A 238,132-nucleotide genomic window follows, 5' to 3' on the forward strand; every position below is an offset into this window, starting at 1 on the left:
ATCAGAGTCTTTTCCAATGAGTCAACTCTTCGCATGAGGTGGCCAAAGTACTGGAGCTTCAGCTTCAGCATCAGTCCTTCCAATGAACACGCAGGGCTGATCTCCTTCAGAATGGACTGGTTGGATCTCCTTGTAGGCCAAGGGACTCTCAAGAGTATAGCCTAAAGTCACAGTTTGACAGTGTTTCCCTCCCCCACCCCCAGCTTAGACACATGTAAACGAATGGTTCATGTGACTGAAGAGTGTCCTCACCTGTCTGTGCTCTTTCTAAGTAGACTGTGCATGATACCAGTTCTGGCAGGAGGATGTGGATGGAAAGTGACTTGTGTTCCAAGCATAGGAAAACTAGGTCTTGATTGCTGGTCACTTTTCTCACCTAGTAAACCCTGAACCTCTTGTAGAGACGATGGCACCTTTATCACTCATGGCTCCTGAGTGACCAAGTCATACAGAAGCCTCAAGGGACTCTCCTTGTAGCATGAAACAAACTTTTGTTGCGTAAGCCCCTAGTGTGTGGGGTTGCTTTCGCCACACCCTGAGTCTAGCATATCCTTACTGTAATATAACCTATAGTAACCAGTGATAGCTTACACGTGGTGAGATACAGTCCAGGCATACTTGGTGGTGTGCAAGTGCTCAACAGCCAGCACCCATGGGAGTGAGAGGAGTCCTTGACCTGTAGTATTTGTCTGTTTTTGTGGTATGGTGTAAATACTCCATCATGTCCAATTTTGAGTTATCAATGTGACATCAACCAGCTTTCTGAATTCCAGAAAATTTAATAACTGACTCCCATGAACCAATATACTTGGACTCCAGCATGCCAGCAGACATACACTACAAACCTCCCCAGTTTACATCTTCTCATAGAATATCTCTTGGTTTTTAACACCCAACTTCACAGAACATACATCACTCTCGGCATATCATTTTGGGGCTGATATTTTTATGGGGAAAATATACGCTTACATACTCAAACCTCAGTAGAACATTTTTAAAAAGCAAATATGCAGGGAAATAACTGATAGAGGCTTCCCTGGTGGCTCAGACGGTAAAGCGTCTGCCTGCAATGTGGGAGACCCGGGTTTGATTCCTGGGTCGGGAAGATCCCCTGGAGAAGGAAATGGCAACCCACTCCAGCACTCTTGCTGGAAAATCCCATGGATGGAGGAGCCTGATAGGCTACAGTCCATGGGGTCGCAAGGAGTTGGACACGACTGAGTGACTTCACTTTCACTTTCTTTCTTTAACTGATAGAACGATGTGCACAGACTTTAAAAAGTGCACATCATCAATAAAGATGAGTTTCTGTGTCACTGGTACTAAGATGTGAAACTGATAGTAAGAGCAGCTGGTAACTTCTGTGTCCCTTCTTTTATAATCAGTAAGCTTGCTGAGTCTTTTACATCATAATATGTCATTTATTACTTACATGTTCACATCTTACTATGGTTTCATTACGTTTTTAGAAATTTGGTGGTGGTTTAGGGCCGATGTGTGACACGTTATAATTTTTCCCATTTGAAATAATGGGAAACAGGAGTCCAGTCAGCTTGTTTCATGTACAACAGCTGATTGTCAGTAATGAATTACTGTTGTGAGGTGGGAGATGTCGATTATGTAAATTCTAAGATCTTTAGGTCTTACAAGCTTCCATATGAATGTAATGACATCTATTTGCCTACACGGGGAATTTTTTGCATAATTCTTGGTTTATAGTTGTGTTCCAGATGGACAGTACTGCTGAGGAGCTAAGTTGTGGATGGCTGAAGCAAAGAATTCCTACATTTATAATATAGTTAAAAATATATGGTACAACATTAGTTACTATCTATTCTGAGGTGAGAAACAGGGTGGAATCTAGTTCTGATTCATTGATGCAAAATAAATCAGTCACCATTGAGAAGATGGTTAACAACCTTTGCTAGTTCATGTGCTCAGATGTCTTTCCTTTGGACTGAAGCTTCCATCTTTTGACCTTCTCAATCCTGAGGAGTCAGAATGAGACCGAGACCCTTCTCAAGACTTCTCCCAGCACTGTCGTTTCCCCCACTCCTTTCATCCTGGGTAATGTCAATCTGCAGAGATGTGAAAAGGCCATTTAAAGCAAGTCCACCTATTAAAATATACTTTTCTACCTGTCACAGGGCCTGACATTTTCCTCATAGCGCCTTATCCTTTTGTGTCCTGAAGATGTGGAGTCTTACAGATTCCCCGGGAAAAAGTCACACCTTAAATTCTTTACCGTCTATTTCAATGGAGGATATTAAGACAATTAGTTGAGGTCGAAGCCCTGAGAGAAAAGATCGAGGTAGCCTCTTAGGGAAAAGCATGTTCTAAGAAGGGAAAAGACAGGTAAGAAGGGACTAAAACATACTTCATTTCCTTGTCAGTGTAGTTTGGCATTCTCAAGACTTTGCTGACATTTACCCTAAGAGACCACGTTATCACTGCTCTAGTTGAAAAATTTGAAAATGTGTTGGACTCTTTGTGACCCCAGACTGTAGCCCACTAGGCTCCCCTGTCCATGGAATTCTCTAGGCAGGTATACTGGAGTGGGTTGACGTCCTTCTCCAGAGGATCTTCCTGTCCCAGGGATGGAACCTGGGTCTCCGGCATTGCAGGTGGATTCTTTACCATCTGAGCCACCAGGGAAGGAGATGTCAATCCAGCTCCACACAGATTTCATACTCCCTCACAAAATAAATTTTGGCCAGTGAACAGAGCCAAATTATGGTTTTCAAATGGCATCACAAGGCTCCTTTCCTCGTATACTATGAATTTTGTGATTCCATGCATGGGGTAGTATTGAATCTTAGTCTCCTAATGCAGTGTGTGCCCTTGCCTAGGCAAATAGGTGAATACCTGCAATTCCCTCAGCGCTTTCGTCTACATTGTAGATTCTACAGCCTGGCTTCTCTGAGTGACCTGTGGACAAGTATCATCGGTATCTCTTTGAAATATATTGAGGGGCTTCCCTGGTGGCTCAGTGGTTAAGAAGCTGCTTGCCAATGCAGGGGACACGAATTTGATCCCTGATCCAGAAACAAAGATCCCACAAGCCACAGGGCAACTGAGCCCACGCACCGCAACTACTGAGCCCGAGCTCTAGAACCCAGATGCCGCAACTATTGAAACCCATGTGCCCTGGAGTCCATGCTGCTCAGCAAGAGGAGCCACCGAAATGAGAAGCCTGTGCACAGCAACTAGAGAGTAGCCCTGCTTGCTGCAGCCGGAGAAAGCCTGGGGGCAGCAACAGAAAGACCCTGCACAGCCAAAAATACAATGAATTAATTAATAAGTTTTAGAACGCATCATTTGATGCATACTTAAAAAAAGGGAAATATTTCGTATATTGACTAGAATCTCAGGCCCACCCCATGCCTACTAAATCAGAATCTGCATTTTGATCCATCCCCAGGTAATTAAAAGGCACACTGACATTTGAGGAGACTTGTCAGCAGTACTTGGAAAGCTAAGGACGCTCTAAGGACTTCTTGCTGCTGCTGCTAAGTCACTTCAGTCGTGTCCGACTCTATGCGACCCCATAGACGGCAGCCCACCAGGCTCCCCCGTCCCTGGGATTCTCCAGGCAAGAACACTGGAGTGGGTTGCCATTTCCTTCTCCAATGCATGAAAGTGAAAAGTGAAAGTGAAGTCGCCCAGTCGTGTCCAACTCTTAGCGACCCCATGGACTGCAGCCCACTAGGCTCCTCTGTCCATGGAATTTTCCAGGCAAGAGCACTGGAGTGGGGTGCCATTGCCTTATCTGAAGGTCTTCTTGACTATCTCTCAAATGAGCACTTCGTAGTTATCTGTACTTGGTGCTTTGCAGACATCTGACAGTTTTTTTTAATCACCGAAGAGAACACCTGTGGTCTTCTTGCTTGCTAAATCGCTTCAGTTGTGTCCAACTCTGCAGGCCTGCGGACCATAGCGCGTGAGGCTCCTCTGTCCATGGGATTCTCCAGGGAAGAATACTGGAGGGGGTTGCCATGCGCTCCTCCAGGGGATCGTCCCCACCCAGGGATCAGATCCTTGTCTCCAGCATCTCCTGCATTGGCAGGAGGATTCTTCACCAGTGGCACCGCCTGGTCTTCTTTCAGGACTACACAAAGTTGGACTGCACGGCTCATAAGAATCGAGGCTATTCAGGAATGACTGGTCAGAGTTCCAGCCTGTTTGCATTGAATACTCCCCCCTGGTATATGACAGGGCCTTCTTCTCTATATTGAGTTTGCTTCAGGGGTACTGTGGAGTACTTGGGCCTCAAGTTCTCTCTGTATTTCTATGCTGCACATACAGCCTGTCCAATAATAGTGCTAATCACACAGAGACATTCTTTGTTAGTTGACCATTTAATACTATGATCATTTCATATCTAAGGCACTTTAATGTTTGAAATAATTCTGTATTGCTTAAAGCACTGTGTAGTCCTAGAATCATAACATCTCAGGGTTTTTACATAAGTCTTCAGGATATCTTAAATACGCATCTCATTTGCTGCTAGACACCCAACAACTGGTCCTCTTCCTCTATTTGAACACTTCTAATGACATGACAGACAAATACCGCTGAAATTGCACAGTTCAGATTGAGCCTTGAACCCACACCTGGTTTCAGGACTTAATGAAGCCCAGGTTCTTTATGTCTCATTGAAGAAAGAATTCAGTGAGAGACAAAGTGATAGATAGGTTAAGAAGTGGATTTATCTACAGAGATACACATCCCTTAGAGAGAATGCAGTCTGTCTCAAAAGGTAAGAGCAGTGTTGAAATATGGACTGGTTAGTTTTTGTGAGCTGGGTAATTTCATAGGCTAATGAATGGGAGGATTATTCCAACTACTTTGGAGAAGGGGCAGGGACTTCCAGGAATTGGTCCACTGCCCACTTTTTGGCATTTCATGGTCAGCACTGTCATGGCCCTGTGCGTGCGTCATTTAGCATGCTAGTGTATTACATACAATAATGAGGCCCAAGGTCCCCTGGGAAGTCAGATCTTCCACCATCTTGCATCTAGTTGGTTCTAACCAATTTATGTCGTATAATCTTTGACTATGTCATTCTTTTAAAGGTTAAGCCCTGTCCCCTTACCTCCTGTTTCTCCTCCTCCTAGTTTTGAATAGTTGTAATTCATGAAAATTCTTTCTCACACTGGATTAAAATTTATTATCTAGTTGTCTTTATAATTATTTATTCATTGCAGTTATTCTACATTATATTTCCCTTAGCTGGTTGATGTAGTCTTTCTTGTTACTAAGAAAATTGGGACCCAAAACACAGAAATATTACAGCACAGTTCCAAAGGCCATCAGAAAGCACATGAAAGAAACCAAAACAAGAAACTCTTTTCTTTCTAATTTATAGTTCTATTCACCAGACTGTCTGCCAAGAAATACTGCTCTGTGACCAACACTATGATAATAACGCAAGCAAAAACATCAGTCCCTGGGAAAGATCATGGATCAGGGTGTGGTAAAAATCCAGTAACTGTGTCCCTCCCTTTTGGGGTCAGAAATCTGGCAGGGTAGGATCTGTGGCCAGAATCCAGCGTGGGGAGCTGATCCGTTCCCACAAGGAGATCTGACCCTCTGGCAGCTGGCAGTTCTCCTTTGTGAAATGGGTGTTCCTGGCACTCCATGAAAGTCCTCCCGGCTTCCTCGCTCTTTTTTCTCTCCACCCCCGCATTCCACACCCTGCAGCACACACCCTCCCACGCCTACATCAATAAAACCCCTCCCTAACATAGCTTCTGCACACACACATGCCCCCACAGCTTCCTCTGCAAACATGCCCACGCCCCTCTAGGAGGCCCACCAGGCAGCCCCAGGCTTTCTGTCTCATGCCCTCGTCCACGCTTCCACTCAGCCTCCGCAGGGCACCTTATACCACACTCACCACCCCGGCCTCCAGTTCTCCCATCGTCTCTGTTTTACTTCGGGGTTTTCCTTCACCTCATCCCAGCTCACCGCGCTTGGCTCCCAGGGCCTGGGAAGGCTGGCACTGTACACGTGTCAGCGGGAGCTGTCACAGGCAAGAGAGTAGTCAGCCTGCGTGTGCCTGCCTGTTCTCCTCCCATAGCCAGTCTAAGGCGGAGGATGGCAAGGAGCTGGCAGTCAGTCCTGTTTCTGGAAACTGCAAGAACTCTTGTTTTCCCTCTTGAAATTACTGGTGGGACCAGTGCTGGCTCTACGGTAGTCCCCATCATCCCTCCTTCCCTCTAACTCTGTCGCAGGCTTTTCCGACCCTCCTTCAGTTGCCCTTACCTTATGGGGCCCGGGGGTGGCATCTGTCACATCCTGTCCATTATAACCAATCACTCAGAGTAGGAGACCCTACAGAGGGCAATGAAAGAGGGGAATTAGTTTGATCATGTTTAACCAGATCTTTAGATAATTTAAATATATGCGAGTCTTCTGGAATCTACCTACATTTATAATACTGAAAAAAAAAATGCTGAATCAATGAAATACAGCCTGTATCAGTTTACAGAACTTATATGCTGTAGTGCCTGATATCTTCACTAGGATTTTAAAGTGGCATTCTTGGGCAAATGATTTGCCACAGTTGCTTTGGTTTCTTATTTTTCCTGGTGAGGCAGATGGTAGTTTAGCTAAATAAATCTTAAGAACAATGGGCATCCTTTATTCCTTCTATACTAAGAACTCTCGACTTTTTAATAACAGCCGGTGTTTACATCAACTAAATATTAAGCAATAGCCTACCAAATTGCATTGGACATTAAACAAGCAAGTAAAATAGATATTGTTTTTGTTCACTGAAAATTTACTGTCTAAAAAAAGATATCAATAGGACAAAAAAATGTGAATAGCCAGAAACAGCTTTGATCACTTTCTTTTCACATTAAAAGGAAAAAAATTATGAGCCTGTGTTTTCCAAAGAATAAAGTCCTAACATAAATTTGGTATTCAAGAACTTACTGATTTGAGTCCCACGCTCTTCTTCCATTTTCCCCACCAATATAGTAGTCTACATGCTGGACTCATTGCTTCATAAGCATCATCTGTGCTTTCCCACACACTCCTGGGGTCCTGTCGTTTACACATCCCTCACCGTTCCAGCCACCGAGTCACATGTCATTTTATAGTTGTTGAATAAATATTTGCTGAAGGTAAGCTTCATGAGAATAGTGCAGTTGTATATGGGGTGGGGGTCGGGGGGAGAAGTAGAACTTGCAGCTCCTGGAATCAAAGAAAGGCACGTCATGCCCTCTGAACTTTCACAGTGCCTGCTGTTTCCTTACGTTAAGCCGTCGCCCTTTAAGCGCTCTTATTCACCAACACTGTTTTTCCCGTTGCCATAACTGCCCCATAACGTTGATACATTTCATGGCTTTAATACGTGCTTATTCAGCTCCACATGTCCAGGCTTCGCATATCTCTGGACTGGGTTTTACCAGAGACTTAACAGGTTGCTATCGCCACATGTATCCAAAACACGCAGAAAACAACTCAGCAGAGTACAAGTAGAGACTAGAACCAGACCCCACAAACTGGTTAATTCATCCTCAATTCAGTCCATCGTAGAAACACTGTTTTCAGGGGGTATATAAGCATTCACTTTTCCTTAATTTCTTCCCTCCAAGGGAACAGTTTATCTCTCCTATCCTCTTAATGCTTTGGTGCATTTTGTTGCTTCTTGTTTTATTTAATATCTATATTTATTAATTTAATATGGATAATAGAGTTACATTTATAAACTGGGCACAGTAAGAAATTAGAGATGATTTAATAATAGAACAGTTACAATAGTATATTTTAGTAAAAGTTGTGTGAATGTGGTCTCCCTCTCAAAATAGCTAAGGCTTTTCTGTCTTCACTGAGTACTTAGCATGTACTATGGCTATAACTTTTGCAGTTTGAGGTGCCACCACAAAACTAGCATGAATTTCTTTTTCCTGCTTCACAATCTCACAGGTAGAAGGTTCATTCTTACCGTAGGTGTTGGGACCCTTTGCATATGATTGTGTTCTTTCCTTATTAAGTCAAGAACTCTCACTTTTTCACTTAAAAGAAGCACTCTCTGGCTTCGGTATACTCGGATTGCGGGCATCACTGCTTTTGCGCCTTGGGGCCATCAAGTAAACTAAGGGCTACTTGCACAGGGGCACAGCCGCAGCAACAGCCACCGCTGTTGGTCTGATCACCCAGGTGGCCTCTCCGTGACAAGCAGGAGGGACGTGCTGAACAAAGGGATGATCCACGTCCCGGGCAGGATGCAGCTGGATGACGAGAGACTGTCACTCTGCTCAGAATGGCACACAATTTAAAGCGTATGAGTTGTTTATTTCTGGAGTTTGCCATTTAATGTTTTTGTACCTTGGTTGACCATGGGTAACCACAGAAAACATAACTGTCGGTTAGGGGGGACTACTGTACTCTTTTAACCATTAATGTCAATGTCTGCTTTTTCCTAACCAACACTTTTAAAAAATAAGAATCATAAGAGAGCAATTTTAATTTCATCTCACCCACTTGACCACCTTATATCATGAGTTAGAGGTATTTACAAACTGTGAAATGGCTCATAAGGGAATAATGAAAGAGAAGAAAAAGTTTTGAAAGTTCAACGAACTAGATGATCAGGTCACGAACAGATGAGAGCTTTTTAAAAAACTGTATGTTTTGTGAATCTTTAGTAATATATCACAAGGAAATTCTAAGTTTTTAGTAGAGTAAGTAAAAAGTTCCTTGGACTGCCAGGAGATCAAACCAGTCACTCCTAAAGGAGATCACTCTGAATATTCACTGGAAGGACTGATGCTGAAGCTGAAGCTCCAATTCTTTGGCCACCTGATGCAAAGAGCCAACTCATTAGAAAAGACCCTGATGCTGGGAAACATTGAGGGCAGGAGGGGAAGAGGGCAACAGAGGATGAGATGCTTGAATGGCATCATCGACTCAATGGACATGAGTTTGAGCAAGCTCCAGCAGATGGTGAAGGACAGGGAAGCCTGGTGTGTTGCAGTCCATGAGGTCTCAAAGAGTCTGACACAACTCAGCAACTGATCAACAACAGCAAAGTAAAGAGAATTTTAGTTTCTTACACCAGATACTTTAGAATTTAAGCTTTGGTGTTTTGGGGTTGTTTTTTGTTTGTTTGTTTGTTTGTTTTTTCTGTCTTCAGCAATATTTATTAGAGATAGCAGAGCTTCCTGTTGGAAATGTTTCTACATAAAGCAGAAAGATTTGCCTTTCACTCCATGTGATCCACTGTCAATCACAGGAGGTGCATCTGAAGCAGCACATCAAACCTCTGAAAGAGTCTCTACAGCTAAGATAAATAGAACTCTGGGTACCTAGCAGGACTTTAATGACCGATACAAACAAAAAGTCTAAGAACTTAAGCTTCAATTTAAAAATAATTGAACAATGCTTTGCAGGGTTAGGTGTGAGGCTAGAGTGGTAAGACGGTAGGGCAAACCATTTTTGGGGGATGGAGGGGAATTGAATTCTGGGAAGCACTGTAAAAAGAGCCAGAGTTCTGAAAGTAAATTCCTAATTGGGGCTAGAGGGTGAGGTGGGGTGGATGGAGAGATTCCAGTGATGGCTGAGAGGTGTGGGATTTCTCTTTGAGGTAATGAAAGTTGTCTAAAATTGATGGGGTTGATAGATAACACAACCCTTTGACAGTTTTAAAAGCCACTGAATTGTAACTTTAAATGGTTGAGTTGAATGGTATGTGAATTGTATCTTAATTGTTAAAAGACAGAGACAGAGTCAGTAAGTGTTTGGTTTGAGAATTTAATCCAACTCATTCTAATCTGACTCATTCCACTCCAATTTTGAAACCATTCTTTTCTTTCTTAATTTATTTTTAATTGGAGTATAATTGCTTTACGATGATGCGTTATTTTCTGCTGTACAACAAAATGAATATGCTGTGTGTATACATACGCCTCACTCCCCCCCTCCCCCACTCCCGCCCTCCCCCACTCCCGCCCCCAAAGTCATCACAGAGCGCCGAGCTGAGCTCCCTGTGCGATACGGCAGCTTCCCAGAAGCACCTGTGTTACACACGGTGATGTATGTACGTCAGCGCCGCTCTCCCAGTGCGTCCCGCCCGCCCCTTCCCTTCCATTCTCTGTCTGCATCTCTGTTCCTACCATAGAAATAGGATACTGGTGAAACCATTTTTTTCTTTTTATAAGTATATAAATCTTAACTTCTGTCCGGAATACTGTAGAAGGTATCTGAGTTCATATTGTTTCTTCTGTGGAACAAACAGGGGCTTGAATAGCAAGCTACTGTATCTTTGATTCAATTTCTGTGTATCTTTCAATAAGTTTAAGAAAATAGAAGTTTTGTTGCAGGATTAAATATAAAATTTAGAAAACAAAAGTAAAAGAAAATTCACATAATGATGTAAGTAGTTTAAAAATTGTGCCATAGACTTCCAAAGGCAAAGAAAAAAAGATGGAAGGAAACACACCAGATTTGAATCCCAGCTCTGCAGCTTTCTAGCTGGATGGTGTTAGGCAAAATACTAACCGTTCCAAGCTTTGTTTTTCTCCTTTATAATGGAGGCTTTTATAATATGCAGGGTTATTCTGAAGATTAGAGATAATGTGTAAAATTGCCTGGCAAATAGAGGGCATTGAATTATTGAATAGAGGGTAGTAATTATTATTATAAAGGACATATATTGAATGCCTATCATGGGCCCAACATCTCATTCATGTTATTTTATTAATCCTGAGAAAATGTGCAGCAGTCAGAATAGGCTTGGTTATACTGCAATAACAGACAATGTCAAAGTGTCAGTGGCTTAAAAAACACTCAAAGACTCATTTCTTACTAAGTTCACGAATCCATCACAGGTTGGCTTCAGGCTTTGCTCCGTGCCACCCTTAGTCTAGGACTCACTTGAAGAGCTGGTATGATCGGAGATAAATAATCCACCTGCAGTGCAGGAGATGTGGGTTCGATCCCTGGGCTGGGAAGATCCCCTGGAGAAGAAAATGACAGCCCACTCCAGTATTCTTGCCTGGGAAACCCGATTATCAGAGGAGCTGGGGGGGCCACAGTCCATGGAGTTGCAAAAGAGTCAGACATGGCTTAGCGACTAAATGACAACAAATGATCTGAAGTATTTCCGATCATATGGCAAAGGCAAAAAAGAACGTGGCATATAACACACAGGTCCTTGAAATGTATGCCTGGAGCTGACACTTGTTACTTTTGCTTCCATTTCACTGGCTAAAGAAAGTCACATGGCTATCTCTCTCTTCAGTGGAGCAGGAAATTGCATTTTTACCCTGTGTGTAGCAGATGATAAAACAATATCTGTCAACAATCTTAAAAAAAACAATATTTATCAAGAATCACAATCTTATGAGGAATTTTTTTTATCGTCAATTTTCAAATAAGGAATTGAGGCACAAGGAACTTGCCTACAGCTGTTTAACTAGGAAGTGGCAGAATAAGAGATTCAAACCCAAGTCTTGTGTTTCCTGATCACTCCAGCCGGACCCTGAAAACTGAGAATATTCTACCTACAAGGATATGTGAATATGTCTTCCTCCCCACCCTCATAGAAAAATATGCACATTTCCTTTGGGAACAAATTGATACAGCCTTCTTAGAAACCAATTTGGAACAAAAACATTAAGAATCATACACTGTTCACATACCCTTTGACCTAGTATTCCCAGTTCTGGGAATTTTCCTAAGGGAGTCATTCCAGGAAGATTAAAAAAATATATACTTATGGAAAAATCTTTTGTGACATTGTAAAGAACTGGAAAGAATCTACATTCTCAATAATAGGAAGAGTCAAAGCATTATTGATTATACACACATTAATTATGATAAAGCTGTTGCTTTATAATTTTGAAGACCATGTAATAACATGGGGTAAAAGCTTTTGATTAACATAATGTTAAGTAAAAAGCAAAGTAAAATGGCTTTTACTGTATCACAACTCTGTGACACATTTGTGTGGCAAAGCTACACACTCCTCATTTGTTCTCTCTTTTCTCCTTCTTGTAAAAGAAACCCCACCTCCAGTTTTAGCTGGTCCCAGCCATGGAGGACATTTCCAGCCTCCTTTGAATCTAGGTATTGCCCCGTGACTAGGTTCTTACCAATAGAGCATAAGCCGAGGATATGTGTACACTCCCCAGTTTTGACCAGAAATGTTCTCCATCCCTTATTTACCCCCCTCTAGGAAGGAAATGGTGACAACTGAAGCAATTGCCTTTAACACATTAATGGAAATAGGAATTTTTTATTTTTTGTAAAACTTCTTTAATATAATTTACAGCATATTAAAAAGCAGAGACAGTCCTTTGCCAACAAAGGTCTTTCTTGTCAAAGCTATGGTTTTTCCAGTAGTCATGTATGGATGTGAGAGTTGGACTATAAAGAAAGCTGAGCGCCAAAGAATTGATGTTTTTAAACTGTGGTATTGGAGAAGACTCTTGAGAGTCCCTCCAACTGCAAGGAGATCCAACCAGTCCATCCTAAAGGAAATAAGTCCTGAATAATCATTGGAAGGACTGATGCTGAAGCTGAAACTCCAATACTTTGGCCACCTGATGTGAAGAACTGACTCATTTGAAAAGACCCTGATGCTGGGAAAGATTGAGGGCGGGAGGAGAAGGGGATGCCAGAGGATGAGATGGTTGGATGGTATCACCTACTCAACGGACATGAGTTTGGGTAAACTCCGGGAGTTGGTGATGGACAGGGAGGCCTGGCGTGCTGCAGTCCATGGGGTCACAAAGAGTCAGGCTGAACTGAAAACTTCTTTAATATAGTTTTTGTTATTTTTAGAAGGTAAGAAAGTGTTTTAGCTATACTCTTAATGTCATTAATAGTCAAAACTTAAATATTGTCTTTCTAAAAGGAAAATAGATCTTATATTTGTGGAGCTGTTTGAGGAAAACCTAAAACATGTTTCAGCTGGCTTCTAGTGGCTTCCCTGGTGGTGCTAGTGGTAAAGAACCCACCTGCCAATGAAGGAGACATAATAGACAATAATAGTCCCGGATCAGGGAAGATCCACTGGAGAAGGAAATGGCAGCCCACTCCAGTATGCTTGCCTGGAAAATCCCATGGGGTCGTAAAGAGTTGGACACGACTGAAGCAGCTTAGCATGCATGTAAATGACGTTATTGCTCCCGTCTGGGCAGTTTATAATTTTGAACCAGCAGAAATGATTAGGAACATGACTGCAAAGGACGATGGATGCAGAAGGCATGCCACAGTGTTAGGGGTAAAGATACCCAGAATCTGTGCTGCCCTGGGGCAACGTGAGATTGTCAGGCTGTGGCGGGGAGAAGAGAGGCGGTGATATCATCAGTACAGGTTATTAAGGGAGAAAGTGGGAGAAGGGGAGGGAAAAAGAGACAAGCTAGTTACTGCTCAGTCTTACTATGTTGCCTTTCCTTTCATAATGCTACTGTGGAACATAGCATTAATTAGTTCAAAGCCCTGTGGCTTGTCTTCAGGGATCGGCATTTTTAAGTTATCTACCAATGGACGGAGGAGCCTGGTGGGCTACAGTCCATGGGGTCGCAAAGAGGCGGACACGACTGAGCGACTTCACTCTCTCTCTCTCTCTCTCTCACCAATGCAAAACCTGGCAAATTTTACATATCTGGAAGAATTCTTTTTTAAAATTGTATCTATGTATTTATTTTTGGCAGTGCTGGGTCTTCGTTGCTACGCACAGGTTTTCTGTAGTTGCGGTGAGCAGGGGCTCCTCTCTAGTTGCGTAGGTGGGCTTGTTGTGCTGGCTTCTCTTGTTGCAGAGCGTGGGCTCTAGGGCGCACGGCTTCAGTAGTTGCGACTCTGGGGCTCCAGAGCACAGGCTCAGTAGTTGTGGCGCATGGGCTTAGTTGCTCCGTGGCATGTGTGATCTTCCCAGACCAGGGATCAGACCCATGTCTCCTGCATTGGCAGGTAGATTCTTTACCACTGAGCCACCAGGGAACCCCCAAACCTGGAAATTCTTTAATAGAGAAGATTGTCACAGTTACCTCTGGTTTTAAAGGAAAAGATTTTAATTTAAGTTGAAGATATGTTGGGCTTCTCAGGTGGCTCAGTAGTAAAGAATCTGCCTGCCCATGCAGAAGACATGGGTTCTATTCCTGGGTGGGCAATATCCCCTGGAGAAAGAAATGGCAACCCTATCTGGTATTCTTGCCTGGGAAATCCCATGGACAGAGGAGCCTGGCAGGCTACAGTCCAGGGGGTCGCAAAAGAGTAGGACACCACTTAGCAGGTAAAACAAACAAAGCTAAAGATATATTGATAGCTATCATTTACTGATCACTTACTATATGCCAGCTATTCCAAGTACATTATATATTTTAACTCATTAATTCTTCCAAATTCCTATTAAATAGGTATGATTATTTTTATCTCCACTTTACAGAAAAGGAAACTAAGTCACAGAGCACTTAAGCAATTTTCTCAAGTTCACACAACTAATAGACGGAAGTCAAGCAGTTGCTTCAGAATCTGTTTTACCTCCTAGCTACACTCCCTTAATCATTGAATTATTAAATCCAACAAAAATATATAATCAAAACTTCAATTAATGAACTTGCTAATTAGTCTTCCTTAATATATATTATGTCAGCTTTTCTGGCAGTATATATGAAATAACAAATTGACAGATTGCTTTTGTTTGAAATGAATTACACAGCAGTTACTAAAAGCATGTTGTAAAGACTGCTGTTTCCCTACCAAATACTCATTCTCCTCTGTCAAATTAATGAAACTCCTAGCTCAAGCTGGACATCCTGTCACCTGCCTAAAAGATCATAACTTGCTACTGAGTTTCCAGCTATTGGTCATGTGACTGCATTCCGCATAAGGAGACTTAAATGGGGATAGGACAGTGATTTCTACCAAGTCTTCCTAAGAGAGAAAGGGCACACCCGTTCCCTCCTCCATCCTGCTCTTTGAGGTGTGGGTGTTCTGGCTTTCATTCCCTGAGCCTTAGCAATAAAGCAGCAGGATCCTTGATGATTATGAAGCCACCTTGGGTTACTTTCTCCAGAATTCTTTTTGCAAGAGGGAGTAATCTGATTGTTTAAACAACTATCTTGGGGTCTCTATTAAGTTACTTATAGCTGAACTTAATGATTCAAAATCATACATAAACCTGCTGCTGCTGCTGCTAAGTCACTTCAGTCGTGTCCGACTCTGTGTGACCCCATAGACGGCAGCCCACCAGGCTCCCCCGTCCCTGGGATTCTCCAGGCAAGAACACTGGAGTGAGTTGCCATTTCCTTCTTCAATGCATGAAAGTGAAAAGTGAAAGTGACGTCACTCAGTTGTGTCCGACCCTCAGCGACCCCATGGACTACAGCCTACCAGGCTCCTCTGTCCATGGGATTTTCTAGGCAAGAGTACCGGAGTGGGGTGCCATTGCCTTCTCCGATACATAAACCTAATGCTACATAATTTCCAGTCAGATGTGGAAGACATTGAAAACCATCTGAAGTCATGCAAATTAAACTATTCTTTTTTAAAAATTTTATTTTATTTAACTTTACAATATTGTATTGGTTTTGCCATATATCAAAATGAATCTGCCACAGGTATACATGTGTTCCCCATCCTGAACCCTCCTCCCTCCTCCCTCCCCATACCATCCCTCTGGGTCGTCCCAGTGCTCCAGCCCCAAGCATCCAGTATTGTGCATCTAACCTGGACTGGCGACTCGTTTCATATATGATATTATACATATTTCAATGCCATTCTCCCAAATCATCCCACCCTCTCCCTCTCCCACAGAGTCCAAAAGACTGTTCTATACATCAGTGTCTCTTTTGCTGTCTCGTACACAGGGTTATTGTTACCATCTTTCTAAATTCCATATATATGCGTTAGTATACTGTATTGGTGTTTTTCTTTCTGGCTTACTTCACTCTGTATAATAGGCTTCAGTTTCATCCACCTCATTAGAACTGATTCAAATGTATTCTTTTTAATGGCTGAGTCATACTCCATTGTGTATATGTACCATAGCTTTCTTATCCATTCATCTGCTGATGGACATCTAGGTTGTTTCCATGTCCTGGCTATTATAAACAGTGCTGCGATGAACATTGGGGTACACGTGTCTCTTTCCCTTCTGGTTTCCTCAGTGTGTATGCCCAGCAGTGGGATTGCTGGATCATAAGGCAGTTCTATTTCCAGTCTTTTAAGGAATCTCCACACTGTTCTCCATAGTGGCTGTACTAATTTGCATTCCCACCAACAGTGTAAGAGGGTTGGAAGCAACTTTCTTCAGACTTTAAAGAGCTGCCAGTCCTTACAATGGATTTTTATGGCACCTGTTAAGGAAATGCTTCCCAACCTTTTTCATGACAGGGCACTCGAAGAAAAATTATAATCAGCATTCAGATCTGCATAAAACAGGCTATTCTTGTCCAAAGGCTAGTAATTCAGGGTGCCTGCCTACCCTAAGCAATGCAGGGATCAATTTCTCAACCCCCCTTCCTAAGCATTAAAGCTGAGCTTTAATGGGAAACCACAATGGATAAATTGGCTCTAATTACTATTAGGTAAAATTTGGATCTGGAACTTTTTCAAAAATCAGTAAGGCTTGAGAAAAGTCATGTAAGTAAAGTGTGTATTGCACTTTATTGTTGAAAAAAATAGATTCATTGCAAAGCTAGCCAGATTACACAAAGGGTACTTCTTATTTCACATGGGATATTTTTTAATGACTTCATTATATATGTTCATGCTAGGTATTCCTTTTATATCCAAAGTGTATTGGGAGGGTCCTTGTGAGTCAAACAAAGAGGCGTTTCAAAGAGTTAGTTTATGCTCCTGAACACTAGTGCCTGAGTTCTTCATCTATGAGGGGAAAGAAGGGAACCTTTATTGATCATTTTCAGTCCACCAGGAGCTTCCAGATATGTTTTCTCATGAGCTGCTTACACTGTGTAAAGAAGATGTGAAAGATTTCAAAGATGAGGAATCTGCAAGCAGCAAGGCTTAGAAATCAAAGCCCTTCCTAAGCGTCTGCATGCCTGAATTCATTCCTGCAAATAAATTGTTTTATTTTTATTTAAAAATTTTATTCAATGTAATATTGTCACAAGTCTACAAAATCAAATTGTTTTAATAGCGAAAATCAACTCCAGTTCTATCATCCCCCCCAGTCCCCCGGAAAAAACTTTCAGACTTTCCCTTTAGTTTTTATTTATTAAGTTATACTTAACATACAGTATTAGTTTCAGATATACAACATAATAATTTCATACTTTGTACATTACAAAATAATTGCTACAGTAAGTCCAGTTACCATCCATCACCAAACTTGTTAAAATCTTATTAACTGTATTCCCTAAGAATTCATTACATCTCTGTGACTCCCTGGAGCTTTCTAAAATGGTTGCCTCCATAACTCAAAAATAATATTCCTATATTATTTTTCTTTCTGAAATTATTTATATTATTTTCATCTAAACGTACAGAGTTTAAAAAGCCAAATCTCTCTTCAATGCCTAAAAGAAAAAGAGATCACCTTTCCCTGAATCGTCTGCAAGTTCTAGTTCTAATTCCATCCCCAGAGCAACCACACTCACTGTCAGCAGTTTCTTCTGGTATTTATCTCCACATTTCTAATGCTGTTTCTTGATTTTTCAAAGTTCCGGCTGTTATCTATGACTCTTTTCCATGGAAGATGTGGATTTGGCCTCTTATACCCTCCTCTAATTCTCCCAGTGTAGTTATATCACTATTCAGTGTTTATATAATGAGTGTGTCTGACTCTTGGTGACCCCATGGACTGCAGCATGCCAGGCTCCCCTGGCCTGCACTGTCTCTTGGAACTTGCTCAAATTCATGTCCATCGAGTCGGTGACCCATCTCATCTTCTGCCGGCCCCTTCTTTTGCCTTCAATCTTTCCCAGCATCAGGGTCTTTTCCAAAAAGTCAGCTCTTCTCATCAAGTGACCAAAGTATTGGAGTTTCAGCTTCAGCATCCGTTCTTCCAGTGAATACTCAGGGTTGATCTCCTTTAGAATGGACTGGTTGGATCTCCTTGCAGTCCAAAGGACTCTCAAGAGGCTTCTCCAGCACCACAATTCGAAAGCATTAATTCTTTGGCACTCAGCCTTCCTTATGGACCAACTCTCACATCCATACGTGACTACTGGAAAAACCATAGCTTTGATTATAAGGACCTTTGTCAGCAATGTGATGTCTCTGCTTTTCAATACACTGTCTAGATTTGTCATAACTTTCCTTCCAAGGAGCAAATGTCTTTTAATTTCATGGTTGCAGTCACTGTCCACAGTGATTTTGGAGTCCGAGAAAAGAAACTCTGTCATTGCTTTCACTTTTTACTTTTCTATTTGCCATGAAAAGGCATGACAAATGGTTTTTCCCCGATGGTTCAGTGGGTAAAGAATCTGCCTGCAATTCAGGAGGCACAGGAGACATACGTTCTATTCCTGGGTTGGGAAGATCCCCTGCAGGAGGAAAATGGCAACCCACTCCAGTATTCTTGCCTGAAAAATTCCATGGACAGAGGAGCCTTGTGGGCTACAGGCCAAATGGTCGCAAACAGTTGGACGTGACTGAGCGACTAAGCACACGGGCACAATGAGACCAAATGCCATGATGTTAGTTTTTTGAATGTTGAGTTTTAAGCCAGCTTTTTCACTCTCCTCTTTCACCCTCCTCAAGAGGCTCTTTAGTTCCTCTTCACTTTCTGCCATTAGAGTGGTATCATCTGCATATCTGAGGTTGTCAATATTTCTCCTGGCAATCTTGATTCCAGCTTGTGATTCATCCAGCCTAGCATTTCGTATGGTGTACTCAGCATATAAGTTAAATAAACAGAGTGGCAGTATATAGCCTTGAAGTACTCCTTTCCCAATTTTGAACCAGTCTGTTGTTCTAAATCCGGTTCTAACTGTTGCTTCTTGACTTGCATACAGGTTTCTCAGGAGACAGCTAAGCTGGTCTGGTATTCCCCATCTCTTTAAAAATTTTCCACAGTTCGTTGTGATCCACACAGTCAAAGGCTTTAGCATAGTCAATGAAGCAGAAGTCTATGGTTTTCTGGAATTCCCTTGCTTTCTCCATGATCCATTGAATGTTGGCAACTTGATCTTTTCCAAATCCTTTTCCAAATCCAGCTTGTACATCTGGAAGTTCTCGGTTCATGTACTGTTGAAGCCTAGGTTGTAGGATTTTGAACATAACCTTGCTAGTGTGTGAAAAGAGCACAGTTTTACAGCAGTTTGAACATTCTTCAGTATTGCTCTGATGAGGAACTCTGTGTGTGTGGATGGGGTTTATAGGGTGATAGTTCACTTTTTGGAGAAGGCCATGGCACCCCACTCCAGTACTCTTGCCTGGGAAATCCCATGGATGGAGGAGCCTGGTGGGCTACAGTCCATGCGGTCGCTGGGAGTCGGACACGACTGAGCCGACTTCACTTTCATGTTTCACTTTCATGCACTGGAGGAGAAAATGGCAGCCCACTCTAGTATTCTTGCCTGGAGAATCCCAGGGACAGTGGAGCCTGGTGGGCTGCTGTCTATGGGATCGCACAGAGTTGGACATGACTTAACAGCAGCAGCAGCAGTTCACTTTTGGATGGTAGAGAAAACATTTTGTTTTTTCTCTGTCAGGAAGCATTTAACAGGAGGCTTTCTGTGTACTGTTTTGGATCTGTCAGGAATCCTCTGTTCCTTATTAATTCCTGAATATTCAGGAATTAAGAGGAGAGGCAAGCCTCTCCCGGGGCTGAGGGATCCAGGCATTTCCTCCGTTAGTTTTTCTATACGGTGATAAGTACCCTCTTCCTTCTTGTGAACCATATGGTAAAAGTAATTACTTACAACTCTCTCTCTCTCTTTAATATGGATCGCCTATGTTTGCAAGTCTGGAATTTTAATCTTTATCTTTGCTGAAAATAACTACAGTATATATGCCCACACCATGTTGATGAAAACACCTTCGCTCCATCAGAGCTCTGGTCCCCGTGTCTTTCTTTCTCTTTCTTTCTCTCTCTCTCTCAGGCTATTTCTCTGCAGGCTCTCTGAGTTCACTTTCCTGCCCTGGCTTCTAAAACCCTCTCTAGAAGGTCCTCTGCACCTTCACCCCATCGAGAGGGCGCCTGAGGCCTCTGTGAACAGAGCAAGCCCCATGCCAGGGGCTTTATTGGCTTTCTGTGTAAACCAAGGAATATCAGCCTCTTTCTCTCTGCTTTACTTTCTTATCGGTTGACTCCAGACCACCAGGTTCCGGTCCATTAAAGGACTTCAAGACTTCTCTGGGTCTGTTTAGCTTTTTTCAGAAAAACATTCCTGTAATTTCTTGCCTCAGGAAGTGACTTTTAAACATTTTTGACAAAAAGAAATCATTTTTCATCATGTTAGTTCACATATATATGTACATTTATACAAGGCATGCCCGTGTGTGTGTGTGTATATACGTATATATATGTATATATATATATGTATGTTTATGCAGAAAAGTTTCATGAAACAATATTTATCTCTTCTACATGCACTCTGATGTTTTCTGTTTAGTCTGTTGAATTTTATTTTCTTGAATGTTTGTGACAGACCTTGTGTTTTACCAGTCATATCCTCTGCAGTGACAGCCTGGTTGCCCCAGTCGCTGAGGACTGCTGGTGGGCAGGCTTCAGCTGTCAGCCCCTCCAGGGATTCCCTCAGTTCAAAGAGTTGACATGCGCAAGGTCATACGTCCAATAAGGGAGGAATATATTAATTTTCTAGGGCTACCATAATAAAATACTGTAGACTGGGTGACTTAAACAACAGAAATTTATTTTCTCGGCCTTCTAGGGGCTAAAAGTCCAAGGTGAAGATGTGAGCATTTTGTTTTCTCTTTTTGGCGGCACAGTGTGACATGTGGTATATCAGAACCGCAATCGGGGATTGAATCCGTGCCCCTGCAGTGGAAACACGGAGCTTTAACCACTGGACCAGCACGGAATTCCTTTCCTTACTTTTATTATTTGGACACACCGCACTGCATGTGGGATCTTGTCTCCTGAGGCCTCTGTCCTTAGCTTGCAGATGGCCGCTTTCTCACTGTGGCCTCACGCGGCCTCTTCTCTGAGCAACCCCCGGATGTTTCCTTCTCTTCTTGTAAGGACGCCAGTCACATGGAATTAGGGCTCTGCCCTGAGGGCCTCAGTTGAACTTACTCGCCTCTTTAAAGACCTAGTCTCCCAATCAAGGATAAAGGGGATAAAGGCTGGCCACTTCGGCCTGACTAGGGACAATTCTGAGGAGCTGTTCTAGCTTCTGTGTCCCCTGTGGGCTTGGCTGAAGTAGTCACTGGACCTTGAATCACGCTACTTTCCCTTTTGTCTCGTTCTTGTTTCCTTCTACAAGTTCTGATCCCAGAGTCTCTCCCTGATGAATATTCTTGGGCTTCCCAGGTGTCAATAGTAGTAAAAAACCTGCTTGCCAATGCAGGAAACATGTAAGAGACCCAGGTTCCATACCTGGGTCAGGAAGATCCCCTGGAGGAGGGTATGGCAACAGACTCCTGTATTCTTGCCTGGAGAATCCCATGGACAGAGGAGCCTGATGGGCTACAGTCCGTAGGGTTGCAAAGAGTGGGACTTGATCGAAATGACTTAGCATACAATGAATATTCTAAACTCTCAGTCTGTCTCAGAATCTGCTTCGTGGGGAGCCCAACCAATGACAGTGTTTATTATGACCCATTAAACTGATTTCCTAATCCACTCATCATAACTGATTTCCTAACCCACAGTTTGAAGAAGCCTGGCCTCAGGGTTGGTTTCCTGATTAACAGTGCTTTGATGATACGGCAGTGGAGAGGGACAGGTGATCCAGCCATTCCCAGTGCAGGCCTCCAGTTCACTTGGCTGTTTATATACCCATGCCTTACCCATGTCTTCTAGAGACCTGATTTCTCTGATGCCCAGGCCTTTCCTACTGAGTGTCTCCAGGAAATAAATCCCTCCTGCTCCTCAACTTCCCTGGTGGCTCAGATGGTAAAGCGTCTGTCTACAGTGCCAGAGACCTGGGTTCAGTTTCTGGGTCGGGAAGATCTCCTGGAGAAGGCAATGGCAACCCACTCCAGTATTCTTGCCTGGAAAACTCCATGGACAGAGGAGCCTGTGGGGTTGCCAAGAATGGGACACAACTGAGTGACTTCACTTTCCTCCTTGAAGAAGGAAGGAGTAGCTTGGCTCCTGATTTTCTGTGCCTGGGGTTGTAAGAGTAGGTGACTGACCCATATATAAGGTTTCAACTTTTGCTTTACATCCCACACCTTACCCTTTACTTTCTGCCAAATGTGGTGACTCCAAGTCCTGAGCCTCTTTCAGGTTCTTCATGGTGAAATATCTTGCTTATCTTCAGCATCCCCAAGTACACATACTTTAGATTGTGACTTCCTTTCCCATTGGGCCAGTTAAATTTCCTCCATTCTCTTTCCACCAAATATTTATTGAAATCTTGCATCTATTTATAACCCCTCTTCTGATTTCTGCTGAGAAGAGATAATGTGCTGTGTTCCTTTTACCATCTTTAGCTGGAACCTCACAGCTGGAAACAGCGTCGTGGCGGTCAGACCCCCACTGTCACTGTGGGGTGGCCCAGGAGACATTTATTTCTTGCTTTTCATACTTTGCTTGCGTCTTTCTAGGTGAGGAGTTTTTTTTATGTAGGGATCTTTGCATAGGATGTATAAATCATATAGAGATTAACTTAAAAGTCCTTATGAGCCATGATGAGCTCTAAGACTAAATATGATACAAGAGAGAAAGTGATTAGATATGTTAGACAGTAGACCCAACATTGTGGAAATTTAAAGGAAAAAAGTAGTTATATTCAACATAAAGAGTAAAATAATGGTGGATGAAAAGTAAAATAAAATTGGCCCTAAAGGTTTAGTATTGATAAGAGAAATTACCAGGGATAGGCAGCAATTTTCCAGCCTTATTAGGCATGGTACTTTGGCCACCTGATGCAAAGAACCAACTCATTGGAAAAGACCCTGATGCTGGGACAGACTGAGGGCAAGAGGAGAAGGAGGCAAAAGAGGTTGAGATGGTTGGATGGCATCACTGATTCAATAGACATGAGTTTGAGCAAACCCAGGGAGATAGTGAAGGACAGGGAAGCCTGGCATGTTGCAGTCCATGGGGTCGCAAAAAGTCAGACATGGCTTAGTGACTGAACAACAGCTCAGAAATATAAATAAGAAAGAGAAATGGTCCTAGCCTTCCTTCAAGGAGTGCACTTCAACTTAATATAGAGATAGCCAAACAACAAACCAAAACCAAAAAATATCAACACAAATTCAATTGTGTGCTTCTTAAACTCCACCCTAATGCTCATATTTCCTATTAAAGAGTGGATTTGTAATATTGCAGAATAGATTCTGTTCACACCATGTGGCATATAATCTGAGCTCCTTGGAAAGATAAAAGTAGTTACCACAAATGGGAAGAAACTCCAACGGCCTCTTTCTAATTCTTCATACTTTAAATACTGAGAAGGTTCAGGAATGACTCTCTAATGCTGGGATTGTAGACATGGCAACATCGGGTTGAGGATGATTTGAGGAAGGCCTTTCTAGTAGCCTTATAAATACACACAGGGAGTAAAGGCTGGCCTCCTCACCTCCACTGGGGCCTGCCTCCCCAAGAGTATGCCTTGGCAGGTTTTTAATGAGTGGGCTGACCCTTGTTTCTGGCGTTGGCTCTGGAGTTGCTCTGGCGTCATCCACCGCCAATTAATCTTGTCAGGCAGCCTGTTGATTCCAGCTTTAGCTCAGGTACTGGCATTACAAATAACCATCCTGACAAGCCACTGTCTCATTGGTATACCCATTCACTTCAAGATGTGAGTGAAATATTTCAGTGTGGACAAAAGATAAGGACAGTTATTGTCACTGAAAAAAATTGCAACATGAACATACACATATATTTTGGTAGGGTTTTTTTTTAATAAAAAAACCCAATTATTGTGTATGAGGGGGTTTTGGAGGAGTAGTTTAAGAATCAAAGAACTGTTTGTCAACTATTCATGTGTGGATAGAGCTTGCTAATTAAATAAAACGTGATGATCATTGGAAACATTATTCTTCCCCTCCCTTAAGCCATGCTTGTGCTTTGGCTGCTGAGCAGTGGAAGCATGAATGTGTCTACCAATGTGAAGGAGAGCAGGTGCGTGGGCGGATTTGTAGGAGAACACAGGAGAGCTGGACAGTGGGTGCCAGGTCACTGAGTGTGAGTGTGGGCAGAGGCTGAGCCTGTGAGTCAGCAAGGAGGAGGAGGCCAGGCATGTGTGGGCCACGAGTGGGCGCAAAGAGAAAACAGTACAAAGCCATTTTGCAAATGTGACTATCTTAAGAAAATATGCATCAATTCAGTTCAGTTCAGTCACTCAGTCGTGTCCGACTCTCTGCGACCCCATGAATTGCAGCACGCCAGGCCTCCCTGTCCATCACCAACTCCTGGAGTTCACTCAAACTCATGTCCATCGAGTCGGTGATGCCATCCAGCCATCTCATCCTCTGTCGTCCCCTTCTCCTCCTGCCCCCAATCCCTCCCCGTATCAGAGTCTTTTCCAATGAGTCAACTCTTTGCATGAGGTGGCCAAAGTACTGGAGTCTCAGCTTTAGCATCATTCCTTCCAAAGAACACCCAGGATTGATCTCCTTCAGAATGGACTGGTTGGATCTCCTTGCAGTCCAAGGGACTCTCAAGAGTCTTCTTCAACACCACAGTTCAAAAGCATCAATTCTTCAGCGCTCAGCTTTCTTCGCAGTCCAACTCTCACATCCATACATGACTACTGGAAAAACCATAGCCTTGACTAGCCGGACCTTTGTTAGCAAAGTAGTGTCTCTGCTTTGGAAATATGCTATCTAGATTGGTTATGACTTTCCTTCCAAGGAGTAAGCGTCTTTTTAATTTCATACAAAAAAGCATTAGAAAATAATTTATTAGCAATTCTAATTTTGAAAAACAAAGCATTGCTGATAATGCCATCTCACAGATAGTCATTTTGAATTTTTTAGATGACATTTTTCAGAATTATATGTGTGTTAGCCCGACGACAAACTTAGACAGGATATTAAAAAGCAGAGACATCACTTTGCCAACTAAGGTCCGTATAGTCAAAGCTATGGTTTTTCTCACATATGGATGTGAGAGTTGGACCATAAAGAAGGCTGAGTGCCAAAGAATTGATGGTTTTGATCTGTGGTTCTGGAGAAGACTCTTGAGAGTCCCTTGGACTGCAAGGAGATCAAACCAGTCAATCCTAAAGGAGATCAAACCAATCAATCAAAGGAAATATTCATTGGAGGAACTGATGATGAAGCTGAAGAAGCTTTAATACTTTGGGCACCTGATGAGAAGAGCCGACTCATTGGAAAAAAACCTGATGCTGGGAAAGATTGAAGACAGGAGGAGAAGGGGACAACAAAGGATGAGATGGTTGGACAGCATCACCAATTCAATGGACATGAGTTTGAGCAAGCTCCAGGAGATGGTGAAGGACAGGGAGGTCTGGCGTGCTGCTGTCCATGGGGTTGCAAAGAGTCTGACATGACTGAGCGAGTGAACTGAACTGAGTTAGCTGGATAATTAGTGGTGAACCTGCCAGTGTCACTGAAGGAGAATGTTTCAGGTTACACGTAGTTCCAGCAGTGAACTCACTCAGAGTTGCCTCTATAAATGAGTGGCCCAAGGCAGAACAAAGGAGCAAGTTGAAGACCCACAGGTAATCGTGAGATATGCTTAAATTTTCTACCTACAATAAGCTTAAAGAAGAAAGGTGGTACTTTTCTCCTCCTATCTGTTAGGCAACGGCATCTATATTGAGTTTCTTTTGTAATTGTACATGGGAGTTTTTTTTTTTTTTAATCTGCATGAAAGTGTGAAATTGAAGAATAGATTCATATAACATTAGGGTGAAGAGGAATCATAGAGATCATCTTGATGAACAACCACATCTCTAGAATGAAGTACAGATTCAGAGAGCTGAAAAGGAGTCGGCCAAAGAATAGAGTGGGGAGTCTAGAAAGTTTGATAAATCAGTCAACCAATTGGAAACAAGGGCACTGGCCCCCACCCACAGCAGCCTCCTGAAATAAATGTTAAATGGGAAGCTCAGAGGCAGAAGCTGGGGAGTGTTCACAGCTCCACAGAGAGGTAAGAGGCAGGAGGAGAGGCTCGTGGACTGGTGCTGCAGGATGCAGACTAGGAAGAGCCCTGTCTGGTGCTACAGGCCCGTCTGTGGACCACAGGCCAGGGCAGGAGACACCCAGTCCATCTGTAATCACAGGAGCTTCCTGGCTGAGAAGTGGCCTTATCAGACCAGAGCTTAGCTCGAGTTCATGTCCCATTGCTACTGTTCTTAGCCTGTGTTTTTCCTCTGAGCTAATTCCCATCTGCTGGGCTTGCTTCTTGCTAAACTTCCCAAAGACAGAAAGGGCTTGTCAGATTTTTTTCTTTTCAGTCAGCCCAGTGAATCCCAAATAAAAGATTTCTTGTCTTTCTCTTCTCTTTTACTGAAATCCTTTAATTAACATTTACCAGCTTTTCATGCATTTTTTTGTGTGTGTGTTGAGGACATCCAGTCAAGGGTAAGATGAAACAGTTGGGCAGCAGTTAAGTATACAGTACTTTTTTTATTTTAAGTAAAATAAAAAACTAAGACCTTCTAATTCTTAAAAAAAGTAAAGTTGGTAGCCTTCAAGATTCTCCTGGGGGTGGGGGGGCACTAAAATGGAAAATCTATCTATCCAAAATACAATTAAGTAACTGAACTCATTATATTATGAGAATAGCTGTGATGTTGTTCGTAATGCTAGTATTTTGGCATTTATTTTGTAGAACATAAAAATGACTGTATTTGATTCCTTTATAAAAAATAAACATAAATGGTGCTATGGACTAACCTAAAACATATAGACTGCTAGTTATTTCTCCAGCAAAAATGGGCTTACTTAGTATTAACAATGAGTTGCAGTTCACAGTGTGCAACCATGGTGAGCCTCACATGCAAGTGCCCCACAAAAATGGAGAAGAGAACTCTTATAGAGGGGGGAAGAAGTGCGGGGGCAAGCAGGCATAGTAAGCAGAGAGTCCATGGCTTTTCATCGGGTGAGTTCTGTCATGCGCTGGGCTCTTACCGGGGAAGAAGTCTTTCTTCTTCCTATTGGGCTCATCTGAGGGCGTGAGAGCTCCCCCTTCTGGTCTCTCCACTCTACTTAACTGAGATTTCTCTTCATTAATTTTTTACAGGCTGAATTTTGTCTCACCTTCATATGTTGAAGTCCTAAACTTGAGTACCTCAAAATGTGACTGTATTTGGAAATCGGGTCTTTAAAGAGGTAATTAAGTGCACATGACATCTTATGCTGCTGCTGCTGCTAAGTCACTTCAGTCGTGTCCGACTCTGTGACCCCATAGACAGCAGCCCACCAGGCTCTGCTGTCCCTGGGATTCTCCAGGCAAGAACACTGGAGTGGGTTGCCATTTCCTTCTCCAATGCATGAAAGTGAAAAGTGAAAGTGAAGTCACTCAGTCGTGTCTGACGTCTTATGAGTGGGCCCTAATTCAGTCCAACTGGGTCTCCTTATAAGAGATTAGCACAGAGACACGCACGGAAGGAAGATCCCATGAAGACACAGGGAGAGGTTAGCCATCTACAAGCAAATGAGAGAGGCCTCAGAAGAAACCAACCCTGCTGACATCTTAATCTTAAATGGTAGCCTGCAGAGCTGCGGGAAAATGAGTTTCTGTTGTGTAAATCACTGGGTCTCCAGCACTTGGTCTCGGCAGCCTTAGCAAACTACTGCCGACGGTTTCACGATGTGCTACGTTTTGCCCTCAGGTGTTCTCTATCTGGGAGAGGGTTAAAGTTCAAGACAGAGATTACTCTCTCCCACTCATCGGGCCTTCTCAAGTGGGATGATTGGAGAAGGTTCTGTTTGAAATAAATTATCCTAGGAGAGAAGGGGACAGGCTGCAAGAGAATGAATGGTCCTGAGGGGAGCAGAGAAAATCTGGCCCCAGGGAAAGGGCGTGCAGGCTCCCAGGAAACAGTGGTAATGGGTTGAAGGGTCCTGGGAACCTCATTGCCTCTTCCTTCCCAGTAACCTCTCTAACCCTCCTGATAGAAGCATTAAAGTGTTTCCTAATGAGTACAGTTCTGTTCCACTTGAAATATTAATGAAGTATATAAATTCTCTGGTTACCTGAAGTGCAGTGCAGTAGCGGTTGTGCAACCAATTTAGTGGATTCATTAACTTTTCCTAGATGAACGAGGTTAGGGTGGACAATATAAAGGTAAGTAAAGCTTCATCAAATTTTTATTTATATCAGTAACCTCAGATATGCAGATGACACCACCCTTATGGCAGAAAGTGAAGAAGAACTAAAGAGCCTCTTGATGAAAGTGAAAGAGGAGAGTGAAAAAGTTGGCTTAAAGCTCAAATTCAGAAAACGAAGATCATGGCATCCGGTCCCATCACTTCATGGCAAATAGATGGGGAAACAGTGGAAACAGTGGCTGACTTTATTTTTCTGGGCTCCAAAATCACTGCAGATGGTGATTGCAGCCATGAAATTAAAAGACACTTATTCCTTGGAAGCAAAGTTATGACCAACCTAGACAGCATATTAAAAAGCAGAGACATTACTTTGCCAACAAAGGTCTGTCTAGTCAAGGCTATGGTTTTTCCAGTGGTCATGTATGGATGTGAGAGTTGGACTATAAAGAAAGCTGAGCGCTGAAGAATTGATGCTTTTGAACTGTGGTGTTGAAGAAGACTCTTGAGAGTCCCTTGGACTGCAAGGAGATCCAACCAGTCCATCCTAAAGGAGATCAGTCCTGGGTGTTCATTGGAAAGACTCATGTTGAAGCTGGAACTCCAATACTTTGGCCACCTGATGCAAAGAATTGACTCATTTGAAAAGACCCTGATGCTGGGAAAGATTGAGGGCAGGAGGAGAAGGGGACGACAGAGGATGAGATGGTTGGATGGCATCACCGACTCAATGGACGTGGGTTTGGATGGACTCCAGGAGTTGGTGACGGACAGGGAGGCCTGGCGTGCTGCGGTTCATGGGGTTGCAAAGAGTTGGACACGACTGAGTGACTGAACTGAACTGAATATATAATATGCATATGAATTGGCATGTAACATGTATTTCTTACTATAGATGGCGTTCAAGGAAATTCAGAACCATTCCTCTAAGACAAAACTGACCCGTTCCCTTTCTTTCTTGAAATGCTTTATTGGACCCTCAGTGTCTACAGAACAAAGTCCAGAGATTTAGCAAAACCTTCAAACTCCCAAGATGGAGCCCCAGTCTACATGTCTGTATTTCTTCTTATGCTTTCAAACTGAGGAGCACTTTAGGAGTATGTAATGTGCCAGGAGATACTAAGAGCCATCCGAGAACAGTCTGTGCCTCCTTATAACAAAAATTTTACTTGCTGATGTGTATGGAAAATATGCTTTTTTGTATTCAATAGCACAGATATATTGTGAAGTAGAATTTAAAAGTTGCACGAGGGGCTTCCCTAGTGGTCCAGTGGTTAAGAATCTGTCTTCCAGGCGATGAGGCAATGAGGTTCCCAGGATCCATTACCACTGTTTCCTGGGAGCTTGCACGCCCTTTCCCTGGGGCCAGATTTTCTCTGCTCCCCTCAGGACCATTCACTCTCTTGCAGCCTGCCCCCTTCTCTCCTAGGATGATTTATTAAAGGGGGACACAGGTTTGATCCCTGGTCAGAGAGCTAAGATCCCACATGCCCCGAGGCAACTAAACCCAAGCACGCTGCAACTCCTGAGCCCACACACTCTAGATCCTGTACTGGACAACAAGAGAAGACCAAGGGCCACAACTAGAGAAGCCTGTGTGCTGCAGTGAAGACCCAGCACAAACAAAATTTTTAAAATAATAATAAAAAGTGCATGGATTTTAAGGTAAGAGATTAGCATGCGATAAGAGGCTGCCTGGAGGTTGGGACAGGATTCTCTTCTCTGCCGTTCAGAGTATGCCAAGTAAACCCTGGAAGAGCTGTGTGTGCTGCAAGCTCCAGAAGTGCTGACCCTGTCCTTTCACATCTGCCACGAAGTGAAGCAACTCATGTCCAGCAACACGCAGGTACTGCGATGCCACGTGGAGCCACTCCAAGCGCTGCGGGTCACACAAAGCGCCCTGCTGGCACTGACCTTAGCCAGCAGGCAAAAGCAAACCACAGGCGCTGGAGTTTAGAAACTCAGGTTCAAATGCCGCTCTGTCTCCTGCGGCTCTAAGGGGCTAGACAAGGCTCTTAGCCAGCCTGTGAGGGAGATCTACCTGCAGCACCTATCACCCTGTGGGTCCTCAAGAAGTATTTGACCATAGAGCTTGCAGGCAGTTTCCACTTCCTCCCATGTGGCTGCACAGGGATCTCTCCCAAACTGAGCCCTCAGAGGACAAGTAAACACATAGACGGGTTAAGAGTCCCAAAGCCAGTGTCTTGAAACAAGTCTTTTAAGTCCTCTAAGCTGAACTGCTTCTTCTGAAAGATGGGACTCATAACAGTACCTCTCTAAGAGAGTTATTTTGAGGATGAAATAAGATAACATACATGAAAACACTGTGCAAACACACCTCCTCTTTTACTACAATGAAAATTATCATTTCTTTGATCATCAGCTTATACTTGCCTTATACCAAAGGTTTATATAAGGTTGGTTTCCATTAATACATGGAGCACCGGTTCAGAAACAAAGAAATGTTCTCTCTTTAATTGCATCAGAAGTAAAACAAAAATTACATTGCTCCAAAGTTCTTAGGATTTTATAACATGGAGAATACATTTTCTAAACCCTGCTGAAGTTATAATAAAATTATCAAAGGTTAGGAAGTTATTAATAATTTTTGTTCCTAATTCTTGTGAAAATCTGGGCTTTACTTAAAGAGAGTAGTTTATGTGGTGGGCTCTAGGGAGATGGCTGCTGCAGCAGTGTAATGTTTAACCTAAATCTTAACATAAAATCATAGAGAACAACAACTTAGCAAAGCTTAAAATCCCATGGACAACATTTATACTGATGCTTGGCTACAAGGCATCTATACAAACTTCAAAATACATGTGAGTGAAGGCAGACAGACCACCAACAGCTGCAAAACCTGAATCCTTTCAACACGTGGGCAGGAAAAGCCAAAAGAAGCAGTGAAGTATGACGGACTTTAGTGGACTTGAGAATCCCTAAATGGCAAGGGCTGTTTATTGGAAAGCGAGTGGGCACGTTTTGCCCAATCCAGTAGGTGGTGAGTGCAAGGGGTCTGCTAAAAGACTGAAGGCGCTTAAGCTGCCCTAGAGACTGACCTGCCTTCCAAGACGGAGGGTCATGCTGAAGGGAAATGCTGAAAGTGGAGTCAGAACTGCAGGGCAGAGAACAACAGAGAGGAGATCAGATAAAAGTGGTGGAAGGGAACAGAATCTGGAAACCTCATAAAGCAAGGTGACTCTTCGTAACACTTCTTGAAAACCACAGAAGAGTTTGTGCAGTTAGAAAAGTCATTCAAAGCCATGTCTCCTGCTAAAAGTTCTGGAAAGCCATTTTTACATAAAAATGAGGAACAGATAAGTATTGAGGCCAATTGTCTTGCAAAGTTATGTCTAAGAGAAACAATGAACAGGATAATATCTCTAATTTTTGAAGAAGAAATGCAAAATAAGGGGACAAAACAAATACTAAAAATTATAATTAAAGAGAAATTTTCTTTAATAAAAAACAATATGAAGTCATATATTAAAAAAAAAAAACATACTGTGTAGCTGAGAATGTTGACCCAGAATTATCAACACCAAGACATATTTCTAGCAAAATGAATGAACTTTAAAGAAAAAACTTTCATTGAGTATCCAATCAAAACCAAAAGTGACTTAAAAGGTGAAAAAATGTAGATTATCATCAGGTTTTTTTGACAGCTATACTTTATGCCAGGAAAAAATGGAATGACGTATTTAAGAGACACAAGGAATAAAATGTAAAGCAAGTATTTTATATACTGCAAAACTGACTTTCAACTATAAAAGGCACAGAACAACAGTTATCATTATGCAAGGATTCAGAGAATATTGTTCTCATTAGCCCTTCCTGAAGAATCTAGAGGAGGATGAGTTTTAAACAATCAAAATGATTAGATAGACATCAGTAGAAGAATTGGTGGTGGACATAAAAACAGTTATCTGAAGAACTAATGCTAAATGAGAATTAAAAGAGTATAATATGTAAAAGCTATATTTGCACATAATGTAGATATAGTATAACTATAAAAATAGGATGAGGGTGAGGAGAGCATATGAAAAAAATTTAAGCCATTGTTTAAAAGATTTTTTTTAGTGCAGACCATTTTTAAAAGTCTTTATTGAACTTGTTACAATATTGCTTCTATTTTATGTTTTGTTTTTTTGGCTGCAAGGCATGTCAGATTTTAACTCCCCAACCAGGGACCAAACCAGTGTCTCCCGCATTGGAAGGTAAAGTCCTAACCGCTGGACCACCAGGGAAGTCCTGAGCTGTCCTTTGTAATTATATTGGTGGTGGTGATATGTGTATAGTTATTCTAAGCCTGTTCTGTATGCAGTGTGGGATACTGTAAATGAGTGTTATGGGATATTACAATTCCACCATCTACCCTACCCTTGGAAACTAGAAATCTTGTTACGGAGGAAGAGAGAGATAGATGAAGTAAAAGTATAAAATTGACTAGGTTAAAATCTCACAGTACTGACTTTTGGCTTCCCAGCTAGCGCTAGTGGTAAAGAACCCGCCTGCCACTGCAGGAGATGCAAGAGATGTAGGTTCGATACCTGGGTCACGAAGATCCCCTGGAGTAGGAAAAGGCAACTCGCTCCAGTACTCTTGCCTGGAAATTTCCATGGACAGAGGAGCCTGGCGGGCTACAATCCATGGGGCCGCAAAGAGTCAGACACAACTGAGCAACTAAACACAGCACTGACTTTTAATTGGAAATATCAGTATTTTATTTGTAAAATTGTACCTATATGTATACTAATCAATAGATAGATTCCCTAACTCTGCCACTGAAAAGGCCAAATAACAATAAGTAGCCAACTCAGGAGCAATAAGCATTACCACCCAGATTGTGGTCTAGAAATCATAGAAGAAATCAAGACTTATGGAAACAGGACTGAGTTCTTGTATGGCGCAGGATGCATATAAGATGAACATAGACATCTGTTATTAAAAATCAAGGAAGTTATCAAATCAAGTCATATGGAAAGGACTCAGAAGCCAACCTGAAGAGAATCCTGCTGGCCAAAGATAGAACAATATGAGCAAAAACATAATAATAATAAGTAATAATTGCTATTGACTGAAATTTTATCAAATATGTTGAAATCATGAGTTCATGACAATATTTTTAAAAACAAAAGAATTGGTGACCTTTAGAGGAGGACAATAAACTGGTGGAGAAAAAAACCTGAGCACTATCCTACATTTTCCATGTGAAATGTATCACTGGGTAACCAAATAGTAGATGAGAGATAATGTCTCCTTATCAAAATATATCAGCTAATAGTGAAAAAGAAATGATGGAATTTGAATGTCACCATTCTGTAACCCCCAATGGATCTAGATACCAATAGTTAGAAGTATCACAAAATAAGAATAAACCAGACATTGTATGACTCCTCAGGAAAGAACACAACACACCTCTAGTCTTACCCAAAGGAATAAAAGCAAGTCCAGGGAAGTCTGTGAACCCAGGTGCCAGTTTGCAGGAAATACCAAGGATAGAAGAGTGAAACAGTACAAGAGAGACTTAAAAGACGTATCCAAAACAACTTTTTAATGGGTAAAAATGTCTATGGATGTGCATTTGGGTGTCATAAACTGTAAGGAAACAAAGGAAATGATCGCTGTGAATATCAGGATGGTGAATGCTTTGAGGGGCAGGAGGTGACTTGAATTTGGAATGAGGCACACGGGGGACTTCTGAAATACTCTTGGCTACAGGAGTACTGGCCTTAAAACAACTCATTGGGCTATCCATTTATTTTGCAGTGCTTTCTAAATCTTTTGTTTTACAGTGGATATTTAAGTATTACAAGTAAAAAAAAAAACAACCTGTTTAACATAAAGGATACCTATTACACAAAAAGGAGAATTTCAGTAAGAATCTGTTTTAGGATTAAGAGGTTACTGTCTTTGCCTTTCATTTCACTATCTCTCCTGGTTCTTAATTGACTTTTCCTTGTTTTTCCCTCTACTCATTACTAGATATAATAATCACTGGAAATATTATAGATTCTTTTTGACACTTTATCAATGTGAATAATATATGTGAGAGGATCTTGTTGAAATTCTCCTTTTTGTGTAATAGGCATCCTTTATGTTAAACAGGTTTTTTTTTTTTTACGGAGAAGGCAATGGTAACCCACTCCAGTACTCTTGCCTGGCAAATCCCATGGACGGAGGAGCCTGGTAGGCTGCGGTCCATGGGGTCGCAAGGACTCGGACACGACTGAGCGACTTCACTTTCACTTTTCACGTTCATGCATTGGAGAAGGAAATGGCAACCCACTCCAGTGTTCTTGCCTGGACAATCCCAAGGGTGGGGGAGCCTGGTGGGCTGCCATTTATGGGGTCGCACAGAGTCGGACACGACTGAAGCGACTTAGCAGCAGCAGCAGCAGAAGTATATTAGTTGAATTATTTATACTTTCCACAAACTATTGAAATGTGACCAATTTAGAAATTATGGTTTTGTTATAGAAACTACTCAGAACAGATAGACTTTCTTGTGTCAATTTTCTTCAAAAAGTAAAGTATTATTTTATTATAAATTAAACATAAATTTCTTCCTAGCAGTCGTTTACACTGTCTTTCCATGCCCATGGTCACTATAACATCCTGGGAAAATAAAGAAGTCAAAAATCTGTATAACAATTCCATAATACGCTTGGGTCCAGCCAGATATAGAATACGAACAGACAGTAATATTGGAAATGGAGGCTCTTAAGGTCTGATTTGGAGAGGGGAGAGAAACAGCAGAAGAACAAAATCTGAGACTATTTATCTCCATGTCCCAGCTCCACATACTCTTTTTACAAAAGATTTAAGTTCTTTCCAAAAACACATCAAAGAATATTGATTGAAGGATTTTTCTGAGTAGCCTTTGACCACGGGGGAAGTTCTGACGTACCTAGTGGGAAACTGAAAACAAGAGGAAAATCTCTGTTTGAGTTCAAGTGAAGTCGCTCAGTCGTGTCCCACTCTTTGAGACTCCATGGACTGTAGCCTGTCAGGCTCCTCTGTCCAGGCAAGAATACTGGAGTGGACTGCCATTTCCTTCTCCAAGGGATCTTCCCAACCCAGGGATTGAACCTGGGTCTCCTGTATTGCAGGAAGACTCCTTACTGGCTGAGCCATGAGAGAAGTCACAAAGGTCAGCCCGCTGCATTGGCTGGGAATCAAACCAGGTCAACTGTTTGGAAGGCGGCTATGCTCACTACTATACCACCAATGCTCCTTAAATTACACACAGATCTTCTACATTGTCAATAAATGACTAATAAAGGCAGTTAAAGAACTTAACTGAAAGGATGGGTGCATGTGGGCTAAGTCACTTCAGTCATGTCCGACTCTTTTCAACCTTATGGACTGTAGCCTGCCAGGCTCCTCTGTCCATGGGGATTCTCCAGGCAGGAATACTGGAGTGGGTTGCTATGCCATCCCCCTCCAGGGATGCGACCAGAGAGCGAACCCCGGTCTCACGTGTCTCCTGCACGGACAGGTGGGTTCTTTACCACTAGTGCCACCCAAGGAAGCCCATCTGAAAGGATATCTGCAGTTTAAAGCTTTCCTTGAAAGAAGAAAAGCCTTTCACATTTAATTATCTCACTATAAATTGTTCTCATAGTGACTACTCCAGAGGGGTGGAGGGGGGGCGGGTCACCTAGATTGTAGAGAATAGCTGATTAAGAAAAAAAGTTTCCTAAGGGTGAGTTGGCAGAAAAGAAAGCTTTGGCAGAGATTCTTTAGGAACAAGTCAACTGGAGTGTGGGATTGGATGGTATCCATGTAAGAGATAAACTAGGATCCCAGTGCTGGGAAAATCTATCTATTAACACATGCAATCTTAAGCTTACTGACTGCAATTTAAACCTATTTCTTTTTTGCTCATTTCTTTGAAAACATAACAGATAACTGGTGACTATTTTTCTATATCCTAGTTCCTTCAGTTAACTCTTAGAAAACTGCAACTCTTCTACCTTCTTTTTCTCAGATTAACCAAGAACATCGTTTCCTATAGATAACTATTTTCCAGCCATCATCAACTAATCATCAAACACTTGAATATTTTTTCCCCACGACTTGTACAGTATGGTCAGAAGACTATTTGCCTCAGAATTGTAAACGTGGATTCCTACGTCATTGCACGGACCTGATAAATAAAGATCTTTGGAGATGTGACTCAGCCATACCAAAATCTGAGAACCACTACTTTAAAGAATACCACAGCTCTCAATTTGAACAGAAAGATTGAATTTGACCAATTATGTTTTATCAAGGTCTTTAGCAATTTAGAGAACATATGATGTATTTCTTAATAAATTATAGTTATTCTAATCCTTCCCAACATCATTTATTCATACTGAAAAGCTACGTATCTGATGTGAATTATTAAAGTTACTGAGCTAGGATATGGCAAGTCAATTTCAAAGTATTTTCTAGATGAAATATGCTACAAAAAACATGATCCAACAAGTCAATGTCTCTATTCTTTTATGAGAAGTCTTGAACAACCTGTTTTTTTTCTCTTGATGTATAAAATTCTAAAAATGGGAATTGTTAAATAAATGATGACATGCAGCTTCTGTAATCCTTGTGGCATTGCTGGGTATCATTACAGTCTTTCTAAATCTTCCTTTATGGAAGAATCCAAAGTAACAGAACTTTGCCTGTTTTCTTCTAATTCATTTAATTAAACCTTCTACCAACCTAGAAACCAAGTGAAAGCTCCTAAATAATTTCTGACATGAACTAAATTTTACTTCTGATTCATAATGACTGATTATAACCCTGTGACAGTTACAGAAAATTAATTACAAAGAGCAAGAACTCCAGAAATAAAAACGCAGAGGCTGAAATTTGAATTGCAATCTTTATCACATCATGTGAAAATAGTCAAATGGAATTAAAGAACTTGGGTCACTAAAATAATATGAAGGAAGCTCTTTATTATGTATTGGTTTTTGAAAAAATAAGTAGATGTCATATTCTAGCAATATGAATTACATAAAATGCACACACAGTATTTTAGTTATGATTACAAACTTGTCCCCAATTCTACTTCCAGTCAAGCATGAAACTTATAAAACTCATAGTCCTAATATTTTTTAATCACTTGGGGTAAATATTAAGAAGAGACATTTGGGTCTCTATGCCAAATGGACTGACTCAGTCTCAGGAGGGTATGTCCTGGGAATCTGCCTTTACAGCATTAAATATTTAAGTATTACCCACACCACTAGCATTCTGCCGAGAGTTCTAACTTCTTCCTTATCTATGAGTTCCAGACAGGCAGTGCTTTGTTTGTCTTAGAGTTTGCCACAGAGTGTTTACTGGAAATCCATAGCTGAAATCTGTAGGCAATACAACTGGGCAACTTCTTCAAATAGACAATGAATTTTGTCCTTTTTCAAGCATCTCTTTTGGGGTAGAAATGTATTGGCTGGTGTTAAAATCTAGGTACAATTGTCTTACATCACCTGGGCAGGTATAATGGCAACCCCCAGTTACAACTTTCTTACCTCACTGATCCACTGACAGGCAAACATATTCTTTGTTTTCTAACAGAAAGATAGAAAGCAAAGCTGTATAATATCCCAGAAAGCTTTGAACAGAAGATTCTGCAGGAGTCCTGTTTATATGGATTTGGTATTGGTTTGGTTTGTTTAATCAGTATCATCGTCTTCTAGAAAGGCACCACAAATGCTGATGTAATTGAAGCGCAATAGACTGCACTAATCACAGATTGTTAATCCCATCTGCTTCTCATGAAAAGGAAGCGGTATTCCATAATGATGTGAAAGAACCCGTGAGTTTTCCTAAATCTGACCCCTCCTTACTCGTGATCTTGCTCTCCTTACTCGGTCTGCGTGTATTTCTCTCTCCATCTGACCCCTCCTTACTCTTACTCTTGCTCTCCTTACTCGGTCTTCGTGATTTCTCTCTCCACGGTTCTTTAGTATCTTCCCCCCTTCGTTGCCACTGTCACCACAAAGCTTATCTATTTTCATACGAGAGGTTTTCCTAAGAGAGAAAGTTTTGGGGAGGTTTAGTTGAATTTCATCATAGTCCCCCAGTGATAAAATGGTCACCTTCTAAGATTCTGTTATCTCTAGGAAAATATTTATTGCTATCCTTTAAAGCGGAATGTGGTGTTTTGATTTAGCTTCCTTAATAAGAAGCTAAAGATATTTATTAAGAATATTCTACATGAATAGCACTTAAAATATTAATTTAATACACACTTGTTTCCTTTTATCCCTCTACTTGATACAGATGTCGGAAAACATTTCTGTCATTTGAGAATATACCTGTTTCTTTTAGCCACATTTCATAATGCCATTCAAAATTAGACTAAATCAAAATAAATATGGTTAGAAAAAAGTGCTGTGCAAGGGGCAAGTGGGGTTAGGGTCTCTGCTATTTCTCTGGAGGTAGTCTTCAGGGTCAGACAAGATAGGAGTTCAAATAGTAACAGTTTGTTTGTAAAAATCATCCTCCCCAAGAGCCCCTTACAAGGAGATTTCTGAACTCAAGAGTTCTTTATAAGATTTCTGAATTTGCAAAAAGCAATAATTGGGTGTACACATGGCACCAGGGGTTTGAAGGCAGTTGGTTTAACTTTACTTTGAAGCCAGGGAAAGTCTAGTGGGTTCTACTCACACCTTTGGGGGAAATGAGGCTAAACTATTTTTAGAGGATGATTTCTGTCACAGTTGGGTTCTCTGGAGTACCTTAGCAGAAGCCCAAAATTAGGAAAGAGGAAACGAGCTCTTGTTCTACTGAATGTTTCGTGTGAAATACTGAATCACATTAATGGGTTTCCGAGGTCTGAAGAGGATCTGTGCCTTAAAAAAAAAAAAAAGTACAGTTTAAGGGTGTTTCAGACTAGGAGTTCTCTACTCATTATTGCTATTAAAACCACTCAAGATATTTTTCCAGTTTTATTGAGATATTGACATATAACACTGTGCTTGTTTTAGGGGTACAACATAGGGATTTGATATATGTACATACTGTAAATATAATCAATTTATTTAACATCCACTTCCTCACAGTTGCACGCTTTTGTTTAAATGATGAGAACTTCTAAGGTCTGCTGCCAGCAGTTTTCAAATATAGGTTACAGTATTGTTAAGTCACCATTACATCCTCAGAACTTATAAATGGAAGTTTGCACCTTTTGACCGCCTTCACCCAGTTCCCTCGTCTCCCCACCCCCTCTCCGGCAACCACCAATCTGTTCTCTGTATCTTTTTACACACACACAAGCTAATTTCAAGGGGTATGTTATATTGGTTGAGAGCATGTTTTCAGTTCAGTTCAGTCGCTCAGTCGTGTCCGACTCTTTGCGACCCCATGGACTGCAGCATGCCAGGCCTCCATGTCCATCACCAACTCCCGGAGTTTACCCAAACTCATGTCCATTGGCGATGCCATCCAGCCATCTCATCCTCTTCTCCTCCTGCCTTCAATCTTTCCTAGCATCAGGGTCTTTTCAAATAAGTCAGTTCTTCGCATCAAATGGCCAAAGTATTGGAGTTCCAGCTTCCACATCAGTCCTTCCAATGAACACCCAGGACTGCTCTCCTTTAGAATGGACTGGTTGGGTCTCCTTGGAGTCCAAGGGACTCTCAAGAGTCTTCTCCGAGAGACTGTTTTACATGCTCTTTGTACTGAAATGTGAGAAGTCAGTCTATTTAAGCAACCAAATTGCCAATTTGTTGTTATAAACAAAAAGGAAAATGAAAGATGAATTGATTTTTATTATTTTTTTTATAAGTAAGGGGGTTGCTGAAGATTGACGGCAGAAGGGGACGGCAGAGGATGAGATGGTTGGATAGTATCACCAACTGGATGGACAGGCGTTTGAGCAAGCTCCAAGAGTTGGTGATGGACGGGGAAGCCTGGCGCGCTGCAGTCCATGGGGTCTCGGACACGACGGAGCGACTGAACTGAACTGAAGGGCCTTAGCCTTCCTGGGATGTCACGCAAGGGAACTCTGGAAACTGAGCCCTAAAACCCCGCAGTCGGGGGTCAGGGCAGGTTTCTACACAGACGGTCCTTTCGGGCCCGCACCCTCCGGGGTTAGAGCGGGCCCATGAGCCTCCAGGGGGAGACGGGGCGGAGCCCGGCGGGGCGGGGGCTGGACCGCGGCCGCACCCTTCCTCTGCCGGGGGAGGCGGGACCTCCGCCCTTCCCGCGTGCAGGCCGCGCCGCCCCCCGCTCTCCTCCGGCGCACCGCGCCATTTCCGCCACTCTCGCCCGAGGAACCCCTCCGCCCAGGGCCGAGCGCGGCTGGCCCTCGAGCGGCATGAGGCTGCCCCCCGAGACGTGCTGGCTGCTGCTCTGGCTGCCGCCTCTGGCCGCGCAGCCCGTGGGCGCCGAGCGCGGGGAGGAGGAGGCGGCAGCCGTCTCAGGTAACCGCGGGCACGGGCTGCGGGCACGGGCTGCGGGCGCGCGCGCCCCCTCCCTCTCCGGCCTCCTGTCGCCCTTCCCCCCTGCTCGTCCCCGCCCACGCCAACACCCCGGCCCGGCGGTGACCCAGGCTCTCCCCGCCCCGGCGGCGCGGAGCCGGGCGCGGGCGGCGTCTCCCTGCCAGATTTAAGGCGGCCTCCCTGACCGCCTGCTTCGGCTTCCCTGGACTCCGCCGGGGACTGGATTTTAGGATTAGAAGCAGCTGCAAAGTTCATTCTGGCCCAGTTCCCACGTTTTATAGAAGCAACCAAAGTCCAGAGAAGTTTTGATTTGTCCAAGGACATGAGGACAAGTCATTGTTACAGATGATCCTTGTCTCCAGACTTTCAACACAGGACATTTGTATTTATCAATTTAGGTCGAAAAATATTCTTTCCCATTCAGGATGGTAAAAGCTTAGCTTTAGAATTACACTGAAATTCTGTTACCCTGACTAGCTCTGTGACCTTGAGTCAGTCAAGCCACTACTGGTCACGTGTAAAACACGGATAATAATATTTCACAGGATTGTCGTGATGTGTAACGTGTGTGCAGTCCCTGGTCCAGAGGAAACAGGAAATGGTAGCTGCTGCTGGTGGTATGGCTTTCTGTGGCGTGCTCTCAAGATCCTGATTCCGGGCAGGGCAAGAGTTCTAACTTCAGTTCTGCTATGAGCTTAACATTTCTATTTCATTAATTTCCCCCATTAAATCCTTTAAAAGATTTCCTGGACTCACTGTCCACTAACTTCCCTTCATCTTTTTGCCCACCTTCGGTTGCAAGGGAGGCAACCAGCTGTGGGCTTATAGGTGGGGAAAGCTGCCTCCTCCTGTTAAAATCCGGATTGTCTATGAATGAAGGCAGTTACCAGATTTTCAGCTGGAGCTGCCAACTCCTGGTAATCTCACAGTGAGGTACTTGGGGCTATTCTAGATCAGTTTTCATTGAATAGAAGTTTGTCAAGTGTTTACTTTCTACCGGGCAGTGTTAAAAGTGCTTTGATTGCATTATCTTATTTAATACCCATAGTAGCCCTATAGGGTAGGAACCATTTATATACGTATTTTACAGAAGAGGGCTTGGTAGTAAAAGAGGTAACCAGTATATACTGATGAAAAAAATAAAGCACAGATCTGTCTAAGAGTTTCGGAGCATGGCAGCAGCCAGAACATTGTAAGTAGCCTGGACCAGCATCCAGAACTTTGATTTCTTCTTCGGTCATTACATTCAGCCACTCACTTGTAGAATTACCTTGGTCCAGGCAGATAATCTTTAAGCGCCATAGTTTTCCCATCAGTAAAACAAAAATCTTCTGTTGCTGAATGTTCTCCAATATTTTCCTTACCTTTTTCTCTTTTTAAGGGAATTTTTTTTTTTTTTTTTTTTTTGGCTTTGCTGGATCTTTGTTACTGCTCAGGCTTTTCTCTAGTTGTGATGAGTGGATGCTACTCTTCGTTGAGGTGTGCAGGCTTCTCATTGTGAAGGCTTTTCTTGTGGCGCACAGACTCGAGGATGCGTAGGCTTCTGTAGTTGTGGCTCGTGGGCTCCAGCGCGCAGGCCCAGCGGCTGTGGCTCGTGGGCTCCCGCGCGCAGGCCCAGCGGCTGTGGCTCGTGGGCTCCCGCGCGCAGGCCCAGCGGCTGTGGCTCGTGGGCTCCCGCGCGCAGGCCCAGCGGCTGTGGCGCGTGGGCTCCCGCGCGCAGGCCCAGCGGCTGTGGCGCGTGGGCTCCAGCGCGCAGGCCCAGCGGCTGTGGCGCGTGGGCTCCAGCGCGCAGGCCCAGCGGCTGTGGCGCGTGGGCTCTAGCGCGCAGGCTCAGCGGCTGTGGCGCACAGGCTTAGTTACTCCGAGGCTTGTGGAACCTTCCTGCACCAGGGGTTGAACCCACATCTCCTCATTGACAGGCAGACTCTCATACACTGTGTGCACTACCTTTTCTTTACTTTTATTTGCCTCAATGAGCCCGTTGTTTTTCAGGTTTCAGCTGGTACTTCGTTTTCAAAATAGGGCCCAGCTATAATGTGAGATACTTGGATTAGATGATACTTCCTGTTCTAAAAATCTGTCTTCCAATAGCACACACACTTAGACACACACATACCCTTACACACCCTTCCATGGAATGGAGAACATCCAGACTGAGGCCAGAACAGCTTTCTGGCTCCCCATTTGGAGGAAAGTCAGAGGCAATTGATACAGGAGGAGCAGATAGTTGTCTGGCTAAGAGGAAGAGAACCTTCAAACCAAAGTAACCAGGAGCTTGGAACCAGCGGGCAAGGTCCTTAGATGAAATTCAGGCCACTGCGATGAATTCCCAGGATTGAACCATAGTGATAGGCCATTTTAAACCACAGCTTTAAAATTCATCCATGGGGAAGAAAATCAATACTTGAAGTTAAAATCAGACCGGAATGTGCATTTGCATATGATAGTTACAGTTTCATTCTCTGTGTACCTTCTTGCATAGAGAATGCAACGAAGAGAAATGAAGATCAAGATGCATAGTCAAGCCAGGTTAGAAAAACAAGAAGTACGGTTAATAGAGAAGTTCTTTTGTAACTTTGATACTACCTGCTAATTAGTTTGAATTTGAACTTACAAAATAATACCCCCAAAAATCCTTCTGCCCTGTGAACTCTCAGGAGTTCAAGTTTATTGCTTTTTAACTCTTCTCCCTGCCTTACCTTATCCCTAAAGAAAAGCAGTCATATAGGCCAGATGGGGAAAGTGGGAGCCTGATTTAATAAGTGATTTTATTATTCTATTATAATTTCATCTGAAGATATTTTTTCCCATAAGGGCATGTAAGGTTAAATTTTCAGAAGGAACATTGCTGAAATATTTTTACGTTGGAGATTGTTTAAAATCTGCAAACACCTGAAGTTTGTGCTCTTTATTTTTAACATATTCTATAAGTAGGTTTAAGTACTACCTGCCCTTTTTTGAAGTTTTGACTGAATATTTTTACCTTAAAAGGTAAGTTTAGTTTATGACTAAACTCTTTAATTATATCCTTATACCTGTAGGAAAACTAATAAATGACAAAAGTAGTACGGAAGAGTAATTTTAAATTTATTGGTTGAAGCAAGTGATGTGAAGCGGTCTCTTTTATATATGATATGTAGTCCTAACATTAGATTGAATGTTTTCAAGTCGAGTGGTGTTTTAAATGAACTAAGGGATCGCAGTGGTAAAGGGAACCCTGACTCAAATCCTTTGGTCATGTAAAGAACTGAGCTTCGTCATAGCAGTTTGGGCACAGCTGGCCAGAAACCCACTGTTCTCTAGAAGTCAGGGTTATTGACAGGTTCAGGAGAGCCTGCCAAGGACTGCAGGTGGTTAAGGAGGGCTGTGCTCGGTGGTGGCCTTGCTGGGTCGTCATAGTAAGGATGGCACTTGGGGTTGGTCCTGCAGATGCTCCCAGGTGCTTGGGAACTGAGGCAGAGCTGGGCCGGCCCACACTTGCAGACCATTCTGACCTGAATCAGGGTTGAGGAAGTGAGTACCCAGGTTACGGGGGTGGGGGGGCACCCTCTGGGAAGGAGATGTGTTTCAGCTCAGGGGAAGCAGCGGCTCTTTCTGGGCAGGTGTTACTCTCTTCTGACCCAGTGAATGATTGTTTTGACATTTGTATGTATCCCTAAAAGTTTCCTTTTGTTTTCTGGATTGCCTTGTAAGGGGATGTTGCTGTTATTGAGATATATGTCCTTTTGCCTGATCTACCACCAGGAAGTTCCAATGTTACCTGATTGAATGGGCAAAGCCCGAGGCTGCATGAATAAATGACACCTGCAGACGTGCCCGCAGCCTCGTAGCCTTCAGTGTCAGGGCTTGAACAGGTGACAAAATTCAGCTAATCAGTCAAGCTGGCTACAGTTTTTGTCTGCCCCGCTCCGATGGAGGTAGAGGAAGTAGAAACTGCCTAATGAAATGTCTCTAGAAGAAGATAACTGAAAGGAGGCGAGGCCTAGGAAAGCCATAACCTTTATAAATCATCAAAATGAAAAGATCTGGTTCCCTCTAGGAAGACAGTAGGCCAGCTGTGTTAAGAACCTTGGTTGTCAAAGTTACTATCTTACGCTGGTCCAACTAGTCCATGACTTAAGACTCCTTGGACTGAATTCGCTTGGAGCTAGGGTTGAGGTTTCTTGTGGCTTGAGTTTCTAGTTCTTTAGGTAGTTAGGAATTCTTGTGTGGGTTGACTGAGATGCACAAGAGACAGGTGGTAACAGAGCAGCCAGAGAACATCATGAAATGCCAGCGCCTCGTCTGTGATGTCTCCTGTGTGAATTCAATGTCAGTCTCACCTCCAAAGCCAGACGTTGCTCTGGAGAATTCCAGGGGAGATGCTGTTTGCAACATGCTCTTAGTAGTAGATCTGTAGGTGTCAAAAATCAGGGCAGCCTTTCTTTATCTGTGCTTTCCTTAATCTGGTTGAAGACCAGGTGACATCGGAGCTAGTTCTAGTCCTCCAGCTGGGAGGTCCCTTACAGAGAATGCACTGACCTACCGTATCGAGTACAACGGCAGCAAGCAGATTCCCACCGCTTGTCTCCCACTCCCTCCTCTGCCTGGTGAGGAGAGAGAAGATGGTTCCCAGCTCGAGGGGTGTTAAGGGTTAGCGCTCTCACCCTGTAGTTCAGGGCACAGGGATGCTGGGGTAGGGAAGGGGCGGTGGAGCCTGCAGGTTCTGTTGGGGGGATGGCCATGGTGCAGGCTGGACAGGTGCCCAGCATCAGGTTGTTTCAAGGGGAGCCTGGAGAGCACCCCCTCTTATGGTGCCAGCACTGGCCAGGCTCTTGTGAAGACTGGCCGTTGCAGGGAAAGAGCAAATTGGCCAAGATGGCGTCGTCGGGCTCTCTTGCCCGACGTTTTGTAGATGGTGATGATGTAACCGCTGAGATCACTTAAAGTGCTGCACGTGTACATCACAAGGTACCCAGCTGACCACGGGCTGCTTTGTTCTGTAAGCACATATAAGCTCCACCTGGAAGTGACCTTGTGGCTGCGTTGCGGCTGCATTATGTCTGTGTCTGCTGGGTCAACCACGAGAGGAGAGAAGACAGTGTGTCTGCAGTTCCTATTGCTCCTCGAGTTTTCTTCTAGCTTCCCTGCTCGTGCCTTGCCTTCCATGGGTTCATCAAACAGCACACACAGTGAGATACAGCAAGACAGCCTTGCCTTCACTAGGTCAACTCTGCGACCCTGTGGACTGAAGCCTACCAGGCTCCGCCGTCCATGGGATTTTCCAGGCAAGAGTACTGGAGTGGGTTGCCATTTCCTTCTCCAGGGGATCTTCCTGACCCAGGGATCGAACCCGGGTCCCCTGCATTATAGGCAGACGCTTTTACCGTCTGAGCCACCAGGGAAGTCCTAAATAACCCACCAGTCCTCTGCAATTACAGCACACGAGTAAAAGACGAATACTTAAATGTGGGGATACAGTGATGAACATGCCGTGTCCTGAACTTCATGAAGGGAGAGTGTCAACTAAAAAATACGTATGTAATGTGAAGAGAAGAAAGCAGAGTAAGAAGGGAGGGGTTGGAGTGTGCCGTTTTAGACAGCAGGGTCGGAGAAGGCCTTGCTGAGAAGGGGACGTTTGAGCACACAAATGTTATCTATTGGAAGGAGAAACTCTGCCAGGATCTGGGGAAAGCAGTTGCAAGCGGAGGAAACCACATGCAGGAATGCTTGAGGCGGGGGCAGCTCAGCGTCATGAGGACAAGTTGACCGATGTGGCCGGAGGGAAGGCCAGAGGTGCCTGGCTCCCAGGAAAGGAGAGCAGGTTTTGCTTTGAGAAGTCGTTTGGGGAGGGGGTGGTTGAACAGGTAAACGATGTGCTCTGATTGATGTTTCTAAAAGGTCCATGTGCTGGTAAGAGGATAGGTTGTGGAGGGGGGAATTGAGGCGGTTCTGGGAGCTGACCAGCTCGCAGTCCTTTACATTCATCCAAGTGCATGAAGCCACCGTCTGGACGACAGGAACATTTACTCCTGAAGTCAAGCTATTGCACTGTACCCAGATTGCATCATCTTGCTCGTAGCTGAAGAGTTACAAATATCAAATGATTTAGGAGACAGTCTTAGGACCAAAATGAAAAAAAGCCTCAGTGGAAGGTAACGTTTGCTTGTGACGCTCAGGCTCCACAGCACATTTCCTCTGCCCACTAACAAGCCCACTAGCCATCAGTTCCCATACTTGTGTGAACTGATTTGACCTGTGAAGAAGTGGAACTCTCTGAGAGGAAGGACTGTGGAAGGACCACAAGAAAAGCCCCTACAGTGGGCACACGTAGTTTGAGGAGCAACCCTGAGGAAGGAACAGCTGGGGTTCATGTTTTCATGATGGTCTGGGCTGCTGGGGTCTGCAGACCGCTTTTCACCTGCCTCTCCCCCCACCTCCACGTGTGCTCCCTCCACAGTGACAGGCAGGGATCCCCTCTTTTATTGGAGACTCCCAGCAGAAAGATCTCCGCTCTGGCTGACTGATTTCACGCGGTTCCTTGCGAGTCATTACTGGTCACCCCATCCTTCCTCAGCTTTGGTGTAGCAGGCGGTTTTGGCTTCATTTCAGATTTCCTGGAGAAACAGCTGATCACACTCTCCTTAGGGGAGTCGGGGGTTGGCCTGTGGTTTCTCTGTGTGCCCTGTTGATGTTCCATGCTTGACAGATGTGGTGGTGGTACCCTGTCCTGGGTCCAGGACTGGCTTTTGACTTCATCTCCCTTTATTTATAATTCAATAGCAGCAGCTGCAGAGTAAAATGAACCCCATTACTTTATAATTTGGTTGTGGCATTTACTACAGTCATTTACCACCTGTAATGCAGCACTTGTCTTCTGTTTCACAGTGTTACGCTGTATTATACATTACATACTATATATTGCATATTACCTAGAACACACACACATATGTATGTATGCATCTGTTTTGAGCCAGACTTCTCCTGTGCTCCAGACCTGTCATCTTTACCTAGTCCCATCAACCAAGACTCAGTACGTCTAGAAGTGAACTCATGCCCTTTTCACTGGACAAACTTGCTTCTTCTCTGGTATTCCGTATGTGGATAAAGGGCCTCACCATCTCCCCGCTCACCAGAACTATCAGGTTGCCTCTGAATCTCTAAGTCTGTTGATGCCACTTGCTAGGTGTTCTTTGATCTGCTCTTTCTCCCTCCTGCTTGGTTCATTTCTTACTCAGATTGCTTCGGGAGCCCCTACAGCTCTGCTTGCCGTGCTCTTCCCCTCTGGGTTTCACATGGCTTCCAGAATGCTCTTTCCAAGACATGCCTGTGTTTTCTGTTCCCGCAGGTCCGTTTGCCCTCCTCTCCCCTGCTCGGTGCCAGGGAGCTGGCCTCTGTGGGCTTCTTCGCCCTCTGGCTTCCCACTGGGTTTGGCCGATGAGAGACTGGTAGGGGGTGGGGACAGGAGAGAGCTGCCCCTGGAGTCCTGGCAGTGTCTGTGTTCCCTTGGGTTGCTGTCCTCTCAGCTCTGGCACCTCCAGTGACAGTGGGTCCCCCTTTGCCATCTCAGGCCTAGGAAGGTTGAAGGCTTTCTGCTGTTGTCGGTGCCTGGGAACCCCCGTCCACGTCTTCACTGAACTCTTCTCAGTTAAACCCTCTGGCATGTCAGCAGTTTCCTGCTGAAACTTTGTTTGCCTGAAATCCCTCAGTGCTCTGCTTTCAGCCAGAAGTCCTCATTACTCATTGTAACGATAACTGCTGCTTAGCTCTCTAGCTGCAAGTGTTAAAATGCCCTCGTGTATTCCCTGCGTGCCATCCTCGTGAATGGCTAGACCACGTCCGTCGTTTCCCTCATCTCTGTGGATCTCGGCGCACTTGTCACCCCCACCCCCTGACTTCTAGGTCACTGCCCCCAGCTGTGGTCAGTGGTCCACTCACATTTCCTCCTCTCCGGGAAGCCTCTCAGTCCTTCCCCTCTCCTTCAAGATTGAAGATGTGCCTGTTCTCCTTGCTCTTACCATCCTTCCATCTGCCATATGACTATTGGTATTAGACTGTAATATTTTTGTCTCCTGCTAGGCCGGAAGGACTGAAGGACTGTAATTACTGCCTAGAATAATTTAATGTTCATAAAGTATAAAAGCAGCCATCATTAACCCTGTGAATAAAAAAGAAGATTTTGGGCAATTATATATTTAGGAAATATATTCTCTTTTCCATTTCTCAGTTTCTACGTGTAAAGCTTTGAAGGAGATGGATATAATTAAAGCTTCTGTGTCAGGCTGTTACTGCTACAATCAAAATTCCCAAGTGAAATGGAAGTATATATGGTCAACCGTGCAGGTAAGAACTTACTTTCAAATTATGTCTTAGGAACAGAGACTTTAAAGGTACTATTTCAGCAGTAGAAATAGACATAGAGCTTTTATATGACATAGAGCTATTACCAGTAGGAAAGCTGCCTGGGGAATCACACGGTAGTTCAAGCAGAGGGATGTGGTAGAAGCATAAACTCTCCATACTCTTCATCAGCCCTCCTTCATCCACTCCAAGTAAATACACTATATGTTGCAGTGTGCTTGCTGTTGAGACATGGCTCAGGGTAGCATCCTCTCATGTACTTCCAAAATCATTGCTGTCTCAGGCCTTTCTGTGTATATATATATATTATAGAAATTCTGAAGTTACCTCTGATCTCACATATGGTCAAGATAGTCATCCTGGAGTGCGAAGTCAAGTGGGCCTAGGAAGCATCACTACGAACAAAGCTACTGGAGGTGATGGAATTCCGGTTGAGCTGTTTCAAATCCTAAAAGATGATGCTGTAAAAGTGCTGCACTCAATATGTCAGCGAATTTGGAAAACTCAGCAGTGGCCACGGGACTGGAAAAGGTCAGTTTCAATTCTAATCCCAAAGAAAGGCAATGCAAAAGAATGCTCAAACTACCACACAATTGCACTCATCTCACACGCTAGTAAAGTAATACTCAAAGTTCTGCAAGCCAGGCTTTGATAATACATGAACCATGAACTTCCAGATGTTCAATCTGGATTTAGAAAAGGCAGAGGAACCAAAGTTCAAATTGCCAGTATCCACTGGATCATAAAAAAAGCAAGAGAGTTCCATAAAAACATCTACTACTGCTTTATTGACTATGCCAAAGCCTTTGACAGTGTGGATCACAAGAAACTGTGGAAGATTCTGAAAGAGATGGGAATACCAGACCACCTGACCTGCCTCTTGAGAAATCTGTATGCAGGTCAGGGAGCAACAGTTAGAAGTGGACATGGAACAACAGACTGGTTCCAAATAGGAAAAGGAGTACGTCAAGGCTGTATATTGTCACCCTGCTTATTTAACTTGTATGCAGAGTACATCATGAGAAACGCTGGGCTGGAAGAAGCACAAGCTGGAATCACGATTGCCAGGAGAAATAACAATAACCTCAGATATGCAGATGACCCCACCCTTATGGCAGAAAGCAAAGAAGAACTAAAGAGCCTCTTGATGAAAGTGAAAGAGGAGAGGGAAAAGTTGGTTTAAAGCTCAACATTCAGAAAACGAAGATCATGGCATCTGGTCCCATCACTTCATGGCAAATAGATGGGGAAACAGTGGAAACTGGCTGACTTTATTTTTTTGGGTTACAAAATTGCTGCAGATGGTGACTGCAGCCATGAAATTAAAAGACACTTACTCCTTGGAAGAAAAGTTATGACCAACCTAGACAACATATTCAAAAGCAGAGACGTTACTTTGCTAACAATGGTCCGTCTAGTCAAAGCTATGGTTTTTCCAGTAGTTCTGTATGGATGTGAGAGTTGGACTAGTAAGGAAAGCTGAGCGCCGAAGAATTGATGCTTTTGAACTGTGGTGTTGGAGAAGACTCTTGAGAGTCCCTTGGACTGCAAGGAGATCCAATCAGTCCATCCTAAAGGAAATCAGTCCTGAATGTTCATTGGAAGGACTGATACTGAAGCTGAAACTCCAATATCTTGGCCACCTGATGCGAAGAATTGACTCATTTGAAAAGATCCTGATGCTGGGAAAGATTGAAGATGGGAGGAGAAGGGGACGACAGAGGATGAGATGGTTGAATGGCATCACCGACTCAATGGACATGAATTTGAATAAACTCTGGGAGTTGGTGATGGACAGGGAGGCCTGGCATGCCGCAGTCCATTGGGTCACAAAGAGTTGGATGTGACTGAACTGAACTGAAGTGCCAGGAATTATTCTAAGTTCTCAGGATCCATAAGTGAACAAAATGGATCTCTGCTCCTGTGATGTTAGCACTCTGAGGAATGGTGGAGTAGCTGGGGCAGTAGGGCAGGGTTAGCCATATGTGTAAAAGAGGAGAAAATTATAAAACTGGTAAGTGCTATGAAAAAAAGAAAATGTAGAGTAAGAGAAGTAGAACGAGAGAAGCAGGGGCAAGTTGCAGTATTGAAAAGAGTGGTTGGGGGAGTTCTCATCGGAAAGGTGAAATTCAAGTACGATTTCAGTGGTGTGAGTCACCCAGCTGGAAATCTGAGGAAAGCGTGTTTCCAGCTGGGGCAGAGCTGGGGCATCATCTTCATCAGTGGGCATTTGGTGCTGCTTTGTATCATTCCTGATAACGTTCACCACTTTGGTCACTTGAGAAAAGGAAAGATAAGCATCTGAATGCAGAGTTCCAAAGAATAGCAAGAAGAGATAAGAAGGCCTTCTTCAGGGATCAATGCAAAGAAATAGAGGAAAACAACAGAATGGGAAAGACTAGAGATCTCTTCAAGAAAATTAGAGATACCAAGGGAACATTTCTTGCAAAGATGGGCTTGATAAAGGACAAGAATAGTATGGACCTAACAGAAGCAGAAGATATTAAGAAGAGGTGGCAAGAATACACAGAACTGTACAAAAAAGATCTTCATGACCCAGATAATCACGATGGTGTGATCACTGACCTAGAGCCAGACATCCTGGAATGTGAAGTCAGGTGGGCCTTAGAAAGCATCACTACGAACAAAGCTAGTGGAGGTGATGGAATTCCAGTTGAGCCGTTTCAAATCCTGAAAGATGATGCTGTGAAAGTGCTGCACTCAATATGCCAGCACATTTGGAAAACTCAGCAGTGGCCACAGGACTGGAAAAGATCAGTTTTCATTCCAATCCCAAAGAAAGGCAATGCCAAAAATGCTCAAACTACCACACAGTTGCACTCATCTCACATGCTGCTGCTGCTAAGTCGCACATGCTAGTAAAGTAGTGCTCAAAATTCTCCAAGCCAGGCTTCAGCAATACGTGAACCGTGAACTTCCTGATGTTCAAGCTGGTTTTAGAAAAGGCAGAGGAACCAGAGATCAAATTGCCAAAATCCGCTGGATCATGGAAAAAGCAACAGAGTTCCAGAAAAACATGTATTTCTGCTTTATTGACTATGCCAAAGCCTTTGACTGTGTGGATCACAAGAAACTGTGGAAAACTCTGAAAGAGATGGGAATACCAGGCCACCTGATCTGCCTCTTGAGAAATCCTTATGCGGGTCAGGAAGCAACAGTTAGAAGTGGACATGGAACAACAGACTGGTTCCAATTAGGAAAAGGAGTACGTCAAGGCTGTATATTGTCACCCTGCTTATTTAACTTGTATGCAGAGTACATCATGAGAAACGCTGGACTGGAAGAAACACAAGCTGGAATCAAGATTGCCGGGAGAAATATCAATAACCTCAGATATGCAGATGCCACCACCCTTATGGCAGAAAATGAAGAGGAACTAAAGAGCCTCTTGATGAAAGTGAAAGAGAAGAGTGAAAAAGTTGGTTTAAAGCTCAACATTCAGAAAACGAAGATCATGGCATCCGGTCCCATCACTTCATGGGAAATAGATGGGGAAACAGTGGAAACAGTGGCAGACTTTATTTTTGGGGGCTCTGCAGACTGCAGCCATGAGATTAAAAGACGCTTACTCCTTGGAAGGAAAGTTATGACCAACCTAGACAGCATATTCAAAAGCAGAGACATTACTTTGCCAACAAAGGTCCGTCTAGTCAAGGCTATGGTTTTTCCTGTGGTCATGTATGGATGTGAGAGTTGGACTGTGAAGAAGGCTGAGCGCCGAAGAATTGATGCTTTTGAACTGTGGTGTTGAAGACTCTTGAGAGTCCCTTGGAGTGCAAGGAGATCCAACCAGTCCATTCTGAAGGAGATCAGCCCTGGGATTTCTTTGGAGGGAATGATGCTAAAGCTGAAACTCCAGTACTTTGGCCACCTCATGCGAAGAGTTGACTCACTGGAAAAGACTCTGATGCTGGGAGGGATTGGGGGCAGGCGGAGGAGAGGACGACAGAGGATGAGATGGCTGGATGGCATCACTGACTCGATGGACGTGAGTCTGAGTGACCTCCAGGAGTTGGTGATGGACAGGGAGGCCTGGCGTGCTGCGATTCATGGGGTCACAAAGAGTTGGACACGACTGAGCGACTGAACTAACTGAACTGAAGGTGTCTATCAGTTTGCAGTTTTACTACTACAAAATGACTATCCTCACCTCTGTGGTGAATGAGTATTTTGAGGGGATAATTTGAGACTAGGTATATATTCTGTTGCTCATCAAACTTTCACCCTCTAGTTTTATTATCCATTGATGATGCTTGCCTAAATCAGTCATCGTCACAGTGTTTATCAAATGGTGATTTTCTAATTCCATTATTCCTTCTACAGTTGGCATTCTTCCTTAAGGAAGAGTTTATCTCTCCAATTTTATTTAGATCCATATAGTCTCATGGATTGCCAGTTCATTCACTGGACTACAGTTGATTACTTGTGTTATTTATTTTTATATTCATATAATCCTGGATTTGGCCAGTAAGAGCCCCTTCAAACTAACTCCTATGACTTTTACCTTGTGCTTATCATTATTTGAGCACTTCTTTACCTTCTGGCAAATAGGATGTTCCCAGGCTTACCCTGTGATTTCTTAGACCCGGCTCTGGAGTCATATATTTTCTGAGAAGCCTTAAGTGTTAAGTGTGCTCATCACTACTGGGTATCATTGTCAAATGTATGTGGACACACATAGGCATCCATACTCCTGTACACATAACTGTTCTTCCTTCCTTTCTTCCTTACTGTCTGTCAAAAACCATGCATTCTTGTCTCTCCAGTACCACCGGATTCTAGCGTCTTCATCCTTTCTATCTCTGTAACTCTCTTCTTGGATTGTGAGAAACCTGATTCCCATTATCCTCAATATATTTTCCTATTCCTAGAGTAATTTCAGAGTTGCTAAGCCATACTGTTGTGAAAAGCAAACCTAGTAACAAGAACTCAGCATTTGTTTACAATGTTTCATCCTCATAGTTTGCACCATCTAAATACTAATGGGGTTACAAATCGAAATACTGTGCTCAAAAGTTACTTGGGTTCATGCATTCCCACCCATCTCCGTCAAATCTGGTTATATTATTCATATGGAATACATTTGTTCCTGTTTGTTACCATTGCAGAGTTTTTCCTCATTCTAGTTCATTTTATTGTCATTAGTTTTTGTAGTGTGTACAACATTAAAAGGGTACAATATTAAAGGCCCCAAAGTCAAAACTACACAAAGATGTTCTCAAACAAGTGTCCCTCCATCTCATCCCTCTGACCCTTTCCCACTGGATACATGCAGGGAATCAGTTTTGGTATCTTTCCTGTGTTTCTTTTTGCAAAAGAAGCAGTGAGGCATATTTATAGATCATACTTAAAGCCACGAGGCTAAGCAGTGAGTTTAGATAGAGAAAAGGAAAGGATCAGTGACTGAGACTGGGTCAGTTTGCTATTAAGAGATCAGGGTTGGGGTGGGGTGTGCAGCGGAGGAGAGAGAGAAGGAAGATCAGGTTGAGGAGGAACCCCGGGAGCCCCAGGAAGTGCGACAGGGAAGAGCGGGGGAGGGCCCAGCCTTGCTGGACTCTGATCATGGGTCAGATAGGATGACAGGGAATGCATTGACCGTTTGGTTTAGCAACATGGAGGTCGCTGGTGACCTTGTCAGGGACAGCCTGTTGGGAACGAAAGCCTGACTGAAGTGGCTAAAGACAGAAAGAGGGGAGAGGAACTGGAGAATGCAGAAAAATTTTATTGCAGTGGGAAGCGAGGAAAAGGGGTGATAGCTGGAGGGTAAAAGGAAGTTAGTAGAAGGTTTTCATGTGTGTTTTGTTTTTTTTTAAGAGAAAAATACTGGCATGTCTGTAAGCTGATAGGAATAGTCTAGTAAAGTGGGAAGAAGTTCTGGTGGGATGTCCTTGAGCAGCTGAGTGGGTCGGATCCAGGGCACAGGTTGGGAGCTTCTCTTTAGAATAGAGCATGTCAGTCTCCTTGTGGTGGAAATTTCCTCTGAAATACACAAGCTGGAAGCAGAGCATGTGCCTGCAGGTGCCGACAGGTGGGGAGATATAGGGGTAGGCCTGTCCGGGTTCTCTTCGATCTCTTCCGTTCTCTGTGAAGTTGGAAGGATCCTCAGCCAAGAGTGAGGAGGGGGAGGAGTTACTGGGGTATTGAGGACGGAGAAGCTGTGAGGTTGGGGTTGAAGTGAAGGGAAGAGTGACTGGACAGGAATGTGTGGTGTGATGGCAGGCAGCCCTCTGGTCCCACTTCAGGTTCCCAGACACGGATTTGAAGAGAGCACTGCCGGTTTTGCCAGCACAATGGTGCAATTGCAGAAGTGGGAAAGGTGGAGAGTTGAATTTTGTGAGTGACTGTGACAGAGCATAAGGGGTACAGACTAGGATACATGGAAGGAGTGTCTCATGATGAGCGATCGTGGAGCTCAGTGGGAGAAAAAGGGGCTGAGGCCACCCAGGGTGCGGAGGAGGGGAGAGACGCTTGATCTCTGCTGGGTCCATGCTTGCTGGCAGCCGGGAGTCAGCGGGGCACGCTGGAAAGATAGGTGGTGGTTGTCTAGTGGGGTGCATTTCATGCAGCCTGTATTTGGGGCTGCAGTTTGGGACTGACAGGATCTAGCCTGTGGCCGCGAGAGTGATTACCTGAGGTGTGTGGAGAACAGGAGCTGTAAGAGGGGAGAAGTTCGGAGAACCAAGAGGCCAGGATGTTGGAAGGACAGGATGTGTGTATTGTGTAAATTTAGTCCCAGAGACGTATAACAGGAAGTAGTATTTGGAGAGCAACGGTGAGCCAGGAGCTGAAGTCCCAAGAGGTTTGGGGTGTAGGTGGACAGATTGTGGGTGGTACCACCTGATGCCTGAGACTCAGGGCTGCTGCTCTCACTCCCCTTCTCAGGCTCGCCCTCTCCTTGGACAAGGAAGAAAGAGAGGGATAAAGGCAGCAGCAGAGTGTCGTTTATGGTCCCTGGGCTGTTGGCCTCTGCTCGGCGTTCTAGATGGCGCTTTGCTGTGGGAGTTGAGTAGGACCTGGGGTTGGGTCCCTCTTCAAAGGACATGGTGACAGAAGCTTGAATCACATGCTCAGCTGGTCCGGAAGACAGAAATGTTTTTTTCTCAGTCACAGTGGAAACAGTGGAGAGAGAGATCCTCTTCTCATGAGGTTTATAACCCAGTAGTTGCTGCCCGTTATTTTCTCTCATCTGTTTTCATGTGGCCTTTGGTCACAGTAAGCTGCTGGAAGAAGGCGTTAAATCAGCCACAACTCGGGAGGAAGCATCCACCCTCAGAAGCATACGTGGTCCCGTATGTGTTGGCTACACCAGAAATCCAGGTCCATCCCTGGGATCAGAATGTGACCAAGTACTCTGAGTGTTCTTTACTCACCCAGTTTTGGGCTCTCTTTATTCTTTTGCTCATAATTTTGAGAAGCTGATAAGAAGTTTTAACTTCTCTGTTTGTAAATTTGTTGATTCTCGTTTCATAGGTGAAAATTAACAGTTCAGACCTGTTCAGTGTTGTATATATCACAGAAAGGTATAATTGCCAGTATCCAGAAACCATTCTATCCATCATCAGATGTATGATTCATAACTTTTGGACACCAGAGGAGTCTAATGATACAACCATCACCATCCATCCATACGGACAGACTGTGTGTTTCTCTGTGAAGCCAGCCGGGAAGATCTTTATCTATACGATAAGTGTGAAACAAAACAGTAAGTCTGTTTTTATTATACGTGACTTTCTGGTTCAGCTTTTCTGGAGTGACATTTCAGTAAGCTGCCTGTCTTTCACTGACTGCATTGACACAGAATCCTCGTTTGTCGTGTATCTGTGTTTGTTTGTTTGTTTGTTTTTGCTCCAGTTGTGGATTTCAAGCTCGTCTTTGTGTTTGTGGTGGGCATCTTCCTCTTCTTTTACGCAAAGACCTTGAGTCGGTAAGTATTCATTTTTACTTGTTTAATTTTGTGAGTCAAAAAGGGTAGAACAGGAGGATTCCCTGCTGGTCCAGTGGTTAGGACTCTGGGCTTTCACTGCCAAGGGCCCGGGCTCAGTCCCTGGTCAGAGAACTGAGATGGCATAAGCCACAGGGCGTAGCCGGGAAGGGAAAAAAAAGAGTAGGACACTTTTGACCTTGTGCTAAATGTTTCCATACTAGTTGTAGTTCTTGCTTTAGGTTTTGCCAACAACAGGTCTCAAGATAGTTTTGAAAAGGTTTTTAAAACCAGTGAGAGTTCTTTGTATAACGTGGCATGTTCCGGTTACACCGTGTTTGCACATGCATTATTTTGTATCATGTATCAGCATACATTATTTTAACTGATTTGTTTCTCTTAACAACTGTGTGAGCTCTGGATGATGATTCTCATTTTATGGATGAGAAAATCAGCATCCATCATCACAAGACTAGCCTTGCCAGGGCTGAGATTCACACTCAGGTTTTCTGATGCCGTGCCTCTCTCTCTTACATTTGTACCACCTCCTGGATTTGTGACTCTGATACAGAAGGTTGGATTTAACATATTATCCTGATGCTTTCTTTCTTATAACTTCTTTTTTGAAAAATTTCTTTTCAGTAATATTTTACTTCTGGACTTGCTATTCTGAACATTGTTTATTTTTGAGCTTTTCATTAGAGCCTCACAGTGTGTATTTAATGTCCTCCATGGTCTTAATAAACTATATGTTGCTTGCATAACCTGAAGAGTAAAGCTTGGACTCAGAGGAGCTGGGCTGCAAGCCTGAATCCTCCCAACTGGCAGATACTGACTGGAGGAAGGTCTTTAACTTCTTGGTGCCTGGGTTTCCTCCCACGTAAAACTGAGACATGGATAGCTATTGCACATGAAGTAGGAAATGGCACCCCACTCCAGTATTCTTGCCTGGAAAATCCTGGCAGGCTACAGTCCATGGATCGCAAAAGAGTTAGACATGACTGAGCAGTTGAGCATACACGTAGCTCCTAGACAGGGCTATTGTGAATGCATGTAAAGCTCTCAGACAAGTGCCTGCCGCATGATAGGTGCTCCAGTAATTACTGTTGGACCAGATTCTGAACACAGGAGATAACTCAGACGTTCTGTTCTGAGTCAGTGGCAAGCTATTTACCATAAATTTCAAGTAGAGATTTCACTTTTTAAGAGTATAGGATATAATTACAGCTGGCATCTTAGTTTTTCCTCTTAGTATTCTTTATGGCTTCTGTCAAATTCCACGTTTCTAATACTGAAAGTGTGACTTGGCATTTAAATGACTTTTTTCTGCTTGTCTTGACAGAAGCCCTGTTTTCTTTTACTCTTCGGGGACTGTGCTAGGTGTTCTAATGACATTAGTCTTTATCCTGTTGCTGGTGAAAAAGTTCATTCCTAAGGTAGGTATATCAGGTACAGATGAATTAAAAAATGGAAATCATTATATTATAAACATGAAAAATTGATTAAAATTAATTCATGTTTACTATGACAGTTCCTAATTTCTACATTGTATAAACTGGCTTAAATTTTGTCTTTTCTTAAGAGATTCTATTTTCATTTGTTACAATGTATAGGTTTCAGTATTACATTTTGGCCATACTTTTTTTGAGACCCTTTTATTTTCTAGATAGTGCATCGTTCTTATGAGTGATGGGGACTCATCCTATGCTGAATGAAAATTTCTCTTGGCATAGTTGAGGAATGTCATGATGCTGAACCATCAGGGCCTTGAATAACAGTGTTGCAACACCTGGGGATTTCTCCATCGTTATTAGTTCCCCCAAAACATCTTCCATAAAAGAATGGCCTGCACTTAGTTGGGGATACATATGTATTAGTTCATGATGCTAATGTTGGGTTTACTCTGATGAAAGCCTATAACACCAGCATTATTTTGAGATAAATTTATTCTTTAGAACAATGTTTCTCCAACTGTAACGTACATGCAAGTCACCTGGGGTCCTGTTGAAGTGCAGTCTCTGACTCAGGAGTCTGCTGTGGGCCTGAGAATCTTAGTTGCCACCAGATTCCTAATGACACTGAAGCTCCTGGTGCATGGACCATACCTGTAGTGAGACTTGAGAAGAGTGTCTTGTCTTGACTTCAGCGTAGTTTGATATACAGATTTCAAATACAAAGGGTTTTATTTGTTTACTTCTACTTTATGAGCGTGAATGAACCAAAAACCATGTGATCTATTTTCTTCCGCACACAGTATAGCACCTTTTGGGCTCTAATGCTTGGTTGTTGGTTTGCTTCAGTTTATATTCTGGGGCAATTGATGGAAGAGCTGAAGAGACTGTGGTATGAAGGCAGAATATGTGTATTAGGTAGGTAAAGATTTAAAAAATACAGTCTGTTATTGGTAAAGCTGAAAAGTACAGCCAGGGGCCCTCTCTTGACATATGCTCTAGCATTCAGATTTTCATTTTGAACGAAGGAGAAGAACTGTTAAAAATAATCTTTTATTCCCACAGTTGGTGGTTTCAGTTCATTAGATATCATTTTAGACTATTTCTCTTTGACATTCTTCTTAGTTTTCTACTCTGATGATCAAAAGAGCAAAACAGCACTTGCCCTTTTTGACTGCATATGCTTTTAAATTGCAGTTAATAACCACCTCTGAATTGTAATGAAAAAATTGCTCTAAAATGCAACTCTTTATTTCTGTTTCTTAATGTATTTGTTACAAAAGGTAAGAAATTGTAAATATAAATGACCAATGAAAACTTGACTTTTAGAGACCGACTTGTTATTGTCATTTAAAAGAACAAAAATACCAACTTTTTAGAGTGTTTTAATTGGGAAATAACAGAATGGGAGAATCCATTTTTTCCTAACCTCTTAGTGCTGAATTTCTCATATAAGTACTCCCACCCAAAGCAAAAGCAATCTATTTTTGTTTCCCTTGAAGCTTTTATGTTTTTAGTCCATTTTTCTTTTTATAGTAAAGTATTTTCAAAGTAAATTACTTCTGCTATGGTGTGTTTCTTTAAATACTTGACTTAATACTTATATAAGGCAAGAACATGTTCCTCTATAGTTCAATTACTAAATCTTAAAAAATTAATAGTTACATAAGATTATCTGTTACCTAGGCCATGTTCAGATTTCCTAAACATCCTTGATGTTTGGTTTTATAAGGTAGGATATAGTCCAGAATCACATTTTGCATATATTGTGTCCCTTAAGTCCTTTAATCCATAACAGGTTTCTGGTTTGGGGTCCCCCCCCCCCCCATCTCAGTGATATGCTGAAGAGACCAAGTTAGTTGCCCTACAGCATGTTCCACTTTCTGGGTTTCTCTGATTATTCCTTTGTGGTTTAATTTAACTTGTTTCTCTCCTGTATCTTATATAAGCTGGAAATTGGGTCTTGAGACTTGCTTAGATACAAATGAAATGCTCACTGAATACCTGAGAAGTGATGTGCTTTCAACATTGGATCGCCACTTGTCCCTCTGTTCATAGCACAGAAGCTGAGCACCAGAATGCAAGGGTGATAGCTGATCCCTTCACTGTAAAATCACACTTTGATTTAGTGATTAGAAAATTAAAAATGGGTTTTGTGTCAGACTATGACATACACTAAGGCTTATTCCTGACCAAAGCAGCTGTGATAACATCTGTCCTCTATGACTCTGGGCCAGAAAAAAAGGTATACTTATGTATTATAATAATGTATTATTATACATCCTTCGGAGAAGGCAATGGCACCCCACTCCAGTACTCTTGCCTGGAAAATCCCATGGACGCAGGAGCCTGGTAGTCTGCAGTCCATGGGGTCGCTAAGAGTCGGGCACGACTGAGCGACTTCACTTTCACTCTTCACTTTCGTGCATTGGAGAAGGAAACGGCAACCCACTCCAGTGTTCTTGCCTGGAGAATCCCAGGGACGGGGGAGCCTGGTGGGCTGCGGTCTATGGGGTCGCACAGAGTTGGACACGACTGAAGCGATTTAGCAGCAGTAGCAGCAGCATACATCCTTAAGTACTGCAGAGGCCACCTAGCATCTCACAGGGGAGGAATAACTAGCCCTAAATGCATTTTTCACCTTCACTGGGGAAAGAAAAATGCAGGTGTTCTGATAGGTTCTTAGCTCTAAGTCGTGACCGCCAGGTTGTTCCCATAACTTTGCAGATTTGGCGTTACGTTATTGTACATCTTTCTGCTCTTACAGGCTACATCTTGGCAGTTGGCTGTGTCAGCTTTGCTGTCTGCTACAAGCACGGGCCCCTGGTGGAGGAGAGGAGCGTGGCGCTCCTGGCGTGGCTGCTGCGGCTCCTGGCCCTGCTGCTGGTGTACATGGGGGTATCCGCGCCCCAGTTCGCCTGCACGGCCGCCCTGCTCCTCTTCCTGTCATCTGGGAGTCGGCGCTATCCGTGGAGCGCGCTCGCCTGTGTCGGGAGGTATGTGGCCTCTTTTCTTTCCTCCATCATAAGTTTGATGTTTTGAGCTCTGGTTTTATTTATTCTTTGGGGGAATTTTTTGGACACGTCTTATTTGATATCACAATTCACTCCACTTCATCTGGAGATTTCAGATTTCCCTCTGAGAAGGGGGTAAGGTTAGAGAATGTAAGTGCCTGATCCAAACTCCATTGCTAGCCGTCATTAGCCCCCGATTACCAGGTAATGACGGCTCACCCAGAATTCACTGAAATCCGTGACAGATTACTTGGGCGTGGCGTCCCCTAACAGTTTACATTTCCTTTCTTTTGGGCCCAAGGACTGCTTTGGGGCTACTTGTGCTTACAAGATACGAGGGGACAGAATTGAATAACAAATTGTTGAAAGTTACAATTTATATAGTCAGGACTTTCTTTTTCCTTAGGTTTTAAGAGAAGGCTTAAATGTCCCTCAGCCATGGAGTCTGAGCACCTGTCCTGTGCCAGGCGCAGGGGAAGGGCTGGCCCTGCCCTGGAGGTGTGCTCGCTCAGACATGGGCGTGTTGGTGCTACAGCAAGTGTTCAGACAGGCCTGCCCGTCTCAAGTATGCCTGCTTAGTCACTCGCTTGTGCCCAACTCTTTGCGATCCTATGGACTGTAGCCCGCCAGGCTTCTCTGTTCATGGGGATTCTCCAGGCAAGAATACTGGAGTGGGTTGCCATTTCCTCCTCCAGGGGATCTTCCCGACCCAGGAATTGAACCCAGGTCTCCTGTGACGCAGGCAGATTCTTTACCACTGAGCCATTGAGGAAACCCACCCACAAAGTGTAGCATGTAGAAAAAGTTCAGGAAAGTTCCTGGAAAAGAAACTAATGGGCTGAATCCTAATGAATCAAAACAGCCAGATGAATAAGTGTAGGAAAGGCCTTCCTGATAGGGAGAAAGCCCCATTTGCTACCATCCCAGAGCAGGCGAGTGAAGTGGATGTGGAGGCCTCGCAGGCAGTGCTGGAGAATCTAATCTGGTCCTGTACGTGGTGGAGGCACTGCCCTGTCTGCATGTCAGGCCATGCACTCTGACTGCTGCCCAGGCAGGAGTTAGAAATAAATGCTTGGGGCCCCAGAAGGTACCGAGTGAAGGATTCCAAGCAGAGGGAAGGCAGCAGTGAGACTGTGCAAAGTTCTGCAACTGCCCCAGAGAAATGGGGTCAGTTACCACTCAGCTGGAGCTGATGATTGCCATTTGGGAATATGGGCCTTGCCAGATCGCCTCGTTTTCTAGAAAAGCTGGGAATGTGGATCGAATGTCAAGTCTTACGATTTTTAAATGGTGGCAACTAAAGAAAGGCAATGCCAAAGAATGCTCAAACTACCACACAATTGCACTCATCTCACACGCTAGTAAGGTAATGCTCAAGATGCTCCAAGCCAGGCTTCAGCAATACGTGAACCATGAACTTCCTGATGTTCAAGCTGGTTTTAGAAAAGGCAGATGAACCACAGATCAAATCGCCAACATCCGCTAGATCATGAAAAAAGCAAGAGAGTTCCAGAAAAACATCTATTTCTGCTTTATCAACTATGCCAAAGCCTTTGACTGTGTGGCTCGCAATAAACTGTGGAAAATTCTGAAAGAGATGGGAATACCAGACCACCCGACCTGCCTCTTGAGAAATCTGTATGCAGGTCAGGAAGCAACAGTTAGAACTGGACATGGAACAACAGACTGGTTCCAAATAGGAAAAGGAGTACATCAAGGCTGTATATTGTCACCCTGTTTATATAACTTATATGCAGAGTACATCATGAGAAAAGCTGGACTGGAAGAAACACAAGCTGGAATCAAGATTGCCGGGAGAAATATCAATCACCTCAGATATGCAGATGACACAACCCTTATGGCAGAAAGTGAAGAGGAACTCAAAAGCCTCTTGATGAAGGTCAAAGTAGAGAGTCAAAAAGTTGGCTTAAAGCTCAACATTTGGAAAATGAAGATCATGGCATCCGGTCCCATCACTTCATGGGAAATAGATGGGGAAACAGTGAAGACAGTATCAGACTTTATTTTTTTTTGGCTCCAATGTCACTGCAGATGGTGACTGCAGCCATGAAATTAAAAGACACTTGCTCCTTGGAAGGAAAGTTATGACCAGCCTAGATAGCATATTCAAAAGCAGAAACACTACTTTGCCAACAAAGGTCCTTCTAGTCAAGGCTATGGGTTTTCCTGTGGTCATGTATGGATGTGAGAGTTGGACTGTGAAGAAAGCTGAGGGCTGAAGAATTGATGCTTTTGAACTGTGGTGTTGGAGAAGACTCTTGAGAGTCCCCTGGACTGCAAGGAGATCCAACCAGTCCATCCTGAAGGAGATCAGCCCTGGGATTTCTTTGGAAAGAATGATGCTAAAGCTGAAACTCCAGTATTTTGGCCACCTCATGCGAAGAGTTAACTCATTGGAAGGGACTCTGATGCTGGGAGGGATTGGGATTGTCGTCCAAGGGGACGACAGAGGATGAGATGGCTGGATGGCATCACTGACTCAATGGACGTGAGTCTGAGTGACCTCCGGGAGTTGGTGATGGACAGGGAGGCCTGGCGTGCTGCGATTCATGGGGTCGCAAAGAGTCGGACACGACTGAATGACTGAACTGAACTGAACTAATATGAAAATAAAAGCACAATCAACAAGCCAGAATCCAAGCAGAAGCCACAGTCACTCATTGGGTGGTGCAATGGGGCCCATCTGTCTTTGGGTGCAGAGGGTGGAGGTTAAGGGCAAGTTTGGGGGCAGGAGACCAGTCATCAGATGTCACAGGGGTCCAGGCAAGAGGTGAGCAGGGCAGTGAGAGCCAGGCTAGAAGAGGGAGTTAGTGATTGTTCACGAGTTAAACTTGAGTGTGAGGAGGAGACTCTGTGCCAGCTGATAGTTTATGGATCTGCTGACTCCACGGGGGGTGACATCACAGGGTTAAAGAGGCACCAGAGGCAGGGCAGGGCCTCTCTGCAGAGGATGCTGGCAAGGCTGCTGCCAGCTGCTTCTCTCTGCCCTGTCTCAGAGGCAGATGCTGACTGGGGCTCTTGGAGATCCCTCTGCCAGGAGGGGACTGGCCACTGCACACCGTTCAGGCCTCTCATCCCTTGTCTGGCTTGTGGACTGAGGAACCCAGGAGAATTCCTTCCACTTTCCTTGTCAACATCCACTACCCTGCCAAGAGCCGAGTGTGTTCTCTTTTTTGCACAGTGATCCTCTTATGCATTTGCTGTGCGTTTTCTTTAACACAGACCTAACAATCAAAATGGACTGTAACTTCGTCAACTTTTCATATTGCTGGTGAGTGATTATGTGAAGGATTAGGAAATAAAATAGAAACTCATAGGGTAAACAATAAGCCAAAGAAACAATACTTTGATCGTACAGTACTTTCTAGTTTACAAAGAGCTGTTTGAATACATTTTGATAATATATGGTGTTATTATTTTATCTCTGTCGAACACTTACTGTAGGCTGTTCACTGTGCTAAGCATTTGACAAAAAGTAATGTTTTTCATCTGTCCAATGACCTCCTGAGGTAGACGGATGTTGCTTTAACTTTTCTTCCATGTGAGCAAAGTGAGGCTCAGAACTGTGAAGGAGCTGCCCAGCTCACACAGTGGGTAAACCTCACAGCTGAAAGCGTGTCCCCGTCTTGTGCTCTGAGCCCAGGCATTTTCCTCCATGGAGACCAGGCTAGGTGTTCAGTGTTCAGAAGAGGAGGAGGAGATAATGTCAGTGGCTCCCTAATCCAGTTTATCAACCAGCAGACGAGCTGTAAAAGTTTACAGATTCTCAGGCCCCAAACCTCAAGAAAGCAAACATACGTTAAAACACCTCCTGGTGATTTTGTTGCTCATTTGTATTTGGGAATCTCTGGTTAAATTTTAAACCACCTAAAACATTTTTTTAAAACTCACTGATAAATACATGTGTTAAAACCTCTTCATCATTACCATTCTTTATGAGATTCTTCTCTCTAGGACTGTTTTGGTTGGAAAAAAGTTCCATTTGTGAGCCCCTCCATATGTAGCAAAAGAATAATGATTTTAATATTATGAATTACTGTGTGTACAGGACCCTTGTACTCGGGGGAGGTGTGTTTACTTCCTCTGAGGTTAGTCAGCGTCTCCACCACTAGGTGGAGGCCATACCCCGCGGATCTTCCCAGCTTCTCTGTTTAGACTCAGTGGCAAGTGATTCTGCTGGGTCTCCATAAAAGGTCATCTCAAAGGTTTGCTGCTGTTGGTGCCCAAGAAAATCAGCAGGGCAGGCAAAAAGAAGCCAGGTTTTTAATTGCCTGATTTGAAATCACCGAGGAAGAAAAATACAATTATGTCTCTATCAGAAATTGATGCTCAGGACTTCTTGGTGATCCAGTTGGCTAAGGCTTTACACTTCCAATGCAGGAGGCCCAGGCTCAGTCCCTGGTTGGGGAACTAGATCCCACATGCCGCAGCTAAAGATCCCATGGGCTGCAGTGAAGATGCCACAGCCAAAAAAAAGAGAAAAAGGATCCTTAGGACATTATTTCAGCTGGTCCAGCAAGAGGGGGAATGTGCAGTTAGGCCCAAATTACACGTTCTATAAACTTCAATTGGGATAACAAGAGAAATAAGTATAGTATGATATAGAGGAAGTTAAGAATTATTACTTTCTTTTTTTTAATTTTATTTTATTTTTAAACTTTACATAACTGTATTAGTTTTGCCAAATATCAAAATGAATCCGCCACAGGTATACATGTGTTCCCCATCCTGAACCCTCCTCCCTCCTCCCTTTCTAAGACATGTATTTTTATAAATCTTAAGAGTTGAGTTGAGCGACCAGATATGGCCAGGAATCTAGCAACCAAATGCTGCCTGTTTTAGGAAAATGAAGAAATGGTTTACATCAGAGAAGCTGGCGGTGAAGTTTCTTACTGAAGATGAGTACAAGGAACAAGCTGATGCAGCCACAACCTGCGCCCTGGAGGAGCTCCGCCAGGCCTGCCGCAGCCCCGGCTTCCCGTCCTGGCTGGCGGTCTCCAGGCTTCAGGAGCCGAAAAAGTAAGCCTTGCCCCGCTGCCCACACCACAGCTGGGTTGGCGTTACCCCGGAAATAACATGGCAGTTTGGACCAGGTACTTAAGGCTAGAAACACAGCTTCCCGAGTAACATAACATGGAAGCTATCGAGCTTCTTTGGCTTCAGTGCCCTGCATTGCACCGTAGAACTGCCAGGGTCGGAGTAAATGTTGATCTGATGTATTATATAGGGAAGGCCATAAAGACGACTCATAGGAGAAGGGAGACAGAATGGGATGCGTCATCTGCTTCTCATGCGTTAGGGCTGGAAACTCATTTATAAAGTTCACCAAGAAAGAAAGCTCTGCCCCAGCCTCTTTTCTTTACTGTTTTTCCTTCTTCATTGCTTTATCCAAACAGCAGTGCCCTCAAATTAAAAATCGAAGGGGGAAAGACACTGAAATAGTAAATAATACATTTAATAAGAGAGAAAAGGAATTAGAAAACTGGAGCGGGTCTGTTTCGCAGCACCTGGGCTTTCTAGTCTGCCTGCTTCCTGATCCTTTCCTGCACGTCTGGAGGAGCACACAGCCATTCCTGTTCTCATGCCCACTGTGCAAATGCCATCCTGTACTGATGCAAAGCCAAGTTTAATTAAGGGGGATAAGTAGCCAGGGAACGTGTTATCTTCCAAATAAAGCTTTCTGTGATAACATTAACTTTATTTAAAACAAATACTAGGTTTGCAGACTTTGTTCTGGGAGGAAGCCACTTGTCGCCTGAAGAAGTGAGACTCCATGAAGAACAGTATGGCCTTGGAGGTACCTTCTTGGAAGAGCAGCTTTTTAACCTGAGGACTCCTGACAGTCAGCCTGCACAGTGACTTCATCCTGGACAAGGAAGTGGGCATGGGCAGGCGGGCAGAACTGTCCAAGGAGCAGTGGCCAAAGCACTCGCCACAGAGAAACATCAAACCATACTGGAAAGGAAAGCTAAACTTCACTGAAGATAACTGATCCTTCTTGGTCAGTTCTGTGTGTTGTCCTGTAGGTGGCTGCTGAGATTGTGTGACGGTCATTATCACTTTCCTTGAATGAAGACTCTCGTTAGGAACAAGGGAATCGTGTTGATCTTCAAAGGTCCAATTAATGTGAATAAGTTCCTTGTCAACTCCAGGGCATTAAAGCCTCTCTTAAACCCCAGAACCTGCAATAAAATAGTGCACTGCTCTTCCCACCTGTTATCAGTGTAAGGGCTGGAAGAGACCTGGGATATGCTGGACCAATGTTTTCCAAAGTGTAGTCCACAGGATGCCTCAGCGTTAGCAGGTAAGGGATCCTGAGGTCAACCGAGATGGATGCTGCAGGACTTCTCAGAGCCTTTAGTAATGCTGATGCATGTTGCGTGAACCTCCTGAAGAGGAGAAATGGTGTGAAGCAGTCTCTGACTTAATTTGAAAACAGAACCCTTCTTTATGAGATTAATATTCCTTGGACAGAATGTTTAGAAAATGCTGATGGTGGAGGAATGGAGACTTGGGAAAGTTAAATAACTTATCCAAGACTACAGAGATTTTTAGAGGCAGCCCTGGGACTAGAACTCCAGCCCTGCTGCTTCCTATGATTCAGGTAGAAGAGACTTTTAGAAGCAAGCTGAGGGGCCACCTCTCCACAGCCTTGGGTCTTACAGTATTGGTGACGTATTTTTTTACTTTTTATAATACCCAAGTAACTGATAACTTCAGTAAAGAGAAACATTTCCTAAGGTTATATTTAAAGTTTTGACAAGACTTTTATAGACATATATTAAAGATTAGAAGTTAGAATTACTTTTCTAAATTTTTGTGTGTGCGTTGAAATTGTTGAACTACTTTTTGTATTTCTTTGTATGTTGAAATTTAACCTCAAGTTTACTGGCCTGTTTTTTAAAATTGTGCAATTATATATAACAATTTCCTACAAAACAGATTTGTGTTCTTCCTTATAGAGAACAGATCTTTCTTTTTCTTGATTCATAATGTTAATTCTGGAGTGAAGTGAGGGACTGATGGTGAGCTTTGACGCTGAGTAAAAGAGGCCAAAACGTAGGTGTGAGGAAAGATCTGAATGTGGCACAGCAAGCCAGGGGTTAAGATGTTGTTGAATTGATTCTCTTTAAGAATCAAACATGGACTCTTCTGCTATGGGGGGCCCTTGAGGAGTAGCCACATAAAGGACAAGACATCTCCTGTCTCTCGTCTGCATTGAGTAAAGGGGTTCTGCCCTCCTCAGGTGGTTGGCACGGGCTCTGTGCCTCGTGCCACCATGGGCATGTGGCTGGGAAGCACAGGGGAACCTTCGTTGTGTTCCTGCTTCCACGGGCTGCCTCGTAAAAGCTCACTGTTGCTAGCAAATTGGACTGGTGGGCACCAGCATATGTGGGTGAGAGGTAGTGTAGGTGGCCATGTGTAAATAATCATATCATTCTATATTATTCTTTAAAGGTTTTACAACATATATCACAAAAATTGCTTTGTGAACTAGTTGTTTAGTTTGCCCGTAATACATAGGGCTGAATTACAAGAGAGTGTCCATCTGACATTTAGGACAGTATTTGAATTCATGACTTTTTTTTTTTTAATCTACAAATTTAAGAAATTCTAGATTTTAAGAGGTTTGGAATAGTTGATATCTAAACATGTGAAAGAGTTAAGACCCCCAGAATGGCATCAAGAAAAGACAAAGGATCTTATATTTTTCTTTATGTGATTATTACTCCAGAGTTTAGAGAAGTACAATGTTTAAATCACTTTTTTTTTTGGTCCAACTGAAAGAAGGATCCTGTGCAAAAATAACATAATGGATGTGGAATTTTGAAGACTCCTACAGTGAGACAGGTATTTTTAGCTGACCCTAAGAGCCAGATGCTTTCTGTATTTTTTTTATTTCCTCTTTTACATATTTTTAATATGTAATATTAAATATTAAAAATATTTTAAATAACTTATTGAGATATAATTTATATACACATCTATTTAGAGTGTACAGTTCATGATTCTTAATATATTCAGAGTTGTACAACCATTGCCATAATCAATTTTAGAACATTTCCGTCACTCTGAAAAAAACCACTGTGCCCGTCAGCAGTCACTCACTGCTTGGCCCCAGTCTTCTTTCCCGGAGCCACAGCACCTAGCAGTCTCCTCTCCACCTCTCTATATGTGCATATTCTGAACATTTCATATCAGTGCATGCATGCTGCTCTGTAGCTTCACTCAGTAGCCTCATACAATTTGTAGCCTTTGGTTTCTGGCATTTTTCATTTAGTATAATATTTTTTTTAAACTTATTTATTTTTTAATTGAAGGATAATGGCTTTACAGAATTTTGTTTTCTGTCAAACCTCAACATGAATCAGCCATATGTGTATATATATATCCCCTCCCTTTTGAACCTCCCTCCCATCTGCCGCCCCATGCCTCCCCTGTAGGTTGGTACAGAGCCCCTGTTTGAGTTTCCTGAGCCATACAGCACATTCCCGTTGGCTATCTATTTGACATATGGTAATGTAAGTTTCCATGTTACTCTCTCCATACATCTCACCCTCTCCTCCCCTCTCCCCATGTCCGTAGGTCTATTCTCTGTGTCTGTTTCTCCATTGCTGCCCATTCTTCGGTACCATTTTTCTAGATTCCATATATATGCGTCAGAATACGATGTTCATCTAGCTCTTCCTGGCTTACCTCACTCTGTATAATAGGTTCTAGGTTCATCCACGTCATTAGAACAGACTCAAATGCATTCCTTTTTATGGCTGAGTAATGTTCCATTGTGTATATGTACCACAACTTCTGTATCCATTCATCTGTCAGTGGACATCTAGGTCGCTTCCATGTTCTAGCTATTGTAAATAGTGCTGGAGTGAACAATGGGATACCTGTGTCTTTTTCAATTTTTATTTCCTCAAGGTATATGCTTAGGAGTGGGATTGCTAGGTCATATGGGTGGTTTTATTCTTGTTTTTTAAGGAATCTCCATACCATCTTCCATAGTGGCTGTATCAATTTACATTCAACAGTGCAAGAGCGTTCCCTTTTCTCCACATCATCTCCAGCATTTATTGTTTGTGGACTTTTTGGTGATGGCCATTCTGACTGGTGTGAGGTGATATCTCATTGTAGTTTTGATTTGCGTTTCTCTAGTAATGAGCGATGTTGAGCATCTTTTCATGTGTTTGCTAGCCATCTGTATGTCTTCTTTGAAGAAACGTCTGTTTAAATATTTTCCCCACGTTTTGATTGGGTTATTTTGTTTTTCTGGTATCGAGTTGTACGAGCTGCTTGTATATTTTGGAAATTAATTCTTTGTCAGTTGTTTCATTTGCTATTGTTTTCTCCCATTCTGAGGGTTGTCTTTTCACCTTGCTTATAGTTTCCTTTGCTGTGCAAACGCTTTTAAGTTTAATCAGGCCCCACTTGTTTACTTTTGTTTTTATTTCCATTACTCTAGGAAGTTATGAGGATCTTGCTTTGATTTATGTCATCGAGCATTCTGCCTGTGTTTTCCTCTAAGAGTTTTATAGTTTCTGGTCTTACATTTAGGTCTTTAATCCATTTTGAGTTTATCTTTGTGTATGGTGTTAGGAAGTGTTCTAATTTCATTCTTTTACATGTAGCTGTCCAGTTTTCCCAGCACCATTTATTGAAGAGGCTGTCTTTGCCCCATTGTATATATTCTTGCCTCCTTTGTCAAAAATAAGGTACCCATAGGTGCATGGGCTCATTTCTGGGTTTTCTACCTTGTTCTATTGGTCTATATTTCTGTTTTTATGCCAGTAGCATACTGTAGCTTTGTAATATAATCTGAAGTCAGGAAGGTTGATTCCTCCAGCTCCATTCTTCTTTCTCAAGGCTGCTTTGGCTGTTTGGGGTCTTTTGTTTCCATATGAATTGTGAAATTTTTTGTTGTAGTTCTGTGAAAAATGCCATTGGTAATTTGATAGGGATCACATTGAATCTGTAGATTGCATTTGGTAGTGTAGTCATTTTCACAATATTGATTCTTCCTACCCAGGAACATGGAATAGCTCTTCATCTGTTTATGTTGTCTATGATTTCTTTCATCAGTCTTATAATTTTCTGTGTACAGTTCTTTCGTCTCCTTAGGTAAGATTATTCCTAGATATTTCTTTTTGTTGCAGTAGTGAATGGGATTGATTCCTTAATTGCTCTTTCTGATTTTTCATTGTTAGTATGTAGAATGCAAGTGATTTCTGTGTATTGATTTTGTATGCTGCAACTTTGCTAAATTCACTGATTAACTCTAGTAATTTTCTGATACTATTTTTAGGGTTTTCTATGTGCAGTATTGTGTCATCTGCAAACAGTGAGAGCTTTACTTCTTTTCTGATCTGGATTCCTTTATTTCTTTTTCTTCTCTGATTGCTGTAGGCAGGACTTCCAGAAGTATGTTGAATAATAGTGGTGAAAGTGGACACTCCTGATCTTAGGGGGAATGCTTTCAGTTTTTCACCATTGAGACTCATGTTTGCTGTAGGCTTATATATGGCCTTTACTCTGTTGAGGTAGGTTCCTTCTGTGCCCATTTTTTGAAGAGTTTTAATCATAAATGGGTACTGAATTTTGTCCAAGGTTTTTCCTGCATCTATTGAGGTTATCATATGGTTTTAATCTTTCAGTTTGTTAATATGGTGTATCACATTGATTGATTTGTGTATATTGAAGAATCCTTGCATCGCTGGAATAATCCCAACTTGATCATGGTGTATTAGCTTTTTGATGTGTTGCTGAATTCTGTTTGCTAAAATTTTGTTGAGGATTTTTGCATCTATGTTCATCAGTGATATTGGCCTGTAGTTTTCTTTTTTGTGTTGTCTTTGTCTGGTTTTGATATCAGGGTAATGGTGGCCTTACAGAATGAATTTGAGAGTGTTCCTTTGTCCTTGTTTTTTTTGAATTCTTTTTTGAGAAGGATAGGTATAAATTCCTCTTTATATGTTTGGTAGAATTCCCCAATGAAGCCATCTGGTCCTGGAGTTTGGTTTGCAGGGACTTTTATTACTTCAGATTCTATCTTTTCTAGTGATCGATCTGTTCAAATTGCTTGTTTTTTCTTGATTCAGTCTTGGCAGGCTGTATGTTTCTAGAAATTTGTTTCTTCTAGGTTGCCCAGTTTGTTGGCATATAACATTACTTGTCATTTATCCCCCCATCCTCTTCAACTTATGTTTTGATTAATTTTATCCTTTAACTAATATCTCTGATCGCTTAATGTTTACAGTTCGTGTTGGAACTTATTAGAATAAGTTCCAATGGAACTGATAATGGAATAAGTTCCAATGGAACTAATAATGGAATGCCTTATTAGACAGCTTACTGGGTATAGGTAAGCATGTAACATAGTACTATAGTACTATATCTATAGTACTATAGATAGATAGTACTAATCTATAGTACTGTAGATTATGCATGCATAATCCAGCATGCAGTGGATTTAAATGTCACAAAATACTCAGAGAGCTGGACCTTGACTGGAGAAATGAGACAGCACTTGTGTCTGTCTGCCACACAAGAATGCTGGCAGCATTTATGGAGTGCGTACTGTGTGTGAGGTATGTCATTTAGACCTCAGAAGTAAGGCCGATGCTAGATGACCTTAACGCTACAGAGGAGGTCCCTGATGCCACATAGGTCGCTTCCAGGTGTAAGTTCCCCTGGCAGCAGTGAGGCGCACAGCCGCACGCTGGGGCTCCGTGGCCAGCACTCTAGAGGTCCTTGGGTTGCCGTCAGAAAGTGGGGACGTCCTGGAGCCACAGTGGGGTAAGTGGTCCTGCATTCACACCTGAAGGAGATGGGAGCTGAGTGAGAGTAAGGTACTCACCTGGACTGGCTCATATCTTCCCCCTCTGGACATCACCAAGTTTCTGGCTGCTGTCTTATTTTAAACCACAGTTTGTCCTTGCGTAAGGTAAGTCGCTTTGTGATTTGAGAGCCCAGTTCCCCTTCCCCCTTTATTTTCTGTCTGTCCAGACACCAGCCTCTCTCCCGTCTGCCTGGTGATTTGGGATTCTTGAGCCAGGGGTTCACAGGACTGCTCTGGGGCTTCAGAAGTAGCTTTCTCCATTTCTCACATCCAGGAACAGGAATTTCTAAAGAGAAAACCATCTTTTGCTTCCCTACATTCAGCTCTGTCACAACCTAAGAGTCAGTGTAGAGTTAGGCAGTGATTCTAGGTTAGTCACTCACAGGAAGCCACACCCATTGTTACGGGGCGCTTGTTGTGTGCTGATAACCTTGTCATTTTGTCCTTAAAACCACATGAGGTGGTGTAACGTAATGCCTCTTCACAAAATAATGTTAATTTTAGGGTCCAGCCTTTCACAGTGAAGGTGAGAAAACTAAGACCCAGAGAGCTCCCAAGGTGGTTTCTTCCTCTGTTTCTGCATGTCCAGCATAATAGCCAGGAGCCACATGTGGCTGTTTAAACAGCACGAGAAATTGAACTCCTCGGATGTACTAGCCACATGGCAACCACTTAAGAACTTGCCTGTGGCTTATGGCTGCCACACTAGAGGGCGTCTTCTACAAGGCTGTCACCTCAGGACATCGAGCCGTGGCTGTGTCAGCTGGCCCTTCCGGACTCCATGGCATTGGTCTTCAGAATCCCCGCTGACCTCCAAGTTTTCTCTGCAGGTTGCCAAACCTTCCAAGTTACCCCCAGGGTGGCACACACGACTAAAAGCCGGAGTTTGAAGGTGCTGGACTTCCACGTATCTGGAATATCTAGGGATCCTAAATGGAGCTACAACCGTGCCCTGTGAGTACCAGACACATGAGGGGGGATTCAGAATGACCAGGGCTTTCCTTCAGGCTCGTTTTACCACAACGGAAGCAAGGAAGGCCTCCCTGCCTCCTGGGGTCAGGGAAAGTCCTGGGTGGACATTAGGTGGGTTTGAGTTCTGAATCCTGGCTTTGTGACCTGGGCCCCATAACATAAGCTGAGTTAGCTGCAGAATCCTCATACTTAACATGGGGACAGTGATACGTATCACAGCGGGTGGTTGTAAGGCAGAAGAACAAGGTCATCAGCACACAACAAGCACCCGGTAACGATGGGTGTGGCTTCCTGTGAGTGAGTAACCTCCCAGAATCACTGCCTAGCTCCAGATCCACTGCAAGGAATGCTGCTTAAATGATGGGCCCGGCGCCACTGGCAGCCCCCACCCTGGCAGTTTCGGAGGACCTGCCATCAGAGGGACGCGCTCACCAGCATTCTGCTTCCTGTGGCCCATGACAAGGTGAATAAGCCAGTAAGGCTGTGATGTTCTTCCTGTGAATTTCTTACACTTTTCATGAGGTTTTTTTGGTAGGTGGAGGTATGTGTGTTAGGGTCATCTGTTATTCTACTGAAGGCTCTGAGCAATAGAATACTAATTTGTAACTAACCTCTTCCGATACCACATGAGCTCAGCACTTTGCCTAATTTACTTTTTCTACAATGAAGGGAAAAATATGAAACAGGTCATTAAAGCACTGATTGCCAGCCTGGGCTTTGTGACTTCCCTAGGTATTTCCAGGGGTTCTCAAAAGGCATTATAAAATTATCAAATCAAAATTTAATTTGCACTCTATTTTTTAATGGCACTTTAAGGACGGAAGTCACAAAGTCTACAAACCCATGAAGGTCTCTGTTCTGAAAGGTTGGAAATTACTGCATTGTTGAATCAGCTCTCACAGTAAATGTCTCATAATAAAGGCCTGTAGAATTTGATCTCATTCATTACAGAGCAAGGGACTTTTATTTGTTTGGTCACATCGTTATCATTTAGGAAATATTTAAAAATGGTATTTTTATTTGAACATGTCAAGTGTGCATTTCCAAAACAGCAGGCTTTTCGGAGGAATAAATCAGAACTGTAAACACAAGACACAGTAGAAGTTCTTTGACTTCCTACAGTCAGTTTCACAAATCCACATACTGTATATTCATAGGTGAGGGTCAGCCTGTCACCCGTCTCTCTATTTCTATAATTACATAAGCATAATAAATACATCTGATTTTAAAGGTCACTTAAAATGAGTTATGATAATTTACAGTACAGTACATTTCAGTCAAGTGCAAAAATAACTATTTGCTTAATTCTGTTCCTTCCCATTATTTTATTTTTAGGCTGTGTGCTGTGGTGAAGCTAGATATCCGAGTGTAGAGTGCCTTCTCCCAGATACTGTTATGGGCAGAAGTGCGGTGTCGTGGGGAAGCCCTTATTTACAGTTGGTCCTGCCTAGTCGGGGTCAGAGAGGAAGGTGGGTTTTTCATTTTTAAGTCTGTTCTTTTCTTTGCTCTCCTCTGTGCTCACCCACAGTATCGTAGACACTGTGTAACTGACCTTCCTTCAGCTGCAGCCATGTTGCCTTGCCCACGCGCTGCCCCAAGGCCTCCCGTACCCTCAGCGTTCATTTTCAGCAGCGAGCTCTGCGCAGGAGCCCCCGGCGCTGTCCTGACTGTAGGCGCAGCGCTCACAGCAGCGTGCTCACACCCGAGCTGTCCAGTGTCTGACTGTGTCTTCATGGGAAAGCATATACGGATACTTGTGTCTTAGGTCATTGGAAAGTGTACTTAACTTCTTATTTCTGTCTTTCCCATTCCTGGCTTCCTGTCACCACCTTTTCCCCTCACCAAAAACAAAACAAAAACTGAGCCATTATGTAATTTTAAAAAATTGTATCCCTCCCCCAGGCACTTAAATCTTATACTGTTATTTGTAAGTAGTACTGCTTAATTAAAAGAAACCCTTAGGAATTCATTGATTTTGTGTTTGTTTTATTCCATCAGCTAATTAGAGCCCAAATCACTAGAAAGCTGTAAATAGTGATCGAGGCTATTTACAGTATCAATATATTTAGTAAACCTTTGTCTATCAAGCCACAGCATACTGAGTTGGTTGGTTTATTTCAAATATTCCTTCCTCTGGTCTTAAAGCCCATTTAAAACAGAAGGCATTTTAAAGCTCAGCTTAGCTTGCAGTGGTCAGTAACAGCTTTTGCTGCTCTAAGAATTGACTATTGTATACCATACACATATAAAAATATATTTCCTAGAGATATCCCGAGTTTCTGACGAAACTTTTTCCTCTTTTTTTTTCTTTCTTATTAAACAAAAACATAGATGCTACCAACTTTTATCTGGTTACTTTTAAAATAAGTCTTATAATTTTTAAATGGTTCTTTTTAAAAGAAACAAAATTATAGATGTATTCTGTTTCTTCCCCGTTTGCATTAAGAACCAAATAATTAGAATAAATAATCAGAAGAGGGAACTTATATCAGCATTCACCTTGAAACACTTTCTTCCCCTCCACCCATTCAGTGTAACTGCTGGTTCCAACTCTTACTGCCCTGGCAGAGAAGTCCTGTGGTCCTTAACCTACAAACCCAAGAACCGAAAGCCCTCACTGACTCCGTTTTCCTCCTGTGACTCCGGTGGGGCTGTGGGAGGTGGCCTGTTTCTGCCAATATGTACTGTAGCTCTTATGTGTGTGAGTGTCTCCATGGTGATGAGTTCCGGTGTTTAGAAGCGTATGTGGTGCTATGCTCCTCAAGAGAGGCGTGTCCTGGGTTCAGGCGCCTCTCCCTCCGTCCTGGCAGAGGAGCCCAGCTCCATGCAGGGTGTGAGGTGAACAGACGCCTCAGTGTCCCCCAGCGGCAGGCGGAGCCTGGTGGTCCTCACGGTCCTCTGTGCGCGGGTCCACACTGGGGTGAGCAGGGCTGCTCTGCGTCTGAGATGCGGCTGCTGGAGGGGATGGCTGGCTTCTAGGTGGGTCAGGGGGAGCCTCACATGGTCCAGGCTGGGCTCCACTCGCTGCAGAATTTTTCTGATTCTCACTGGTCCCCTGGAAGGTAAAGACAGGATATGCCCCATGGTCAGCGCTAGCAAACTTTTTATATGCTTTCAAGTAAGATAGAGGCAGCATGGGGAGAGCATCCTGAAGCAACCACTTCAGGAAACAAGTAATAGAGGAATAAGGGTGGAACGGCTTACCTTTCATCTCCTTTCCTACGTGCAACTGCCAAAGCCGCATGAAAAACATAAACACTGTAAGCAGATGTACCTTGTGGATAAAGGATACATTACTACCAAAATGCCTGTTACTCCTAGGAAAACAGTCTACATCAGCAGATGCTTCCTGGGCCCCCACTGGCCATTGTGGCAAGTCGCTGGGTGAGCAGCATGGAATGGAAACTCATGCCGTTTGCTGAGGCCAGAGCATTCAAGGCTGGAAGGCACCTTGTCTAACAGGGAGTAAGGAAGGCATTCTTGGCCTTGGAGATGGGACCAGGAGAAGAAAGGTCCTGAAATGAAGAATCCTGATGTGTATTTAACTAAACAAATAAGGCGGAACATCCATGTCAAAAAAAAAAAGTAAACGAGCCCCTATGTGACCAGCTGGTTTGAGGGAGTACCTATCACTCCAGAACATCACCTACACCATGTCTGTAAAATACCACATTCCTGGTTTCTGAAAATCAGAAAATATGTTTTTGTTTTTCTTTAATGGATTGCCCTCCGAACTAATACCCATCACTTCAAATAGCTGAGCACCAAAAAAAAAAGTTTTATTTCTGTAATTGATTCTAAAATGTGAAAGAAAAAATTGTATGATGACTTCTTTATAAGAATAAGTTATACCAGCTAGGTTTAATTAATCTTAACATACCAGAAAAAAATGTTTAATGATGCTTAAGCCTCATAGGCTTCTGTGAAAATGAGGATAAGTGTCCGAAGTATGAAAACACTGCCATTTGGGCAGAAGACCTCATTTTTCCTCCTGCTTCACCTCCTTCATACGCTCTTCCCACCCTCCTATCATCCTTCTTGACTTGTGAGCAGAGGATTTGCATGAGTTTATCTTGATAGACCAATAAGATCATACATGCACTAGACGTTACTAGCAAAGAATCAGATTTGGTTTAAGCTATAGAAATACTATGTTAGTTTACAAAATTGTGATAAATTAATTAATGTATTTCAAATTAAAGAAATTATCAAACTACTCTTTAAGTCTTTCTCCTTTATTTTTTTTCCTCCTATGTCCTCTGAAACTGCTCTAGATATAAAACTGACGATTCATCCCATGAAAGAGAATGATTTGATTAAAAGAACACAGGGACGTCCAAACTCGTTACTTTGGCTAAACGAAGTCACACTTAATCATTTTCCAAAAGTATTAATATAGCTTCAGTGACAATTGCCTACAATGTTTTATCCATGCGATTCAACTCTACTCAGGAGATACCCTAAGGATAAGAAAAACCACACTTTTTATCTGTCAGGTGAGCCCACCAGCAAATCCACACTCCACTCAGCTGGGTATCCTATAAGACGCCTACAGTGGCTCAGAGTACTAACTAATTCATCAGATATTTACTGACATACTACGATATAGAAAGTCCCCACTAGAATTTTTAAATTAGAGATTAATTAATCCAACCAAGGCAAGAACCATATATCCACACGGTAACTAGTGTCCATCAACACAGACATTTTAAAGAAATATAGAAAGTCAGAATGAATTTCTTTCAAGAAGTACTGTCTTCTCTGTGAGGCCTTTCTGAACTGTGTAAGGCAGAGTCTTCCCTCTGAGACCTTGTATACACCTCTGTAACACACTTGTCACAAAAGTACTGAAATTACCTGTCTGCATGTTTATTTCCCCCGTCAGACCTCCCAGAAGTTTCGCTGAACGAACATCTGGAACAACCAGGCCCGCGTAAGGTGGGCAGCAGAGGACCTTTACCTGCAGAGGCTGTATCTCAGAAGCACGGCTGTCCCTCGTGAGCTGCATCATCTCTTTGATCTGGTAGAGTGCGTAGGCAAAGGTCACCCAGGGAGAGGAACTGACCCCCCAGGCTGGCTTGTTCACATCCTCCTGTTCTTCCTGGTGCTTGGTTTTCTTGGGGGGAAGTCTGGGCTCAGTGCGTGGCATAACATCTTCTGTCTGTTGTTGGACCAAGTCGATGGTTGCTATGGGAACAGGGCTAGAGGGAACAGGGATCCTTTCTGCCAACATCGTCTTGTCTGGAGAGAGAATCGTGTTTAAATCATTTGTCAGTTTTCTACATATTTAAGCAGATGCATGTAAGTATATATAAATAGTAAAAAATAAACAGACAACCTTGATAAGCCCATTCTAGTGTGCTTGGGAATGTCAGCACGTTGCAGTGTAGCAAGGGTGGTTTCTCTGCCTGGTGGAGATTACTGAGCAAATGAATGTGATGTCTGCCTTCCAGAGCCTAACAGACATGAACATATTTATGAAATGTATTGTTAATGTATCAGTATATCATATTTGTGGGGCATAGGTTATAGCTTCAGCCCACTTACAGTACTGAAATTGTAAAGATAAGCATCAAAACAGGAAAATTGCATGACAGATGCTTTTATTAGACTTTTACTGAAGGCATGGACCAAGCTATGTAAGAGATATGATCTGGTTAGGATTATGGAAGAACAAGAGTGAGAAAAGTCAGTATTGGTCTTTCTGACTGAGTAACTTGTTGGCATTAAAATTTGTCTATGGGATTTCTGTAACAAGTTAGTTTTTCTCTTAATAGAAGCACTTTGAGTACTTGAGGCAAATGCTCCTCAAAGGAAAAGACACCATAGAAGATGAGCCTGTTTTAGGACTCAGGAGCTGAGAAAGAATATTTGTTTTAATGGTTGGCCTTCTTCATTCAAAAAAAAAAAGTTGACTGCCCAAATAAGTTGAAAACTTGTTTTCATCCACACATTATATTGGATATAACCTTGGTGTATAATAATTTTAATGAAGTCCATACCTAATCTGCCTGCAATGCAGGAGACCTTGGTTCAGTCCCCAGGTTGGGAAGATCCCCTGGAGAAGGGAATGGCAACCCACTCCAGTACTCTTGCCTGGAGAATCCCATGGACCGAGGAGCCTGGTGGGCCACAGTCCATGGGGTCGCAAAGAGTCGGACACGACTAAGCAGCTACCACTTTCACTCTCATGCCTAATTAAGGGAAGACTTCAAATTAACGTTTAGGCTTTTTTTTTTTTTTCCAGATGAAGGTAAGGTGCAGAGATGAATACCACTTCCTGTCCCTAATAGTAGAATGACTGTATAGTCCTTTCTGTATTTAAAATTTAAATCTCTTTAGAATACCTGAGAAATTTAAAACCAATACTTTCCCCAGTACCTTGTACTGTAAGACAAAACAAAAGGAAGGAAACCCCAAGCTATTTAAACAACCAGTATTCTTTTCAGCACAGCGAGTGGCATCTCTCCAGCCGCGGTGCACACGAGCTCGGAGCCATGCAGGTCTGTGGCACACTCTTGCCACCTCTGGGTTTCTCAGGGGTATGTGCAGAACTCCCCTTGGCTTCAGCCTTTAGAACCATTAAGGGTCAATGAACATGTCTACCTTCTTCCTCATCGGGTACTGCCAGCCACTGGATCAGGGCAAAGAGCAGGAGGATCACCAGGCAGGCCATGCCAATTCCTCGGAAGGTTGCAGCAGCCCCTGTGAAAACAAGTGACGCTCTAGAGAGTAGTTCCTGGCAAGGCGGGTAGCCCTCACCCAGGCCTGTCGATGTTCTAAAGCTGACAAAGCCAGCAGAGCATGGCAAGTGGCCGTTAGCTTCATACCGAAGGAAAATCAAGTCTGGGTAGTTGTCAAGTGACCCACGAGCTGGTATTGCATATCTGTCATTGATCAGACTGCATTTATAAAATAAAGGGACTGTCTCTGAGTGCCTTTTTAAAATGCAGTGGGCTCTCTTCTTCATAAAGGCCATCTACCTGTTATAAACAGTCCTATTAATCTGTAGTTAAAACAGCCAAGCTCAATAGGTGCTATAAATTCAGACATCTCTGAGCCCACCTTCTGTAGATGACTGAGTAGTCAAGATCCTGGAGCAGAATCATCCCACCTCCACCTCGGCCCCTGTATTTCCGGTAAGGGGGAGCTGATGGAGCAGACAGACTGTTCTCACAGACGCAGGGAGGCCACCAAAGCCAGATGGAAACCAGTGATGAGTTATCTTTTCTCCAGCGTTTTCACCAACAGGTTTAGGGCACTTCAACCAAAAGCACGTGGGCTTCTTCCTTGGTTTGGCTCCTCTGAGGTATCTGTGTTGCACTGCGGTTAACTGTCTGTCTGCTCTAATCCTCTTAACTACTGAAGCACACTGCACTGCAATTCTGACTACTGTGAAAGCTAGAAAAAGAATATGAGAACGAGAGTCTAGCTTCTGGCGATCTTCAGTAATAATCTAGGTGTTTATGGAGGTGTTGCTGAAAAATTGTAAGGTTTCATCAAAGAAGAAAGGGAAAGAAAGCAAGCCGTTCTTACCAAAAAAGTTGACTAACACGCCTCCAATCATGGCACCACAGCCTCTCCCCAAACCCAGATGCAGGCCTTGCAGGATGCCCTGGGCAGACGTCCTCAGCTCAGGGGGAACCGCGGCACTGAGATAAGAGATGCAGGCCGCCCAGATGGCCGCGTGTGTCACTCCTGGGGAGAGGGGAGCAGGCGGGATGGCTGATCAGCACTTCTCAGGCTACTCTTTGGAATGTGAGTTACTAACAAGGTATATACATGTGTACACATATATACATATATACACATCTAACAAAGATGTATACTTTTTTTGCGGTAAAATACACATAACAAAATTCGTCATTTAACCATTTGTAAGTGTGTGGTTCGGCAGCTTTAAGCACAATTCCAGTTTTGTGCACCCATCACTGCCATCCATCTCCAGAATTTATTTTCAGCACAAACTGAAATTCTGCACCCGTTAAACAGCACCATCTCCAGGCCTTGAGAACCACCATTTACTCTCTATCTCTATGAGTATGACTGCTTGGGTACCTCACACAAGTGGGCTCATACAGGCTTGGTTCTTTGGTGTCTAGCTTCTTTCACTTAGCATAAAGCCTTCAGAGTTCGTCCATGTTACATGTGCCAGAATTTCCTCCCTTTTTATGGCTTATGGATATGTAGCCTTGCAACACTGTTTATCCATTGATCTCTTGATGGATATTTGGGTTGTTTCCACCTTTTGGCTGTTGCGAATGCTGCTGCTGTGAACACTGAAGTGCAAGTGTCTGAGTCCCCGTGTCAGTTCTCTGGGGTATATACCTTAAAGTGGAATTACTAGGTTACATGGTAATATATTTAGCACTTTGAGGGTCTGTTTTCCACAGTAGCTGCAGCCTTTTACATTCCCACTAGAAATTCCCACTCAAGAATTCCAGTTTTTCCATATCTTACCAGATGTTATTTTCTGTGTCTTTATAATAACAATACCAATGGGTATTAGGGCTTCCCAGGTGGCACTAGTGGTAAAGAAGCCGCCTGCCAATGCCGGAGACATGAAGAGATGCGGGTTCGATCCCTGGGTCGGGAAGAGCCCCTGGAGGCGGGCACGGCAACCCACTCCAGTATTCTTGCCCGGGGAATCCCCATGGACAGAGAAGCCTAGCAAGCTACAGTCCACACGGTTGCGTACTGTCAGACATAACTGAAGCGACTTAGCACAATGGGTATGAAGTGGTTATCACACTGGTTTTGATTTGCATCCCCTAATAGCTACTGATACTGAATGTTTTTCATTTATTAGCCATCTATAAATCTTCTTGGAGAAAATCTATGTAAGTCTTTGCTCATTTTCAAATTGGGCTGTTTGGGTTTCTTTGCTGTTGTAGTTGTTTTTAAATATATTTTGGATATTAAAACCTTTTTGTGGGTACCTATTTTGACACTGAGAACAGATACATAGATCAATGGAACAGAATAGACCCCAGAAATAAACCCATGCACATGTAGTCGATTAGTCGACAACAAAGGAGGTAAGAATATACACTGGGGAAAAGGCAGTGTCTTTAACGTGTGGTGTTGGAAAACATGGACAGCTACATGTAAATCGATGAAATTAGGACACTCCCACATACCATATACAAAATAAACTCAAAATGGTTTGAAGACTTAAATGTAAGACATGGCACCTTAAAATTCCTAGAGGAAAACATAGGCAAAACATTCTCTGACATAAATTGTAGAAATATTTTCTTAGATCAGTCTCCCAAAGAAATAAAGAAATAAAAGCAATAATAAACAAATGGGACTTGATCAAACTTAAAAAGATTTTGCAAAGAAATCATCAACAAAATAAAAAGACAACCTAAGGAATGGAAGAAAATACTTGCAAGTGATGCGGGCAACAAGGAGTTACTATCCAAAATCTCCAAACAGCTCATAAAACTCAATATTGTAAAAAACAATCAAAGAATGGGCAGAAGTCCTAAACAGACATTTTTCCAAAGAAGACATACAGATGGCCAACATACACATGAAAAGATGCTCATCATTGCTCATCATTAGAGAAATGCAAGTCAAAACCACAGTAAGGTATCACCTCACACTATTCAAAATGATCATCATTTAAAAAGTCTGAAAATGCTGGAGAGGGTGTGGAGAAGAGAGAGCTCTCCTACTGTTTGGGGGGAATGTAAACTTGTGCAGCCACTATGGTAAAAGAGGTTTGGAGGTTCCTTAAAATACTAAAATAGAGCTAGCATGTGATCCAATAATCCAACTCCTGGATAATTATCTGGAGAAGACAAAAATTCTAATTTGAAAAGATATGTGTACCCTAATGTTCGCAGCAGCGCCATTTACAATAGCAAGACAGCGCAGCAACCAAATGCCCGTCAGTGCATGACTGGCTCAAAAGATGTGGCGCGCAGACACACAGTGGAATATAACTCAGCCAAAACAGTGAAACATTCCCATTGACAGCAGCAGGCATGGGCCAGGAAGTATAACGAAGTCAGGCAGGTAAAGAGTTACTATATGATGTCACATGTGTGGGATGTAAAAAATAATACAAATGAATCCATATACAAACCAGAAACAGGCTCACAGCCATAGAAAACAAACATACAGTTATCAAAGGGGAGAGGGAGGGAAGGGGGGTACAAATTAGGAATATGGAATTAACAGATAAAACTACTATACAAAAAGCAGATAAGCAATAAGGATTTACGGTATAACAGGAAATTCAGTATCTTGTAATAACTTGTAATGAAATATCCAAAAAAATCACTTTGCTGTACATCTGAAAATAATGCAGTATTGTAAATCAAGTACAATTTTTTTAAAGATTTCCAATTTTTCCATTATATTAGCACTATGATTAACATTTTCAGAGAGATAGCTTTTATGTATCTTATTTACATTGGCTATAACTCTATAAGTGGGGTTAATGACTCGAAGGATATCATCATTTTTTTCTTTTTTGCCTTTTAATATATAGTTGCAGTTTGTTTTCCAAAAGACTGCAGGGACTATTTACAATGCCTCATCACCAGTTTCATTATATCTTCACCATTGGTTGGCAGGGAGAGGAGGATACAGATAACAGGTTGGAAAAAATTTGATCATTAATGTACAGCAACTACACACTGTATGAATTTAAATCTTTATTAGAACACAGCTTTACATGGAACAGGAAGATACCATCACAACAGGTTTTATAAATAGCTGCAAAGGATTAAGAAATCATCTGGTACTGCCTACATTAAGATATGGGCTTGCTCCTGAAAAATAATCTCACTTAGAGATAATATCATCAGAAAGTTTTAATCCATGTTTTGGAAAATTAAACTGAAAAAGTAATATTCATTTAAGATTTAATCTGACAATCTGCTTCTGGCCAAACTGGAATAACAGGTACTGGATTTACTTCCTTCTTGAAACAACCAAAAACTGGACAAAATATATGAAACAATAGTTCCCAAGACACTGGACGTCAGCAATAAGGGCAGTGATCTCTGAGAGACGGGAAACAGTGAGGGGCCCAGCCCACTGGGCCCAAGTCCGACAGCCGCAAGGCACAGAGGGGACCAGCAAACCGAGGAGACCGGCAGACAGCCTGGGGAGACGGGGCAGCCGGGACTCCCGGTCAGGGAGCGCCACAGGCACTCCAGAGGCCCGCAGGTGGCGTCCCTCACGTGTGCAGCAGAGTGCTGACTAACAGGTGCGTGTGTTAGAAACCATCCAAAGCCAAGTAAAGAACTGCCCAAGACAATACAAAAAACACTCCTTGGAACCCATCCAGGGCTGGGAATAGTACCTGTTTCTACCAGCCAAACTGGAAAAACTCGTGATTCCCGGGATTGCTAGATTCAGAAGGGTCTTGTTTTAGGACAGCCAACAGGGACCTTCTGTACAGCACAGGGAGCTCTGCTTACTGTTACATGGCAGCGAGGATGGGAGGGGAGTTCGGGGAGAACGGGTACATGTATGTATGTGGCTGAATACCTTTGCTGTCCACCTGAAACTCTCACAATGTTGTTAATCAGCTACACTCTAATACAAAATGTTTTTAAAAAGACACTGAGGGTAAAAACAAACAAAAGGTCGTGTGTTAGTATTATGAAAGAGCCCTAGTTTAAACAACGTTCTGGTCCCATCTAAGTAATGTTTAGAAGCAAGACTCAAGAGGGTCACACTATTTCTAAGTTTAGTTATGTTCCAGAACAAAGCTCAAGAATATTTGTAGGAAAGCAAAAATATCCAGCACCTAAGGTAAAATTCACAGTGTTGAGCATGTAATCAAATACATTGCTATTCAGTTGCTAAGTTGTGTAGGCCTCTGTGACACCCCATGGACTGCAGCACACCAAGCTCCTCTGTCCTCCACTATCTCCCAGAGTTTGCTCAAATTCACGTCCATTGAGTTGATAATGCTGTCTAACCATTTCATCCTTTGCTGCCCCCTTCTCCTTTTGCCTTCAATCCTTCACAGCATCAGGGTATTTTCCAATGAGTCAGCTCTTTGCATCAAGTGGCCAAAGTATTGCAGCTTCTGTTTCAGCATCAGTCCTTCCAATGAATATTCAGGGTTGATTTTCTTTAGGATTGACTGGTTGTATCTCCTTGCTGTCCGAGGGACTCTCAAGAGTCTTCTCCAACACCACAGTTCAAAAGCAACAATTCTTCGGTGCTCAGCTTTCTTCACAGTCCAACTCTCACATCCATACACGACCACTGGAGAAACCATAGCTTTGACAAGACTCTCAGAGTCTTCTCCAGCAAAATTTGAAAGGATCAATTCTTTGGTGCTCAGCCTTCTTTATGGTCCAACTCGCATCTGTACATGATTACTGGAAAAACCAAAGCTGTGACTATATGGACCTTTGTCAGCAAAGTGATGTCTCTGCTTTTTAATACACTGTCTAGGTTTGTCATAGCTTTCCTTCCAAGGAGCAACGTCTTTTAATTTCATGGCTGCAGTCACCATCTGCAGTGATTTTGGAGCCCCAAAAAATAAAGTCTGTTACTGCATTCACTTTTTCCCCTTCTATTTGCCATGAAGTGATGGGACCAGATACCATGATCTTAGTTTTTGAATATTCAATTATAGGCTAGCTTTTTCACTCTCCTCTTTGACCTTCATTAAGAAGCTCTTTAGTTTCTCTTCACTTTCTGCCATTATAGTGATATCATCTCCATATCTGAGGCTTTTGATATTTCTCCCAGCAATCGATTCCAGCTTGTGATTCATCCAGCCCAGAATTTCACATGTTGTACAATTCATATAAGTTAAATTAGCAGGGTGACAATAGATAGCCTTGTCATACTGCTTTCACAGTTTTGAACCAGTGAGTTGTTCCATGTCTGGTTCTGTTAGGTTGGTGCACAAGTAACTGAAGTTCTGCACTGTAGAACTTTACCATTTGATATTAGAATACATTCTTCAATATATGTGGTTATGTTATACATCATTTTAATGGGTGTTTCTCGCTTCATTTTTTTGCTAATGACATTATTTGCTGTTTATACTTAGGGAAATGATGTTAGACAAAAAGCAAATTTTATCAGTTTCTTATTCAAGTTCAAAATGAGTCATAAAATAGCAGAGACACTCACATCACCAATGCATTTGGCTCAGAAACTTAACGAATATACAGTGCTGTGGCGGTTCAAGTTTTACAAAGGAGACAAAAGCCTCGAAGATGAGGAGTGCAATGGCCCGCCATGGGCAGCTGACAACAACCAAGAACCATCATCGAAGTTGTGAAAGAACACAACGTTGACCATTCTATGGTCATTTAGTATTGAAGCAAATTGGAAAGGTGAAAAAGCTCCATAAGTGATTGCCTCATGAGCTGATCAAAAATTTTAAAAAATCGTTCTGAAGTTTCTTCTCATATTCTACAAAATAGCAAACCGTTTCTCCATCAGATTGGGACAAAAAGTGGATTTTATATGACAGCTGGTGATGGCCATCTCAAGGGTTGACCGAGAAGCTCCAAAGCACTTCCCAAAGCCCCAAACTTGCACAAAAAAGATCATGGTCACTGTTTGGTGGTCTGCTGCCAGTCTGATCCACTACAGCTTTCTGAACCCTGGTGAAACCATTACCTCTGAGAAGTATGCTCAGCAAATTGATGAGATGCAGTAAAAACGGCAATGGCTGCAGTTGGCATTGGTCAACAGAAGGGGCCCAGTTCTTCCCCTTGACAATGCCCGACAGCATGTCACGTAATCAACGGTTCAAAAGTTGAACAAATCGGCCTCTGAAGTTTTGCCTCAGTAGCCAGGTTCACCTGACCTTGCATCAACCGACTACCCTTTCTTCAAGCATCTCGACAACTTTTTGCAGGTAAAGCCTTCCACAACCAGCAGGAAGCATAAAATGCTTTCCAAGAGTTAACTGAATCCTGAAGAGAGGGTTTTCATGCTACAGGAATAAACACATTTATTTCTCATTGGCAAAAATGTGTTGACTGTAATCATTATTATTTTGATTAATAAAGATGTTTTAAGCCTAGTTAAAATGATTTCAAGTTCACGGTCCGAAACTGCAATTACATCGCACCAATGTAATAAATATTACTTCTTGACCCACATACAGGTTTCTCAGGAGACATGTAAGGTGGTCTGGTATTCCCATCTCTTTAAGAATTTTCCACCACTTGTTGTAATCCACACAGTCAAAAGCTTTAGCGTAGTCAATGAAGCAGATTTTTTTCTGGAATTCACTTGCTTTTTTTATTATCCAATGGACATTGGCAATTTGATCTCTGGTTCCTCTGCCTTTTCTAAACCCAGCTTGTACATCTGAAAGTTCTTGGCTCATATACTGCTGAGAAAGATTTTGAGCCTAACCTTGCTAGCAGGTGAAATGAGAGCAACTGGATGGTAGTTGAAACATTCTTTGGCATTGCCCTTCTTGGGGATTGGAATGAAAACTGACCATTTCCAGTCCTATGGCCACTACTGAGTTTTCCATATTTACTGGCATATTGAGTGCAGCACTTTAATGGCATCATCTTTTTAGGATTTTAAATAGCTCAGCTGGAATTCTGTTACCTCCACTAGCATTGTTCATAGTAATACTTCTTAAGGCCCACTTGACTTCACACTCCAGGATGTCTGGCTCTAGGTGAGTGACCTCATCATCATGGTTATCCGGGTCATTAAGACCTTTTCTATATAGTTATGTGTATCTTGTCACCTCTTCTTTATCTCTTATGCTTCTATTAGGGCCTTACCATTTCTGTCCTTTATCATGCCCATTCTTGCATGAAATGTTCCCTTGGTATTTCCTGAAGAGATCGCTAGTCTTTCCCATTCTACTGTTTTCCTCAATTTCTTTGCATTGTTTATTTAAGAAGGCCTTCTTATCTCTCCTTGCTATTCTCTGGAACTCTGTATTCAGTTGGATATACTACTCTTTCTCCTTTGCCTTTGACTTCTCTTCTTTCGTCGGCTTTTTTTAAAGCCTCCTCAGATAACCACTCTGCTTTTTTACATTTCTTTTTCTTTGGGATGGTTTTGGTCACTGCTTCCTGTACAATGTTATGAACCTCCATCCATAGTTCTTCAGGCACTCTGAATATCAGATCTAATCCCTTGAATCTACTTGCACTTCCACTGTATAATCATAAGGGATTTGATTTCGGTCATACCTGAATGGCCTAGTGGTTTTCCATACTTTCCTCAATTTAAGTCTGAAGTCTGCAATAAGGTGCTCATGATCTGAGCCGGTCAGGTTCTTCAGGTTTTGTTTTTGCTGACTACAGTATAGAGGCTCTCCATCTTCAGCTGCAGAGAATAGAATCCATCTGATTTTGGTACTGACCATCTGGTGATGTCCATGTACAGAGGCATCTCTTGGGTTGTTGGGAAAGGGTGTTTGCTAAGACCACCATGTTCTTTTGACAAAACTCTGTTAGCCTTTGCCCTGATTCATTTCGTACTCCAACACCAAACCTGCTTGTTATTCCGGTAACTCTTGACTTTCTACTTTTGCACTCCAGTCCCATGTGATGAAAATGACATCTTTTTTGGGTGTCAGTTCTAGAACGTGTTGTAGGTCTTCATCAGTTCTGTAGCTCAGTCATTTCCGACTATGAGACCCCATGGACTACAGCACGCCAGGCTTCCCTGTCTATCACCAACTCCTGGAGGTTGCTCAAACTTATGTCCATCAAGTCGGTGATGCAATCCAACCATCTCATCTTCTGTTGTCCCCTTCTCCTCCTGCCTTCAATCTTTCCCACCATCAGGATCTTTTGCAATGAATCAGTTCTTCACATCAGGTGGCCAAAGTATTGGAGTGTCAGCTTCAACATCAATCCTTCCAGTGAATATTCAGGACCGATTTCCTTTAGGATGGACTGGTTGGATCTCCTTGCAGTCCAAGAGACTCTCAGGAGTCTTCTCCAAACCACAGTTCAAGTATCATTTCTTTAGTGCCCAGCATTCTTTATAGTCCAACTCTCACATCCATACATAACTACTGGAAAAAACATAGGTTTGACTAGATGGACCTTTGTTGGCAAAGTAATGTCTCTGCTTTTTAATTATGGTCACAGCTTTTCTTCCAAGTAGCAAGCATCTTTTAATTTCATGGCTGCAGTCACCATCTGCAGTGATTTTGGAGCCCAGAAAAATAAAGTCTGACACTGTTTCCATTGTTTCCCCATCTGTTTGCCATGTAGTGATGGGACCAGATGCCATGATCAGTTCAGTTGCTCAGTCATGTCTAATTCTGTGCGACCCCATGGATGGACTGCAGCACTCCAGGCTGTTCTTCACCATTTCCCATAGTTTGCTCAAACTCATGTCCATCTAATCACTGATGCCATCCAACCATCTCATCCTCTGTCATCCTCTTCTTCTTTTAATGTTGAGTTTTAAGCCAACTTTTTCATTTTCCTCTTTCACTTTCATCAAGAGGTTCTTTAGTTCTTCTTCACTTTCTGCCATAAGGGTGGTGTTATCTGCATATCTGAGGTTATTGATATTTCTCCCAGCAATCTTGATTCCAGCTTGTGCTTCATCCAACTCGACATTTTGCATGATGTACTCTGCATATAAACTAAATAAACAGGATGATAATATACAACCTTGATGTACTCCTTTCTCAATTTGGAACCAGTTCCATGTCCAATTCTGTTGTTCCACGTCCAGTTTTAACTATTGCTTCTTGACCTGCATACAAGTTTCTCAGGAGGCAGGTAAGGTAGTCTGGTATTCCCATCTCTTGAAGAATTTTCCACATTATGTTGTGATCCACACAGTCAAAGGCTTTGGCGTAGTCAATAAAGCAGAAATAGATGTTTTTATGGAACTCTCTTGCTTTTTCGATGATCCATTTTCAATATTGGCAATTTGATCTCTGGTTCCTCTGTCTTTTCTAAATCCAGCTTGAACATCTGGAAGTTCACAGTTCATGTACTGTGAAGCCTGGCTTGGAGAATTTTGAGCATTACTTTGCTAGCGTGTGAGATGAGTGCAGTTGTATGGTAGTTTGAATGTTCTTTGGCATTGTCTTTCTTTGAGATTGGAATGAAAACTGACCTTTTTCAGTCCTGTGGCCACTGCAGAGTTTTCCAAATTTGCTGGCATGTTGAGTGCAGCACTTTCACAGCATCATCTTTAAGGATTTGAAATAGCTCAACTGGAATTCCATCACCTCCACTAGCTTTGTTCATAGTGATGCTTCCCTAAGGCCCACTTGACTTCACATTCCAGGATGTCTGGCTCTAGGTGAGTGATCACACCATCGTGGTTATCTGGGTCATGAAGATCTTTTTTGTACAGTTCTTCTGTGTATTCTTGCCACCTCTTCTTAATATCTTCTGCTTCTGTTAGGTCCATACATTTCTGTCCTTTACTCTGCCTATCTTTGCATGAAATGTTCCCTTGGTATCTCTAATTTTCTTGAAGAGATCTCAGGTCTTTCCCATTCTACTGTTTTCCTCTATTTCTTTGCATTGATCATGGAGGAACGCTTTCTTATCTCTCCTTGCTATTCTTTGGAACTCTGCATTCAGATGGGTTTATCTTTCCTTTTCTTCTTTGCCTTTAGCTTCTCTTCTTTTCTCAGCTATTTGTAAGGCCTCCTTAACCATTTTGCCTTTCTGAATTTCTTTTTCTTGGGGATGGTCTTGATCACTGCCTCCTGTACAATGTCATGAACCTCTATCCATAGTTCTTCAGGCACTCTATCAGATTTAATCCCTTGAATCTATTTGTCACTTCTACTTAAAAATCGTAAGCTCTAGACAGCAAAAACAAGGCCTGGAGCTGACTGTGCCTCAGATCATGAACTCCTTATTGCAAAATTAAGAGTTAAATTGAAGAAAGTAGGGAAAACCTCTAGACCATTTAGGTATGACCTAAATGAAATCCCTTATGATTATATAGTAGGTCTCTATAGAACTGGTCAACTTCAGCATCAGCGGTTGACCATAATAGAATAAACATTATTTTCACTGGGTACATTAGATTATATGCCTTGAGAAATACCACAATAATTTTTCTTATGTATGTTTCAGTAATCATTTAAAGTAGGTTGTTTTTTAACTAGAAAGATGAACTAGATGATTAGAGGCAGTATGCATACTTAATTTATTTCAACAGAATTCAAATGAAATATTTGCTTTATTGGGCTTAACAACTACAGTACCTTAGATAATGCCAGCCTTCTCCAAATTGAACAATGCCTGGATAGAATCTTGATTATAAATGTTGACAGTAGTATATAATTTAAATATTTTTATATATGTCTATTTAAACAATAATTTTTAAAGATGCTAACTTTTCAGATATGACTATTTTTTCATTAGCACTTAGGGAAAAACCTCAAAACTATTCCAATAAATAAAATGAAATTCATTCAAAATCAATTCTAATTAATAACCAGCATAGGTTTTGGAAGTCATTTCTTAAAGATGAATCATCAAAGACCTGAAACCACATGAGATGGTTTTAAATTAATTTTAATGGTGATGCCAACTCGATTGTTATGTCTATGTTTCAGCAATCAATTACAGGATTTACAAGGAGACATAGATTGGGTCTACGTATTTATATGATGCTCAGTGTGTCTGACTCTTTGCAACCTCATAGACTGTAGCCCGCCAAGCTCCTCTGTCCATGGGGATTCTCCTGGCAAAAACAGTGGAGTGGGTGGCCATGCTCTCCTCCAGGGGATCTTCCCAACCCAGGGATCAAACCCAGGTCTCCCATATTGCAGGCGGATTCTTTACCAGCTGAGCCATCAGGGAAGCCCTTTATGTTACCAAATGGTAACAAATGTATTTTTGCTATAATTCTATATCAAATATAATTCTAGCAGTTATTCTCTTAAATGTGAAGGCTTGGACACACACAAAATCTTTCAATAATAAAGAGTTTGTTTTCTTTCTTTTTTTTTTTCCAGTCCTAAGGCAATGGCACCCCACTCCAGTACTCTTGCCTGGAAAATCCCATGGGCGGAGGAGCCTGGTAGGCGGCAGTCCATGGGGTCACGAAGAGTCAGACATAACTGAGCAACTTCACTTTCACTTTTCACTTTCATGCATTGGAGAAGGAAATGGCAACCCATTCCGGTGTTCTTGCCTGGAGAATCCCAGGGACGGGGGAGCTGGTGGGCTGCCGTCTATGGGGTCGCACAGAGTCGGACACGACTGGAGCGACTTAGCAGCAGCACTAGCAAGGGCTTTCTAAAACTGAGTCTTTTAGGATAATTCAAGCATTTCCCAGCAGGATGGCTGAAAATTAGGATACTTTTAAACTAAATTTGTTGGCTGGTATTAAGTGGCAGTTATAAAAAATTCTCTATAGTTAGAATTCTAGAGTTTCCTTATTGCTTTTGGGGACTGATTAGATAATTGGAAACTACATTCTTTAAAGCAACTCAGGGCTTTAACTGAAGGGAAAAATAGTAAAGCATTTAGAGAAAAAATTTTCTCTGGTACTAAAAGCAGAAGAATGAAAGCAATTCTGTCTATATGCTCCAACATTTTCCAAGGTAGATGTAGAATTAAAATTGGTTCATCTGAAATACCTTATTTCAAAATATCATGTAAATGGAAGAATCCACATTACTTCCAAGAACTAGCAAATCTAAATCCACAAGAGAGCATTCGGTTGATAACAACACCTTGTATACAAAAGACTATTGTGGAGTTGTGGTTCTTGTTCTTAAACTAATGTAAACTTCTAGTAATTCTATTAATAATCTGAAACGCTTGCCAATATTTTTACTACACTTGTGTTCTAGTCCTCTAACTTTGAATCATAAAACAATCTAGAAATCTAAAAAAAAAAACCCACCATTTTCCATATTTGTAAAATTGTATTTTATGTATAAAAAACTTTCCTTTAAAATTTAAAGGGGAAAAAAATAAATAAAATTTAAAGGGTAAGAGATATCATAAGCAGGAAAAAGAAAAGGTTTCTTATGTGCTTGCCTTTTTATTAGATAACTATGAAAAGGAATAGATGATGATTCTCTATATAATGAAATAAGCTAATGTATTCAGTGGCATGGGTAAATATGTTTATACTAGAGTTACCCATTTTTAAACCTTGTAGTATGAGATAACTAAGTTGGTGGATCAAACAGCACAAATTAAAAGATGTTACCTCCCTGACTGATAATAGTAACAAAGGCATGTGAACTGATTCTCTTTGCAATATGTATTACTCTTCCTTGACTACATGTCATCAAACCACTGGTAATTTTGAGTGGTAATTCAACACCAACTCACATAACAGGTGCTTAATAAATGTGTTTGGCTAGTCAACACCATAGGTTAACTGACAACTAGTGATTCTCCAAGATCACACAGGTCATGGAAACTTAGCTTCTCAGCCTTTTTTACCTTCACTGGGGTCCCTCAGGATCACCTTCAAGGCTAACAGAAATTTAGAGATACTTTCACACCACCTACTGCCAGGACCTTAGCTGTTTGTGAATACACTACATTTCAATAATCTTGAACCACTGGAAAGAATTAAGATTAATGTTTAACTTTTCCCATTAATAATGATAATTTTTAAGTCTGTGGTGGCTTAGTGGTGAAGAACCTGCCTGCCAATGCAAGAGATGTGGGTTCTATCCCTGGGTCGGGAAGACCCCCTGGAGAAGGAAATGGCAACCCACTCCAGTATTCTTGCCTGGGAAGTCCCACGGACAGAGGAGCCTGGCGGGCTACATCCATGGGATCACAAAAAGAGTTGGACATGACTTAGTGACTAAAAAACAACAACAATAATTTCCATTACTAATGTTATTACAGCAGCTTACTCTACCAGGAACTGTGCTAAGTATTTTATATAGCATTATCTCATCTGTTGTTCTTAGTAATAGGTACCATTTTTTTCTTCATTTTTCAAAAGGGAAACCAAGGGACAGAGATTAAAGTGCCTTCTCCAAAGTGATACAGACATCAGGGTAGTGGGACAGAATTTGAAGCACTTCAGTGCTTAAGAAATAAACTGTACCTTCTCATAACTATTGAAAGTATTCCATAATAGTGTGTGTTAGCCGCTCAGTCATGTCCAACTCTCTGTGACCCTAGGGACTGGACCCCGCCAGACTCCTCTGTCCATGGGGTTTTCCAGGCAAGAATATTGGAGTGGGTTGCCATTTCCTTCTCTTTACTATTCTATAATAAAGGTAATCATCTAATTTGAGAGGTTTTATTGATAATATCAAACATGCCCAACAACCTATTAATTTTTTTAAAGTATATTCTTACTACCTTCCTCTCTTCCCTTCTAAAAGTGCTCAGAGCACACATAATATCAAGTTTTTTATCTGCCCCAGAGAGCTCTATACCTTATAATACTCAACATTCCCACCTGATTCTGCCACATGAAGTTCAAGATTGTTCAGTCTTGGCTCACAAACATGCTCTATTACAATACATGGCAGGTATGAACAAGAAAAAAATCCTTTCTTCCCAAGTAGACAGCTGCTCTTTGTACAGTGCTGCTTGGCTTGGGGAAATCACATCATAATGGCAGGGAGGGGTGAGAACTGACAAAGCACTGGGGAACTAGGGTGGTTTTGTTTTTCTTGCTCTGTCACTGATATGCACTTACTCAACAAAATAGACACATCCCTTCAGTGCTGGCACGCTAGATCACCTGTGACAAACCTTTCCCATGCATGGACCAAAGCAGACATTTCAATTAGTTCACTGGACCATTCAAACGTTGAGATTAAAAGAAGTTTCTGAGAGATCAACATGGTAAAAATCAGAAAGAGACTCTTCTTCAAAAAACAAGAAAAAGAGAAAAAACAAACAGAACCTCCGTTGGGCAGGCAATAAAAAAAGGAGTCAGTACTGGTTACGGTTGTGCTGCTGTGGTGAGAGACAGGCCTCGGAGCCTTAGTGGTCTCACCCACTGCGCGGTTTCTTGCCTTGCTCACGTCAAGTCCGGTGGGCAAGGAGCCCCTCAGGGCCCGAGGCAGGCTTACTGCTGCGCTCCACACACGGGCACCTGGGCAGCAGTGCCCGGTGGAGGAGGGAGGAGAAGATGACATGGGGAAGCCTTTACGAGGGGGGTTTACAAGTGACACGTCATTCCTGCTTACTACCAGACAGAGTCAGTCATCTGCTCATACCTAACTGCCATGGAGACAGGCAAGTGGAATCCGGCATGTGTCTATGAAGAAAGGGACACAGCAGGTAAACAGCAAGCCAGTCTCTCTGCCAAAGTCAGGGCCACCAATAGCAAGGGACCTTCCAAAAAGAGCAGAGGACCCCACCAAGAACACTGGTCCTAGAAGAAGCTTCAAGAACCTTCTGCGTCTCACATGAAGGTAACTTTATGAATGGCAGGTGACAATCAATGCTCCCAAGCCCACCAACATACTTAAGAAACTGCTGCAAGAATCTGCTTCATTTATTCCTTCACGAGCACTTACCGAGCAGCCAGACTAGGTGCCGGAGGCCCTGCTCTGCACTGAGACTGTGGCGATACACAGAACACATCTCTAAGCACTACAGAGCTTATAGTCTCGCGGATGGAAGGGGATAGGATGCACTTGAAGGAGGAGCTGACCGAGCTCCCTGAGGAGAATGAACAGGCTAGGGCCTGGCTCAGGGCTTGACACATATTGGCAACTGAGCAAAAGAGCTGGAATGAAACTCAGCAGGCAGTGGCCTGCGGGCTGGGATGTGAGGAAAAAGCATTTGTGGAGAAAAGGTACCCTGGGTAAGGATGGAGAAAACTAACTCCCATGTGTGAGTGAAAGTGGAAAGAAGAAATGAAGCTTCTATAAACTTCACTTTGCAAAAAAAAAAGACTTATAAGTTGCTTTTTCTTTTTTTTAAAAAAAAAAGGTCTGTAGTTAATACACCAATGTTTTGGGGGCCTTTGTGAATTTTACATGCTGGCATAATAACCTTGCGTGTGTGCTAAGTTGCTTCAGTCATGTCCGATTCTTGGTGACCCCACGCACTATAGCCCACCAGGCTCCTCTGTCCATAGGATTCTCCGGGCAAGAGTACTGGAGTGGGATAGCATGCCCTTCTCCAGGGGATCTTCATGAACCAGGAATCAAACTCGAGTCTCTTACATTTCCTGCATTGGCAAGCGGGTTCTAAATCACTAGCGCCACCTGGGAAGTTATTATACCCTTCAGCTCAGATCAGTTCAGTCGCTCAGTCATGTCCGACTCTTTGCGACCCCATGAACCGCAGCACGCCAGGCCTCCTTGTCCATCGCCAACTGCCAGAGTTTACCCAAACTCATGTCCATTGAGTCCGTGATGCCATCCTATCATCTCATCCTCTGTCATCCCCTTCTCCTCTTGCTCTCAATCCCTGCCAGCATCAGGGTTGTTTCAAATGAGTCAGCTCTTTGCATCAGGTGGCCAAAGTATTGCAGTTTCAGCTCAGCATCAGTCCTTCCAATGAATACCCAGGACCGATCTCCTTTAGGATGGACTGGTTGGATCTCCTTGCAGTCCAAGGGACTCTCAAGACTCTTCTCCAACATCACAGTTCAAAAGCATCAATTCTTTGGTGCTCAGCTTTCTTTACAGTCCAACTGTCACATCCATAAATGACGACTGGAAAAACCATAGCCTTGACTAGACGGACCTCTGTCGGCAAAGTAATGTCTCTGTTTTTTAATATGCTGTCTAGGTTGGTCATAACTTTTCTTACAAGGAATAAGCGTCTTTTAATTTCATGGCTGCAGTCACCATCTGCAGTGATTTTGGAGCCCCAAAAAATAAAGTCAGCCACTGTTTCCACTGTTTCTCCACCTATTTGCCATGAAGTGATGGGACTGGATGCCATGATCTTAGTTTTCTGAATGCTGAGCTTTAAGCCAACATTTTACTCTCTTCTTTCACTCAAGAGGCTCTTTAGTTCCTCCTCACTTTCTGCCATAAGGGTGGTGTCATCTGCATATCTGAGGTTATTGATATTTCTCCTGGCAATCTTGATTCCAGCTTGTGCTTCTTCCAGCCCAGCATTTCTCATGATGTACTCTGCATACAAGTTGAATAAGCAGGGTGACAATATACATCCTTGACGTACTCCTTTTCCTATTTGGAACCAGTCTGTTGTTCCATGTCCAGTTCTAACTGTTGCTTCCAGACCTGCATATAGGTTTCTCAAGAGGCAGGTCAGGTGGTCTGGTATTCCCATCTCTTGAAGAATGTTCCACAGTTTATTGTGATCCACACAGTCAAAGGCTTTGGCGTAGTCAATAAAGCAGAAATAGATGTTTTTCTGGAACTCTCTTGCTTTTTCGATGATCCAGTGGATGTTGGCAATTTGATCTCTGGTTCCTCTGCCTTTTCTAAAACCAGCTTGAACATCTGGAAGTTCATGGTTCATGTATTGCTGAAGCCTGGCTTGGAGAATTTTGAACATTACTTTACCAGCGTGTGAGATGAGTGCAATTGTGTGGTAATTTGAGCATTCTTTGGCATTGCCTTTCTTTGGGATTGGAATGAAAACTGACCTTTTCCAGTCCTGTGGCCACTGCTGAGTTTTCCAAATTTGCTGATATATTGAGTGCAGCACTTTCACAGCATCATCTTTTAGGATTTGAAATGGCTCAACTGGAATTCCATCACCTCCACTAGCTTTGTTCGTAGTGATGCTTTCTAAGGCCCACTTGACTTCACATTCCAGGATGTCTGGCTCTAGGTGAGTGATCACACCATCATGATTAACTGGGTCATGAAGATCTTTTTTGTACAGTTCTTCTGTGTATTCTTGCCACCTCTTCTTGATATCTTCTGCTCCTGTTAGGTCCATACCATTTCTGTCCTTTATTGAGCCCATCTTTGCCTTAAATGTTTCCTGGTATCTCTATTTTTCTTGAAGAAATGTCTAGTCTTTCCTGTTTTATTGTTTTCCTCTATTTCTTTGCATGGATCACTGAGGAAGGCTTTCTTATCTCTCTTTGCTATTCTTTGGAAGTCTGCATTCAGATGGGTATATCTTTCCTTTTCTCCTTTGCTTTTCGCTTCTCTTCTTTTCACCCTTGGCATATCTTGAAACGAGTTTGAGAAGACTGCCACCATAAACTACTGTGTTTAAGGTCGAGACTGAACAACACTATGTACCAGTTGTTCAGTGTCTCCTCATAGCAGCCTCACAGGAGAACTTCTTTATAGCAGAGCTGGTAAACATTTCACTTCCCCGAAGATAACTTTAAAAAACTGTTCACTGACTAGTCACTTATGGCAAGGCTTTAATGCATAGTCGTAATTTAACTTTTTAGAGTAGGATCTTCCAAATTATATTTCTCCTGGTCCTAATTTTTATGATAATTCTTTATTTTACTTTATTGCATATTATTTAACATTTATTGAAAGCTAACTATGTGCCAGGTAATATGCTAAATACTTTGCATAAATTAATTTATTTAACACTCATTTCAGCCTAATCTGTAGCACAAAAGTCTAAGAGGCTTAGAGTGAGTGATTAAGCAGTTTGTGTAAAGGACACAGACCTACAGGTAGGGGAGCTGGCAAGATGATCTAATTCAAGGGTAAGCACTGTATGGTTTCCAGATTATTGCATATTTTGGTAAGCTGTCTCAAAAAATATACAGGACGATGTAGGAGCATAAATAAGTAAATAATTAAGATGCACTGATGTTTTTAGAAAGATGCAGTGGATGGCAGGATGGCATCCTAGGGGAAAAGCTACCATATTAAAGATTCAACTTTTAAATTTAGTTTTCAGCTTTTCTTCCCGTATTTGTAAGTCTCTGAGATAGAACCTCCTGTATTATTCAAAAGCTTTAATAGAAAATATCAACTACAGTTCATCTCTCAGGGGACTGTGAAACCAGAAAAACAAGCATTTATAGTATGTCTTTCTATGATCATGTCTCTTTGGAGAATTCAAAAAGCATAAGATGTGGTCTTTGCTCTTAAGGGTTAAAACCAAGTCAGGAAGTAATATTTGTTCCATAAAATAACTGGGTAACAAGTAAGTGCTAAACTGTAACACAGTCCCTAAGTTTGAGAACAGTTCAGAAAAGGAAGAGCTAAACGTCGGATGTAATTTGCCAGCAAAGCATTCTTGGGGCAGGAGATATTTAAATTCTAAAGGGACAAAATAATGTCTATTTTGAAGATGTTATGTATTAATAAGAACTTTCAGTAACTGTAAAGCATGGGAACGATAAAGAATAAAACTGCTCTGTTACAATTTATAAGATTCTTCTGATTAAAAATTCACAGTAACATCAATGACCTCCGTATGTCAGTCTACCCACTGAAATACCAAGAGCATTCTGTATATATTATATATTCATGTGACAAGCTACTTGTGATTCAAGAGTTAAGTCAGACAGAAAATTTCCAATATGGATGATAGCAGCTTAGAATCACAGCTAGAATTTCCACTGTCAGATAAGGACCGCATAGCTAATACTTTCATAATTCTTCCGCACTCTACCAGAACATGAGAGGAGGGGAAACGTGATTCTCACTTGGCTGAGCAGGCATACTAAACAAGAAGGTAAAGCTTCATAAATGTCAGTTCAGGCCTTCCTACTGGTGACATTAAAAAACTATCTTCTATCAAAATCTTAACCCACATCTTACTGATCAAGCGTCCTGCAGACGAGGAACCGACACAGATCTCATTTTCACCGTTCAGTGCTCGAGCCATTAAGGTGAGCACCACAGAAGGACCTCTTCAGTTACAGCAGCCCTGGTCTGGCCTTCCTCTCGTTAAATAACATTTTAATAGCAAGAATAATTTGTATCACATGCATCTCTAAGTCTTGCAAGGGTTTATAACTAACACCCACATAAAAATGAGCATAACAAATCTCACCTTGATTTTTATCAAAAGTGTATACTCCTGCTCACAATCAAGAATATATTTAAATGCTTCTCATACAGAAGTAAAGGAGAAAAACCTATGGGTTTTGAAAATGAGATCTTTAAATAAATATAAACTATCCCACCCCCTCCACTGCAACCAGCAATGCTCTGAGGCACTTAGACTCACCATCTCTTTTTAAAATAAATTACAGGCTCCTTACTACCGACTACCAGTCGGTAAAGAATCGGCCTGCAATGCAGGAGACCTGGGTTCCATCCCTGGGTCAGGAAGAGTCCCCTTGAGAAGGAAATGGCAACCCACTCCAGTATTCTTGCCTGGAGAATCCCATGGACAGAGGAGCCTGGCGGGCGACAGTCCATGGGGTCAGAGAGTCTAACAGGACTTAGCTACTAAACCACCACAGGCTCCTTATGAGTAGAAAATGTATCTTTCTGCTTCTTTACATGGTAGCGCCAGTTGCCTACTGAACAACACATTTGCTGCAAGAGACACTGGCTACTAAATGTAAGAAAGAGCCTAGAAAAGAAACATGCTCGCAATCCCCAACAGTGTCCAACAGTCTTACCTCTATCCCCAAATAGTTACCCACATGGCCTCTTTCCTAGGGGCCTAGAGGAGAAGAAATACGCTTTATCCCCATCCCATCTGCCAATTATTACCAGCATGGCCTGAGGAACCAAATTCTAAGATGATGATAAACAGCTTCCAGGAATGTGGAGTAACAAGGCATCCTCCTCCATCCGTTACAGGCAGCCCCAAAAAGGAAGAGAGGAGCAGCCCGAGATATGGGTTCAAGCACACCCCTTGTCTCTGCCCCTTTGGTTGCTCAGAGGGTGCTGGTTCTCATGGTGTTTGGGGAATGAGGCAAGGGCTGAGAGGGACGATGAGGAGCCGGCCCTCACCTCTTAAGAAGACCCTCTCGTGTGGCGCGGGGGAGGAATGAAAGACTGCAAGTGCTGTCGTGAGCATTAGGGATGAAAGCCAGCCTCTCCCACCCCACCCTCCCCTCCTATGGCTGGGTCTTTGGAAACTGTCAGGTAGGAGTTCCTGTCACGGGGTTACGGGGCATCTATCGTGAGCGGGCTTGGCCTGTAATTAAATCGTTCCTGCTTTGTCATCATTTCTTGTCTGACTGCGTCACCATTAGAGCTGCCTGGAGCACCAGGACTTGACAGTCATTTCGACAAGCCTTGCAAATACGGAAGAATCCAGACTGGAAAACAACCCTGTTCGCTCAGAAGTGTGTTCCTAAAATGCAGGATTTACTCCACATAGATAATCCACTGTTTTCCGTGGCAGGCACGGGTCAAACAAAGGCAAGGGAGTCTTTGGTGTACAGCCAAAACACTCGGGCCTCACTTCTGCCAAGGGATGGACCCGTCCCCTCCAGGCTTAGACACAGAGAGCCCTGTGGAGCCAGTCCCAGAGCCCTGTTAGACGAGGAGGCTCTTTGTATTTACAGATTCCCCCTTTTTACTTACTTCAGATCAGTAACTAGGTCTCTGCTGGCACAAGGTGAAATAAAATCAAACACAGAGGTATAAACTGCAGCCTGCCACAGGAGGCAAGGGTGACTGCCCGGAGAGGCACGTATGTACAATTTATAAAACCACGTCCTGGGTCAGCAGCTGAGGATGACAAACCCACCCAGCCCTCGCCAGGGTCTCCCGCTCGGGTTCCCAGGGAGGCTAGTCTGCTCCGCACAGACTGCTTTGGCAGGGGGATCTGCTCTAAGCCAGCATCTCCACTTCTCTTTAGGTCCCTGGCTGGAGTCCTCGTCCCCCTTCAACATCTTGCTCACCTATGATCTCCTTGGGGAATCTTTTAACAATATCTCCATCCTCCCACTCTCTGCTTCACAAAGCTGATCATTCCCTCTCTGCAGCATCTCTGGTACCTGGCACATTGCTCCTGATTCCATCTAACACACAGGATAGCAGGCATGTGTTTATACATCTGCCTTCCAGAACAGTCAGCGAGACCTTGAGGGCTAAGTTAACATATTGTTTTTTAATTCCATGCCTAGCACCCGGCATCCTGCTTGACTTGTGGTGGCTGTTAAACATTTCTTTGATAAATTAACAGGAAAAAAAAGTGTCTTGATTCACAACAGCATTTGTTTTCTTCCCTTTTACAAAATTCTTCTGTTATAAATATCTTCTTTAATCATTAAAAAAAAAAACTTCTCTCATTAGCTCTATTTTAAGTCACTAATGCAAACCAACTTTTTTCATCAAATTCATATTAAATTAAAAGGACAGAAAAAAGTATGTGCATGTATTATTATGACAGGTATACTGGGTTTTTTTGTTTGTTTGTTTCGTTTCTTAGATAAGGGTCTGCACCTGATATCATACCAATAAATAAAGTAGTTAAATCAGGTGAGCATCCTCCTCATAGAACAGAGTGGGAATTAGAGGTGGAATTCCTAAGAACTGTGTTGCATATATCTTGTTATCATTGCACATTTCTTTCCTGCATTTCATATTTTGTGCTTTTTCTTATATGACAGAACACCGAGATGTATGCTCCACCTTAAGACTCTTCAAGAGTTCTCATGATTACAAACAATTTCTTACCATAAGACCAAATTTCCATTTTATATATATATATGTATAAATAGAATCTGTTTTCATCACTTATACCACTGCATCCGACCCGTGAAAAACATCTTTAAAGTGGGTACATACTTGAATTTTATAATTATCATATGACTATAAATTATGTCTCCTTTCAATTAGGATAATTTTTTTTTCTTGAAACGATGGCATTTGATGAATGACCTTGCATTTTGTACATTTCAGTTAGATATATAATTGTGAATCTTTCATCTTCTATATTATGATAGAGAATTATGTTGATGGTACTGTATTTGCATCTTCAGGGTTATGGAAAATGATAACAGCAATCAATAAAGCTAATGAAATTGTATATAGTCACAGATTATTTGGTACAGTTAATGATTTAGGAGCCTGGGTGGTCCCAGAAGACCTCAATTCCAATGATGTTGTCCTGAACCTTTATTTTAATCATAATACCAATCACCAAATGGAACAGCCAAGCTGCTAACAGAGCTTCTCGGGATACAGTCTGGATTATATAGAGCTAATGAATAGAAATCTGTTTTCACTGTTCTTAAACCACATGGCAAGAAATTTTTTTCAAAGTTACATGTTTCAGGGAAACAGTCCAGTGAAGCAAAGAGAAGAGCTTAGGTCAGGATATTTGAGCAAAGATTTTAAAGGTTCACAGGAAAACAACAGTCTGACTGTAAAGCTTTAGTTACAAATCACTAGCTGTGATCAAAGTAACTGAAGAAATAAAATAATTACGGCAAACATTTTTATCAATTAGTTAACCGACAAAAACACCAACATCTTTAAAACATAAATCCTCTTCTATTTAAAACCACCTTTGGATGTGCACACCTCAAAATTGTATGTAAGAGTTTATTGCAGAGTTCCTCTTTCTTTGTTGACTCACAGGGTGTGGGAAATAGTCCAGCTTTGTTTGGCTTGACAAACACAGAGCACTCAGAGGAACTGAAGAGCCAGTCCCGCTGATGTCACCTCTTCCTTCACAACCATTTCAAACTCATATAAAACAGTGTGTCTGTCCTTCCTCTGTAGAGTCAGACGCTGAAGGCCACTGAACTTTCATGCAGTCATAACTCAGGTAGAAAAATAATCCTAACTCCAACTATTAACTTACCTTGAAGAACTTCCATGGGCAGAACAGTCCAGGCGTTTTCCAGGTAGGAAATATAAATATAGCGAGCTGTATTACAGGCCAGACCAATGTACAGAACCCTAAAAAAAAAAAAGAAAGAAAAACGAGTCACTAGTAGAAATACAAAACATGCAAACATCAGCTCCTTTTCCCCCTGCCCAGAATATCCCTGATCCAACAGATGGCTTTCCAGACTCAGGAGTGGAGAAACTAAAGGACAATTAAATGCAACCATGAACTCTTAGGAATAAGAAGACTGCTTCTAACATATCTGCTTTCAGCCTTTTCAAAATGCTTGTTAATATAAAAGCGAACGTCGCCCTTCCTGAAACTTAATTAGTCACAGAGATGATGCTTTTTTAAGATAGTCTGGGCACGCTGCCATCTGTAAAGACACGGCTGGCTTCCCTCCAGGGGGCTGTAGGGGAAATATGCCTAGGATTGCAGCTACCTCACTATGATGGGCAAGGACAGGATCAAAATGAGAACGTATGAACACGTGGCCTCACTCGCAATACACAAGACACCGAGTAGCTTCACAAGGAGACTCTCAAGGTCATTGAAAACTATCCTCCAATGATGAATAATAAACTACTTGGAAATCAAATACTTTTTTCCTATGAGTTCAATTGATACAAGTTCATTATTTTTAAAAAATCCATGATATCGCATGCTTATGAAATTGATCAATGGATATCAGCCTCTAGCTTTCACCCTCACAATCACCGCCACCAAAATTACGAGTGAAAACACAATGAACAAAAGCCTCAAGTGGTGAATCCAAGCACAAGTTTACGATCTCTCTCTTCTGAGCCAGTTGGGCTGGTTTAGACGCAAACGGTGGCTGCTTCTCTCTACAAAATACAGCCTGGGGGGTTTCCTTCTCTTGGTTGTTTTCCATTTCTTGGGTAATTTCCCCAGGCTTAATACTCTTCTTGTTTTATAAACCCACGTGAATGAAAAGTGGAAGGTAAAAGAAGGAAACCAATCTGATAGTCAGCAGTTATTTTCCTAATTTTGCTCAACTGTGTTTTTATATCAAAATCATTCCCATAAACAATGTTCTCTTTTTCCAACACTGGATTAAGGAAAGGAAATGCTCGGAGCTATCCAGCTGGCACTAACTGCAAATATGTGCAAAACATGGGGGAAGACAACAAAAGGGCCGAGGTGGTGGGGAGGGGCTAGGAAACGGGTATCAGGCACGATTTAGGAGATCTTCAACAATGAACTGGCCTGGGTTATCCTAACCTTTGGATTCTGTGTTCTTCTTATTTGTATGTTTTGAGGGAAAAAGTATGTCTCAAACCTGATAAAAAGTCAGCTGAGCAAACTTGCTATAAATCCATCAACCAGGGCCCTCCTGCTAGGAAAAAACAAAAAATCCACAGGCGATTAAAATGTAAAGTGCACTGTACAAAAAACAAGGTGCACAAATGTTTCCTTCCAGGTTCTAAGGCAGCCCTGATGAGGACATCGGCTTCACCTCACTCACGCTCAGCAAACACGCTCTATTAAGGGCCACACAGGAAACATGCTTCCAGAGCTTCTGCAACCACTCAACTCTGCCGTTGTGGCGTGAAAGCAACCATAGACAAAACGTAAATCAATGAGCATGGATGGCTGTGTTCCAGTACAGATTGAATTAGGAACACTGAAATTTAAATTTCATATCATTTTCACGTATTGCAAAATAGAGGTGATTTTTTTTTTTTTTCAACCATCTGAAAGGGTAGAAACAATTCTTAGTTCCTGGACCCTACCAAATAGGCAGCGGGCCAGATCTGGCCCCTGGGTCACAGCTTGCCAACCTCTGACCTAGCTCATTAGTTCTGATTAACTTTGTACATCAGAGCTACTTGGGCAGCTGTTAACAACTACAGACGGCAAGGCCCACACCACTCTCAATTAGGCTGAACCCAGGCTCTGTGCTTTTAAAAGCTCCCCAGATTATTCAGATACTGAGCCAAAGATGGAGAACCACTGATCTAGCCCTTTCCAGGCAGCTCCCAGTAATTCTTGCCCATAATCCCATCATGAAATACTGGGCATGTCATCTTCCTCGTGTTCTTATTGCCTGTGCGTGATAAGTTGCTTCAGTTCTGTCTGACTCTTTGCGACCCCATGGACTGTAGCCCACCAGGCTCCTCTGTCCATGGGCTTCTCCAGGCAAGGATCCTGGAGTGGGCTGCCATTTCCTTCTCCAGGGGATCTTTCTGACCCAGGGATTGAACCTGTGTCTCTTATGTCATATTACCTGTCCTGAAGCTTTCTTTTGAGCCCACTTTTGAACCAGTTACCGCAACAACCACTATTCAATCCAGGCCACGGTCCATAGATCTTGGCTGCAAGTAACCCAGAATTGACTGGCCCAGTTTGAGAGGCAGACTGTGCTAGACTTCAAACCTCTGCCCATGTGGAATTCAGTGGCATCTGTAACTTTTGGGAGCCTTAGGTCTCAGATTACCACCAACAAACCCAGGGGATACAAGTTGATACATCCTTCTTTTCCACACTGCTCATCTCATAACTGATAGTCCTTCAGGACCAAACATGTACCTTAAAGGAAAAACACAAAGTAAGTATCCAGGGCAAGTTACTTCATGTCTCAGAGCCTCAGTTTCCTCATATATCAAGTAGACAGTAACATCAGCTCTGTGGGCTCATTGTGGTCATTACAACACAGTGAGTTGCCCATAATAAGCACTCAGTAAAAGGTGTTATTATTACTAGTCTTATTAAAGAAAAGTATCCACGTATCTGTTTTTCTGATAAAACTTTGATCCCAGAATTCCAAAAGAGAGTGTGGAGCTTTCCTTCCTGACCAACCATTCTGGGGAAGCCAATGGCTTCAAAAAATCATCAAAGGTAAAAGGATAAGCAGAAAGGAAGATGGCATTTTGGTCTATGAAAAGAGAAAGTAGTAGATACATATTTATTGAATAATCATTGAAAAGTACTGCAGCAAGCTAAGAATCTCTCTACTATCTGAATGGGATATTTAAACTGAGACATTATTCACTGACTTGTGTGCTGATTGTGTCCCCTCTAAAAGGCATATGTTGAAATTCTAAGTTCTAAACCCTAGGATCTCAGAGTATGGCTGGATATGAAAGAAGGACCTTTAAAGAGGTAATTAAGGTAAGATGATGTAACATCAGTTCAGTCTCTCAGTCGTGTCTGACTCTTTGCGACCCCACAGACTACAGCACACCAGGCTTCCCTGCCCATCACCAACTCCCAGAGCTTGCTCAAACCCATGTCCATTGAGTCGGTAATGCCATCGAACCAGTTCCTCCTCTGTTGTCCCCTTCTCCTCCCTCCCTCAATCTTTCCCAGCATCAGGGTCTTTTCCAATTAGTCAGTTCTTCACATCAAGTGGCCAAAGTATTGGAGTTTCAGCTTCAGCATCAGTCCTTCCAATGAATACTCAGGACTGATCAATCTCCTTTAGGACTGACTGGTTGGATCTCCTTGCAGTCCAAGGGACTCTCAAGAGTCTTCTCCAACACCACAGTTCAAAAGCATCAATTCTTCGGCGCTCAGCTTTCTTCACAGTCAAACTCTCACATCCATACGTGACCACTGGAAAAACCATAGCCTTGACTAGACGGACCTTTGTTGGCAAAGTAATGTCTCTGCTTTTGAATATGCTGTCTAGGTCGGTCATAACTTTTCTTCCAAGTAGCAAGCGTCTTTTAATTTCATGGCTTTAGTCACCGTCTGCAGTGATTTTAGAGCCCCCAAAATAAAGTCTGTCACTGTTTCCATTGTTTCCCCACCTATTTGCCAGGAAGTGATGTAACATGGGTGGGCCCTAATCCCACATGACTGGGGACCTGGTAAGATAGGCTAGTGACAGACACAGAGGAGGGACCAGGTGAAGTCAGTGGAAGGCCAGCCAGGAAAGAAGTCCTCAGAAGACACGCATCCTGCCAGCACCGTGGCCTGGGACTTTCAGCTTCCAGAACTGTGAGGAAATAGCACTTGTGCTTTGTGGGGTGACCGCTCCAGCAAATGAACACGTGCACACTCGTGGAATTAAGGCTTGCTAATAAAAAGGCGTTACAATATGTTTTACTACATCATCTTCTGGGCAATCAAATTCATTATACTGCATAGAGAGCACACGTTTGAGGTCCAGAACCTTTCCTGAGCACTAAGAGGTCTGGAAATACAGAAGAAGAGTCTGAAAAATGCCTCTCAGTGAAATATGGAGACCTACCAAGCACCTATAGTGAAACAGCTCAGAAACAATATCACTGCTTTCCTGTTTCACAGCAGGAAGTCGGTAAGTATAAAAGTAGACAAGAAATAAAGACAATTTGAGAACTGGTGGCATAGATAAATTATCTGTAAAGAACACAGTTGGTAAGGTGCAGATGATTCAGCAGAAAATACCGTACCATGGAAAACTCAAATCACACGTCAAACTCCTTGATTTGATACTTGAGCAAAATATAACGGTGGGAGAAAAGTACTCTTGAGATTCTAATTTCTTACAAAACTACAACCCACAGTATTAACAAGATAAGTTGATTGGTGATTATCTTATAATAAAACGGGTACCTTTTTTTCCCCCAGAAAGACAGTATTCAAGATAAAGATATAATTAATTGTGAGTCATCCTGCAATTCCTAACACAGTTGTGGGTTAATTATGATGCCCTACTTTTGTAATTCAAACCATCTATAACATGGCTGAATGCCCCCTGAGAATGTTTCTAAACCACAGAGAACATGAACTTTGCTCAATAAACATTAACTGAGGTAACACTCTGTGCTATACACTATGCTGGACTAAAGGGGAATTTTAAAAAAATGAAGTCAAATTGGGATTTCCCTAGTGGTCCATGACTAACACTCCACGCTCACAACTCAGGGAGCCCAAGTTCAATCCCTGGTCAGGGAACTAGGTCCCCTGTTGCTGCAATGAAAAGATCCCACATGCTGCAACAAAGGTTGATGGTCCTTCATGCCATTACTAAGGCCCAGCGCAGATGAATAAATGAGCAAAAATAAACATTTAAAAAATGTTTCTTAAAAAATGGAGAAATCCTCCATGCCTTCAAGTAACTTAGTCTAGTGGGGAGACAGACATAGAAGCAAGTTAAATACAGTACTCCAGGAGGTCTGTGCAAAGTGCTAAGACTGTGACAAAGGAGACTTTCCAAGACACCTGCTGCTGCTCAGTCACTTCAGTCGTGTCCAACTCTGTGCAACCCCATAGACGGCAGCCCACCAGGCTCCCCCATCCCTGGGATTCTCCAGGCAAGAACACTGGAATGGGTTGCCATTTCCTTCTCCAATGCATGAAAGCGAAAAGTGAAAGCGAAGCCGCTTAGTCGTGTCCGACTCTTAGCGACCCCATGGACTGCAGCCTACCAGGCTCCTCCGTCCATGGGATTTTCCAGGCAAGAGTACTGGAGTGGGGTGCCATTGCCTTCTCCACAAGGCACCTGGGTTAGAAGCAAATGGACAAAGAGGGAGGGCTGAGCAACACAGGCAGAGGGAAGAATAGAAGGTTAACCATGAGACCTCAAGCATGTGTAGGTAGAGAGGGTGTTTGAAAGATATAAGAAGGATCAAAGTCTCAGGATTTATGAAGAGATGAGTGAACCTCTCCAGTCCAGATCCACTCTGGAAATTATCCTCTGTTCCAGAGACAATACAGGTTATGAGCAGCAGAGAAAGACTGAAGAAGGATTATGCTACAATGCTCTCAAATGAATGAGACAAAAGAGCAGTATCACAGGGAGAGAACCCATTCTCAATTGAATGAGTTACTGGCAGCAAGCATGTTGCCAAGCCTCTAATGGAGAAACAGAAAAGTTTCTCAAAAAAGAAAAACCATGGGATGGGACTTCCCTGTTGGTCCAGTGGTTGAGTCTACCTGCCAATGCAGAGGACACAGGTTCGATCCCTGGTCCAGGAAGACCCCACATGCTGTGGAGCAACTGAGCCCATGTACCACAATTACTGAGCTCACACACTCTAGAGCCTGTGCTCTGCAACAAGAGAAGCTGCTACAATGAGAAGCCTGCACACTGCAACTAGAGACAGCCCAAGTGTAGCAATAAAGATCCAGTGCAACCAAAAAAATAACAGTGTTGGTTTTTTTTTTTTTTTAATTTTAAAGAACACTGGATGAAAACAAAATACCCTGGATAAAGATGTTTTTTATCAACCAGACATGACATATTTGCAGACGGAGACTGAACATAAGCTCAACCTGTGGTTCAAGTCCTTCCACAAAGACACAGTGTTCCCACGCACACAAGTGTTGCTCCAGGACTGGAACCAACCAAGATGCAGAAAATAACATTGTGATAGGTCACAGAGCACTAGGGCAGTGTCCTCAGCTACACCTGGCCGGAGTTTCACAGGAATACCAACTCCTGCTGGGGAAGAAGTGGTCCTAAGTACCAGACGCTTGGAGTACTGTCTGCGGTTTGCCTCATGCCTGAGTCAGCTTAGGTTTGCTGAAGGGTGAACAGTACATGGGCTCACCTTTTAGGGTGGGTTCCGTTATTCCCAGGTCGTTCTTTTCGGGTCTATATAAACTTGTCAGAAAAACAAACAAGCAAATTCCTTCAGACACCATTACAGATGTCTTTCTAGAGCAGGCAGACACCAGCTGCTAATTAAAGTCAGCATTCAGTGTAAACAGTGAATGAAGAATGAAGCTTATTTCCAGTGTAATTACCAGTTCATACTGACAACCTTATAGTAAGATGATGTTCCCGACTGTCAGCTCTAAAAGGTAGGAAAACATATACAGACTTTTTAGAAGACAACTAAAAAAAGATTTAAGCCCCGAAGAGTTAAATTTTAGCTAGAGAATTCCTGTTTCCTCTTATCCATCCCCCTCCTCCCATCCAGCCTCCACGAGGGACCCTCACTGTGGGTGTGCTCAGAGGGGTTCTCTGCCGCATCTAGTAGAAAGGCGTTCACTGTCACCGTCTGCAGCCTCTTGTCTCGCCTCCCCTTTCTTGTCCCATACCCAGGGCTGGCTGGCTTGAGTGGACCCTGGCTGGCATTCCTGGGAATTCCCACCAAGCTACTGTCATGGACACGTCTCAGGCTAGAGTGGTAGCAAACACCACCAGACAGGGTGTGGAGGTGTGGCCGAGAGGCAGGGGCCCAGCAACGTGCGGCGGCAGCGGCCACGCCCGGCACTCACCCAGCAGCCGCGAGCCGCTGACACACCACCGCTTCCTTCTTCCAAGACACGACCTTGGGGGCTAGTATCTCTGACTGTGGAAGTCCGATCCTTGAAAGGGCTGATCTCTTCTAAGGAACCTTCTCAAATGTCCCCAGGTGTAACTGATCCCCTCTCACCCTGTTCTTCTGTTAGACTCTTTGTTTCCATTCGAGTGCTCGTCACAGCCTACACGTGCTGCACAAAGACTGAGCGTTCCTGGGAGGTGAGGACTGGGTCTGGTTCACCTTGTTCTCAAAAGGAGCTCACGCGCTCTGTGAATCATAGTAACTTAATAACATTTATGTAGATGGGTAAAACCTGAGGACAAAAAGCAGCACTATTCTCACGACAACAGTATTTCAGGATGGGCCACTCTCATTTTGGATTGCATAATTTTTTTTATCATACGGGACACACCCATTCACTGGGGAATGTTTAGGATCCTGGCTCTTGGGCACTAATGTCAATCTCTGGAAAAACTAAAATGCTCTCCCCTCCACCCCTGACACACATACACTTCTAAACCTAATTTTGGGAACTATTAGAAAGATCTCTCTGAAACAAAGGCCTCCTGGTCACTGTGTTATAATGCTCAGTGTGTGTCTCCATATTCAAGTTATATCAGTACATAAACAAATCTACAAGAGACAGACACTAAAACATGACCGATGGTTATCTTAGAGATTTGTGATAATAGATCATTCACTGTCTAAGGAGTGCATTTCTGTAGATTAGAGTTTATATAGTGGGTTATGTACTTTTTGATAATCATATAAAAATTAAGATTTAAAAGATGGGAAAAACTATACAATTAGGCATGGGAAAGTAACCATTAAAAACCTAGGTTAAAATAATAGAAAGGCTAGTAGAATTCCATATTCAGATGGTCTTTAAAGTATCTTTACATCTGTGTTCTACACTAAAGAAACCAAAACCAATGGAAATCATAAACCCCAATAACAGAATCCTTTTCAAGGAAAAGGTTTCGCCCTACATCCAAAGATTAGCAAATGTTTTTATATTTTTGTGTTTTAAAATGCTTAAGTTGTGAATATATCACATTTCATCAATAATCCACCAGCCGCTAACCATCTGGATCTGATGCTGACACCTAAAGCAAGCTAAAAGTCACTCAGTTCAGTCACTCAGTCATGTCCAACTCTTTGTGACCCCATGGACCACAGCACACCAGGCCTCCTTGTCCATCACCAACTGCCAGAGTTTACCCAAACTCATGTCCATTGAGTCCGTGATGCCATCCTATCATCTCATCCTCTGTCATCCCCTTCTCCTCTTGCTCTCAATCCCTGCCAGCATCAGGGTTGTTTCAAATGAGTCAGCTCTTTGCATCAGGTGGCCAAAGTATTGCAGTTTCAGCTCAGCATCAGTCCTTCCAATGAATACCCAGGATTGATCTCCTTTAGAATGGACTGGTTGGATCTCCTTGCTGTGCAAGGGACCCTCAAGAGTTCCCCAACACCACAGTTCAAAAGCATCAATTCTTCTGCACTCAGCTTTCTTTATAGTCCAACTCTCACATCCATACATGACCACTGGAAAAACCATAGCTTTGACTAGATGGATCTGTGTTGGCAAAGTAATGTCTCTGGTTTTTAATATGCTGTCTAGGTTGGTCATAACTTTTCTTCCAAGGAGCAGCATCTTTTAATTTCATGGCTGCAATCACCATCTGAAGTGATTTTGGAGCCAAAAAAAAAATAAAGTCAGCCACTGTTTACATTGTTTACCCTTCTATTTGCCATGAAGTGATGGGACCAGATGCCATGATCTTAGTTTTCTGAATGTTGAGCTTTAAGCCAACTTTTTCACTCTCCTCTTTCACTTTCATCAAGAGGCTCTTTAGTCCTCTTCACTTTCTGCCATAACAGTCATCTGCATATCTGAGGTTATTGATATTTCTCCCGGCAATCTTGATTCCAACTTGTGCTTCTTCCAGCCCAGCGTTTCTCATGATGTACTCGGCACAGAAGTAAAATAAGCAGGGTGACAATATATAGCCTTGATGTACTCCTTTCCCGATTTGGAACCAGTCTGTTGTTTCATGTCCAGTTCTAACTGTTGCTTCCTGACCTGCATACAGATTTCTGAAGAGCAGGTCAGGTGGTCTGGTATTCCCAGCTCTTTAAGAATTTTCCACAGTTTGTTGTGATCCACACAGTCTAAGGCTTCGGCATAGTCAATAAAGCAGAAATAGATGTTTTTATGGAACTCTCTTGCTTTTTCAATGATCCAATGGATGTTGGCAATTTGATCTCTGGTTCCTCTGTCTTTTCTAAATCCAACTTGAACATCCAGAAGTTCATGGTTCATGTACTGTTGAAGCCTGGCTTGGAGAATTTTGAACATTACTTTGCTAGCATGTGAGATGAGTGCAATTGTGCGGTAGTTTGAGCATTCTTTGGCATTGCCTTTCTTTGGGATTGGAATGAAAACAGATCTTTTCCAGTCCTGTGGCCACTGCTGAGTTTTCTAAATTTGCTGGCATATTGAGTGCAGCACTTTCACAGCATCATCTTTTAGGATTTGAAATAGCTCAACTGGAATTCCATCACCTCCACTAACTTTGTTCATAGTGATGCTTCCAAAGGCCCACTTGACTTCACATTCCAGGATCTGGCTCTAGGTGAGTGATCATACCATCGTGTTTATCTGGGTCATGAAGATCTTTTTTGTACAGTTTTTCTGTGTATTCTTGCCACCTCTTCTTAATATCTTCTGCTTCTGTTAGGTCCTTTATTGAGCCCATCTTTGCATGAAATATTCCCTTGGTATCTCTAATTTTCTTGAAGAGATCTCTAGTCTTTCCCATTCTATTGTTTTCCTCTATTTATTTGCATTGATCACATCACTGAGGAAGGCTTTATTATCTCTCCTTGCTATTCTTTGGAACTGCCAAATAGCAAATACGGCATTCTAATCCTCACATCAGAGGAAGAGAGTTACATACACATGTGTGCACTTACACGTGAAGAGAATATCTCTGGAAGATGCTAGCCCTCATGTCACTGAGGGGCTCCAGGGGACAGGGTAGGGGGGCTGAGGGGCTGTCCTAAGGGTGGGAGAGAGAAACTTTACTGGTTATCTTTCAATGCTCTCGTGTATGTGTGTGCTCAGTCATTCAATCAAGTCTGACTCTTTGCAATTGCATGGACTGTAGCCTGCCAGGCTTCTCTGTCCATGGAATTTTCCAAGCAAGAATACTGGAGTGGGTTGCTATTTCCTTCCCCAGGGGATCTTCCTGACCCAGGGATCAAACCTGCACCTCTGCGTCTCCTGCCTTGGCGGGCAGATTCTTCACCACTAGCACCACCTGGGAAGCCCCTTGTGTATATCTACTTTCTCAAAGAATGGGGATCAATTATGTTTCATGTAGCTGTCAGCTGACACAGTAAATGATGTATGATGTCTGACCCAGGGCTCTCCTACCAGAAGGAATCATTATCTAGATTCCTATTTTGGTTTAAAAACAATACAACGTCCTGGAAGAATAGATCCATGTGTATGTACAGCTGAGTCCCCTCACTGTTCACCTGATACCATCACAAGATTGTTAATCGGCTGTACTTCAACAGAAAATCAAACGCTTAAATGAAAAAACAATACAACCTCCTAACCTAATTAACCTTCAATATTATTTCCATATTTGAATCTATTATGAGACCTAAGTCAAATAGTCATACAAATAGTTAAGAAAGGCACATGAAATAGTATTGCCATGATTGGTTCCTTCTGGACAAAGAAAATTGGCATTCTGTAGAGATAAACTTAAGAAAGTATTCATTTGCTTCAAGAGCCACCTGGATCATCTGAAAGTATTATATGTAATACAAGAGGGAACTCGGAATCAAAACTGCTAACAAATAAGTTTCTATTATAAAGCTTCTTTTTTCAGTAGCCTTTATGACACAGTGCTCTGCCTAGCTCTCTGTCCTCTAGCCGCATGAATTCCCAAGGGATGCACTGGGCCACTGTCCCCACCCATTCCTACCTGTGCCCTGAGGCCCCACTCCTCCTCCAGAGCTCACTCAGCTCCTTCTATGTGATCACAGTATCATGTGCTTCTCCTCATAACCCTTTTCTGAGTTGTAACTGTACACTGACAACTTGACTGTATGCTCCATGCAGGGTGATGTCTATTTAATATTATGTTGATGTAGATTTATCCACTCTGCTTGACACACAGTACACACTCAACAAATACTCATGGACTAGTGGGAAAATATCAATACTTTAAATAGAACATCACACAACAAATATTTATGGAACATAATCTGTGCTAAGTGCCAGGTATAGGGCAGTGAACAAGGTATAAATGTAAACTATGCACAAACTATCCTTGTAATTATATGTATATGTAGGCACCTACTGGGCTTCTCTGCTGGGCTCAGCTGGTAAAGAATCCGCCTGCAGTGCAGGAGACCTGGGTTCAATCCCTGGTTTGGGAAGATCCCCTGGAGAAGGGAATGGCTATCCACTCCAGTATTCTTGTCTGGAGAATTCCATGGACAGAGGAGCCTGGCAGGCCACAGTCTTTAGGGTTACAAAAGAGTGTGTCTGACTCTTTTGCAACACACAGGTACCCATTATATTGGTAATTATATATGCATACTTGTAATTATATACATATGTATAATATAATAAGATACTTGATCATGGTATAGGAATAAGTGATGGGTATGTGGGTTTTCCAAGTGACGCCAGTGGTAGAGAATCCGCCTACCAATTCAGGAGATCCAAGAGACATGGGCTCTATCCCTGGCTCTGGAAGATCTCCTCAAAAAGGAAGGCAACCTACTCCAGTATTCTGGCCTGCAAAATCCCATGGGCAGAGGAGCCTGGTGAGCTACAGTCTATGGGGTTGCAAAGAATTCAGACATGATTGAATGACTGAAAATACATGTACTTAGTCAAAGGCTGAAGGTCTTTCTTTTTCTTTTCATGTGAAAGAATAAACTGTCTTATAAAAGAGGCCTACAACTAGGCTGATTAAAACAGTGGATGTCCACATTTGGCAGTATTCTTGATTAATGTTAACAGGCTATGCTTGAAGATAAATATCCAGTCATTTATGAACAAACAATAGTTCAATGAATACTTGACTGCAGTTTGCACTTTGGGGGGGGCATCCTGAGGTACTATTCAATGGATCCCCAGCACATGTGCACAAGCAGATAAGAAGGCTCTTGGGTACCCACAGGCCTATCTCACCAGGGTGAGAATTAGCATATAAGCCACAAAGCTCAAAGAGTCAGTCAGTGGTGCTGCCATGCCAACCACAGCACAGCCAAAGGGATCACCAACAGGGACTCTGGAAGACATCAAGCTTCTATCGCCAAATACAGCTGGCCACTAGCCCATCTTTGTAGAACACAGCACAAGACTCACACCATATGTCAGAAGAGTAAATTAGGAGGGGGGAAGAATATCCATTTAGCTGTGTATGTTTTCTACAGCTACTAATATTTCCTTCTATTTTTTCTGCTAGAAAAAGAAAAGGTAAAAGTGAAGTCTTAGTCTCTGCTGGTCTTGTCATTCTTTATTTGCTGCCTTCAAATCTTTCTTCTCCAAATGACCAACAAGCTAAGCTAAGAGAATGACCATGGTAACCATCAGCCAGGTCAAGGTGCTGGTTCCTGGCCGTTTGTACATTTCTCCATTGCTCTTTTAGTTTTTATCAATCTGCTTTTTCTCAGCTTGTGTATATCTCTAGGTAGAAAAATAAGGACGTTTAAAATAAAATAGACAAAAACAAAAACAAAATATACCCCTGATTAATGGAGCCCAACCAGCTGAAAGATACAATATGCTGTTTTGTTGTTCTACTTTCCATTTGGGCAAAAATCACATGACCAAATACACGTACATATACATATACATACATATACATCCCCACACACCACGATTTTGTTTAAAAACTTTCCGTAAGATGGCCTGAAGTATACATAAAATACAAACTGTAATTTCCAGACAAGAACCACTGACATCTGTCATAGCAATTAATTTGAAAAAGGCCTCAGGAGTTTTAGTTGATCCTATGCTATAAACAAGTCCAACAAAATTCAGGCTGAAGGAATATCATGACCAAACCAAAAGGACATAATAATCCTACTGTTCTTGACTTTGGCCAGACCATAGCAGGAAGTGGTTACAATTAGGAGATCACTGACCAAAAAAAAAAAAAAAAAAAAAGGAGTCTGAATGAGGGGGAAGATAAAAAGAGTAGAGTCTAGGATAAGATGTTCTGTGGAAAATCCCTGAGGGAACTGGAGAAGCAAAGCTGTAGGAGGGACATTCAGATATGTGAGGGGCTTTTCTGCTGAACAGGGAGTGAGCTGTGTGGGCCCAGAGTCATACCTGTGAGCAGTCAGCCAAACAGGCATGTTGTTTCAGCTGCTAAGCAGAAACAAAGGGAATGCAGCACTTTGTCCTTTCAGCTGCATTTGATCCTGGAAAGACGTGGACCTGCCTGGGACCTCCGGTGAAAGCCTGGAATATACCCAGTAGGAGACAGCAGGCTCTGGTCACACCTTTTGAGACCCAGTTACAGCCACACCTAAGGCCATCTGCTGGACTGTTCAGTTAGACAATACCCTCCTTGTTTTGCTTAAATACCCTGGGTAAGGTTTTCTGCCACCTCAAGTCAAAGAGTCCTAAGTGACCCAAGATCTTAGCTGCCTTGTGAGATAGCAAGTTCCACATGATTAGAAGGGTCCAAACAAAGGCTAAGTAACCATCTACCAAGGATTAGGGGGGAGAGAAGCCAACTGGGCTGAACTTAGGCCCCTGTTATTTTACTGGGGCTACCATAACAAATGGGCTTCCCAGGTGGTACAGTGGTAAAGAATTCACCTGCCAATGTAGGAGATGAAGGAGATGTGGGTTTGATCCTTGGCTCAGGAATATCCTCTGGAGGAGGAAATGGCAACCCATTCCAGTATTCTTGCCTAGAAAATCCCAAGGACAGAGGAGCCTCGTGGGCTACACTCCATGGGGTCATGAAGAGTCAGACACAACATAGCGACTAAGCAAAGGGCACCATAACAAATACCACAGACTGGGCAGCTTAAATTTATTCTCTTCTCATTCTGGAGGCTCTAGGTCTAAGACCATGGTGTCTGCAGGATTCAGGTCTTCTGAGGCCTCTCTTTAGCGTGTAGATGACTACCCTTTGCTGTGTCCTCACGTGGTCCCCTCTGCATGTGTCTGTGCCCCAATCTCCTCTTCTCAAAAGACAGCAGTCACATTCGATGAGGGGCCACCCTAATCAGTCAGTTCAGTCACTCAGTCGCATCTGACTCTTTGCGACCCTATGAATCTTAACATGCAAGGCCTCCCTGTCTATCGAGTTGGTGATGCCATCGAGCCATCTCATCCTCTGTCGTCCCCTTTTCCTCCTGCCCCCAATCCCTCCCAGCATCAGAGTCTTTTCCAATGAGTCAACTCTTCGCATGAGGTGGCCAAAGTACTGGAGTTTCAGCTTCAGCATCAGTCCTTCCAATGAACACCCAGGACTGATGTCCTTTTGAATGGACTGGTTGGATCTCCTTGCAGTCCAAGGGACTCTCAAGAGTCTTCTCCAACACCACAGTTCAAAAGCATCAATACTTCAGCACTCAGCTTTCTTCATAGTCCAACTCTCACATCCATACATGACCACAGGAAAAACCATAGCCTTGACTAGATGGACCTTTGTTGGCAAAGTAATGTCTCTGCTTTTTAACATGCTGTCTAGGTTGGTCATAACTTTCCTTCCAAGGAGTAAGCGTCTTTTAATTTCATGGCTCCAATCACCATCTGGAGTGATTTTGGAGCCCAGAAAAATAAAGTCTGACACTGTTTCCATTTTTTTCCCCATCTATCTTCCATGAAGTGATGGGACTGGATGCCATGATCTTAGTTTTCTGAATGTTGAGCTTTAAGCCAACTTTTTCACTCTCCTCTTTCACTTTCATCAAGAGACTCTTTAGTTCTTCACTTTCTGCTGTAAGGGTGCTGTCATCTGCATATCTGAGGTTACTGATATTTCTCCTGGCAATCATGATTCCAGCTTGTGCTTCTTTCAGCCCAGCATTTCTCATGATGTACTCTGCACAGAAGTTAAATAAGCAGGGTGACAATATACAGCCTTGACGTACTCTTTTTCCTATTCAGAACCAGTCTGTTGTTCCATGTCCAGTTCTAACTGTTGCTTCCTGACCTGCATACAGATTTCTCAAGAGGCAGGTCAGGTGGTCTGGTATTCCCATCTCTTGAAGAATTTTCCACATTTTGTTGTGATCCACACAGTCAAAGGCTTTGGCATAGTCAATAAAGCAGAAATAGATATTTTTCTAGAACGCTCTTGCTTTTTCAATGATCCAGTGGATGTTGGCAATTTGGTCTCTGGTTCCTCTGCCTTTTCTAAATCCAGCTTGAACATCTGGAAGTTCATGGTTCACATATTGCTGAAGCCTGGCTTGGAGAATTTTGAGCATTACTTTACTAGCGTGTGAGATGAGTGCAATTGTGAGGTAGTTTGAGCATTCTTTGGCATTGCCTTTCTTTGGGATTGGAATAAAAACTGACCTTTCCCAGTCCTGTGGCCACTGCTGAGTTTTCCAAATTTGCTGGCATACTGAGTGTAGCACTTCACAGCATCATCTTTTAGGATTTGAAAGAGCTCAGCTGGAATTCCATCACCTCCACTAGCTTTGTTCCTAGTGATGCTTCCTAAGGCCCACTTGACTTCACATTCCAGGATGTCTGTCTCTAAGTGAGTGATCACACCATTGTGATTATCTGGGTCATGAAGATCTTTTTTGTACAGTTCTTCTGTGTATTCTTGCCACCTCTTCTTAATATCTTCTGCTTCTGTTAGGTCCATACCATTTCTGTCCTTTATTGAGCCCATCTTTGCATGAAATGTTCCCTTGGTATCTCTCATTTTCTTGAAGAGATCTCTAGTCTTTCCCTAATAGCCTCACTTTAATTTACCTCTCTAAGGACCACATCTCCTAATGCAGTCACATTCTGGAGTACTGGGGATTAGGACTTTAACAGGTGAATTTCAAGGGCCACAATTCAGCTCACAAAAATGACCTCTGAGCCTACTTACAACTCCAACATGAAAGAAAGTTGAGTAAAAAGTCCTAATTTGTTTTGCTCAAAAGCCATCTAGGACTTCCCTGGTGGTCCGGTGGTTAAGAATCTGCCTGCCAATGCAGGGGACCCAGGCTTGATCCCTGCTCCAGAAGAGCCCACATGTCCTGGGGCAACTAAGCCCATGCACCGTAACTACTGAAGCCCGAGAACCCCAGAGCCTGTGCTCCACAGCAAGAAGTCACCGCAGTGAGGAGCCCACACGTTGCAACTGGAGAGCAGCCCCCGCGCCTTGCAACTCGAGAAGCCTGCACGTAACAACAAAGACCCAGCGCAGCTAAACAGAAAAAATACACACACTTGGCAAGTGTGACTGTAAGAAAAAGCCATCTGCTCTGTGGACCAGAAACAGCCTGTGCAAGCAGAGGCAGCTTCCCTGGGCCTCTAAAGTCAAAGTGAGTCCGCACCCTTAGAGGAGGAGTGTTAGCATTTTGTACAACCCAATCTACTGTATTTACTCATTTATGTTATCTAGGGCATTGCTGTGTACTCTTCCAGAGCTGATGTAAAATGAAAGGCTTTGACAAACAGTGCTAATTAACACATTTTCACAAGGGGCAGTGCAACAGGGAGCCTGCTGCACCCGGGCTGAAGCGGTGGCATCCAGGGTACAGGCAACAGGAAGGGGACTTTTCTTAGGAGTGGTTCTGGGTCATACTACAGGCACTTTGAAAAGATCAAATAAACATGTTAAGAAAAACACAAAACAGTGTGCAAATGTGTAAACTCCCATTAGGTACAATGCACATATCTCAGCAAGAGCATCCAAGTCTTTTACAAATTCCATCTGAGCCAGTACATGGAGAAATGTTAAGGTTTAGGATTCTAACATCCACTGAAGTCAGCAGGTACTGGAGAAAGAACATTCTCCATACAGATCCCAGTGACTGCTATCATAAATCACCTCCCCTATCACGGTCTGTTGTCACTGCGTGGCATGGATGAGCTGGCATGAATGGCTCTGTGTACATTTCTGACTTATCAGCAAAAACCATGAAAGCCTAAGTCCCTGGTGGGGTGGCCAGGGAGGAGTGAGATCTGACGTGTGGTTTTTCACATACAGAAACCAAGCAAAGTAAAAAATTAGAGTCAACAAAGACACAACATCAAATCCAACCCCCTTGTTTCACAGAGACAAGAAAATGCAGGTCCAGAGAGGCAGGAAAGGGCCACCATTAGTAGGCCAGTGGAAGGCCAAGGGCCCTCTGCTCTATGGCTCTTAGGCCGGTAACAAAGTGCTCTGCTCCTACTGCAAGGCCCCTGCGTGAAGTCAAACCTACACACGGGCTTGAAGAAACACCTCTGAATTGGATTCAGGAAGTTGGGTATATGTTTAGGTTGACCTTAGAAGATGGTTGGCTGGATGGCATCACTGACTCGATGGACGTGAGTTTGAGTGAACTCTAGGAGTTGGTGATGGACAGGGCGGCCTGGCATGCTGCAATTCATGGGGTTGCAAAGAGTCGGACACGACTGAGTGACTGAACTGAATTGACTGAAGGTTTTAAACTTTGATGAGTCAGTAGGAATGAGGGAAGAGGAAAGTAGAAAAACAAAGGCCACTCAACAGCTGCCCAATATCCTGGATCACAAAAGAAACACACCCAGAAACAAAATTTTGGGATCCTAGATGGAATGGCTCAAAAGACCCTTTCTACTGATGCAGAACCAGAGACCTCAAGTACCAGTGCTGTGGCAGGACGCAGGGTGAACCAGCATTTCTGCCTCCATCCATGGGCTGGAAAAGGGCTGCCTCCAGCAAGCAGACTTCTTAATCAAATTGTCAGAAGTTGACTGCATGGTTTGGGTTGGGTAAGGAGCAGAAGGGATTGCCTGGCGGCTCAGCAGGAAAGAATCCACCTGCAACGTGGGAGATCCAGGTTCCATCCCTGGGTTGGGCAGATCCCCTGGAGGAAGAAATGGCAAGCCATGCCCGTGTTCTTGTCTGGAGAACCCCAAGGACAGAGGAGCCTGGTGGGCTATGGCCCATGGGGTCACAGAGCCACACACGACTGAGCCGCTAAGCGTGCACACACATTCAAATGGTAACGCCTACAAAAATATCATAGATTCATTTCCATTAGTGATCTAGAAATTGGAAATGGAAACAATGATTTTCTGATTTAGCCTAATTAGGAAACTGAGCATAAAACTGTTCCCCTATAAAAACTACAAGAATCTTCTTTGTGGAATAAAGTATATTACAGCTATTAGTAGCATTCGTGAGGCAGGGTAATAAAAGTCAATCCTACACTCAGGCATTTGTGTTAAATAATAATAATAATTGATGTGTTTAAAACCTCTAGTCTTGGTTTGTTTTCTTTCCCAGTTTAATGGCACCTAACAGATAAACACTGGGGCTTCCCTGGTGGCTCAGAGGTTAAAGCGTCTGCCTGGAATTCAGGAGACCGGGGTTCGATCCCTGGGTCAGAAGATCCCCTGGAGAAGGAAATGGCAACCCACTCTAGTACTCTTGCCTGGAGAATCCCATGGAGGACTGGTAGGCTACAGTCCATGGGGTCGCAAAGAGTCTGACATGACTGAGCGACTTCACTTTCACTTTCAACAGATAAACAGTGCCACAGAAGATAACGCTTAAGCCATTAGGCCGTTTGGGGCATCATATTCCCTCTGGCATTGCGTTTCTCCAGGCAGAAATCCACTCTGGAATGAAGTCCTTGAGTTATGAGTTAAGAACACCAAAAGGGCATTAAAGATATAGCCATAACTTCATGTCCTGACTTTAGAATATAATTTTCTTCCCCTTAGAAGCACTGAACTTGTCTCTTTTCGAAAGTCCTGTTCCATGGCACAGCTTCCAGAAGTAACGCTGATAGCGTCATGTGTCTTGTTTGAGGTAGGTGATTGCCCCCAATAGCTTTACTAGCTGAAGGGAAGGCAGGAGAGTGGAGGTGGAGGATGGTTATAGGAATCCCGGGCTGAAGTTAGCTGTTGTGCCAAGGTTTCCCACAAACATCTCTAGCTTCATTCTCTCTCCTGAGATCTAGACTCATAAACACAACTTCCCAGTGGGCATCTTTCTCATCTAATAGGACCTCCACAAGTCCCATTCTTCAGAACTGATACCCCTTCCCTGGGTTTCCTTGCTTGGTGAGTGGCACCACCAGCAATTTGGTATCCAATTCACAAGATGACTCTTCTCACTCCACCTACTCTAGGCCCTGCCCACCCCCCCAAACTCTTGATTTTACTTGCTTTACTCTTTCCAACTCCCCATGTCTCAGGTACCTAAGTTAACACTTCTGTAACACCTAGTATTTTCCTTTTATGTTATGGTCCTCCACCCCCTACCAGAGAGTGAACTCCTTGAGAGAGGAACCTTATCTGTCTTGTTCAGCCCTGCATTCATAGAATAGAACCTGGCCATTTAATAAAGACTTCTTTAAAGAAATACTGAGAGAACGTAATATTTAACTGTGAATTAGCTCTGTTAATGACGTATGATACCTAGTCATGTCTGATGGCTAGTCATCATACATTTCTGTATGATACATACTGCTGCTGCTGCTGCTGCTAAGTCGCTCCAGTCGTGTCCGACTCTGTGTGACCCCATAGACAGCAGCCCACCAGGCTCTGCTGTCCCTGGGATTCTCCAGGCAAGAACACTGGAGTGGGTTGCCATTTCCTTCTCCAATGCATGAAAGGGAAAAGTGAAAGTGAAGTCACTCAGTCGTATCCGACTCTCAGTGATCCCATGGACTGCAGCCTACCGGGCTCCTCCGTCCATGGAATTTTCCAGGCAAGACTACTGGAGTGGGGTGCCATTGCCTTCTCTGGTACGATACCTAGTCATCATTAAAAAGTTTTGCCACTTATATTCAGTGTGAATTGGTTTAATCACATTACTCTCTTCCTAACACTTCTTGAGGGCAGTTAATCCGGAGGAATGACAATTTCATTGGGGGTAAAAAAAGATAATTTGAGAGAATGGGGTATTTTAGAGGAATGGAGAGCTTACCAGGAAGACAAAAGAGGGTGGTTGGAACAGGTGAAAAAGTTGTATCAGACACTGGTTACTCAGAGCAGTCCGAGATGTGAGGGTGGCCTCCATAAAGGGACAAAATACTCACCAATCTAAGAACCTACAAGGCAGCTGAGAACACAGGCTTTGGAGTCTGCGTGGTTGGTTTGAATTCTACCTCTGCTAGTTACTAGCTTTATGACTGTGGGCAACTTATCTTAGCACCTTGAACTTCCCCACTGTATGGTGGACATAGCAGTGCCTAACTCACAAGGATAAACGGGGGCTTGAAGGCAAAGCATTTCACACAGTGCCCTGGAGGGCACTTGGATGTAGTAAGTGCTGAAATGACAGTGTTAACAACTATTATTATTTTCTCAATATTATACTATAATTATAATGTTTGTTAAGTTTGGAGATTTCTTAATTTAAAATTTTTATTTTTTAATAAAATTTAAATTTTTTAATTAAAAAAATTTGCTATTCTGCAATTCTATTGCTATTCTGCAATTTTGAAGTTGCTAAAAAAAAAAATTTTTATCTGGGATTGGTGGAAGGCACATCAACAAAGGTCATGCATGAGTCACCAGTTTGTGACTCAAGCAAGAAAGGACAACTCATTATCTGAAACTCAGAGAACAAAGTAAAATGGGACTTCTCTAAAGTAGGGCAGAATAAACAATAATAAATGCTCCACCCAGAGAAGTGTTGCAGAAAGGGAACCCCTTCCAGGACCTGAGAGTGGGCTCTTGTCTAACATTCAGAAAGGAATTGTCCGGAAACGAATGGTCCAAGGAGACACAGCTGACAAACCATAAAACCTGAGACAGCGAGCCATGCAGCAGAGTCCTCCTGGCTGCCGTTAGCCTGTTGCTGTCTGCCCTTCCCAGTAAAGTCTCACGCTCTGTCAGCCGTGTCTCCCCGGACAATTCATTTCCAAGTGTTAGACCCCCTCTGGGGCCCTGGAAGAGGTCCCCCTTCCTGCAATAGAAGTGTTTTAAAGAAACATCAAGACAGACATCTGTTCGTGTCACCTCTTGCTCAGACTCACCAATGACTTCCCATTTCTCTCAGGGAAACACACTCTCTCTCAGTGGGACCCAGAGCCCTTGCACGAGTCCTGCCCACCTTGCTGACTTTATCACTCCTCACTCCTCGTTCAGGCAACATGCACACTTGTGCTTGGTTCCCTCATCTTCCCTGGGCGGCTTCTGTGCAAACACCACTCTGCTCAGATGTCCCTTCCTTAGAGAAAGCCTCTCTGTAAGCTCAAGCGGAAAAGTCGCCTCTTCTCAGTCGCTCTGGGAACCTGCGTCCTGCATGAATTTTGCCACGTCATCATTCATCATGATCAGAAATGAGATAATCTGTGTACTGTTCACTGTCTACCCCAATAGAAGGCTCGTCCTATGAGGACTGGCCTTTGTCTATCTCATCACACATTCCAAATATCCCCAAGACCTACAAAAGTGCCTGTCACCTAGGGCATGTTTAAGAAATATGTGTTGAAGGAGTGAATTAATAACAACAGGAATAACACCACCTGTTGTTTACAGCTGAGCACTTACTATATGCTATGCATTATCTTATTAATCTTAACAATGGTATCAAGTCAGATACAATTATTACCACCATGTTACAAATGAGGAACCTGAGGCTTAACAAAGCTAAATTGCTGGCTTATCCAAGGTCAGATACAGTTGAGCACTTACTATATTGCTATGCATTATCTTATTAATCTTAACAATGGTATGAAGTTAGATACTATAGTAAGTGTGGGATTTGAACCCAGGTCAAATGCACACACGCACACGTGTACTTTTTACAGGTAAACCGGCAAAAAGAAGAACACAAGGAAACAGGAGAACTACTAGACTACCCGACACTCCTACCAGGGTTTGGGAAGATGACTAGGGTCAACCCTGGGCCAATTTACTTTCTGCTCCTGTTCATTCTCCTAAGTGGAGTGAAAGCCTGGCCAACATCCACAGTTATTACCAAGGACCATGCCAATCATCCATTGCTGAGGTGACCTCACTGCACTCAGCCGTCAACCACACCACACAGTCTCATGGTCCAAAACGGCGGTCCCCAGACGAACGTAACTCGACACTGATTTTTTCTGAAAATGTCTGAGCTTCCTTCTATATATTATCTTTTTAAAGGAAAGAAAAAGTTAACAAGTTACTGTTTGTCAGCCTCCAGACTACTATTCGAAGATGTTGGTGACAGCAGACAAAAGGCGAAGAAGAGATGATTAATACTTGAGAAATAAGAATGGGGTGCGATTCCTCCAGTTGGAAAGGTTTTGGAGGGATATGCTATGAAGGAAGCTTGAAGAAAAATTCGTATCTACTATTCAAAGTACCCTATTGAAATTATATAATTAAAATCTACCAAGCATCACAAGAATAAGTAGAAATAAGTTAGCCACACTGCTTAGGCTTTTGACTTGCACAAAAAAGGCAGTAATTGACACTGTAGGACTCAAGATAATCAAACAGCTGGTGCAAACACTCATACTTGGACTCACGTCAGCAATAAAATGCATGATCTCTGGGATATCACTTGACTTGACTTTCTAGTACCTTGATCTCTTAATATATAAAGAAATATTATAATTACTGCCCAAGTCAGGGTTATTTGATACATTTTGATATTAATTCTTAATGAGGTACTATAAATTTCTACCTGACTTCATTTTAAAGAAAAAGAACTAAGACCTGAAGCCACGATAACTATGTAAAAGTAGACTTTTAATCATTAAATGTGTGCTACTTAGGGAAAGCTATACGGGAAAGCCAGGTGCTCAATGCTAAAGAGTCCTGCCGATGCAGGAGATGAGGGTTCAATCCCTGGGGTCAGGAAGATCCCCTGGAGAAGGAAATGGCAACCCACTTCAGTACTCTTGCCTGGAAAATTCCATGGACAGAGGAGCCTGGTGGGCTACAGTCCATGGGGTTTGAAAGCGTTGGACCCAACTGCTGCTGCTGCTCTGCTAAGTCACTTCAGTCATGTGAGACTCTGTGCAACCCCATAGACGGCAGCCCACCAGGCTCCCCAGTCCCTGGGATTCTCCAGGCAAGAACACTGGAGTGGGTTGCCATTCCTTCTCCAATACATGCATGCATGCTAAGTCCCCTCAGTCATGTCTGACTCTGTGCAACCCTATGGACAGCAGCCCACCAGGCTCCTCCATCCACAGGATTCTCCAGGCAAGAATACTGGAGTGGGCTGCCATTTCCTTCTCCAACTGAGACACATACACATTAGTGGCACAAAATCTCAATGTTTATTTTACCTGATATATAAGGATACAATATGTCTCCTTAGGACATATACAGCTTTAAACACACACACACTCTCTCTCACTCTCTCACACACACATCTGGTTCTTTTATGGGAAGATAATTATATTGATCCACTATAAACAGACCTAAGCTTCAAGCTATTTTCCAATCTAAAATACCAAAAAAGGGAGAGAATATATATATCTAGCACCAAGAATGGAAACTTTGAATATTTTGCTGTACTTCCTTAAAGAAACAAAATGTTGCACATAAACGGAGGGCTTCCCCTGCCCTCTTTCTTCCCCAACCAGTCCCCTTCTTTTTATGTCCTGTCCAGAAAGCTAGAGCTATATGAACTCAGGATGCATTTTCCCTCCATAAATTTAAGTGGTTTTTTTTCCTATACAATTAGGCATATCCATAAAAGTATGTATAACTTTTGAAATGCATTGCTAAAATTTGCATAAGTGCACCAAACTGTGTATTATTTTGCTTTCTCCCCCATTCAACATCATGGTTTGAGAGCTTTCTATCTTGACATACTGATATAGTCCATTCCTTTTCTGCATACTATTCCATCTTACGACTATCCTACACTGAATGCATCTATTCCCCAACTGATGAATATTTAGACCAGTTCTCTTTGTCACTGTTAGAAAGCTGCAGTAAGCAAGCAGCATCTTTGTACATGTCTCTCTGCATGTGTGTAAAAGTTTCTCTGATGGCTCATACGGTAAAGAATCTGCCTGCAACATGGGAGACCTGGGTTTGATTCCTAGGTTGGGAAGATCCCCTGGAGGAGGGCATGGCAACCCACTCCATTATTCTTGCTTGGAGAATTCCCATGGACAGAGGAGCCTGGAAGACTATAGTCCATGGGGTCACAGAGTCGGATATAACTGAGTGACTAAGCACAGCACACAGCAAAAGTTTCTCTAGGCAGCTAAGTATCTTAAAATGCAATTATCAAGCCATAGGAAATGTCCAACTTGTACATTAACATGGACTGCTGAATTGGTCTCCACAGTGGTTATCAAGCAACATAATCTACCAGAAGATTGGCTAAATAATAATAAAAAAAAATCAAGAGAACTAATATATGCAAGTCACTGTTCTAAGCAATTAATGTGCTTTATCTCATTTAATTTCCATGAAAAAAAGAGGTTAATACTAATGATATTCCTACTTACAGATGACAAAACAGAGATACAAAAAGTTATATAACTTCTCCAAGGCCACATGGTTCCAAGAGGCATAGTCAAGCTCTAAACCAGGCAACATGCCTCCCAGTCCATGCTTGTAAGCACTATGGACACTGCCTTTCATGAATAAGGACAGGAAGAGACCTTTCCCTGGAGACTGCAGCTATTTCCTTTCTCTATTTTCTTACTCTTGATCCCTGTTCCTTTTATTCCTTGTCCCTTTATTTTTCCCTCTCCCTTACTCACGTCTCCCTTGGTCCACTTGTAAACATGTCTAGAAGACCGTGGCTCAGGTGATGGCATTGGAGGGGTGCTCAGAAAGGCATTTGCTCCTGAAGCAAGATGTGGAAACAGGTTACAGTATCATACAATTCCCCATAAACATGAGGATACAAGGATAACTACTTTAAACCATAAAACAGAGACCAACATTTCAATAAGATCAGAAACTCAGAACAGAATCTTGGAGACAAGCATAACTGATTTTCCTCAGCCCATCTCTTCTTCAACAACAAGGCTTCCTTGCTCACTTTGCTCATGTTCCTGGTTTTAACTATCCCAAATCTGTATTCCCAACCCTAACCTCTTTTTGGGCTTTTATAGCAGTCAGCTGTCTGTTAGACATTCCCACATAGATGTTTCAATTTTAAGGTAAACAAACTCATGGCTGGATTCTGACGAACTTCCACTCTCTCCTCTGTTCTGTATCTTCTCAAATTTCCTCCTGGATCTGGCAGAACCACTGCACCCAAACTGAAACCCGAAGGTCTCTCCATCACTTCTCACATCAAGCCGTTCCACTGATTCTACCTCCCACGCACACTCCGTCCCCGAACCTCTGTTGCTACTGCTGTACTCCAGGCCTAATCATCTCTCACTTGGACTGTTTTAAGAACCTTCTCAGTGGGCTTCTGCTTCCAAGTTCCCCGCTGCATTGCAAATAAATGAACACCGGTGGCTCTCCTCGGCTCTGAACCTTGCCACACTGCCCTACTGCACCCAGGATAAAGCTCCTTTCCTAATCCCAGCTCCCATCTGACCTTCACTCTCCCCATCTTTTCCGACCCCCTTCCTTGTAGTGTTCATCCTGGCATCCTATTAAACTGGGTTGTCCAGGCCTAAATAAACTCTTCAATTAAACTAAACAAGTATGCAGAGTTTTGATTTTTAAATGATAGAGTAATAGTTACTCCTTTAGATCACGTTTAATTTCAAACGAGATGGTTGAATGGCATCACCAACTCAATGGACATGACTTTGAGCAACCTCCAGAAGACGGTGAAGGACAGGGAGGCCTGGAGTGCTGCAGTCCATGGGGTGGCAAAGAGTCGGACACGACTCAGTGACTGAACAATAATGACAACGTGAGAAATAAGCCTTATCATTTTTTTTTCTATTGTGGTAAAGTAATTTTGTAAATAAAAAATAACATTCCACTAAGAAAAAAGAAGGAAAAAATGTTCAGGTCCTTCCTCTGTTGTTATTTTTTAAATCAAGAATTGAGTTATTCTATTTCCATTCTTTCCCTTCATCGTGGCGACTGCCAGTATAAGTTCGAAGCAGTTAAGGACTGTGGATGTCAGGATATGATCAGGGAAACAGGCACCAACCTTAATTCAGGGTGGTTAGCTAGGTGGTTAGATAGACGCCGGAAGAGCTGAGAAGCCAGAGAACCTGGAGAAAGCTGCAGACAGCCTCCGCAAGGCCTAGGTCTGAAGGCTGGGGGTGAGAGCCGCGTTACCAGAGCTCAAGGTCACAGCGCACAGAGCCACAGGTGAGCGGTGACCTGACAGGGCATGGAGGACTCGGGCTGACCGGAGGCAGGGCTGAGCACCGCAAAGAGGGAACTCTCAGCACATCGAGTGAGGGCTGCAGAGGGCGGCCCTCAGTCTCCAGCTGACAACTAGTCAACACCTGCATCTGAGCAAACCACCGAAGCCGGGCCAAGAACCACGTGAAAGGATTAAAGGGAACAATCTCCAAAGTTCACCCAAGATGAAAGAAGGAAGGTTTTTCCCTTTCTTCACACCCTCTCATTCTCCACCCGGGCCTCTCACCAGCCTGGCGGTTACCACCCTGGCTGGAATACCTAGGTACACACCCCCAGACAGCTTAAGGCAATTGGTCTACATGTAGCTGGAGCATCAGGAGTTTTCAAAGCTCTCCCAGTGGGAGTCTCCCATCTGAGCACCACTGCAGCAGTGGACCCAGCAGACCATGGGCTGGAGAAGCAGCTTGTGGAAGCCTGCACCGTGCCCCACGAGGTGCGGAGAGGCCCCAAGAGCCAAGGGGGCCAGGATCAACAACAAGGCCCGAAGAGGCAGGTAGAAACAAGGGAGAGGATACGAAGCAATAAAATCATAAACACAGCCCTAAATCTCCAGCTCCAGGTCAGCTCCTCTGATCACGCAGCTGCAGTTTCTGCCCCCTTCTGATGCTGCCGGCTATCCCTCCAGTGACCGACTGCTAACACTGCCCCACATGTCCTCAGCTGTGGGCCGTCGTCTTGCTATCTGCTCTGGCTCTTTCTGCAGTGCCCACCAGGAATGTCTGTGTTCCTCCTCTTGCTAGTAGCGTCATGTATTTCCCTCTCTCCTCCCTAAATGACCAGCCAACTCATCTGGATACTTAGCAACTATTTAGTAGTAATTAATGGCTAATGATGGTTAATATATTATCGCTTGCAGATAGAATTTGCATGACAAAACTGACTGAGTACAAGAATTTCAGGTCAAAGTCAGAATTGCTTGAGTAGATTTTTGTGTGTCCCTTAAAATGTAAATCAATTTGAATCACATAACATAGGTGATGGCCTAATATTAAATAGTAATGATTTTTGTTGTTCTTCTTAGTCACTCAGTCATGTCTAACTTTTTGTGACCCTATGGACTTCAGCATGCCAGGCTTTCCTGGAGTTTGCTCAAACAAATGATTAATTGAAATGTATTTTGATCACAACTCTACTCATGGTTGCTGAAACATTCAACAAGGTGAATATAGCCTTAAAATACATTTATATTTCTAGATAAAGAAATCTAGTCATTGTCATTACATAAATTAGCTTAGAAATGTACTTGCTGTAAATACCAAAGTCTTGTGGTTTTGAATCAAAAGAAATTTACTTTTTTAGTGGAAATAGGAAGCATTATCCTATTTACCTGAGATAGCCACTTTCCAGTGGGGACAAAATCCAAGACTGAAATCAGAAATCATTTACTCTGTGTGTGTTTGCTGCTGCTGCTAAGTCACTTCAGTCGTGTCCGACTCTGTGCGACCCCAGAGACAGCAGCCCACTAGGCTTCCCCGTCCCTGGGATTCTCCAGGCAAGAACACTGGAGTGGGTTGCCATTGCCTTCTCCAATGCATGAAAGTGAAAAGTGAAAGGGAAGTCGCTCAGTCGTGTCCGACTCTTCGAGACCCCATGGACTGCAGCCTACCAGGCTCCTCCGTCCATGGGATTTTCCAGGCAACAGTACTGGAGTGGGGTGCCATTGCCTTCTCCGCTGTGTGTGTTTAGACTGATAGATACGTTAGTCAATGAAAAATGGGGCCCAAACTGCAGAACTGTTACAATAGTAAGTGGTTCAAAATCGGACATGCTGTTTTAAAAATTGTTTTCTGGTATGATGGTTTCTTCACTATGAACCTATATAAGCTTATGAAAATCTACTTTTTAAAAAAATTCTTTTTGTTCTTGTTTTCTTATTTTTAATTGAAGAAAAATTACAACATTGTATTGGTTTCTGCCATACATCAACTTTTGACTACATTAGGATAGTTACAATTTTTGTGGTTATGCTGCCTCCTATAAACAAACCCCCATAAGATAGTCACAGAATATTGAAAAACTTGCATATATACGGGCCAGACAGATCTCTCCTTATGATCCTACAAGGAAAACATAAAGGCTATGAATTCATAGAAAGATGATTTCTGTTTATCAACTGATACATGACATTCTTCCAGCTGAAAAGCAAAACTGCCATCACTACATATTTAAGCCCTCAAATCTCAACCACCACTAACCGGCTCCAAAAATTCTCACCAAAAGAAACATACCCATTCTACCTAAATATGTGGCATAATCTCACCACAACTATCAGAATCTTTTAAAAGCAGTTAATTCATTTCAATAAACAGGATAAAAATCCAAAAGCAGTCAGATCAGATCAGTTGTTCAGTCGTGTCCGACTCTTTGCGACTCTTTGCCAGGCCTCCCTGTCCATCACCAACTCCTGGAGTTCACTCAGACTCACGTCCATCGAGTCGGTGATGCCATCCAGCCATCTCATCCTCTGTCGTTCCCTTCTCCTCTTGCCCCCAATTCCTCCCAGCATCAGAGTCTTTTCCAATGAGTCAACTCTTTGCATGAGGTGGCCAAAGTACTGGAGTCTCAGCTTTAGCATCATTCCTTCCAAAGAAATCCCAGGGCTGATCTCCTTCAGAATGGACTGGTTGGATCTCCTTGCAGTCCAAGGGACTCTCAAGAGTCTTCTCCAACACCACAGTTCAAAAGCATCAATTCTTTGGTGCTCAGCCTTCTTCACAGTCCAACTCTCACATCCATACATGACCACAGGAAAAACCATAGCCTTGACTAGACGGACCTTTGTTGGCAAAGTAATGTCTCTGCATTTCAATATGCTATCTAGGTTGGTCATAACTTTCCTTCCAAGGAGTAAGTGTCTTTTAATTTCATGGCTGCAGTCACCATCTGTAGTGATTTTGGAGCCCAGAAAAATAAAGTCTGACACTGTTTCCACTGTTTCCCCATCTATCTCCCATGAAGTGGTGGGACCGGATGCCATGATCTTAATTTTCTGAATGTTGAGCTTTAAGCCAACTTTTTCACTCTCCACTTTCACTTTCATCAAGAGGCTTTTGAGTTCCTCTTCACTTTCTGCCATAAGGGTGGTGTCATCTGCATATCTGAGGTGATTGATATTTCTCCTGGCAATCTTGATTCCAGCTTGTGTTTCTTCCAGTCCAGCGTTTCTCATGATATACTCTGCATATAAGGTAAATAAGCAGGGTGACAATATACAGCCTTGACGTACTCCTTTTCCTATTTGGAACCAGTCTGTTGTTCCATGTCCAGTTCTAACTTGCTTCCTGACCTGCATACAGATTCTCAAGAGGCAGATCAGGTGGTCTGGTATTCCCATCTCTTTCAGAATTTTCCACAGTTTCTTGTGATCCACACAGTCTAAGGCTTTGGCATAGTCAATAAAGCAGAAATACATGTTTTTCTGGAACTCTCTTGCTTTTTCGATGGTCCAGTGGATGTTGGCAATTTGATCTCTGGTTCCTCTGCCTTTTCTAAAAGCAGCTTGAACATCAGGAAGTTCACGGTTCACATTTGCTGAAGCCTGGCTTGGAGAATTTTGAGCATTAGTTTACTAGCGTGTGAGATGAGTGCAATTGTGCAGTAGTTTGAGCATTCTTTGGCATTACCTTTCTTTGGGATTGAAATGAAAACTGACCTTTTCCAGTCCTGTGGCCACAGTAGGCTTCTGGGAACAACAATGTGACCACAACAGCTTTCTTCTTCCATTACATCATTTAAGGAAAAAAAGATGCTTTTTATGTAAAACTAGAAAATTAAGGTTAAGTGAGTCATTAGTTTTTACATAATGAGATATTAGCATTCATGTAATGAGTTCTCTCTTAAAAAAAGAAAACACAAGTGTGAAGTTTATGTAATTACCAAAGCTAACAGTAAACCCGCTAGGATTCTATCATAAAGCTATATACTAAAAAAAAAAAAAGCTATATACTTTAGACAAAAGGCAAAGGTAGAAGAGACATTACTTTTCTTAGCATATGAGAAGACCTTAACAATTTCTGTGAAAATAAAACCTACATGCATACTCTGTACTGAGTCGACATTCAATTAACATTATTGAGTGATTAAATCATATTGTCTAGGAAAGCCACTCATGAGTAAGACCTGACAAGGTACCTTTCTGGGAATAAGTGGCTGTGGTTTTTAAACACACTATTAGGTGAGGGGAGATACTGCTCATACAACCCAACCAAGCTGAAGAAATTCACTGTGAGTCTAATTCATCCCAGCTCGGAGAACATAAACATGACCTGGACAAGGTTAAAGGACAACCCAGACCATAATATCACAAGGCTCTTTGCCGACTGGCCCCACTGGGTGTGCCTCAGGGACCCTGTGTCTCTGGTGGCTGTCCATACAGTGCCTGACTTTGTTTGTGACAACAAAGGGGTCAAAGATTTGAGACGGAGAAGGAACAGGACACAGCCTCCCAAAGCAAAATCAAACAAGCAAAAATAGCCACAATTGCATTGGGAAAAGAAAGATTCTAGGTTGAAACTTGACATTAGAAAATATTTTCTTCAGTTAGTCAAAGGGATATTAAAGGAAAAAAGATCAATGTTTCTCAGATCTTGCCAGCGTCTATTTCTCCTTTGTAATTTCTCATAGAAACAGTAGATTTAAAGATTACCACATACACACAAACACACATGGCTGCTTTTAATTACAGCAACTTCAAATTTTAGGGACAGACATGCCATGCTTTTCTGTGAGGTTTAAGTGTATCTGGCTCCACATTTTAGAGCCAAGAGCAAAGCAGAAAGACATAAAGAGCAAGGTACTATTCAAACAACTTCAGACAAACCTTAGTGGTAAGAAACATTACATAAAATACACTAGGTATTTATAGATTTTTTTGCTTAAAAGGATTACATGGGAAATTTTAGGTAGAAGAAAGATTTTTAAGTATCCCATGTTTTCATGGCAGATAAAAATGCAGAGACCCATGTAATAATCAGAAAAAATTATATAAGATGCTCTTCCATGTAATATCATGGATTAATGATTTTGGTGGGTCACATCACAGCCTTATTAAATATAATGGACATCTTCAATACACTGTATATTCAAGGTCTTTCTGCATCAGCAAGTAGCTGAGAATAACTTAAGGCTGAAAAAACATAATCCTCTTTATCTACTTAAACCCTTCTTCATAAATGTCTTAGACAGCTGGACCTTTCAAGGTCCATAGAGTAACAGAGTTGACAAAATTGGTGCTGATATGCCTGAAAATGTTTAATGTAAGAGTCTCTTAGCATACAGAGGGGAAGCATCATATATTGAGATAATTCAACTAGGTTCATCATTTCCTTCCTTCTGATTCTATTTTAAAGAGAAAGAGCAACCGAAATTACCACTCCCACCTAAACCTTACCCCCAACACAAATTATAAATGTGCTCAAAGATCTTATAAACTATGAAAAGCTAGAGTTCAACTGCTGAGGGGCAGCAACAGTAGGCATGCTCTTACCTGATATGGCCAATCAGTTCAATAAGCTTGTGACTAAAAAAATAAGCTGTCAGCTCAGACACGTGGCTCAGGACTGAACAGACCCCAAAGAGCGTTGTTGTTCCATTCAGGTCCTCCAAATGCCAGTAGAGAAAGGTGAACACGAAGCCATATCCGAAACCCATAAACCACGCCACGAACAACACGGAGCCGTACTGCACACTGCAAAGCAGCCTGATCAAGTCCCAGAAGCTGAAGGCCTGCGAGTGGCTGGGGACGGTCGGTGTCTCCTCAGAGGACTCCGTGGAGCTGTTCCTCTCCACCTGAGGGATCTCTACCTCTTTCCCTTTACTTTCACTGTTTTTGAAGTGGCTGTAGCGGAACCGGAACTGAGTAGCAACAATCAAGGCCATGGTCATGAGAACCCCAAAGACGAAGAAGACGATCTGGTAGTTCCGGTACTCAGGCGGCTTACAGCCCTTCCCTTCGATGAGCACGTCTACGTGGGTGTAGTCGATGCCGATGCCCACAGACAGCATGGCCAGGCCCCAGCCCAGGGAGCCCCACATGCGCTGCAGGCCGTAGCGGTCTCTGTGCTTCCCCAAGTATTGGAGTGTTACTGTGTCCACGATTGTGACGGAGGAGGCACTGAAAAACTCTCCTATTACAACAACTACCAAGACCACCAAGAATATGGCCTCCACTTCTTGTTGATCATAAACAAGAGTGACTCGGTCAGAAGGTACAGACTTGGTGGTAGTGACCATGGAAGTGGTTGTCTCCCTGGTTGCATTTCCTGGGGGGGCAGAGGAGGTTGCAGTGCTTGGGTTCAAGGTCACAATATGGTCAATAATTTCATCGGTCTGAGGCTGCAGAGTGGGTGCACTGGTCTTGTTTGGAGCTGTCGAGAAGATAACAGTTTCTGTGACATTGGGCCCCACTTCTGACATCACTGGCCCACCATAAGAAAGCAGGTGCCTTTTGTCACGAATTCTTGGGGAGGTGGTGATGAAAGAGACAATGGAGGAATTCGTCGGCAGGATAGTGAATGGGTGACTTGAATTGGTGGGATGAACTGTCGGGGGGATCTTTGGTACACATCGCAAGGTAGCGGGTTTGACAAATCCAATGCCCAGGTTGAATAAAACCCAACACAAAAGAGAAAAGAGGAGGACGATTTTGCCTTTTTTAAAGCGATCTGCAACTACACCCCAAAAGGGGGCACTGCAGAATTCAATGAAGTATCGAATACCTACCAGCAGTCCACTCTGGCTGGGTGACATTCCCAGCTGCTTGTAATACACAGGCAAAAGTGGGTAGAGAGAGCCATATGCAGAGTAAAAGAAAAAATAAAAGACCTTGGAAATGAGAAGATCATTGTTTATCTTAACGCAGTGTTTCTCTATCCAGTCTATTTCCTCCTCAGGAATAGCAGCTGTTTCAGAGGGGGACGGCGTTTCATTTGAAGGTGGTTCTGGTTCCCTGGAAATACCATTAAAAGGATCAGCAAGCACGTATTTCCTCTTCTGTTCCTCTTCATCATCGGTTAAGATGGCAACTTTATCATCTGTCGCCATGGCTTACCACCACCATCAGAAAGTTGACGACCTTCAAAATTTTGGCTGTTGATCTGTAAAGTAAAATTTAAAAGAAGACTTAGTATGAAAATGATAACATTTAAACATAAGAGTTTCGCCTTGTAGGAAACAGAGGAGTTTCAAACTACAGCTAAAAATAATAATCGTGAGAGAGAACTATCACCATTCACTTGCAGCCATACAATAATGATAAGGAAAAATAACTTTACAAAAATCAAGTGCTCTCTCTGTGGCCACTGACTGGCTATAGGTACATCTTCTAATGGTTCATTCTTCAGGTTCATTCTCAATCTTTTCACTGATTCCTAGGGAAAATGTACAAATAATAGGGATTACGTCTAAACCAAATAGAAGGTAAACAGTATTTACAGTTTCTCGAGTTTACTTTTCAAACAAACCCATTGCACTATGAAGTCTAGAATGCTTAGAAAATAAAGGCAGCTAAAACCATTTCAGTTTCTAGGGAAAAAACAGAAATAAGCCCTTAACCACGACTACAAATGTGATGAGAAAAAGGGACCCAATCGCACATTTGCATCTGGTCACTACAGCCATAACAATGATACCCTGATAAGGAAGTAGTCTTTACGCTGCTTATATTACATACATTTTCCAGATGTGCTTTTATAGACTGTAGTTTAAGAAAATGTCAGAAAAATAGCAGATAGCATTTACTGAGCACATACTCTGCACCAGACAACACTGAAAGATCTTTAAATGTGTTAATTCACATTCATCACAATATCTCTATTGTCGCCTCCATTTTACAGATGAGAAAAAACGAGGCGTAGTGAGTTTAAATAACTCACATGTGCACAGCAAGGATTTGAACTCCAATATTATGATTTTAGGCTTCCCGCATGGCTCAGTGATAAAGAATCCACCTGCCAATGCAGGAGATGCAGGTCCAATCCCTGGATCAGGAAGATGCCCTGGAGAAGGAAATGGCAATCCACTTCAGTATTCTTGCCTGGGAAATCCCATGGACAGAGGAGCTTGGGAAGCTTCAGTCCATGGGGTCGCAAAAGAGTCGGACATGACTTAGCAACTAAAACAACGACATTACGGCTTTAGGACATATACTCTAGTGTAGCACACTAAACTGCCAAACACCACATTTTGGATAATAAAGTGCTATTAGATCTTTTTATGAGGCAGGGTGTTTCATACGAAAGATAAGCAATATAACAAAGGGATAAGCTTATCAGAACGATGCCACATTCCCCAGAATGTCCTTTTCTTCTACTATACAAATGATTAAAGAGTCAAAAGGTCTTGCTTGCATCAAGATTTGTCAAGGTACAATGAGTATATTTGTATGTAGGAGGTGTACATATTAAATATCTATTAATTCCTTTCATCTTCTTTACTAGAGAGAAATAACTCCACCCTTTGGAGTACCTTTTGCTCTCCCTTTTCCCAAAATGAGAAGTAAATTTCTGAAGATCTTCCAAAATCATGCTTGTAAACATTTAAAAATCTCTACCTTGCTCCAGGCAGACAATAGAAACATAATGTATTGAGGCCTGTGTAATAAGCCAAATAAGTCAAATTATCTTTTACCACCAAAAGCCAGGTGTCAACATAGTTCTAGCTTTGAAAATGTTCATATATTTCTCTTTTTTTTTTGGTTAAGTTTTTTTTTAATTTGAGGTAAAAATTAAAATTCATGTAACAAAATTAAATTCATGTAACAAAAGAGGAGCCAGTTTAAAGTGAATAATTCAGTGGAATTTAGCACTTTCACAATGTCGTACAGCCATCGCCTCTCTCTAGTTCCCAAATCACACTTTTCTTAATCATACTGGAAAACTTTTTTTCATCTCCCACAAAACTTGAAGGAAAAGCAAAATCCAACCTTCTGCTGCCAGGCTAAAAGGTTTTCCTCACTGCTCTCTATTATTTTTCTGTCATCATTGGTGCCTCCACCTACTCAAGTCAGCACCTCGAATTCTATTTCATCACCTGAAAAACACAGTCATTCTCCTTTGGACTTATTTTCTAAATTAATTTCAGTTTGAGCTCAAACTTCAAAGAAATATTTGTCATTCTTAAAATGTATAAAAATTACACGACACTTCTGGTAAAAATGGCAGATTAAGCACATCTGTTTTACTGCATCCCTAAACCCGACTCAAACGGCAACACCAACAAACACCCACACTTTTAAAGTCATATCCAAGCTGTGAAAATTAAAAGGTACATCATAGCAATAAAATAAAATTCTGGAAGCCAAAACATAGACAACTGGTAAATAATGGTGAATCTGAGAAAACTGAAACCCTGGTTGACAGTGGGGAAAGCCAAGAACAATAAATTGCAATTTATTCCTCAGAGTCCCTCAAAGGCTCACGGGCTGGCCATATGAGGTTTATCTGCAAGTAAGAGGGTATGTGTTTAAGTGGGGGTTGCTGCTAACAACAGAGTTAACGGAATGTCTGGACCCCAGCGCAGAAGGCTCAGTCGCCTTCCCCTCTCCACCTAGCTAGCCAATCAACTAGAGGATATCCCTCTGGAGAGGATAAAACGGAGTTCTTGAGTCATAGAGGACCAGTAACAGCTGAGATTACGGGCACCATACTGAAAAGAGGGGGCCACTGAGTGAACACACACATCCTAGATTCAAGCCCTGGCCTGGACCCCAAGCCCTATCCCACTTTCCACACTAGGTTCTCAGAGGCTGGAAGGTTCTTCCCTGGAGAATTTGACCAACCCAAGAGAAATGACCTCTCAATCATGATATTGAAACCTCCCCAACTAAACTATCCAACCAAATCACTCCACACAGGAGCTCAGGGTCTTAACAAGCCCTGTCACTAAATGTGAGCAGTCACCAAGAATTACAAGACATTTAACAAATGGCTCTTACAGGAAAGATGGAATCAAAACAGACAGGAAAAAAATCAATATGGAGAAAACAGAAGTTCTATGAGGAGGAAAATAGTTCTTAAATATAATATTAATATTTTCATAAATAAGATACATACATGCTACAAACATGTTTGAAACAGATGAAAAAAATAGAAAGTTGAACAGAAATAATAGAAAGTCTCAGCAATGTAAGAAATACATATATAAAGAAAAACAAAATGGAAATGTTGGAACTGGAAAATACAATAACCAAAATACAAAAACTCTATGGATGGACCCAACAGCAGAATGGAGGAGAGGGAAGAATCAGTGAACTGCAAGTATAATAGAAATTATACAATCTTAACAACAGAAAGAAAATAGATTGAAAAAAAATTAACAGAGCTTCAAGGACCTGTGGGACTATAACAAAAGATTGAACATTAATGACATCAGAGTCCTTAAAGGAGAAGAGAAAAAGAGCAGCGCTGAAGTATTCAAAGAAACAAAGGCTGAAAACATCTCAAAACTGGCAAGAGACATGAACCTACAGATTTAAGAAGCTGAATGAACTCTGAACAAGTGAAACCCACACCAAGACACAACATAATCAAACTGTAAAAACCAAACACACAAAAAATCTTGAGGGCAGAGACATAAATCACAACTTATCAACAGGGGAAAAACCATTCAAATGATAGTATGTTTGTTTCTTTAAAACCGGACCCAAGAAGAAATACAATATTTTTTAAATGCTGAAAGAGAAAAATTGTCAAGCAAGAATCCAGTACCCAGAAAAAAAGACAGTCCAAAACCCAGGAAACTATGGACCAATATCCCTTATGAACACAGACACGAAAATCCTTAACAAAATATTAGAAAGAAAATTTAGCAAGAATTGTGCATTGTGACCCTGTGGGATTTATTCCAAGGATGCAAGGCTGCTGCAGTACTTGAAATTCAATCCATGTAATCCACCATATAAACAAGCAAAGGGAAAAAAAAGGTATCATGGTCCTAACAACTGATGCAGAAGAAGCATTTGACGAAATTAAACACTCATTCCTGAAAAGTCTCAGAAAATTGGAATAAAAGGGATCTTCAACTCAATAAAGATCTCCTACAAAACCCCACAGGTAGCATTACTTTTAATGGTGAAAGACTGAATGCTTTTTCTCTAAGCTAGGGAAGAAAGGAAGATGTTCTCATCACTCTTAGGCAATGTCGTGGTGGAAGTTCTAGCCAGTGCAATGCAGGGAAAAACAGGAAACAAAAAGTATATAGATCAAAAAGGAAGAAACTGTCTCTGTTTACAGTGGCACGATTGTCCATGCAGGAAATCCCAAGAAATCTAAAAAGCTTCTAGAAAGAAGAAATATTTCAGTATAAATTAACAAAACATGTACAGGACTATATGCTGAAAAACTACAAAATGCCAATAAAAGAAATAAATCTGAAGAAATGGAGAGCTATATCATGTTTATGGGCTGCAACACTCAACACAGTAAAGACTTCAATTATTCTCAAATTTATATACAAGTTTAACACAGTTCCTATCAAAATCTCAGGAAGGCTTTCTGGGAATTTGGGCGAGATCACTCTAAAATTTGTCTGAACAGGAAAAGGAATTAGAATAGCTAAAGCTGGTGGCTCAGACGGTAAAGAGTCTGCCTGCAATGCAGGAGACCCGGGTTCGACTCCTGGGTCAGGAAGATCCCCTGGAGAAGGAAATGGCAATCCACTCCAGCACTCTTGACTGGAAAATGCCATGGACGGAGGAGCCTGGTAGGCTACAATCCATGGGGTCGCAAAGAGTCGGACACAACTGAGCGACTTCACTTCACTTTAAAGCAACATTGAAAAAGATTTATCACCTGAAGTGAAGTCGCTCAGTCGTATCTGACTCTTTGGGACCCCATGGACTGTAGCCTGCCAGGCTCCTCCGTCCCTGGGATTCTCCAGGCAGGAACACTGGAGTGGGTTGCCATTTCCTTTTCCAGGGGATCTTCCCGACCCAGGGATCGAACCCAGGTCTCCGTATTGCAGGCAGACGCTTTTACCATCTGAGCCACCAGGGAAGCAACATTGAAAAAGATTTATCACCTAGCCACATACTAATCAGGACTGTGTGATGCTGGCGGAAGAACAGACACATAGATGAGTGGGACAGAGCAGAGAGCCCGAGAATAAATCTACACAAACATGTCCAAGTGATATCTGACAAAGATGCAAAAACAATTTGGTGAGAGAAAGATGATGACCTTTTCAACAAACAGTGCTGGTGCAATTAGACATCAGAAGGCAAAAAATAAACGGCTCATACGTTATATGAACACTCACTCAAAATACATCATGGATTTAAATGAAAAACTATAAACCTTTTAGGGGAAAAAACCCCCTAGATTCTAGTGCTAGGCAAACAGTTCTTAGACTTAATACCAACAGCATGACTCATAAAAGGAAAAATGGATAAATTAGACGTTATCAAAATTAAAAACTTTTGGCCGAAACCAACACAATATTGTAAAGCAGTTATTCTCCAATTAAAAATAAATAAATTTTTTAAAAATTAAAAACTTTTGCTCTGGGAAAGACTCTATTAAAAGAATGAAAAGAGGACTTTTCCTGGTGGCCCAGTGGTAAAGAATCTGCCTTCCACTGCTGGAAAAGTGGTTTCAATCCCTGGTCCAGGAAGATTCCATATGCTGAGCGGCGGCTAAGCCCATACACGACAACAAAGACTCATCACAGCCAAAAAAGAAAAGACAAGACAAGCTGTAGACTGGGAGAAAATATTTGCAAGCCACATATTCAACAAAGGGCTAGCAGTATCTAGAATATGTAAAGAATTCTCAAAACTCAACAGAAAATATACCAAACAATCCAATTAAAAAACAGACAAGACATGAAGAGACATTTCATCAAAGAGAATATATAGGATATACAGCTGCAAATAAACTTGTGAAAAAATGTTCATTGTCACTAACCATTAGGACATAAGTTAAAAACATGATATACCACTACGTATCTATAAGAATGGATAAAATAAAAATAGTAACAACACCAAATTCTGACATCAATAAAGAGAAATTAGATCATTCATACATTGCTGTTAGGGATGTTAAATGGTACAGCCACTCTGCAAAGCAGTTTGGCAATTTCTTATAAATTTAAACAGTGACTAGTGACCCAGCAATTTCACTTTTGGGCATTTATCCCAGAAAAGTGAAAGCTTATTTTCACACAAACACCTGTTCACAAATAAAGCAGCTTTATTTGTAATAGCCAAAACCTGGAAACAGCTTAGGTGTCCACTGCGGATGAATGGTTAAACAAACCGTGGCACCTCAATACCACTGAAAACTGCTCAGCAATAAAAGGGAATAAATGACTGACACAGTAATCTGAATAAATCTCCAGAGAATTAAAAAGAGAGAAAAAAGCCAATCTCAAAAGATGATGTACTCCATGATTCCATTCACAGACCATCCTAGGAGTGACAGAATTACTGGTGTGGAGAACACAAGAGAGACTGCCGGGGCTCACCAGGAGTGTTGTGGGAAGGGGAGGAGGTGCTGCAAAAGTGCGACAGGAGGGCTCTGGTGCCCTGACAGTGCTCTGCATCTTGACTGTATTGATGTCAGCTGTTCTCCTAATGGTTTTGCAAGATGTTACCGCTGGGGAAAAGTGGGTACTGGATCAATGGGCTATCTCTGTATTATTTCCTATAATTGTATGTGAATCTACAATTATCTCAGAATAAAACAGGTTAATTTTAAAAACTCAAGATAGCAGTTACCCTGGGGTGAGGTAGTAGCTAGAAGAAGGTCTGGAGTCCTGATAATTGTTTTCTTTTTTAATCTGGATCTTTTATTAAATGGAAGTGTTCACTTTGTAAGAAGTCAGTGAACTATATTATTTTTCAACAGAAAATTAACTTTGGGGGGTGGGGTGGGAAGGGGGCTCAAGAGGGAGGGGATATATATACACACATACACACACATATACTCACGGCTAATTCACATTTTTGTATGGAAGAACCTGCACAACATTGTAAAGCAATTATCCTCCAATTAAAAATAAAATAAAATAAAATAAAGTGAAGCACAGAAACAAAAATGAACTTAAAGACTTAAAATATAAAAAGAAAAGAGATGAAAGTACAAGAGAAAAGACAATTATAGGATCACCCAGAAAGACAGGTATCTAAAAAACTGCAACTCTGAGACAAAACAGAAAAAATGAAGAGATGGGAATTCTTTAATTCAAGAAAATTTCTCAGAACTGAAAGATATGAGCTGTCTGAAATGACCATGGAGTACTTGACATAGTGGATAAAGCAGACCCAAGCCAAAGCACATGAGCAAGCTCTCAGAACTCGAGAACAATTGGATGGCCCTACAAACTCTGAGAGGATAAAATGTGTCACATACTAAGGACCAGGAACCAGAATGGCTTCAGGAGTCTCAGCAATAACCCTGGAAGCTATTCCCAACCAAATTATCACTCAAGTTTATAGGGGGAAAAAGACACTTTACATACACAATTTCTCAAAAAACAAATGCACCTCTCATATATCCTTTCTTAGGTTGAGCACCGCCAAAACAAGGGAATAAAACAAGAGAGAGTAAGACGTGGAATTTAGAAAGTAAGAGAACTAACACAGGAGAGAGGCAAAGGAAGGATGGTATGCTGGTGACTAGAGGTCCTAGGCTGGCGCAAAGGGCAGGTGTCACTGGGGCAGGTCTGCAGGTGCCAAGCAGATGCTTTGTCAGCAAAGTGACATCGCCAGGATACCAGTACCTCTGAATGTCCTAAGCTTAGACCATTGCTGAGAGTTTAGGGATTAATTACTGGTAAGTGTAGAGAAAGGTAAATAAAACCCTATAAGAAAACAAAAAGTTGCACAGGAAAAGACAAATAATCATACTTTGCTATTCATACATGTCTTACCTACATGGTCATAGTAATGTAAGCAGTGACTAGTAAACTATCCAAAATTGCCACATACCTATATGAAGAAAACAGGGAAATGAGAAGGCTGAATGCACATGGAGAGCTGAGGCAGGATGGACACTTAGTTCTGTATCTTCCACTGTGGGAAAACAATAGATAATGCCTTCATTTAAAAACCACGAACTCAGAATACCAGCTTTTTATTTCAAAACACACTGGTAAATATCAGAATAATCACCTTAAAAGCAGAAAGTGAAAGTGAAGCTGTTCAGTCATGTCCGACTTTTAGCAACCCCATGGACGACAGCCTACCAGGCTCCTCCGCCCATGGGATTTTCCAGGCAAGAGTACTGGAGTGGGGTGCCTTTGCCTTCTCCCCTTAAAAGCAGAAAATGTATTAATATTTGCCTCTGAGAGAAGAAATGAGGCAAGATGGTGTAAAAAGTCTAATTAAAATAAAAAAAAAAAGCCCTGCAAACTTGCTCAGTTTTTAAAAAAAGCTTTGTATATACATAACTCATTTTAAAAATAAAAATCGAAGCTAAAAAATAATTATGCAGTTGTAAGAGCTATGTTTTTTGAAAGATAATAATTAAAAGCAGTTACTAGTATCCTTCCATCACAGACTAAAAAGAGTTTTCAGATTTGTACAGATCAAATTCTAACTGCACGAATTCTAGCCAGGTGGCCTTTATTTAATTATTCTCCATAAATCAACTGCTGATTGTATAACAAGTGGGTCAGAGAAGGACACAAAGTTTACTACTCAGCCATTAAAAAGAATACATTTGAAGCAGTTCTAATGAGGTGGATGAAACTGGAGCCTATTATACAGAGTGAAGTAAGCCAGAAAGAAAAACACCAATACAGTATACTAATGCATATATATGGAATTTAGAAAGATGGTAACAATAACCCTGTGTACGAGACAGCAAAAGAGACACTGATGTATAGAACAGCCTTATGGACTCTGTGAGAGAGGGAGAGGGTGGGAAGATTTGGGAGAATGGCATTGAAACATGTAAAATATCATGTATGAAACAAGTTGCCAGTCCAGGTTCGATGCACGATACTGGATAATTGGGGCTGGTGCACTGGGACGACCCAGAGGGATGGAATGGGGAGGGAGGAGGGAGGAGGGTTCAGGATGGGGAACACATGTATACCTGTGGCGGATTCATTTTGATATTTGGCAAAACTAATACAATTATGTAAAGTTTAAAAATAAAATAAAATTAAAAAACAAAACAAACAAACAAAAAAAGCATAATTTCTAAATTGTTCAAGGGATGATGAAGAACTAATGCCCAAACAGTAATTCAAAGTTGCAAAATATCTTACATTAGGAGGTTGATTTAAACCTTGATGAGTGACTTTCCCCTAAACCATTCTTTCCTCTCCATCAGATTCAAATGATTCTTGATTATCATAAGGTTATGAAAGGTTTCTCTTGGTACATGAGTCCAGGTGTTAAGTAGTTCTCATAGTATCAACCAATGCAAAGTAGTGAAGAAAATGTTCATGTAATATGACATTCAGTACCTGTTTTATGAATGTCACATTCAGTAACTTTTTTATATGAATTTCAAATCTAAAAATACAAACAAAAACTTTTTGTTTCAACTCAGGATATTAGTGTTTAGACACTAAAATTTTCAGGTCATCCTTAGATACTGAAGAAAAGGAACTGAGATAATCCACATTGTGAATACAGAAACAAAATAAAGTATAACTATAGCCATCTGTAGACTGGTTCCAAACTGGTTCCAAATCGGGAAAGGAGTAGGTCAAGGCTGTATATTGTCACCCTGCTTATTTAACTTATATGCAGAATACATCATGAGAAATGCTGGGCTGGATGAAGCACAAGCTGGAATCAAGATTGCCAGGAGAAATATCAATAACCTCAGATATGCAGATGACACCACCCTTATGGCAGAAAACGAAGAACTAAAGAGCCTCTTGATGAAAGTGAAAGAGGAGAGTGAAAAAGTTGGCTTAAAACTCAAGATTCAGAAAACTAAGATCACGGCATCTGGTCCCATCATTTCATGGCAAACAGATGGGGGAACAATGGAAACAGTGAGAGACTTTATTTTCTTGGGCTCCAAAATCACTTCACGTGGTGACTGAAGCCATGAAATGAAAAGACGCTTGCTACTTGGAAGAAAACTTATGACCAACAGCATATTAAAAAGCAGAGATATTACTTTGCCAACAAAGGTTCATCTAGTCAAAGCTATGGTTTTTCCAGTAGTCATGTATGGATGTGAAAGTTGGACTATAAAGAAAGCTGAGCCCCGAAGTGATGCTTTTGAACTGTGGTGTTGGAGAAGACTCTTGAGAGTCCCTTGGACTGCAAGGAGATCCAACCAGTCCATCCTAAAGAATATCAGTCCTGAATATTCCTTGGAAGGACTGATGATGAAGCTGAAACTTCAATACTTTGGCCGCCTGATGCAAAGAAGTGACTAATTGGAAAAGACCCTGATGCTGGGAAAGATTGAAGGTGGGAGGAGAAGGGGATGACAGAGGATGAGCTGGTTGGATGGTATCACCAACTCAATGGACATGAGTTTGAGTAAGCCCGGGAGTTGGTGATGGACAGGGAGGCCTGGCGTGCTGCAGTCCACGGGGTAGCAAAGAGTTGGACAGGACTGAGCATCTGAACCTAACTGATAGCCATCTGTGTAATTAAAAGATCAGGAACAAAAAAGAAACAAATGAACTCCACCAAAATCTCTGTGTTTTAATAAAATTAAAACGTGTCCCAAAGCAGGACATGCTTTGGCTGACTTAGATTACATTTAATTTGCCATAAGGATTGACAGAATAAGTATAGGGAATAGTAAGAATATTTATATGTTGGATGAAGTACTTACTCTGTTTGCAAACCTAGGAGAGATTTTGTTTATTTAACAGTCCATCAACTTGAACCCATTAAGCTAATATTTTGTTTTAAACTTCTGAATCTTAAAGATTTTTTTAAACAAACTTTTAAAAAGAGAGAAGACATTTTAAATTATAAGCAGAAACAAATCTATAAACTTCTCTGGAAAATCTTTATTATAGGTTTGCAGTTAATCCTACTTGGAACATTTTAAATTATAAGCAGAAACAAAGTGATGAACTTCTCTGGAAAATCTTTATATAGGTTTGCTGCTGCTGCTGCTAAGTCACTTCAGTCGTGTCCGACTCTGTGTGACCCCACAGACGTCAGCCCACCAGGCTCCCCCGTCCCTGGGATTCTCCAGGCAAGAACACTGGAGTGGGTTGCCATTGCCTTCTCCAATGCATGAAAGTGAAAAGTGAAAGTGAAGTCATTCAGTCGTGTCCGACTCTTAGCGACCCCATGGACTGCAGCCTACCAGGCTCCTCCATCTATGGGATTTTCCAGGCAAGAGTATTGGAGTTGGGTGCCATTGCCTTCTCAGATAGGTTTGCAGTTAATCCTACTTGGATGAAGAGGGCACCGGGGGGGGGGGGGGGGGGGGGGCTTTTGTTTTTCAGAAAATCAGAAAAATTTTCTCACTTGGCAGTCTCTAATGATCGTAATCAACATCATTACTGTGAAAACCTGGAAAGGCATTCAACTAGTATCTACACCAAGTCATTAAAAAATAGCAGGTATTTCTGAATTATTGATGAGAGGTGATGAAATGATTCTTGTTAAAATTGATAGCTTTCTTCATTAAATATTTAAATTCAAACTGCTAAAACATATATTGAGTTATCCACAAGTAGATGAGTATGGAAGCAGATTCAACTCTTGAAGAAAAAAATCTTAAACCTGAATATATTACTTGGAACAACAAAGGCCAAAGGTCAGATCCACCAACACACTATGACACCGTGTGCTTTACTGTAGCAGTGACATGACCATCGGTGATGGAGCGGAAACCACCCTCGGCTTACCCAGAAGGGAGACATTCCCTCCTGGCAACGCCGCGCTCTTAACGCACTGCTGCCCAGAGACCAGAACTGAAGCTGCAGATGGGGAAAGAGCTACCCTGTCAGCTCTTACGGACCACTCACTAGGCTTCTGAGCAACTCAGATCATAGAGCAGAACTTTAACTATGGCTGCAATTTATTCCCAACACAGACATGGAAAAACCGCTGTAAATGAGCCTTAAGTGAAGTTGCTCAGTCGTGTCCAACTCTTTATGACCCCATGGACTGTAGCCCACCAGGCTCCTCAGTCCATGGAATTTTCCAGGAAAGAGTACTGGAGTGCGGAGAAGGCAATGGCACCCCACTCCAGTACTCCTGCCTGGAAAATCCCATGGACGGAGGAACCTGGTAGGCTGCAGTCCACGGGGTCGCTAAGAGTCGGACACAACTGCGCGACTTCACTTTCACTTTTCACTTTCATGCATTGGAGAAGGAAATGGCAACCCACTCCAGTGTTCTTGCCTGGAGAATCACAGGGATGGGTGGGCTGTCTCTGGGGTCGCACAGAGTCGGACACAACTGAAGTGACTTAGCAGCAGCAGTAGCAGTACTGGAGTGGGTTGCCATTTCCTTCTCCAGGGGATCTTCCCAACCCAGGGATTGAACCCGGGTCTCCCGCACTGCAGGCAGACGCTTTACTGTCTGAGCCACCAGGGAGCCTTAGCATCCTGGTATTCACACAGTGCACTGTGAACCGTTCAGTTCAACCCCCAGTGTTTTCCAGAAGAGTTTTCCTTAAAGGCACAGCACTCAATGTCAATTCCAACAGACCTTTTTTCAATAAGGACTGCTTTAGCATCTGCTACACACTGAGCCAACGTCATGAAAAAGAAATATAAGGTTGGTTTTATAACAGTCCCACATGCTGCAGGGCCACTGCAGGTGGTATGCAAAGGTGAATGACTGTTGTGGAATCTGCCTTTTCCTCTGCGAGCATTTTGACATGACTCCTTTATGGCTGCATGAAATTGTGAAAGAACCAAAGCAGTTCTAGTCTTGTCAACCCTGTCTGATTCTCCAGGGTCCAACTGGAGCCCTGCAGGTGCTCAGTGCTACCCACAGACTCCCCACAACCCTTCCCGGAACCCAGAACCTGCCGTTTCTTGTCATTCATGGTGGACCTTTCCCAAACTTGTAGCAAAATGCGTCTGCTAGGGGACAAACTGATCCACGTGGTGGTTAATTCATAGCCTGCGGCTGCCCACTTTAGACAACTCTTTTGTATTTTAATAGGAGCTTAGTGGGCTATATTATTCTCACTATTATTACTAAATCAAACACAACACTTAAACAGCACTTGCTGTGGGCTTAAAATGGACTAACTCATTATTCCTCTCAACAGTTCTCTGGGGCAATAGGATTACTTCCCCCACGTTTCAGATGAGGAAACTGAGAAAGAAAGAAGGTAAACAATTACCCCAAGGGAATAAGTGGCAGAGCTGGGATTCAAATCGTGAAGTCTCTTCTCTTGGCAGTTACTGCCTCTTGACACGCAGGGCAGCTACTAGACAGGGAGCCAAAGACCTGGTCTTGGGTCTCAAAGACTTCATAGTTAAAAGGTGAGCCCAAAGCACAAGGAAGGTTTAAATGACAAGTCAGAAGAATAACAGAAGCCACAGAACACTGCAAAATCAAAAAATGTTACTGACAACAGGGCTGCTTCCGGGGTTCAGAGAAGAGAGCCCAGATTCCAGATGGGAGCTGTCAAGAGGATGAGGGACTTAACCTGACCCTTGACAGATGTGCAGGGTTAAGGCTTTAGGCAAAGAGGATGAGAAAACTACTCCAGGATGAGGGAAAGAAAAGACAGCAAGACATCCTTACAAGGTTAACCCTGGGGCTGATGGCAAATGAGGCGAGCAGACAGTAATAGCTTACAGGAGGCCTCAAGTAAGCTATGGGATGAATGGACAGAATACAAAATACTACATTAGGGACTGATAATGAAGATAAAAGGCTTCCCTGGTGGCTCAGTGGTAAAGAATCCACCTGCCAATGCAGAAGATGCGGGTTTGCTCCCTGGGTTGGCAAGACCCCTGGAGAAGGAAATGGCAACCCACTCCAGTATTCTCAGGAAATCCTAAGGACAGGGAGGAGCCTGGTAGGTTATACTCCACGGGATCCCAAAGGAATTGGACACAACTTAGTGACTAAACAACAGCAATGAAGACATTCTTTTTTTTAACCCCACAAATATAAATCTAGCATCAACTATTAGATGGGATGCATGCTTGGTGAGCAACAATTCAAACAGTGAAGAACCTGCTGCCCTGCTATCGAATCCAGTGGTGAGCCAAAGGCAGGGGCAAGCACGGGCGACACAGGAGTCTCTGGGGTGGGGTCTTAACACAGTGGGAATCTTAAAGGATGAGTAAGAGACACCCACAAAGGAGGCACAGGGGAGGGGCTGAGCACGATGCCAAGGCATTCCTGAGTGGGAAGTGAGATGGGCAGAGACTGAGAGCCTCCCTCTGCCACCGTCAAGCTCTGTAGCCTTGGGAAGGCTTCCAGCTTCTCGAAGTCTTATTCTTCCTCATCTACAACATGCGGAATACATGGATATTTTTCCATTAGGGTAGCCGTGAGGATGAAAAAAAGATGATGCCTGTTGAACTCTTAGCACGGCGCCCGATCTGTAAGAATGTGCGCATGTTATTTATTTTGAGCATAATGGAGAGCCACCAAAGAGAAGAGGAGGGCAGAATGACCACATCTGTATTTTGCAATGATCGTCAGAGGTTCAGTATGGAAAGCAGATTGGCAGCATTCTGCTACTGCAACCTCTACTAAGGATTTCCTAACATTTGATCTTTTATTGTACTGTGGCTCAATGGTAAAAAACCTGCCAGCCAATGCAGGAGATGTGGGTTTGACCCCTGAGTCATGAAGATCCCCCAACTCCGGTGTTCTCACCTGGGAAATCCCATGGACAGAGGAGCCTGGTGGGCTACAGTTTATGGGGTCACAAAGAGTCAGACACGATTAAGTGACTAAACAACAACAACTGCACTTAACACTAATTGCAAATACTAATATTCTGTGATGGAACCATTGTAGCAGAACTTTATGAGTCTAATGCGATCTTTTACAATGTCTGGAAATCAAATAAACTGGCAGTATTTTCCTGACTCCTTCCTCAACTTCTGGAGGTTGCTCTCACACCTGAGCTGTTGCATGATTTAGGGGTGATTTTACTGCTCTTTTAATAGATATTTCCTGTGTGCCCCAACTAGATTATAAACACCTTGAGGGAAGAATTCAGGACTTAGTATATAGCCCTTTACTCTTACTGCTAAGTTGCTTCAGTCGTGTCCGACTCTGTGCAACCCCATAGACGGCAGCCCACCAGGCTCCCCCGTCCCTGGGATTCTCCAGGCAAGAACACTGGAGTGGGTTGCCATTGCCTTCTCCAATGCATGAAAGTGAAAAGTGAAAGTGAAGTCGCACAGTTGTGTCCGACTCTTAGCGACCCCATGGACTGCAGCCTACCAGGCTCCTCCATCCATGGGATTTTCCAGGCAAGAGTACTGGAGTGGGGTGCCATTGCCTTCTCCACCTTTACTCTTAAGCTGTCAATAAATATTGGTTATCTTTTACAAACACCTGATGGCAAGATTCTAAAGGTTTTACTAAGGCTTAAAATGGCAGACATTTATTTTAGGAAGTGCAGAGAGAAGTCCCAGTTGCTCTCCTGGCTTTCACATAGCAGTGCCTCTTTCAGCCTCCCTTTCCTCAGTATAAAATGGAGACTGAAAACACAAACCCAAGTCAACTAACTCTCAGAGGGATTCTGGGGCTTAAATGAAATAATGTATGAAAAAGCAATTTTTCTAACTCAAAAGCAACAGAGGAAAATTCGGTGGTGGCGGCCATGATCTTATTCCAGGGTATGATATTTCACTACAACTCTGGGTCTTATTTTGCCATTACTCCAAAAGCATTCTTCCCGAGTGTTCTCATGGTAATCTCTGGCACCACCCTTGAACCCCGGAACCCAGCTTGTATTTTATCCATCATTGCTCATGAATTTACAACCAAAACCATTCCCATGACCACAGCCTCGCTGGAGAGTGGGGAGGAGGTGCATAGGCTCATTAGAGGATACATGGTTGGATTATGAACTAGAATAATTAAGTAAACCAGGCAAGAAATAACTATCCATTTAAAATACAGCCCCCTTAGGAACATTTTAATTATATTTGTAACATAGTAAATGTGAAAGAAAGGAGATGAAACTATCTCCAACATATTTTCCTTCACTTGCTAAGATGGTGAAAAGAACAAATTATTTTCATCTCAAGAAGAGGAGACGCAGAATAGACTTTAACCCTAAATAAGGTTTTAGTGATTAAAGCCAAGTGGATTTTCACTTCTACTTTGTGGAAAGACACACTTAAATATCAATTTTAAAAACTGTAATTTAGATTCTCAGACCTTATCAGCCATCATAGAAGCAGATTTCTATTAATTCCTTTAAGGCTTTTGGTTAAGTATTGTGTCAAGAGGTTACAGTATAAATTTGAAGCAAAGCCCAGAACCTCATTTCCTTCTCTCTCTCAAATAAACCTCCTGTCTTAAAACAAGCCCAGTGTGAGGTACAAGCAATGGTTCATAGTATAGCATGGAAAAAAAGTGTTTAAAATTTTTTTTTTATTATCGTGTGAATTTATCCAAACCAAAAAAATCCAATCAGATCAGATCAGATCAGTCGCTCAGTCGTGTCCGACTCTTTGCGACCCCATGAATCGCAGCACACCAGGCCTCCCTGTCCATCACCACCTCCCGGAGTTCACTCAGACTCACGTCCATCGAGTCTGTGATGCCATCCAGCCATCTCATCCTCCGTCGTCCCCTTCTCCTCTTGCCCTCTATCCCTCCCAGCATCAGAGTCTTTTCCAATGAGTCAACTCTTCGCATGAGGTGGCCAAAGTACTGGAGTTTCAGCTTCAGCATCATTCCTTCCAAAGAAATCCCAGGGCTGATCTCCTTCAGAATGGACTGGTTGGATCTCCTTGCACTCCAAGGGACTCTCAAGAGTCTTCTCCAACACCACAGTTCAAAAGCATCAATTCTTCGGCGCTCAGCCTTCTTCACAGTCCAACTCTCACATCCATACATGACCACAGGAAAAACCATAGCCTTGACTAGACTAACCTTTGTTGGCAAAGTAATGTCTCTGCTTTTTAATATGCTATCTAGGTTGGTCATAACTTTCCTTCCAAGGAGTAAGCGTCTTTTAATTTCATGGCTGCAGTCACCATCTGTAGTGATTTTGGAGCCCAGAAAAATAAAGTCTGACACTGTTTCCACTGTTTCCCCATCTATTTCCCATGAAGCGATGGGACCAGATGCCATGATCTTCGTTTTCTGAATGTTGAGCTTTCAGCCAACTTTTTCACTCTCCACTTTCACTTTCATCAAGAGGCTTTTGAGTTCCTCTTCACTTTCTGCCGCAAGGGTGGTGTCATCTGCATATCTGAGGTTATTGATATTTCTCCCGGCAATCTTGATTCCAGCTTGTGTTTCTTCCAGCCCAGCGTTTCTCATGATGTCCTCTGCATATAAGTTAAATAAACAGGGTGACAATATACAGCCTTGACGAACTCCTTTTCCTATTTGGAACCAGTCTGTTGTTCCATGTCCAGTTCTAACTGTTGCTTCCTGACCTGCATACAAATTTCTCAAGAGGCAGATCAGGTGGTCTGGTATTCCCATCTCTTTCAGAATTTTCCACAAAGTGTTCAAATTAGGAAGTGAAATTTACTGGACATGCTGTTAGTGACACCCTGCATTATTTGTCAAGAAGAGAAACAATATAAGGATTTAAGGGGGTCACAGAGGTTTGTAAAAATTAGAATCAGTGCAGAGTCATCTCTCTCTAAACCAAGATCAATAGCCAGATGCATCAATGAAACTGTTTAGAATAACCAAGCTCCTGAATAGGCTGGGTTTCCAATATTCACTGAACTTCCATAGCTGAAGCTTAGAAACCTTTTCCCCACTGAAATAATATTACAAATAGTGGTGGTACTCAGATGACGGAACCAACAGTGCTAAAAGTTACAACGTGCATAACTTTTCAGATCAGTTCAGTTCAGTTGTGTCTGACTCTTTGCAACCCCATGAATCGCAGCACGCCAGGCCTCCCTGTCCATCACCAACTCCCGGAGTTCACTGAGACTCACGTCCATCGAGTCAGTGATGCCATCCAGCCATCTTATCCTCTGTCGTCCCCTTCTCCTCCTGCCCCCAATCCCTCCCAACATCAGAGTCTTTTCCAATGAGGGGAAATTCTTTCTCAATACTTTTCAACCTGTAATGTAAGCAATAGGTCTTGAAAGACAAGCCCACTCAGAGGTTCCCCATCCACTCTCCTCCATCCAGGAGCCACGGAAGCGGGCATGGAGCCGCCAGCCACTTGCTTCCTCCAGGGCAACAGTTCTAACCTAAGAAACTGGAGTTCCTGCCAGCGGTCTTTGAAACCACTGAATAAATGCATCATACATACAAGTTCCACTCATTTTCAAATGTATGTTGATGCTAGCATCATATTATCTTCTTCTCTAATAAATGTTTATGCAATTCCGATTAGCTTTTTGGCATTATGCAGTTTCTCAGACAGGGGCCCCTACAAGGGCAATTAGCGTCAAGTCGGAGCCCGAGAACCATGGTGTCTGCAAACACCTTGGAGGTAACAGAACAGGTTCTGCATTAGAAGAGGAGAGGAAAAGGAAAGCATGAAACCTGGTCAACGCGAGCGCAAGCCCAGTTACAGTGGGAGCCACAGCAATCAACCCTTATCATTTAAACATTGTCTTGATTATCAAATTATTTACTATTTTAATGATTATAAACACAATCTTTGTTTCTTTGCCAAGAAGTTAACACAGAAAAATCTTACCTTTTCTCTTTTCTTATCTTTTCAAAGCATAAAACAAAGAATTTTTAAAAGGTTGATAATGAAAGTTGAGTTATTTAAAGTTTTAGATTCTTCTCTGTAAAGTACCACTGTATATTCAGAAGCAATTTATACAGAATATATATGATTATAAAAGGAATTTCAATTCTATTAAAATGCTTCTTGATTTTTAAAGGTTTTTTTATTTTTAAACCTATGTGAATGCTTGTTTTATATACACAGACACACATTCATTTTTTTTTTTTTCAAATCTGTTCAGAAAAGGACTGATGAGCAAATACAATTATTATAGGACTATGAGTCTAAAATCTAGAAATACAGGAAATCCTAAATACTAGAAACACAAGAAAATTAGACTGTGGAAAAATAAGAATTATACTGAGAAATAAAGAGACAACTCCAAGTATTAGTTCTGTAGCACTGGGTTAGGACATCAGCACATGTGTTAGCTGTGTAAAATAATGCTATATTTATAATGGGTGCTTGATAAATGCTTATTCAATAAAAGACTGGCTTAGTCAAGAAAAGACTTACTTGGCTATTCTGGCATTATTAGTCACTAAGAAAGTTACGAGGCTTAAAGAGTGTACAATCTATATGTAAGACATGGCATTCTAAACAAAAATTTATAGTTGCTTCTTTTTCAAACATGTCTTTTATGAGTTTACAATCTAGATCAAAATATAGATCTCACAGTTTAAAATACATTCTTCCATATACATGTAGCTATCACCAATGACTTTTTCTTATACCCCTTACTACACCGTAGTTTAAAACAAAATTTTATATACTAAGCACATTCCAGCATATGTAATCTAATTTGTCTTGCTTTTTATGCTGTTAGGACTCTGTTGAATTCAGAGCTACCAAGTGCTATCAGTTTCTTTCAGATTTATTACCTAGCCCATTAAATAAGGCACTTAAATAAACATACCATACTAATACTTTTGAAAATGAAAATATTCAATGCTGGTAAAGATAAATATTAATAGGCACTCTCATTAACTGAGAGTAGAAGAAAAGTCTTTCTAGAAGGCAAGGATTTAAGTGTATGGATGTTTATCATAATGATGAGAACTGAGACACAGTCAGTGATCAGCAACAGAAGCAGTTGAATTATGTATCTGAACATAAGAGAAAAAAAAAGAACGTTATACCCATAGGATGGAAAACTGAAGTTTACAGAACTTTAATAGAATATGGATAAATGTTCATGAAAAAAAAAGCATTAAGTGGAGAAAAAGCAAGACACAAACCTGTATGTAAGAGTTTACATTTGTAAATTTTGTCCTTTATACAAAATATACTTTAGAAAAAGATTTGAAAATAATATCAAAATGTTACTAAAGGTAATCTCTAAGAAGTAAAATTAGGAGTTACTTTAATTTTTTTTCTTTTAGTTTGCTGAATTTTTTTTCCAACAAGTATCAATTTGAAAATACATATTTAAAAGGAATCATTTGAAATACAAAGCATCTGAGTGATAACTGGGACACCTTTGATCCTGCAGTCCTGGAAAGGTCACTGGGACTTGCTCAATTGAAGTCTGCCTATCACTGTGCGGGATCCTGCAGGAACAACTGAGAGGGCCAGTTATAAGAGCTTTGAGACGCTCTTAAAAGATAAAGCATCTTCAAAATAGGGGAACCTCATTTATAGGAAATAAAAGGTAAATGGATATCATTTTTACACTTTTCAAACTCTTTTATTCAAACTCTCTCATAAAGGTGAGTTTGGGTTCTATCCGTTCATTAAACACAATTTCCCAGAAATCATTTTTAAACAGAATAAGGCACGCCACAATAGCTACAGAAGCTGGGCTATGCTGGATTGGATCGGTGCATTTCTGTAAAAGTCAGAGAGAGTGAGTGTATCACTTTGTATGGTTCTGCTTTAAGTGTCTAGTGTGGGGGCTTTGGGCTTGGTTCTGCTGAGAAAGGCCTTGGTTACCTTGGGCCAAGGGTATTCTACCTTAACCTTGTCCCTAAAAATGCCCAGAGCAGTTATAAGAATTGAGCATGTGGCTCACAGGGACGCAGTCCTCCTCCTCTGGGAGTCCTGGGCTCTGCTGGCCCCGTCTCCAATCTTCACCCCATGGTGGTCATGTGGGAAGTGAGGTAGGAGCACCTGCCCCACTCTACAGAACCACTCGGGGCTAGGATGCCAGCCTAGGCTTTTTGCTCACTTTCACTGGACACAATTCATCCATAAATCAGACTTGTTGAGACAACACCAGTTCCTCTTTCCAGTTCTTCTTTTATCCCCCACAAAGCCACACCAGAGCTCTCTCGGCCACCGCTGATTCACAGCGTCCCATCTCTTTCTCTCCCCCAAGTTCCACTCTTGGTCTCAGATCAAAACATTTCCTCATTCACAGTTGAGAAAAGAATCATTCAGACTTGGACTTCCCTGTTTTCTGCACATTCTCTGAATCTGTCTCCCCTACTCAAACATAGGCCAGGACAAATGTCAGAAAAGATGTCTCAGCTCTGCTTTCCTCAATCTTCTTTTATATCTCTGGAATATGGTTTTTCTAAGAGCCCAGTATTCTTCCTGTCTTTGCCCTCATCCTTTACTATTCATAATATTCAGCGGGACCACCAGGTTCCATGGTAATACAGGCCAGTCATTCACATTTCCAAACCTTAACATCTCTTCAATGTAATGGACAAAGGGATAAAGGCAGATGAAAGCTACTTTCACTTTTTTCTTTTTTTCTGGCCCGGCCTCAAGGCATGTGGCATCCTGGTTCCCGACCAGGAACAGAACCCGCACCCGCTACAGCAGAAGCACATGGTCATAACCACTGGGCCTCCCGCGAAGTCATGAAAGCTCCTTTTAATACACAACATTTGGGATATTTATGTTGGTGCTGAGGTAGGGGTGTGTGTGTGTCTGTTCGCATATGCTATTTAAAGCCACAGACCAGCAACCAGAGTTGCAATAGCCATAGCATAATAGAGACATATATTAATATACAGGTTCACAGCTTAGGTGTTCCACATTTTTCATTTGGTTTGGTTTAGTTTTCTATTTGGGCTGAGGGCCCATAAATCATTACCTTAGCAAATGACTCTCATAGTTTCCAAAAGTGCCCAGCCAACTAACTTAAATGATACCATTATACAAAGTAGCAAATAAGTATCTTATAAATACAAAGAAGGAAAACCAGCTACAAAGCAAATGTTACTGAAACCCAACAATAGGGCTAAGTACTGGATAACATGTCATTCAGGATTTAGGACAATAAATCAAGCTGACACTGGCCTTCTCACCCTCCAAAATGCCAGTCAAGTATAATAATGGCCACAGACAGCTAATGTTGGGTAATTAACTGTGGAAGAATCATATCCAAGTGGAATGTTCTGGATGGAGACATTAGGATGTTTTCTTTGCCCCATGCAGAATTCACAGCAGATATATATGTCTGCATTTCCCAAGAATCCAAAATGCTGTGTCCTGGAAAACAACACATTCATTTTGCTCTGGGGAAAAGGTTTTACCCAAACTGGCTTTGCACTAGGGTAGGATTTTGCACTTGATTTGTGGGTTTAAAGAGGACCTACTGAGCAACAAAGTTTCCTAAATCAAAAGACTGAGACTTCCCTCAGCCCAAAACAGAATTAGAACCCTACACGAAATGTTGGATGTCACCTAAAATTGTCAGAATATCTCTTATGCAAAATAATTTTACAGTTACCCTTTTCTCAGGATTGCCTATTACATTTACAATGAACCAATATTATTCACTTTTCCTTCATGTAAAAAACACAAGGAAGAACGTGTTTCCTTGATTCTGAAAAATGTGAATGCATTTGATTCTGGATTTCTAAGTCTGAGCAGGGAAATGTATTAATTTTTAAGAATTCTACAATTATGTAAAGTTTAAAAATAAAATAAAATTAAAAAAAAAAGAATTCTAAGCAGTGTTTTTTATTAGTATTATATAAAACTAAGCCAAATTGTGGAATTGTATATATACACATCAGACAAGATTATGTATATATACACATATGTATGTTTCTAAACTATATGTGTATGGATATATATATATATGTATGCATCAGACTAGATTAACTTGATAATCGCTTCCAGCTCGTGAAATTATGTTACTAAAAATAATTACACCTGTGAAGTCATTTCATAGAAATGACACAGCAGGTAAATTTATATCTCCTACTCCTAACTTCTGGGCTTCCCAGGTGGCTCAGTGGTAAAGAATTTGCTTGCCAAGGGAGGACACACAAATTTGATCCCTGGGTTGAGAAGATCCCCTGGACAAGGAAATGGCAACCCACTCCAGTATGCTTGCCGGGGAAATCCTATGGACAGAGGAGCCTGGCAGGCTATAGTCCACTGGGTTGCAGAGTCAGACACGACTGAGCGCACAATGCACGCACTCCTACCTTCTACATAAAGACCAATTATGCTTCCACAGACAGCCACCACTAGCAAGAGCAGGAAGAAATTCTTACCACCCTCTCCAGCAGATAACCTGGGGTGGGTGTGGGCTTCCCTGGTGGCTCAGTGGTAAAGAATTTACCTGCCAATGCAGGAGACATGGGTCTGATCCCTGGTCCAGGAAGATCCCACATGCCACAGAGCAACTAAGCCCATGCGCCACAACTACTGAGCCTGTGCTCTAGAGCCTGGGAACTGCCTCTGGGGCCTGCGTACCCTAGAGCCCCTGCTCCCCACGAAGAGAAGCTGCTGCGGGGAGAAGCCTATGCACTGCAACTAGAGAGCAGCCCTCGCTCGCTGCAACTAGAGAAAACTGCAAGCAGCAAAGACCCAGCACAGCCAAAAAATAAATAAAATTTTTAAAAATTGGGGTGTGTGTACCAAAGCATTATTATGGAGGAAAATCGGGCATACTATAGAATATGCTATAGGTATTATTAGAAAAGATAAAACTTAGTCATCCAAGACTCATCACCCTTTGCTCCCTTATCTGCAAATTCCAGAATACCACCTTCCTCTTTGACATCCTGAGTCCCATGTTTCACTCCTCTAATATTACAGAGTTTAGGCACATTCACTTTTCCCCTTATTTTCTGTTATTAAGTGAATCAATTCCACTCTTTATTTCTCTATTTAGTTTATATAATAAAAGAACAAGTGCCTGTTGCAAAAAAAAAAAACAAATGTTTAGTAAGCCCAAAATAACTTTATAAGGTAAAAAGGAAAAGTGCCCTCCTCTCTTTATCATCTGAACCCACTTCCTTCAGGAAGCCACCTGAAGAGACAAGGTATATGTGTGCTTGTATGCAGGTCTGTATATAAATATCTTCTGCAATTTCCTTTTTTCACTTACCATATCATGATTTTTTTCCTAAGATAATGTGCCAAAGCAGTTAACAGACACATTTACATGTAGTGCACTTCCTTTCCCTACAATGAGATTGCTAAATCAAGATTTACTGAATAGCAAAAGAAATAAAACAAAAAACCTCTCGGTCTAATACTAACATATCTGGTTATGATCATTTTTACACTTGCCTTCAACATACAAATGGTGAGAACAAACGGGTGAATGTACATGCATAAATACATATGCACTATAAGTATGTAGATTATCTTACACAGATAAATGTTAACATAGTAATGTATGTATATTGAAATGAAATTAATTTTCAAAGGCAAGAAGCAAAGGAAGGTGCCTGCGTAGGTGGTGAGGCTTCTGGGTCTTGAATAGGGAGGGACACCGTGTGGAAATTTCCTGGGCTTTGGAGGCAGAGACACAGGGTCAAATCTAACCCCACCTCCTACAGATTTTGTGGTTTTTGTAAGTCTCTTAACTATTTGAGCTTCCTTTTCATCATCTGTAAAATGGGAAAAGATTTATCTTACAGAGTTTTAGAATTTAAGTGTTTAAGATGGTGCCTTGAACATTCTAAGTGCTCAAAAATTGCCTTATTACTGTTAATAATCCAGAAACTATATATTCTAGACCTGGTGATCTGATACCTCATATCACCAAATACCTGCAAACCTTGCTATTTTGTTTATCTTTGTGTTTTGGTTTGGCTTCATGTTTTTATATTAATTTTATTCGTACAGACACAGAAAGTGTCTTAGAAATAAATTACTGTAAACATGACTAGTAGCTGTAATGCATTATTGAAATATGATCCTTTCTCCTCCTAGTCCCCCAGGGTATCTTGCTCTGGGCTCAGTAGCAATTTCCAAGCCTCCTCCTTAAAGCAATCCTAAGTTTTTCTTACAACTTGTGACAAACACAAGTCATCTGAGTACCACAAAATCACTGAAAATACCTCTCATGTCTGCTGATGCCCAGCAGCTTCAAGTGTCAAAAGCCGACCTTTCCAGTGAAGCCGCCTCCTGGCCTCTCCTTTCACTTGCCAAGGCCATCAGTGACGCTCACGTACGCCTGTGGCAGACCAGTGGCCACGTCTTAGGGAAAGAAATGCCCTGCAGACACCAGGGGCCTGCTTTTATCATCTCCTTGGTCAACTGGACATCCACCATACCTTTTGCATTCATTTATTTTTGAAGAGGTTAGACTTCCACAAAATCCTAAACTTCTAGAACAATTAGAGGGAAGCTTGTCCACTATACTGTTCAACCATCTCCTTTGACAGGTGAGAAAACGGAGGCTCAAGATGTGACCCGTCTGACGGCATACAAATAATCTAGACACCAGTTGAGATTAAAACCTCAGCTCTCTAAGGTTCATTCCTATTACTGACAGGTATGGTTTTATCTGTTCCAGTAGCTCTGTCAAATGTTTACTGAATATTTTCGGATGAAAGGAAACGTTCTTGGTTGCGAGTGTGTGGGAGAGGAGAAACCGCACCGTGTCCTGGCCTTAAGGGTAATCAATCCACCTGCCTCTTCACGTGGGGGTGGATAAATGAAGGGGAAAGTTGCATTTGGGATTTTTCACCATCCTACTTAAATTTGTAGGGGGCTGTGTAGAAGATAAACAGGACCCCAAAGGCCTAGAAACCCCTACTGTTACCTCAAAATGGCTCTAGGGACACGTTAGGCCAAGTTGAAGTAAAAAGAAGCACAGAGGTGGTGTATTTCTTCTAGGATGGTAGTAGGCAAGGGAAAGAGGGTTTTTTTTTGGGTTTTCTCCCCTTATTTGTTCACCTGGGGGAAGCAGACGCTGTCAATTTCCTCCTCTAGCCACACAAGCCGCTATGTATCTGTTCGCTGGGTGTGTGATGGTTTTCACCTCCCTTTCTCCGACGATGTTTATGGCAAGGGCGCGAGTGGGGCTGGGCCAAGAAGGGCCTGGACACTGGGGCCCAACCTCACCCGGCACCCCGGCTACTGCCGGCGCCGGGCGAGGGCTCCCTTGGGCAGCGCCTTTGTTTTCCTGACTCCAGTTACGTTTGCGGAAGTGCTGCCCGCGCCGGGGTGCCGGCTATAGCCGGCCCTAGCACCCCAAAAGATGACAAACGACTGGGGAATCCAAGGGGAGGGAGACAGCAGCGGGTGATCGGGGCTGGGAGCGGTGACACCCCTCGCCCCGACGCCCGGGCTCTGGGCCCGTCCTCGCCAGCCGCCCCCCCTCCGCACAGCAGGTGTGCGCGCCGCAGGGGGGGCTCCCCGCCCTCGGCTCGGCCCCCGGCGCTCCGGGCCCCGACTCACCTGCGGCGGGCGGGCGGCGGCGGCGGCGGCGCTCAGCTGCGCGGGGCGCGGGGCACCATCTCCCCCCGGCGCGGGGCGGCGGCTCTGGGCGCCCGGGCGGCGGCTGTCGGGGCGGCGCGCACCATCTCGGGCGGGTAGCCGGCTCCTCCGGGGCAGCGGCGGGGGAATGCGAGCCGGTGGGGAGACCAGGAGCGGCGAGCCGAGCGCACCGGCCGGCCCGACCTCCTCTCTCTCTCCCCTTCTGCCTCCTCCTCCCGCCCGGCCTCCGCCGCTCGCTACCGGCTGGACCCGTTTCAGGGCCGAGCGCGGAGCAGCCGCCGCCAGGTGCAGCGCTCCGCCTCCTGCGGCGGCGGCGGCGGCGGCTGCGTCGGCGGCAGCTCCTCCCGGCTTCCCGCCCGCCTGGGCGGCCCCGGGGGACCCACGGCCTCAGCCCTGCCCGGGAATCGCGCCGCGCTGGTGGGGAGGAGACGCGAGGGTCGATCCCTGGGTCCCCCGACCCCGGCTGAGACCCACCCCAGACAAGGCGAACGATGCGGGCCTAGCTCCGGGGGGAAGGGGAGGAGAGCGGACGGACGGCTGGTTGGGAATTGTAAAGATCAACAACAATCATAGCCATCGTTTATTGAGCGTCTATTAAGTGCCAAGCAGAATGCCGACAGTATTAACGCGTTCGTTCAGCGTCTCTAGACCGACCGTGGCCTGGCCACGGTCACCTGGTCACCCTGGTCAGGTGACCCGGGAGAGAGGAGCTGGGCAAGAGACAAATAACCGGGGTGGCAGGACTCACCAGGGAAGGGCCGAGACTGAAGCAAGCTTTCAAACTGAGGTGCTACCCGAGTATCTCGCTGAAGAGATAACGATGTGTATTGCATCAGAATGTAATTAGAGTTGTATTTCTGGCTAGACATGCAGAGAGGGTGGGGAGAGTGGAGTTGGCTGTAAAAGGTATTCCTTCAGCAGGCATTTTTGGGGCGCCTGTGATGGGCTTTTGGGGTACCAGATCCTGCTCTCAGGGAGCTTATGTCTTGTTCTGGCAATAACGACAAGAATAATGACAGCTAACATGGATTAATGTTTCTCATATAGGAAGCTCTGTTTAAGCACTATTTAAGTTTTACCGTAATCCTAAAAATATAGGTACTATTATTCCCATCTTACAACTGAGGACACCAAGGCTGAAACTGAATGTGACCTACCTAAAATGACTTAAATAGTAAAAGGGTGAGAAGGCTTTCATGTCTAGAGTTTTAGCTCTTAAACACGAAATCATACTGATGAGAATTTTATAGGCCACGAAGCTTTAGGATTAGAGGCCTAGAGCTTTAGAATAAAACAAAGTTACGCAGTCACCGTGGCCCGTCCTGGAATCTGGGACTGGGTACCTGAAGCTTATGCTCCATTAGCCTCATGATAAACCCACTTGCAATACAGATAAAAGCAAAACAACGAAAGGCACTGGGTGTTAAAGCCTCATGAAGGAGATGGAGGTGGTGATCGGACTCTGAAAAGGACAGGCTTTGGTCTGGTGTGGCCTATAGACGGCTTCCCACGTGGAATTTGGAACTGAATAACTACAACCAGTTGGTAGCTGTCATAACAGAATTATCATGCTTCTTATCTGTCCCAATATTAAAGAAGCAACCTTTGGAAAAAGAAAAGGAAGAAAGTGAACAAACTCCAGGTCTAACATGATTCAGTTTCTCTCCTGTGTATGAAAGGAAGGCAGGAAGGACCTGGGTGGGGTGTGGGGGATTGTTCTTAATCTAGAGCTGCCCAGAGGTGGTTCCATGTTGACAAGTGAAGCAAAATCATTCTAGAAGTTGAAGCTGGTTTCAGATAGGAAGGGTGCCCTCAAGGCTCAGCAGAGCACAAAATGTTGTTTTAATTGGCATTTTTAGGGCAGGATTTTTTTCCTGGTGTATGTGTGTGTGCTCAGTCGTGTCTGATTTTTTGCGACCCCAGAGACTGTAGTCCACCAGGTTCCTCTGTCTATGGAATTCTCCAGGCAAGGATACTAGAGTGGGTTACCATTTCCTACTCCAGGTTTTTCCTGATAGCCCCTTCCCTTTTCAGTATAACCAAGGAGAAGATGAAAATATGCAGAAACAAAAAGTGACCTGCTTCTCCTCCCACATCTCCCTACCCCTGGTGAAGTGACTAGTGGGTGTGGATTGGGAAATTAGCTTTCAACTACACTACAAGGCAAGCTGTCCCAGAGATCATTGCCCAGAAAGGCTCAAAGACAAAATTAGGGTGTTGAAATCACGTGGCTAATTGAATCAATTTAAAACGCAGAAGAAGAGATCGGGAGATAGATTAACACACAGACTAGGGTATAAGCAGATGGTATATTTTATGAAATATGCAGAGAACCTGTACCTTTATCTTCTGTGTCAGTTTTCCTATGCTGATCATGGGATTATAAGGATCAGAGTTGAGGTCGATCCTGGCAGTCAGAGGGTACCTGGGGCCAGAGGAAGCACATATTTTCTCTACTGAGAGATAGGATGTGAGGATGGCTGGCCAGTTCCAGCTCACCAGTTAGCCTGATGAGCAGCTGTGGGATTTCATCGGCGTTTCTCAGGCAGAGAACAAATGGAGTCTGTGTAGCTGTCACCAGTGGGCGGTCATTTGAAGCCTGCCTGAATGTTGGTGCTAGTAAGCTTCGTGAATATTTACTGTGCCAAGGATATTTGGTGCCTACTTGGACTTTCCGACATCTCCTCTCTACGTTCAGCTGATATATGCACTACTTAGTCTTACAAACTACTTGCTTTTATTTAATTTCATTTCTTCTCCTTATCGTGTTTGTTTCTCTTCTTTCCTTTAGCAGAAATGACTTCTTAAATAACAAAGCAAACATATTACAATAGGTAATAGTGAGAAAAAATAGCTAACACTTACATAGAACTTACCTGTGCCAGGTAGTGTTCAAAGCCCTTTTTAAGTATTTATTGATTTAAGCCTCACGACAGTCACACACACGTAGGTACTGTTATCACCTCATTTTACAAAAGAGGAAATTGGTGCATATAAATGTGGAGTGACTTTACCAAACTCAAACCACTTGTCAGTGATAGAATCTGCATCTAGGTAGAATCGCACCTAGGTAGTCCAGCTCCAGGGCCCAGGCTCTTAATCAGTCCCTCTTCCTAGCATATGCAAACTCTTACAAACATGAATATTCACATATGGCATCTTGGGGGATTTTATTTTAAGCCAAATGATGTCATCCAGTTTTCTCTCTCAGCAACATGGGACACTACGGACCGTACCTCACCTTGAAACTCTCCCTTCCTCTGACTTCTGTACCTACAGCCTTGGGTTTTGCAATTCCTCTCGGGCCACTTCAGGTTCCACTTCAGTTTTGTTCTTGGCCTTTCTTTCCTCCTTTTTTTCTGTGATTGCTCTCACCCCCTCCCTTGGCTTTAATCCCGGAATATTTAAGGATGCCCCCCAACCCCTATCTCCAGGGCAACTCCTCTCCTGGTGCCAGACCCATGTGGCCAATTCCACAGGGTGTTTGTTTCACAGGCGCCCATCTACCACCCCTCCCCCACTGGCTTTTACTTTTGGGTTCCCAAACCGCCCTGGGCTTCTCTGGTGGCTTGGATGGTAAAGAATCTGCCTGCAGTGCAGGAGACATGGGTTTGATCACCAGGTTAGGAATATCCCTTGGAGAAGGGAATGGCTACCCACTCCGGTATTCTTGCTTGGAGAATTCCATGGACAGAGGAACCTGGCGGGTTACAGTCTCTGAGGTCACAAAGAGTCAGACACATCTGTGCAATTGACACTTTCATTTTCAAACCATCATCCCCACCTGGTTGTGCAAAGCGCTGTACTTACCTCTCCCTTCACCCTAACCCCCACACCCAGCATGTTAATTTCCTATGCTGCTCTAACAAGCTACCATGAATGCAGTGAAGTAAAACAATAGAAATTTACTATCTTACATGTCTGTAAGTTGGAAATCCAAAGTGGGTTTCTCCAGGCTAGAATCAATGTGTCTGCAGGGCTGCATTCCACCTGTAGGCTTTGGGGGAGAATCCACTTTTTGGACTTCTCCAGCTTCTAGAGGCTTCTTGGCTCCTAGCCCCTTTCTCTCATCTTCACAGTATATACATCACTCTGACCTCTGCTTCAGCAGCCACACTGCCTCTTCTGACCCTCCTGCCTCCCTCTTATAAGATCCCTTGTGATTACACTGGGCTCACCTTCCTGGTCCGGGGTTGTCTCTTCCTCTCATGAACCCTGACTTGATCATATCTCCAAAGTCCTTCTGGCAATGAAGGTAACAGAGTTGCAGGCTCTTGGGATTAGGACATGGACATCTCTAGGAGGCCATGATTTTGCCTATCACACCCAGTAAACACCAAGCCCTGTGGAGTCCACCTTTCAAAATATTCCTGGAATTTGACCTCTTCTCTGTATTCCTGCGCTGTGCTCATGCATGAGGTACTCTCTCCTCTGCCTTATGACAGTCACTTCTCTGGACTCTCTGCCTCAGAGTGTTTTCTCACCCCAATCAATCTTCCCTATTTCAACTAAAGTAATCCTTAAGAACACGAGACAGTGTCATTTCTTTGCAGTCCCTCAGGGTTGCCCAACACCATGGGGTACCTACCGTTCACACTGTGTTGTGCCTTCTGGATGGGCTACCAGCAGACCTTAATTTTCTACTTAAAACCCATCCAAGTGGTTAGGACTTGACGTTTTCACTGCCAGGACCCAGGAACCCTGGTCAGGGGAACTAAAAATCCTGAGATCCCTTAAGCAGTCTAGCTCAGCAAAAAATAAATACACCATCCATCCAAGGCCTCCTTTACTGTAACAAAAAGATTCAAAAGTCCAGTAGTTAAATAGGATTATAATTTTTTTTTCTCGTGTAGCAATCCACAAGTAGGTAATCCATGATTGATAGTATGACCCCACCATCCACACAACACGGATTCCATGCTTGGTCCAGGTTGACCATTTCCAGCATATGGGCCAGGGAGAGGATAAGCTCTGGCACTTAAAGGGAAGCCCTCAAACTCTCACACTTGCACACATCATGTCAATACGTATCACCTTGGCTGAGACAGTTGCATGTCCATATCTGAGTGCAAAGGAGGGAAACAGTTTTAGCTACGCGGCCAAAGACCCAGCTAAACTCCATTGCTACGAAAGAAAGGGAGAATGGATTCTGGGAGTCAAGGAGCAGTCTTCCACAGGAGAGAAAACAGTGTCACACAAGGGAAAAATGAAAGAAGGTAACTTAGATTGGAAGATAGGGAGGACCCTTTGAGGAAGTAAGAGTAAACTGGACCTGAGGCATAAATTGGAGATGACCAGGTGGAGAGCTCTGGGAAGACTTTTCCCCTAAGAAGGTGATGACTTGAGGCAGCTTAGGTAACTGGAGCAGAGAGAGTGGTGGCCTAAGGGGAAATGTCAAGAGATGAGGTTGGAGAAGTAGGCAAGAACCAGGTCAGACAACAATCTTGATGTGATGGGTATCACAGCAAGCATCTTGAATTTTAATTCACATTCAGTGAGATCCATTGACGAATGCTTAGGAGATCTGACTTGTGCCTTTAAATCACTGCAGCTGCTACATGGAGAATGGTATGGAGAGGGCAGAAGTGGAAGTGAGACTCAGTTGGAAAGGAGTTAGTGGTGAGGAGAGAGATTAGCAGTGTCTGGGGGCAGGGTGATGAGCAGTGGGGATGAAGAGAAGTGGATGGATTCGAGAGAGTGTGCTGGAAAGTGTCTCAGCACACTTGGCGATGTACTGGGTGTGGGAGGCAAGGGAAAGGAGGTGTAAGAATGACTCACACGTTTCTGGCTCGAGCAGCTGGGTGGATGGTGACAACCTTTACAGAGAGGGAGAAGACCGTGGGAGGAGCAGATTGGAGGGGAGGAAGGAAGAGCTCACATTTTGGCATAAGTTGGAGGAGACTGTGAGACTTACCAGTGGAGCTGTGAAGTAGTCAGTTAAGTCTGTGTTTACAAAACTCAGAAGAGAGGGTTGGACCTGGCAGTTATCAAAATCGATGTGCTATTTACAATCACAGGAATGAAGGGGTTACCATATACTAACAGAACCCTGAGAAAGGCCAACATTTACCAGTTGGTATAAGAGGAGGAAGGGCTTCCCAGGTGGCTCAGTGGTTAAGAATCCACCTGCCAAGCAGGAGATGGAGGTTTGATCCCTGGATTGGGAAGATCCCCTGGAGAAGGAAATTGCAACCCACTCTTGTATTCTTGCCTGGGAAATCCCATGGACAGAGGAGTTTGGCGGGCTGCAGTCCATGGGGTCTCAAAGAGTCAGACACAACTTAGTGACTAAACAATTCAACAACAACATAGGAAGAGGAGCCAAGAAGGATTAGCCATAAAGTAGGAGGACACTCAGGAAGGTCTTGTAATTGTGGTCATCTTAATATAAATGGTAATAAATCTATTGCAGTGGAGCAGAGTTAAACTCTGGTGATAGAAGGAAATAAAAATCCGGTCCCTTCCATCAGAGGCTTGTGAATTTACTAGCAAAGACCTGGCTATAAATAGATTGATTATAATAGAAGGTAGCATATGCTATGAGTGGTACACAGATTATCTCTTAAAAAATATCACTTTCATTATTTCTGGCCTATTGCATTAAGTTTCAATCTTTAACTACTTTCAATCAAATGCTAAGTCTTGCCAACTTTATCTCCTTGGTATTTTGCTAATATGTTTCATCTTATCCATCTGTACACACAGTACTCCAAGGCCCTAACGCAAGTCTCCATAATGACTTTGCTGTTTCCATCCCTGCACATCAATCCAGTATGAACCAAAGCACCTAAAATGGATCTCAGTTATGTGATTTTTAAAAATATACTTATTTGGGGGAGTTCCCTGATGGCCTCATGGTTAGGATTCCAGGCTTTCCCTGTCATGGCCTGGGTTCAATCCCTGGTCAGGGAACTGAGATCCTGCAAGCCATGTGGCATGGCTGAAACAAACAATATATACAATTAAAAGTTATTAAAGTGGTAAATTTCATGTAATATTTTTTGCCATAATTTTAAAAAGTGAGTTTATGAAGCAACTAATATGAGAATTGATTTTAGAAGATATGTTGGCAAAGTTCATGGCAAAATTATCCTGTTTATACATTTTAGATTCTGCTGATATTATAAATTATACTCAACTTCCACCCTGAAAGAAAAAAAAAAACAAACACAGAAATCAACCTGAAAGAATATGTAATGGCAAAATATATAACAATATGAGAAATAAAATACATAATAATATTGAATTTTAAGTTAAAGAATAAAATAAATATCCATGAGTCAACACTAATATAAATAAATGAATAAATAAGTGAGGAAGAAGGAAAACTTTTTTGTTCAAAAATTCCAATTCATAAATGTAGAAGTAATGAGGAAAATAGAAAATCTCCATTAGAACATCACAGTAATAACAGATCCAGCATGTAGAACAATGTTGAAAAAAAAAAATTGAAGGATTTACAGTATTTAATTTCTATACTTACTATGCTATGCTATGCTAAGTCACTTCAGTCGTGTCTGACTCTGTGTGACCCCATAGACGGCAGCCCACCAGGCTCCCCCGTCCCTGGGATTCTCCAGGCAAGAACACTGGAGTGGGTTGCCATTTCCTTCTCCAATGCATGAAAGTGGAAAGTGAAAGTGAAGTCGCTCAGTTGTGTCCGACTCTTAGCGACTCCACGGACTGCAGCCCACCAGGGTCCTCCGTCCATGGGATTTTCCAGGCAGGAGTACTGGAGTGGGGCGCCATTGCCTTCTCCGACACTTACTATAAACCTATGGTAATCAAGACATTGAGGTATCGGTATAAAGATATAGAGACTAATGGAACAGAATGGAGAGCACAGAAGTAAATTCACAGGCATATACAACTCATTTTCAACAAAGCTACAAAGGCAATTTGATAGAATAATCTTTTCAAAATAGATGCTGGAACAATTGGCTCTCCATATTTAAGAAGCGAACCTTGATTCATGTTGATGTATGACAGAAACCAACACAATATTATAAAGCAATTAAAATGATTAATTAAATTAAACTAATTTAATTTAAACATTGATAATTAAAAATAAATTAAAATAATTTTAAGTGAACCTTGACTTACCTCTTACCATACATAAAAATTAACTCAAAATTAATCATAGGCCTAAATATAATAGATAAAACATAAAACTTCAAGAAGAAAATGGGAGAAAACTATAGTTACATTTAATTTGGCAAGTTTTATTAAATAGAATACAAAAAATACAAACTATAAAGAAAATAATCAATAAATTAGACTTCATCAAAATTAGGAACTTTGCTTTTCCAAACACAATGCTCTACAAATGGAAATACAAGATATAGAATGGGAAAAATTATTTTCAACCGTATATCCAACAAATGACTTGCATCTAGAATATTTAAGAATTCTCACAACTCAATAATAAGACAAATAACTCAACTTTAAAATAGACAAAAGTTTTCAAAAGATACTTTACTAAGAAGGTATATCAAGGGCAAATAAGCCCATGAAAAGATGGCCAATATCGCTAGTCATTATAGCAATGCTTTTAGTTGGGTGCAATTTTGCTCCTACACACCAGAGACATTTGGCAATATCTGGAGACACGTTTGATTGTCACAAATGAGGTGGAATACCGACATGTAGTGAGTAGAGGCCAGGGATGTCCCCTAAAATTCCTACAATGCACAGCGCAACCCCCAACACAAAGAGTTGTTTGGTCCAAAATATCAATAGTAAATGGGGCTTCCTAGGTGGCGCTGCAACCCACTCCAGTAGTCTTGCCTGTCCTCCCATGGACGGAGGAGCCTGGTAGGCTGCAGTCCATGGGGTCGCGAAGGGTCGGACACGACTGAGCGACTTCACTTTCACTTTTCACTTTCTTGCACTGGAGAAGGAAATGGCAACCCCCTCCAGTGTTCTTGCCTGGAGAATCCCAGGGACGGCGGAGCCTGGTGGGCTGCCGTTTATGGGGTCGCACAGAGTCGGACATGACTGAAGTGACTTAGCAGCAGCAGGTGGCGCTAGTTGATAAAGAATTTGCCTGCCAATGCACGAGATGTAAGAAACTCGGGTTTCACCCCGGAGTACGGAAGATGCCCTGGAGAAGGAAATGGGCCCCCACTCCAGTATTCTTGTCTGGAGAATCCTATGGACAGAGGAGATTGGCGGGCTATGGTCCATCGAATCGCAGAGTCAGACATGACTGAAGCAACTTAGCAAACACACATACACGTCATTAGTAATAAGGTTGAAAAATCCTGCTTTAGAGAAGCGCAAATTAAAAACACCAGTGTACATGTTGTTGAATAGGCAAATAAGTAACATTAAAAATGAGCATACTAACTGTTGTAGAGTATGTGGAGAAACTAGAACCTCATACAAAGCTGCTGGGAATATAAAATCATTATAATATTTTGGGAAATAATTTGGCAGTTTCTTAAAAAGTCAATCATAAACTTACCCACAGTTATTCCACTCATAGGTATTTCCCTAAGAGAAATGAAGGCATACGTTCACATAAAGTCTTACACATGAATGTATGCAGCAGCTTTATTTGTAATAGCCGAGACCTGGAAACAACCTAAATGTCCACCATTTTGCAAATGGATGAGCAGATTGTGGTTTTTGCATGCAGTGGGATTACTACTCAGCAACGAAAAGAAACAGACTAGAGATGCATGCATTGATGTATATGTAAACATACATGTATGAATATAAAAAATAATTATCGAGGAAAGAAGGTAAACAGCCACCTATAAAAAAATGTTTTATAATTCCTTTTATAAAACTCTTAAAAATGCAAACTGATCCATAGGAACAGAAAGCAGATAGCTGACTGCCTGGGAGTGGAGCTGGGTGGAGAAGGGAGGGGAGAGAGGGCATAATTATAAAGGGGTGTGAGGAAATTTTAGAGGACGATTAATATGCTCTGTACCTTGACTGCGGTGACTGTTTCAAGATGATCTATAAACGCTTATCAAAGTGTGAAAGTGAAAGTCGCTCAGTCGTGTCCGACTCTTTGCGACCCCATGGACTATACGGACCATGAAATTCTCCAGGCCAAAATACTGGAGTGGGTAGCCATTCCCTTCTCTGGGGGATCTTCCCAACTCAGGGATCAAACCCAGGTCTCCTGCGTTGCAGGCAGATTCTTTACCACCTGAGCCACCAGGGAAGCCCTTATCAAAGTGTACGCTTTCAATAGGTGCAGCTGCTCTTATGTCGGTTATAACTCAGCAAAGCTTAGGAGGCCTGGAGGCTGCAGCTCATGTTGCTGTCAGTGAGTAAAATCACCCCTTCCCTCCGGGACCACATCTTATTCCAAAAGCCAAATGCAACTCTGCAGTACTAGAGTGAAAGGCAGTCAGTACCTCAGAGTATTCTTGACTGCTAACACTCTGCCTGGTAGGAGTGACCTATGCTGATAGGCACCCTATACTTGGGTCCAAAGGACCCAAGATATTATATAGAAAATGAGGAAATTTCCCTCCCTTGCTATATAAAATTACTGTTTAATAATAAACTGTTACTAATAAGGATAATCCATGCATGTTAAGGAGCCAGAAAAGTACACCTAATTATACCCATCTTCCACATGCTTGCTGAAGCATTCTTCCAGAAGTTCTAGTCAATACAATATGAAAATGAAAGATGGGTTATACATGTGGAAAAGGAAGAAACAAAAATCATAATATTTATACTGTTTGATTGTATACCTAGAAAATTTGGGAGAATCAAACTAAGAATTATTAGAATTAATCATAGGCTTGTGTAATATGATAAGGTACAAAATTAATATACAGAAATCAGTATATCTCAAATAGTACTTTAAAAACTTAACACTATAGTATGGGGAGGAAAATTACTCCATTCAGACAACATTTTCTCCATCCTGATCGCTTCTTCTGAACATTTTCTAAAGCTTCTGCATCCTTCTTTAAGTGTTTCATTTGGGGGAAGGAATCAACTAAAATGTGCTTATGGTCCTTATGCCTTTCTGGAAAAGCTATCACTGTGGTATCCAAATTGGCATCATTTCCCCTGGATTCAGTGTAAAGCCTAGGTTTCTACCTCGTTCAGTATTCTGCCGGCCACAGCCATGGCAGGCTCTGTCCTACCATTTCGATATCTGGGAATTTACTAATCAATTGATTTGCACAAAATGTAAATACGGAATTTTTTTATACTGGTTGTTTTTCTATATGATGATAGACTCACTTAATTCAGGAGAGCTGTGTAGGTAAAGCAACATATTTGTAATTATGAAAGTGAAGTCGCTCAGTCGTGTCTGACTCTTTGCGACCCCACGGACTGTAGCCCACCAGGCTCCTCCTTCCATGGGATTCTCCAGGCAAGAATGCTGGAGTGGGTTGCCATTTCCTTCTCCAGGGTATCTTCCCGATCCAGGGATCGAACCCAGGTCTCCTGCATTGCAGGCAGAGGCTTTAACCTTTAAGCCACCAGGGAAGCAGTAATTATAGATTTAGTTAAACAACAATGAAAGCAAATACTCGTGTACACACCAACTTGTGCAAATAGAATTTACTACTTTTTCTACATGGCATTTTAAGTATATCTCAAAGTATGAAACAATTAAAATATTTTTGGTTATTTAAAACCAAATAGGTTTTATTATTAAATACCCCAACTGTTCACTGTGGGACACTGAGTTCTGAGGGAACTGAGTTCCCTCAACTGTGTGAAACTTTCTAGATATGAGAGTCTCTTATAAAATTAATGAACTGAGAATTGGTTATCTTTAAGGCCTCTTTAGCTAAAAATTTTTGTAATTTTTACAATCTCAAGTGTTTTCATCTTCGTCTTGCTTTTAAAATATTATGCAGTAAATGTTTCCCTTTAAAGCCGAAAGCAGCCCCATCCTAGGTCAGGAGTTAGAGCACTGGTCCTGTAAAGTCAGAAGCCTTGCACTTTTCCTTTGTGTTGCTACTGTTGAACATTTGTTTGTAATATTAATATTCTTCTTTGTAACCTATTTTTAAAATGTTATTATATGGCACATGGGGAACGTAAAAGGAACCATAATTCTGTCTATCATCACTTAACTAGATTCAAAGTTGAGTCTCTGTTAAATTTAATATTGCCAAAATAAAATAGGAATGACATTTACATTCTTAATACCAGGTCATTATTTTACTATTGACAATATGTAAGTAACTTACATATTTTAAGTTTATTCAAATTAGCAATTATTCAAATACTATTTGTTAGGCACTGAAAGTCCTGGTAAAGTCCTTCTTGAAACGAAGTAATGCAGAGCACAGAGAGAACAAGCATGGCATAAAGGTCCTGGCTGTCCCGGTGGAGAGGGCATATTCACAGCCTGCTTCAAGAGCACAGGTCACAGCTGACCCTTGAACAGCATGAGTTTGGATTGTGTGAGGCCGTTTACGTGGGTTTTCTTCCAATAAATATCAGTTCAGCTCAGTCACTCAGTCGTGTCCGACTCTTTGTGACCCCATGAACCGCAGCACACCAGGCCTCCCTGTCCATCACCAACTTGCAGAGTCCACCGAAACCCATGTCCATCGAGTCAGTGATGCCATCCAACCATCTCACCCTCTGTCGTCCCCTTCTCCTCCCGCCTTCAATCTTTCCCAGCATCAGGGTCTTTTCCAATGAGTCAGTTCTTTGCATCAGGTGGCCAAAGTATTGGAGTTTCAGCTTCAGCATCAGTCCCCCTTGCAATGAACACCCAGGGCTGATCTCCTTCAGAATGGACTGGTTGGATCTCCTTGCAGTCCAAGGGACTCTCAAGAGTCTTCTGCAACACCACAATTCAAAAGCAAATTCTTTGGTGCTCAGCTTTCTTTATAGTCCAACTCTCACATCCATACACGACCACTGGAAAAACCATGCTTTGACTAGATGGACTTTGTTGGCAAAGTAATGTCTCTGCTTTTAATATGCTGTCACGGTTGGTCATACATTTTCTTTCAAGGAGCAAGCGTCTTTTAATTTCATGGCTGCAGTCACCATCTGCAGTGATTTTGGAGCCCAAGAAAATAAAGTCTCTCCCTGTTTCCACTGTTTTCCTATCTATTAGCCATGAAGTGATGGGACAAGATGCCATGATCTTAGTTTTCTGAATCTTGAGTTTTAAGCCAACTTTTTCCCTCTCCTCTTTCACTTTCATCAAGAGGCTCTTTAGTGCTTTGCTTTCTGCCATAAGGGCAGTGTCTTCTGCATATTTGAGGTTATTAATATTTCTCCCTGCAGTCTTGATTCCAGTTTGTGCTTCATACAGCCTGACATTTTGCGTGATGTACTCTGCATATAACTTAAATAAGCATGGTGACAGTATACAGATTTGATGTACTCCTTTCCCGATTTGGAACCAGTCTGTTGTTCCATGTCCAGTTCTAACTGTTGCTTCTTGACCTGCATACAGATTTCTCAGGAGAATACCAATACCAATAAATATACTATCTGTGTTTTCATTTTATAGATCTTTAACTGTGAGGAAAAGTTTGTATTTGATTAAAGATCCTGAAATGTGGAATCAAAAAAACTAGTATTTGAGCCCTGCTGCTGCTGCTAAGTCACTTCAGTCGTGTCCGACTCTGTGCGACCCCATAGATAGCAGCCCACCAGGCTCCGCCATCCCTGGGTTTCTCCAGGTAAGAACACTGGAGTGGGTTGCCATTTCCTTCTCCAATGCAAGAAAGTGAAAAGTGAAAGTGAAGTCGCTCAGTTGTGTCCGACTCTTAGCGACCCCATGGACCACAGCCTTCCAGGCTCCTCCATCCATGGGATCCTCCAGGCAAGAGTACTGGAGTGGGTTGCCATTGCCTTCTCTGGAATTGAGCCCTGCTGCTGCTGCTGCTGCTAATTTGCTTCAGTCGTGTCTGACTCTGTGCGACCCCATAGATGGCAGCCCACCAGGCTCCCCCGTCCCTGGGATTCTCCAGGCAAGAATACTGGAGTGGGTTGCCATTTCCTTCTCCAATGCAGGAAAGTGAGAAGTGAAATGAAAGTCGCTCAGTCTTGCCCGACTCCCAGCAACCCCATGGACTGCAGCCCACCAGGCTCCTCCGCCCATGGGATCCTCCAGGCAAGAGCACTAATTCTATCCAAAATGTTGTTCCTGCCCTCTTGGTGAGTCATTTGTCAATTCCTTTGTTTTTGAGGCGGAGATAACACTACGTGGATTTTCAACTGCACAAGTGGACAGCACCCTGAACCCTCTTCATTGTTCAAGGGTCAACTGTATTTGAGGAAAAATACTTGACTATATTCAAGTGATCCTCCTTAAAATATTCCTCCATAATACTATGGGTAACACTCCTTTGTAGATAATTAGATATAGGAAACCAGCTCCAGTGTTTTAACACTCATGTCACATATTTGGGGGCATATTGATTCAATTGTTCATTCATTCAACCAATATTTACTAAGCACTTGTGCTTCCCAGATAGCTCAGGTGGTAAAGAATCCACCTGCAATGCAGGAGACCCCAGTTCAATTCCTGGGTTGGAAAGATCCGCTGGAGAAGGGATAGGCTACCCACTCCAGTATTCTTGCGCTTCCCTTGTCGCTCAGCTGGTAAAGAACCTGCCTGCAATGCAGGAAACCTGGGTTCAATCCCTGGGTTGGGAAGTTCCCCTGGAGAAGGGAAAGGCTACCCACTCCAGTATTCTGGGCTGGAGAATTCCATGGTCCATGGGGTGGCAAAGAGTCAGACACGACTGAGCGACTTTCGTCTAATCTAATCTAAGCACTTACTTTGTGCCCCACACTGTTCTAGGTGCTAGGAACAGAGCCAAATAGCAAAGTCCCTACTCCCATCAAGCTTACATTCTAGAGGGAAAATATAAGTTGTAGCCCAAATGTTAGTTTTTTCTTAAAGAAATGTACTATCAAGTTTTGTTTCACTGTTTTCCCCGAGTTATAAAAAGTAATTCTTGTTTATTGGAAACAAACAACAAAAAAGATGATACAGAAAAGGAAGATTCTTTTGTAATCCCACAGGTTGGCATAAGTTCCATGAATAGTTTGATATATATACTTCAGTTCAGTTCAGTCGATCAGTCATGTCCGACTCTTTGTGACCCCATGAATTGCAGCACGCCAGGCCTCCCTGTCCATCACCAACTCCCAGAGTTCACTCAGACTCATGTCCATCGAGTCGGTGATGGCATCCAGCCATCTCATCCTCTGTTGTCCCCTTCTCCTCCTGCCCCCAATCCCTCCCAGCATCAGAGTCTTTATACAGAGTGTAAAAAATTATTTTTAAATTACAAACTGTACTGCTTTTCTATGAAATGTTTTTTTCACTTACCAACACAGTGTACCATGAGTTTGTTTTCATATAGAGCCTTTAGATGTAATCTTCCTTTTTCTTGCACAATATACCATCCTATCAGTTCAGTTCAGTCACTCAGTCATGTCTAACTCTTGGCGACCCCGTGGACTGCAGCATGCCAGGCTTCCCTGCCCATCACCAACTCCTGGAATTTGCTCAAACTCATATCCCTCGAGTCGGTGATGCCATCTAACCATCCCATCCTCTGTCGTCCCCTTCTTCTCCTGCCTTCAATCTTTCCCAGCATCAGGGTCTTTTCTATGAGTCAGTTCTTCATATCATATATAGACTGCAATTTATTTCAACCATTCTTCCATTTATGATCTTGGAGGTGATTTCCAGTTTTTCCATGATAACTAGTACTTTTAGTGTTTTGTTTAAGAAATCTTTGCCCAGCCCATGGTATTTTAAACTCACATTGTAGGGCTGAGAGACAGAGAGCCCCCGCTGGCAGCTGCCTTACTGGGCTGGGAAGACAGAAATCGGAGTTAGAGACTTTAACAGCCATTATCTAAGGGGTTAAGATCCCAGAGGAAAGAGGAATATACAGCAGTGAGACGGATGCTTTGACTGCAGTTTCCTTCCAGGGCTTTTCCAAATTCTAAATTGTACAAATGCGGGGTAAAAGGCTGAGAAACTCAGCAAAGAGCTGCTAGGTGCAAAGAGACTCAAAATCTAAGATGAAATTTTGACAGTCTCACCTGTTTTTCTTAATTTCCTGTGTGTGTGTATGTGTAGTGGGAACAGGGGTGGGAAGTGGGCTGTAAGAAAAGCTTGAATGCCAAGCTAAAGCCCAGGAACTAGGAGAAAGTCACCAGAGGGTTTTAGGGAATGGAGGACCTGACCGAAACTCAGTTTCATGATGTAAGCGTTGGAAGAGCCTCTGGTGAGTGTCCTTCCAACCAGGACAGTGTAGCATAGACAGCTGTGTCCACCCAAGGTCCCAGATCACTCACAGCAGCTGAGCCAAGGCCACTACCCCTGGTCTAGGTTTTCTTGAACTACTGCAGGTGCCTCAAAGCCACACTGGCAGTGTGTGTGCAAGGGGAGTCAGGGGCAAGCGGAGGGCTGGCCAAACACGGTGACTTGGAAGTTTGAAGGATGAAAGGATGTTGGAGTCCAGGGTATGGGGAGACAGCAGGGAGGAAGAGCTCAAGGATAAGAACAGGACCCCAGAGCTTCCCTCAGGGAAGGATATGAGAGAGAAAAGCTAGAATCAGAAAACGAAAAGGCTGGAGGAGTCTATGAAGAAGGGGGTGGGCAGGATGGGAACGATGATTACTTTGGAAACTGTTGAGTTTCACCGACTGGCAAGATGTGGAGGCAGAAATGGCCAGCAGGTAATTAGATATATGGGTCTCGAGTTTAAAAGAGAGACTGGGGTTTTCTCCTCATTCTAATCCATTCATTCTTTTATTCTTTTCCATCTTTTACAAATTTGGGAATCAAGTATATAGGTGATATAAAGTTGTAAATATCGATGAGATCTTTAAGTGGATAAGTACATAAAGAAAAGAATTTCTAAGCATGGTATTATTACGATTTTACTCCACTCCCACCCCAAAAGCCACAATAGAGATAATCTGATTCATTATGAAAACTAGATGTCATGGTTAGAATCCCAGAAAAGTGTTGTATAGATTCCACTTGAACCTGATTAATGACTTTAAAATTAATGGTAGTTAGAACACAATTCATTTCATGGCTGGAAATTTCAAATTCTTTGAAAGCCTCATGTATTGAGTTCAAACTTGCTTCCCTATAGTCTTTGCTCATTGGTTCTATAATATAAGTATTTACACTTTTATCTTCTTTCCACAGCAAAATTGTATAATTCAAGGACTACACTAATGCTTACAACTGGCCAACTAATCATCAGCATATAATTAGTTTTAAAGAAGAGCAATGGAATATTAAAACAACCTGATCTACTTTTCTCACCTGTTAAATTTGAAAGATTGGTGCTACCTTGTGTTGGCAAATGAATATTCTGATCCTTTGTTGATGATATTTCTATTGGTACACCTTTTCTGGAGGATACTTTGTCACTAGGCACTGAAATTTAAAATGTCCATTTTTATTTTTTGCCATGCCATGCTGCAAGTGGAATCTAGTTCCCTGCTACTGCTGCTAAGTCGCTTCAGTCGTGTCCGACTCTGTGTGACCCCAGAGACGGCAGCCCACTAGGCTTCCCCATCCCTGGGATTCTCCAGGCAAGAACACTGGAGTGGGTTGCCATTTCCTTCTCCAATGCATGAAAGTGAAAAGTGAAAGTGAAGTTGCTCAGTCATGTCTGACTCTTCGCCACCCCATGGACTGCAGCCTACCAGGCTCCTCCGTCCATGGGATTTTCCAGGCAAGAGTACTGGAGTGGGGTGCCATCGCCTTCTCCATAGAATAAGTATACGTTCAGCTTTATTAAATATTGTGAAATATTTTTGTACAAATTGTAATTCCACCAGTGAGTATATGTAAGAGACTTAGTTGTTTCAAGTTCTCACTAATATTTGACACTGATTGTTAAGCTTTAATTATTGTGGTGGACGTAGTGGCTCTACAGTGTTAAAATGCATTTTCCTGATGATTAGTGATGTTTACGCTTTTGATATGCTTATCAGCCATTTACTCTCTTTTGTAAAGGGTTTTGTGGCCACTTTTCAATTGGACTTTGTATATTTTTCTTGCTGATTTATAGGAGTCTTTTATATCTACAGGATATAGATCTTTTGCTAGGTATATGTTACAAATATCTGTCCTACTCTGTGGCTTATGTTTTCATTCTTCTATGCAGAGAAAGAAAACAACTCTAGGAAAGTTGACTAAAATGCCAACAGCAGTTTTGTCTGGATGTTAGTTTTTCCTTCTTTCTACTTTTTCATATTTTGTAGTTCTTTAAGAAGCATGTAATGAAGAAATAATTTAAAACACAATGAAAGAAGTGAGTTTTTAAAGAAAAACAGCATATTTAAAACATGATGTGTGTATGTGTATGCATGCGTGCTTAGTCATGTCTGACTCAGTCGTGTTTGACCCATCAGGCTCCTCTGTCCGTGGAATTTTCCAAGCAAGAATACTGGAGTGGGTTGCCATTTCCTCCTCTGGGGATCTTCTCGACCCATGGATCAAACCCACATCTCTTGTGTCTCCTGCACTGGCAGGCAGATTCTTTATCACTGCACCACTTGGGAAGCCTTTAAAACATGATGATGTATTTTAAAGGCGACCCACCGGAAGTGGTTAGTATGGGCAAGAACTTTGCTACAATTTTCTTTCACTGTTACATACATGGCTATGCAAATCCGCTAGAGACACCTGGTGGACAGTGTTGTAAAGTTTACAGCAAATGTTCCAATGTGCTCAAATTGCTTGAGAAGTTATAGCAGGGAGGGCCAGCTTACTTACCAGGGGAGAAATGTTTGTAAAACATACTTTGGTTCTCTGATCATCTCAGCTTCCAAATAACTGAAAAGATTCTGCTACTCCCAGGTTTGGGTAGACCTAGGTCACCAAGGGGCTGGGTTTGGACCTGACCAGCAAATATGATAAAAATTCAGAGCAAACAAAATACAGTGAGGTTAGGAGTAGAAATGGGGCCAGTTCACAGCTGGATACATAGTTGGTAGCACCCTGGAAAGATGAAATAGTGGGGCTCCCTTACAGAAAGCAGGAGAAAAGGTTGTCATTAAAGATACTAAAGTTAAAAGGTTTTCCTTTCTTCTATTCTCTCTTTCAACCTGTCATGTCAATAAGAAAATTTTTAAATTTAAATTGTTAGCTTGAATTTTACCATTTGTATTTATATTGCACAATGCCAGTTTTAAGTATGAGTGTAACTCATATGTGCAATCACAAAAATTATAAGTTTCATTTTTCATAGCCTGTGCATGTGCGCTGAGTCACTTCAGTCGTGTTGACTCTTTGGGACCCCATGGACTGCCAGGTTCCTCTGTCCCTGGGATTCTCCAGACAAGAATACTGGAGTAGGTTGCCATGCCCTCCTCCACAGGATCTTCCCGACCCATGTCTCTTGCATTACAGGTAGATTCTTTACTGTTTAAGCCACCAGGGAAGCCCATGGATACATATATTATCCTCACTACAAGAGTGGAAAGAATGCAGAAAAGTAACTCAGCTGGTTTTTAGTTCAATTTTTGATATGTACACATCCTGCTAACTCTTTCCACCTTCAGTTTTCTGGCAAGGAAGAACAAGAAGAAAAGGAATTATGGGTGGCCCTATCTTTTTAAAAAATATTTATTTATTTGGCTGCACTGGGTCTCAGTTGAGGCATGCAGGATCTAGTTCCCCGATCAGGGAACAAACCTGGGCCCCTGCACTGGGAATGCACAGGCTTAGCCACTCGACCACCAAGAAGTCCCTAGGTGGCCCTAACTTTCCCTTTCTTTCCATGCCATCATTTTCAGCCTACATGATTTGGTGTAATTATACAGGAAAAAAAAAATAAGAAAGGGCATAATAGATTTCCTTGGTCTTTTATGTTTCTGAGAATGCCAGTGCCGTCTTTTGGCATTCCAAGCAAATCCTAGTTCTAGGGGGCTCTTCAGTTCAGTCACTCAGTCATGTCCAACTCTTTGTGACCCCATAATTCACAGCACGCCAGGCCTCCCTGGCCATCACCAACTCCCGGAGTTCACTCAGACTCACGTCCATCAAGTCAGTGATGCCATCCAGCCATCTCATCCTCTGTTGTCCCCTTCTCCTCCTGCCCCAAATCCCTCCCAGCATCAGAGTCTTTTCCAATGAGTCAACTCTTTGCATGAGGTGGCCAAAGTACTGGAGTTTCAGCTTTAGCATCATTCCTTCCAAAGAAATCCCAGGGCTGATCTCCTTCAGAATGGACTGGTTGGATCTCCTTGCAGTCCAAGGGACTCTCAAGAATCTTCTCCAACACTACAGTTCAAAAGCATCAATTCTTCGGCACTCAGCTTTCTTCACAGTCCAACTCTCACATCCATACATGACCACAGGAAAAACCATAGCCTTGACTAGATGGACCTTTGTTGGCAAAGGAATGTCTCTGCTTTTGAATATGCTATCTAGGTTGGTCATAACTTTTCTTACAAGGAGTAAGCATCTTTTAATTTCATGGCTGCAGTCACCATCTGTAGTGATTTTGGAGCCCAGAAAAATAAAGTCTGACACTGTTTCCACTGTTTCCCCATCTATTTCCCATGAAGTGATGGGACCAGATGCCATGATCTTAGTTTTCTGAATGTTGAGCTTTAAGCCAAATTTTTCACTCTCTACTTTCACTTTCATCAAAAGGCTCTTTAGTTCCTCTTCACTTTCTGCCATAAGGGTGGTGTCATCTGCATATCTGAGGTTATTGATACTTCTCCAGGCAATCTTGATTCCAGCCTTTGCTTCTTCCAGCCCGGCGTTTCTCATGAGGTACTCTGCATATAAGTTAAATAAGCAGGGTGACAATATACAGCCTTGATGTACTCCTTTTCCTATTTGGAACCAGTCTGTTGTTCCTTGTCCAGTTCTAACTGTTGCTTCCTGACCTGCATACAGATTTCTCAAGAGGCAGGTCAGGTGGTCTGGTGTTCCCATCTCTTTCAGAATTATGTAATTTACTTACCTTGTACTTGCTTTAAGTCTCATTGAACCTCTAGACATCCGTGGTCTGTAGGAATTCTGTGCTCACATGGCACTGTGAACACTACATGAATGGAATGGGGTTACGGGGAAGAGGCAAACACATTTGTACATCACACCTCTGTTCACATGCATGCTCCATCCTCCTAGAAACTTAATTTACAAGTTCAAAGACAAAATGTTTGAGAATTTCAAGACAGCACTTGCAGAACCAAGCATGGTGCCATGAGAAGCCTTCTGCACCCACTCAAGTCACAAGCCCATGAAGCCAGCCTAAGGATGGTCTTTTTTTCTTTTAATGGAGAAAGGGAGAAAGCTCTTAATCCTATATGATAATGGCTCCCTGAGGATCAGGAGCATTGAAAATACAGCCTAGAAAAGGAAAATCATATTTAAAATTACAGACGTTTTGTTACAAAGTAGTCACAATGTTGGCTAGGCTGATTATCAAATAGAAATTATAAGCATATAAACCTTTTAAGAAAGATGTCAGTGCTAAACACAGCTACTTCCCCTGGACCAGTTTCAAAGATCCATTTGTGTACACACCAGCTTTTAATTGAGTTCCTTGCCACTCTGAGGGGACAGTCACAGTCCCTTAGGCGTGCTTTATGGATATGTGTTACCATATCAGTACCAAGCCAGGTACAATGAAAGGTGTTAACTATGGATGTGAAAGGTTATGACTTACCGTTTCTACTCTTCCTTTGCATTTAGCACTTACAGAAAAAATAAAATAAAAACAAAACTGAAGCACAAGAAGGAAACTGTCAGAAACTTTTGTCTGCTTTTTCCTCCTTTTTGGAATGTATGTTTGACCTTTTCTGCCATGGAGTGGGCAGGGCTGTTTCTGTGCCAAGTGTGCGGTGCGCAGTCAGTCACTCAGTCATGTCCAACTCTTTTCCGATCCCATGGATTGTAGCCCGCCAGGCTCCTTTGTCCATGGGACTTCCCAGGCAAGAATACTGGAGTGAGTTGCTATTTCCTTCTCCAGGGGATCTTCCGGACCCAGGGATAGAACCATATCTCTTATGTCTCCTGCATTGGCAGGCGGGTTCTTTACCACTGAGCCACTGGGGGCGCCTGCATAATTACTGTGTGTGCGTGTGAGTCGCTCAGTCATGTCTGACTCTGTGACCCCATGCATGGTAGCCCTCGATAGGGTCCTCAGTCCGTGGAATTCTCCAGGCAAGAATACTGGAGTGGGGTGCCATTTCCTTCTCCAGGGGATCTTCCCAACCTGGGGATCGAACCCACGTCTTCTGCATTGGCCGGCACATTCTTTAATGCTGAGCCACCAGGGAAGCCTTACCATCTTGACAAATGTATTTATGCACTCTTCATTCTTTGGGGGATGAAGTGGATAAGTACGTCAAAAGTAGATGAGTGTAGCTAAGCGTTGAAAACATCCGCTCTTAAATGTCACGAGACCTTAGTGAATAGAACAAAGGATGTGTGATCAGAGGTCAGATGAAGACAGAAGCCTGGATGACTCATTTGGCTCGGGTGATGGAGATTGCTAGATATCCTCTAATGCCCGGCTCCTAACTCCCGGGGTGATAAAAAGCCTGGTTTTCAGTTGAGCCCATGGTTGCTCCAAATGGACTTCCTACGTGCAGTCATGTGGCTAGGTTCTGGTCAGTGATGTGAAAAACTGCCCTTCCCTTCTTTGTCTTCTCCTCTGTCTTGCTGCCTAAAATGCAGATTCTGTTGTCTTAGACCTGAGAAGGAGGGTCATGGTCTGGGGTTGGGAGAGCAGTGAGATGGAAGGAGTGTGACTCCCTGAGGACTTTGGGGTGCAGCCTCCTTTCAGCTCTGGACTGCTCACCAAATACTTTGATCTTATTTAAGCCATTATTATTTTGGCATTTTGCCACTCACAGTTAAACCTAATGCTACTGCAAACTTTTCCTGGCTGCACTTCTTCTAGACAGAAGGGCTATCTTATAGGACTTTACACCCAGACTCAAAGATCTGCTTTTTCATACTCCCATCATTATAACACAGCAGAAAGCCCTTTATACAATATGTACCCCTTGGCATGTCAAAATCTCATTCAGGGAGCCTATAACTAGGGGCTTAAGAGGCCACAGCAAAAAATTAGCAATACACAAAGTGCATTAAAAGGAAATAACCATTAGAACCCTACTCAACATGGCTGCCAGTCCTCAGGAGCAGTTGAATTGAGACTGGCGTGCTGGTTAAGTGGAAGCATGTGGCTAGTGTAGAGAGTAACAGGTATACTTGGAAGGTTGAGCCAAGAGGATCGATCTCCTGAGTGATTGGATGTGGGCTGTAGGAGCAAGAGAGGAACCAACACTGACCTGGCTTCCCAGGGACTGCTCTTACTGATGTGCAGGGGGCTCTCTTTTTATCATCCTCTATTTAAGCAACCTGGCAGATTCATCTGTCTGCCAGCCTCCTGCAAAAAAACCCTGGCTGATGCACAAGACACTTGATCTTGGCGACCAACAGGCTACTCTTTGGAGCACCCAACCCCCAACTCCCACTCCATCAATTGAGTTGTATGTTTGCTTAGACTGATTGACTTCATTCAAAAATCATATTTCAATGGTATCTTTAATAACAGATTAAGTATAATGCAAAATGAATTTGAAAACAAAGAATTTAAGGCTTTGAAAGTATTGATAGAAACGAGTCTTAAAAATTTACTGAGTATGAGACAATTGTAAAGATAGGGGGTAAGAAAATGAAAATCCAGAATGATTATGTTGTCAGACTACATGGCAAATATTTTTTAACTTCTTCCTCTAAAGAAATCAGAGCCTGAGAATTCCCTGGTGGAACAGTGATTAGGAATAGGTACTTCCACTGCCAGGGCAGTTTCAGTCCCTGGTGGGGGAACTAAGATTCGGTAAGTCACACTGTGCAGCCAAAAGAAATCAGAGCTACAGATCACACTCCCATAGGTGTGGTTAATGCAAGACCAGCACACACATGCTTAAGGAAGCTTTCTGGCAAAGATTGACAACGGATGTGTGCAATAGATGTTTACAGAATGTATTGGATTCTCCGTTCTATCCAGTTTCCCCTCCAATAAAATGGCACATTGATAGATCACATAAATAAATAGTTCACATTGAAGATGACTGTTTTCACTGCATTGTTATTGATAATTTACATATTCTAAAAATGTTTATGTGCACAACATGCTTTTTCTTTAACTATATTCTATTTTTCCATTCTGATGACGATCAGGCAGCACAACTAGTTTCTGGGGTTTGGTTTCTAATGTGTTTTGTGAAGAATGAACTCACTTTGACTTAAAAATCAACCTTTAAAATTAGAAGATACAGCTCGAGGACCCACCATCAATCACAAAGCGTGTACAGATGTTTAAAAGCTATGTAACTTTCTCACTAAATAAGTCGTTGAATCTGCTGTGTGCAATGAGATACCTTTAAATAGCCTCCAATTAAAATAAATAAATTAAAAAAAATAAACTAAAAGTTTGACTTACTGTGATTCCTTTGTAATTGCAGAAAAACAGAGGATGCTGCAGAAAATCTTTTGGCCTCAAGAGGGCGTAGGGCAGAAAGGAGATAGCTGAGAGTTTGGTCTCTCCAGATGGTGGAACTCTCTCCTCACCGGGGCTGCTAAAGAGATAGGAAAAAGAGGTCTCACCCACCTCAGAGGACATTCAACATGGGTTCTAGCAGACCAACGATTGTATGTATTTAACTCTACCTCTGGTTTTTGAAGTGTAATAAATACTATGCAAAAACTACAGAAATGTCTTTATCCTCCTGTCTTACTGACAGAAGAGTATGTTAAGTGAGAGTGTTAGAGAGAACTAGAGACATAATTAGTGGCAGAATCAGAGAATTAGAATGAGAGAATAAGAATATAGATTTGAGAGAGAGTTTCAGAATGTGTGTATGAGTGTGGATGTGTGTGAGTGTGAGAGTTCATGAGTAGGATGGTGCCATCAGGGTTCCGGGCTTTAATTCTTGTAAGAAACAGCGTCACTGAAAGCACATGAACATGGCCAAATTATGCTTCAAATTCACAGTTCTAAATGTTCTGCCAAAGGCTAAAGCTGAAGATTTCTGTTCCAGACAGGAAACACACAACCCCCTTTGCTCTCCCTAATATTTCAGTGACATTAACTTATCACCTCTAAACTCATGTTCTAAAGAGCTTCATTAATTGAGCAGGAATTTTTCCTGTCTTCAATATTTTATCGAAGCGTTTCAAGCAGCAATAATGGCACAAAATCCTCTATAAAGAATCTCACACATTTAACTGCTGCATGAATATCATTCATTTATTAGCATTATGAACACATAATGGAAAAATGCTCCCCCAAAGAGGAAGGTGAATGTTGACTGTCAATAGGACAAAGCTGTCTTCAAAGACAAGAGATGTGGAAATTAGGTCCACGGTTGGGCTGCGGAGCCCAGGAGGACGGAGCTCATCTACGTATGTGTAGCCGCAGGGGCAAGGTGCTGGAGGAGGCGGCTCAAGAACGTCTCCAGCTGCTTCTCTGATCTGTATGCGATGAGTCCTCCCTTGTTGGCCCACCGATCCACTCCAGCAGTGCCTTCGTTTCCCACGTGATACACCAACTGCGGCAAGTCAAGGCCCGTGTCAGGATTTCTTTCCAGGCATTCTTTTAAGTCCACCATCCCCCCACCCATGGCCCTGAGGATGGCGTGGGCAGCACAGGAGTCCCACTTGAACGTGGTATCTTCTGAGAAGATGTAAATGTCAACGAGGCCGAGGACCACACAGAGGCTCTTGTAACCAGCCCCAGCTGCCCGGAAGATGCGCTCTCCACACACACGTGACAATGCGCCCTTGATGGTCTCCTTTTCACTGGTACTAATGACCACTGAGAACGGGCAGGAGCCTTCGGAGCTGGGGTTTTGGGTCCCTTGGCTCTGCATCTCACTGTTGTTTCTTGTAGAGACGGGAGGCAGAAGGGAATGGATATTGGTCCCCAAGTAAGAAAGGCCCCAGTAGCACCGTCCTTTCCACCTACGGAAGAGAATGTTCAGTTTGTGGAGGCAAGTTATCACATTGGTTTTTCACTGCTCCTATGGCTTCCCAACTTGATGTGGAAAATACAGAACATAGTGAGTCTCAAGGCCCTTAAGCCTAGAGATAGTAATCAAATGGCTAATTCATTTCTAAAAGTTACTCCCTGTGCACGTTGCTGCCTGTGTTGTTGCCAGTTAGGAATGCATTCAGGTTTTTTTTTTTTTTTTTGCATTATCACATTCATCCAGGACAGTGCTAAAGTATTTGTGGGATTTCCAGCCTCTGGGAACACAGCGAAGTTTCACTGCCTCTTTTGGCATTTAAAGTCTTATGGGGATAAAGATGAGCAGATAAATAAGATTTTCAATCCGCAAATCTTTCACAATGCTGAATTCTTTTCAGCATTTTTATCCTCCAATTCACTAGCTCCACTTTGGCTTTAACATCAAGAAAGATGGAGTCTTTTTTTTTGGTGGGGGGGGGGGTGGTGGGCAACAACAAAAATACCATCTAACATTTCTCAATGTTTAACTTACTATATACGCTGGATAGTTTCTTTCCAGAGAAGGAGACTGAGGCTTAGAGAACGTAAGTGTTTAAGAATGTAAATCAGTGGTAGAATCTGCTATCAAACCCAGGATTTGGGCCAACTACTTTGTCAACCATTTCTAGGTCATGATTATGTTAACATCCAGTCCCACTTATTTTTAACTTCTTGACGACCCTTTAAAGATAACAAACACTTTCAGTTTGGAAGAAGGCAGGGAAGATGAAAAATATCAACACTGCAGAGGTGTAGTTTATGACTATTAAAGAACGAACAATTCTTAGTTGCTTGAAGCAAGTCAAAATTTAATTAAAAAATATATAGTTCTACATGAGTGGAAAAAAATGTCATTTATTTCAGTAAAAAGCTGAAACTGCAGGAGAAAAGCTGCTTCTACTTGAACCCTGCCATGCTCTGGCGTCAACCCTGTCATACTCTGATCCGTAGGCCGTGGATCAGGGTAACCAAAGGCTTGGCCACCCTCTATGCTCTGCGAACGGTCCACGGGAGTGTGAGGAAGGAGGACGCAGAAAAGAAAGTCATACTGACAGTTTTGTTTGTTTTTATAGGGAGAGGTTCTAATCCTGGCCATACCTACTTATCTTTTCGTTAGATCATTTTCACATTTTGTCGTGAAACCCAGGATTGAAAATTAAAGGACCATTAACTCAAACATGGAGATTTTTAGTAGGAATGCCCAATGTATCGAGTCATGGGAATGTCACACGGAGAGATAATCCTGACAATAAACAAAGCTGAGGTTGTAAATTCTGAAAACCATAATATGCCGAAAATATTCAATTCCTACCTGAGGGTGCGTAGGTCTTGTGATACGAAAGGCTGGTTGATGACTCCCATGAGAGGCTCCCCTGTCTGCACGTCATAGACACCAATTAGAATAGTGACGCACTGGAGTCCAGTGGGGAAGACTCCGTGGGTGGGCGTGACGTCGGCAGAGCCTTTTATGTACTGGTAAGTTGAATCTGAAAAATGAAGCACATCTGTCAGGATTCAGGTAATGATTATTTAGAAAATAATGATGAAGACACCTATAAAACCTGTCCTAGATCATTTCTAATTTGGTAACAGGTGTGGTCTAAATGTTTGTGTCCCCCAAAATTCTAACCCTCCAAAGTTGATGGTATTAGTAAGTGGGGCCTTTGGGAGGTACTTCAGTCCTCGGGGTGGAATCTCATGAATGGAATTAATGATATTCTTAGTCTCTTCCACTTTATGAGTACAGTGTGAGTGTTAGTTGCTCGGTTGTGTCTGACTCTTTTGCAACCCCATGGAATGTAGCCTGCCAGGCTCCTCTGTCCATGGGATTCTGCAGCCAAGATTACTGGAGAGGGTTGCCATTCCCTTCTCGGGGGATCTTCCTGATCCAGGGATCAAACCCGGGTCTCCTGTATTGCAGGCAGATTCTTTACTGTCCGAGTACACAGTGAAAAGACGGCAATTATGAATCAGGAAGAAGACCCTCACCTAATCATGCTGGCACTGGACTTCTCAGCCTCTGAAACTGTCCATGGTATCTTGTTATAGCAGCTCAAATGGACTAAGATAATAACCAATCATGTTTTACCTTTGGGTGCCACTTATATGGAATTATTATTTGACCTTTTGTACTTCACTTTTAAGCTGCTTGTGTTTCATTTTCCCAACCATACATAAATTCTTGGACAAAAGGGACATGTCTACAATTCCTATGGCAGCTAGCATGTCTTCCTTCCTTTTTGTGTTGTTAATTGCTGTCATGAACAACTCTTTGTGACCCCATAGGACTGGAGCCACCAGGCTCCTCTGTCCATGGATTTCTCCAGGCAAGAATACTAGAGTGGGGAGCCATTCCCTTCTCCAGGGCATAACACCTTGCAAATGGTAAGAAGCACTCAAATATTCATCACCATGTCAAAATCATTTAAAAGGTAATGGCTCAGGATAACTGGGGGGTTCCTTTGAGCTCTTACTAATCAGAGGACAGGTCCAACCAAGGTGGGTGAGAAAGTCTCCTTCCAGGAATCTGAATTCCATTTCATTTGAATTCCATCAGGGATGGAATTGCCTTTTTACTTGTTTGTTTTGTCCCTCAAATTAGGAGGAAAGAGACAATGGTGTCACAAGAGGAAGAAGCTCAGACAGCAAAGCGTCTGCATACAATGCGGGAGACCCGGGTTCAATCCCTGGGTCGGGATGATGCCCTGGAGAAGGAAATGGCAACCCATTCTAGTATTCTTGCCTGGAAAATCCCATGGACTAAGGAGCCTGGTAGGCTACCGTCCATGGGGTCGCAAAGAGCCTGGGAAAAAGAAGCTAAGGAGTGAGGTTTCTGCTTAAAAGATGTACCTGCCAGCATCTAGTGAATTAATACCCAGTTAAGGATGTGCCAGGCACAAGATCCAGAGAGCTAGCTAACAGAATCAATTCAGGACAAAAACAAAACAAGGTTTCAGTTCCTCAAAAACCATAACTGAGGCTGATTTACCTTTAGGCGATAAAAGATTCTGGAAAACATTCGTAGTCTGCATAACAATGCATTGACTGAATGCTCTACTGCTGTGATTAAAGGCATGTCTATCACGTAGGGGAGAGGGTGAGGGGAGTCTGCCTACTCAGCTTAATGACTGGTCCCAGTTGTGTTGGGTACACTATGCCAGGAAGCTGGGGGAAAAGTGGGACTTAGACCGAGGGCATTATATTAACGGCATCATTGAGATAGGCCTATAGTTTTAAAACAATGAACTATAGATTATGGTTCTACCATAATCATGACCAAAAAAATAATGGTGAGGTATACACAGGACTCACAAACCGACCGCTAGGAGTCACATTCAGCTGGGTTTTCCCTGACCTGTACGGTGGTTCTGCTTGTTCACTTACTTAACTGACTTAGGAGCCAGGAGTTCAGTTGTGAGAGCTCATTTAAAAACCTGGATTTGCGTTTTTATTATTTTTAAATCTGAAGATCTGCACTGTACTTCCAGATGGTAATAATCTGCCAGAGCGGAATGTTCTCAAGATGCATGTGTGTTTAATTAGTTATGGCTGCCATCATTTCATTCTTCTCTCATACTTAGCAGTCTGGCCCCTGAGGTCTTTCAAAAATGAGTTAATTCAGTTTTGTTTATGTGCCTCTATGTGTGTGTGTGTGTGTGTGTGTGTATACACACGTGTGTTATAAATATATGTGTATATGTATATAATACACACCTCAACTCTTCATTTATTTATTTAGGCCCCAACGTGTAGCTTGTGGGGTCTCAGTTCCCCAACCAGGGATTGAACCCAGGTTACAGCAGTGAGAGTCGTTTATCATTTTAAAACTTCAAAAATTTAAAAACTTCTAGGAGAGTTAAACCATACCCTCAATTTTCATTTTTCCAACACTGCCCCCTCACAAAAAAAGGATTACTAAGAAGAGCAAATAGACAAAAGCAAACACTCTCCTCTGCTTACCTATAGGATCCACCCAGATTCCCAAGATGTCCTGTGGAATGTTGATCTCTACTGAATCCAGCTCTGGGTCACTGAAGAAAACGTCCTGGTGCACAACCTTGGCTAAGGCCTCAGATGCCAGTTTGTTACCATTAAGGACTTTGCTGAGAAGAGCTACTGTTTCTTCCTCTGTTGGACCCAGTCTCATGATAATCTTTTCCCCTAGAGTAAAGACAAACTGAAGACCATTACATCTCAAGTTTCAGAGGAGAAAGAACAGGGGGGTTGGGAGAAGCACCTCAGATTAGGTGAGGATAACACATCCAGCCCACGCCACTGTTCTTTTCTTTTTCCTTAACACCAAAACATTTTGTATTGGGGTACAGCCAATTAACAATGCTGTGATAGTTCCAGGTGAACAGTGAGGGGACTCAGCCATACATACACATGTATCCATCCTCCCTGAAACTCTCTTCCCATCCAGGCTGGCACAGAATATTGAGCAGAGTTCCCTGTGCTATACAATAGGTTTCTGTCGGTTATCCATTTTAAATATAGCCCAACTCCACTATTCTAAACTGGAGAATCCCATGGACAGAGGACCCTGGTGGGCTACAGTCCATGGGGTCACAAAGAATTAGACACAACTGAACGACCAACACACACACACACACACACACACACACACACACACACGATATCCAGTCTAGTGTCTCCTAATCTGGCTAACCGCCAGAATCTACCAGTGGGCTTCATAAAGTCAAAGCTGATTCAGTAGTCACTCAACCACCTCACAGTGAGAAATGAGTTCTAGGCACCAAAGGGCCTTCTCTCCAAAAAAAGTTCCCACATGGGCACATGCACAGTTTTTGTATCCAGTTTAAGGCAGCTCATGTTAAGAATCCTGAACCCTGAGTCTTTGATAAACAATCTTCTGTGTCTTTTACCTTGTGGCTTTTAATATCCTGGAGGTCACCCTGTCCACGTTTGAATATATTGATTGAAAAGAAAAGAGTTTTTAATAAGTACACAGAAGGGCTTCTACGTCCCTCTGTGATGCTTTTAACTAAAAACTGTCTATGCTCCGTAAATATAAGATGACGTACATTCATCTTTAAATGTGGTAAAGCTGTAGGACTCTAAATCACATACGTAGAATAGCTCTCCTCTGTGAAACCACTGGGAATCAGGATGTGAGCAAAGCTGCTTCTGCAACTGGAACCCCACATTACCAAGTCCATGTGTTTGCCATCACTTTAAAGATAAATCTTAGACCCCTGCTTCATGTGGTTTCCAACCCCCAAAGCACAAATGAGAAGAGAGGCTCTCCTAGGACTTTTACCAACAAAAAGCGACAGCAACGCAGAATATAAATTTTTAAAAGTTAAGAAACATGGCACTTTGGGGCTCCTGAGGTACCTCGACAAACACTCCTAGCTATCCTAGCCATCCCAAGAACCAGCAGCGGCACCATCACCGGAGCGCCTGTTAGACATTCAGGACTTCAGGCCCCATCCCAGACCCTGAGGTCTGACAAGATCCCCCGGTGACTCCCGTGACTGTTTGAGTTTGGGAAGCACACTGCGAATCTATGACAATGACGATTCTGAAACAGCAAGAATCAGTCAATTAAGTTTAGTTCAAATTAAATGAGATTGTTAAAGTTGGGGAATAATGTTAATCACCACCACTTGTTGAGCAGCTACTCTAGGCTCAGTAAAAGGCATGGGTTCACTCAAAGGAGCAAATCGTATCACCTTACTCCAGGGCTTAAAGTTTGCCGCTGAATTCTCATCATACTTAAGGAAACTCCTTCCTTTGAACTTCCATGATCTCATCTGACCTCATCCACCAGCCCCTCCTCTACCATAGGTCTCTGCCCTCCAATATACTAAAACCATCCTCTCCTTCAGTTCTCAGGAAAATGTATGTGGAATGCATTTTTGCCCCTATCATTCTAGATAAGTATTACAATAACTGTTTATGATGTAGCCAAATATAGGTTTTTCAGTGTAGGATTTCTTACGGGGGTAAGTCACAGGTGATTTTTTTTAACCTTAAGTTTAACTGACATTTCTCTTTCTTCTTACTGTCACAGAACTATCTTAATACGCAGCCCATGAAATGACAAATTTTTTCCAGAGTTAATCCAGAAATTAGTTTCCTTTGTAAATATGCCTCTAGATGTTTAACTATTTGTCACATGATCTGTTTAAAGTTCACTATTTTAATCTTCTACCATTAAACAAACAAAACCCAGGCAAACTAAAAACCGCTTGCTTCTCTAAAAAAGGGTCAGAGATGTTGTATTTTTCTCTCTACCACAAGGGAACATGGGGGTCCATCAAAGGAGAATTTGGCTCACAGGAAACCGATTAGAGTTAAAACTTGGTGCTAAAAGGAACCTTTTAGGTTGTCCCTCTCCCTTTACAGAGGTTCTGAGACCAGAGAAGCAGAGGTCATTCAGGGACAGGGCCGTCTCTACATTCTCAGCCTAGGTCTGTGGACTTCCCAAAGTGTCAGTCACTCAGTCCTACCCGACTCTGTGTGACCCCATGGACTGTGGCCCATCGGGCTTCTCTGTTCATGGGATTCTCCAGACAAGAATACTGGAGTGGGTTGCCATTTCCTTCTGCAGGGGATCTTCCTGATCCAGGGATCGAACCTGGGTCTCCTGAATTGCAGGTGCATTCTTTACTGCTGACCCACCGGGGAAGCCCATGGGCTCTCCAGGAGGTCCACAAATGGGTCTACTTGGACGTGAGATTGTCTGCACATCTGTGTAGATCTGCATCCTTTGGGGGGCATCTGTAACTTCCATCAGATTCTCAAAGGGCCATGCAACTTTCCCAAAGGTTAAATCATTGTTCAATGCTACAGGGTTACAGCTAGAATACATGTGAACTTGCTAAATAATTCTAAGAGGCCACATCTCTGTCTTACGTGGCAGGTTATCCTAAAGTGCTGAATGAAGTTTAACATTCAAATGTATTATCTACATGAAAGGCCTCCAAACATTAATTTCATGATGTAAGTTGAAAATAAAAATACAATATGATAATTAAGTTATAAAACTATATTAAGATTCTTGTACTTACCCAAATCATTAGTAAATTCATTGGATTCTTCTCCCAAAATTTTTTTCCCCAAGCCTGGAAACTGAATGATTCAGAATATGACAAGAATACAAAACAGCAACAAAAAAAATCCCACATTCATGCTCAATTCTGAACAGATTTCCACTTTATATTTCAAACTAAATAGCACAATAGGTCAGAAATTTGAGAGTTTACAATTCCAGAAATCAATCCAAGTGTAATAAGTGAAGTCAGATTGGTTCATCACTTTTCTAATATCAGTAGTTTTCTAATATTTTCCTGCTCCTTTGCCCCTTTAGAAAGTCCAAATCATGGTAGAAGTCTGGTTTCTTTATGTTCTGTTGAGTCTGCAGAAGTACTTCTAGAACTTCATCCTTCTAGTTAAGGGCCATGAGCTAGAATGCTTACAAAGGAGATGTTTTAACTGCTGCTCCTACAAAGTACCCTAGTAACTTGTACAAGTTAATGTTACTGACCAAGTACCTAAGATGATTACTTGAACCCGGATAGAAAGGAACAGAGGATAACATTTAATTTTGTTTTCTGCACATGTTAAGATATCCTTAACCATCAGGGTAGGAAGGCCATGTAGCAAAAAAGGGGAAATATTTTATTTGCCAACAACTTATGCATCAATATTTTGATGGAATGAAAAAACAAACAAAAAGAAACAAGCTAAATAGGAAGCTTCTCTCATCTTTGTATGACCAGGAAGCTTTTGGACACATTTTGCTTCTGATTTTCTCTGTAGTAAAGATAATTTCTCTCAAAATATGTGCTGAATTATGGTAAGAGTACAATTCTCAGGCAATGAAAGCAAGGAAATGCTTCAAATGTTTGAGCTCAGTTATTCACAGATGGCCAATGGATGTAACACTGCCCACAACTACTTGTTATTTTTAACTCTTTTGAAGAACAATGCAAGTCACCACATACTGGCACTGAACCTATCGATGAAGTCATCAAAAGCTGAAGCTCCAGCCCCCCAGTTTGCCTAGAGACCCTTTCTGAGGCTGTAGTACGTAAGTAAGAGTCGTGACACTTTATACAAACCAAAAGTGAGTGTCATTTATGTGTTCATAAATCCTGGCAGACACTTCGTGAATGAACAACTGCCTGAACTTGTTATAATGCTCTGAGGCAAATATTAGCCCACAAAACTTACGCTTCTAATCCAGTTGCTCAACCACCCCTTCTACCCAGCTCTCTTGAGCAGTAACAAAAATAAATTTCCTTCCACTGGATCCAGATTGTATAGGGCATGAGAAAGAACAGTTTGTAGAAATTTCAAGGGGTCATTTATTCTCTCTTCCTACCTGTGGTCAAGGACTCACTTAAATGATTCTAAATAATTCCTAACATTTTGAGAATTTCATAGAAACAATTCCAATATTTTGTAGGGCTTTCTGACATAAAATTCTATCCTCCCAAATCTAAAAGAAAAGTAATTAGATTATTACATAATAGGTAATATAGTATCACAAACAGCATAGACTCTGGAGTTGGTCAGCCCATGTTCAAAAACCAGCTCTTCCATTCATTTGCTGTGCAACCCTAGGCAAGTTATTTAACCTCTGTGTCTCCCTTTTCTCTTCCATTACATTGAGATAGTTCTTACCTCATAAAATTGTTATGAGTTAAACTAATATATTTAAAGCCCTTAGATAAGTACTTGGCTCACAGTAAGCATTTACAAGTGCCTGCTAATGTTATTGTTTGCTATAACTGCTTATGAATATAGTTTATTTACCCTAGTCAGCTTAAAATACCTAGAATTACAATCATTGTTAGTTACAAACAACGTTTTCCTACTAAACTAAAGACAGACTTTAAATCTACAGAACCCTATGAGGCTATCACTGAGGCAACCATTAGGTAAATGACTATGTCAAAAGGTGGGACTTAATATTATCAAGTTAAAAAAAAAAGTTATAAAATAGTATATTCTCATTTCTTTAGAGTTAAGTTAAACCTGCCATGCACACACAGAAGGAAAACATTCTAATATTTAGCAAAACAGTTGTGGTTTTCTCTAGTAATAGAATTAGGAGGATTATTTTTCAACATTTAAGTTTTTCCTGTAACACACATTTTAGTAATACTGCAGTCAAAATAAGGGGGGAAAACCTAGTTGTTTATTAGAATCCATGGTGCTGGGGGGCGGGTTGTGGGGAGGAGGAAGCGAGCTATTTTACGGGGGGGGGGGGGGGGAACCACAGGGGCAAATAATTTGCAATTACCTTGGCTGTGACATTCCTTACCTTGTTCTCCATATTCTCTTTGATAACTTCCTGTACCAGTACATCAGCCAGGGTCTTGAAATCAACTGCAAACTTCTTGTTCTTTTCTCCCTCTTTCTTTTCTTCTATCAGCAGCTGGAAGAGGGCTTCCTGCTGCCTGCACGCCCGGGCAATGTTGGCAGCTTTCTCAGAGACTCGGAGCAGCTCTTGGAGGATATCTGACATTTCTGAACCTGGCTGGTTGCAGCAGCTGGTGGAACAGGCACCCACCCGCTGAGCTGTCAGCTGGGAAGGTACAAGAATGTGAAACGGAAAGCAGTTCAGACAGTGTGAGTCAACCTGTGAGCGTGGCTGAGTGGCTAGCAGAGATCACAGTCACAACCTCAGGTGGAAGCTTCATCTAAAACTTGAAACTTATCTTTCAAGATCAACATACTTACAGTCTCAAATCCATTAGGCAAAAAACTGACTTCTCGGTGAAAGAAAGTCTCTAAATGAGAGTCTACACTATATTTACCAAACTCTAGACCAATAGGCAGGTGGATACATGAGCACAATGTTAGAAGGAAAAGCCAAGTTCATGAAATGACCTTCGAATGAGCGCATGAGCTTGGCAACACTATTAAAGTAGTGCTCTTTCTTTCACCCTTTGGGAGAAGGAAGAAGTGAAAGTGGGTTTATCCTATCAGTCTGGGAGCAACTTCCTAAAGTACCTAGCACCACACCGGCAGACATCTCAGTGTCCTGCAAGACTCTTGAGACCACACTTGACCTAGCAGCCCAGGTGATGTACCAACCTGCTCCCCCCAACGTTTTTTTCTATTAAAAATGTCCCACTAGCTGTGCTGCTTACAGCAAATTTAAATAATAAAATGAAGTAAAACATGCAACTTGTTGGGATTTGAAAAGTCCTGGCTTCTAAGAGGCATGCTACAATGCCTTGACATACCTACTGGGTGAACAGCAGAGAAACATTTCTCTGTTTCAACAGTAGCTGCATTTTATTGAACGCTTTAATAATTCTTGTATCATTATTATGAGAATTACTGTGAGGATTATCAGCCTTATCTATAGTCAAGGAAACTGCAGCTTGGAGAAGTTAAGCAACTCTTTTAGGTTACATAAGACTAAACGGCAGGGCTCAGACTCCGTCGTACACACAAGCTCATGCTCTTTATTATCCTAACAAATACTTTACTTCTTAAAAAAAAAAAAATCCCTTAATGGACTGTGGGAGGCTGACAATTGGTACAACAGTTAAGATGTCAATGCAGTGGAGTTAACTGTGAACTGCCATAGCTGTGTTGTCTTAAGCAAGTCTGCTTTAAAAATCACATGCTATTTTCTTAAGATAATGGGCCAACCATCATAAGAAAATATGTCCAACCTCAACAGTAATAAATGGCAAGTGAATAAAACAATGAGACATCCTACTTCACTATTAGATGGGCAAAACTGTTTCTAAAGTTAACATTCATTCTTCCAGGTGTGGAAACAGATGCTGATATTCTGCTAATGGGCATGTAAAAATGTGGGTTTGTAGAGGAAAATTTGAGAAAAATGGATCAAAATCCCTAGAGATGCTATTACCTTCAGCCACAAATTCCAGTTGGCCTTATTTTGAATTAAGAAAGGTATATTTTTTTAAGAAAGTTATATTTAACATTTTAAATATTTCTGCACAAGAAGGATTAGTATTATTGACTGTAGCAAAAAGTTAAAAAGATCTTAAATACTGGTGGAAGATAGATAAACTATTATATAGTTATTAAACAATAGTTTTGAAGAAATTTAATAGGAATATGTTAAAATGCTATAATGTTAAGTATATATAGTATCACAGTATGTTCCTAATTTGTGTTTAATACACACACACACTCTGTTTATACATATGGAGAGAGAGTTTGAAAGACTAGGGTAGTTAAATGTTTAATGGTGGTTATCACTGGGTACTAGAATTGTGGAGGATTTTTCTTATGCTTTTCTGTAATTATCAAATATTCTACAGTAAATAATACTGTTTTTATAATAATAAATGATATGTTAAAATGCTTTAGGACAATTAAGCACAAAGGACCGCAAGTCCCGAAGATATCTGTCCAAACAAAGTGGTACTATGGCAACAACACAAATCCAGATAACAGAGACGATGGAGTTAGAAATTAAAAACACCTGCCTGCCTTAGCTTTCCCCCCAAGGAATAAATACATTAAAAAAAATCACTTTGGTCAACAAACTTCAACATTAAGAAAAATAATTATATTAATATAGCTGAGGCATCTTGACTTAGAAATAACTTATGGCATCTATATGCTATTAATTATGTTTTATATAATATATACATGCATGGATATATATATATATCAGTAGAATACATAAGTTCCAAGTATATAAATTCAATAATTTTTATTTCTTAGTATGCATTATATAGTTATTATAAGGGAAAAGAATTAATGAACTAAGAGTATCTAAGTAACTTTTTATCTTAAAAACAGCATGAAGATTTTAAGGAGTCCAATTAGAAAACTTTCTAGATTAACAGTCAGTGTGTGTGTGTGTGTGCGCGTGTGTGCGTGTGCGTGCTCAGTCATGTCTGACTCTTTGTGAGCCCACGGACTGTAGCCCACCACGCTCCTCTGTCCATGGAACTTCCCAGGCAAGAATACTGGAGTGGGTTGCCATTTCCTCCACTATGAGATCTTCCTCACCCAGGACTGAACCCACATCTCTTGTGTCTCCTGCATTGGCAGGCAGATTCTTTACCCCTAGATTAATAATACCAGCAGGGAATTCCCTGGCGGTCCAGTGATTAGGACTCCAGGCTCTCACTGCTGAGGGCCCAGGTTTAATCCCTGGTCAGGGACAAAAAGTCCACAAGCCACACAGTGCAGCCAAAAGAAATAAAAGCTTCCATCTCATGGATATTATTAAAAAATACCAGTATTGTCTATTTTACTCCACTTTGTTAAAACTGATTACCTTTTTTAAAAGAAACACCGTACCACCACACCGTTGAATAACCAAAAGTCTCCCCCATGATGTCCTGAGAACTCATTCAGGTGAGTTACACAGGTTACAAGCTCCAGGCATCACCACCACCCTTCTCTTCACACAGAAAACTCACCAACCTAGTCCTGATAAGTTTCTATACAGCCTTTGAGAGATCTGGTATGTCTCCCCTTGGAACCTGAGAACCTGATCTTTATTTCCTCAATAACGAGTATTCTCACGTCACCTGAGCAGAGCAACTTGACCAACGGGGGAAAAAATTCAGCTCTAAACTTCAGCCCCATAATTAACAGGGGCACAGATTTTCAGAATTCATCATAATACAGTAAATCAGGTTTTTCAGTTCCAAGGTTATCCCAGCACTCAAACTTAACCACCCTTTTAACACTACGGTATCTTGTCAAGCTCCAGGCTGAACACCCAGTTTCAGCTCAGGATGAGGCTTTCTGTAAGCCACCCCCTGAACTTCTTTAGCTCCAGGGTCCAAGCACCCTTAAAAAAAAATCTCTCCCAGCCATCATCATCTACATGCAAGACTTCCTAATTAATCTGCACAGCTAGCCGGCTGCTTTCTGGCTGACTGGACTGTTTTGTCCGAATGAACGAGGCCCCGTCCTCTGTGTTTCTCTCCATTAACTGCTTCCGAATCTCTCTCTCTGTTCTCAACTCGGTTCACTCTGCAGGCCGCAGCACTCAGGGGCGTACTGGACAATTTGCCCTCACTTTGAAGGACTCAACGTGCGAGAAACTGTCTTAGAAGAAACTGAGTTGTATATCCAATACAGAATTTCTTTGAGCTTCTTAACAGCTCATACTAACACTTGTGGACATTATTATTTACATGATTTTTAAAAGGAAGTTTATATACTCATGACTCACCTAAGTTAGATTTAAACATTTCAAATACTTTATAAGTGAAAATTATTACAGACTCATGATAAGTAAGTTGGAGAAGGCAATGGCACCCCAACTCCAGTACTCTTGCCTGGAAAATCTCATGGACGGAGGAGCCTGGTGGGCTGCGGTCCATGGGGTCGTGAAGACTCGGGCATGACTGAGCGACTTCACTTTCACTTTTCACTTTCATGCATTGGAGAAGGCAATGGAACCCACTCCAGTGTTCCTTCCTGGAGAATCCCAGGGACGGGGGAGCCTGGTGGGCTTCCGTCTATGGGGTCGCATAGAGTCGGACACGACTGAAGTGACTTAACAGCAGCAGCAGCAGATAAGTAAGTTATTGCATTTACCATAATTTAATAGCCTTGAATATGGAAGAAAATCCTTGGGATTAGTGGTTAATGGGTGTTCTGAGAACCACATGTTAGAAGTACCTAAGGTGTCTACTACAAGACAGATTTCTGGGTTCCATCCCAAGCTAGAGAGTCAGAACCTCTGGAGACAGGGCCCAGGAATTTGTATGTTTGTCAGCTTCCTAGATGACGCTCAGCACTGAGATGTAATGGCCACTGTTCTTAAGGCTGTTCGTCCTTCAATACTGTGCTGGTAATCTCAGCGGGGCTCAGGCATCTCGGTGGGACCATGCGCTCTCAGTTATCCATGCACAGAAACAGACCCAGGCTAAAATAATAACAGCCAGTATGCAGTAGGTGCTTAGTTTATGGCAGGTATCCTTCTAAGCACTCTACATATTGTTAACTCTAATTCTCATACAACCCTACAAAGAAAATACTATTATCTCTATTTTAACTGATAAAGAAACTGAGGCACAAGAGGGTTAAGTAATTTGCCCAAAACCACACAGGTGGGAAGTGGCTAGGACAAGATTCAAGCCCAAGAAAACTGGTAGCAAACTTCATTGGCTAAGCCAGTGCTCTAGCCAATAAAATCTTCATAAATTGTTAGTTGTTAACTAAGGGAAGAAATGAGCAATCATGGGATCAATAATCACTAAACTATTACTATAAGGTACTACTGCTGCTGCTAAGTCGCTTCAGTCGTGTCTGACTCTGTGCGACCCCATAGACGGCAGGCCACCAGGCTCCCCCGTCCCTGGGATTCTCCAGGAAAGAACACTGGAGTGGGTTCCATTGCCTTCTCCAATGCATGAAAGTGAAAAGTGAAAGTGAAGTCACTCAGTCGTGTCTGACTCTTAGTGACCCCATGGACTGCAGCCCACCAGGCTCCTCCGTCCATGGGATTTTCCAGGCAAGAGTACTGGAGTGGGGTGCCATCGCCTTCTCCAATATTCTTCACTGCTGCTACTGCTGCTACGTCGCTTCAGTCATGTCCGACTCTGTGCGACCCCATAGACAGCAGCCCATCAGGCTCCTCCGCCCATGGGATTCTCCAGGCAACAGTACTGGAGTGGGGTGCCACTGCCTTCTGCGAATTAGCTGTGTGGCATTAGGTAATTTACCTACCCTCTTTCTTCATCTGCCATATGAAGACAATACTTATCTTGTGGAACATGCTCCCAGAGTCATAAGAAACCATACATGCTTAAAGATCAAGCACAGAGCCTTACATATAGTAGAGGGGATCTTCCCAGCCTAGGGATCAAAGACGTGTCTCTAAGTCTCCTGCGTTGGCAGGCGGGCTCTTTACCACTAGCGCCACATGGGAAGCCCGTAACAAATGACAGCAACGACTATTAAATAGTTTCACAGAACTCACAACCACAGTCCCTACTTGAAAAATAAGAGGTTGGCAGCTTTGTTACGGGTCACTGAAATCTTTTCTGAAAATTTACTACTCTATTAAATCCAAAAGGCTGGAATCTACTTGCAATTATTCGAATGACCCAGAAAAAAGTTCCTTTATGAAGGCCGGATCTGATTGCTTCGGTTTCTGGGCGTCTGGGTAGAAACTCTGGCTCCTGGATGTTGAAGACTACTCTGGCTTCAAGGTAGACTATCTACAGATGGCTCCGGAGGGTCATTATTCTGTCAAGGGGTCATTTCGTCAGGAAATCTATAGAGATTCTAAGGCCAACGGTGTCTGTTCTTGTGGGAGGGGCCTGGTTGTACCGGAAGCTGGCCGTGCCCTGTGTTGTTCGTGAGGATGGAAGTGGGACAAAACAGACGAGGGCATCAACAAAACAGAAATGCTCGCTAATGAGTAGGCAAATAGGTCAGAGCATTTCTGTTGACAGTCATTCCTTCCTGCAGATAATCCACTCCTTTTACAGAGCCCACATTCTTGCCCATTAGACAACTCCACCCCATGCCCACCATTCATGACTTCAATTCACGCTTTCACTCATCCCTGGAGGACTGGCAATTTGCAGTGACTGTGTGGTGGCCTTGACTGACTGCTATTGCTGTTGGGGAAAACAGCTCAACTTCCATGAGATACCCGGGTGTTTCACTAGAACTGTTTTTGGTGACCTCTCACGGGGTGCAGCTGTCCAGGACTCACCCTGGGCAGGCACATGCTGAGGCTGGCCAAAACTCTCTTTAGCTCACATTGCTCTTGTAGGGGGAACAGAGACCTTGTTCCTCATCCCCTTCCAGCTTAGGGCTGCTTCAGGGAGTAGTTTAAAGAATGGAAGCTGCCCAAGCAGAAAGGATGGTATACAGAATTGAGCCCACACAGAGGGGCTCAACTAGATCAACCGATGATGGTGAATGTGCAATTTGCTAACAGCAGCCTCCCCTGACACCCCTAGGAGACGCTCATCTGCCCACCTGGTCACTTAGGCCAGAAGGAAGACCACACCACAAGCACTAACAGGGATTTATAAACTACCTTTCAGCTCATTGGAAGTTGAGTTGTCCTCCCAGTGTATAAGCTTTGTTCAGCTTTCAGAGACTTGGTCATCACACATTTCTCGAAACCCACTGAGTGGGACAGCACGGCACAGCCTGTGCCTCGTTTGTGTCGCTCTACTTTGATATCTGCGATACTATGGCCAGCACTTCACAGGCTCTGACTAAGCCCGGCACTTCAGGGGCTGCTCTCCCACTCTTGGTCTGTTTATTCCCACGCTCTGGGCAGATCATTCATTTACACATGCTGTTCCCTCCTGCCTGTATGCCTGATGTCTACTTGCCTTCTCAGAATCTATTCAAGGACAAGAAACTTGAACAGATGCTTCATCAAAGGGGCTATTCAGCTGGCCAATAAATATATGAAAAGATAATACTTATTAATATAATAAAAGATAATGTTAATAATTAATTAATAATCAGGAAAATGCAACTTAAAAAGCACTACAGGGTACCACTGCATGTCTGACCAAAGAGCTAAAAGTAAAGATTGAAAATGTCAAGGTTTGCTAAGGATGTGAAGCAATGAGCCTCTTCCACTGTGAATGAAATTGGTACAACCATGTTGGAAAACTAGAATTTGTTGACTATAAGAATGACCTATGACCCAGCAATTTCTCTTGTAGCCTTGTCCTCAACAGAAATTTCTGCACATGTATATTAAAAGACATATACAATATTTATGAGCAGCATAATTTCAAAATCACCACAGATGGTGACTGCAGCCATGAAATTAAAAGATGCTTGCTCCTCAGAAGAAAAGTTATGACCCACCTAGACAGCATATTAAAAAGCAGAGATATTACTTTGCCAACAAAGGTCTGTCTAGTCAAGGCTATGGTTTTTCCAGTAGTCATGTATGGATGTGAGAGTTGGACTATAAAGAAAGCTGAGCCCTGAAGTGATGCTTTTGAACTGTGGTGTTGGAGAAGACTCTTGAGAGTCCCTTGGACTGTGAGGCGATCCAACCAGTCCAACCTAAAGAAAATCAGTCCTGAATATTCCTTGGAAGGACAGATGCTGAAGCTGAAACTCCAATACTTTGGCCACCTGATGCAAAGAACTGACTAATTGGAAAAGACCCTGACACTGGGAAAGATTGAAGGTGGGAGGAGAAGGGGATGACAGAGGATGAGATGGTTGGATGGCATCACTGATTCAACGGACACGAGTTTGAGTAAACTCCGGGAGTTGGTGATGGACTGGGAAGCCTGGTGTGCTGCAGTCCATGGGGCTGCAAAGAGTCAGACATGACTGAGCAACTGAACTGAACTGAACACTAGAAATAACCCAAGTGACCATGAACAATAAAATGAAATAAACTGAGGCAGACTTACAGAAGAAAATACTATACAGCAGTGAGAATTATTAAATTACTGCTTTGGGCAATAACATGGATTCATCTCACAAAGGCATACTGCTGAGTGAAAGAAGTCAGACACCAAAAAAAATACACTGAGCAATTTAATTTAGTTGATGTTCAAGAGAAGGCAAAACTAACTTATGGTGTTAGAAGTTGCAATGGGGGTTACCCTTAGAGAAGGAGGAGGGATTACTTACTGATGGGGGTAAATGATGGGGCCTTTAGGCACTGGGAATGTTCTGGATTTGAGTGATGGTTATGTGGGCAGACTGACTTTGTTTACATGCATCAAGCTACACACTCGGGCCTTGCATACTTTTCTGCATGTATTTCTAATTGAATAAAAGTTTTTAAAAGGGTGTGTGTGTAGAGAGGAGAGTCCGTGTGACAGTTCGCTCCTCCAGGAGCCATGCCTGACCCTCCATCTTTTGTACCAGGGCCATGGGAGAATGCAGGCATGCTAAATCTCTTTTCCAGCCCTCCAACACACTGTATACTGGTTTGCTTCTCTGTGCTCTGTCTGGCAGGAGATTTAAATGTGTGTGGTTTCTTATGACTCTGAGCGCATACCTCAGAGGTGTTCAATAAATGTTGGCTGAAGAATTTCCTCTTAGCTTTGTAAACACAAAATTCACCTTTGTCATATTGTTTATTACACTTGGTTTGATACCCAAGTGTCATTTCACAGGTGCCATTAGGCACATGGGCCCATAGTTATTTATATCAAAGCCTACATATAATCAGGGCTTCCCTGGTAGCTTAGTCAGTAAAGAATCCCTCTGCAACACAGGAGACCAGGGTTTGATCCCTGGGTCAGGAAGATCCACTGCAGAAGGAAATGGCAACCCACTCCAGTATTCTTGCCTGGAGAATTCCACAGACAGAGAAGGTCCCTGGGGTTGCAAGAGTCTGACACAACTTAGTGACTAAACCAACACCACCACTACATACATCCTACATTCATTTACAAAAACAAGCCAAAGCTGTATCTGGATGATTAGCAACTGAACTACATTTCTGAGCACCAAAGAAGATTCTGATATCATGCTCTGTCATCTGGCAGTGACCTATCTTAATTAACTTCATTGATTAAATGGCCCAAAATGTTAAATTTAATTTGGCTTCGTTAGAGAAGACATTAACTAGGGGATATGTAAATTCATCTATTTAACCTTCACATTTCTCTCTCCCTTCTTCCCATCCTTCAAACAGTGTTGACATACAGGCCTGTCTCTAGGCTGATCAGTCTACCTCACCCTAGCCCTACTGAGGCTGCTCTTGGACCACATTAGCCCACATTTCTGCTCACTGATGGGCCTCAAAGCAATAGATCACAAAGATAGCCTCTATCCTCAAATGTTATTTGGGTAGCTTTTAAGTGAGAGCTTGTGCTAAAGTAGTGTTTTCCAAATGAGTAAGATCAAGAATTAATTGAAACATTCATTAAAAATATAGAGTTTTAGACTTCCCCTGGAGATATTGATCCAGGAGATCTGGGTTGAGGACAGGGAATGTTATTCAGCTATTTTTATTCAACAATTTAAGGAAACACCAGGTTCAACCATCAGTAATGTCTCTCACTGGGTATTCAGGAGCAGAACAGAGAAACACTATTAGCTACTGCAACTGCCTTGGTTGGCTAAGGGTCAACTATATTGACCTTTTTTGTAACAAAAATTAAGTGCTGGAAAAAAAGTTGATCTACATAATAAGTATTTCACATTAGCATAATATTGCCATTGAAATATAGACTTCAATGTTTTCTCAGAATGCATTTGAAAAGTATGAAAAAATATTCCATTTAGAAATACTTTTAAATTTGATAGTGACTCCTTTTTATCCTCTCCTCCAGAGTTAGAAACATTTTCATTAACTATAAGCTCTTTTCTATCCGCTACCTTCCAACTACGCACTTAAACTTCTGTATGCTAAAAGATGTTTTTAGCATACCACCGAGGTGTCAGAAATGAAACCTGAAATCATACAGAATATTAAAAAAAAAAAGAAAGTAGATTCAGTGTAGCTATCTTAATTGTGGGAAAAAATAAAATATTTTAAAATGTAATGCCTAATTCAAGACAAAAAGAAAAGACACAAGAAGTATGGCTTGTAGAAAGAATCTTTTCCAGCAGAATATTAGTTTGGTAGCTGTTAATCCTATCATTAATCTTGTTGTTTTCCAGTAGCTAAGTCGTGTCTGACTCTTTGCAACCTCATGCACTAGCACACCAGGGTCCTCTGTCCTCAATTATCTCCCAGAGTTTGCTCAAATTCATTTCCATTGAGTTAGTGATGCTATCTAACTGTCTCATCTGCTATCAGTCCCTTCTCCTTTTGCTTTCAATCCTTCCCAGTATCAGGGTCTTTTCCAGTGAGTTGGCTCTTCGCATCAGGTGGCCAAAGTATTGGAGCTTCAGCTTCAGCATCAGTCCTTCCAATGAATATTCAGAATACTCCCGAGATTCTTCTCTAGCACCACAGTTCGAAAGCATCAACTCTTTGGCACCCAGCCTTGTTTATGGTACAACTCTCACATCCATACACGACTACTGGAAAGACTGGAGCTTTGACTGTATGGACCTTTGTCGGCAAAGCGATGTCTTTCCTCTCTAGGTTTGTCATAGCTTTCCTTTCAAGGAGTAAGGTCTTTTAATTTCATAGCTGTAGTCAACATCCACAGTGATTTAGGAACACAGGAAAATAAAATCTGTCACTATTCCCACTTTTCCCCCCTTTTACTTGCCATGAAGTGATGGGACTATATGCCATGATCTTAGTTTTTTGAATGTTGGGCTTTAAAGTCAGCTTTTTCACTCTGCTCTTTCACCTTCATCAAGAGGCTCCTTAGTTCTTCACTTTCTGCCATTAGAGTGGTATCATCTGCATATCTAAGGTTGCTTTCTCCATGAATATCATTAATCTTATTAATCCTCAAATCCATTTTTAATGTTTCCTTTTGAATGTAACATTTTTAGTCATTTTATCTTTTCTTCTGAACTTTGCAACACTTACTTTTGGCACCAACTCACTTAACACTTGCTTTTTATGGTCTATAGGAGCCATGTTTAGGCCACAGGAGAGCTGGTTTTTAGGCTCTGCTTGGACTTTAACCAACCAGGTGTAAAACCTTAGCCACATGGGTAAGCTCTCAGGGACTTGTTTTCCTCATTTTTGCAAACATAAAAAAGGAAAAGAAAGAAAGGACAGAGAGATTGGAGGAGATGATTTCTATGGTCTGTTCCAGTTCCAAATTTTTTGACTTTTTAATTATCCATTTTCCAGATAAAACAGGTTGGGGAATATTATTCAGCCTTAAAAAGGAATGACATTTTCTGGCATATGCCTCAATATGCATGAACCTTGGAAACACTATCCTAATTATAAGAAGCCAGGCTTAAAAAAAACAAGTATTGTATGATTCCACTTATATGAGGGACCCAGAATAGTTAAATTCATAGAGACAGAAAGTAGAATGGTGGTTACCAGGGCTGGGAGAAGCTGGCAATGGGGAGTTATTGTTTAATGGATCCTGAGTTTCAATTTGGGATGATAGGAAAGTTCTGGAAATGGATAGTGATGATGGTTGTATAACAGTGGAAATGTACTTAATGCAAGAGCAATGCATACTTGAAATTGGTTAAAATGGTAATTTTATGTTATATGTATTTAACTATGATTTTTAAAGAGTAAAACACAAAATTACAAGTTCAAAAATACGTACATTTCAAAAGCTTTTGATGTTTATCATCAACCTAATAAGGAATGGCATAATAAATATTGTTGGTTGAATGAAAAAAAAAACAAGGTTGGGGAGAAGTCATGAAAATTAAGTTGAAAAAGAGCACTAAGCTCTTTACCTTGTATTTGATTTTACACTGCAATCACACTGGTTTTATTGTTTTGGCCGTGTTGTGTGGCATACAGAACCTTAATTCCCCAACCAGAAATTGAACTCATACCCCCTGCATTGGGAGCAAGGAGTCTTAACCACTGGACTGCCAGAAAAGTACCCACACTGGTTTTTACACTTAAATTGTGTTTCTGGGTTACAGCGGTTTGGGTTAGTGAACCTTGTGAAGAAGGCCTAAGCCCCTGACCCCAATTCTAATTGGTCCCTCTCTAAGAGGTTTTAAGTTCCTTGAGAACAGGACACACAATTTTTTATCTCCTCATGATACACAGTGGGAATTCTGTAATTTAACTGACTGATATCATTCCATTTGAGATAAACAAGTTTAAAAGGATTTTATTGCACTAAGATTAATCTGTAAGGGTTTATTCATTATGTAAATTTTAGGATTATAATTGTGAGGAAACATGATTCAAAGGAGTTCTTAACACAACATTTTAGAAGACGGTTATTATTATTTATTTCTGCAGTGATAAATTACATGACCTAAAATATATTCTCTGAATATTATAGCAAGAAAGCAAAGACCACAGATTACATTATATGTCATTTTGGCAGACTGGATTTCTGGCAGCCTATATCTTATCATTCTACTTCCATTTTGTAGAGGTGAATGTTTATTTTTAACAGATATTTAAGGAACACAAAGAAATAGTACCTTTTACTTGAAAAGGTCAAAATACTAAAAAGATATAAAAGGTTCATTAAAGCCACTAATACATTAATATACTAAATGCGCTTGCATTCTTGTTAATTCTGAAACCATAGGTAATTGTCTAAGCTGGTTAATATTTATCTTCTTGATCTCATTTTCCCATTTTTATTTCCCTCATTTTTTGCTATTCATGGAAGCTTACAGTCAGCCATATTTTAAAAACAGATCTTTTATGATTCCCAGATCAAACTGAGATTATATGGGGTTATATGTCATTGTGGCAAACTCCAAGGAGTTAGCTAGAGGGGTTTTCTAGAACTTGGGAGATGAGATCCTATTTTTGAAACTGCTACTAAGTCGCTTCAGTCGTGTCCGACTCTATGTGACCCCATGGACTGCAGCCTACCAGGCTCCTCCATCCATGGGATTTTCCAGGCAAGAGTACTGGAGTGGGGTGCCATCGCCTTCGCTGATTTTTTTTTTAAAGTTTAAGTACATTAGGATTACCTTAGCCATATTAAATAACGTTTTCCTTTAGTCATTTGAATTTAATCCTTTGCTATTTATTACAGCTCTCATTAGTATCAAGGGAAACCTACCATCATCACTTTGTAAAGAAAAGGACAAATTTAAGTATCTATTGATAAAGTTAGCAAATACTTACATTAATTTAAACTTGGATAATTAAGTTAAAAGATGTTAAATACTGAGCTGATTAAAATGAAAACAAGAAAGCAAGGAACTCTTTTCCACCTTTCAAAAAGAAAAACAAAAAAAAAAAGACAGAGTGCCAAAGGAATAGAGACAGAAAGAAACAAATACTTTCCATGTGGTAATTCATCTGAATGAATTCTTTTATAGATAATTAATATTTTACTTTGTCAATTCGTTTTCATATATAATTAACCAATTTTATGCCCAAGTTTTGTTTTGTTTTTTTTCTTCTTTTAGATGGTATTGGGTCATTTTAATAAAAGTTATAAATAAGATACTAAAATTTGCATGCTGGTCCTCCCTGAAGTAACAAATAAGGCTGTTATATGAAAGAGAAATGATCAGATACAATGTTTTGCTGTAGATTACTTTCACAGTTAGTTAGTTCAGTCGCTCAGTCGTGTCCGACTCTTTGCGACCCCATGAACTGCAGCACACCAGGCCTCCCTGTCCATCACCAACTCCCAGAGTTCACTCAAACCCATGTCCATCGAGGCGGTGATGCCATCCAGCCATCTCATCCTCTGTCGTCCCCTTCTCCTCCTGCACCCAATCCCTCCCAGCATCAGGGTCTTTTCCAATGAGTCAACTCTTCACATGAGGTGGCCAAAGTACTGGAGTTTCAGCTTCAGCATAAGTCCTTCCAATGAATACCCAGGACTGATCTCCTTTAGGATGGACTGGTTGGATCTCCTTGCAGTCCAAGGGACTCTCAAGAGTCTTCTCCAACACCACAGTTCAAAAGCATCAATTCTTCGGCGCTCAGCCTTCTTTACAGTCCAACTCTCACATCCATACACGACCACTGGAAAAACCATAGCCTTGACTAGACGAACCTTTGTTGGCAAAGTAATGTCTCTGCTTTTGAATATGCTATCTAGGTTGGTCATAACTTTCCTTCCAAGGAGTAAGCGTCTTTTAATTTCATGGCTGCAGTCACCATCTACAGTGATTTTGGAGCCCAGAAAAATAAAGTCTGACACTGTTTCCACTGTTTCCCCATCTATTTCCCATGAAGTGGTGGGACCGGATGCCATCATCTTAGTTTTCTGAATGTTGAGCTTTAAGCCAGCTTTTTCACTCTCCACTTTCACTTTCATCAAGAGGCTTTTTAGTTCCTCTTCACTTTCTGCCATAAGGGTGGTGTCATCTGCATATCTGAGGTTATTGATATTTCTCCTGGCAATCTTGATTCCAGCTTGTGCTTCTTCCAGCCCAGCGTTTCTCATGATGTACTCTGCATAGAAGTTAAATAAGCAGGGTGACAATATACAGCCTTGACATACTCCTTTTCCTATTTGGAACCAGGCTGTTGTTCCATGTCCAGTTCTTTTTTTTTTTTTTTTTCCATGTCCAGTTCTAACTGTTGCTTCCTGACCTGCATATAGGTTTCTCAAGAGGCAGGTCAGGTGGTCTGGTATTCCCATCTCTTTCAGAATTTTCCACAGTGTATTGTGGTCCACACAGTCAAAGGCTTTGGCATTGTCAACAAAGCAGAACCTGCACTAAATATCCATTAATAAAATACTCTTATAACATTAAAGAACTTAAATTAAGATTGCCTACCACAAAAAAGAGACTGAATATGTAAAAATCTTTGCTAAATTCAATCACCCTGGAAGGCTTGACTAAGAATGATATAAAAGTTTCAGATTTCTTCAATGTGTGACATTATCACATTAGCAAAACCACAGTTTCCATTTATGAACATGTTATCTTCAGGAATGGTAAGAGATTATATCAGCAACAGTTATTGCCTATCTGTGATTTCCAATCTTGCCTTTTGTGTTTGTTCTGGTTTGCCCTTTGAAATTTTTATCATTTTGACCTATTTTAAGTATCTTCTTTCCCTTAGAAATTCTGATTCAGGAAATCCCAGGTAGCAAACTGGAAGTCTTTTAAAACCAATGCTGTCCTCCCCTCCTTTCACGTGCCCTTTAGTCCCTGGGTAATTTTAAAAATTAGACAAGTTTGGGGACTGCTACTCACCAATCATGAGAGATGAGAAACAAAGTACCCTCAGCTCTTCCTTCATCTCTAAACTCCAAATCAAACAAAAACATCAATCTAGAGAGTTTTATTTGCTTCATTAATTTAAGCAATTAATTAATGCTTAAGCAATTAATGCTTAAGATTCAAAATATTTTAACAAGGACATTTATTGAGGGCACATATCTAGAAAAATTTCATAAATATAGCATCCTCACACTTAATAAATGAAGACACATGGTTTTATTATCACCATTATCTCAGGCAATTTGTCTACAAAATGAAATGGATTAAGACATATTCTAATTGGTATCAGAGACAGAAATAAATGTATAATGAATACTGTAAAGCTTTTGTTTGCTGCTGCTGCTGCTAAGTCGCTTCAGTCGTGTCCAACTCTGTGCGACCCCAAAGACGCCCTAACAGGCCTTATATTTCAAATTAGACATGATTTTTTTTTTCAGAACTACCACTAGTATGGCTGTATTTAAATCTATAATAAGACATTTCACATTAAATAGTGTGAGTCCAAGCTGCAATTTCCAACCAAGTGGTAATTTAGTCCAAAAGCTTGAAACGAAATGGTAGCTTATTCTATGAAAAAATAAATTGTAACTTTATGCATTTTACGTAATCTTCTTCATGACTATGAGTAAGAACTAACTTCAAGAGTAGTTTAAAAATCCACAAGAGCTTAAAAGTAGATTCTAAGAATACAAATATCTGCCTCGAAAAAACGAACTGTTCTCTTACCTTTCTCCCTCTAATATTCCCGATTTTAAAAAGTAAAAAATTAGGTCACTTAGCTAAGTCATCAGTCAATAGTGGTTCGGTAGATTATTTTCATCATTAGACTATTATGAGGCTGAGTACGGCTGATCCTTATCAACTTCTTTGATTTTTAAAGCTAGGAGTCACAGGAAAAAAGTAAAAAAAAAAGGTTTTAGTCAACATGTGGGATGCACTCAAGAGGTCTATCCACACAGCCTTAACCCACTGTTCTGTGAAAGTGAACGCATTCACACAGCGGGCAAACTTCTGCTTATTCAACACTTTAAAAGTAGCTTTAAAACGGAAAAATCCCCCAAATACTCTAATCGTTTCTATGTATTCTTCATGAATGTAATAAATAATCTAGGACTTTTTTTTCACGCTCTTTGTGCCTTAACAATATACTTAATTCGGCCAAACCCATGTGAACTATTTTCCCTTCTACTCTGGTCACACCAAGTAACTATGCACATCTCACAAAACCGCCTTTCAAAATGCAGGGGATTAAAAGCAAGAAGGCAAAGACTTCTAAATATAGTCCCTTCATGTTTATTTTACACTCATCTTATGTCACTAGCGTCAGCCAACAGCGGTGGACACTTGGAAGCATCTCTCAAAGCAAAACGAAGGGGCGCTTGACAGCTACGCCATCTACCTGTTGAACCCGGACCACGGCGCTCGGCTACAGTCAGATCAGCTTCTACGACTTAAAAATGCTAATGATCGAATTAAAAAAAAAAAGTTGTTTGCCAGTCTTTCTTCCTTCCGTCTATTTCTTTCGGGCAGTTTCTGCATAACTGAGGGAGCCAGAGGACTCGAGAGCTCCTCCGCCCGGCTGGTAGCAGCAGCGAGCGGGCCGGGTGGCGGGCTCGCTGCAGTGGGCAGAGGTCATCACAGGCCGGACGGAGAGGAAAGGCGCCCTCCCAACCCAGATTTACTCACCTACCGTGCGGAGAGGCGATGAGTGCGTGCTGTTCGCCCAGCGGGGAGACCCAGATCCGAGTAGGAAGGGAGGTTGTGGCGCCGGGGCGAGGGGCGCGTAAAGAGGAAAACGTATTACCTAAGCCGGGATGCGGAGCCCAGAAGGAGCCTGCAGCCTTTCCCTCCAGAAACGGAAGAGGCGGGGGAGGAGGAGGCGGAAAATGCGGAGGAGGAGGTGGCCCGGCGTGCGAGGCTAGCAAGGGGCGCCGGGCGTACGGCCGCCGGCGCGGCTCCAGGGCGAGGGGCGGGGAGGGCGGCCGTGGTCGTCCGAAAGCGAGGCGCAGCCGGGCGGCGCGCGGCCTGGCTCGGCCGGGGATCGCAGACCGCAGCATCCGCCAAGCCGCCGCCCCCTCGCGTCCCCCGGGACCGCGGCGTGGAAAGCCGCGGTGACGCCTCGAGGCTCCCGGGGCGAAGCGGGCATCCCACGCCTGTCTGCCCGAGTCTGCAACGTCACAAGTGGAGCGTGATGATTCAGAGGGGAGTGCCAGGAAGAGAAGGGCTCCAGGGTCACCTAATCCACTGTTACTGTTTTGTTCTTGCAATCGCCCACAAATTCGGTTTTAGTATCTTCCTCCTCCATTCTTCCCTCCCTCCCCCCCCCCCTTTTTTTTGAGGATTATGGGTTTGACGAACGGGTTGGCAGCTGTGAAGATGGACTTCCTGAGGGTGACAATGGGGTCCCATTGTTCTACTAGAAATGTCAAGCGTGCGGGTTGTTCGGCAAACCCGCGCAGCCTCTCCTGGGCGCTTGACTTAGGTGTGGGCCTAAGGCCACCTTGACCGGAAGCACACCGTGGGTAGGAAACTCGTCTCTCTTAAACGCTTTAAACTGTGGGATTCAGCATACCTTAAGGATGGTTTTGAATGCTGGGTGGAGATAGGAATGAGTGGTGACAGGGAGAAGGGTAGACATTTTTAAAGGGCTACAGAGTTTTGAATAGAAGGGGGGCTGGCCGGCGGCCCAGCAGGCTGGATGTGGTTAGTGAGCACCCTGGGCCTTCTAAAGTCCTTCACACATCCTATCACTTCATGGCACACCTAAGAAATGATCACGTCTGCAGGACCCCAAATGGCAAACAGGCTCATGTAGGAGGGACTGGGCCCTTCCACCTTGGAGGGCAGAGGAGACCACTGTCTATATACTCATTCCTTGGCATGAAATTACAGTGCTCTGTTTTAGTGTTCTAGCTACGGGATTTTCTGATCCCCATTTCCCCAAACCTCCTGAGTTATCAAGACCTGGTCCTCACAGCAGTGGGGAACCACCAAGACAGGGGCCTGGCGCAATGCTCAACTTGTCATAGTCCAGGAAATGATGCTTGAAAGGTTAGTCTCCCAGACAGAACACATCATTTTGCTCCCAGCCTGCTTCTGTGATGTCTGACTGAGACAACTTCTCCTCCCCACCCCTTCTCACCCCCACTCCATTACCAGGCTTTCACTCACTAGCAAGTCCAGCTGATTCATTCTTTCTTGTCTCTCCAGATTCATTTTTTAGATCCATCCCCTTAGGGCTCGTTAGGTCCATTTCCTTTGTTATTGTTTATTTATCATTATCCCATTTCTATCTTTGATGGACAAAGGTCAAGAAATAGTTTGAACATGATATTTGGCAATAAAGAAGTAAATACCAGAATAGTGAGAGCAAAGAATTTGCCCCGAGGGAGGAGGAACTGGGGGAGTGAAGGGTGGAGCAGGATGTTTTTGTGACAAAGCTGTGATCATCTGCAACTGAATCTATTCCACTTTCCACTTTACTACCACAGAGCTCACCCTACATTGCACGTCTCAGTGGGTTGCTTGCTTAAAAGCTTTCACTGGCTCCCCCTTCCGCAGTCCTATGGAGAGCAAGCTTCTGGCAAAGCTTCTCTCCCCCTCCAATCTGTCAACCTCGCCCCCTCACACTTGACACCGTTTTACCACACCACATCTAGTTTCCTAAATGCATAAATTTGTTTCATTCCTTTGTGCCTTTATATATGTTATTTATTTTGCCTGGAGTATTCTCTGCTGCTATGATAATAGCTAATGGCACGAGCTAAGTGCTTTTGTCTTTTATAGCTATTCATTCCTATATCAATCCTATGGTAGGATTACTGTTAATCTCAATTTAATAAACAACAAAACTGTGACTTAGAGAGGTTAACCAATTTACTCAACTATGTAGCATGCATGTGTGGTAAGTTGCTTCAGTCATGTCCAACTCTTTGGGACCCTATGGACTGTCTGTGCATGGGATTCTCCAGGCAAGAATACAGAGTGGGTTCCATGCCCTCTTCCTGCGGATCTTCTCAACCCAGGGACTGAACCCAAGTCTCTTATGTCTCCTGCCTTGGCAAGCAGGTTCTTTACCACTAGCCCTACCTGGAAAGCCCAGAGTGGTGAGACCACGTTAGAACTCAGCAGTATGACTCCGGGACTCACATTATTTTACCTGTTCATACTTTTAAAAAATTCTAAGACACTAAATTTGAGCACAATTTAAAGTTTTTAAAAAATCTTAAAAGTGAAAAGAAAAAAATCTTAAAAGTGCAAAGAGAAAATATAAGTGAATTGCTTTTCATCTCAAAGTAAGTGTGGAACAAAGGATAAAATTACAAAGGAAAAGTGACAGATCTGATTATGGAATTTTTAACTTCTTTCATCAAAGAAACCCATACGGTAAAAGTAAAACTTACTCCAAAATATACAATATAGGGACTTCCCTGGTGGTCCAGTGGTCGAGACTTCCCCTTCCAGTGTAGGGACTGTGGGTTCCATCCCTGGTTGAGGAGCTAAGATTCCACATACCTTGTGGCCAAAAAACCAAACCATAGAACAGAAGCAGCAAGCAGTGCCTCCCGTAGTCCAGTGATTAATACTCCACGCTTCCACTGCAGCAGGCTTAGGTTCAATCCCTGGTCAGACACTTCACATGCCGTGTGGTGTGGCCCCCCCAAAAAACCCAGGAGCAATATTGCAACAAATTCCATAAAAACTTTAAAAATGGTCTACATTAAAAAAATCTTTTAAAAATGTGCATTATATATGAAAGATGAAAGTAACATCCTCATTTAATAAGATCTTAAAATATCTTGTTTTTAAAAATGGGCAAAATATAAATTAGTTAAATCATGAAAGTCAAATGCAAATGGCCAAAGTATTTTTAAGAGAAGTGAAAATGTAGAATTATAATGCACCTTCAAGGAAGTGAGGGAATAGAGCTAATGATTCGGGCCACCGACCCTTGAGACAGGATGTATGGCAAATGAACAAGCTCGCTGCTGAGAAAAGCATAATTTACCTCAGTGTTTCTGGAGGGCAGTTTGGCAGAATGCAATCAAAGCCTCAAAAATGTTCACACCCTTGGACTCAAAAATTACATTTCTGGGAATTCATAATGCAGGGATTGACAAATATTTTCTGTAAAAATCCAGACAGTAACTACTTTAGGCTTTGCCGGCCACATACATCTCTCCTGCTTTTCTTCTTTGTCTTGTGGTTTTTTTTTTTAACTCTGCAAAAATATGAGCGCCATTAGCTTGAATGTTGTAGAAAAACTGGTTGTGGCCTGAAATTGGCCTGAGGTCAGTAATGCGTGCAAAGGGTTGACTGCAAGAAAGTTCATCATGGTGAATTTGGTAATAGTCAAAAAGAAAGCAACTAAATGTCTGAGGATAGAAATTCATTCCAACCAAGTGTGAAACAAGTTTTTTAAAAGTTTCTAAATGTTTAAAAAATTTTCAGAATGATATTTGTTGCATGATACAGTGTTCATGGTTTGTTAAATGGAAAAATACAGTTTACCAAAGACTATCTGCTGCTGCTGCAAGTCGCTTCAGTCGTGTCCGACTCTGTGCGACCCCATAGATGGCAGGCCACCAGGCTCCCCCGTCCCTGGGATTCTCCAGGCAAGAACACTATGTTATCCCAAATACAACATAATTATGTGTATGGTGGTGGTGGTTTAGTTGATAAATCATGTCCAACTCTTGCAACCCCATGGACTGTAGCCCACTAGGTTCCTCTGTCCATGGGATTTTCCAGGCAAGAATACGGGAGTGGGTTGTCATTTCCTTCTCCAGAGGATCTTCCTGACGCGCAGATGGAACCTGGGTCTCCTGCACTGCAGGCAGATTCTTTTCTGACTGAGCTACCAAGGAAGCCCAATTATGTGTATATATGCATAGAAAAAGAACTGGAAAAATACAAGCTGTCGATATTATAAGACATTGATAGTGACCTTGGGGTAGGGGTGAGATTGTAGCTATCTGGGGCTTTTTGTTGTATGTATATGCTTCCAATAGTGAATATGTAATTGTGAAATAAGTAAAAATAGAAACTTTGCTTGAGCAACAACAAGGCCTTTAGTTGACGGTTTGAGAAAAGTTCCCCCAAATTCACTTTCCCTCTCTGTGTACTCCCTGAATACACAATGATCTTTTGAGTACCATTATTTATTTCACTGGAGAATGGTCAGTACCTTTATTTAGCTATGCATTCCGCTGTTATTGGACATCTGGGTTCTCAGTATCCCCTGTTGTAAGTATGCTGGTTATTTCCCACTTGCTGTCTGCCAGATCCGGTTTCCTTCCTTCTTTGCCGTACTCTGTCCTCAAAAGGCAGAACTTTCAGAGACTATTTTCTTTGGGCTCTCTTGCCAGCTGGCTTCCTCTGAGGACTGGGCAGTGGGTGAACCAACAGTAGATTGAAAGTGAAAGTTGCTCAGTCGTGTCCAACTCTTTGAGACCCCATGGACTATACAGTCCATGGAATTCTCCAGGCCAGAATACTGGAGTGGGTATCCTTTCCCTTTCCAGGGGATCTTCCCAACCCAGGGATCAAACCCAGGCCTCCCGCATTGTGGGCGGATTCTTTACCAGCTGAGTCACAAGGGAAGCCCAGGAATACTGGAGTGGGTAGCCTATCCCTTCTCCTGGGGATTTTCCCAACCCATGAATCAAACCGGGGTCTCCTGCATTGCAGGCAGATTCTTTACTAACTGAGCTCTCAGGGAAGCCCAACAGTAGATTGGAGAGTAGCAAAAGGAAAAAGGAGGAAGGTTGGGGGATTTTTTTCCCCCACCTCTTTTTTTTTTTTTTTTTTTTTTGATGTTTTGGGCCTCTAGGGTTCCTGCAAGGCAGCCCCTGCAGCTGCTGCTGCTGCTAAATCGCTTCAGTCATGCCCAGCTCTGTGCGACCCCATAGACGGCAGCCCACTAGGCTCCCCCATCCCTGGGATTCTCCAGGCAAGAATACTGGAGTGGGTTGCCATTTCCTTCTCCAATGCATGAAAGTGAAAAGTCAAAGTGAAGTTGCTCAGTCATGTCCGACTCTTAGCGACCTCATGGACTGCAGCCTACCAGGCCCACTGTGCTAATTTGATCTCCTCCCCTTATCCCTTGGGGCTTCCCAGATGGCACAGTGGTGAAAGAATCTGCCTGCTAATGCAGGAGATGCAGTAGACTCGGGTTCAATCCCTCGGTTGGGAAGATCCCCTAGAGTAGGAAATGGCAACCCACTCCAGTTATTCTTGCCTGGAAAATTCCATGGACAGAAGAGCCTGGTGGGCTACAGACCATGGGTTTGCAAAGAGTCGGGCACAACTGAGCACACACACACACTTATCCCTTATCACACACTTATCCCCACTTATCCCTTGGGCTTCCCTCATGGCTCAGTGGTAAAGAATCTGCAAACAAATGCTAGAGATATGGGTTCAATCCCTGGGTCGAGAAGATCCCCTGGAAAAGAAAATGGCAACTCACTCCAGTATTTCTTGCCTGGGAAATCTCACATAGAGGACCCTGTCAGTTTACAGTCTATGGGAATCACAAAAGAATCAGACATGACTTAGCAACTAAAAACAACCTTATCCCTTCAGTCCTAGCAGTGGTAACAGCTTCTTACTGTTGCAAGATTTGAGTACCTTCACGTTGAGTTCTTTCCCTTCACCCAGCCCTAAACCTAACCCTGCTGCTGCTGTTGCTGCTAAGTCGCTTCAGTCATATCTGACTCTGTGTGACCCCAGAGACTGCAGCCCACCAGGCTCCCCAGTCCCTGGGATTCTCCAGGCAAGAACACTGGAGTGGGTTGCCATTTCCTTCTCCAATGCATGAAAGTGAAAAGTGAAAGGGAAGTCGCTCAGTCGTGTCCGACCCTCAGCGACCCCATGGACTGCAGCCTTCCAGGCTCCTCCATCCATGGGATTTTCCAGGCAAGAGTACTGGAGTGGGGTGCCATTGCCTTCTCCAAACCTAACCATAAATTTCTATAAATAGTCAGCTCAATAAAATCTCTTCTGTTGCAGCATCTAAGTGGAAGTTGGTTCCCATTAAGACAGAATGATGGATTAAAGAACATTGAAAGTGAAAATGAAAGAAAGTCGCTCTGTCCGACTCTTTGCGATCCCATGGACTGTAGCCTACCAGGCTCTTCCATCCATGGGATTTTCCAGGCGAGAATACTGGAGTGGGTTGCCATTTCCTTCTCCAGGAGATCTTCCTGACCCAGGGATTGAACCCGGGTCTCCTGCATTGTAGGCAGACACTTTACCATCTGAGCCACCAGGGAAGGCACGTTGGTGAACACCGTAAAACACAAATCTTTTATTTTGTATGCATCATATTTTACATCTGAGCTTTCAGGTATTGACAAGGTAATTGTAGAATGATTTACAAGTTTCCTGAAGCAGGAATTTGAATTACTGTGAGGCCAGTGTTTGGGAATGTAACCCTCGGACTATTGTTCTCCACTTCTCCATACGTTTTTTGACAAGAAACTCAGTTGCATTTTATTGAAGACATCATACACTGCAGTATGGTGGTGTTAAAATTTGATGTTTTCAGTGGAATCTTTAAGGAAATATTCTTAAATATCAGGTATACCATATAAATGAGACAAAAGTCATATATAGATTTGGGAGAAGCTTCTTTCTCATCTTTGAACCAGACCTTAGGACATGCCTGCAGAATCCCAGGGCTCCTTGGAACACAGTTTAAAAATACAGATTTGGAGAGTACAAGGGTCTGGAAGATATATCCTTCATAGATATCAAGTGTCTAGTATATGTCTCTAGGTTAGATTCCTAGAATCACATGGTCAACCATATGATTCTGCCCATTGCCCTTCAAAACCCTCCTCACTGTGAATGATCTTGCTTTTCTCGTTACTGCGTCTATTATGAAATACAAACCACCCCCCCACGTTTCCTAGTTTCTCATCACAGTTTTAATTGCATTTTTATTATTAGTGAATTTATTTCCCTTGTCTATTTGCCATTTATATTTCCTTTTATCCTCTTCCTTCCCACCTGTTTTTAGCTGCATTTTCATGTTTGACCATTTTTTATTTATTCAATACATATTTTTTTTTTTTAGTTATTGTATATAAGGAGGATAGTTGTTTTGCAATGTGCTGGTTTCTGTTGTACAACAATGTGAATGAGTCATAAGTGAAAGTGTTAGTTGCTCTTTTGTGACCCCATAGACTCTAGCTTACCAGACAGATCCTCTACGTCCATGGGTTTCTTCAGGCAAGAATACTGGAGTGGGTTGCCATTCCCTTCTCCAGGGGATCTTCCCGACCCAGGGATCAAACCTGGGTCTCCTGCATTGCAGGCAGATTCTTTACTGTCTGAGCCAGCAGGGAAGCCCACATATATGTATATCCCCTCGTTTTTGAGACGCCCCTCTCCTCTTCCATCCACTCCAACACAAGACGACCCTGTGTTATACAGCAGCTTCCACATATAATTCCTTGTATCTAGGTATTATGCTAATGGATATAAATGATAAACAATACAATTATGCCTCTGCCCTAATGGAGCTCACAAACTAGTAATATTGTAGTCTTACTATTGACCCTGTTTAATTCAATTAATAATATAGTGCATATGGCAACTCTTTGTCACATTTGTTGTGAGTAATTTGTTATGATGAATTTTTATTACAAATTAAAAATTTTTTTTGTGTAGTCAAATCTATGAGTCTTTGTTTTTATGCCTAGAAAATCGTTTTACAACCAAAGATCAGATCAATATTCACTTTTATTTCTCCTGCTATTTTTCACTATTTGATATTTTAGATTTAAGTCTTTAGTAATCTGTAAGTTTTTTAAGTCTTTATTGAATTTGTTTCAATATTGCTCCTGTTTTGTCTTGTTTTTTTTTTGGCCGGGAGGCATGTGGCTCTTAGCTCCCTGACCAGGGATCCAACCTGCATTGGAAGGCAAAGTCTTAACCACTGGACTGCCAGGGAAGTCCCTAGAGGTTATTTTGGGATGCTCTAAATTGATTTCCCCAGCTCAAAAATCTAGCCAGTTTTCCTGACATCGTTATTGAACAGACATCCTTTTCCTACTAATCTCTGATGACAAATAGATCATGTATTAAATTCTTTTATGCACTAGGCTATATTTCTGGATCCTCTATTTGTTTTTGTTCATCTTCATCCACCTCTGAATTGCTGTGCCAAAGTCATAGCTTTTTATTTATTGTATTTATTTATTTGGCTGCATCACGTCTTAGTTGCAGCACTCAGACTAAGTAATTGCAATATGTGGGTTTAGTTGTTCCTCGTCATGTGGGATCTCAGTTCCCAGACCAGAAACTGAACCTGTGACCCTTGCATTGCAAGGCAGATTCTTAACCACTGGACCACCAGGGAAGTTCCTGGCATAGCTTTTTAATAGCAAACTGGGTAACTCTTCATCAAAATTCCTTTCAAATATTCAAAATATTTGTTTTTAGATGAAATTTATTAACCACTGTTCTGGTTATAAAAACAATGCATTATGAAGACAAGTTGTAGAAACTTTGAGAAAATATGGAAAATGTAAAGAATGAAACAAAACGCATCCCAAATTCTGTGACTGTTAACATTTTGGATTATAACTTTCCATCTTTTCTGTGTGTGTGTGTGTGTGTATATATATTATTTCCACAAATATTACCAAACATACTGTTTTGTAAACTGCTCTTTAATCATCATTTATGAGCATTTCACCATATCATTAAATATTCCTTTGAAATGTGATTTTTAATGACATATTAGCCAAGACGTCTAGCATAAGGGTCAGTAAGTAGTGTCAGCAGGGAGTGCTCACAGCCCCCTAGACTCAGCCGTATCCTTCACTCAGTCATGTCAAGCTAGCACTGAGGCCACCAGTTGTTGTCACATGGGTCAGTGTTACACGCCTGTCCCTGCCACACTTCAGAGCTTGAAATCAGCTGTTGCAAACTTGAAATCGGTGTTGACTGTAATCCGCTGCATTGTAATGGGTTTTGGAGCATTTGCCACCTATATCTTATCTGTTAGGCATCTGTAAAAATGACTCAACCATAGGATGTTAGGTAGCTAAAAAATAGGCAAAAATGTAGGTTATTCAAACAAGAACTAAACTTGAATTGATTTAGTTATGAGATTTCTAGCACCATATTGCACAATCTTATTTTTGTTTCCCTTTAAAAATCATTAACTGATAGGACTTCCCTGGTGGTGAGGGGATAAGAATCCACTTGCGAGTGCAGAGGACAGGGGGCCAACCCCAGCTCTGTGAAGACACCACTTGTGATAGAGCAACGGAGTGGGTGTGCCACACCTCCCGAGCCTGCACTCTGGAGCTCGAGCCACAACTCAGTACCCAGTGTGCTGTAATGAAGACTCAGCGAAAAAAATCATTAGTTAATATAAATCGTTTATACTCGCCTTAGAAAAGACGGAACAACTCATGAAAATAAAGCATATCCATGGTTTATGGAAGAATTTAGGGGAAGAAGAATCCTTAATGTTTTTGACAGAATATTTAAAACTCCTTGAATTTTTCTTAAATTACAGTGAAATTAACTAAACTATATAAAGTAGGGGGCTTTGAGTGTGGTATCGAGGGCTACACATAGCTGAAATCCCACAAAAGCAAAGGGTTAATTTCTAGAACAAGTCATGCAGATATATTTATAGGCACTTCCCAGTATATGGGAACATAGGCTTATCTCTATCAGAGTCTCACCAGGCCTGAGTGTTTATCTTGACTCTCTCACACTCTACACACACAAACAAAACCCAAACACATACATGCAGTAAACTTCATAAAATGGGAATTATCTTTTTTTCACTTACCTTTCCATAGAAGGGCTGATTACTGAATTCCAAGATGTGAAACATTGCTGCTGCTGCTGCTAAGTCACTTCAGTCGTGTCCGTCTCTGTGCTACCCCATAGACGGCGGCCCACCCGGCTCCCCCGTCCCTGGGATTCTCCAGGCAAGAACACTGGAGTGGGCTGCCATGTCCTTCTCCAGATGTGAAACATAATAAAAATCAAAGCCTTGAAGTATTATATATGGATACTTAGGATCTGCGCTCTCCTCTGTCTCAAGGGAATTAAAAGCTGGAAACTGAGAGCAAAACATTCAGGGTAGGGACACTGGATTGCCTTGCTTCATCTGAACACTTTTTAAATTAACTGCCCAGCTCAGTCCCTGCTGATAAGGTTAGAATTCTCTGTTGTTCAAGTACAAAGGTTAACCTCTGGAACAAGCATATTATCAATGAGTCATTTCCTCCAATTGTTAAACATTCCTCAATATTGTTTACTTTAGCTATCCATGGAAAGTCCTAAAATCAACTTTTGTTGGAGATCCCTTGATACTCTTTAGCTTATATTTCTAATATTTATATCCTCATTGCTTTTTCCTTTTTTGATTTTTGCTTTGAAATACATTTGCCCAGCATTTTTTTTAGAACTGTTAATTTTATAATCTATCTTTTGGATATTACATGGCAAACATGAGTATGATACTAATTTCATAGGGAAAGGCGCATTAAAATTCTTTAAACTTCTTAGGCATTCAAAAATAGAACTTTAAGAAGCTTGTTTAAGATGTCTAATATGCAGAATCCAATTCTTTCCCGAAACCACACCCTCCATACCTCATGTTACCTACCTGTTCTGGTAAAACCTTAAGCCAAGAGACTGGAAAGGCCAGTGGAAACAAGTAGATCTTTCATATGCAAATTATACTGTGTTCTCTTTTGTTTAGTGACTTCCTTCTATGATCCATAAAGTTCATCATTACTCAGGTAATATTAGGAAACAAGTATATAATCCTAACACTTTACAACTTAAAAATAATTTTAGCTTTCAAATGTCTTTATAGTTACTGAACTTTTTATCCTAAGTGCTTTTCATGAAAAGAAAAGTGTTTCTTCCCTACAGGATATGCTGACACTGAAATGTTTACTGAAATGTTTGCTTAGTGTGATCAGTTTCAAATTTCTACAAAGGAAGTGTCGAAAGAACACATTGGAAGATTAGAAAGAACATATACTGAACTGCTGTTTTGGCTGTTATTGTTCACACAGCTTTATTTTTTAATATTTGTTTGTTTCTGTCTTAGGCTGCACTTGGTCTTAGTTGAGATACTCTGGATCTTGGGTCTTTGTTGCAACATGCATGTGGGATCTAGTTCCCTGACCAGGGATCAAATATTTTTCCTCTTTTTTTTTTTTTTTTCCACAAGTTAAATATATTACCTGAATATACAGCTAAATTTTACCTTGGAAACAGCAACAAATGTGGTTCAGCAGATGCTTCTGTGAGCACCAGTGAGTTAATGAAAGTTGCAGACTATTGCTTGACACCAAGAGGAAAAGGACGCTAATTCCCAGTCACCACCTATGTCTCCACTGCTATTTCTGGCCTCTTGCTCATCTTCCCTTTAAAAAAAAAAAATTATTTAATTTTGGCCGTGCTGGGTCTTCATTGGTGTGCAGGCTTTTCTTTAGTTGTTGGTGCCGAGGCTACTCTTGAATTGCACTGCACAGGCTTCTCATGGCAGTGGCTTCTCTTGCTGTGGAGCACAGGCTCTGGGGCACATGGGTTTCAGTAGCTGGGCTCCTGCACTCTAGAGCGCAGGCTCAGTAGTTGTCGCACACGAGCTTAGTTGCCCCGTCGCATCTTCCCCCACATCAGGGATTGAACCAGTGGCTCCTGCATTGGCAGGTGAATTCTTTACCACTGAGCGACCAGGGAAGCCCCTGTCTTCGCTTTAGATAGTCTTATCTTCTGGGTCTGCAGCCATGAAATTAAAAGACGCTTACTCCTTGGAAGGAAAGTCATGACCAACCTAAATAGCATATTCAAAAGCAGAGACATTACTTTGCCAACAAAGGTCCATCTAGTCAAGGCTATGGTTTTTCCTGTGGTCATGTATGGATGTGAGAGTTGGACTGTGAAGAAAGCTGAGTGCCAAAGAGTTGATGCTTTTGAACTGTGGTGTTGGAGAAGACTCTTGAGAGTCCCTTGGACTGCAAGGAGATCCAACCAGTCCATTCTGAAGGAGATCAGCCCTGGGATTTCTTTGGAAGGAATGATGCTAAAGCTGAAACTCCAGTACTTTGTCCACCTCATGCGAAGAGTTGACTCATTGGAAAAGACTCTGATGCTGGGAGGGATTAGGGGCAGGAGGAGAAGGGGACGACAGAGGATGAGATGGCTGGATGGCATCACTGACTTGATGGACGTGAGTCTCAGTGAACTCCAGGAGTTCGTGATGGACAGGGAGGCCTGGCGTGCTGTGATTCATGGGGTCGCAAAGAGTCGGACACCACTGAGCGACTGATCTGATCTGATCTGATCTTCTGGGTGATTATGGAAGTTTTGTCCTCAACATACTCCAGGGTCTAGGAGGAGATAAGAGTATAGCTGCAGCTGTCTCTAATTTGTTGTTGTTGAAGTCATAACTTAAAACTTGGGGGAAAAAAAAGAAATCTTTGATGTTATGATTTATCATAAATTTTTCATCAGCTGCATATTATTTCCTACCTCATCCACTCTGTGGTAGGAAGGGTTTTTTTTTTTAATTTCATTTATTTATTTAGGCTGTGCTGGGTCTTCATTGCAGTTTGAGGAAAAGACATTGGTTTAATAGTTGTGGCACACAGGTTTTGTTGCCCCGTGGCATGTGGAATCTTCCCAGACAAAGTATCGAACCTGTGTCCCCTACATTGGCAGGCAGATTTTTAACCACTGGATCACCAGTGAAGTCCCCACTCTGAATCTTAAAAACACACACCAAACAAATATTGTGATCTTGCCTTCCACTATCTTTTTGTTTTAATTGACAATTTTGCTCCTAAATACAGGCAGAAATTTTACAAATTTTGATTGATCTTACCACTAATAACATGGGATGCATTATCTTGGTTTTTTAATTTAAGATTTGGAGGCAAGAGTCTCAAAGGAGGGTTTCTGAGCATTGAGGCTGCACAGAATACTGATATTCACAAGTTTCTCATTTGTTACCTCTTTATCTTTGGAAAAGTGAATGTAGCATTAATAGTAGCAAACCTCACCAACCAAACACCAGAACAATAAAAATATGACTCTGAAAAGGACTTGAAGTCTTCTCATATAAGTGGAAAAGCATATGATTTTGACAGTCATTTGATTTTATTTCTCCTCCCCCAAAGAAATAGCAAATATTAAGAAATCCAAAGTTCATAAGAGCAAAGTATATGCATACTTTAAGATACATTTTAGTCTTCCTACATATTATTATTGCTATGTATGCATGTGTGTATAGTTGCTTCAATTGTGTCTGACTTTTTGTGACCCTATGGACTGCAGCCCACCAGGCTTCCTGTCTGAGGAATTCTCTAGGCAAGAGTACTGGGGTGGGTTGCCATGCCCTCCTGCAGGGGATCTTCCCAACCCAGGGATGGAACTCCCATCTCCTGTGGCTCCTGCATGGCAGGAGGATTCTTTACTGCTGAGCCACCAGGGAAGCCCATTGCTATGTACAGATGCATACAATTCTAGGGAAACCTAGAAGAGTTTAAAGGCTATAATTATCACAAAATGTTTTCCTGATTACATACTTTCCAGTTGACCTTGCTAACATCACAGTATTTGTAACTCTACTTACCAAACTTGGTAGGACAGGTCAATTTACACATTTATTAATTTGGGGATGTTATAGTGGTAATATAAAATATTTATTGCTAAACTGAAATCCTCAAGACTGTATATAGTATGCATATTTCAAAATAATGATGCTAATTTGACATTACATATTAGAAATATGCCCATTATTAGAAATATGCAAATAAACATTTGTACTATTATCATGTACCAAGGCTTATGTTTTTTGAAAATACAGTGCTTCATAATGTCAGTGTTATATCTTGGGTTGTATATATAAAAGTTATGCATGTATTTTTATTTTAATTATTAAGGACACAATTGTGCATGCAATATATCAAAATAAGCAATAAAGGAAAGCTCTTACGTAACCTTAAGAAAAAAACATGTCTTTCCATCTTTGATGCGATGTAATCAGCACCTGGTGGCAATTTACAAGAAACCCAGTGCACATCGCAAATTCATCCAAAAAGTATTTGCAGAATCACCTACAAAGAAAACGTGGTAGGTCTTGCGTAATGTTTTTATGTCCTTAAAAACCACTTTTTGTTGCAAAATAATTATTTGATCTCAAGAGAAATAATAAAAAATATAAATTGTAATAGCGAAGTAGAGTTACCCCTGTTTCTACTACCAACCAAGGATGACTGCTGCTAACATTTTGGGTATATATTCTTCTAGAGTGTTTCTGTGCATATATACACAGATTTTTTTTTCTAACAGAAACCGTCTTTGTTTTTGAAATTTCCTATTTTATTCATGCTCCTAACTTTATCAGGTGCTGTTTGAATCAATACACTGAGCATGATACTGGCTGATGATCTGAGAAACAACCCATCATTGCCTACCAAATCCACATAATGCTGGAACTCATGAACATCCCCAGTATCCAAACAGATGGTTAAATTTCATGATCTCTGGATCTAAGGTGACCAATTTATAGCTCAAAACAGTTAAACCAGGGACTTCCCTGGTGGTCCAGTGGTTAAGAATCTGTCTTTCACTGCATGGGAGGTGGGTTTGATCCCTGGTTGGGGAACAAAGATCCCATATGCCACGAAGCAGTTAAGCCCATGCCACAACTCCTGAGCCTGTGAACCACAATTAGAGAGCCCGTGGGCCAAAGTGAAAGACCTCACATGATGTAATGAGGATTCCATGTGCTGCAACTGAGATCCAAAGCAGCCAAATGGATAAAAAACAGAACAACCTGAATTCTTCTGAGTAGCCTTTTCTGATTCCTAGACTATGACAAGTGGCCCTACCCTGTGCTCCCATCACACCATGTAAACTCCAAGGCTGCAGGGCCCAACACCTAACTCAGCATCTGGATTGTTAGAGGCCCTCAGTGACTAGACAAAGCACCAAGAGAGAGGCAGATATACCACAAGTGTGTATGAAATTCCATGTGACCAGAGAGAGGAAGTTGAAAAGAAAGGGCACTCAGAAATGTGGCTCAAAGGTAAGCAATATTAAAAAATGTTTTAGTCACTGGTTCAATTGTTAAATTTAAATTAAAAATAATTCATTTCCCCAGTTGCACTAGACACATTTCAAGTGTTCGGTATCATTTGTGTCTGGTGTTGAACAACATGCGTGTGTGTTAAGTCGCTTCAGTCATGCCCAACTCTGTGGGACCCCATGGACTGTAGCCTGCTAGGCTCCTCTGTCCATGGAATTCTCTGGGCAAGAATACTGGAGTGGGTTGCCATGCCCTGCTCCAGGGGATCTTCCCAACCCAGGGATCGAACCCTCCTCTCTTACATCAGGAGATGCATTGGCAGGCAGGTTCTTTACCACCAGCACCACCTGGGAAGCTTGAACAACATAGTAATAGATGACTGTGAGATTTTTTAGCAATTAAATAATAAGTCAAAAGGGTATCCTAGGAAGGCTTGTTATCAGTAAAATCAGTAAAGGATGTGATGGTTGAGAGACAAGAGAGAAGTTACATCTGGAATGAACGTACTAAAATGTACATGAATGTGGGTACTAGGACGGTAGCAGTGAGGTGTTAGGAGTGGGCAAATCTGAGATAGGTTGCAAAGAAATCACTGGTATGCCTGGATGACTGATTGGCAATGAGAGAAGAGAAAACTATTCAAGAGTGGTAGCGAGCCTCCAAACAGCCCTCGATGTCCTCCCAGTAACCACGCCCTGGTGGAGTCCCCTGCCACACTGTCCCAGGCGTGGTCTGTGTGACCCATAGAATGGGCCAATAGTGATGGTACCTCGTTCCCGAGATTAGGTTATAAGAGATATGGTGGCTTCTGGCTTGGTGGCTCTCTTTTGGATCACTTGGTCTGGAAGAAGCTAGCTGCTACTTTGCAAGAAACCCTAAAGAGAGGACCTTGAGGCTAGAATTGAAGGCTGCCAACAGGCATGTGAGTGAGTTTGGAAGTGGGCTCTTCTGCCCCAGGAGAGCACTCAAATGACCACTGTCCCAGCTAACGAATTGACTGCAATCTCAGCGAAGATTCTGAGCCAGAACCACCCACCTAAGCCTCCTAAGTCTCTCTCTGATTCCTGAGCCTCAGAATCAGAGACGTAATAAATATTTGTTGTTTTAAATTGCTAAACTCTGGGGTAATTTGTATCAGCAACTGATAATTATTGCATCAAACACTAATAAAAAGATAATCTAATTTAAAAATGAGCAAGAGAGTTAAAACTGCTACTTTACAGAAGAAGATAAAAAGTATATGAAAAAGTGCTCAATATCATTAGCTACAAGGGAAATGTAACTGAAAACCACAATGAGACAATACTATACACACACCAGTAGACTAAAATTAGAAAGACTGACAGCACAAAATATTGATAAGGATGTGGAGCAAACACAATTCTTTTTTTTTTTTAGGTTGAGACATAATTCATGTATAATACAGATTTACCAATTTAAATTATGTAATTCAATAGTTTTTAGTTTAGTGCAACCATCACAATGGCCTTCCACGGTAACTCAGTGGTAAAAAATCCACCTGCCAATGCAGGAGATACAGGAGACTGGGGTTTGATCCCTGGGTTGGGAAGAGCCCCTGGAGAAGCAAATGGCAACCCACTCCAGTATTCTTGCCTGGGAAATCCCATGAACAGAGGAGGCTGGCAGGTTACAGTCCATGGGTTCACAGAAGAGTCAGACATGACTTAGCAACTAAACAACAACAAAAAATCATAACATATTTTAGAATATTTTTATTACACCAAAAAGAAACTCATATGACTTAGCTGTTACCCTCCAGTTGTCCCACCACTCCTCCCAAGCCCTAGGCAGCCACTAGTCTACTTTCTGTCTGTATATATTTGCTTGTTCTAGACACTCATGTCAATGGAATCATAAAAAATGTCATCTATTGTGACTGGCTTCTTCACTTTGCAGTGTTTTCAAGGTTCATTTATGTGGTAGCATGTATCAACAGTTCATTTCTTTTTATTGTCAAATAATATTTTATTGTGTGCTTATATTACTTAAAAATCCACCAGTTAGGCCAACTTTTTCATGATTATAAATAATGCTTTCATAAAGATTTGTGTGGACTATGTTTTCATTTCTCTTGGGTGTATATCCAGAAGTGGAATTGCTAGGTCTCATGGTAACTCTGTGTTTAACCATTTAAGGGACTGTCAGACTTCTTTTCTGAAATGGCCATGGCATTTTACATTCCCACCAGTATTCAGGATTCCAATTTCTCCACCAACACCTGTTATTATCTGTCTTTTTGATTATGGCCATCCTAATAGGTGTGAAGTCACATCTCATCATGGTTTTGATTTGCATTTCCCTGATGGCCAATCATATTGAGCACCTTGTCATATGATTATTGATCATTTGTACATCCTCTTTGATCTTCCATGGTGGCTTAAACAGTAAAGAATCTACCTGCAGTGCAAGAAACCTGGGTTCCATCCCTGGGTTGGGAAGATCCTCTGGAGAAGGAAATGGCAATCCACTCCAGTATTCTTGCCTGGGAAATCCCGTGAACAGAGGAGCCTGGTGGGCTACAATCCACTGGGTAGCAAAGAATTGAACATGACTTAGTGACTAAACAACAACAACAACTTCTTTAGAGAACTGTTTTTTCAATCTTGCTGTCCATCTAAAAAACTGGGCTATTTGTCATTTTTTACTGTTGAATTGTTACAGTTCTTTACACATTGTAGATACCACCTCCTTACCATATATATCATTTGCAAATTTGTTTCCCATTCTGTGGATTGTCAGCAACTAGAATTCTTAATCTAAAATAATAAAAACACTGAAAAAGATTTTAGGTTACATAATTTGCCCAAGGTCACTAAATTCTTAGTGTGTTAGAGGCAGGTCAGGACTGAATACATAATTTGTGGAGCTTAGTGCAAAATGAAAATGCAGATTCCTTTGTTCAAAAATTATTAAAAGAATAGCAATAAAGCAAAGGCACAGTCCTTCTAAGCATGGGGCCCTGTGAGCCACAGATTACACACACACATGAAGCTGGGGCATAGGGAAGATTTGAATTTTGGACTTATCATGGGAAAGCCCATGCTTTTCAAAGTAAACCATGCTGATGATTGTTCATTTTTTGTGCACACTAACTGACAGTGATGTCAGAGTTCAGTCCAGTCACTCAGTAGTGTCTCACTCTTTGCGACCCCATGGACTGCAGCACGAAAGTCTTCCCTGTCCATCATCAACTCCCGGAGTTTACTCAAACTCATGTCCATTGAGACGGTGATGCCATCCAACCATCTCATCCTCTGTCGTTCCCTTTTCCTTCTGCCTTCAATCTTTCCCAGCACCAGGGTCTTTTCAAATGAGTCAGTTCTTCACATCAGGTGGTCAAAGTATTGGAGTTTCAGCTTCAGCATCAGTCCTTCCAATGAATATGCAGGACTGATTTCCTTTAGGACTGACTGGCTGGATCTCCTTGTAGTCCAAGGGACTCTCAAGAGTCTCCTCCAACACCACAGTTCAAAAGCATCAATTCTTCAGTGCTCAGCTTTATAGTCCAACTGTCACATCCATACATGACTCCTGGAAAAACCATAGCTTTGAATAGATGGACTTTTGTTGACAAAGTAATGTCTCTGCTTTTTAATATGCTGTCAAGGTTGGTCATAGCTTTTCTTCCAAGGAGCAAGCATCTTTCAATTTCTGCAGCCACCATCTGCAGTGATTTTGGAGCCCAGAAAAATAAAGTCTGACACTGTTTCCACTGTTTCCCCATCTATTTCCCATGAAGTGATGGGACCAGATGCCATGATCTTCGTTTTCTGAAGGTTGAGCTTTAAGCCAAATTTTTCACTCTTCTCTTTCACCTTCATCAAGAGCCTCTTTAGTTCTTCTTTGCTTTCTGCCATAAGGGTGGTGTCATCTGCATATCTGAGGTTATTGATATTTCTCCCGGCAATCCTGATTCCAGCTTATGCTTCATCCAGCCCGGCATTTCTGATGATGTACTCTGCATATAAATTAAATAAGCAGGGTGACAATATACAGCCTTGACATACTCCTTTCCCAATCTGGAACCAGTCTGGTGTTCCATGTCCAGTTCTAACTGTTGCTTCTCGACCAGCATACAGATTTCTCAGGAGGCAGGTCAGGTGGTCTGGTATTCCCATCTCTTGAAGAATGTTCCACAGTTTGTTGTGATTCACACAGTCAAAGAATTTAGCATAGTCAATAAAACACGAGTAGGTATTTTTCTGGAACTCTCTTGCTTTTTCGATGATCCAATGGATGTTGGCAATTTGATCTCTGGTTCCTCTGCCCTTTCTAAATCCAGCTTAAACATGTGGAAGTTCGCGGTTCAAGTACTGTTGAAGCCTGGCTTGGGGAATTTTGAGCATTATTTTGCTAGCATGTGAGATGAGTGCATTTGTGCCATAGTTTGAGCATTCTTTGGCGTTGCCTTTCTTTGGGATTGCCTTTCTTCAGTCCCTAAGAAGGTGATGTCAGAGGGTGATGTCAAATAGCAATTTCCCACAACTGATTAAAAACTGAATTGGAAGTCAGGAGTTCTTTCTGTCACCCTGTTTGTCCTCTGTTCAATGGTTATTTGGTAATTATATTTGAGGTAAGTATAAAGGTAATTTTGGACCAAAGCCTTGACAGTATATCCACAGATGTCAAATTGCTGAGACTAACTCCTTCAAATTCCCAGTCTCTGAAATTCTTCCCTGAGTTCCACCTTCTTGATAAATCTATCAGTGCTTCAGTGGTGATGAAATGTTTGCTGAGGGACATCTGGGTGTATCAGGTCGCAGAGGACCAATTTTCTGTATCTACATAATAGTGGATACCAGTGGATGAGTTAAATTTTGGTTTCATTGAGGAGCAGGCTACTTTCTAAGTGCAATTATGCTTTCACTGATAACAGTAACTTAGTTCAGTTGAAGACATATCTATCATCTCTTAAGGAGATAATTCTTGTCTGTCATTAATTAAGAGTGGGGAATTTATAACTTTTCCAAAAAACAGGAAATATTAATATCTCAATACTAATATTCTGATGTTAGGCTAGCAAAAGATTACATAAATGTCTTCTTATCACATATATTTCATCCATTTGATTCTCAGAATAGAGAGTAAGTTTATATTTTTTAAAATTAAAAACAAAATTTTTTTGACCCCACCGCCAGGCATGCGGGATCTTAGTTCTCAAACCAGGGATAAAATTTATATCCTCTGAAGTGGCTGGCTGCGCAGTTTTAACCACTGGACCGCTAACGAAGTCCTAAGCTTACATTTTTAATTTTAAAAAAGCCCTTAAAGCTCCAGAAAAGTCTCTTCTATCACTCTTCTATAGTTAAAGTAAGCTAGCTAGACCGCTTGGGCTTTTCCCAACAGAGCCCCTAGCGAGCAATCTCCTCCCACGCTCTCTATCAGCCCTCCTCGGCTCTCTGACCGC

At 42.3% G+C, this 238,132-nt stretch overlaps 3 protein-coding genes, 2 long non-coding RNA genes and 1 other non-coding gene across 14 annotated transcripts; 3 read left to right on the forward strand and 3 right to left on the reverse strand.

Moving 5' to 3' along the window:
- The first annotated feature begins 34,609 nt into the window (after positions 1-34,609).
- Positions 34,610-36,639, forward strand: LOC123328455. Its single transcript, XR_006543286.2, has 2 exons — positions 34,610-35,806; positions 36,299-36,639. It is a non-coding gene; the product is annotated as an uncharacterized LOC123328455 (long non-coding RNA).
- A 3,751-nt stretch (positions 36,640-40,390) lies between these two features.
- NEMP2 (nuclear envelope integral membrane protein 2) lies at positions 40,391-68,451 on the forward strand. Of its 2 annotated transcripts, none has more exons than XM_025273346.3 (9): positions 40,391-40,724; positions 48,949-49,064; positions 56,574-56,805; positions 56,955-57,027; positions 58,367-58,460; positions 59,279-59,393; positions 61,243-61,471; positions 66,353-66,529; positions 67,228-68,451. In XM_025273346.3, the coding sequence occupies exons 1-9, from the start codon at positions 40,406-40,408 to the stop codon at positions 67,367-67,369; spliced, it is 1,497 nt and encodes a 498-aa protein (XP_025129131.3). In that variant the 5' UTR covers positions 40,391-40,405; the 3' UTR covers positions 67,370-68,451. The 2 variants fall into 2 exon arrangements, with proteins under 2 accessions (XP_025129131.3, XP_044788375.2); XM_044932440.2 differs by lacking the exon at positions 40,391-40,724 and adding an exon at positions 45,341-46,009.
- Positions 46,053-46,126, reverse strand: TRNAY-AUA. Its single transcript has one exon. It is a non-coding gene; the product is annotated as a tRNA-Tyr (tRNA).
- Positions 68,452-72,266: 3,815 nt separating the features above from the next.
- LOC123330555 lies at positions 72,267-76,287 on the forward strand. The gene is made up of 3 exons (XR_006546566.2): positions 72,267-74,300; positions 74,645-74,781; positions 75,654-76,287. It is a non-coding gene; the product is annotated as an uncharacterized LOC123330555 (long non-coding RNA).
- On the reverse strand, positions 75,264-165,259 carry MFSD6 (major facilitator superfamily domain containing 6). Of its 3 annotated transcripts, XM_025273330.3 has the most exons (9): positions 164,911-165,259; positions 146,475-146,558; positions 137,037-138,645; positions 104,867-104,964; positions 81,855-82,016; positions 80,925-81,023; positions 79,279-79,559; positions 77,523-77,547; positions 77,230-77,373 (listed from the first exon to the last, which is right to left on the reverse strand). In XM_025273330.3, exons 3-9 carry the CDS (start codon positions 138,590-138,592, stop codon positions 77,363-77,365), a joined length of 2,232 nt encoding a protein of 743 aa, XP_025129115.2. In that variant the 5' UTR covers positions 138,593-138,645; positions 146,475-146,558; positions 164,911-165,259; the 3' UTR covers positions 77,230-77,362. The 3 variants fall into 3 exon arrangements, with proteins under 3 accessions (XP_025129103.2, XP_025129110.2, XP_025129115.2); XM_025273318.3 differs by lacking the exon at positions 77,523-77,547 and having other exon boundaries at positions 75,264-77,373; positions 164,911-165,256; XM_025273325.3 differs by lacking the exons at positions 77,523-77,547; positions 146,475-146,558 and having other exon boundaries at positions 75,264-77,373; positions 164,911-165,256.
- Positions 165,260-190,166: 24,907 nt separating this feature from the next.
- Positions 190,167-227,763, reverse strand: INPP1 (inositol polyphosphate-1-phosphatase). Of its 6 annotated transcripts, none has more exons than XM_006067406.4 (6): positions 227,440-227,763; positions 200,245-200,508; positions 197,984-198,044; positions 194,907-195,107; positions 192,259-192,433; positions 190,167-190,900 (listed from the first exon to the last, which is right to left on the reverse strand). In XM_006067406.4, the coding sequence occupies exons 1-6, from the start codon at positions 227,482-227,484 to the stop codon at positions 190,339-190,341; spliced, it is 1,308 nt and encodes a 435-aa protein (XP_006067468.3). In that variant the 5' UTR covers positions 227,485-227,763; the 3' UTR covers positions 190,167-190,338. The 6 variants fall into 6 exon arrangements, with proteins under 6 accessions (XP_006067468.3, XP_025129141.3, XP_025129145.3 ...); XM_025273356.3 differs by lacking the exon at positions 227,440-227,763 and adding an exon at positions 217,309-217,748; XM_025273360.3 differs by lacking the exon at positions 227,440-227,763 and adding an exon at positions 217,305-217,748.
- Positions 227,764-238,132: the final 10,369 nt, after the last annotated feature.

The sequence above is a fragment of the Bubalus bubalis genome, chromosome 2 (genome assembly GCF_019923935.1).
Source record: "Bubalus bubalis isolate 160015118507 breed Murrah chromosome 2, NDDB_SH_1, whole genome shotgun sequence".
NCBI lineage: Eukaryota > Metazoa > Chordata > Mammalia > Artiodactyla > Bovidae > Bubalus > Bubalus bubalis.

Coding starts and splice junctions, on each gene's coding strand:
- NEMP2 (XM_025273346.3), top strand. CDS start 40,406: ATGAGCCTCCAGGGGGAGACGGGGCGGAGCCCGGCGGGGCGGGGGCTG. Junction 40,725..48,948: donor GGAGGCGGCAGCCGTCTCAG/GTAACCGCGGGC, acceptor TCCATTTCTCAG/TTTCTACGTGTAAAGCTTTG. Junction 49,065..56,573: donor ATATATGGTCAACCGTGCAG/GTAAGAACTTAC, acceptor CTCGTTTCATAG/GTGAAAATTAACAGTTCAGA.
- MFSD6 (XM_025273325.3), bottom strand. CDS start 138,592: ATGGCGACAGATGATAAAGTTGCCATCTTAACCGATGATGAAGAGGAA. Junction 104,965..137,036: donor GAACTGATTGGCCATATCAG/GTAAGAGCATGC, acceptor TTTTTTTTTTAG/GGTTCTGTACATTGGTCTGG. Junction 79,560..80,924: donor AGTACCCGATGAGGAAGAAG/GTAGACATGTTC, acceptor TTCTCTCTCCAG/ACAAGACGATGTTGGCAGAA.
- INPP1 (XM_006067406.4), bottom strand. CDS start 227,484: ATGTTTCACATCTTGGAATTCAGTAATCAGCCCTTCTATGGAAAG. Junction 200,509..227,439: donor ATCAGCCCTTCTATGGAAAG/GTAAGTGAAAAA, acceptor GTACCTTCCCAG/CTGACAGCTCAGCGGGTGGG. Junction 192,434..194,906: donor AATCTGGGTGGATCCTATAG/GTAAGCAGAGGA, acceptor TTCATTTTTCAG/ATTCAACTTACCAGTACATA.